Source organism: Xiphias gladius, chromosome 19 (genome assembly GCF_016859285.1).
Source record: "Xiphias gladius isolate SHS-SW01 ecotype Sanya breed wild chromosome 19, ASM1685928v1, whole genome shotgun sequence".
NCBI classification, from domain to species: Eukaryota; Metazoa; Chordata; class Actinopteri; order Istiophoriformes; family Xiphiidae; genus Xiphias; species Xiphias gladius.
The window spans coordinates 22,079,115-22,342,409 of record NC_053418.1 but is presented as its reverse complement, the minus strand read 5'-3'; the positions used below and the strand labels follow the sequence as shown (position 1 = coordinate 22,342,409).

The following is a 263,295-nucleotide window of genomic DNA, read 5'->3' as shown; positions in this document are numbered from 1 at the left end:
AATTGATACTGGTAGAAAGCCCGAAAGTAACACTTGACGACGTGTGTTATTTTGCATTTTGGGTAAGCAAACCTTTCAACAACAACAAAACAAAAACAAAACAAAAAAACAGACAGCAGTTCTTAGAAAGCGCATTAGTATGCCATGTTTGTTTGACTACTGATGAGGCTCAATGGGCACTTGATCAAATGAGGAGCAAAATGAGCTCAACCCCATAGTAGGTGTGCCACTAACAGTCCCAGACATACAAATGTCTCGTCAAGTCAAAAATTACTCTACAAAATAAATAAAATTAAAACAAAAAAAGGGGGCACCGATCAAACTGTATGTCAATCTGAGCATTAAATATTACGTAAATAATCATCTGAATTAAATCTGTAACTCGTTGCCCCAGTGTTTGCGACTCTCATTCAACAAAGATTCCAAGCAACATATAGAAATAAAAGGGTGCGGTTTCTCAATAGCAAATTCAATGTTTACGGCACAACAATAAAAATACGACGTATTGTTCAAAGCATTTTTGAGTACGTTTTCATATTCACTGAAACTGCGGACGTAAGTGCAATATTAGCTATAGTTTAATACAAAATACAACTGTGTATTCACTGAAACCTTCACTGACTGGCCCATCTGACTGTGTCCCAATTTAAATTCAGTCACCTTCATGTCCAGAGGTAGTGATAGTGGTGCAACGAAATCTTCTCAACCCGCTAAGTCGCAGCCAAAAAGTATAATGTATCTGACTGCTTATCATGGAAGTGACTGTAGAGATTGGGCAGCTGACAGAAACTTTAGCTCGTTTATGTTAATGATCATCTAATTTGGGGTAAGGCTCGGTCCCTTGGCCTTACACATGGCAGTCTGGCTGTTCTAGTAAGATGTCAACAACGTGTCTGTAAAGATGTGTCTACTCTAAAAGTCTGACAACATTACCGTCAGTTGGTAAGTGAGGCAGCCTTCAACCACAACGCTTGCTTGTGCAAATTGGTATCTATATTCGATAGTAATGAGCAGCCTACCTACAATTTACGTTCGCATGTTAAAAATAGACTAAGACTGACCACCGTTCAACTCAAATGCATCTGTACTGTCACAACATTAATTTATTAATCCGAGACAACCAGCCATTTAACGCTACCTCACCTATCGTTCCCATTTACTTGAGTCAGTGACTTGACATCAATCTGGTTAGACAGCTACAATGAACAAATCATGGCCTACCACCCATCTGACGAACTAGCAGTTCGTTACCGGCTAACGTTAGTTTATCAATCGACAGAGCATTAAGTCAACATCACGTAAAACCAATGTTTACAAACGCAAACCGGGCGCTTTTGTGCATAGCTAAGGTAGCAAGCTAACCAAGTTAGCAAGACATCACAATATAGTGATACATAGTAGACAGTTGACATTATTTATTAACAGTGGATACTGTTAGTGTTATGGTGGGAATGGCGTGTTTACACATATAACACCCATGTAGGATCCATTCTGCTCAATAAAATTGGCGTTATCTGCTCCGCAGTTCTGACAGCTAGCCTAGGTAGCTAGCGCCGTTAGCCGTTAGCTAGGTTAGCCTAGCGATGTAGCACGTGTTCCTGATTTATAAAATAATTAACTAGATGATGATAGCCAGCCAACTAGAAGTACTGTAGTGAGGTGAGCAAGCAGCTAGGTGAACTGTTCTCTAACATCACATTGCCCAAAGCTTCGACGACCAGTTTAGCTAAATGCAACGTATAGCCTCGAAAAGGTCAATACTGCTGTGTATGTTTCTCCTCCAAAGAATAGCCGGACCCCGTCGTCCAACAACAGAACAGACATGCCCCCCCCCGAACACACACCTCAAACCAACGGACAGCCAGCTATGGCAGCTAACTAACCTTAGCGGCGGGGCAAGAGAAACCATTCGGCGGTGTTATCGTACAGTAGCTAATGTCCCAATCCTCGTCAGTCGGTCCAATTTCGCTTAAAGAGCTTCTCGCTTCGATTGAGTGTCTCGCCCCCGAATTAATCCACACGAGAGAGTAGTGTTCGTTTTCATTTGTTCCGCTGGCGGTTTTCAGCTATGTCGTGCCTGTTCCTGCACAACACAGTGGTCTGGTACTACTCCCTGAGCCGCTGCTGCTGAGACCATAGCGGGGCTGAACCGCCTCTCTCTCTCAATAGGTCCGCATGCTCTCTCGTCCCTCCTCTTTACTCGAGGACTGTACACTTCCCATCTTCACTGATACAGTCATGTAGTATTAAAGTCAATGATTATCACAAGGAACCAAAACAAAACAAACAAACAAACAGTTTTTAGGATCTGCCTATGCCCAATCTCCATTCCTGCACACGAGCTGTACATAGCCTATTTCTGTACATATCTATTTAAACATGTTCATATTTCTCTATAGATTTCTGTAAGTGTATGTATGCAATGCATATGATTACACTGCACAACTGCTGATTTGCATACATTGCATTTCTTTACAAATACTGTATATAAACTACATGTTGGTTTCATCTCCATCTATGTCTTGCAATGCACAAATACTCACAAACACGTCAAATAACACATCTAACAAATACAATAGTTCTATCTACCTATCTATCTATCTATTAACTAACTCAAATACACTCTCGAGTAAATTTAGTGTTTAGGGTTACCACTGCCTGAATCACTACATCCCTGCTGTTCAGACATATTGTTGGTATGTCAACAGTATATATATTGTCCCTCACACTAAAGCTATGAGGACAAAACCGTCTGTATTCTGTCTTTCTCCCTCTCTCCCTGCTCCAGTCTGAACTCAGTGGTTCCAAAAGGGGTCAGTCAAAGCGTTGACACTCCAGGAAGTCTACATCTGTGCTGCTTGATGCCCGTGGAGAAGTACAAGCTGTGAATACAGTGACTTAACACTGAAGGATAGTATTTGGGAGATCACAACAACCCATGCTGTGTACATAGTTGATGACTCTGCTGAAGCCAGTGCCCTGTAAATGGTCTGAAAGCTCTCTGTCTGCTTCACAGAGCTACACTTTCTTCTAAAACCACCACCCATACTGCAGCTACTGTATTTCACTCATAGAAAAGATTTTGTTTAAAAGTATTTAAGTCAGTCAGTTTGGCTCAGAAACCGGCTGCTACATAATCCAGGTTTTGACAAGGAAAGGTAATTAGTTTCAGTTCATTTCATATTGTATAATTTTGGTTATGTATTAAGTTATTCAACTTGGACGAGGCGTTAGTAACCTGACTTTGCCATATAACTATCTGGCACACTTCAGGCAGGCTATATCTTGGCCTACCGTTTAGCGGCAGCCTTTCCTATGATGTCAGATGGGATTGTTTTTCTACCCCATGTTTTTCTTTCTGCTCTGTGGTTTGGAAGACCCCCTCTAACCATCAGTTTAACTACCAATTCTTCATCCAGCCATCACAGAGCAGGAAAGAGAACTGTTTATTTCAGCTGGGCTTTCTGGACCCAGACATCTGTCGGTATAATCTATCTCCTATCTCTGCAATGCCCAATTTGTCAGCTCACCGATAAGGCACAAATGTTTCTCACTTGCCAGTTTTGATGTCAACAGCTGTGTTTCATCTGCAGCCAGATCCGCTGTAGAGTTAAAATGGAGCTTTGAGACAAAGCCCAAATAGACAGATTAACTTTCCTGAGATCCTAAAATCTTACAACCACTAAATACTTCATATCTAAACAAGGGACACTTTCAGTGATTGCAAAAATAAATTTGCGTCTCACTTCAGGGGGAAACACCTGTGGTATCTCTTCTACAAGTTATTAAAAAGAACTAGAGAGGTTTGTTTTAATAGACCCAGAACCCACATGAAAGGCACCACTGAGAGTGACTGCATCAGCTAAGCAGACTTGAGGGATTTCAAAGGCTGCCAGTTTATAGATGAATGGCAGACATTCCTTACAATTCTGAAATAAAAGATGAACAACAGACAATCCTTCAGAAGAGAGAGGAGGCTGGAGGGAAAATCCTCATCAAAATAGCACTCTTAAAAGATGAGCTGCCAGTTGAGTCTACCAGATTAATGGAGCTCCCCTTTGTGAATTATCAGCTTTGATTACAAATTCAAATAGTGCCACTCTCCAAAAATGGCTGATTGGAAACACATTAATTCACTATGCTATTCTTAGTTTTCTGTTGTCTTGGGGGTAGATCTTAAGGCGTGTTCAGTTAGACTTCGACTAATTGGATTCAAGCACAATTAAATCAGAAACATACAATCTTTGCATATTCTAATGAACATGAAAAATATCTAACTGAAATCCTGTGTTCTGTGTAAAATGTGATTTTCAGATTGAAGATGATGGATACTCTGTGGCATGTGTTGCTATTTATAACACTGGTATAATTACATGCCAGGTTCTTCCTTTGGCTATGATGTACATTTTTAGCTGAGACATAATTCATTCTGCCATCACTGGCATTTATTATTGTCACCACTGGGCTCCAGTCAAACAGCATGGGAAAATGATCTTTCACTGTAGATATCAGAGGCAGAGAGAGAGAGACAGAAAGCAAGAGAGGAGCCTGTTTTTCTATCTGTTTAATAATGACACTGTTTTCCTCGTATCATTAACAAATCAGTCTCTGTTTACAATGCAAAGTCGGGGCTCAAATTTACTTCACCTAACTGCCTCCTCCTTCCCACAACAAAGACAGCACTGAAAGCAGAAATGGCAGCCCTCACTGAAGAGTCTAACGACTGCCTGCATTGTTGGAATTCCCGCTTTACTTCCTGAGTCTGTCCACACTGGCCAACTGCCAACATACACTTTTTTCTCTCATTTTTTCCTTTCCTTCCTTTTATCAAGATCATATGTAGACTAATTTTAATGGTGAGACACAATATGAGTCTTTCCAACCTCAACCACATGTAATGCAAAGTTGGATTATGCTCTGTGTCCTTGTTACAGCATTCATTTATGTATTTTAACATCATTTTCATCCCTGACTGAATTTAGTTTTTGAATTTAGTCTAAATTTGTGCAGGGCAGAAATTTTTTGAAATCTATATGACATGTTTTTGATTTAACCCAAAGACCATTTAGAAAACCACAGTAATACACACACCACATGCAAGAGTTGCTTAATAATTTGTATTAGATGCATATATTTTAAATTGCAATGAAATAATCAATTAATATATTTCATACTGCTGTAAGAGCTTCAGTGACTAATCAGAATAGGTAATAAGAGCCATGTCATGATTTAATGTGTTTTCTGTTTTCATGTGGCATATCGTGCTCGAATTTCTTTCCGTTGTTACTGGCTGCCATGGGTGTGACAGACATATTCACACTTGTCCCATGTCCAAGTGAACCCCTGTAATGAAACTGGCAGTAGCACAGCAATGCAGGAGCTTAGCAAAGTCAACCATCTGTTAGGTTGCATGGATTCATGTGGAGTAAACTAGAGTGGACCTTGTATGGACATGTTCCAGCATGACTGTCATGACATCAATGTTCAGCATGAAACGAACAAACCCCCCCCATTCCTGTCTCTTTCTAATGGAAAAAGCATGCGAGGAGACTATGATTCACTGCCTTTCATGTCTAATCCAGATTTCACTACTTTAAATAAATTAGATACAGAGACATGATACAGCATATATTATGTATGTATGTATGTCAACATTCACACAGAGATCAAATTTTGGCATTGGTAAGGGTTTTCAGACATATTAAATAGCTAGTCAGCCTACCATAGCATCTACAGACAGCAGCAGCAGCGATAGCATTGATGCCTTTTACAGATAAAATCGGGTCATGGTGTTGTGGACTTTCTTCAGCACAGGTCAAGTTGTGTGATAAAGCTTGGCAGTTGAGAAGCACATGGTGTTGAAAGAGCTGAAGGAAATCAAATTGGTATTCTGCTAGCATGGGTATGGAAGTGACATGATCGCTTGTTCACCTTTTTCAAGTATAATGGAGTATGCCTGCCTACAGATAATGGACACTATCTCTGACAGAAAAACTGACATTTGATCCTGTGGTGAAGATAAGAGTTCAATTAGTACTTTCCAGCAAGGACACATAAGAAATTCCTTATTCTTCCCTCAAGGATAAGCAAGTTTTGGCTGTAGTTTTCATGCTAAGTGGTTGAGCCATAAGCCCAGAGGTGAATAGCTGTTGCTCGGCCAACTCAAATAGAGCTCTGCAGGAAGTGCTGAGCTGGATGGTCTTGCAATGCTGCCTCTAATGTTAAAAGCTCAGCCAGTGCTGAGTCCTCCATCACTTCAGAGCACATCACTATCTATCCAGCCTTTTGTCAATCACATGATAACAGGCCAGCGGCTCACCTCTTGACTTCCACATAAACCAGACTTAAGCAGGGAATAGTTCCCGGGAAGATGTGTGGGAGGGAGAATACTAGGATTTCCAGGGGAAAAAAAGGAAGAAATGAAAGACCAGGGTGTATATGGGTTGCCATAGCACTATATAAGGGAGGAAAAAGAAGAATAGCGGTATTTTCAGTGGGAGGACAGAAAGGGGAGGGGTTCAGAAGAGTGCAGAACCCCCATAAATAAAACTAATGAAATGGCATTTGAGTCTGGAGAAAGGTGGAATGGCTGGTTGGGTCTTACCAACTCTCTGATTTATCCTCAGTGTCCCTGTGAGCACAGCGGGGAGATCCATTACCTCACCTCATCAATAACATCCCATGGACCAGGAAAAAGGCCTACCTTCCACGCTGACACCGACCCCAGGGACCAGCTCAGAAGGCTCACCCAGTGGGGGAGGGGAAGCCGACATAATGTAGTCACACATATAGAGCAAAAATGTCTCGCCTGGGGGATGGGTTACTTTAGGGGAGCTGTGCAGGGGGTAGCTCAACATACACAACAGAACACACTCCGCACTTTGCAGCAACTAATGATCACAGGCATATGCATCTTACAGGCCTTGGAAATCAACGAATAGCCATCTTCAACATGAACACGGTGTCTTCATTCTTATTCCATGGTGAAAAGATAAGCATGCATTCTCTGAGTCAAATGACACATGGAGCTATCATCTAAGAGAATGTCAACACACAGACGTGTAAATGATTGACAAGGTTCACCTTCATAAACAATGCTGTCCATAATCTAGAACAGTATAGGTTTATGCATGACTAAAATTATGATGTACTATAAACGGAGCAGTCACTTTAGGTGCACTTTAGGAAATAGTTCTTTACTGTAACAGGGAGGAATGAATTAAATCAAGGCATGTGAAAAAGATAATAAGGCCTTTAAAAAAAATTTTCACACAATAAAAGAGGTGAAATGTCAACAGAGTTTATAGTCTAGAGGGAGTTGATAACAGTATAGAGATAAGAATAGAGTGCAGTGGCAGATACAGTGACTGAAGTAATCTCTGTCACACACTCCCTCTCTCCATGCATGTGTGTGTGTGTGTGTGTGTCTGTTTGAGAATGATCTTTCATGAGCTTTTTGCAGTGAGATTACAAGGTAGTGGTCGTGTCTGTGTCAAGGCTGAGTAAGACAACCTGAGGGAAGGGCTTTTCAGCAGCACAGCCAAAAGGAGGAAGCTCAACACTCAAACATGCCACAGAAAGACATAAGATAAAATCCTTATCAATCGTTCCCCATCTTTGAGCCCCATTTTTTTCCCAAACTGCTTCGATATCAGCTGAGCAAATGTTAGACTTTGATCTCACAATTGAGGATTTCACTACTTCTATCTTGAGTCAAGAATCCAGATTTGCCCTTGGAGAGATCCTGCAAAAATATAACCTATTGCTTTGAGGTGTTTGGACAGGGAAAGTCATTTTAGCTTTATAGAAACTGAAATGAAATCAAATGAATCTCTCTCCTCAAAGCTAAGCCTGTACACTGCACTATGTCATAGACATCTATCCTCTCTGTATTGTGAGGCAAAATAGTGAGACTTAGTGGGGGCATTCAGAGTTTTGTTCCCTACTCAGCACTCAGCTAAGTCTTTTAACAGACAGATAACCTGATTACATCTTACTCTCACTGTAAAAAAAAAAGCAGAAGGAGTCACCAGGCATGCAGATTGAGCTCTCCTGTGAATTGCAGCAGTCCAAGATGGATACATAGATAGATAGATAGATAGATAGATAGATAGATAGATAGATAGATAGATAGATAGATAGATAGATAGATAGATAGATAGATAGATAGATTGATTTATTGTCATTGCACAGAGTACAACAAAAGTGAGTAGCAATCCAGATGGTATACTCACATAACAAACAGCAATTAAAAATAGAAAATAGTTCAAACTAAACTAATTTAGAGTGCAAAATATATAAATAAAATTTAAAATGTATATATTTGCTGTAACCTGTCAAAGAATAAGAATAAAACAATACCTTAGAAAAGTAGCTGAGGTATTGCACATTTGCCGAGGTACAGCGGTCGTATGTAAAAGTAGTGCAGTCAGGAATATTTACAAACAGAGGTGCAGTTGAAATGTAAACATCTGTGCAGTGTTTCCGTAAATGTAACTGTAAGTATTGTAGTACAGAAAGTCACACAGCCAAACAGACAGTGTCAGCGTTTGGCAGGGTTCAGTTCTCGTATAGACTCAGACCCTGACAGGACAATGGATGATTTTTAAGCTGATCCACTGCTACACAGATTTCCACTCCCAGCTGTAGGTGCCGCTACAGTGTTGCTGCTCCCTTTCAGATTAGTCATTTATAATCTTTTCTTGCTCGCGTAAAACACAAGGGACAAAGAAACCGGGATGCAATACATACATCTCTAATGGCTCAGGTGACACTCAAATGTTACTGGGGCTGTCAAATATTCTGTTATTTTCAGCCTGCTCTAAAAACAGTGATTTTTAAGGTTTATCGTTTGTCTCTGCGCCCCTGAAACAAAATCCCATTAATGGTAATATGATTGTAATAAAGATACAGAAATGTATATCTTGGCAATCAAACCTGCAGTTTTTTATTCTTTGGCTTCAGAGCAGCATTATTAAGCTGTAAACACTCCACTGACCTATTATAACCTTTGAAGTTGATATGACTAACCTGTTAGCAAAAAGTATCCAGTAGATACAGGGCAGCATTAGCATTAATTTGGTGTCTTGTTTCTAGCCACCTGGCAAACGTAAGTCAAATATTTATTCTCTTTTAGCTCTGTTTCTGTTCTCCACCAGCTCCTGAGGGAAGTGTCTACCTCTTAAACTGCGAGATTCTCCATTTCATTCACCAGCTACATGCTAACTTTGATGGTTTTTGCTATTTTGTGCTGGGGAGGTAGTGTACTGTGGGCTTTTGGAGTGTTTTTATTTTTGTTTTTGTTTTTTTCTGAAAACTGCTTTTTGTGACTGCAAATGGTGCCATGAGATTGGTGACAGTGAATCAAAACGGAAAAGTTTTTGGCCAGAAAACTAAAACAATGCACTGAAAGATGCTATAAAGCTCCATGGGCTGTGGGGAATCGCACAGTCGGGTGACAGTTCACTACGACTGATACCTTTCAAATTATAGCTAAGTAATTCTTTCCATTTTTATCATAACAGGAGTGTTGAGCCATGCTACTGGCTCTGTGAGTCTGTATTTAAGCACAACAGTGCTTTGATCTAAGTGCTAATATCAGCATCATATCATGCTCACAGTGACAATGCTAACATGCTTGTATTTAGCAGGCTGTAATTAACTCTACAGTTTAGACTGATGGGAATGCAGGTATTTAGCCATAAACCACAGTATTGGGGAAAGGGAAATTTTTTTACTGGATCAGTCAGTAGGCTTGTAGTAGTTGAGATATTTCAGTCTGGACCAAATTGGTGGGATGACCAACCGACCGACACTGCTGTCCATACAGCCATGCTAGCATGGCTCGAATATCAATAGCTTCTTTAATAATGGAAGACATAAATCTGCATGTTTCATATTTCACATTACATACTGACATACAGACACAGTTCAAGACTAAAAGACATTTAATATGTTACAACCGGATGGTGCTCACTTTGGACAGAGTAAATAAAGCATATCAATCTAAATATGCTAATTAAACACTACCTACACTACTAAGAGTGATACTGAAATAATTTTCAGTATCACTTTCCAAAATCATCAGAATAAACAAAAAGGAAATGGCTGCCACATACAGTATGTCCTTGAGGAAGAAGGAGATTTCCTATTCAGCAGCTTCTGTCTGACTCTGCTGACACCAAGGTCAAAATGTACACAACCCTGCTTGGGAAGGCGGGAAAATAGTCCATCAAACGAGCAGTGAACCAAGTGCCTGCATCCTGGAAAGCGTTGATGCAGGAACACAGGGTCCTCTGAGAATAGAGTCCGCACTGTAAGCATCGACAGTGCTCTCTGACTATTCACAGTATGTGTTCCTTTTTCCACCTGACCTGGACCTTCTGTTCTCTCACACAGGGGTAACAACACTTGAGGTTTGCTTTCAGAAATGTCTTTGTCATGCTCTTGTGAATGAAAAATAGCTATTAATAGATGATAAATTCACTACATGTGCCACAGATTTATATGAAACACACCAGCAGAGCTGTCGGGTGGTGTTCATGTGAGTATAATCAAAGCTCATTTTGACAGTATGTAAATTCCTATAAATCAGTGTGTTCTTCAGTATGACACCACACATCACAGGCTGGAGTCCATTGTGGCTGACTACGAGAGAAAAAAATAAAGGCAGTGAGAAGAGCTCAGTGGTCATCGTAAGAGAGTAACAGAAGAAGAATTTAGCCTTCAATTGCCAAAGCTAGTGAGTCACATCCGATCTAAGAGATTCTTGTCAGATGTGGGAGAGTGGGGGGTGTGTGTGGGCTGCAGAAATATGATATAGAAGCGTTAATCCAGCCTGTGAGCGTTTTCTCTTGAAGACCCAGAAATTAATCCATCCACCCTGGAAAGCCCTCAAGGCTTTTCACACTAAGGATGTTATGTGTTAGAAACAGACTTGTACAGGGTCTTTGTGAGTTTATGTCCGTAAAAGACAGGCAGGAGACTGTGAATGAGGCGAACAATATACTATAAATGCTGAAAAGCTTTTGTAAGATGCACATTGAATGTTTTGTTTGCAATAACCCAATGATAGTGATATCCTTGCTTCTGCTCCTGCCTCTGTGCCAATGTGTAACTTGACAACAGCGGCTATAGTTGCAGCCTCTGAGCAGCTTTGCACTCAGTGACCTTTGCAATCACTTTAAAACTACTAAAAGTATTGACATCACCATTGCAAGTGGCATATTATCATATTCATCTCTATATTCTTCTTGCAGTTTAATCTTTTTCTTATCATTATTTTGCTAAAAACATCCCTTTTTTCCCTTCCTCTCTCTCCCATCCATTCACTGCCTGTGTCTGCTCAGAGGAACAGTCCTCATTTTGATCCTGGTAATGATTGGTGCCCAGCCAGGTGGCAATAATGTGCCCATTCTACTGCGTTTCCTTCTAGGGGTCAGGGGTGCTGGGTGATTAACACACAGGATGTGACCTTTAATCCACTAGCAGCTCCTCAGCAGCATTAATCTCCCCCAGCCTGCATTCAGCTCTGATAATGGCATGTTAATTAATGATGCTCTTTTGAGGTGGCGTCAGCCGGCACTGGAAGCTCCAAGAGCTGGTTAACACCTCGCACATGTTCTCAAGCATTCCAGTCACCCGCTGAATATCAAATACAGAGATGCACACTAAAAACTCAACATGTGACAGCCATATGATACTTAAGATTTCTTCCCAGGACCCATTTAACTGCAAATATCTTCTTCAGTAGCAGTCGGTGGGCACATGATTAAATGTTCCATTGTTAAATCAGCTTTTTATGAGAGTCTCATCAGCTGTAAAAATATTCTTTGTGTGAGTGCTGAAGAACAGCAAGATTTATGTGTTATCTTAAACATAGCAGTGTAGCCGTGAAATCATGTGCAAACTGGCAAAATGTCAACCCCTTCTATCTTCCTTTCTCCTCATATCTCGCTGATAAAACCGCTCACTCAAACACATTCACAAAGATACATGTGTGATCTACCCAAAGGACTCTCAGAGTCCCTGCTTATACATATTTAAACAAATATTTACATTCATTGGTTCACCATTCCTTATTGACATTACAAGAAGAGACAACTGGTGAGGTCTGGGCTAAGCCAGAGTTTTGTGTACAGTGGATGAGTCAGGGTGATAGGGAAGAGAGGCAAAGCTGCCCATCCTCCGCCCTACTCTTTCTGTACACTTCAGTGTCTTTATTGCAATGACTGTTTATCAGCATTATTGCCAAAGCTGTACACAAAATAGATATTAATTTACAAAAACTATATAAGAAATCCCAAAGTCAGTTTACCCATTCAAACCATATTGCACTGTGCAATGTTTTGTATAAAAACATGTACTATACCATGCTACCTCATCACCAATATCTGTAATAATGATTTATTATTTTCAATTAAAACAAACACATGCCTTTACAGTTACTATCAAGACTATGAGTCCACAGTCATGCTAGCAGCTCTGTGATGCTGTACTTTGAGCTAAATGCTAATATGAGCGTGCTAACATGCCCACAATAACAATGTGAACATGTTAATATTTAACAGGTATAATGTTCACCATGGTCACTATCTTCGTTTAGTGTAATAGCTTCTAACACTTGCGACTTAGCACTAAACACAAAATACAGTTGAGGCCGATGGAAACGTCATTGGTTCTGCTTGACTTATATAAATTATAAATCAAAGTATTGGACAAATTAAAATTTTGACCTCATTATGGCGCTAAATGGAATAATCAAAAATTTGCAATTGCTGTAAATTATAAATTGAAAAGATGTAGTTTTAATGCTAACTTGTGATCATCGATTTGCCTGCTGAAATGACAACTGTTGCTAACAGAATTTATTAGCTATGGCTGATTATAGCTAATTAAAAGCAATGTTATAGCTTCATGAGCTGGTTGAAATGTTGTATCTGACAGACCTTTTAATGCTTCCAACTGACTTTTTTTTAAAAATGAGAACCCTGTAAAAGGGACTTACATGTGCACTTGATGGCTACATACATAATACGATGCTAAAAGACTGAGGATGAAAGCTTGAAAGTAAATATTCCAGCCAAATGTCAGCATCCCCTCCGACTGATGATCCATGTAGATGACATGAAAAGAAAGGAACAGTTTTCTTTTTGTAATGCAGTGTAGCGCTAGCTCATAAGTATGCTAAAGAAAAATGTAAGATCAAACTCATAACATTGTAACAAAACAGTGTTTGGCTGCTTGGCCTAGATACTTGGACAAGCTAGGCAGAGGGCTTCGATCCATACTTTATTAAAGAGTTTTAGGATGAGGACTAACCAATGTAACGCTATCTCGGATAACAACTTGGGCTGGGGTTGCTGGAGTGTAAACTTCCTGTCTAGTAGCAACTGGGACCACTTTATTATTGTGAAGGGTTTTTTTTTTTTTTTTTTTTTTACCAATAACCTCACAAAACAAGGTAGAATTGGTCTTGGAAGCTACACTAGGTGACTTCTTGTAGGTACTAAGCTAGTGGGCCAGATATGCAAACAATTACAGCTTACATTAGAGCAGACAAAGACACCGCTCCAACCATGTGCTATGCTTCTGCTCTTGTATTTTTGGTTTCAGGAAGGCTAAATAAAAGACCCCACCCTCCAAACTCTTTATAAACAGATTATCGCTCTTACTACAGCCCTGTGCACTCCACATCAAGATGTGTGTGACACAAGATTATCGGCTAGTTGGTGAAAAGAGTGGAATATCTAGCAGCCCAAGAGCAAGATATTCTTCTCAGCTAAAAGGAGAGTAAATACTAGACTTACATTCATCGCGTATAAACAAAAATTACTCAAATGGCATGATATTGCTGAATTTGTAAATAAGCAATTGTTTGCTAACAACAAAAAACCTAATTAATTATTATGGCTTGATTTGATGCCTCTCAGCCCCCTTGTGGCCAAAAATCCATTTGTGAAGACTTGAAAAACGAGTGTAATTCTGTTATTACACAGAGGAATTGTATGGTTTTTATTAACTCTTTATGGCAAAATTAGGTTGATAATAACCGCCAACATAGATGATAAAGATTCTATTACATGTCTAAATGTAAAGTACATATAGATACACTGCATTTGTGTTTTGTCTAAAAAATGTCAGAAAATTGTGAAAAATTCCCCACACTGTTTTACCAGAAGCCCAAGGTGATGCCTTTAAATAGCTGGTTTTGTCCCACCAACAGTCAATAACCAAAGGATATTGATTTTACAACAATCTAAACCAGAATGATTAAAAGATTACTAGATTAATTAAACTATTGGGGATTCTTTTCCAGTTGATCAACTAATAAACTAAATGAGTAATTGCTAAGGCACTTCTATGTCCATGTGTATGTGGGTGTTGACCTGCATGTCTTTGGGCTATGAGAGGAAACCAGAGCACCTGGACAAAAACCCACAATGACATGGTGACAGTATATAAACATCACACTGAGATGCTCCACTGATAATAAAGATATAAATAAGTGTTTAAGAGTGTACATCGCCGCAGTGAGCACACTAATAAATCACTCCTCCCCCTTCCTTTCTTCTTTCTCCTGCCTTCCTTCTTTTCCTGTCTCCACGCCTCTTCCTTCTTTACTTTCGGCCTCTTCCAACATTCAAGGCGAGAGAAGAGGCCCCTGGCCCAGACACTGGAGCCCATCTCCTCATGACATAGCAGTACATGTACATCTGTGTGTGTGAGTGGGTGTGATTTATGTGACTTGCCCAGACTCAGTGGGAGCTAGTAGTACAGACCCCCCCCCCACACCACCACCACCACCACCCGCCCAACAAAGCCCTTTAAAAATGCGTGTGAGAGGTTTGGGGGAGGTCCCCCTGAGAGGCAAATAGAATTAAGGAGCCAACTCAAGTCACTGAAACTATGCTATAGCTCCTCAGCTGACAGCAGGAACACACGCCCAAGAGTGTCCCTCTCATGTTTTTCTTTCTCATACCTGCACATTTTGAAACTACACTGCTGTACAAGCTGAAAGATTTGGATCTGGATCATCCTTTTACCCTGAAAATATATAATCTGCAGTAAAATACAGTTGCTAAATATTATGATTCTACGCTGACATAAGCAATGAATAAAGCAAACACACTCACACTCACCTATACACACACAAAGTAACACCTTGAGTAATTCCTCTGGCATAAATCTCACATTTATTCTGGTCAGTCTACTTCCAGGCAGGAATCTACCAGGACATCTCATGTTGCATATCAACACTTCCATTTGTGCAGCGTGAGGCTTAAGTAGGTTAGAGGCAGGCATGCACACTCCACTTTTGTCTCCAAGCCCTCCAGGCAGTGAACGATTCTGTGTGAGAGGCTGCTGCTCGTTATCGACGTGCTTGCAGGCTGGAAGTTGTGGGCACCGCAGCGGCTCCTGCCCATTGCAATGCAGCCTATGCCTCGGCCACACAGCAGCCATGGGTGATCGAGTACATTATGGATCGGTCATAATACCGATCACAGAAACCCAGTCAAACCCAAGAGGACCTCTGCGGTGAAATGAATGTGAATTGATTCCAATATAGCACATAGAAATTTAAAGTAGAAGTTACATGAGTATGAGTCGACCAGATTTTTCAGTCTGAGTGGTGAACCGACTGCAGGCTGAGTGCTGAAAGACTGGCCCATCCCAAGAGCCCCGACGCTATTGTGGCTAAAAAAGAGAACATTGCTGGTTCTTAATCTGCTGCAGCCACACCACACCTAGCCTTAAGCAATTTTTTTGTACATGCATGCGTTTATGTATTTAGAAAACAGGGATGTTATTAGATAGTTTGTCTGCATGTGTGAATCCTCAGGCTGGTAGCTGTCCAGGGGAGTGTGGTGGGATCCGTGGATGCAGTTAGACCATAATAACAACACTCAATAACCGCTGGTCCTCTGCGTGGCTCAAACTCAATGTTGTATTTCATTAGCATTTGTATGTATTTCGAGGATGTGTACACTGTATATTGGGGTAGTTGTACTGTACAAGTACAAGTATCAGACACCCATTAACATTTACAGAGAGGAGTGCACTCAACAAAGGAGGTTTGGGTGGTTTATGGAGAAAAAACTTGTATGATCCATGTGTTGTACCTGAAATGTCTGACTGAAGCACACCCCAGGCATACATGTGACAGTGAATTCCATTATCTCCCACCAACCAACCTCCTCATCTAACACACATGTTTCCTATCATGGTCCGGACATTCCAGGCGTTGTCCAGCATTCCACACAAAACTCTATCATGTACCAAGCATGTCCAGATAAAACAAAGATAAACCACACTGAGGCAACCTACTTGGGTTGCTATGTGTGCAGAAGACAGTATGATAAAGGTAATGGCATTAAGTGCTCTTGTTAGAAAATCTGCACTGAACACCTGATGCCATGGAAGCCAATTTTAACCCTGCGCACACTCACATTCGAGGCGGGAAAGTTCCTAGGAAAGCTGTACAGCTCAGCTGTGTCTTAACAAAATGCACATAATAACAGGTGTTGTGTAAACTGTGTTGTTCAACTGAATGGATGACGAGAAACTGATAGAATGTAGCGAGGTATAAAAATGCTGCTTCTCTGTAGGCCAACCTGTAAGTTCCACCAATGTACTCACACTACGCTGTGAGCCTCTGAGTGTGGTCTCTAGCCATGGCTGTAGTAACGGCAATATGGATCAGTCCATCGGTCCAGCACTTTGGTCCAAATTGAAACATCTCCAAAACTATTGCTTGCCATGAATTTTTTTTTACAGACATTCATGTTCCCAAGAGGATGAATCCTACTGACTTAGATGATTTCCTGACATTTCATCTGGAGCTATCAGCAGGTCACTGTCTTCACTCATCCTGTAAAATAGCTCAACATACAACTGGTTGATACAACATTTTGTACAGATATTCATAATTCCCAGAGGATATATCCTAAGGACTTTGGTGATTTACTCTAGTGCTAATTAGCAAATGTTAGTATGCTAACGCACTAATCTACGATGGTGAACATGGTAAATGTCACGCCTGATGAACATCAGCATGTTAGTATTGTCATTGTGAGCATGTTAGCATTCTGAAGTTAGGATTTTCGCTGGTACCACCAGTACAACCACACGTTGAGGGTCCATGGGAAGCAAACAAATTACATGACATCGTCTCCACCACTTCTCACTTGTCGCTGTGGGTGTGTCAACGGCCCTTGCGAGCTAATTCCTTTTTACCTGCAGTGGGATCATGTCTTTGGAGAAGAATATTATCGATGTCTCTGGTTTACCTCTTTACCCTAACCAACGTAAATTGTTGGAGAAAATGGTTTGATTGCTTTTTTTAACGTTTGCAAAAGAGAACGACTACTCTCTAGCTTACAAACACTGACATGCCCATAGCGACAAGCCAGAAGGGGCACAGTTGGTTTGCCGCAATTTGTTTGCTAGGTGGGTCTTTCCCTTGTTAATTAAAGATGAAATGAATTCCTGGTGTTTAAAGTAGACTTCTTATTCCAACATTTATTGATATGAATCAAGCTTCATGAATCAAAACTGTTTTGACAAAAAGTCATCAAGAGGTTTGTTGCTAAAAATATTTATTTTTTTCTACTGCATTTCTGGCTCCTTAATTGATCCGTGACACTTTACTCTTTCTTTGTTCATTGTTAGATATGTATAACTGTTGAAATATTGTCATCTTTTTTAAAGTATTTTTGAGCATGCATTTTCCGCATTCATTAGAGACTTCACAGAAGAGATACTGTATTATAGGAAAGGAGAGAAGAAAAAGAGGTCTCCCAATTAGCCTGGAACTGGGGACGCTGGGTTCATGGTTGGTGCCCTAAAGCCCTCGACCACCCCATATTTCCACTTTTTGGCAGCAATGTTAGATACCACTATTGCAGCCCGCCATAATCTGTGCCATTACAAGGCTGGCAACAAGCAAGCGACAGCAAGCAGTTAAAAGTTATGACTTAGCCTATACCTACATTTATATTTATCACACACTGATTGTGCAGAGCAAATGCGGCTTGTGCCATGACCCAGCTACAGGCCACGCATGGTATGTAAAAAAAAGACTCATCTTTAATAAGCCTAGACATATACAGTACATTGCCTATAGTCAAATGGGCTAAAGTGATGCTAAAGCACTTTCTCAGTTCCCTCTGGACATCATGCCAGGAGCAGCAGATATTTTACACAGTGTACATCATGAGAGGAATAGAGGAGAGTCTGCAGAGCCATTCTTGGGGGCGGATCAGGACAAGATCAATGGGAGTGACAGGGAGTGCAGGAGGCAGCAGGATATTCAGAGTAGGCCAATAAATAACATCCTAGTGAGACAGCAACTGCCTCCCCCTCAGCTGCCGACGCCCCATTCCGCCCCCGACCCCCCCGGCCCTGCCGACTGGGCTCCCTTGATTACTGGCCTCCGCACAATACACCTCTCATACAGGGCCCTTACTCACCTCTTGCCTCCATTTGTTGGACATTCATCTTTCAGCATGTGTGTGAGTTTGTTTAGGGGGTGGGGGCTTAGTAGCTGAGGGGCTGGCAGGGACTGGTGGGGACGGGGATGATGTGAGGGAAGGGGGTGGAGGTCTACAAGTGTGTGTGGCGGAGTAGGGAGTCTTCTATGTTTTTTACATCTTCTCCCTTATAACAGAACACCCATCCCCCCTAAACATCATTCAATATTCTGTCTCCCGCCCCATCCCAGACCACTAAGCTCTGCGCTGCGGTTTCACTGAGTTAGCTGAGGAGGTTTAAACATTAGCCACTTTGGCTGTTGTTCCATAGCAGTCAGGGACAAAAAAATTCAGGATATCTCTTCCTCTGCTGCTTTGATTTGGATCATCCTTGTTTTAATCTCTCCCTCACAACTGCCCCAACTTTATAAAAAGTGCAATTGTAAATAGCTGGAGTACCTCTTTCTTATCTATGTTGTGTGGGGAATATGACACATTTTTCTCAGTATTAGTGGCCGTTTGCCAAATACAGGTCATTGTACATGCAAAATCTAAAAACCACATCATAATATACAATAACTGACAGCGTAAGACTGAAACACTTCAGGAGATTATGTTTTATGCTGTAACCCAGGATAGCGGATACACTTAATTACAGTGGATTCGGCATGCACCTGGAAAGAAGAAACTATAACTAAGGATGGCTTTCTTTCTGACAAAGCACATACAGGACATGCAGGACAGGCAGATGACACGCAGGTCAGGTTGAAGAGTGAGATGCTAGCAGGGCCACACCTCGGCCAAGGTTATCGGCACGAGACTCAGGGAGAAGAAAGAGATCCCCTTCCTGGATCACAGCCACCCGCTTACATGGCTGTCATGCCACAAGACGTTTGCGTGGAAGATGAGAGCAGCCGAGCGTAGCGAGCTGAAAGAATCGGGCAGAAAGAGAAGCTAAGGGACACCAAAAGAGAGAGAGAGATTCAGAGAAAAAAGAGTGGGAGGTGGGGGCAGAGAGTGGCAGACTTATACTGTATATCTCGGTGGTACGTTTTCAAAGTGCGGAATGACACTTCCTATCACTATGTCAAGGGAAGTCGAGCGTGTCAGCTCCGGTGCTCTCTCACCCCATCTTGCATGCAGAGCAATTACCACTGGCACATAGCCCCCCCCATCCCTGTGACTCATCATTGAGAGTAATAGGCCTGTCCTCTACTGGCCTCAGGAGTCTCAGTGCTTGTTTGGAGGCTTAAGGAGCACAGGGAGATGACTAAACAGAACAAAGTTGTCTCATTACAGGGGAGAGGGCATCACTGAAATCCTCTCACCTTTATCCCTATTAGTATGGATCAGAAAGGCAGCATTTTAATATTATTCAAAATCTGTTGTAAGCTTTTTCTATCCTGGAAGATCAAACGGAGCAGCTCCAAAGGAATGACTGAGGGTTAAACACCTTGCTTAAGGGAACACAATCAGCCTTTGGGTAGCAAAGTATGAAATTTGCCTTTTGCTCCAAATGCTAAATAACTATTTATTGGTATGATTATTTTATTTAAAGAGAAATGGAACTGAGGCAGGTCGGACAAGCTGTATTGCCAGTGTGTGCTTCAAAAACCATTGTTTCACCGGCCCTGTGATTTGCACTAAAGGGGTCGCAGTGGGTTGCCATGGCAACCTTTCACTATAGATGGCCTGTTTTTTTTGTTTTTTTTCCCGATAGCAGTGATCATCAGCATCATTGGAGGCGTATCATTAGCAGGGAGCTCCCGCGGCTGTGTGATCAGCGCCTGGCCAGGACATTAGAGCGTGTGGAGAGAATGATAGACACAGGGGTTGGCTTTTATCATCTGCAGGGTGTAGCAGGGCTGAGCCCTGACAAGACAAACCTCCATGGGCTCCTTCTTACCTGGGTGTTTTTTTCCCCCCGCGGTATGCTGAGCTTGCCTCTACATCTGTTGCCTTCAGCCCCGCTCGTCTCTTAGGCAACAACCAAACCCTTGGCGTGTTGATTTCTCCGCTGTTGTCGTGTCAACACACGTAATGATTGTATCATCCCTATTTCCAGGGGCTGTCATTCACATGGCTCCTCTGCTCTCCGACATGTTTAGGGGGCTCTTGGTCACGGCTTCGTGCGAATAGATGAGAACACACGACAGTGGAACAGCAGCCCTCATCCCCGGCTCACACATTCAACACTGTACAGAGGCTCTAAAGACCCTCCTGAGGTAAACGCTCACATGGTGAGAAGGCTGGCGTCTGAGCACAAAGATGAAACCAACTCTGACAGCCCGAGCAGTTCTCACCTCCCACTGCCTACCCTGCACCCCTCCTGATGCATGACATTTCCAATGGAAATAAAGGTATCAAAACACAAGCCTGCACTCCAAAGTGCTGCCATGGGGGCTTTCTACACACTGAACTTGCAGCTGCAAACACCTCACTCTCAGCTCTTTAATCACAGCGCTTGTTTTGTTTCTTGGGTTCAAAATCAAAGCAGAAACACTGTGCGCCTGCATGTTTACACTTGTGTGCGAAAGGTGCAGCTACCCCCACCCCTATCTGCTGTAAACTGACATTCAAATAAAAGGTGGATAGCAGGGAAGTGGAAAACGGTTTAAAAAAAACAAAACGGTGTTTAAACGGTGTTTAAATTTCCTTTTTCTGATGCATGCTCCATCAAATGCACACATTCACAGAGAGGAGGTGTGAAGCTAGCGATGAGATGTATTAACTGAAGTGGTGTGATTCATCTACTCTCCTCAACCAGACCATGACAGCTCGTACGCTCTGAAGTCTGCCAGCTGTTCCTCTCTCCAGCTTTCATAAACGTACAGGACCATTATAGCTCTTCCTGTTTCTGACCTTCATGTCACAAAAAATATCCTCCATCCATAACTCCTGTTCCCATTGGACAGTTTTTCTAAGTATAACTAAGAAGTTGAGCACAGGGATCAAGTGATGTCCAGGCCAAAGGAACCAGCTTTGCCCATCTGTTCATCTCTATGCCCTCTCTTCCACCTCACCACCCTTGTCTCACTCGTTTAGCAGTGAATGTGGGCCGGCCACCGAGTGCCAGCGGAGAGGAGAGACGCAGGGTGTGCACTGAGAAGCAGATGGGAAATTTCAATGAGCTGGAAAATCCAGAGTGGTGGTGGGCCTTCTTCTGAGAGGGGGATACTGATACAACAGTACCCCCCTGTGGACAAATACAAATCTGCAACCCCTTCTTTTAGCAAGCAAGTCAGTTTTTTTTTTGTTTTTTTTTTAATGAGTGCATTTTCCTGATTTACAAAGTGAGATGGCAAAGGTTAAGGACTAAAAGATAAGGGTTTATAATGTGTTGGGTGACTGGTTTAATCCTCAGCTCCTCTGCCCTACTCAGCTGACATATCTGCCAGAGTCAGCAGCCAGCCAGGTCAAGCACAGTGCTGAGAGTGTTTTTCTAGTCTCCAGTGCCCTCCTCAGACTGTCCAAAGGCAAGATGCTTAAAGTGCAATTGTCTGGCGAACTGAAACTTTTACTGAAGATCTACAGCAGCCTTTGATGCCACTTTCTGTTTTGTCAGGTGTTTTTGTCCAACTGAAGTCCAGGACTTTTTTTTTAATTTATGTCTGACAAAAAAGAAATGGCTACACCAGTATCTGTATTAATACAGCACTAGTATTAATACAGATACTGGTGTACTAGGCTACAAAGAATAGATCTGCGTAAACTATAACAAAACCAGGGGAGCGTGTTGTAAGAATTCACAAAATGTCCAAGTACTTACAATGGATTTAATGGGGAAAAAAGAAATCAAAGGGGAAAAGATGAATTTGTGTATAAAAACAAAACACTTTATTACAATCAGGCTGAAAAAACCCAATGAAAACACAACTACTTTACAAGTACAAATGTTTTTGTCTATATTTACAGTTTTTTTTTCTTTGACATCAATAAAAAAAGACAATTTATGAGAAAACACAAAATACTAAAGTACATGTTTACAGTGTATTTGCTGCAATAAAAAACAAATGACTAAAGGAACGTGCATTATTCTCCATTCAGTATGTATAGACACCAAGGGCATTAGACATAAAAGGGACTATTTATGAATACACTTATTCTAATGGACAGCTCATTCCCCAATCCAGAATTACCCATAAGCCTCAGCCTCATATCTGTTGAGTAATATTATGATCATCACTTTGAAGGCATGTTGTGTCTCTCATTTGATGGAGTAGGCAGTAGCTGTGGGGGAAATTTTTAAGTTGTGGTAATTTCAAGAAACATTCCACGTTTCCGGAATCAAATAAACAAATGAAGAAACATTGTTGATTCAGTACTGGAAAATTATAGATCTCACCAGAATTATGGCCAGAAGTGCAGTGATGGATCAGCCAAAACAGTTTAGATATGAGCACCGAAATGGTGAAATGTGTTATGTTGTGTTGTGTTATGCTCAGGTTAAGATTAAAGGTTCGGTGTGGTTAAGAATGTGGCAGAACGTCCGTCTGTGCCCTCAGCTACTGTGGGATCCATAAGAACGCTTCAGCACAACTGTACTGTTACATCCGCACTGCAAGAAAACACTTAAGAAATTCAGTTTCGTTAATGTGGCTCTCCTAGCTGGCCCCCCCGCTGGGCTTGGCAGGAGTTTTGGCCCTGATGCCCCCCTGGCGAGCCTGACCCTTGTTTGGCTGTTGGGGCTGAGCGGGCTGCTGCACTGGGGACTCGGCAGCAGAGGGTGCCACTGGCTGCTGGGCGGGGCTGTGGGGAGGAGGCGTCTGGATCTGGGGTGAGGCAGCTGCAGTCACTACCTGCTGCTGGATGATCTTCTGCTGAACGACTTGGGCTGTGGCCGTCCCAGCGGGAATCATCTGCACTTGAGCAGGAGTTGATGCGGTCGCCTGGGTCAGAGTCACAGCCTGAGGTTGGGCCTGGATCTGAAGAGAAACAACGCAAATAAAAAAAATGTATATACGGTCCCAGAGGTTTATTGTGAAATAGTCGACTGCATTTAAAGTGTTATTGTGCTTCCATAAAGAGCAAGCAAAGCCCTTCATGAATCATAGAAAACTTTCATAATCCTTTAGCCCCCTTTCCCCAGACAGGTAGTTCGCAGCCAAAAGCCCACAGTGATGTTTAATCTTAAGCCTGGAGTATAAAGGCTTTGCCTGAGGATTTGAGGCTTATGAGGAGGTGAAAAGTCTATGAAGCAGCTTAGGGACAGAGATAGCCACGCGTTCAAGTGATCAGCCATATAGAAGTTACCTTCAGGAGCAATGCTCAACCTAAAACCCTACCTGCTGAGGAGAAGACACAATTTGTTGCATACTGGCCACAGTGGATTGCTGCTGCACTATTTGTGGGAGCTTTGCCATCTGATAAGAGAAGTAAATAAGAAAATCTCATATCAATACACAAATCCATTGTTTATCTGCAAATATTTACTTGGTGATAGCGAGTGCCACTGATGATGTACCTGGATTTGTTGCGCTCCAGTGGTTTTCTGAGCCTGGGTTATGGATGTAGTAAAGAACTGGGTCTTGATCCCTGGTTGGAGTTGGGTAGTAGCAGCGTAGGTCACTTTCTGCTGCGGCTGCTGGGCAGGCTGGGCCGCCTGCACTGTCACCTGCTGGGTGCCGATCTAAGGGAAATAACAAAAGTAAAGGTAATACAGTAACTTGCTTCACTTTATCTTCCTAATAAGAGATATGATTATTATTTCTCAAAAACTAATATACTTAAAAAATACCCTACAGTGGTAAGCACACCCGACCAAGCAATACTGAAGGTACAGGTATATGTACCTTCAGTATCTACTACTACTGTATCTACTGTATAAATGCTGTATTTGTTGATTCTGTTTGGACAGAGACTGACAGCATACTCCTAACAAAGGATCAGTTGGTAACATTTGAGAATCCAGTGTCTGTTGGTGTGGCATGTTTACCTTCTGCTGCACAGTGGCCTGTCCTTGCTGTGGCTGCCCTGCTTTCTGCTGGGCTGCGGCTGCTGCCTGAACCGCTGCCGCCTGTTGCTGCTGCTGTTTCTTCATCTGAAGCAGCTGCTGGACTTGCATCTGGGGGAAGGATTGCGTCAGCACGGGCCCACCTGGCAGAGAGGAGAAAAAAAATGACATATTACAACTTTAGGACATATCAGAGGTTTGAGGTAATTTTAACAGCATATTTTCTCGAAGTAACAGGATGTCAAAAAAAGTCTGTCCAACACCGATTTTGCATGTGCATGACAATACTGTTGCTTGTTCTGATTTATATTCCATTTAGCAAAAACAGGCATGATTAAAATAGCAGCAACTGAGCTATAACATAATTTAAAAATCTGTTCGTAATTTTGAATTGCTGATTGGCCTGTCAAAGCCCACATGGACACTAGGAACAACAATCAAGTCAAAGTCTTAAAAAAAAAAAGTTCACTGTCAAAGAGATCAAACAACACTTTAAACACACCTGTTTTCTGGGCTTGACCGATAGCCACACTAATGCCTGCTACGGTGACTGGCAGTGTAGTGACACCAGCCGATGACACCACAGCTGGCACAGAGACCACAGGAGGCTTGGTGAGAGTCACCTGGGCTGTCTGTCCTGCCTGGGCCTGAATTTGGCCCTGAGTGGGCACTCGAGTCTGTGAAGGGACATGAACAGAGCGTGAGGACAAGAATGTACAGAGGAGAATGTTTTTGCTATACCATACATCAACACTAATTCAAGATTTATTTCAGTAGGTAGATTATTCATTAAAACAATCAATCTATCTTGTCTTTTCTTTCATAGGCTGAGGATTTATAGTGCACGATTTCTGTATTGTTGCAAATTCTGTTCTAATGCGTAAAAAAATGATCCTTTTCACAATCTTACCAGTCTGGCCACCTGCAGGTTGGCCACGGTGGTGCCGGTCAGCACAGCTCCAGGTCTGGTTGCTGCCACAGCTGCCAGCTGGGGATTGGTTTGAGCAGCCTGTGCAGGTTGAACCTGGGTGGCCTGCTGGGCTCCTGCAGCCTGTTGGCCCTGGGCTGCTGCTGCAACTGCTGCAGCTACCTGCTGCTGCTGCTGCTGCTGCTGTTGCAGCTGCAATTTATGCTTGTGCATCTTCAACAACTCCTACAGATTACCAGTAAAAGACAAGTTAAGTATACACATGTTGTTATTATAAACCTTACACGGTTTCAGTGCATTCTTTACTGGGTAAATCTGAAAAACTGCCATCAATATGATCATAGTAACAAAAGACATCTCAGTTACAGCTGCTAATATGTCAGATTTATCCAACAGAGACATTGCATTTTGTGTAGCAATTGTGTAAAGATGCTGGTGGGGGTGTACCTGGGGTTTGCCTACAGCTTTGATCTGCGGGGAAGAAGCCTGCTGTTGTTGCTGCTGCTGTTGTTGGTGCTGCTGAAGCTGTTGCTGTCGGAGCATCTGTAGGTGTGCCGGGGTGAGAGGTTTTCCTTGTGGCAATTGCATACCTGTGGCTGGATGGAGGACAAGAGATATGTCAAATCTGTGAAACAGTAACGGGTACTGGAAGGATGTCTTATCAGAGAAAAGCCTGCGTTCAGTTCAGTACCTGGTGTGACCTGAGTGACCAGTGGGCGAGTCTGTGACTGCACCGGGCTCAGAGTGGTAGAAACTACTGCAGATGCGGTCACTGGGGTAACAGTTCGAACACCCTGCCCTGTAGCTATGGCGACCACTTCAGCAGGAGCAGCAGCAGTTGTAACGGCCCTCTGTTGTGCGTGGACCACCTGGGCTCCTGCTGCACCAGCAGGCTGGACAGACAACAACAATAACAGCCGCACAATGAGCAAACGCGCCAACGCTTGTAATGATCATTCTGTCTACAGGATGTAGTGGGTGTGCATTTTGTTTCATGCCATTTCAAAGGCTATTTGCGCCATGAATTCCTGTTAGTCAGTAGGTGGCTGAATTCAGCTAGAGCAGCAGTAATAAATGAACATGACTCACAGACAGGGTGCCTGGTATGACTGGAGATGCCAGGCGTTTGTTGGCCTGGAAGGGACTTGGAGGAACTCCAGCTACTGTGTTCACAATCACATTCCCCCCTACAGTGGCTGGAAAAAAAAAACCAAAGATGAATGATATAACCACCGGAACGCCAACAGCTCGGAAATGTGAACCATATGCGCGTCAACGTACCAGCCTGGATGGTTGTGCCCACTGTGGCATTTTTTATGGCTCCAGCCTGAAAAACATTAAATGCAAGTTTAAAAGCCTTAACTGGGTAAAGTAGCTTCTTTTGAATCTCACTATATGTGGAAGCATATTGGTGGAGGATGTTTTGATCCTCACCAGAACAGCTGCATTAGGCACAGCAGCAGCTCCAGCCACTGCAGCAGTCTGAGGGACCTGAGCCTGAGCCTGGCCGGCAGCAGGAGCCTGGGCCTGGCCAGGTGCAGCCTGGGTCTGGGGAGCTCCAGCCTGCTGCTGCTGGGCCAACTGCTGAGCCTTTTGTTGCTCTGCAAGGGCCTGCAAACACACACACAATGCACAAAATCAAACAAGAAAGCAAGAATGTCAGTTAAAAAAAAAAAGCACTTTTGGATCTAACAGCGATAGAACACCAATGAGGTGCTCCTGATTTATGTTTCTACTGACGCTGAGGAAGAACAGGGTGAAGTCGATATGTGTTGGTCTTGTTTTTAATCTTTTAGTTTTGTTTTTTGAACTTTTCTACTTTAAAAACCAATGTGCATGGAATTTATGTGGAGATTCTTTCCTTTTATTGTAGACAGTTCGTGTCAGGGACATAGAAGCATAACTGTACTTGAACGGAACAGTTGCAGTGTGAGAGGGATAGGCAACTATGTCTACCATGGCGTAACACAGGTATGCAGGCTGTCACTCCAAGTGAAGACTACAACAGCAGATTTCTCTGATTAGCTGTGTAAACAGTCAAACCAAATGCTATCTTCATTTGTTGAAATAAGACCTGCATACATGGTTAAACATAAACATCTGTAAGAAAGATGTTGGCACACTGCCGACAAGCACCTTTTTCTCCTTGGCAATCCTTTCAGCACGTTGAGATGCAACTTGAATGGGAGGGAGGGGCTTGTCGTAGCTGATCCCACTGAAGAAAAGAAAACCAGATGTTATACTTTATTTGTTTCTAGAATTAGCTAAGGCTTTTGGATGGCAAAAGCAAAAAAAAAAAAAAACCTGAAACTTTAAACTTACCTTTCTGCCAAGACTGATGCATGTTTGGGATTCTTCTGGAATGGATTCATGCCGAGCCTGTACATAGTGTAAATTAAATGAATGCATCTGAACTTAATTTCACTTTTTTGTTAAGATAGAAAACAACCGCTTGAAATGTATAGGGGTTCTAGGTTTCCATCAACCAGGCTTTGGCACGTTACTGCCTTGCAGTAACACAATGATTCATTCACATTTTCAAGATCAACCAAAGATCACATTATACTCAATTCAACCGTTGCTATGCCAGACTGTGTAGACTTTTAGGATATGCATTACACGTCAAAAAGCTTTTTTCAGTTTTGTGAATCTCCTGTTTTGGTGTTGGCCCCTTGATAAGACTAATGCATTTATTGTTAGCAGACAATCATCAGTGCTTACAGTGGTTTGATTGGTGGGCTCCTCTTGCTGGCAATGATCTTCATGAGTTCAAAGCGGCTGTTGTAGAGCTGAATGTGAGTGGCATTGTCATCCTGTGTGTAGATCTGACAGGTCCGTAGAGGACGACTGTTCTTAGACTGAGTGTGTACAGAAGCACATGATACAAAGAAACACAGAACAAAAGTGAGGTCAAGAATTCATAGCAAAAGATACATTTAACAAATACAAAGACCAGGATAGGGTACCTTGTATATGCTCTTGGTTTTCTTCTTGGGGTTGGCCTCATACACCAACTGAAAAAAAGTAAATATAAGTAAATTGGTTTAGACAAAGTCAAGTACAAAGTGAGTAAGCCAGTTTTACAGCAAAGTAGGATGTCTCGTTCATTACCTTGCCCTCCTCTCTGGGAATAATGACATTCTCGTAGCGGTTGCGACACTGTTTGGGCGAGCGGTAGATACGGCTGCAGGAGTTCACCACATCGCTCACCAAATCCCAGTTAGGAGTGTGCGCAGGAGACACGATTGTCAAGTTCAGCGGCAACTCCAGCAGCTGCTTTACAGCCTGTCAGAGACATAAGTATGCTATTTGGACACTGAATATAGTATGACTTGTTTTACCAAGTGACATGCAGTTCGATAGATTTATTCATCTCCATCAATAGATGATGGAGGGGCACTGTAAAGTACCTGAAGCAGAGCCCAGTCCTCACTGATGAGCCACTCTGGGTTGTCCTGGCCAGCCTCCATGGCAGGTTTAACCAGCGAGGGTAAGGGCTTGGCAAAGGGTGCCTGCTGTTTGAGGGAGAAGTTCTTTTTCTGGTCCTTGCCCTCACGGCGAACTTTCAGCATGCTGGCCTTTTCGAAAAGGGAGCGTGGTGGAATGACCGTCTCTCCATGGCCCTTCTTCTTCTTTCTGGCTGCTGCTGGAGACACACTCTCGAGTAAGGACAGAGAAACCAAACAAAAAGCATGTATCTATTCTTAGAGTCTCCAAAGTCTTTTCAAATTCTTTCCCTTAAAATACACACTGACTCCACGACTTATAACAACAACTCTGAAAGCAGGAAAAGTAATTTTTAGAGCACAAATACATAGTCTCAATACAGTAGATGTACATGTAACTAAATGTGTAATCACAGCCAGTGCAGGACTGACATACTGTTGTACAACAAATTTCTTCTCACCTGAGGGGTCCATTTTGAGTCTCTTGTGCTCTTTGCGGATGTAGATAGGAGGCAGCTTAGACTCTGGCATAGGTGTGGTGTCATACATAAGCATCATCACAGAGTCAATGTAAATGTCATTGTCATCCTGTGGTGGTGTGGGTGGAGTCCAAAGCTGTGTTGGAAAATCACAAATCAGAACATAGCCAGAAGACAGAGCAGGACTTAATGATGTGCCTCAATACAAATAAATGGGGAAAAGAATAGGGAAGATCCAAATTTTGCACAATCCCAATTTTTGTCCCCAGTTACTCATCACATTTGGTCTCTTACCGGCATGATTTCTGTATGGCCATCCTCTGCATCAAATACATACTCCTGTTGAATCGCAGAGGAAAAGTTCATGTCAACAGTGCAATACAGTCCAATCACCACTTGTTGTTTGACTAGCAGAGATTACAATGGCCACTCACCATGTTGTAGGCATCCTCTCTGGTGTAGGTGAAGAGATCTTCATCTCCCTCCATCATCTGTCGCTCCTCCTCCTCCTCCTCCTTCCGCTTCTGCAGCTGCTGCAGCTCCCAGCCCCTTTTAGAGCACTTCAACTGCTCCTGAGGAAATTAAATGCAAAATGTGTATCAATCAGTCAAATTTATCAAAGAACAAATAGTACACTGAAATGCAAACAAAGTAGAGCTGAAATGATTAGTCGATTCATGGACTGATTTGAAAATTTGAAATGTGTGTCTCAACTCTATATGAAAAAAAAAATCTTTGGTTACATTTCAGTTTGTTACCTTGAGAGCAGTTTCATCATCACTGATGTGGAGGTACTCAAGGTAATGCAGGGCATACCTTTCGATTGGTGTAAGCTGTTTGAGGGATAAGTAAATACAAATATAAACCCAGTAAGGCAAAACAAACAAACAAACAAACAAACAAAAAACAACATTTAATTTTATTTTTAATTTATTCCTTGTATTTGTTCTTTTCCGTTTCCAACGGTCCTCAAACAGTATATAGAAAAAGTAAAGCTACCTGTTCCATGACTGCATTTAGCTCCTCAATCTGAGCAGGCTCTTCTTTAGATTGGCTCTCTGACTCCTGGATGTCTTCTGCTGACTCTTTGCCTGCTAACTCCTCATCCTGCTGCTGCTGATCATCTTCTCCTGGCAGGGCATCCAGGTTTATGCTGTAGAGAGCCTGGATGTAGGGTCTGGCCACTTTGGGAGAAATGGCTTCAGATGCCGATGGCTCCTGGTGAAGAACCACAAACTCCTCCACCTTCTCCCCTGACCCTGCCTCCACCTCAAACAGATCCTGGATTGTCCGCTGGAAACGAACAATATTAGGTCCGTTACTTTATGTCCCATTCTGATTAAAACTATAGTAATGGGTCTTGATTTCAAAGGCGGAGAGTAGAGTTTCTGAAACTCCAGAACAAGACCACAGTGAGTTAATCTTACTTGTGTGAGGAAAGCCAAGGTGTAGTCAGTACCCTGGGCAGCCACCTCTCTGATCAGGTCCTTGGTGCCGTTTTTCAGCAACTTCTCTTCAATGGAGTTCCCACTCTCCAGCCTGGGCAACACACAGAAAGTAACCAGAAGTAGCACCAAGTCCTTCAGTATCAGTGTTTAGGAAGTAAAAGTTACATCTCATGTTTTACCAGTTATATGTTAAGGAATACAAAAATATTAGTACTAGTAAAATACTAAATCATATTTCCCTGTATGAACAATATCACCTGTATATGTGTATATCCTTGGAACGTCCTATTTTGTCACACCACTCCTGGGTGCGGGCGTCCATGCTGGGATTGAGGTCCGTGTCGTAGAAGATGATGGTGTCTGCATCAAACACAGTCCCAACTGCAGAGCAGCAGCGGTTGGTCAGGATGCTGCAGAACACCTGCCTGTTCCTGTTAAACTTCTTCATATTCTCCTGCAGGGACACAAACGCATGAACACACTGGGACAACGGCCAAGAAATGTATTTCATGTATTTTCTTTGCTTGTCTCAGTGGTTTGTTGCAAACTATGTTTTTTGAACTTTGTTCCCTGTACATTCAAAGTACATTATGTTCAACCTAATTTATATGCAACAGTTAAATTCCCCATAAGCCCATTAAAGTTTCATCTTCGCTTTATTATAAATTTTGATGTGACTGCTGCAGCCAATTAGTTGTCTGCATCTTTATTTTCTTACAGCAACACCAGGTCTAATTAACTGACCCAGAAACAAGGGATTGCATAATAGACAATAGATTAGACAAAATTAGGGCAGGAGCATGTCAAATTTCAATTTGACAGTTCAGGCAGAGTAGGAACCCTTACACTTGGAAAAAGTATGCAGTGGAAAATAGAAAAGACTTAAACCCATGAGCCCAGACCGACTTACTCCAGCGGCGAGGGATGAACAAAAGATAGTTTGTCCCTTTGTTGTACCAGAACTCCGCACAGACACTGGCAGGTGCCAGTATCAGACAGGGAGGCAAAAAAAACTACGATCTAGAGTCACTAGGTGAATGTACCAGTCCACGCTTGATAACTGTGGCATTTATGCTTTCTTGAAGTTTAAATTTATCTGCTGAATGATGACCAAAGGTAAGGCTATGTAACATGTGACCTATTCTTGGGTATCACTTTGCTGCCATATAACTACTGATGTAAACACTTACCCCGCACATATGCATGACAAAAGGATAAACAGTCTAACTAACTTTCTTTAAATCATGAGGAGGAGAGACAGATTACCACATATACACTCTTGCCCATCATAGTACATGTTTTTTCCATTACTGGTCAACTGTTATACATAGCTAAAGCACTCTATGACAAGAATTATTGCTCTAATTATATGTATAATTTCCAGTGTCACGACGGGACATTTTTGGATTTAGGTAATGCTGACTTAATTTAAGCTAAGAAGCTTGTTAGAAGTATGACTCGCCAGAAACAATTTAAATGGAGGTACTTTTACCTGTCGTTCATCAGGAGTGAAGCTTTCATCAAGCCGCACATAAGTGAGCTGCCTGTAGTCTAGGAAGGCCTCCAGGATGTCTAGCATTTTCACCATCTGAGTAAAGATTAGGACACGGCGGCTCTCTGATCTAAGCTTCTGCAGCAGAATGGCTAGAGCTTCCAGTTTACCTTTGGAAAAGAAATACATCAAAACTTATTATTCTTGGAATGGTCAGATGTTTGTGGTGTTTCAGCAAGGTTTACCTCAGCTGCAGAGGTTTATTTTAGTTGTATAGTAACAGTAACTATGTATCCTACAATAGGAGTATGACAGCCATTTTGCAAATTAATGGATGCATTTTGCTCTGTAACCCCAGAAGTTTTAACAACATTTCCATTAGTCAGGAATACTGGATCTGAGTATGGAAAAAAGTGATGTAAGCACTATTTGTTTTACATTATACTTAAATATTATAAATTTAATATACATTTACTGTGCTCAGAAGATGGCTGTGTATGGAGAGCTAATTCTTCTGTCTGAAGAAAGGAATACTAAGCAAAATGTGCTGGAATTTCTTAACGGTTTATGTGTTATTTTTGTTTAACCCGTTTGAATTAAAGCTGAAAGGCCACACTTCAGTCCATCTTGATGGCTTTATTTCAAATCCATTGTTGTGGTGTACAGAGGCAAAATTATGAAGATTGTTTCACTGTCCAAATACTTATGTACCTAACTGTAATTATTATTAGTTAATTATGTTGTAGTTTTTCATATATTTTTTTAATTTATTCATTTTGCAGTCCCAGGTTGCTGTATGTAAACATTATCCAAAAAAGTGCTGTGCTAACCTGAATCCATCTGCATTAGCTGCAGGTCAGGAAAATGGAAGAGACGCCTGGACGCCAAGTCGTGGATGTCAGCACTGTGGGGGGCAGAGGCCTCTTTTAGCCGACGGCGAAGAGACTTCTGCTCAAGGCTGTAGGGAACTGGGGGATTGGCTGCATACAGGTAAGGAGGTGGTGCTACAGCTGGAGGCACAACACATACCAGCCTAAAAGATGACAACAGTAGTCAATACTGATGGGTAAATATATGTACATCAGATAGGCCTAGTCATTATTTGGATTAAGAAATGAAAATTATGGAATTGCATTGTGATAAAATCCTCTTAGGAAAGCTGTTATTTTCTTTTAAAAATTTTAATACTGCATAAAAAGTGTTTGTTTTACCCAACCAATCACTTCTAACAATGTGGCAAGTAAGCTACATATAACCACACTGTATGAATTCATAAGGTAGTTTATGTTGGCGTCTAACAACATGCAGTATAGAAAAGAGGGAGCTTTAATAGTGAAGAGACGTACCTCTTGATAAGGCTGTTGGCAGCCTCAAGGCGGTCTTCCACAGAGAGCAGAGTGGACTGCAGTGTAGAGGTGGTCGCCACACAGGTTCTCTGAGCCCTGAGGCAGCTCTCTCTGCCCACCCACCTCCAGCCTCCAGCAGTCAGGGCAGAGTGACCAGGCTCTGAGCTCAAAGTGCATGCCTGCAGCAGGTCTGACCCATACAACACACTGCGGCTGCAGCGTCGCTCATTTGCTTCAAACAGGCGACCTAAACGCTCCTTCAATTGCTGAGTTTTTTCTTCTGAGGACTCCTGAACATTACAGTGAGATGATAGAAACCACCACAATTAATTATTTTTATTAAAAAATTCAATCTGCATGCTGAAAAATGCTCTGACTTGAGTTAAAAAAAAAAAAAAAAAGTGAAAGGGGGCATTATAAACATTTCGCTTCAAAGTAATGTACTCACTTGAGAACCAGCATGACCTGCAGTAGTGAGCTTGGTGGGGGCTGATGTGGCATTTGCAGTCCCACCCAATGCTTAAAAAGAAAAGAGCAGTATTATTGAGAATTCCAGTAATAAACCTATTGTACAGGAAAAGAGGTTTAATAGTGGGGACAAGCATTTGATGTCCCAAAAAATGTATTCATTTTCAGCTTTAATTCATTAATAACTTGGTACTGGACGATGCGACTAAATGACTGATTTAGAAACAGTTAATGAGAGATAATAATGCAATAATAATGCACTGTGAATGAGTCACCTTGTTGGGCTGTTGTTAGGGTAGGATGAGGTGTGCCAGGTGTTGATGAGGCGTTGGAGGCAGGAACAGCTTGTGGCATTGTTTGCATTACCATGGATCCCTGGGGCCTGATGATCTGCTGCCCTGGAGCTGACACAATCTGCAGGATGTTTCCTAAATCCATGACACATATTCAGAAACCAATATAAGAGCGAGTCCTGTCAAAACTTAATGCTAGTAAGAATGGTATTTAAGACCCACTTGGCCATTAAAATAAAAAATAAATGCTAATGCAAAAATGCAAAATAAAACTATCATGCTTTTGGGATTACATATTTCTTGAAAGGGCAAAAACAAGAGTACATCAAGGAAATTGCAAAAAAAAATTTAAAACTTTGGACACTAAACTTGTTTATCTTTAACTGTAGTCAAGACATATTTAATTCCTTAAGGAATTCTTTGTCATTTAGGACTTATTGAAATGGGATAACAGAAAGACAGGAAACATTAGGAGAGAGGAGGATGAAATGTAACAAAAGGTCTTATGCCAGAATCAAACCAGGGATATTGCAATTATAGGGTAAGTGTTAGACTACCAGGATGCTTCTGATGCCTTGAAAACTTGCACACAAGTAGAATAAGCGTGTATAATTTGATGTCTAAAAATGGATAGCAAGTATGTGATAGTTATCAAAAAAGTAGGTGAAGAACATGGGAATGTAAAAAGGACAGAAAAGAAAGAATGAAGAGAATTATGTTGAGAAAAGTGTGAGATGGGATGTACATTACCGAGTGTACCTTGGAGCTGCAAGGGCTGTCCGGTGGTGAGCTGGCGGAGCTGGCTGGGGGACAAAGTGAACTTGTTGCCCTGAAACTGCAGAGTGACAGGAGTCTCTGGCTGGGAGATACGATTCTGACTGCCTGCTATGTTGGCCAGCTGGGCAATCTTCACCACATCTCCGCCTTTAATGGAAAGGAAGAACAGACCCTTGTCAAACGTCAGATGAAATGACTCACATTTTAACAGGTACAAAGTAATATGCTTTGCATCAGTTAGTTAAAGGGTGAAAAAAAGACAAGACATGCAGAACCAGGGTGGATTAATCAGTGGAACGAGCACAGCTGCCCTCCACAACAGAACCATAGCAGCTCCTACTTTTACAAACCCTGAGGGGGAAAGAAAATGGATATAAGGGCAGTCCTCAGGTGAGACAGAGAGCCTGAAACATATACATACATAAAGCACTGCACTTGACTTTTCAAACCAACACACCGGTCACCAGGAAATATATGTAGGGACTGATGTAAAAAATGATATTCTGTCAATTAAAATGTATCATTCAATACATTTTTCATTTTTTTCATTCATATGAATTTTCATATGAATTTTTTAAACACTGCTTTTACCCTTTTTTAGCCATTTCTGATGAAACAACACACTCATTCTGAGCCACCTTAAATTAAACAATATATGTAAATTAAATAGAAGTAAATTGGAAATTGGAAATTTATGAATATTGTCCTTTTATGCCTTTTTCAAAGTTAACCACAAATAGTTTGAAAATGGCATAATGAACCTTGGATTTCTCAGGCCGCATGTTTCCATTCAGCTTTTATGTTTCTTAACGTAAGCAAATCTCAGGTCTAACAGGAAGGTCATGTATGTTATAAATAAACAGAGCTACCAGACTTTGAAACAAACAAAATGTAATCTAATACAGTTGCCTACTATGTGGGATGTTCAAAAACCTCTAACTGGCAGTAAGCCTCTGATTACAATGCCAATTTTAGGAAACAAGAATAATTTTAAGCCACCAGAAAATACGAAATGATATTAAGTAAATTGAAAATGAATAGGACATTTAAGAATGTTTACTGAAGATATCAATTGTGGTGTGAAGAAAAAGCAATGCACAAATATTAATAATGATTTAAATTCATAAAATTTACAGAGCTCAGCAGCTATCAGAGAAAAAATATTTGACAATTTGTGTGGACAAATTAGTGATGGTGTTGACAACAAATTGTGCTGTGTAAATGCAGTGACAATAAACCCAGTAAAAGTTTTCAGGCTGTCACAATCTAAATGGTATCTAAACACTTTGGATTTAGGTTGATTAAGTTATTTTTGAAATCCCTTTATAGATTGTTTCTGTTAATTCCGGTAATTCAAGTTATTAACTGAATCAAGTTATTTACAAGATACAAAATTGTAATTACAGGGCACAACATATTATTGTGTGTGAATCATTAGGTCAAGTTTACGTACCACTGATTTATGTGCGCAAATTATGAGAAATTTTACCTGACACCTGCTGGGTTGAAACATGTGTACCTCAAGATTCACATTGCTGAAACAAGTGTTACAGCAATCTTGCAATCAAACCCCGAAGTTGGAACTTTTGAAATAAAGATCAGATTAGGATCATTTTCAAAAATTTTATCCTTTTTTACATATTCAAATACTGTGTGTTGTTGCTGAAAAGGTTTCTCTGTTCACATGTGAGGCAGAAAGGGTCAGCAATATGTTGGACTATTTCCACATGCTTTACAGTGATGCTCAACATCAGAGTGAAATCATAACATTAGCAAAGAAAAAAAAAAAAAAAAAAGAAACAACCAAAGCTTTGGGATTTCTTCCTGCAGCTGGGCTGATGCAAGAGACAAAAGAATATTAGTAAACTGGGGGGAAAAATTATTAAAAGGAGGGGGAGGGGCATAATAAGTTAAGTATTGCAGTGATGTGTCGTGTAACATAATTGGGTCGTTCATAGTGTACATGCAGGATTTGAGAAAGACATTGGGGAATGCTGAGGCTGTGGAGATGCTGCTGATATGGCTACAGATACAATTTATGGGTCATTTTTTTCCTTTTTTAAAACCATGAGTTGTATAACCAGTGGTAAATGGTATCTCTGCCATAACCAAAATTGCTGCACTACAGTGCTGTTGCCATTGCATGTTTGGGTCTATGTACAAAACCATTTCTCTGGAGAAGTAAAGACTGAACACATATCAGCAGTGCCCCAAGTAAAGGCCTCAGTGTAGAGCAGCCCGTACTGCTGTGCCAGAGGTGGAGGGGGAAATGCTGAGAGGGAGGGGAGGGGAGGCCACTTACTAGGCAACCGTGCCTGGGCCTGGGATGTAAGAACCAGCCTCTGGGACAGTAAGCTGGGCTGGATGGCATGGCTGGGGGCTAGAGCTGGCCGGGGGACCTGTGCTAATCCAGGCTGGCTGATGGGAGCTATAGATCCCACAACTGCACCAGCTAAGGTCTGGCCCAAGGCCACAGGGGCAGCCCCCAACACATGCTGCCCAATGCCACTGTTCCCAGAGGAGGCTACAGCGGAGGCGGCAGTGTTGTTGCTGCTGCTGCTGACAGGAGGGGTAGTCTGGGCTCTCTGAGTAGCCGTTCCAACTGCTGTGAAGTACAAGGCAATGGGGTATGGGACTACATGTTAGGGGTAACCCAATATATATCATCAGTACCATCAAACAGTTTTCTGTTTATATTTACTCAGCAGTGGTGGGCCAACACAGCAAGCAGTGTCTAGGATATTACTGATTAATCACTGATAGAATAATCAATGCTAACAATTTGATGGATGAAAAAATAATTACCAGACAATGAACAAAGTTGGTGCGACAGTAATTATGTAGCTCTAAAACATCAGTTCCTTCTGTGTGGGTGTATCAGTGGCGGTCAAACCTCACCCAAACTGTAACTCTAAGTGTGTTTTGCCTGCACTTCTTCATCTGACAAGTTTACTATGATTGTTGTTTCTTTCATTGTATCCTCCTGTGCAATATTAGGACTTGCATAACTTTTCCATAATTTTATTGATCAATAAACAGGTGCAGAGGACCAGGGCTAGTAGTCCCTAAATTACATAGTAGTCAATAAAGACAAAGACTTAGGGCATGGGCAGCTGTAGCTACCTTGCAATAAAAGCCTTATATTTAGACTTCCTTAATGGCTGTGCTGCCATGAGGGGAAAACAACATGTTCAGCCCACCACTGCTGCATGAAAGTACAAATCTCACTCTGTGACCCGTGAAACCCGTAAGTAGAGTTGTACCAAACCTATCCATAAAGTTGTAGGAGGAACTGACCTTTGAATTTGCAGGACTATGTATTAAAATAGACTTACTGTACATGTTTCTAAAATGTGTTGCAAATACTTAGGAAAACAGTATATGACTTAATGGACACAGCTTGAATTAATTTTTTGAGCATGACACAGTAATCAGGTTCAAAACCCATTTATAACCCTAACCCTAGGTTAAACACGAGGTAAGAGGCACCGACAAAACAGCTATGATTGGTTAAGTTTGTCTTTTATAGTCTGATGTTAGAAGACACCATCTGGAATCCTTTATACACTGTGAAAACAAAACTTCCTGGCCTTTACTGAGTACTGCCCCTGAAATATTCTTACCATGAGAAGTAGTTGTAGTAGTTGCAGTAGTCACAGGGGACTTGCCTCTGCTCTGGGCTGACTGGCTGGTGGTGAAGGAGGCAGAGGTGCTAGCAGGGGAGCTTGGAGGACGCTGGCCTGCTGCACTTGTGATGGCAGCCAGACGACCTTCTGGCTTTGTCCCATACTGCACTGGCTGGAACAATCTAATCAGAAAAAAAAATTATTAAAATGATCATGTTGTCTCAATGTCAAAATACCAATATTACAATATCAGGTTTACATTTTAGAGAAATTTGAAAACGTCCAAGACTCTCCACATCAACCATGTCATGCTACTTGGATATTTGGAGATTTTATTGCTGACCTCATGGGTTTTATCAGGCATTGTTTGGGTCGAGGTGGTGGATCTGGACTGGTGTAGATCTCCTCTATGAGCTGCTGAGTGACCTTAAGTTTGGGTACCACCTCTTCAGTCTGATACCGGGTCAGTGTGTTCTCATTATTGATCAGATCAAATATGGATATGTTTGCAATCTAGGAGGATAATAAGATAAAAGACAATGGCAGCAGAAATGGATCAATGCCAACTGTTTTTTTTAAAAACTATTAATCACATTTTACCATACAAAAAAAAAAATAAATAATAATAATAATAATAATAAATATATAAATAAATAAATTTTCAACATATGCACATGGTTCAAAATCAAGAAAAAGTGATTACATAATATTACAAAAAAGAAATGATAAACAGGCAGGGTCTCAAACAAGAAGGGACATCCAAACAAATAGAAGAACTAAAAGGGAGGATTCCAACTACAAAGAAACCAATATTACATTTATTATCAATTAGTGGTACACCTTTTTTAATTCAATCAACCATTTAGCCTTTGAAAAGTCAAAAAATAATGACTAATGCAAATCACGGGTAGCCAGGGCCCAAAGTGATGTGTAATGCTGCCTATTTAGTCCATCCAATGATACTAATAACCACTGTATCTATCTCATGTTTTGAAAACAGAGAAGGGCAAGAAAATCTTTACATTTCAGCAACAATTTCAGCAATAACCAAATCCTTCCTATTTTTACTTTTTTACTTTGACATAATTCTCAAACAATTATTAACTTATCAAATAGATCATTTTTCTGTTAATGAAGTGATTAATCTTTTTAGCACTGATAATCAGGGCATTTGCCATGTGTTTAGGTTGTTAACACATCATTTTTGAATTTAGACAGTTAAAAAGGGTTAGCATACATCTTGGTGCACACGAGCAATTAAAAGCACAACTGTATACCTTGGTCGAGTCATTCTGAAGAGCTCCCAGCACCAGTGATGGAACATTGTACTGCAGAGAGGAGCAAACATAGGAGCTGCTGGTCTCTCTGGGTGCCACGAGCTCAGGGTGATTACACACTCGCTGTAACTGCATCAAAACCTGAAGCACGCTGACAAAATGGCCTGTCTTTAGCGCTTCCTGGGCTCTAGGAGAGCACAGAAGGACAGAAGACATGATTATGAAAAACAGTTCACAAAACATGTACATCTTGACAAATTATACTGTATCTCATCTTGTTCCCCATTTACAATGGATAATAGAGGTCTTTACCAGTAAAACTAATATGGTAGAGCTAATGTTGGATCATTTTTTCGTACTAGTTGCAAGATCTGCACCATTCAAAACATTTGAGAAAAAAAAAAAAACAATTTGAGGGGAAAAAAAGTTAATTAATTACAGAAAAAAAACAAACTACATTTGATAAAAATAATTGTGATGAATTTCACATGGCCATAAATCGTATTGTAACTACGATTAATTGATTCATTCGTAAATTTTCTAAAATTTCCTTATTTATAGTATAATATGTGAATTCTATTTTTCACAGATTTTCAGATTCCAGTCCCTGTGTAAGAACTAATTCATCTGTGGTGATTATCAAATATTACTCGGTGCCATTAAGAGCAACCTCAGATAACACAATGGAACTATGCAAATATCTCACCCTGGTTGAGTGAGAATATCCTCGTAAAGGCTCTTCTGTCTGCTGGAGAGACGACACTTAAGGATGTGCTCGTACTTCTTGGGCAGCTGTTTCTCTACGTCCCTTTTGGAGCGTCTCAGGATGAAAGGCTGGATCATCTGGGGTAACGAGTGAGAGGATTTCACATCTAAATGTACATTTAAAGATTGTGGTTGAGGCGAATGAATTATGTTTCTGAATTTTAATGCGTTGTAATGTTTACAGTGTAATAGGCAGAGGAATTTGATGGTGCTATACCCACCCTGTGCAGGCGGATGACCAGTTTGTGGCAGTAGTCCTGGTTCTGATCTGTACCTGCCTTAACAGGAAAGTCAGAGTAGGGCCTGGTGATTCCTGGCAAAAGGAAGTGGATCAAGGTCCACAGCTCCTTTAGAGTATTCTGTAGAGGTGTGTTGATGAGTAGAATCCTCTGCTCACTGGAAGATGTACAGAAATATTTTGGTTACTCAGTCAGCTGAGCCTTGTTATGAGCATCTTGTCAGAATATTGGAAATGACCTCATCAGTGAAATAATTTGCCCAAAACTACTTGCATATATGCACATGCATATCCGTCACTCCATAAGACCTATTAGAACTGTGATCATCAGCAACACAAAAAGGCATGTTAACCGTGATCCACTTTTTAATTTACTTGTCATCTGTAAAGTGGGAAAAATTATAATCCTGTTTCTTGAGAAACTGGAATTAATATAACATTCATCATCCAGCTCACCTTCTGAGAGCAAAGACTGTTTCCCAGTGTTTCTCAGTCATGTTTTTTATGAGCTGCACCTCATCCAGGACCAGGTGCCTCCACTTTCTCCTAAGAAAATGGCTCTGGTCTTTCATCAGCAGCTTGTAGGAGGTCACACATACATGGAAGCTGTTGGCCTCCCCCCACCACTGTAAATCAGTTATCAGATGATATGTTTATTAAAAAAACAAAACAAAAACAAAAACAAAAAACAAAAAAACAGGCTTCTTATATTGATTATGTTATCAATATGTGTTGCTTAAATACAGCCAAAACTACCATTCTCTTAGATCTGCGCTCCCGTCTGTTGCCAAGGTACAGGAGGATCTTAAGGCCAGGGCACCAGCGCTTGAACTCCACCTCCCAACTTACCAACTTGCATGTCCTTACTACAATAAGGTGGGGTCCCCAGATGCCTGTGGACAAAAATATTCACTATTAAAAAAAATAATATATCTATATTGTGTGTGTTTATTTTTCACTATCAAACAAATCAAATATCTTTGATCAGACGTACCCTCTTGGCCAGCTAGGTGGGCCATGTAAGCCACTGTCTGCACAGTCTTGCCAAGACCGGTCTCATCGGCTAGAATGCCATTGAGGTGTTTCTTGTAAAGGTTTAGCAGCCAGTCCACACCAATTTGCTGATACTCTCGAAGCGACCCATGCAATAGAAAAGGAGCTGCGCTGCGGGTCTAGTAAATAAAAAGTCAGGTAAAAAATTGTAGAAGGCACTTTTTTCTTTCACGTGTCTGAGAATGTGTGTGTGTATGTGTCTTACTGAGGAAGTGGTCCTGAAGCTGCCCTTGGGTAAGATGAGCTCTGTGGCAGCAGCTACTTCAGCTATGTCTCTGGCAGGCTTCCCATTAGTGTCACAGGAAGTGGTTTTGTCAGCACCACGGTACTGGTCCACACTAAGCAGGGAGTCAATCAACACTGCTTCAGGTGGACTCCCCGCAGGAATCTCCATTTCTGGAAAATGAAGTATATCAACTATTTTAGAGACACATCAGTCACAACCATTACCAAAAATGGGTACTAGGATGAACATGACAATTTCATTTTTTAAATTACAAAGGCACCTTCAGTCTCTTCCATGTCATCCTCATCACTATGAGGACTACGCTGAGGCCAGTCAAAGCTGTCAACATAGGCACCAGCATACTGCTTCATCAAAGCATCCAGAGGCATCTCAGCTAAAAGCCAAATACAACAGCATTTGAGTAAGCAACACAGATGCAAATACAAGTACTTCTGGTACTTGCATGGTTTATTTAACCAACAGCAAAAACTATAAGGTTTTTATAATTTGTATTAATTTGTAACTTGAGAAAATAAAAAGATAAATTGCCCAGAAATACTTTCACAATATAAATACCAAATGTGTGTTTAGCTCATTACTTAATTATTCACCATTATGAACAACAGTAGCATATGGCAAGTCTGTTAATATCCATGTGTAACATCCAAGTGTTAAGATAATATGTTACACTGATTAACATAATTTTTGTTATATATAGCAATTTTCATTTCAGATAAGGCTATGTTAGGCAAAACTTCAGTCTTACACACTACTCTAAGGTATACAGAGCAGCAGTACATACTGTGTATCAACACAGCATGTCAGCTATTGAAAAAAAGAAATGGATACCATGAAAGCCTAGTTTACTGATAATCTGAACATACTGTATTTTGTGCACAAGGAGATATCATACAAATGGGGTTTGGGAATAAACTAATTTCTCCTCCTTAATTCTTCCTTGTCACATTTGCATAGAAAGTAAGGCTGTCCCAAATAACATTTTTGGGGCTGCGAAGCTTCAGTGACAATTACGGGGCGAATTTTGGAAGCTTTGATTGGTTGGGGGCTGGACGACCGTCATAGCATCAGTGCTGTAGATGTTCGATGAGAGCTGTGATGCACAAAACTGAGATCACTGAGATTAACTGTCCTTGTCTGAGAATAAATAATGATAATTAATGTTGATGCTTAATGAATAATGTTGGATTACTATTTCTTACCTCATGGGATCACTGGGATTTTTGTGGTAATGCATACAATAATAATAATAAAAAAATTAAAAACACGCAGCATTCTAATACTGATTTGGACATTGATTACCATGGCAATGGTCGAAGCTGCAAAGCTTTGAGGCATTCGAATCAGCCTTAACAGAGAGAGAAGAAAAGTAAATAAGTACCATCTTTGGCAAGGTCAACCAACTCTGTTTTGTGGTCTGCTTCCCCCTCCATGGCCTCCTGTTCTTCTATGGTGCTCTCTTCATCTGGGACTGAAGGAAAAGACAAATAATGAACAGTTGCAAATTATTTTGCAGAGTAAAGGCAATTGTACCACACCAACTTTGCAGACTCCTTAAACATTCTATTATGTTTTCTTGCCATAGGAACCTCAATAGTATTCTACATACCATCTTCATCAACCAAGGATGACTTTGATTTTCTTTTTTTTGTTGAAGTGGCTGTGTCCTATAAAAAGAAAAAACATATATCAAAAAATACATCTAAAATGCAATATGTGAATATGCATTGTTATTCATCAGTGTATCAGTCCAGCACTAACTTCTTTATCAGCGTTCTCTCCTGTTGACTGACCAGGTACTGTAACACAAGTAATTGAAGTTTAATACAAATTAAAAATCTGGTTATTAAAAAAAAGTAGTTACAGGTTAGGTAGATTGCCACAGTTGAGCTTTGAACCGGGACAAATGGATGGGAAAGTGAAAACTCATGATACAGAGTAAATACGTTCTTTTTTTAATTTTGGTCAGTGGGACATACCTTTGACTGAGGCTTTTTGTAAGCTGAGTGCTCTGAGCCTCTTCTCATAAATTTCAAACTGGAGTTTAATTTCCACAACCTGACAGAAAAAATACCTAATTCAGACTGGTAAAAACAGTTATTATTAACAAATCATGACGAAGTTTCATTATCAAGAAAAATAAATAAACAAACATACCTGCTCAATGTTTGACCAGAAGAATTCCACCTCTCGGGCAATTGTGCTGGCAATGTGACGAAGATGAATTTCTCTTTCTTTCTTTGACCTCTCCTCACTTTTCTTCTGGTCTTGATGGTAACGGGCACATGTGCGAACGAGCTGCAGCAGATACACGAGACAGTTTCAGCAAGACATCAGTTGGTACTTGTCCTTTTGTTGTGCTTATGTGTAATTTCACATTTGTCTCTGAATTATTCCATTTCAGCCATACCTTCTTAGCAGCAGCCTCTTTCCATCTTCTCTCCTGGGCAAAGTCAGCTGCCATCCACTGCATCTCCTCCAGGAGGTAGTCCCAGTGGGACTTTGGACGTGAGGCTTCCACAAGCTTGGGGAGTCTACTGGCTGACCACTGGCCCTCCTTCCTTAGCTCAGAGATGCGTTGATGCACTTGACTCTCCTGAGAAATAGAAACGGAATGTGACATCAGAATAGAAATCAAGAATATTCATCCTTGTTTCAGTTGCTTCAATTAGAGATAGTGTGTTGAACACTAAAATTAAAACCTTGCTCAGTGAGCATACTCAAATACAAAGCATTGCACAAAAGCCGAACATATAAAAAATAAAAACAACAGACATCATCGGGTATTGTCAATAACCTCATGTCAATTATTTGTCTTTGTTCATGATAGGTAACTATGAGAAGTTAAAAGTACACATCTTTGCTTTCATTAAGAAAAAATAGAAAAAAAAATAGTGTTGAAGCAGCATCAAAGTTTCGAAGGCAACACATAGGTGTATTTATGTCATTTAGGGGCACTGAATCTATTCAAAGATTTCATTAATTTGCAGACATCTGTTTGCAAACTAAGTGTGCTTAGGGAACTTACCAGTTTGGCTTGTTCAACTTGCTTTTCCTGAGAACCCTCCTGTGATGACTGCATGGTTGCAGTTTGACCAAAACCACCAATTTTGACTGTGGATATGCCATTGGTTCCAGTCAGTTTGGACTGGGTGCTTGGGTTGATGTTAGAGCCAAGAGGACGGAGAGGACTTGCAGTATGGGGTGTTGTAACAGAGTTTGGAGTAGAAAGTGGAGCAGGAGAAATTGATGTCATGGATATTGAGTTGGTCATAATCCTCTGAACTGGCTGGTTTGACTCTGTACCTGGGCGAGCAAGTGCCACCGTCTATAGAGAAGTGTAAATTTAAAAATATTCTTAACAGGACAAATTGCAATATCACTATTTAGTCACAAAAATACATAAACTGTATTTATATGGTTTCATGTCGACTGACCGCTTGTCCTGACTGTAGTATGGCCTGGGACTGTTGCTGCTGAGGCTGCAACTGAAGATGAAGACCTGGCTGTATCTGCTGCTGTAGTTGGGCCTGGAGCTGTGTGTGGGGGTTCACTGTAGCCAGGACCGACCCACCTGCCTGCACCTTCACCTGTGCCTGAAGCTGACCACCGGGCTGAGATGTATTCTCCACTAACTGAGCCTGTTGAGAGAGTGTCATTGGCAGACCTGCCATAGGGAGGGCACCTTGGTTCAACCTGCCAGGCAGCTGGGGAGGAGGGGTATGCAGGCTGGCTGCATTCTGCACTGGAGGGCCTTTGGATGGGTCGTATTGCTGCTGGTTCTGCTTCTGTCCTGCGATCTGGACTGCTTGAGGAGTAGGCGGCATCCCGCCTGTACACATAGTAACCAAATTATATGACACAAAAAGGGACGGTATAGAAAGCAACACAAAGAAAGATACTAAAAATCAAGTAGTCAATCTTGTCATCTGAAGTGAAGTGTTTTTTAAATGTCTTTTGTGCTCATGCTAGAATTAAAAGGTTTTAAAATTTCATTAAGTGTTTGGTAACTTTCCTTTCCCTTAATATATATTTGAGAGACCCCTTTAAAACAATTTACATCTTTTGAAGCTAACAAACAGATAAAGAAATAATACTTTTAAATTTGAAATGCCTGATTGAGCTTAACCTATTAGAGCTCCTCCGAACCTTTCCTTAATGAAATACATGTATTGTATGAATCAACAGTAGTATACTACTTCCTGATGATCAGAGCGGAAACTAATGGAACTCATACAGCAAAATGATTACAGAAGAAATGAAATTAATGTGAGAATCTACATGTCTCTCAAATAAAATTCTACTTTGATTAATGCAAAACCAAAACATTGCATTTCAAATGTTGAGAGAATGTGGTTAAAACATCGAAAATTATACATGCAATAGGAAAGTTTTTAAGAGAGGAAAAATAGAAATGTTACAAAAGAAAATGAAAAAAAAAATCTGAGAGTAAAAAGACAGGGAGTAGAAAAGGGAAATAAAAATACAGAGCGGACACTCACAAAACACCGTATGTTTGGCATGCATGAAGCGATGTCATTCTAGCAGTAACCAAGGCATCTGGATGCCTCACATAGCAATAAAGCACAGAGATGAACAAAAGGACACACATGGGGTCTTGCAGACAGCAGGCCTGAGCGGAGCTGTGCACACTAAAGCAGCACCTGCCTTACCTCCCTGCACGCCACACCACCTTGCCTAGACGCCATCAACACCTGGCCCTGACACACCCAAACCACAATCGCAAAAACCTGTGCCGTGATCACAACTCCTCCACATGATTCCCCTCCTACTTAGACTGAGGGAAAGAAGCCAAGTCAGAACAAATGCCATGAAAACCATGGAAGAAAATCAACTAAATGTGAATGAGATAAATAAAAACGCTCTTGAAGATGAATGATTTTGAATCCCTGCTGACGATGCAAGGACGGACAATCGGACGGGGAAAGACTTTTGAAGGAATGACGATGAGAAACCAAAAAGAAGCATGACACGTGGACTCATACAATGGGAAAACAAGCAAAACCCAATGGAAAGTGACTTTTTTCACACAGGGTTCCCACTTTCTGTGATCCACCTCCAAATGAGATGAAAATCCATCAGCACAGGAAGGTCTGTCCAAATAAAGACGACTAACAGGAACAAACTTCAGAAAAAAAGAGATGGATAACGACGGGTGATCAACAGTTAAAACAAAAAAGGAAAATCATAAGACATGGCATCTTCCCATTGAGTGGCTACTCTTCTTCAGACTTGGATTGTCTTCTTCCCCATTTATCCTGACAAGGAGAGCTAAGCCTGAACTTCCTGTGGACTGCTGAGGAATCCAGCAGGTGGATGAAGATCTGTTTGCTGATGCTGCTTGGAGTTTTTTTTTTTAAATAAAAGATGAAGGTTGTGATTCACTTTTTTAAATCTCCTTAGTTCCAGGGGGGTTTCGTCCAGCAGCATCGAACAGAACACAGAACGGCCTGGTAGTAGCACTCCTACCTTGCGCAGTTGGCATAAGCTGCTGGAGTGGAACGCCAGGTGATCCTAAAGGAGCTACACCAGGATGCTGGAAAATCAGCCCATGGCGACCAACGTCAATCCGGGACCTCTTAGCCTGATCTGGGATTTAAAACACACAATACCCTCATAACGCAAAAAAAAAGGACTCGGCACAGAGCAATGACCTTCTGAAGACCTTACAGGTCACCTCTCCTTCCTCGGGTTAAGACTTCAACACAGCGCTAGTAGAGGATGCCAAATATCTAAAAGCAGAAGCAATTAGAGGGAGAAAAGAAAACAAACAGAAAACAAAGCAAACGGGGAGGAAACAAAGCAACATAAGAGACAGGAGTCTCTGATCCTTGCCCTACCTGCTTGCACCATAGCCTGTTGCCTCTTAAAAGCATCCATGTCACCAGGATTTGCAATGGTGCCAACAGCAGCCCCTTGATGTCCCTGTAAAAACAACCTCTCAAGGAATTATTGAGGAATTTCGTCTTAGAGTAAATTTAAGAAAGTAGCTATAAATACAGTGGCATGAAAACACTTTAGGCTCCCCTGGTCAATTTTTCCGTTACTGTGAGTAGTTAAGTGAGTAAAAGATGACCTGATTTCCAAAAGGCATAAAGTTAAATATGACACATTTTCTTAATATTTTAAGCAAAATTACTTTTTATTTAAACCTTTACTGTTTCAAAATACCAAAAAAGGGTCCGTGATCAGTACTTAGTATCACCCCTTTGGCAAGTATCACAGCTTGTAGGCGCTTTCTGTAGCAGCTAAGAGTCTTTCCGTTATTGTTTGGAGGATTTTCACACATTCTTCCTTGCAAAAGGCTTCTAGTTCTGTGAGATTCTCGGGCCGTCTTTCATGCACTGCTCTTTTGAGGTCTATCCATAGGTTTTCCATGATGTTTAGGTCAATGGACTGTGAGGGCCATAGCAAAACCTGCAGTCTGCAACTTCTGAAGTAGTCCACTGTGGATTTTGACTTGTGTTTAGGATCATTATACTGTTGTAGAAGCCATCCTCTTTTCATTTTTAGCTTTTTTACAGAGGGTGGGATGTTTGCTCACAGAATTTGGCTGTATTTAATTGAATCCATTCTTCCCTCTACCAGTGAAATGTTCACTGTGCCACTGGGTGCAATACAAGCCCAAAGATTGATCAATCCACCCCCGTTGCTTAAGAGATTGAGAGCTGTTTTTTTCATGAAATTCTCCACCCTTTTATCTCCAAACATACCTTTGCTCATTGCTCCCAAAAAGTTCTATTTTAACTTCATCATTTCACAGGGCTCGTTTCCAAAATGCATCAGGCTTTTCTAGATCTTCCTTTGCAAACTTGTGATGCTGAATTTTGTGCTGAGGACATAGGACAGATTTTGTTCAGATGACTCTTCCATGAAGGGCATGTTTGTGTAGGTGTCGCTGCACAGTAGAACTGTGAACCACCACTCCAAAGTCTGCTAAATCTTCTTGAAGGTCTTTTTCGCAATCAAACAGGGCTTTTGATTGGCCTTTCTGGCAATCTTACGAGCAGTTTTCTCAGAAAGATTTCTTGGTATTCCAGACCTGAACTTGACCTCTACCGTTCCTGTTTACTGCCATTTCTTAATTACATTACAAACTGAGGAAACATTACCTGAAAAGACTTTGCTATCTTCTCATAGCCTTCTCCTGCTTTGTGGGCATCAATTATTTTAATTTTCAGAGTGCTACGCAGCTGCTTAGAGGAGCCCATGGCTGCTGATTGTTGGGATAAGGTTTGAGGAGTCAGAGTATTTATAAAGCTTTGAAATCTGCATCCCCTGTTTTTTTCTAGCGATGACTTTTAATAAGCCATAGCCCTAAAAAGCTAATTAAGGTTTGAGACCTCTGTAAATATCATAGTTCAAATCTCCTGGGGAGCCCAAACGTTTGTATGGTGCGCCATTCATTTTTTCACTTGAAACTTGTACAAAAAAGAAATAATACACTAATCTCGCTTAAAATGTTTAAAAGATTGTTTCATCTTTAACTTTATGCCTTTAGGAGATCAGTTCATCTTCTATTCACTTAACTATTCACAGTAACAGACATTTTGATCAAGGTTGCCCAAACTTTTTCATGCCGCTGTAATTTCATTATAATAAAGGCTTAAAACAAGTGTCGCCTCTATCACCTGAAACTGTTGCTGGGCAGAGAAAGCTGCAGAAACATTGGGAGGAAGCTGTGTTGCTATGGCAACTGGTGTCACTGCTTGGCCATCCTTTCCAGTAACAACCTTTACCTGAAAAAGAAAACAGATTTGAAAGAGGTACAACATTCAACAGATGAAATGAATGTACAGTTTTCTAGCTGTAAAATTCCTACTTGATCTCAAAATAAGAACCAGCCAGTGTATTACCTCATCATTAATGACCTCAGTCTGTTCTTCTTCTTCCTCTTCATCTTCAAGGTCCAAGTCATTCTGTCTCAAGTAAGTATACAAAGGAACACAGGGCTTCTTCTTAAAAGCTAGGTAGTCCATCATGTTCCCTTGGAGGTGCTGCAGAAAGAAAAGCTCGATCAGGTACTCTTTGAACACCTCCTTCAGGCTCTCCATCTTCTTGTTGTGGTGCTCCAAGCACTGTTTTCTCAGCTGGGCAATCTCTGGAGTAGAAGGAGCAATTTCCTCTAACTTCTTGGGAACTTGCTTCTTCAAAGTGCCCACAGCCATGCTGGTGGGAGCAAGAGGATTGTTGGGGATTCCTTGGGGTGGACTGGTGAGGGATGGGCTAGACGGTGGAACGGAGGCGGGTATACTGAAAGTTGCTGCGGCGGTTGTTCCTACTCCAGCAACCACACCCTGTGGCGTCTTCTCAAATATCATAGGGCGTGCCAACTGTCCTTGAATGATACTGCTGATCTGTGGAGGTAGGTTAGACGTGGTGATGTGACCAGGGCTGCCCAGAGTGGGGAGAGTAGTACCGGTGGCCACAGGACTTTGAGGTCCAAGGTGGTGGATGGTGCCTCCAGTCTGTGAGTGAGGCTGAGAGAGCCGGCGTTCCCTAACAGAGCCTGGTGCTCCTGCAGAGGCCAGCTGTACTTGGCCAGGTGTGGCTGAGGCAATCTGGGCCAGTCCTGTCCCCTCCTGGTAAACAAAGTGGCCACTTCCCGATGGACTACCTAAACTGATTTGCCGCACTAACATACCTGCTTCCACAAATCGTGTTGGACTCTGTCCACACACACCCAGTGCTGTTGAAGGTGCTCCTGGCCTTGTAACACCTTGCAGAGGGACAGGGCTGTGCTGGGTGGGACTTTGGGGCTGAATGGGCTGGGGCACAGGCGAGGTGACCTGGATGTAGGAGGATGGAGCATGCTCAAACCTCCACTGAGGTGTAGTATGCTGGAAGCCAGGGGATGCTGGGTTCTGGATGGGGAGTGGGGTTAGGGTGATCTGCTGATTACCTGTCACCATCTGTCCCACATTTTGTAATGTGATGTTCATGTTCTGGCCAGTGACTGGGCTACGACTCATGATTATCTGATAATTGGGTGACTGGGGGGCTGAGGGGCTGGCAGCAGAGGAAAATGTGGTCACAGGAGATTGAGGGTGGTTAACTGTAGCTTGCTGCTGTGTAGCTGCCATGTTAGGCTGCTGCTGCTCCTCTGCTTCAGACCCACTGACAGACTTGGATCTCTGGAGCTGTCGTTGCATATTCTGTGATCCACTTCCATGGTGCATTGCGTGACACTGTTACTATGTCTAAACACAATAATCTGTGAAAAGGGCAAAGCAAAGCACACTATTAAGTGATTTTTAACTATTGAATATGATCCAAGATAGTCAGAGGGCTTTTTCTTGCAGGTCACCCAAGTATTGAAAACACTAGTAACACATGTTACGTACCCAAAATAGATCCATCCTGGTCCCAGAGTTCAAACATCTTAATTAATTGTAATGTTATATAGGGTTCTCCGTAAAACAGTATTTACAGATGATAGGAATTTATATACTATATCTATCCCTTTAATAACTCTGGGTCTATTAAGTGACTGACTGTAGTGCCGCAACTTAATTGCTTTCAGTCGTGCTTTGTGGCAATATTTTTTTCTTCAGATTCTTCCATCACTGTAATGATGTAAATGATCATTGTGTTGTTCCTTGATTTGTCAGATATACAATTTACTGGATTAACCTAAAACAGACATTCCAGGCTGGTTTGTTTACTTAAGGTTTCCCAACTGATGTCACAGAAAATTAACTACTTTATAATGTATATTTCTATATCTTGAAATAAATTACACACATTGTGCCAGGGAATTTTCTCTATATAAACACATCTTTGTATTAAACTGGTATACATAACCACTTTCAAATACATACACAGAGGTGCAAATGCATTTACAATAAGTAATTTAGAAATATAGAGGGCAGGTGCTTGGCAGTACACTTCACGCTTGACAGCTGGTATATCCACATATTTAAATATGATTATTAGGTACACAGATGATATGTTAATAGAAAAAAGCCGGGGCTTTTACCTTTAAGCCCAGAACATACTTGCAAGCAGTTATATATTCAGACGTTTAAAAAGAACATATTTGACGTAATTTAAGCTAAATCCATCTTTGCATCTGTGAGCATAAAATAAATAACAATCAATTATAGTGTAGACACAGACTGTAATGGAAATTATAGGGGTTGATCTATCTTACCGCTGATAATCAGCCAAAGCCAACCTGCATTTTAAACAAAGGTGATATATCGTTACTGATACGGTTACTAGTGATTTGTACAGTAGCTATTGGCCTGAAACAGTAAATTACAGCGTTGAGAAATTCACGTGTTTTATTTATCCTCCGGTTTTTACACCTCAGTGCTGTCATTATATTTACAACCATAATCACCTCCATAAATTAAAGTCTTTTCTGTAAGGGTAATCGCTTAAATTTTCATTGTTTGTTACGACGTTAACTGTAGCTCCCAGTTTCAGAACCGCTCCGGGGCGTAACGTAAGCTAACGCTAGCCAGCTAGTTAAGAGAATTACAATGAGACGTAAACACTTTAAATTGTCAGAACAATTAAGTAAGCTGAAGGTTGTGTAATACATATACTGGAAATAGATTAAAAATACCAAGCTATGCACATCTGCAATAATGCTGTCTGAGTCATTTCAACAATTACAACGACCCTGCGACGGGACGCGTGCTATCTAATGCTAATGATGCGAGCTTGTTACTGCTAGCAGGCCAGCTGCCAATCAATAAATACATTTTATCAAATCAACGGTGTTACTTACAGGGAATGGGGCTTCTGTGGTAGTTTCATTAATCCTAAGTCATATTTACAATAAGTCACATGCTGTAACAAATGTTATTAGTCGAAAAAAAAATAAAATATCGATATTGCTAACGGCTAGTCAATGTTTTAGGGCTAATTTCATTCAGCAACATGGCGACCGCGGCAACCTTTTGTGTAACCCGGATGTCGTTCGGTCTCCAGGAAGCGCTAACACCATGAAACGATGACTTTACCTATAAATGGTTATCTGATGAATTTCAAAAATGTATAATAAGTTGGTAACCTGCCGTTAATATTAGCAAATCATCATAATTTCAGTCAAAAAGATTATTTTTTATATAGTTCCTAAAAACGTATTCATGAACTGATTAAATAAATTATTCTTAATTATCTGGAATTCAGTATAAGGTGTAATTGTAATGACAAAGGTAAAACTTGTAATTTAAGTCAGGTAATATAGCAAACTAATACTAATACTAATACTGATTTAGCAAACAAACTGAAACAACAAACTTGAAGAGAACCCATTGTTTTAAGAATAAATACTATTTATTTTCATCACACTGTATAACAACTTATTTTGGCAAATTTGACTGGCAGTCATAAAATAAAAGTAGAAAAGGCAATCTCAGAAATTCTTACAAACTTCTGTTTAAACACTAACATTTTCACAAAATGCTCAGTATCTAATTGTAATAAACTACTGTAATATCAGGCAAAAACCATGTACAAATTCATTCAAAAATGAAAAAATTAACTTTTTACATCAATCCAAACTTACACCTCTAAAGCCAAAATTAGCATAGCTGAAAAATAAAACTAATGTGCACACATACACACAAACAGCAGATAAAAATGTGGCATGCAGTTAATGTTCTTAAGTACCTCATGACTGAGTACATCACCACCTCAGGGAGGGCTTGTTGAATCAGTTGTAAAACTAAAATCTCATTGTTATGTAAAACATGTACTTATTGCAGTCTATTATGCAACTCTATATGACTGTAAGACAATTATTCTTTATGAGGTCAAAACATACTTTCATTACCTTTACAGCCACTACTATGCTGTGATGAAAAATGTACAAAAAAAAGCAGGCACAGTTTTACTAGTATTGCTACACACTGGCAATATTTGGTCATCTCATCCAGAATATTGTGACTCCTTTTGGCCGGTGAACTTTTACTGTACACATAACACAAATGCTTCAAATTCAGAAAATAACTAAATAATCTTTGTTTCAAGTACATCACATTTAAAAATCAGTTATTATTTCATCTGATAATTCTATGTGCAAAACACAAAACAACACACTAACATATAAAGTATGTAACAAAACAAAACAAAAGTGGAAAAAGAAAAAAGTGCCTTATCCAAGTCTTCAAACAATCATAACAGAATCTTTCTTCAAAAAGCATGTACAAAACAGGACTTCCAGTCTTTTCTGTGCATTTATGTAAAGATTACAGACTGGGTAGTGGGATAAGAGCACATGCTCCAGTGGTCATTTTCCTTAAGAAAGATCAAAGTGCTTGAGTGTACTGACAGTCCAGGAGGATCCATCTACATTGAGGGGAGATGGATGAGGCAAGATAACCCAGTGGCTGTGAGTGCAGTGGTAGAGCTCATGGATACTGTTAAGTCTGCAGAGCAGAAAGGCGTCGCTCAATACACTGCTTACCTGAGAACAACAGAGATTGAAAAATTCATATTAGAATAAAGCCTAGTCAAGACGTGGGCAAGATAACATGGGAAACCCAGTCATAAGTGGTCTGATTTGAGCATTTTAAGCTACTGTCTTGCGGCTTGTGTGTCATAGTGCTGCCACATACATTTATCAATGCTGTCAATGGCCTTTTGCTCTGTGATGATTCGGGATAGACCCTCCATCAGCAGAAGGGCTCTATGATAGCGCTGGACTGATGCTGTGCCATAGTGGAACATCTCGTCTAAAGCAGCAGACTGTACCTGAATGCAATAAAAACACATATATTAAGGCTAAGATAAAGATGCATACTGGATATATACTGGATAGAATCTGATTTGGAGTGAATATAAACTTTTCCTGCTGTGAGGATCAGCTCACCATGTGCACAGTGTGGCTGTAGATGAGCTTCTCTGCTGTTAGTCCGTTGAAGCGGTCCATAAGCTTCTGTTTGTCAAGCAAGAAGGTCTGGAGTTGATCGTTGAGGGAGCGACAGTATGTTACACAGTTCTTGTACAATTCATTCAGCTTCCGGATGACTGCACAAAGGAAATACAGTATGCAAAGAAATTGTATTACTCTGATAAATGTGAACTCACCCTTGTCATCAAGCTTCAACTTGGGATGCCAATTCTCAACCGTTAAGACTACCACAGCAGAAATACCTTGGTAGGTCAAGCTGCTCTCTGCAGTTTTAATGCTTTATATTTTTTAGACTATAACATCCAAAGGCGCTTGTTCTTCCTGGAGAACTACAAACTACAAACATTTGATAGACTTTTAAAGTCTACAAAAGGTGAGTGCTTGATAGTCAAAACAAGAGGTCACTGGTCTCACCTTGTTTGACTGTAGCAGAGGTAAGGAGTCGGCCATGTTTGATATTCTCTTTAGCAGTGTGCAGTGCTGATGACAGGAACTCTTCAGCCTTCATGTACAACACTAACTGCTCTGCATAGCTGGAATATGCACATAAGAAACACAAGTCATTTCCACGTAGACTTGCAAATGAAGAGTGCTACTTTACATTTTGAGGAAATGCCTCTCACCTCCATTCTTTACTCAGAAGGCTAATCTGATCTGTCACCAAGCTCTGCTCTAGAAAGGAAACATCAGGACTGCTCATGGCATCCAGCCCCGGCTCCTTAGAAGAAGCCAATTCCATGACACAGTGGACGAAAGCTAAGGTGAAACGCAGGTCACTCAGGGCATCTGTATGAGCCGGCTGTGATCAGAACCGATAAAATTCCATTAATACCAGGACTGTTCATGTGGAATCAGATATTGTGTATTAAATGCCTGCAAAATGTATATTATGCCTACAACAACCTGGAGGATTCACCTCACAGCATCATCACGGTATTTATGTGTACCTCCATCAGTGTATCTTCAGCGAGCTCTGGAGGGTGAAAGACCAGACTACCGTGTGGAGTAGCGTCCATGGCTTCAGTCTCACTGTTTCTGCGGCTTCCTCTCTGGAGAAGGCGATTGTTAAGTAGCCACGCTGAGTTAATGTAGCTGGGGGAGCCTTTATTTAAGACAAATACAGGTTAACTCTGAACAACTGAAATCTGAGTAAAGAGGAAAAAGGGGTGGCAGATAACACGTTTTTGGAATACAATAACCATGTGGCTACTTATTATGTGTTTTATTATTATTCATATTTTAAAAACTCGCAACAATGTAATGCCCTAGTTTTATAGCGGACTGTAACTTAAATGTGGTTAACAAAGACACTAAGTGTGTTGTGCTTTAGACTTTGTAATTGGATAATTACACCTTATTATTTTACATAAGTGGTCTGCGTGAACTCAAACTGGAGAAAGCAGTATATGATAATAATACAGCCTCATTGGATCATTCATAAATGTACTTAATTAATGGACGTCTCACAAACCTCCTACAACACAAGCTAGAATCATAGTTAAAAAATGAACGTTCTTAACAGCAAGTCAATATGAACGGTAGTTAGGATACCTACCTGAGAACATCCTTGGTACCATGGTATCAGGCGGAGTGTTTCCTTTGGATGGAGAACCCATGGTGAAGACTGCAGGGGGTGGGCTGTCTGAGTACTGAAAGCCTCTATAACAACCAGTAGGTGGAGCTGTAGGAACTAATAAGCAGAGTTTAAGTCAAATGGCTAAGATGTCCTTGGAGAATGCAATCCAGTTGATCTACAGCCCTGTAAATGCTGTGGCCATGGTCACTGCAGTAGGTACCTCAAAATAGGCGCTTTGTAACGACTGCAAACATAAAGTAATACCTCACCTCGCTGCCCCAATTATGTGTGTATTTATATCATAATATGTGTTGATTTCGTTAATACTTGAAGTCTTCCCTTTGCATGACTGTAGAAATCTGACTATATTTGGCTATGACATCAACCTTTCCAATCTGTCACTACAACAACAGTGACATAGTCTTAAATACTGGCAAACAAAGACGAACACTATCAGTTGAAACAGGACTGGTCCTATTTGCACTACTTTGCACTTGTACCTGTTATATCCATGCCCTTCTCACAGCTGAGGCTCTCATCACTTCCCTCTTCGAAAAGGTGAGCTCCAAAGGCCGCCTTTAGTAGCATGTCAGACAGCCTGCCTGTGCTCAGTGACCTGGACATTCAATACAACCACAGACACCATCATGAGCATTTAATAATTCATCAGCTGGCATATCTTCAATACTGTGTGATATCTCAGGTGCTAGATGGTAGGTTTTCACATGAATGATAGTCTCAGTTATATACGGGGTATTGACATAAACACATACAAATTCACATTTCATTGCATACCTTATGATTTATAAAACAATTATATTATCATATAATTGTTATATTCATAATAATATAATCATATTATAATGTTCTGACCTGTTAAAAGGACCCTTTTTACTAGCAGATTTCCTGCTGGGATTGGTCTGGGAAACAGGAGATGGGTCAAGGGATTGCAGGTCTGGGACCGTCCCTGTTCGGTTTGGCAGTCTTGACAGAACATGCTGTTGAAAAGCACATGAAAGTTCTGAAACCTAATTTAATCGCTAACATGTACATGTACGGTTAGGTAATATTTGATTTCAGAAAAATGTGATTCTTCTGTGTGAGCTTGTAGTTAATCTATTATAATTATTTGCCCTTATAGGAAGTGTAAAGAATTAGTCACCAGTCACTTTTGCTGTTTTTAAAAGAGGTGAAATAAAATGTTGTGTACATTGTGAAACAAAATGTCAATGATTGACTGGCACAATGCTGTTTAGATGACATAATATTTACTTTTGTAATAATACATTGATAACGATATAATATAGATGTTTTAGACGCTGACCTTAGGGCTGGAGGTGTTCTGTAAGTCAGGAGAGCCAGTGAGCAGTCCAGTTCTTGTGCTGAGAGGGAAAGTCTGCTCTGAGGTCTTTGGGGTAGTTCCCACTAGAATACAGAAGATTAGAGATATTAAATCATTAGCAAAACCAGTGAATTAGGCCCGTTTATAGAGTCAGCACTTCTGCTCTTAATAATGAGATCACTAACACTGAATCAAACGAGCTTAGGCATGCTCTGTGGGTGTTGTCAAAAGGCCTAAATAAAAGTGGATGAGTCAGGCAGAGGGAAAGTTGGTACAGAGAAAATTAAATAGCAACACTTCACCATTAAACAACTCTGGGAATGTACTGAACATGACATATTTGAGATGATGGAATTTTTGTTAACACCTAATGGGCCTAGTGGCCAGCAACTAGTAGCATTACACTGACAAATTCCCATGTAGTGTGCTAAGCTGTAGGAGTGTGACCAAGAGAATTGCTGTAGAAGAACTGTGCTTAACAAACATTCCCTTGATAAGTAAAACACAAGCCGATTAAGATGCCTACCCATTGGGGAGCACTGTTGCAGCTGGGCTCCTCCAGTTCCCAGCCTTGGGGAGTTGAAGACAAATCCGGGACCTGGAGCCCTACAGCCTCCACATTGTGGGGAGCTTTCAGTACTGCTGCCTGCAGAGCACAGTGTGACCCTGAATGACATGAGACATAGTTAAGACAAAGACAGGAGAGAACAACAAGACACTAACGTGGAGTGGGTGAAGAAATGAGACAGCTAAGAGGCTATACATGCCTGGTAGAGCCATCCAAGCTGACAGGTTGCAGTTTCTGTTCCATGCGCTGGTAGTTTTGGATCTGTGTTGGGACAGGAATGGGCACAGAGGGGCTGCAGTTACGGCCAACAAATTCAACAGGCTTGCTGCATGGATGAAAGAGGAAGCCAAGGAATTAGTCACAGAGAAATCAGCAGTTAGAAGTGTTTCTGGTGGTTTTATACATCAGAGGATAACAGTGGTGCAATTTAATAAAAAGTCAATTCAAATGTTCTAAAACCACCATTTCTCATAAAGTACATGAAATGGATATACTGTACATACTGATGGATTTTTGCTCACACCCAATCTCATTATCTCTCCTTGAACACTTTCATCTTCAACCCACCAAAATCTACACCTGCCTGGCTCTCTCTTACCTAATAGGCTTGGAGGGAGAGTGTAGCAGGGGAGAGGGTGGAGGTGTCTTTCCTGCAGGCCTGGGACCTCTCTCAGCTACTAGTGAGCTCCTGGAGAGAGCGCACAAAAAGATATTTATTTGCTCTGGTAAATCTATGTGACATATCAGGCATAATTGTATATTAGCTCATACTGTATACTGAAATCAAACTGTTCAGCAACCACTGCCTTATACTGAGACACTGACAAGATATTGTGCACTCATAACAGTGACAAATGACAAGAGTTGAACTCTGGATCCTTGAAAATCTTTTATTAATATTCATTAATGATATTTATGTTGGCATTTACATGGCCAGTCCATTCAATTTTTTGTGTGCAACTCACCCACTGTATATAAGACAACTTTCAATTGGTGACCCAACATCCACTTCACATGTGTACTCACCTACAAAGCAGTAAAATAGTAAGATTTAAATAAGCTTGTAATAGGCTGATGTGAAGAAAACGTGCACAATAAAAAACTCCAGATATCTAGAGAGTGAGGCTCAGAGGTCTTACTGGGAAACTGGGCAGGCACCATGACGTAGTCCTCTGTGTAAGATGAGGTGTTCCTACTGTCTTGATTGGCTATTTCTTTCAACAGGAAGCCGGCAGTGTTTTGTGTAGGGGAGTACCTCGCTTTGGGCTGGAGTCGCTGCATCTCTCCGTCGGAATGCTAACAGAGTGTAAGATAAAGGACTGTTTGATCATATTTAACTATGATAAAATACAGGGAAACAGATACATTATGAGTATTTCTTTTACAAGATATTTACATTTCACACCTTTTACCATGAGGTTTTTTCAGGTTTCTAGGTTTCTATCAGTCCACAAGAGAAAGTTCTGTAGTACGTACTTGAGGTGAGGCCAGATTGGATGTGGAGGAGCTGCTAGAAGAACTGCCCGAGCCTGAACTGGGGTAGGAGAGCATGGGAGCTGGAGGGCCTGTCCAAAAAATGTGGTTGTGTTAGGACTGTGGCTATAGCACCCGTATGAATTCATAGAGACAGATACTGACACAAACAAGAAACGGTACATACATTTCTTTGTGGATGAGCTCGTCTCCAGGAAAGGATGGTGGAAAAACTCATCTGCACATGTAAAATTTTAGATTTAAGAGAACTTTTTCAAAATCAAATTATGTAAAGGGGTACTAAATGTTAAAAGGCAGGGGCTTACCAAAGCTGATCCGTTCTTTGTGGTTTCTCTGCAGCAGCCCCAACAGTAGGTGTCTTAGGTTACTAGAAGTCTCCTTTGGGATGCTGTGAAAATACAAGGGTTTCCTATTTATAATGACTCTGATGAATAACACTGCTATTAATATAAATCCTGGACAAACTTGTCCAAGATGTATGAGAGGAATGAATCCAGAGAGAGGGGGAAATCTTTGAGTGGGTTAATCTCTGCATGAAGCTTTATACAGGGTGACATATGCGTAGCCTACATGTTGACAGAACGTGTGAATATTTTTAACCTGCTTTTTGTTGCTGATACATGTGGTCTTAAAAAGAGTATTTAGGTTAGTTTTGTTTCATAAGCTAAGAGTAAGCTGCAAAATATGTGATTTTTTACTGTCATTTATGGCTTCAGTGCAAAACCTCAGGGCTTCATGATACTCACAGTCAGTACAGACTGTGAGTGTGTGTGTTTATGTCTATGTTGAGCTATGTGGGTCATGTGGAAAATGATAGCCGTGCAGGCCACTAACTGGCAGCTTGGAGTCGGTTATATATAGAATGACAAGAAAACAACAAACCATGCACACAAACAGGGCCTGACTTATCTCACGGCTTTATCACTGCAAAAGATAAGTATGGCCAGGAGCCATATATAGGCTGGCAGAGTACACGTTGAAAACAGTGGGCAAACAATCCATAATCCCCTTTGAACACTTTCCATGTCCACCTTCTGAACATGAGAGGTTCAGTGTTCAAAATGATTATAAATAGCCAAGAGAACGAATTGTAAAGGCAACTGTATTTACCAATATCAAGGCAGAGACCTAGAGTTTCACATTAAAAATGGACAACACCTCATATAGAGAACTATATCATAGACAGGACACTACATTTGGCATTACACATTTGTTAGATTTTAAAATATCAATTGTGTGAGAGTGGCTAATCGAGAATATTCTAGATGATCGGTCCTGTCAGGTGTCTGTATCAGTTTCCACATTGGGACTATTTTTAGTAGTGGTGGGGAACGTGTTGATTTATTGAGTGCTAATTATATATATGCCTGTGCAGGTTTCTGTGTGCGCTTGCATGCGCTTTGTAAACCATCCACATTCCCACTGAACATCATTTACATACACACAAAGTTAAGTGTAGGCATAGGGGACATTAATGTCAGTCATTCATCAGCAACCTGAGCACAGAGAAGACAGATTTCCCTGTAATGCCTGTTTACACCCCCCTCCTATCATCTTCACATGCACATTTTGTATGTACAACATATATGTGTGTTGGCAGGAGGGCACCCAGAGGTCCACTAACCTGGGTAACAGGGTCCTGTTGCTTTCATAAAAAAGACGGAGCTCCTGTGGTGTGCTGGCCTACACAACCACACACAAAACATGAGTTAAACTTGAAAATGACCAATCACATGCACACTCACACATATGCAAATGAAAGAACCTGCACCCTTACAAACAACCATTACATAAATGATAGTGAAATGTTTGACTTTTTACTTGCCCATGTCGTTACAAATATAAAAAAAGGAGTTGTGCCAAAGTACATATAATCCAAACAGAAATAATTTGTCGATGCTTGATGGCCCCAATCAGGCAAAGGTGTAGTACTTGGAGATGTCAGCTAAACCAGCTAAGAAAACATCATCACCGACATCCTCATCATCAGCTAACCTCACACTGATCCTTGGACTTGTATCTGAACTCATAAATAAATAGCATGGCATAAATAGAAGTCAATCTTCCCTCTCATTCTCAGGAAAAATGCAGTCAAGGAAATTGCAGCATAATTAACTTCGATAAGTACAAAAAGTCAAACAACAGAATGTTCTTCTTTAACCACTAATACATGGGAATACTAAAGACGGGAGTAGTAAAAAAGGGACCAAAGAAGAGGAAAAAAACATTAGCACGTATGTCTACATAAATCACAGCTGAGGCAATCTGCAAATAACAGTTCAACAGTTTCATCTGAGCAGCCACGTGAACAATACCGAGCGTTGTGAAACAATATTTACACTGGGTTCAGAGAAATGGCTTGCAGCCATTACCGCATACCCCCCCCCATTTGTAAACAAGGCTACTTCCTAACAAGTACTCAAACTGTTCCAGTATTTTCCAACTAACAACACTGGATATCAGGGAGCGTCTCACCCAGTGGGCAGGTGGCTTTTAATGGTTATGGATATGTCATTTCTCTGTGTTGTGAAAGGGATGTATCATATCCAGTTTTGTGTTGACAGTAATGAGTCTGCCCTTTCTAGGAACTAAAGCAAAACAATTTGAATCATGTAAGTGACCCCAGCAAATATTTGTTGGCGAATTGCTAAATCCATTTAACTAAACAACTACAAAGAGTGATGTTACATTTTTTGTATCTGCATGTGTGTGTGTGCTTTTAAGTGCTGCTCACGTGAAATGGTGCCTTTCCAGTCAGACATTGATATACAATAGTGCCTATGCTCCACAGATCAGCCTTGGCATCATAGTTCTGGGACATGATGACCTCAGGAGCCTGTGTCCAGACAAACACAGCTTACAGATTAGAGACATGGTGCCATTACACCTTGTTGGCACAGGAAACCAGAGAAAGAGACCTTAATACTCACCATGTACATAGGAGAGCCGCACAACGTGGCTGCCATAGTGTTTGTCTGGAGATGACGTGCAAACCCAAAGTCAGCTGGAGGGTGAGAGAAATTAGGTGAGGGATGAGTAGTAGTGTTTGTGTATGCATTTTGCATTTTCACAGACAAACAGTACCATACATTCAAGTCTTCTAATACCCTGCGTGTTGAAGTCATTACCTATCTTAATGCAGGTTTTGACAGAACTGGACTTGCGCCCCTCTGGATGGCAGAGCAAGATGTTCTGGGGTTTGAGGTCTCTGTGGAGGATGCCTTTGCTCTGCAGGACCTTCATGGCCTGAGCAATCTGCTGTAGGAATACACGGATGGTGTCCTCACTTAACGTGCCCTTCGCTGTGGTTTAGAGGGATGAAATACTTAAGATGATACAGGAGGAAGTCAGCATGGCAGTATAGAAAAGGTTCATCATGTTACATGGTGTGTAGATACATGTGAAGAGGTGAAGCAACGTGTGAAAAACACACTGTCAGCATTTATTCCCTGTTCTGTTGGACTGTAGTGATGCAACTCATTATCATTTTAATAATCAATGTATTATTAAATAAACAATTATTCATTTATCAATAGAATATAAAAATAATGACATGTGCCCAACACAAGTTACCAGCGCCAAATGTAAGAAAAGAAAAAGTATTTACATTTGAGACCAACTGGTTACAATTGGTTAAAGGTTATTGTAGTTTATCAGCATGAAAATGACCAGTTTATGCCTATTGCACAGCAAAGATTTTACTAATGATCAAAGTGACTAACCGATTAATTGACAACTGAACAATAACCGTACTATTTTTGTCACCTGATTAATCGTTTAAGTCACTTTTTAAGCACAAGTGCCAAATATTTACTGGCATCAGCTTCTCAAATGTAAATATTTTTGGCCTTTTTTAGTCTTCTATGATATTAAACTACATATTTTTTGAATGTAGGACTGTTGGTCAGACAGAACAAAAAAATTGAGAATGTTAATTTTGGAAAATTGTAATTTTCAATATTTTCTGACATTTTATGGACCAAATAATTAATGGAGAAAATAATCTACAGATTAATGACAATTAATATATTTGTTGGTGGCAGCCCTTGATTTTACTTATAAACCAGATTTAATTTTCTTATTCTCACACTCTCACCAGAAACTCCATTAGGTGGAGATGCACAACTCATCACATCAGCATCACTGCTGTCATACTTCATGGAAGAGAATTTTGTTTATGATGAGGCTTCATTTGGAAACGAATCTCAACACCATCTGACGTGCTAGTGATCCCCTCCATCACGGCACATCCACTATTTCTAGCTGCAGTGTTTTTCCACCAGAGCACACAGGATAAGTGAGTGACAGATGGGTGAGGTCATGTGGGTGCTCCGTGAACCTTGCCAAGTGTGACCGAGTGGAGTGCTGCAAATAGCTGGATGTGTCTTCTTGGCAGGGACACAAAATGGGCCAGTCTACAAAATAAGAGACGCTGGCGTGATGGCAGAGTTATACCATCACTCTACATCAGCGTTTAAATTGAGACATCGACTCCAATGACGTATATTCGGCTTGAGAAAAATCAACTCCATACCCTCGGCCGCATCATCATATTTTGAAACGTGGGTTTGAAACCTGAGGTGGAGTAAATTTTCATCGTGACAGTCTATTGAAAAAGATTCATCTGAGGATTTAAACACGATGACAACACAAGGTACTACGAAAGCCAGCAACACGAAAAATAAAAGCTGGGAGTTCTTTTGGCCACTTATTTCTTCCTGGTTTCTACATTAGCTGTAGGAATAACATAGAAAAACTTGATCACCACTCAAGATGAGGGGTTTAATTTCATTTGGGTTAAGCACTTGGGAGTATTAGTGATAATTTACCCACTGACCTGCTCGAACCTTAAACCTGAATTTGATCGTTGTACTAGCAAAATCCTATTATTCCTTCAAAACAAAGAAAAAGCTTAGCCAAGCCTCTTAAAAGCCACACTGACCCGCCGGTACAGTAAGCTGCTACAAACATGTTTATAACTATAAAACTGAGACTGAATCTCTCTAGCAACAGTGGGGAGTGCTGTCAACGCCCCCCTTTATTCTTTGACCACAGGTGAAATAGAAAACTTGAATGTAGTGAGATGCGAGCTATATTAAGCTCTGTGTGATGGGGCAAACTTACAGTGAAGGTACTCTGCCAGGTCACCTCCATTGCAGTACTGAAAAGACAAGAAAGACAAGCCTTAATAGAAGCTTCGACAATGCCGCCTAACTAGCTGAATGGGATTTGCATCTCCACATGAAAAGAGACTAGCCATTACCAGTTGTAACACAACTCACCTCCATGACGAGATACACACAACCTCCCATTTCCTGTTGATAAGGTAAAGTGCAAGTTATCAGTGGAAAAGTAACTGAAATACACTAATGCTAAGAATCAGATTAAAAGTGACTTCTAAACTGATTTGATGAATGCTGATAAATACATCACATTTATTTCATGTAGAAAGATGGGGAATTATGACTTACACCGACAATAAATCAATGTCTTAGCAGCTGTGCCCCTGGTTACACAACAAGTGACACCGGCTCATTTCCTAGATTTGCACTTGGCTCTGCGCTTCTTGAAATTCTGGTCCCCCCTGACAACACCTAGCTCAGGGGCCTGACACTGTACCCCGTCATGATCCCTGTCCAGCTTTGGGCCCCCGTGAATCGCCAAAGAGCCCACCCTATTTTGGCGCCCTGTGTGTCACCCCTGGAAAAAGTCACGGAGTGGCGAGGTGAGATGGGGTGGGGTAAGAGGGTGAGAAGTTTTGGGTGTCATTCCCATCTGACTTGAATGGAAAGTGCGGGAGCAAGCTGAATCTTGTTTGTCTTTTACGTCACCAAGTCAAAGCTAGCAAGCTCTGTGTATCTGAGTGAAACTTAAGCAGTGTTTACCACTTGTACTTTTGTATATATAAAAAAAAAACAACCTCATTGCTATTATAGTGTAATAAGTATCACAGTGGCGGTACATACATCAGTTCAGATGCCAGGTGAGTTTACACATTACTGTCTCCACTTAAAGTCATTATCCTTGGCTGTTGCTGCGTGCGTCCTGGGGGAGGATACTCTGTTTGCAAAGCCATTGTTTAACCAGCTACACCCTGCCATCTGTCAGAAATTGTGATCCCATGTCTGGCGGTCTGGCAAGTGTCAGAAAGGTGAGACGAGGAAAGCACACACTCATGCAAACTCACATCCAAGCAAATGGTTAATGTCCTGGGTGGTGCGTGACTTCTTTTAAAGTTAAAGGATACTTATGTGCTCTCTGGCATACAGTTAAACACCCTACGGAGAACCCGATATCACGCTCAGATTTAGGATATTATACCAGATGCTTAGCACACAGCTCCACTGCAGATCATTGAGGCCCGCTGGATCCGCGAAAAACTACAATATCCGACAGCCATATCCGCACCACATGAGCAAATGACGTTCAAGGGGTTCGGTGGCATGTCAACATTTGCAACATGTGGCCGCGGAGTCTGCAGTATTGCATGAGTATTGCTCTGTGGTTACTGCGGATAGGGCCGTGCTGATATGTGCGAGGGGAGAGAGGGTCAGAAAGTAACAGACCAACCGTTTCTTACCTGATAGTCAAGGAGTCTAACAATATTTTCATGTTTAAGTTCCTAAAAGAGGTGGGGAAAAAAACATTTTAGTTCAAGGTACACGGAGAGACTGACATAGGATGTATGGCAATATTAAAACGTGATATTACCTTTAATATTTTGATTTCTTTACCAAGCAGAGACTGTGATTTGGCCAAGTTTTTCTTGTTGATGCACTTCACAGCAACCTCCCAGTCACGTCTCTGAAAACGTTTTTTTTTAAAATCAGAGCCCTAAATACAGCATAGCTCCAATGACCAAACAAATCCAAATTCGTCTCCGATATAAATGTTACCTCTTTATGTCTTCCTTTGAACACAACCGCAAAGGCGCCGTGGCCAATCAGGTCTTTCCTGTTGAACACAAACTTCCCGACAGACTCCATGGTTAATTAAGAAGAAAAAAAAAAGAAAAAAAAAGAAGAAAAAAAAAACGCGTTATAGTGTCCGAGCAGGTTCAGGAGGCTGATTTTCCAGCTGAGACCGACGTACGGTCCCACGACACGTCCTTCGTGCCGGTAAATCCCATCTCATTGATTAAAATATACTGTCTTCACACGTGACGAGATTTGCAATCGAAGAAAATATCGATGAAGACGTTACGGAATTTCTGTCATCACAGAAAGTTACAACGAACTTGCGCAGGAATAAAAAAAAAAAAAAAAAAAAAATGTGTGTAAACAAAATATCAGTGACTCGCTGTGCCTGCCTGTTTAACGATTCCAATGAGTTTCTCCGGCTTTTCTGGAGCTGGTAGAGGTTAAAGAGTCACAGTGGTGCTGTTAAACATGGTTTGTTTTCAGAAACTGAGCTCCGATGTTATTGTCTTCCTCACCTTTCTAACCATCTGCTGGAGTTATTCATATCTCACGGCGAGCATGCGCGAACAGACACGCAGACGTCTGATGATGGCGCCTTCAGGGACACCTCGTAAACTCATCTTTCAACGTCTTAATTTGGCTAAGACTTACTTCTAAACTCTAAATCAAGAAAGACCCGTTTTTAAAAGTAGTGTTATGGTGGCTGGTGTTTTTATTTTGGAGTCTAGTCTCACGACGCATTTTTTTGCTCTTGTATGTCTGATCCTTATAATATTTTCACCGGTCAAAAATGTATACAGTATCAGCAAACAGTCAAACCGTGCAAAGCTCACAGAGATTTTCAAAAATTGCATACTATAAAATTCCTCACGTCAGGAATATCCCTCAGTCAGTGAGGGATATTCCATCTCTCCTACACTACCTTAACATATGATGTAACATATAAATATGCCTATTAATACTAATGACTAAATATAACTGTGATATGGACAGAGTTAATACCCTGATCAGTATTACAATATTTTTCAAGTCATAAGGTTATTTTATTTGTATTACATAATCAAATATTATGAACTTTATTTTTTTTTTTTTACCACAAAAAACCGTTTCACTTGTAACGCTAATGCCTTCATGTCAGATGAAAATCAACACAAACTAAATCTAATTTTCACAATATGTATTTAATTTAATTTTTATTTATTTATTTAAGGCTGTGTCAGATTTCAATTATATATGAAATAGTATACAACTGTTGAAAAAAATAAAGAAATATTCATACATTTTGTAAGCCGTTTAAAAATTGCTTACAGAATTGTAGTACTGTATGAAATGATACAAAGCTGGGGACTCTGGCTCAGGCTTTCAGGTCCTGTAGTTTACACATTTCAATGTGTTTCTCAGTTGTGTTGGTGTCTGGAGAGATTAGGAGGTTTTTTTTTTTTTTTTTACTCGCTGGGTCTTCAGATAGTGATTGGGGTGTGGAAGTGAGTATGATGTTGAGAATGGTTCAGTGGACTGCTTTTGGGCTACAAGAAATATTATTCATTCATTCAGAAATATCATATGTACTGTTAAAGTTATCTTATCGCTACGTTACGTGACTATTGTTACCTGCCTAGTCTTACTATGGGGATTACTTACTGAGCCCAGAGAAACACAGGTGACCACTCCTCACCAGCTTTTCCTGTGGTCATCAATCCTTCTGATTGGTCTGGAGTAAACAAATCTTCTCTGTCATCAAGGAAACCCTGGAATTTGGGTCTCACTCTTGGGTCTTCTACAAGGTTGATGTAGTGCTTATACTGTAATCCTAAACGCTGGAAAAGGCCACTTGCCTCTACTGGCTGCAGCGAATCAGGGGAAGTGCTCCACTCTCCACAGCTCCATCTGTCACAACAAAAAGAAACAATATCTTTGATGGCCACTGCAATGAATTATTGCCAATGTTGGCTTCAAGAGGAAAAAAAAAACAGACTACAGAGAAAGAATAATCTATGACATCATTCTTACCACTGCTGATTGTGGAGCAGAGGTTCTTGAGATCAGGGTTGTCCATTGAGTTTCATCTTTTGCATGGAACTGGACTGCAGGGACCTTGAGGTCTGGTTCAGCCATCTATACCTAAGTAAAAATAAATTCAAAATACAACAGAGTAAGTAAAATAAATAACCAGAGTGATAGTAAGATTTGCAGTACATTTAATGTTTCCATTATCTTAACTTTGTCTGGCATTAAAGAAAAAAAACACATTGAATATAGGTCAGTTAAATAAATAACCTATGAACTATTAAATCTGTGAAATGTGAAAAACAACGGACAACAACAGAGGTAATAGGATGCAAAATGTGAGTTTATAAGGTAATATTGTACAATAAATGAATATCTTTCTATGTATATCCGCCTGGCCTATAGTAGGCAACTTTCTTTGCAAATCAGATGCTAATAATTAACCTTTTCTCCCATATAATGGGAATGGAAGTAAGTCATGTGAGCATTTCCTCCATTAACTGCTGTTTTTTTCAATCCCCAGCTCCTCCCATCTACATGAACCCCACTTAATCCTAGGCTAGTAATCCCACCAATGTATTCTTAGTCTGTCTGGGTAGAGGTGCACAACGGATGCCTCTACAGGTTTAAGGTATCCCAACTGGCTCCCATCAACATGAAGAAACACTGGTACTTTATGTGATCTCTCCGGGATAGGCAGGTGCCCTTTTTCCTTACTCACACACACGGCCATGGTTGAAACTTGGCTGTGACTGGCCAGTGAGCCCAGTCACGGAACATGCATGTAGCACGGTCTCACGTGCACCCCTAATAACAGGCACACCGGGTTTTGTCAGGGGTGTGGGGTGCCATTACTCTCTGATTTGTTGAGTGAGTATCTCGATGGCATCAGCTGGAAGGAAGACCAGGCTGCAGCGCACAAAAAATCAACTGGCTTGACAGTACAATGTATGAAACTGCCAATCAGATTTTTTTACTTATTAACTATCTGCCGTTGCAGACAGTTCCAGCCCACTTTATCCCCTGGCCATCAGGACACCATCAAATTAAGTGTTTGTCCACTCAAGATTTCTGTAGGCTGTTTAGACCCAGTTCTCTGTACTGACAGGGCATTTTAGGCATTTATGGCAGTTGGGGCCTACAGTCTCATAATCCATCAGTTCCTTAAATAACAGAAACAACCGTATCATAGACACCTACCACTTCATTGTTTGTTTTAAGAATTCATCGGTGTTGTTCAATCCACTTCAATCTTGTTTGCATAATGCAGGATGTCTCCATATCAGTCACCTTGAAAGTAACTTTCAGGTTATTGTATTCTGCATAGTCATCCTTACCAAAACTGGATAAGATTGATTTACAGTTAGACACACAAGTATCCACCAAATTACATAAGTCATACCAACCAATACAAATCTGAGCATGATGGTAAAACATCATGTAATAAACGACACTGATTTCTTGTCATAAACGTTTTTTAATAAAGATAATTGGAAACACAAACCACAGTACCATAAGACAACAGTCATTGAAGGCCATATACAAGCTTCGAAATACTGAAGTATTTAACTTTAAATCTGACATGAAAAGTGAGCGCAGAGTGACTTACAGTAAATCCTGTTTTAGAAAACTTAATGTTGGTACAGTGTAAGATCAGAGACATTTTAAAACATGCCATCTCCCTCCATTCTCACAGTATCTTAAGAAAAAAAAAGAGCAACAACCCTTATAAAGCCCCTCTGTTGTAGAAAATATTTCATATTTTATTGTAAAAAAAATGAATGAAAATGTAAAAGAAATTAGCAACAGAAAAGGCTAAAGACCCCATAAAACTTCACAGAATTGTGTCCAAAACACAACCAGTATTCACTATACCTCGAAAAGCATAACATACTGCAGCTTACTAAGATGTGAGGTACTGCAAATATACCAGTCAGTTAATTTCAGGAGAGGAAACACACACATGACCACAAAATTTAACATTAGAACATACTGATTGTTGAGCTGTGACACTTTGAAGGAGACATGATGAAAGTACTCAGAATCAAAAAATAAATAAATACATTATATCAGAATTACATAGGGTCTAATTCACTGCTACTTCATCCATTGTTATTATGCAGTTACTGTGTTGTGCTGTCCCCAAAATTGGATTAAAGCTGCATGAAGCAGGTGAATCTTGGAGAAGTTCATCCAGGTAAAAATGAGCAGTTTCTCCTTTGTGTTGATGAACACTGTTAACAGCTGGTGAAGCCATTATGTCATTGTCTTTAAGGAATAATAAACAGTAAATGCTATATTTAAGGACATTATACTTATTTCCCTGGTCTTTTTTTGTCCAAAGTTATGTATTTGTACCCAACCATACCCTGAAAACACTTATCATCTCAAATATTAACATGTTACATTTTTTGCAGGTAAATTGAAGCAGATGTAATTGCACTATTTTACTGTGGGAGACAAACTGCGTGTCAAAACATATCAGTGTGATTTAAAAGAATAGATTGACATTTTAGAAAAACAGGCTTATTTACTTTCCTGCCGAGAGTTACATGAAAACATCACTACTGCTCCTCATGTCTGTACGCTAAATATGAAGCTACTGCCATCATCAGATTACATTAGCTTAGCTTGGCACAAATCATGGAAACAGGGAAACAGCTAGTCTGGCACAAAACTGTAAAACCACAATATGTTGTTTTTACACTTTGCTTTTTGTACAGCATAAACAAAGGCGATATTACACATTAATTACTGAGCTTTAGAGGTGCTGGTAGATCTTGTTACCTTCGGACAGTGCCGGACTAGCTGTTCCCAGTCTTTGTGCTAAGCTAAGTGAACTTGCTGTTGGCGGTAGCTTCATATTTACCATACAGACATGACAAGTGGTGTCAGTCTTCACATGTAACTCTCAGCAAGAGAACAAGTAAGTGAATTTATGAAATGAACTATTCCCTTAAATGAACTCTGGCCAACCAGTAAATCAACTGCAATATACAGATGGACCAGGCAACAGACAAATCGAGACGCTCCACTACACAGGGCCTCATTGCCCTGAACTACACTCATGGATCTTAAGACTTTCTGTCACTTCTGACCTTCTCCAAAGAAACCTATGCTCTTGGTTTTGGGAACACAATACGTTTTTATGAGAAATAATTGGGCACAGTCCGTAGAGCCTGTTTGTCTTTAAATGTGAAGCTGTTATTCAACTACACGACACCTCATTTGGCATCTCTTTCTCTTTAGTGGATGAGTATCCAATTTATTACATGACATAGTGGGAGAATACTCTGGCCAGTGTTTGTCTTTCTACACTAGTGAGCTTCAGATTGCTCTCCTGCCACAGACAGAAATGGTGATCTGTGGTTCTACACGGCGGAAAGGTCGATGCGATTGGCTGAGTTGGTGCTTTTGTCCCATGTGTTCATCTTGGTGGGAGTCACACCCTCCTTGTTTCCATTCATCTAGATTAGAAGATTGGAAGGAGACAGTTAGACTCAGGCAGTCAAGAGCTATTTTGGTTGTTTTTTTTTAGTTAACCTTTAACTGCAGCACTCACAATGTCAGAGTTGAAGGGCTTCACATTGATGTTTCGGATGGAGCTGCTGGTGAGAGACCACACCTTGGTTTTGTGTTTGAAAGCAGCCCTGACCTACAAAAAGAAGTAAAGCCATAACAGATAATGATGAAAAATGCCAATCCAATTTTTGAACCACACAAGGCATGTACAAATACACTCATTTTACAATAACACTTTAAACAAGAAAATGGGATCGCAAGTGAGAACAACATCCCTTTGCCACTACTTAGAGTTGAGAATAGTTTAGATCCTATAGCCAGATTCAATTCTGGTGTTGGGTGTGTGAACAGTTTTGTCCTGAAGGGACATGAAAAATCGAAGATGAACTATCATTAAAACACATATTCAACATATTTAGCACCATACCTCAGAGTTGAGAAGACAGTGAAATAAGAAAACAAAGAACCCCTAAAGAAAAGGAAAAATGTAGATTTTAGGGGGGAAATTCACAAATGACTGCTGTTAATTTAGAGGAGAAATGATCCTGTAGTGCAAGACTTACCTGTAATGAGTTGAACACAGCAAAGATATATAGGAATGGCAAAGAGTTTGTGTTGAAAGCAAGAACACCAAAGATCCAGGAAATGCCGAGTATTGGCAGGAGCACAGCTACTGCCTTTGCAGTCAGCCTTGAAACAAAGCAAAAGAAAACCATTTTTATATCATTAGCTTTTAATAAAAGAACAATAGTTAATAATTAAAAGAGCATTGGTCTTCTCATGAAAACAAATAAACTCACTTGACTGCATTGGCATCTCCATGAACCTTGTAATTCTCTCCGCTGATTCGAGATATGATCCTGGTCACAGATATCAGAATGCCTATGTTCACCTGGAAAGGTTAAATACATTTAAGATTTGAATAGAGTAAAAGCTTACAGTGAATACAGATTCAATTGTGGATCAAATTAGGCACAAATGACAAATGCTAAAAAAAAACAACAACATGACAAGTGCTAATTGCTAATTCTGCTAATTTTTACAAGTTCCTCACCACAATGACAAACAGAGCCGGTGCCACAAATGCCCAGATGGCTCCATTCTTTATTGACAGCCAACAGCTGAGAAAGCAAGGACAGGTGCCAGAGTAAAAAAGAAAAAAAAATTACATTGTGATCCAGTCCAAGCAAAAAAATGGAATGACATATTTCGTAAATGTTAACCTAAAGGCAATTTCTGTCCACAGTTGATGTCATTCTTACACAACGCCACCAAGCTTTAATGGAATAAAATGAATTCCATATAATTCCTACAATTTTGTTTGCTAAGTTCAGGTCATACTTACTTGTCAACCTCGCCATAACTGCCCAGAGCTGACGTAATAGATACCACGCATATCACCAATGGAGAGCCTGATAACAAACAGAAAACAAACACACGTCTTACACATTCACTAATGTCACACATGTCCACTCTCATGTCCACACTCTCATTTTCTTAGATCAACAGGACTGGAATCAAAAAGGTGATTTAGGAATCATGTCAAAACAACCTGGCACGCCCTAAAAGGTGTTGACCAAGGCCACAGATGTACAGGTCATGACAGATTTAGGCCAAATAGTGATTACAAATAAATTCATATGGTACATTTGGTCATCCAAACATATGCCTCATTGTGACGCTTCTTATTTTGTCCAACATGGTAAACTCCACCCATAGTAGCACCTGTCTTTGCATATACTTTTAAACCCAGTGGTGGTTTTATTTATCTGCTGTGCTGCTAATTGCTTATTTCCATGAAAATAACTTTTTTTGTTCTACTGCCTTGGTCTTTTGACTTGCCAAGCCCAAAGGTTTATAGCATGCTATACTACAAGGAAACTTTTACTTTGGGGGAGGAAATTAAAGATAAAGTACTCAACAGCCTTTATCACAGCTAATAGCAGCAGCAATTCATTATAAAATGAGTATTTACTTTTTATGTATAACAGCTATACTTCTAACTGTCAGACTAGTCTCCAGCACGTAATTTGCAGTTGGCCACAGAAAATGAAAAATTACTCTGGCCAGAAGAAAGGAAGTAATAAAAAGGGATCGTTTTTTCACTAATGGGTTCAGCATGTGAAGGAGAGACTATGCATTCCCCAGCAGCCAAAGACAGTATACGTATGTCTCAGGTTCTTTTTATCTGTCCATCAACTCTGGTTCACTGAGATCAGGGGAGGCAGTTGTTATGCTGGAATGTAACTCAAAGCAGACTCAGACCCCGAAGCAGGGTCATAGCTATTTACTTGCCACGAATAATATTTGACCAGAAAGGTGAATTAAAAAAATACTGAAATCTTATTTACAGCAATGACCTGGCATAAGATAGAGGCAAAACACTGGGTCAAATTAGGGGCAATAAAATAAAATGGCAAACTGTATTCTTGAAACAACAAAAAAAGAAAACGCAAATCACACAAAATAATCCCACACTTACAAAAGTAAGGCTGGTATCGTTGTTATGGTTTTCATCTGATTGTTGTAATTAATCACTACTTAGCAGACCTACCCCAGCCAATGCCATAGTAGTAGAAGTGTTTGCTGCCCTCAGAGCCGAACACCTTGACCACCATACTGTAGAGGTGGAGGCCCTCCACCAGCATCCAGGCAAAAGCACTCAGAAAGAAGAAGTGTAGCAGGACAGCCATTACCTTACAAGGCAGCTGGGACAGGGGACAAAATCAGGCTTTTACCATTAAAACATTCTCTTTTTCATTATTATTTGTGTATGCTTTAATATTAAAAAACACTCTTCTTATTGCCATCTACCTTTTTTCTTTTCCTCTGTTCTGTTTTTCTTTTCCACCGGTGCTTTGTATTTTCTTTTTTTCAATTACTTTTAGAGTTATTAGTTACTGTGCACCTACCGTGCCCGGGTCAAAGCGAGCGCTGATGAGCAGTAAGATCTCAGCCACCAGGATGGCAAAGGACAGGTTGGCATGGATGTGGTAACGTTGGTTACGGATGGTACTCACTGACCTGCAGAGAAAGAGAAGGACAACATCACATTATCTATAATACCTTAGGAACAAAAACACTTGCTATATGAAAAATAAAAGCTGTATGTTTTGAATACAGATGTACATTACATGTTATTGAAACAACAGTAGATTTATGAAATAAAATATATAGTATATATTTAAAAAAGTAAATACAGTTTATGTGTAACTCTGATTGCTGATACTCACGACAGGACTGCAAAGGTGACAAGAGTGATCGCAAGACAGAAGATGGAAATTGAGCAGCCAACATAACCAATGGTTGATAGTGCCACCCGGTGGCCAGTAGTGAGCTGTGTGTAGAGACACACACCATCAACAATGGACAAGACCACATGTAACAACATTATTTTGTCTGCATGGTGGGTTGGTATATTGTGCCACTAAAGCACATATGAATCTAGTTTAACCTGTTTCATTCAGCCTGTATCATGAGCCAAGAAATTCAAAGGGGCCCTGTATAGTTTATGATGATGAACACAATACTGACTCTCATTATCATTTCTCAGACATCTCCTCTAAAGGACTGGCAAGACTATCTGACTGTCATAAAGCTTTAGCAAAATGGCTAAAGCCCCCCAGGGTTAAAAATAAAACACTGAGGTTAGAATCAAATCACTTTTTTGCAATAGTAAGAATTCATAAATACCCGTTTTTAAATACACATTTTATATACTGTCAAATACCTTTTTTTTTTTTTAAATATTCATTGTCCAAGAGGCTAAAGAGTGACAGCAATAAATGTGTTCCTCCATTTGCACACATCTATTGCATATGGACTAGTGTATTGATGCTGTTTTGGAGTTCAGGCTATTTTAAGGGTTTGGTTTTGATTCTCCATTAACTGTCTTCACATGTGCCTTTTCATTATGAGGGCAGAGGAGTCTCAGTCTTCCTGAAAAGGGATATGTGGGATTTTCCCTTGCAGCTGAGGGATAAGGCACCCCACTAATTAAAGACTGGCTAAGGGAAAATATAGCATCAAATAGACTTCTGCTGCCTAAAAACAGCACTGGCCCACTCAGCTGCAATGAGACGTCCTCTATTTAAAGAAGCCATCGTGGATGCTGACCATACTCCCATGGCACGTATTCTTGGATAACAAAGATTTAGACTGTGGTGGCTATGTACACAGGACTGGCATTGCAACTGGCTCTACATGCAGATATTGTAAGTGTAAAATACTGTGCAGGATAGAGTAGAGAAAAGAATGAATGTTATCCCAGATGCTTTAAAGGACAGTATTTGGAGGATGGTTTGAAGGGACAGTTTCCAAGTTTCCATCAAGGACGACTGCGGCCTGTGAGGAATGGACCCCTGACCTGTGCAGCGACCCAAAAGAACCACACTTAATCATGGTTGTCCAAAGTACTTCTGTATAAAACCACCAGTGAAACCGACATTGTGACTGTGTAGGTCTGCTTTGCTTACAACTGACCTACAGGGAGGAACAATAAACTGTCCAAAGGCTGCAGTGGGGGCTCCTGGTTGGTTGCTTACTGTGTGGTAAACCACTGCTTCCTGTCCAATTATGCTCCTACGAATTTACTTATGTAACAAAGACACATAGGGAGGGACACACTTTTGAATATGGCTAGCGGAGAGGGATAAACTGTCCTTTAAAGAGTAGTTGGAAATTTACTGTTTTAGTGAAAATTTCCCAACAAGAGATTGAAGGAAAAGCACTGCGGTGAAAATCATCAATAAGCCTTTTTCACAGCAGACATTTCAACCTGCCACAGAAGGAAAAGGATTGGTGTAACTAAAAACATTAACAATAGATTCATTCTATTCAAGTGTCTCAGTGAGCTACAGAATATACCAGGACCATGGATCATTATAAGAACTGGATACTGGACTCAAAGACCTGTGCTCATTCTCTTGAATGAAAATTGCTCCCACTGACTCCTCCTATACATTCCCACTCGGCCCATAGACTTTAAATAGGGATGACATTTTGCACATAATAATGCTTTTCAAGGCTCCGGAAAGGTTTACAAATATAAAAACTCCATGGATAAAAAAAAATCATAATAAAATGAACAATAACTGATCTTGTTTACGGTTCAAGGCATTATGCCAGCAGCTTTGCAAATGTCTCTTTCATAAAGATGGTCTATGGGGAAAATGCTTTTTGGTCCACAGTACCATGAGCAACCACTGGGACACAGCAAGTCTGAGCCTCCAGCTCTCAATACAGCGATGGCGAGGACCCTGAAACTGAAGCAGCTAATTGGAACGCAGCCATCTTGTACTTTTCCTTCTCTGACATGTCAAAATGTCTTTTGTTAAAAAGCCTGGTTTGAATCGTAGCAGCTAAATGCTCCACTGCGGTCACCAGCCGGTCGCTAACTCTGTCTGTCTGCCATTTGGTGATGGGCTGTTAGCGTACAGTGGTTCTATCAGAGCTTTTTCACTGAAAACAGCTGCATGCAGTGGCTGGAGATGAGGTTGATGAAAACAGTGACAGTGACCAAAACATTAAAGTTGTGGGGTGTAAATCCAAAACAATATTCTGAAAGAAGCTAAAGCACTCCAAAGGGCTGAGGGGAACTGCAGAATTGAGCGATAATACTTTGTGGTTTCATCATTACGAGCAACCCATTTCACATTACACATAGTCATTGGAAGCAGTTATTAATATAAAAATATTAATTAGAGCAGTGTAGCCAAAATGTTGTACCTTTAAGGGCACCACTTGCATAAGGATGGCAAAGTTGGTGAGGTGGTTGCACAGACACACAGAGTATGTCATGTTTCCATCTGAGCGGACACAACCTTCGTTGGACCATACTCCCTCCTTGGAACTGAAAAAAAGGACACTTCAGAATTATTCAAAGAGAAAATACATTCGGAAATATATTAACATACTGATGCTAGCATGAGGAACAAATACAGTATATAGAGAAAAATAGACAGGGTTTTTATAGGAACACAGTTGGCAGGGATCACTCAACATGATCCACTGTGGGAGGCACCGAGAAATTTCTTTGCTGAATTTACCAGGGAAATCTGACAGAACAATCTAATAATTCACATTTTTCTTGAGTTTCATGGCAAAGAGGAGTTAGGAGGGGAAGCCTTTGAATCCAACTAAAACACACTCCCTTTTAAAATGATTTATGCTTTCTAAATAATGTTTTGGCTCCCTTTATCAGATCACCATATTTTTACAGAGTGCTGTTGCTGAAACAGCAACACATGTAACACTGGATGTTTTTGATTTGAATGAGAAAAGGAAAATACACCTTTTCCAAATCATTGATCATTTCTTATGATTTACAAGACTTAAGCAAAGAGTCAACAATCAAGATAAAATCTCTTTGGCTCTACATCTGAATAAATAATTGAAACCCCCTGAATTTAAATCATAAACACAAACCCACCTGTAGTCCACGAAGGCACAATAGAGGAAGACTTTATTGCTCTGATTTAGTAGTTGGTCTTGCTGTTCTTTAGTCTGAAAAAGAAAAGTCAAATAAAAGTGTGATCTTTAATTCCAACAAAGTATGAAAGTAAGTGATATAGAAAAACATTTGATTTTTGGCTGTACTGGAGCATTAAATGACATGGTTTGTTGTCCCAAAACTAATAACAACCTGTTTGGAAAATGTATTTTGATCCAGAAGACGGCATGGAATATTTCAGACAGCAATTAGCTGCCTGGCTTTTTCTTTTCCATCCATACGCTCAACAACAGCATCAGACCATGATAGATCAGCAAAAAATAAAAGTTAAAAAAAAATACTGTATAGTTACTGTACTGTACCTAAAGAGAGGTTAACTGGTGCATTATTTTTGCCTGTGATACAAAATGTAAAAAATTATTCACTGGTGCTTAAATTCCAGCAAACGAAGACTTCTACTAAAGAGATCTGAGATCATAGTCAGGGAAAGACAAGACGCAGATCGACACTTTGCAAAGGTGATTATTACGCTGAGTGAAAATCCCTACTGCCTTTAAGAATCTTATTTAATTATAAATCACTTTTTCCATGTCATTCCTTAATATGAGATTTGGAGTCTCAAGGGACAGTGAGCTAATGGCTACAATGCAAGAATGCAGTAATTGGCTTGGCCCTGGTTTCAGGTCAAACCACTACCATCCTCAATATGTCATCTGAAGAAAACAACATGTCCATTGGCTGGTTGGGTGTATACTGAGAGACTCCACACCTCTTCTCATTCCCTGAGCCTTGACTCTAAGACTGAATAAGTGTATGATTAGATGGACTGTGTCTGCAATTTTTCCTTCTGGAAAAAGTGAGCGAGAGTGAAACTGACAGTCAGGCTGTCTGTTTCCTGGCCCATAGGCTCAGTGATTCATATTACAAAGCGTAGCACAATACGTTGACTTCATAGTGTAACCAAATCACTGCTCTCATTTTGTCTGTTTTGCACATGCAACTCTTTAGTCATCATGTATTGTGACCCTCAAGATTAATACAATAGATAGATATTCATCTGGCCAATTAGAGCAGGCAGGACAATGGCTCCAAGAGCCATGAGAGCGCAGTAAATGCACCCCGTCATCACGAGTCGGCAGCCAGCTTTGAGGAGCTGCAAGCAACCCTGTGGGTTCACTGGCCCCCTGTGGGCTTTAATAATTCACATTTTTTATTCAGTTTTAAATGAAAGCAAATGGAGGAGAGACAAACTGTAATTGGCAACAAGATTGTAAGTCTTTCTTTACAGTGTCATATTTGCTCTCTACATTTGCTGGACCTTAAATGTCCCTGTGCAATGAAGGAAGACTCATTAGCCATACTAAGCACAAAATGTAAACCCTAGCTCATGGGAAACAATCCATGATCATCAATACATGATATGTACCAAACACAAGCTAGAAAGATATATTTACTAACAGACCATCACACATATAAGGAGGATTGTTTGGCCTTGCTTCCTCTCCAATAACTGTTTGTGGTATATCCAACATGTGTTTTTTAGTCGATATCTGAGGAGGGCTGCGGGAACCTGAAAGTCACTGGCGAGTGTTAAAATACACTTGGAGATCTGGCCCAGGTTTGCGAACAAGCCGTGGCCCCCCCACCTCCTGGTGCCCTGAGGCCACAGCATCTATACCAGCCAAGACTGCAGCTGGCGCTCCAACTCTTTATTAGCAACAGAAGGCCAGCAAACGCCGCCTTGGAAATCACTTTGAGCCTTGTAAGGAGAATAGACGCAGAGAGGAAGAAGAGAGAGTGAATGCTGGAGAAAGGAGAGCAATGCAGAGTGACAGGCTGATAATGGAGAAGAGTCTGAGAGAGAGAGAGAGGCTGATAAATCATAGATAGTCACGGTGTTTCTGGTGCTTCTACTATGTCTGACTGGGTGCAGCTGTGAACCGCAGCTTCATCTAGAGAGCTTACTTTAACCACATCTCACTGACCCCTCTGCAGGGGTGGAGTTCAAAAATATCAAGTTTTTAATCTCCAGAATCTCCGGCAGTGATGAAAGAACTATTCAGATCCTTCACTTATGTTAAAGCACCAGGGCAGTAATGTCAAAAATATTATTATAAGTAGAGTTCTGTATTCAAACTCATGCTGAAGTAAAAGTACAGAGGTACTGACAGAAAAATCTATCGAAGTACATTTATTCATTCTTCTGAAGAATGGTTCCGTTCATATGACTGTTAATGTATTTTTATAAACTACATTATTAGATGCATCATTTCTCCGCTGTAGCTGGTGACTTAACTACTTCATATACTGTTGGGTAGTTTAATCCAGTGGTTACCAACCTAGGGCTCAAGCCTCCTCCAAATGCTCACAAGATAAACCTGAATGGTCATGAGGTAATTATCCAGTCGCAATTACATTTCCTACAAAACGCATTTGCTGTTGGAGTTTAGTTGTATAGAAACAGCATTTCTAGGAGACAGGGTTGAATTTAAAGTACAAATTGTACTAAATTGGTAAAATACTAGAATAAATGTACTTAGCTACTTTCCTCCACTGGCACCAAATACATGGAGTGAGTCTTGGGTGTTATTAACTAGAATTTCAGTTGAAATAGCTGCATGGGGATGAGAGTACTGTAAATCATGATGCAACTCTTTTGGAGTGAACAAATACTTCTGAGCTGCCATTACATCATCATAACATACCTGTAATATGATAGTGTTTTACATAATACATATTTAATAGTGTATCCTGATGACTTGCTAATGGAAATGCTCGCCTATCAGCCATTTAGCACAGCAATCCGATCAGCTGTCATTGGGAACAAAAGGCCCTCAACATCAACATGAGACCCACTGGCTGTCATCTGACGTGTGTATCTCTCTGACCCAAAGCTCGCCTCGTCCTTTTGCTTTTTAATGACCGTGTTGAGCCTGCTGGGTAAAACGATGAGGGATTAAAATGAACACTTTCATGCATCACAAAAGCATTTAAATCGTAGATGACATTCAGAACCCAGCAATTTTTATTAATGCAAGCTTCTCTGTCCACAGTGGTGTCTTTCAGACCTCCGGTGACTGGCAGAGCTGGAAGCTGGGGCCTCGCTGTGGTTGAGCTAGCTTTAGCAAACAACCGACAGCCTATGCCTCAGCAAATCCCAAGACATGGGCAATTCCAGGCCGATTTAAGTCTTAGCTGTTGACGGCTGGTTCTCAACCAAGGTGCAAATAAAGAAAGATGGAGAAAGCTACAAACCACTCATCATCCATGTTTCAAAGGTCAGTTCAAAACAGACAGGCTAGTGCTGGCAAGAATGCAACCCAAAGTATACACACACACACACACACACACACACACACACACACACACACACACACACACACACACACACACACACACACACACACACACACACGTACCTCTGTCTGAAATAATTATATTGTTTATTGGAGTAAAACTCTCGAACTGAATAACATACAGCTTTGTATTCACCACCAGCATTCAGGCATCCATAACTTTCACAGAAAATTGTTAACAGTAGGCTACTGTTAACAAACTCAAATGGAGATATAACAATAAAAAATGTATATTTCCGTTACAGTGGAGATCTAATTGAAAGAATATGAAATATTCTTATATTTGAGCAACAATCTTCAGGTTTTAGTCCATTTACCAGCTTTTTCCAGAGCTTGATATGAACTTGAGAGCATGGGATGTGGTTGAATGCTATGGAAAGGGCTTGTGAGTGGACCTTGAGTTAAGTTGAGTTAAGTTTTTTTTTATTATTTGAAATATCAGTTATGAAAAAGTCCTACACAAACCCATTCATTCCATCCAGCACTGGTACAACAATAAGCAGCCGCGAGAGCAGTCCGGCATATTTCACGAGCAAAGAAGTCTAAATAAAGGCTTTGGTTGAGCTAAATTTAAAAAGCAGTGAAACATTACACAACTGTGTGAGTGAATAAGTGAGCAAGCTTCTCCTTTTTCCTAAAACGTTTCAAATATTTGAGAGCACAGAGAGCCAGGGTGTAATCTGAACTGCTTTTACTGCATTTGTTATAGATATCAGTTTTTAACAGTGCAGCTGCTAGCAGGGCCCATAACAGCATTGAAACTCATCAGTGACACTTTACACAACCACAAAACATTATTTAAAGCAACCATAATTTATTGTGGAAGTGTACAGTAGGTGAAAGTGTTTGTTAAAATATGAGTCAACAGAAACGCTGGCTAGGATGTGGCCAGGGTTTGACAATGGCTATTTTATCATGTATAACAGCAGAGAAGTCATACATGCATTTCCCAAAAGCTACATTGACTGCTGTTAAATTTAGTAAGGAAAGGAAACACTTTATTGCAGTCTGCCTGGGAAAGGTATGGTGTAACATTACTCAGTCCAGCAAGCTAAAAAAAAAATAAAAAAACTAAAAATCCTTAAAAAAAGAAAACAACCAGCTCAAACCTTGACCTGGAGTTTGAGAAAAACCTTCCCACTGAACCACCTTAAGGTTAATATATTAAAATATCACAGTGATGGAGCACAGATGTCATCGTTGCTATAACAGGGCCTTTCAATCAGAGGCCAGACATGAGCTGATCCACATTCAGCATGTGGACTAACAATCTGAATACATGCAGCAAAACACAACTGGCCTTGAGTGAGATCATGCTGTCAGGGGAGATGTAATAAGACATGCAGCTGTGGTCTCAGCTCAGTCTCTGAGGTAGACGCAGAAAACAACGAGACGTGTTGATAGGCATGCAGGGTGTGAGGAAAACTGGGGACAATTAAACAACCCCAAAAGTTACAGAACTGTCTGGATAAGGTGAGTGGTGGATGTTCAGAAATACTGTACCAGGGCTATTACTTTGGTTCAAAACAACAAATGTGACAAGTGTTTTTTTTTTCTTTCCTTTTGGAACTAAACTCACAACCCCTCTCCCCGTTCTCTATGCTTGGATTCATGTGTAAAATTCCCACGGGCTTTCATATGGGCCCACTGTAATGTTTCTCTGGTTTCTGGCCTGTTTCTGTAGGAACAACGTGTTTGTATTGGTAAGTTGAGGGCTGCATTTTGAGCCTTTGCAGAGAAGCTTAACTGTACTGGTACAGTATTCTAGATCAAATAAGAGTCAACAATAACATTTTTAGCTGATGATTTTCAGTGGTAATTTCGGAACTTGCAGTTGTGTATCACCCTTCGTAAACCTGTGAAAATTAAAGAAAAGTGACTTCAGTGATTAGTCAATTGTCAAAAAAGCTGAACATTATATGAACATACCCTCACCTGAGCCCATAGAAACTCTTATGTAGACAGAAGCAGCATCAGGACTTTTTCTACTTTCCTCTGGGCTCTGTTCAGCACATAACAAGAGGTGGTGGTCGTGATGTTGGAGTGGTGATAGAAAGGGGGCGCTTAATGGGCGTACTCATGGAAAGAGACTCGAAATCTTTTAGCAAGAGAGGTATAGCAATAGCCAGACCGCCATCTGTGATTGATCAGTGTGTTGGCTCACACAGCCCGTGTTTGTATGTGTGTGTGTGTGTGTGTGTGTGTGTGTGTGTGTGTGTGTGTGTGTGTGTGTGTGTGTGTGTGTGTGTGTGTGTGTGGGTGTGTTGGTGTATGGATGGGTGTGGGTGGTTGGGAGAGAGAGAGAGAGAGCGAGGAGGAGAGTCTTTGCCCACAAGGTTTAGGCTGGGCGTGTGCTGGGAGTTATAAAAAGACTAGCAAAATAAAGAGCAGTTATTATTGTGGCAGAGAGAACTGATACCAGCGTTGGCATACATGATTAAACGATTAAGAGTGAGGGTATCAGAAAATGTTAAATATCCTTTGAGTGTCCATTTTCAAAGTTGCTGAACAATTAGTCCCTCATTTTTCACACATATAGGAAGCTCCAACAAGTCTAGACATCTCTGTAAACAAAATCCACCCAGTTTCCCTTTCTGCCAATGACCTCTTCACTCACTTCCCACCAAACTCTCTTTTGTGTTCTTTAAATTAAGGGAGGGAACCGATGGATAACTTTTAAAAACCAAGAAAATATATACAATATATGAAACTTTTATAAAGTGTGTATAGAAAAGAAGTGGCAAAAGTTTGACATTTTGGGAAAAACTCTTATTCAGCTCTTAAACTCTTAAACAGCTAGCCAAGAAGTCGTCCAGCACACAACCCCCGGTAAACCAGTGTATTGATGGAATGAGTGAGTTGAACCTAGTGAAGTTGCTTTAGAGGTGCTGGTATGCAGGTTTTTCTGCTTATTTGCTTCCCCCTGTTTCCAGTCTCTAAGCCAAGTTACGCTAAGTAGCGGCTGGCCTTATATTTGACATACAGAATTAAGAGTGATATCAATCTTCCCATCTCACTCCCCACCAGAAAGCAAATAAATAAAATGTTGACCAATTTCTTTAAAGTTAATGATTTGTAGTTCTACATTACATCACAAATTAAATTAAATTAAAGTGAATTGAGGGAAAGATAGAGCCCACCAACGATCTTCCAGTGCCGTGCCTGCTCCACCCTTCTCCTCGGCACTGCTTTATAAGCCTGTAAAGTCAGGCCCCCTTGTCAAAATGTGGTTTTTAAATCCTCTCAGTTTTGACCCTATAAATCGACTTTGCTCATGAAATCAGTCTTTCCATTCATTCATGTCATACCATCAGTGTGATGCTGTGACAGAAGAAGGAGACAGGGAGGAGGTGTCGGCCTTTTTATGTATGTATTAATGTTTAACTACAGACCCCAATGCCTCTCACCCTCCTTTTTCTTCTCTTCTACTCTCCTTCAGTCCTCTCAAACTGAACTGGACTCAGACAGCAGTAATAAATCACTGATGGAGCCAGGGTCCAATCAACACCACAGCTGAATGGCGTGAGAAAGCACGTGGGCCTCCAACAGCCTTGATAACACCTTGTCTGGGTATCGAACCCACTCCGTGCCACATAACGCGAGATGGCGGCATCTGGGCTCTGACTGAGTCAGCTGGGAATGGCATGACCTCAGCAGGCTGGTTCTCTGAGCTCAGAGGCCATCAATCAGGAGTGCAAGGTCACTCAGACACCCACCACATGGCTTTGACCTTGTGACTGGTACCTGCCATTACACAAGGATTTTTACAGGTCAGTGACTCCATCAATCCGTGGTACGATACTTTTTATCATGGTCGGTGTCAGATAGAGAAAATGGATTGCATCTGGGTTTGAGCCATGACAGCAGGTTACTGTTTGTACAGTACAAGAAGTGGCACAGAGGATTTGTTGTAACCATGACAGCATGAAAAGACAAATGAGGAAGCTGACATATTTCTGCTTTAGACACAGTCCGCCCCCCTACTAGGTTTTAATGAAGTCACTGGGTGCTTGTCTATTCCCAGGGGATAAACAGAGAGGTCAGTTGCAAATCACTTACTCTGGCCCACTGGACTGGTGCCATGAGAGGACATCTTTAAGGTTTAACTTGTGCAGTCAGTAAAGAGCGACATAAACAATGGCGGGAAAGGTCTGCCACATTCTGTTTGAGCTGCCCTCCCTGCCTCCAAGCTAGCGAAGTGATAAGTATCCACCAGTTGCCAAAGACATTAAAACTCCAAAAATAGTCACTTTTTGACTAAATCCAACTACAGGTCTGTGCTATAATCCAGTTATAGCAAAACACCCTTTTTCTGGATGCATTCACAGCCAAAAGTACTCTGTTCCAAATTACGATGCAGCTCCTAAATATAAATCGCAGTCCAAACTATGCAGCCTAAGTAAAGCTGAAAAGTGCTGGCATGGTGCGTTCCAATCAGTATGCGTTAGTAATAAGTATAACAGCTTATTTTTAATGGGTTAGAGAGGAAAGAATGTAAGAAACCTGATTTATCCTTACATCAGAGGTAAAGGCAATCCAGCTAAAATAGAAACACCTTGACTCAACAGACAGCAGAGCTGGTGAGCATCTCCAGCACTCCCATAACAAAGGAGATTATAGGTGCTCTCCATTGGTGTCTGCTAAAACAAACTGTCACAGGAACCAGGCCAGATAATTGCAGCATAAACATTTATTTCAACAGGGAAAATTAAGGCAAACAAAGCAATATTGCCATGGTTTCATGAAGCTGCATGGTTTTGATTTGTACTCTTAATGAGAGAGGAGAGAAAAAAATTATTGTTAATTCACTTCAACAGAAAGTGAATCATTCTTGTAAGGTTCTTGTAAATTAAACAGAACTATATTATTGGAGGTTTACTCCACTGGTTTTGCAAACTGAAATATTAATGCTGTTGTATGACCTATTAGGCTATTAACACAATTCATTTAGATAAAACAATGACTTCAAGATCCCGTTAATGTGCAAAACATTTACATAAGTACACATGGCTGTGAAATACACTGCCACATTTCTGACTTTACGGGGATGCAAGCTAATGTGATATTCATTTTTATGTTAATTTTCATTATGAGTTTCAACTGCATTTCCAATGGAAAACTGGCACGGCCCCTGCCATAAAGCAGCAAGGAAAAATATGTTGTTCATAAAATAAAGTTATTGTTCCTTTCAAAGCACCCTAAGCCTACATTTCAATTGTCCATAATCAGTTTGCTTTCTGGAAGCCACATGCTCTGTGAGGGAGAAATGAGGCAGGCTAATGAAAACCAAAATAGGCTTCGCTCTTTGTGCTGGTGAGTGCCCAGCTCCACAAGCCATGGTCAGCGATAGCCACTCATCTACTTACATAAGAAAACGGCAAAAATAGACCTGATAGATTTCATATGGGACAATCCGGCTACTGAACACAGGGAAACCATGCTAATCTTTCCTCTGATAAGTTGGGTGTCCCACACCCAACAACTGTGCCTACCATCTTGAAAAGCATTCCATTTTCCCAGTATGACTGACTCAGACAGGGTCAAATAAGAAGAAACTGGGACGTTGTATGGGTTGAATCTTACCAGGATGTGGGTGAGGACAATCTTGATGAGTGGTGTTCCAGAGAGGTTGACTGACAAGGCTGGTGAAGGCTCCACTTTCAGAGAGATTAGACAGCTTGCTACCTGGATCTTGTGATCCTTGAAATCAGATGCTTCGTTAATCCTAAAAAAAAGAGGAAAAAACATAGAAAATGTAAGTAAAGAAAGGCAACCTGAAAGGAAGAAATAGAGGAAAGAGTCACAGATACAAATACAAAAGAAAGAGGGAAAAAAAGAGGACAAGAGAGACATAAACAGATGTAGTCAGATAAATCACTGTAAAAAAAAAAAAGCACTGTAACCTGGCACTCACATCAACACAGAAGTGTTACACATGGGCCCAGAGCACTAGCATTTAGGTGGGACTTTGATTGTCTGTCTATATAACCAATCACACTAACAACAGAAATATTGCAACAGTAGTTTTTCAAGCTCATCTGATATGTGACATTGGGATCATACAAGCATCACCTCCCTAATCATGACACAAAAGTACCCTCTCACCCACAGAGGAGCCTGGCAATGGGAGATCCATATGAGAAACAATAAGTCACAAACATGTATCTTACATTCTGTACTTTAACTTCTATGAAGAATAAAGTGGGATTAAACACATTAACATGTTTGGTAAAAATAAACACTGCAGCACAGGCGGAACAAGCTGGTCTAGTGATGAGACAATAATTGAGGGGGAAGGGGTGGATACGTAGAGCTAATAGCAGGGTGTATCAGTCAGTGGAGTTTGAGTGGTGAGATGAGAGATAGGCGAGAGGACAGATAAGGCTCTGGCTCCAGGCATCAGCTGTTCTGTGGCTCACGAAGCAGTGGACCTGATCCCCCACACAGGAAGTACGTAGAGACAATCTTCATTTTTCATTTTTAGGTGGCTGGAATTTGTATTACACTCAGTAATTTTGTTTATAACCTATTTTCCTAGATAAATCCCTTGCCCAAACGAAACTGGTATGACAAAGCTTATAAATTTAAATGTGATTAGATTGGATTGGGCTAGCTTTAAATAACTTTTGACTTTAGGTGCTGTCCCTTCCTCTTACCTGGTCTTCACAGGGCTGATCTCTTTGTAGTAGTTGTGCATGGTGTGGTAGAAGAGGCCAACGATGGTGGTTTGAGCTGAGGGAAAAAAAAAAAAACTCATAGTTGAATGTGAAAGGCATGGTCAGAGGGCTGGGAATGTAAGGGAGTTCTGCTAAAATGCTCACAAAGGAGGGAAGTTAATTAACGCTACCTTGCTGGCGCGCGCTGGCACCGGCAGGAAAATAAGACGACTGTATACTCGCACAAGAGTGAAAGGGAGAGGGCCGCAAACCATGTGGATTTTGGGAAGTCTTATGAAACCTCCACATGACTTCACCAGAAGAGCAGGGGGTCTGATCCCCCGCCCTTAATCTGACCTATCATCCAGCTCGGTCCCACCTCAACACTGCAGAATAAACAATCAAATTGGAGGAAATCCTTAATGGTCCTGTTCCTCCTTTCAAAGGCCTTCTAACCAGGCCCCACTGACTGTGACAACAAAGGCTTGCTGATGTCAAACAAATGTGCGGCACACTGTATATGCTGCAGGAGAGTTTTTAACCTTCCAAAAAATTATTTCAACAGAATGACCCCCAGGAAGTCCCATAAGAGATCTTGAGGTGGCCAGGAGGAGAGAGAATGAGAAAAAATATAATAAAGTATCCAAACACACCAATATGTCACATTCTCTCTTTTTAATTAGGATATAAAACCTCCCCTTGGAGCATTTCATACAGCCAGGTATTCAGGGCTATGGGTTAATTTGGTCCTGGCTCTAATGTGTCAAGCAATAACATATATTCCATTTCTGATAATAGTCCTTTAATGAATTATTAAAACGGTTTATTCCACTGTTCGTATGGCAACACAGTGCACGCAGCTGCCTGGTGGAGCCAAGGGAATCTGACCTGAACACAAAGTCACACAACAGAATTTTAATGCCCACTGTAATTACTGCTCTCCTTCACTCCACTGTGGACTATGTGCGTCCATTCTTTTTAATGACAGAGGAAAGTGGAGAAAAAGTGCTCTCTCTCCCATTCTTTCTTTTTTGAATAAAAGAGTAACTGCCAACATTAAAGCAGTAGCTGGATTTCTACGGTGCACCATAAAACCACACAAAAGCTCTCATGTCACTCCTGTCCTACACTGTGTCCTGTCTTAGTAGTCTTAAATCTTAGCATAATAAATTACTGGCCAATAACAAGAGTCTCCCAGCTGGACAATTTTTTCTTGGCTGAATCAGAGCACAAATAATGTGCTGTATTCACACTCAACCTGGCGACTATTTTCTATACAGAGGATCCTCAAGATAAGGTCTGTTTTGTACATCACTCAAGACATGTCATTGAATGTCTGTAGTTTGTAATATGTGCACTTACACTGCATGGTGAAAGCCTCCCCAGGCACAGAGATGTAGTTTTTGCCCTGCATAGGGAAGCGATAATGCGGCAGGTTGTAGTTCTGTGGGAGTTTCATCATAGAGTAATCTGTGGGGTACAAATATTAGAAAAAGTGAAAATTGTTGAGAAAAACAAATTGAGAAGCAAGTAACAAGACCTTTCAGCTTTATCAGAGGTGGATCAAAAATGTCAAGTGACCCTTGGGAGAGAGACACAAGCAGACTTAGTGGCAAACAAAATATTATGCCAAAAAAAAAAAAAAAAAAAGACCCACACCCGTGAGAGGCAAAACGGGAGGGGATCGACCCCTGCTTATCTGACCCACAATTGTCCTCTGAATAAGAAAACTAATGATGTCAGCTTGACGCTCCATGTCCTTCTACCCTGACTGTGTCCACACAAACTACAAACAGTGAGTCACCTTATGGAGAGCTGACACCATACTGACCTGCAACAAAAGATGTTCCACCCAGGGAGATTGGAGAGTTCGGGCTGGACTCCATGTTAGTCACCATGTGTTCCATCACTCTGTCCACGGTCTCGATCAGACCACTGACCACAGGGGTGGACTGCTGCTCAACAATGATCCAAAAGAAAAATTGTTCACAAGTGCAGTTTTTTAAAATGAAATTTTTTTTCCCAGGCTCAATTCACAGATATAAGTTAGGTCAAGTAAAAGGGGCACTTCACCAATTTTACACAAAGGTCAATTTACCTTTCATGAAGAGTCCTTCTCAGCATATGAAAACAGTGGTATAAGGTTTTCTGTGGCTAAGGAGGGAACTTTCCAAAGTCTAAGAAAATAACCGTGATGATAAAATTGGACTAATCTCAGTTTAGGCTTTGACACTAAAAATTTTTATAACAGAAAGTATATGTTACAAATGGGGCAGTTTGAAAAACATGGGTATTTACCAGGGAGCAAGGAGCAACGAAATTATGCTATTGGTTGCATTATGGAAAACACAGGGACCAGTGTTTTTAGAGCTTGAACCACAGGGACTAAAAGTCAGGACATCTCTGCCTCTTTTGCTTCAATTTTTTCTAAAATCAAGTTGAGTCCCCCAACTTTTTGGGAGCGTAACATAAAGCTGGAGTACCCCTTTAATTAAAGATGGCAAACTAATAAGAAAAAGCTGTGGCAAAAAAAATATAGGTTTTAACAAATTACAGTTTAAAGTGGGACCATATAACTGTTGTTGTACAGCGGCCATTTTGGCTACAAATGACAATTATGGGATAATGTTTAATGCTAAACTACTTATTAGCATTTAGCTATGATGCTAAGCTATCTAACAGTAGCACAAGTGGAGAAGAGTCATAAAGCCAATTGAGTGACTCAGTAATGTTTGTTATATAGAAATATTTACCAAATGTTTTATGTTTACATAAGCTTCCATTAGCCATATAGCTTCATTTGGTCATACCAGACCAAATAAGACTGTACCAGAAAAACCCTGAAGTGTACTAAAATTAGTGTGTATAGTGTCACTTTAAGATTACTTACGAACAGCATATGTTATATTACACAAACATATGCATAGAGAAGTTGCAACACGATGGTAATAATAAAAATAATATGAATTTAATGAAACTGAGTTTGATCGCAAACAGCAAACTAACAGGCTGTGTAGTTTTAAATTAAAAGCCATATCAAAACTTCATAAAAAAGGGATAATTTTGGACACTCAGCATGAATCTGATGAGAGAAAGTAATCACAAGATCAACATGGGGCTTTACTGAACACTGTATCCGCTGTCCAAGTTTTACATTCTCGTACAGGAACATCTGTTTCACCTTGCTCCTACAAAAACAAGCATACTTGTCCTGAGCGCTAAATGTGCTGAAACCACACACTTGCTCAGAATGTCTTTCCTCTGGCAACAATATATTTGTATATAAAAGCGTGGAGATTTGTATTGGATGAGTGTACAGTATGGGAAGCTACAAATTTATCATTCAAAGCATTGTGTTGCACTGCACTTTATAGTCAGCAGTACTGTCTTATTCAATTTGCATCACTGTATTTGACTACATACTGTAATCCTATGCGGGTACACTGCCAGATACTGTTACTGCTGCTGGCACAATATATGCCAAAAATATGCGGTGTTTAAATCTGAAACTCGTGGATCTTTTAAGTGCTTTGGATTAAAGTATTCACCAAATTGCATATGTTGCATTATGTCATGTTTGAACATTGCACAACAACAGTGTGAACTCATTTACCTCTGGCAACCCTGGAGAGGACAGTACTTCTTCCACACTTTTGAGAAAAGCCTGGGTGGAAGAAAATGGACATCACGGAACTGTTGCATCATATGCACATGGGTGGGCATTGCATCTGTGTGTTAACTGGTTTTGCAAGTGTAACATAGTTGTGCATTCATGTGTGTGGGACTGTGCTCCAAGACCTGTGTGAGGTTGTTGGCAGTGTCGTGAGGAATGGTCCTATTGGGCAGCGCCTTCAGGAAGCCCATCATTGGCATGGATTCCAGGTCCTGGGAGATTTGGACCTCCTCGCGCTGACTGCTGACGACAGGAGGACTCACTTCAGTGGCTCTCTGGGGAGACAACACATTAGGCATCAAATTAAGTTTTCTATCAGGGTTCACTTTCCAAGGGCGCACTGAGTTCCAACATACACAGGATGTTTAGTGACTGATAGCCTGAATTCAGGGAATACTCTATGACAGACAAGTGATTCAGTGTTGCTCCTTTTCAGCATAGTGCCCTACAGGGAGCCATTTTGTGTAGTGTTGAGCAGCTGTCTCCACTTTCTTCTATTTCCTTATCCGTTTTCTACCTCCAAAGCCCTTTAATAAACAGGAATCTATTCACATGTACTCTCAATATCCTTACTCCCATCTCTTCTATCTTCAAAAGGAAACACAGCTCAATAAGAGGTTTGTGTTTCTATTGAGTCAAGCAAAGGTCTTCATCTCTCTTCTGTAATGACTTTTGTGCTTATTTTGGACCAAATTTTTTCTGCAAGTTTGTCTTACAATTTCTATGTGGATGCTGTTTTTGTGAGGAAAACCTAGATAGTTCACACAAGCGGTATAAAATTATATTTAGGTTTCAAAGCTGAGCCTTGCTAAGTCAGAACTGGCACACTTACGACTGTGGGTGTAGCTGAAGTGACTTCTTCGGAGAATCTGGGAGTTGTGGCAGAGACCATGGCTTGACCTAGAGCAGACAATAAAAAGGGTTCTATTAAAATAGGATAGGAACCATACTACTGACCTGTATAGATGGTTGTAGTTAACTTTTTATCTCTGGTAGATTTTCCAGTTTAGATAGCCCTTGCCTTTTTGTCATATTGTTATTAGGCCCTTTGTTGAACTTGACCAGGCTGGGCTGTTGTATTGTAGCTGGACTTTATCACCATACAACTTACAGTTTATGAGGCTGGACCATTCCCAGTCTTGAGAGGAGATAGATTACGACCTCCACAAAATTGGGATAATCAACCACATAATACTCTGCCACTAGCTTCTGTACAAGGCTTAGATGCATTTTATGTCTTTGCTGTCATTTAATAAAAACACCACTAACTAGCTACCAGAAAATGGCCATATATAGAGGTACATTAGAGGTATCAGTGTGAAGTATTCCTACTCTTCTTTGGTTCAATGCAACATCTTATAATGTTGAGTGCTCTGGAGAAGTAAAAATATTTTTCTGTAACCATAACAGTTGGGCTCTTTGTGTCTGGTAATGGTCTGTGGAATATATTGCTTTTTGTAATGACTTCGAAGAAGAAATCAAGGCAGTGTGCAATTCATGCTTCACACATTGTGACCAGTTGAAGCTATAGCAGTACACAGTAATAGTTTTCATATTCTATCACCATACACACAATGGAAGAGAGAGCATGCACCCTCACTAATCACTGTGTTTCACACACAACAAAAGGTGATTCAGCCCTTGTTGAACTAAAAAGGTACATTTCTTCAGGTTTTTGAACCTTTTTCAGACTACCATGAAATTTGGTAATATGGATTATCACACAGCAAAATATTACTTCTGAGTCCTCATAAACATTTTTTTTCCTGATTTAAGGCACTGACCATACGAGGTAAACAGCAAGAGAACAAAAACAGCCAAGAGTCTGGGGGTTTTTTCTTAGCGTGTTATAACCTGTCACTTTAAATCAAAATGATCTGCCCCCTGCAACCCAACCTGCCTCTGCATTCTTATAAATACTTATAAGACAGAACTATTTGAGTCATGGCAATTACATGGTGAAAGGTCATGAAAATGTTTTGTGCAAGAAGAGCCACTTGACAGGGAATGTGCGTATATTTGTACACTTTAATATCACGTTGTTATGCATGAATGCTGTGGACGGAATGTAGAAAGGAAAAGGACGGAAATTGCTTTTTAACCCCTATTTCCTCAGTGCAGAGGGAGGAAGCCTTATAATAGATATGCTATGTCCTAGAATGGCAGGAAATACTTTCCAGTAAAGCATTATGTCCTACCAATGGCTGCATTGTAGTAGAGCAAAATCTCGTTAGGTGAGAGGGCCCTTTCCCAGATCACAAACTCATCAAAAGCGCCTGTTACATAGTGGCTGTATGTCCTGTCGTTGCCAGTTCCAATGACGAGGTCAGGGTAGGGGTCACCATAGTTCTCTGAGACACTGCCAGCTGTGTCACCAGCAGTGAAGGTCCCATTGATGTAGACCTTAAGACCATCCTTTTTTGTCCATGTGAAGAGAATGTGGGTCCAGTAAGGCCCTGAAAGAGAAAACACAGAATAATTGTTTGTGTAGAATCATAAGCAGCAATTTTGAAAACTAAGCACTGCAAATGTTACGGCAATGCAACAGTGGGTAATAAGAGCTAAAAAAAATACGTAAACAATCAAAACAGATACAAAAATTCAGGTATTAGTATGGCTTTTCATCTAAAATCTTTTCTGTTGCTACTTTGCTGACGTAGTAGAACACTTATGTTCTGTAGTGTAGTGTTGTTCGCAAACTATTTGTTCAAAAGATTGAGTCATTTGGGTGAACAAACTGAACTGAATCACTTTCTGAAATGATCCATTCATTTCTCAGTTCAACTGAGCTCTCAATCAGTTAGGAGCGAATGTGGAGGGACACACTCACTCAACTCAAGTCATTGATTCGTTTGCAGGGACATACTCACTCACTCACTCCTTCCGCTGCAGGGGAAGGGTGCATGTTCAGTGAATTGCTCACTGAAAGTACTACACAGTGAGCGTGAGCCCTGAGTGACAGTCAGTGGATCAAACTGCTGGAATCAGGCCCAGCAATTTCAAGGGTAATGGCGAACTTTTGATCAGTTAAAAAGACTTAAAAGACCATTAAAGATCAGCGTTCCTCTCCGAGATTCAGCGAGGAAACTTTTAAAGTATCAAGAATTATAAACAGTTTGTTCGTCAAAGCTTCGGAAGGGATCATGAGTAATACACACTGTTCGGCTGTGTTTAAGGTCAGTTAGTGGTACAACACAGTTGGAGCTCTGGTCAAGCACTGAATGATCCGGTGAACTAGTCTTTGGAACGAATCTTTTTAATGAACTGATTCTACTGATTCGGGACACTGAAAAGAACTGTTTTCCACATCACTAATGTTCTGACAATATATCTAACTTTTTAGCTGTAAATAATGATTAATTTAATTTTCTATTAATCAACAGACCATTTTCTCGATAAATCTATTAATCCATTATTCTATAAAATGTCAAAGTATCACGAAAAATGCCCTTTGTAGTTTCCCAGAGCATAAGGTAATGCATTCAATTTGCTCATTTTATCCAAACAACAGTCTAAAACTCAAATATATTCAGCTCACTGTCAGCAACATGTTCTCAAATTTGTAAAGCCAGAGCCAGGAAATATTTGCATTTTGGCTGAAGTATAAAAGTCAACAGCTACGTTAGCAGCTCTGTGAAGCACAGCAGTGCTTTGAGCTAAATGCTAAAGACAGCATGCTAACATCCTACAATGACAACAGTAATGCACTGACGATTGCCATGTTTAGCACCTTAGTGTAGTGTGTTAGCATGCTAAGTAGTTAGCACTAAACACAAATTAGCTACAACTGAGTCTGATGGGATTATCATTTTTGGTTTTGCAAGTATTTCATCAAAAACCAAAGCACTGGACAAAATGAAAATTCTGACCTCATGATGGCGCTAGATAAAAAGTTAAGGGATCTCCAAAGTAATTACAATTCAGTTGGACCGACGTTAGCTTGGTTAAAAATGGCTAAAATGATCAATCGTTAATCCTTAATCAGGATCATAGTTGGCTATTAATTTTGATCGACCAATAGATTAATAAACTAATTGTTTCAGCTTTAAATGTTTTATTTATCTTTGCTATTTTATGATATAAGGCTACATACATCCTGTGTAGAAGTCGAGGCTGTTCAGGTCCTGCAAGCTCTTTATAGTCAATTTTAGCCTACATTTCAAAGTACTTTCTTCCTCTGGTTTCTCTGAGGTATTCTGACAATAAGGAGAGTCCCATAAGACGATATATTCACTGTCTGAAAACACTTCTGCCAGAAGAGCAAAACAACCAGATTACATCTCATTTGTGGTTAGAATATAAACCATGTGTTCAAGACCAGCCATTTCAACTCTCTTTTCCACCTCTTTATCAAGATAGTTGTATCTATAGAGTAACATTCTTGGCCTTCACTAACTGTACATTGGTCAGAGGACACTGCAAGGTTTAATCAAATACACTCAAAGCTTTTCCTCAGACGTATGAAACGCAAGACAGAGAACTGACAGATTTTGACAGTATGTCCTGAAAGTTGGACATGTCACACTGTATGAGAACCAGATGACGTTTGATCCTCTGAAACGGAACACTGAAATCAAAATTGAGTTATGACGCCCTGTGAACACAATCTTGAGTAACTGCAGCGAAAACAAAGATGACAGAAGTCATTTGAGAACAAAATACTGACCTGTAAATGTTTCACATAATGTTAAGGCTCTTATGGTTTATTCAATTTTGTTAGTCATCTCATCTAACTACAATACAAATTTTATTTTCAGAGTTGAATTCAAAGTATTGGTTCAACTCTGACCTTTATTATGTTTCACATTTCATCTAACTAGACCTTTACTCACCAATCATTATTGTATTTAAGATGGAAATGATCACATCTTATTACGTATCCATGATATTTTTATTTTTTGTAATACAGCAAAAGATTTATGAAATGCATCCTGGACTTGCCAATTTAGCTGTCTGTGACTGCATCTGGTGTCAGTTAACCAAACCATGAATGAAATAACATAACTAACAATCAATTAGAAAACAAAAACATACATACATACATACATATATATATATATATGTACAAGAACAAAATGCATTCCTCATGGGCATCTGTAGGAAATTTAACTAAAAGAACACTGAGCACTGTGTAATACAAAAGCAGATTCATTCACAGTACCTGGAACTCTGATGTTGACCTTCCATCTGTGGTTGTTGCCTCGAGTGTAGAACTCCACATATCCTCCATATTGATTGGTGTAGACAGAGAAGCCATTGGAGATAACTTTCCCTCCAGAGGCTACAGCAAAACGGGACGCTGCCTCATGGTTTTTCCAAAAAAAAGAGAAGGTAATCCCTAAGAGAATGATGGGGAATCAGTTGTAATCAGCGACACAAGAGACTGAAATGGTTTGAAAATAATTCGTTTTTTGGCAAATTATCGCATGCATAAACTGCGGTGCACTCACCCTCAGGACCGCACAAAGTAGGATCACTAATGCAAGAGTTCTGGTAGTTTCCAAAGTGGAGAAAGGTACCACCATTATCTCCACTCAGAAAGATGCCCTTGTTAACCATTCCTTCAACAATGTCTGCAGCAAAGCACAAAGCAGGGACATCATTTTGAAAATAGGGAGCCAGGAGCTCTGTTTTAGTGCCAAAATATTCATTATGTTTAGTCATCTGCTCATCCAACAAGTCCAATTATCCAAAGACCCTTAATAGTAAACTAGTCATAAATTGATTTGCAACTGATGATTTTTGGGATATCATAAAACACACCATAGGCATTAACAAAGTCACTTAAATGTATTAGTATGTTAAAATTCTGGTTTGACTAAAAGCTAATGAGCAATGGCATATAATTAAAAGACATGAATTCCTCATCTTGTGCTGAACAGACAGAAGACTGAACAAGGAGAAAAGTATGAAATGCTCATCTCAATCGTGGGTAAATACAGACACAACAACAGAGAGCAGTGGGTGATGCAGAAATTAATTTCAGTGAGCAGAAAGTGATTGATCCTCACCTACTGTTGCAGAAATGTTAGTGTAGGCAGAGTCATTGGTATACACATAGGAAGAGTTATGGGAGGAAGGGAGCACAGTGTGGTTGTGGATTCTGAGAGCTGGACAAAGACAACGGAGAGAAACAGTGATTCACACCTAAATAGACACAGAAGACACAAGAGAACAGTGAAAGGAGGACAATGGGAGGGACGTGGTGTGCAGGTATGAGACAGAGTGATGCTGAGCTGAGCGCATAGTGGCAGTGCTCAGAGAGAACTCAGTGACTCCAGACATCGAGCTCAAGTCTATACCTGATCCCTCTTCAACTTTTTTTTTTTTTTTAACCTTGCACTGACCAGCTTATTGACAACATGGCTCCAAACTCAATGCACTTGAAAGAAGTAATTGTCTTTCGGTCCTTCACCAATTAAATGAACTCTAAGATACAGAATAATGATCTGTTCCTCACATTTTTGTCAAACTTTTACCACCTCCAGATTATGGGATACTATATGTAAAGTAGTGCAGCATTTTGAAATCATAATTGATTCCACACACCAGACATTTTATCCTATAATTTCAGTGATAAATCTGACATACAATATAAAAGCTCTGAACACAGGGTCACATTTAAGCATGATGGCTGTGGCTGGAAGGTGGATGGTGAAAAATAGCCTGAGACCATGCAGACAGCAATCAGAGAAAGACATTTAGGTGGTGCATTCCCATGAGTACATATAGCCTGTCTATGTATGCACATACTTATGTTACTTCCGTTAACATAACCTGGCCTGTTTCCAATCTGGTCCCACAGTTCATGGATTCCGTCCACAGCATCCAGAGGCCAATAATGTGAGGCCGTGGCCAACACCTGCAGGCCTGGACGGAGAGTTCACAGGTAAACAAAGAATCCAGAAAGGGCTTTTCCCCCAATCCCGCTCCGTCTCATTACTCAGAATTTATTTTCATGGCACTTCTTGATGGATTTTGGGGGAATTAAAAGAAACACAATAATGAGCCTAACAGCTTCAAAAGTTGTTTATTCAACAGACTATTCTGATTATTGAGAGTAGCGGTCAAAAAATCAATAACATCCTCTGATTTGGAATTTAGCAGATGGTAAAACACTTTGTTTTCGCAGTACAACGTGTACTTCTGATGCAATATATTGCTGCATAATGTCGTCTTATTTAAATTTAGCAACTGAAAACAGTATGGAAAAATGACAGCAATCACACCACTCATACAAAAATTCATTACTACCTGGATGCTTCACAGGTCGTACGACTTGAGCATAAACCTGTAAAGAAATCAAATGTATTTATAAAGGCTGCTTGACAACAGATGCTCAGACTACAATATTAGAGGATAGGACTATAGCTGTCAAAATGTGTTTTTATAGGCTTACCTTAATACATGAGACAAACGCTGTAAAAAGGTGAATTCGCAAAGAAAATTCCATAGCTTTTGGAAAATATACCATACAAAGTCTTTTCTAAAACCACTGTTAAATTCCCAAATAAAAATTAATCCAGGAGGAGTTACTCATTATTCCAAGATGTGAAAACTTCTGATAAGTCCGTGTGTCAAAACTTAGAAATAAAGATAAATGATAATACCAGTACTAGTACAAAAAAGGAATTAATTCAGTGTACTGGCATGAGGCGCAAAAACTTCAGTTGCCTTTTCATGATAAAACGTGAAGCCCAACTCCCAGTTTCACGCAGAAAACTGTAATCCGTGATCTGTACTCTCACATTGAACCAGTACTTGTTTCTTTGCGTTTCTGTGCCTGCATCTGGAAACTGCAGGGAGTTAGAGAAGCTCCGTGGAGGCGTACTGGCTTGCTGGACTGAACGTGAGAAATGCAAAACGTGATGTCATTTCTGGATCTTCTGAGGTGGGGCGTTGGAGTTGCGCGTGAATGGCAATATTTGTGCGTAATTGGAGACCGCGCCGGGGATGAATGAGATCAAGATCTGCGCTGTGCGATCCAAATATTGTTCGAAAGATAAAAGATACGTATTGGCATGCGGTCTCGTGACTAGTTTGGATAGTAGTTTGGTTAAATTGGAAGAAAGGATCCCGCACCCTCTGGGAAGCACGGTGATGCTGCTGAAAGGCAGGCCGATCCTGAAATCACTGGAGTCGCGCAGGTACGACATCTGGAACACTACATTTTCTGATAGGGCTCCCGATGGATTACCTTTCAACCATTCATACCAACCCTTCACTAAAGATAACTTACCACATGCTGTAAACCAAGGTGGAAATATCGAATGGAAATAATGAAGTGTCAAAAGATATGCGGGCCAGAGTTCGACTTTTCTTGAGTTTATTTCTGTTTGTGAAAGACTGTGATGATTGGCACGATTCCTACAGGTTGGGGAGTCCCGTCACAGGCTCCCAAGGTCAACCTGTGTTCATATGATGGTAAACAGCGCCACCGGGTGGCCAATAGTTTAGCGGTCCCGCTTATCTATTATTTATTAAGCCTTCTCATATGACTACCCGGTGGTGTGACTGCTATCAAAGTAAAATAAAAAAAAAAAAAAAAAAAAGAACAAACAAACAAAAAATAAAATCCCAGTGGTTTTCATGAAATAAACCACAATTGACTCGTGTACTTTGGTACAGTGGTACTTAGGAGTAGCCTAGTTCTTGAGGGAGGTGATACAATATTCCATTCATCTCTACTTTCCACCCCTCCAAAGATATAATGAGATCATTTAGTTTTAATTTTGTTCATCATAAGGGTCCGATCACACTGAACGGAGGGTGGACCAGTTTCTCCCCCCTGAGGCAGAAGGAGCGAGAGAGAGAGGGGGGTGGGAGAAAAGGCGTAACCCGGGGAAAGAGACATTGTGGATCCGTTACGGATGCTTCGCGCTTGTGCGGTGAGAAACATCGGCACAGAGTAGACCAGGCACAGTGACTTTAGGCGTTTACTTTTTCGTAGAGCTCTTTTTTTTTTTTCTTTAGAGCTGTATTTTAGACTCAGTTCTGGTAGAATTCACACTCCGCGCTCTCCGCCTATTTTCTAGCGTCTCACCAACGCTGTTGGCGTAGGGCCTGCTCTGCGTCTCAACTCAGCTCATCCCGGCTCGACCGTCTCGCCCTCAGTCCGCAGTAAAAGGTGGCCCGGTGCTACTCCACACATGGAGGCTTGCGGGGTGACCCAGCAGGTGTTTCACTAGAGTTATCTGGCCAGGAGACAAGCTGACCGGTGATGAAGGACCGACTGGCCGAACTGTCTGCTGTAAGTGTCTTTCCTTGCTCTCAACTGCACAGACCTTGGCAGGCAAACAATCCTGGCTGCGAAAAAAGTCACTCAAACACATTTTTTTCCCCCGTCTAAACAGAGCAGGACACAAACAGACGAGGATGTTGCAGTCACAGTGGACAGAGATGGCTTCATGGAGAACTTTTTCAGGAGGGTGGGTATCACTGGGACTTCGCGGATGTGCCCTGGTTTTAGTAATGGGACGATCCAAGATGCTGAGTGTTTGGTTGATGTATTTATGGGTTGATTTAGGTGGAAGAAGTTAGAGGGCTCATTGATAAGATCGCCTACCAAGTGGAAGAGGTGAGGAAGATGCACAGCATGATCCTGTCTGCACCAAACCCTGACGACAGTAAGTGTGTGTCTTTATTCAAAAAACAAACAAACAAATAAACAAAAAAACAACGCCCCCCCCAAAAAAACTAAGGATGGAGACAATGCTGACATGTCTGTTAGTTTTCTAGGCTTCATTTGTGCACTCAACGGTCTTGAGAATTGCTTGGCTAGAGTTTGACTTTTGAGGCACAGAGTGAAAATGCAACAAATGCCTCACTTCCTTTATGGCATTTTCCTCCTCACTGGCTGCCCGGAAACCTGTGAAGGAAACGGCACCTTTTTGCCAAAACACTCAAAAACCATTGAAGTTGGGCCTTGGACTTGTTCTGTTAAGGACCTCAGGGATTTAAACACGCTGTCGTTTGCAGATGTTTGTTGATATTAGTTAATAATCTAAATTTTCTCTCACTAGAGAGAAACTGTTTAGTTTTTAAAAAAAATGTTTGAAGTTTTATAACAGGACCATATGTGCATCGTGTTAAAAGACCCAAGAATCAGTCCCTGGTCTTGTTCAGTGTGTCAGCTGAGGCCTAGGGAGCCTGCAAGACAAAGACTCTCCAGTTTACAGTGCCATGGCATCATTAGTGATTATGTTTAATATAACATATTGAAGTGTTTTAAAATCAGTGACGTGGAAATGGAAAGAATGGAAAGGCTCGTGCTTTGTGCTGTGTGACCTCTGCAATATTGCCACAGGGTTGTTGCCCAGTCACAAGATGAAATCACAGTAAATCCAATATTTACAGGAGGGAGAGTCACAGTGATTAGCTGGATGACATTATTTTTTCTCATTGGCAACCCAATGTGTGTGTGTGTGTGTGTGCGTGTGTGTGCAAAGGAACAAAGGATCAACTGGATGCACTCACCAACGATATCAAAGGGAATGCCAATGTGGTGCGAGCGAAACTAAAATGTGAGTCCAGCCATTACGTGATTGTCACATAGATATTTATTAAGTGCACGATGCAAAAGCTGATGTCGTCTGCTATTTTGTAATGTTGCACCATAACTCTTTCCCTCTGAAGCCATGGAGCAAAGTATGCCCAAAGATGATGTAGCTAATAGATCCTCTGTTGACTTCAGGATCCAGAAAACACAGGTCAGGAAACAAATTCACGATGTGTGTGTGTGTGTGTGTGTGTGTGTGTGTGTGTGTGTATATGTATATCCAACATTTCAAAATAAGGAAAATGATATAATATTCCCTATCAGATCCAAACATCTTTTACAAGATGGATTTGTCGGCTGAAATGCCACTAGTTATTTGGTGGTAGTTTTGAACCTTGCATGAAAATAGTGTACAAATCCATTTTAATTTCAAAAATGTTAACGATGGTTTGGACTTGGGTTGTGGCCCATTAAGTAATACCAATCTGCAGTCTGAAATACCCACATTCTCACCCTTTGTCGCTGTGTTTTCACTTGTCCTCAGCACACAGTGCTGTCCAGGAAGTTTGTGGAGGTCATGACCCAGTACAATGAGACGCAAGTCTCCTTTCGGGAAAGAAGCAAAGGAAGGATCCAGAGACAGCTGGAGATAAGTAAGTGACAAATAATGGACCTCCTGGCCCCTCATGAGGCCAGAAATTATGGGCCACATTTAGGCGATAGTCTTCGAAGCTTTTAAAGAAATATTAATAATGTAAATTGATCATGCTGACAAGAAATACTCCTTACACATGTTACTATGGCTTGAATTTGGTTGCATGTACAAGATTTGTCAGTGTCAGACTTGTAAATCTAGAGATAAAAGAGTGACGAATAAAACCCTGAAGCGCTGTTGGGACAGGATCCAGGAAACAGACCACACCAGTTTCCTCTCTCTTTCTCTGGACACCAATCTAACTGTTGATAAACAGACACCAGCAGCCGGACAGGATTTTTTCAGATTTCTTCAAGATGTCAGGGTTTATCTCTTTTACACATACCAAAGTCATAATTTATCATATCCAAACACTGATTGTCCATGTTTTGTGAGTTTTGATGGAAGTTAAATGAGGATAGCTGGAGTAGTAGGATTTATCAGAGAATAGGTTTACAATAGAGCACCAATCATTAATATAAAGATACGTAAAATGAAATGTGAAAATGTGGATTACATCATTAACACAATGTATAAAATAGGAGCATTAGTGCCTGTAGCAGCATAATCAACAGAATGTACATTTAGTCAGTAAGAGCTTTACCACCAATAATGAATAATAATAATAAATTGTATAAAGGTATATTAACATTCACACTTGATTATTATTATTATTATTATTATTATTATTATTATTATTGTTATTATTATTATTGTTATTATTGACATGTTATTATAGTTTCAACTTGTGTTCAGTGTGTTTGCCTTTGCAACCAGGCAACCATTTTTCTGAGGAATATGTTTGGTCATCTCTGTTCAAAATTACAGTGACTAACAAATGCAGTGACAGTGGGTGTTTCAGTTGCATTGTACTGTGTATGTGTGAGTAACACGAGACAACAGTGAAAGGCAAAAAATAGGACTGTCTCTCACAGTCCCTGCGGCCGGCAATAATGAGAGGCTCTGGTTCTCCACACTGCAGGCCGAAGAGCCTGATACTGGAGACACTTTGCTGTGTTTGTGTTGCCCGGGAAACGGGCAGAGGGCTCAGCGGCCCGTGTAACAGTAGTTCACCTGTCTTTGACATGGCCATGTGAACATCGGCCTGTGCTGTCACGGACTTACGCCATTAACTTTCATCTCTCAGAAGTGATACCTTTCTGTTGGTGAGCTGCAATGGTGGTGCATTTCCCTGTGTTTGGCTCTGTCTCTCTGAGGAACAGCCATAGCAAAAGGTGTGTGACATACAGCAAGCACCTGCACAGAGATTTGTCACTCCAGGGAGGGTGTTGTACAACAAGAGGCATGGCTTCAGGAAAAGAAGCTTTCTGTTTATAGAGGCTCAGCAGCTGTTTCTCTGTGAGGCTTGCTGCGTTCCTTCTAATCTTAGTCGCAAATACAACCCTTATCCATGATTAAACTGAACGCCGCAGCAGGAGCTGACTATAATTAAACATCAAATTATCTCAATTAACATTCCTCAGATGAATGTATTTTTAACAACTGTTGCACTGGGATTTAGAGTGTTTTGCTCAGCAAGTGTTTGAAAACCTGAAATCATTTGGGCCTTAAAAACATGTAAACGAAAGTCTTGCCATGGCTCCTAACTTCAACCTGACTCGCAGTGTGCCTTACTATAACACTGTCGAACACTTTACCGGTTTTTTATTACACGTGGGATGAAATATTTATTTGTTGTTCCAATAAACAATACAATACATCTCTCACTGTTGGGGGGAAGTCGTAAAGTCAGCACGGTGTTTGTAGCAGTGTCCCCTGGGTGGATAACAGGGGCATTATTTTTCTGTCAGCTCAATCGGTAGAGCTACAATGAAGCTTCCTCTCCTCACGCAGTGGGTTTGATACACAGCAGCCTTACAATACTCCCAGAAAACTGTATTACCCTAGGATTAAACACACAACAGTATATTTTGTACCAGGGCTAAGCACAGACGATTGTTGTTAAAATTCAAGACATTAGTGCAACACTCACTACACAGGGAGGTTTGTCTATTAAATGTCAGAGTCATTTTTTTTTTATTGCTTCTAAAGCATGCTACATGAATGATGAACACGAGTCCCTAATTACAACAGGGTGCGTCAGATAAGTAATCTTTTAGTCACCGACAGAGCTCAGTCCACTGGTCTTCCAAATTCTAATGCCAGATACTGAATCAAAGGTCCAGAGGGAATAATAAAAGGTTGTGAGTATGAGGGCTGTCATATTAAAAAATCTCAGGAGTCTTGATTTTCCCCAAACGAGCTGTCAATGGCTGCAGCCTTTTCTGTATAAAACCTTTACTCGAGCCCTGTAAATTATACTCTCTTGCGCTGCATCATGTCCTTCAGCGAGTTACTGAGAGTTGCGGGACAATAAATATGGCCTGATTTGCAATCGGCAGCATCTTTTGATCTGGGATTCATTTTTACTCTTAAAGTCATTAAGAGGTGGATTTTTTCTCCTATTCTTTGCGGCTTCAGCAATTTATTATTTTATGTAAAAAAGGTACCACAACCCTCACATACAGAGACGGGCCTTTTAGAGATTTTTCAATTAATTAACCACAGAGATTAAGTGCAGTTCAATCCACGTTGGTTTATTTGTACTGACAACAAATAGAAGCGAGCCGAGTCTTCTCGAGAGCAACTGCCTGACAACGAATAGTCTCATTATTTTATACCTCAATCCGGGCGGTGGCTGTCAGGCCCCTGAAAGGTTTCATCTGGGTATAGACAGGCCTGAGATTTGAAACGTCCTACACTTATATTTAATCCAATAGTTATCCTGTTTTGCACACTCTGTTTCCCGTCAAATTGATGCCAGGTTGCAGAGACGTGGCAGTTTGCATTGTGCGTCCGTTAGTTGTACAATTTGATACCGTCTCAAGGGATCATGTCAGCATCACTCCTATACAGCTGATGTTTTTGTCTCAGTTTAGATAACACAGTTCCCAGGCCTCTCATCCAGTTCTCAGCCACCACCAAATTTCTTTCTTTTAGCCACCTAAATATAACCACGGCATATGTATGGGACAGTTGAGACAGAGCTTGGTTAATAATTGCATGTTTGCATTATCAATTGCGTATGTGCCCTTTTGAAATCATCCCGCATGGGATTATAAAGACTATAGAATATAAGTACATAATAGGTAATGATACATGTAGTGACATAATACAGTAATGTGCCTCCACAGTATGATTTGATCTTTCACCATTACAACTTCTGCTGACAAAACTCATTTTCCACTTCCACATCATTATGAACAAGATTGATAAACAGCCCTCACACACACCCTGATTGAGGGTTTTCATCTTCTCTTTTGTTCTCTTCCCAGGATATAAATGCATGTTTCAGAGAAAGGCCTCCATCTACCGTTGTATGACAAGACACGATACCACACAGTGAAGTGTAGTGACATAAAATGTGTGGCTACGTGATTGCGTGTGTGTGTGTGTGTGTCTCCCACGGCATTTTTACAATTGGACTACATTCCTTAATCACTTATCCTTTTACTCTCTAGTAAATCAAGATTTCAGACACTCACAAGTGGAGGGTCGCACAATTATGATTTTTGCATCTATAAACTCCTCTGCATTGCATTGTTGAATTGTTGGCAGATAGTTGTGTACATGCCCTAAGACTACTTTTTTGTTCCACCGTGGGAATTTTTGAGGACACTATACTCAAATACAATGGTGGTAAATATAGAGCACTATAGTAAATAGGGTGTGATTCTGGTCACCGCCTAGGGCTTGTCATGGAAGACATTTTGATATACCATAGTAATAAAATTAATGATGGATGAATTCCATTTAGCTGCTTCAGTTTCAGATCCTGGTTCAGTCCTGGCTCATTGTCCAACTGTTATGGCTTACTGGGACAGAACAGACAGACAGAGCAATTGTTAATGTTATTAGTAACACCTGTGCTTTTCCTACCAATGTGTCTACTGTCAAAACGGTACTTCAAAGCAACATGGCTTTTTTTTTAAAAAAAATATATTTTTGTCCATTTTCACCATGAACATAAAATTTAAAGTATAATCTTTTAAGCACTAGGAGTTGGCTGTGGGCAAACAACTTTTAAAAAAAAAGTCACTTTCGCTACAGAAATCAAAAAGTTTTTGTTTTGTTTTTTTTAGCTGGAAGAGTAACAACCAATGAGGAGCTGGAGGAAATGTTAGAAAGTGGAAATCCATCAATCTTCACATCTGATGTAAGTTTTTCCTTCCTGTACAGAATATGGTATTGTTGTCGCAGGGTTAGAAGCTATTACTGCCATCTAGTGGTGTTGGAGGAGTAAATAATCTAGAGCGGGGTATCGTGTATAAATTTGCTTTTTGTTTTTGGGTGAATTATTTCACCTTGTCCGTCTATCTTTCTCCCTCAGATCATTTCTGATTCCCAGATCACACGTCAGGCGGTAAATGAGATAGAGTCACGACACAAGGACATCATGCGTCTGGAGTCGAGCATCAGAGAGCTCCATGCCATGTTCATGGACATGGCAATGCTGGTAGAAACGCAGGTAACAGATAACTCTCATTAGAAAGTTTTGTGGGTAAAAGCTACTCTTTATCAATTACAAATCTGTCACATTTAATCTTATTAGTCTACATCTAAGAGTGTCTCCTGTGTGATACTTTCTCACATCTCCAGTATATATCCACTGTGATTCTTTACCAGTTCTACCAGTGCTGAGACAAAACCCAATACATTTGTTAGATGCAATGTAGAAAAGCATTCTATTTCTCTCATTTACAGGGGGATATGGTTAATAACATTGAGAAGAACGTCTCCAACGCAGCCGAATACATTTTCCGTGCAAAGGAAGAAACCAAAAAAGCAGTGAGATACCAGAAAAAATCCCGGAGGGTATGTATTCCTTTCTAATTATGTGTTGCTAAATTGTCATGAATAAAAACATTTGTAAATGTCAATTATACAAGATGTCAAAGTTCAAGTGGCAAACTTCTGTCGTGTGACCACTTATAACTGTTTATAGCCTTTTTAACGGTACCCTAGTTTTAGTTGAAGTTCACATAACAACCTCTTCTTCACTTGGCAGAAATACATTATCCTTGCCTTTGCTCTGTTGATCCTGCTTGCTGTCATTGCACTAATTGTTGGCCTGTCTGTTGGACTAACCAAACCTCCTGTATGAGACCTACTGTGATAACTGTGTGAGGTAACAACACTTCCACATCCAAGACTTCCATTCCTTGAACCAAACATCCATCCATCTAGTATACATCCATGAATTAATTCATGCATTTAGCTATTGAATGGTTTAAGGGATTTGTAATGCAGTTCTAACTCCTATTTTCTTCTCTTTTTGACAGAAACTTGTCTGCCTCGCCATGGGTGCGGTTGCATGTTTCCTCCTTTTACTCATCATAATAGTCAGTGTCTTTGAGTGACGGATTTCATGGTTCACAACCTTACAGTCAGCAATCAGCTGCTCCTGTAGGTGATGAGGCAAGGAACAGTTTCATAATAAGACTGTCACTATTCACTATCCAAAAGCATTACAGAGATGAGCTCGTGACCAGAGTAAAATAAGTATAATGTGTGTGACCCACTTTGCGCCAGTAACGTCAGACCTCGTGAAACACGGTTGTGGAACAATTTTGTACAGCTAGAGTAAAGCGTCCAGTCTGCACATATCCCTTTGCCTTAGCTGTGGTATAATGAACACTGACAGCAACATCAGATTTATACACTGGTGTAGGTTCTGTATTGCTCCATTTTTTCATGTTGGGGATCACTTTCAGACATTTCCTGCTCTAATGACTTTAAAGGAACAGTTTGACGTTCTGAGAAATACGCTAACTCGCCTTCTTGCAGAGAGTTAGATGAGAAGATTGATACCATTCTCACGTCTGTACGGTAAGTATGAAGCTACCACCCGCAGCCTCATAGCGTAGCTTAACATAAAGACTGGAAACAGAAAAGCAGCTGGCCTCGCTCTGTCCTCCTCTTTCAGCCAGCCAATGAAAGAGGAGGACCTTATTACTCTCATTGATGATGTTCTGAGGCACGATGACAAAAACAGTGATGGTTTTTTATAGATCATGCAGAGTAACAACGTTAAGGTTCTACCCCTCGTAAAACTACAAAGCATCATTTTTACATTTCTGTTTGTTTGCGGAATAAACAAACAAGATATATTGCGGTAGACTGTGAGCCTTAGAGGTGCTGCTAGGTTAACTTTGTTACCTTTGAACAGGACCATGCTAGCTGTTTCCCTTCGTCTCCTGTCTTTGTACTAAGCTAAGCTGTTGGCTGCAGTTCCATATTTAGCGTATCGACATGAGAGTGGTTTCAATCTTCTTTCCTTACTTTCGGCAAGAAAGTGAAAACGTGCTACTCCCAAAATGTCTAACCATTGCATACTGTATATTAACTATTGTGTAATCCTTATGTTCTCTTGTCTTTTTCTATGTTTACTGTAATTCATTTGAACTGACTGTAAAACTACTACAGCTCAGGAGTCCCATAGGAATAGAAAAATGTATTTTAAAAAAAATATATTCCCTGTAAGCATTTCAAGGTAATTGTCTTTCAATCTGAAGAAATACTTTCAGATCAATTGAATGGAATTCATTAATTCATTTAATATCTCTTACAAAAGTGCCTTCTTGACATTTAACATGAAACCTTAACTTATTGAATTGTATTTATCACCGTCAGTGTGTGTGATGACTGAAACATTATTATAGTCATAGTTTAACATAGGACTTTTGGGTGATACTATTTCAAGAGCACACGTTTTATTTTGATACATTTGATTCTCTTTTTAAAAAAAATGTTTTTAAGTTATATCTTGTATTTTATATTGAAGCAGAATAAATAAGTCAGGTAATTCAAAATAAAGAGTAAAAAGTCTTTGCAGAAAGTTTGCTTGTCTCCTTTCACATTGCCATACTGAAAGGTTATAATGTTGAACTTATTAGTTAAAACAGCAGGAAAACGCCAGATATTTTAAATTGCAATTCAGACACAATTAAGGCAATTTTTCTCTGTTCTTTTAACACTCCAAATATTTGGGGGCTCAGTTTGTTTAGAGGAAAACAGAAAGAAACAGAGGGTGCTGTTTACTTCAGGACTAATGAGCACTGAGTATAAAGTGCTTGACTTCAGTGTAATCAACCAAACGAGATCAGTGAACAACATGCAACGTGGAAGTAGGTCCCTGGGGGTCAGGTTCTTTCCTGTCTATGAATCAGATCAAAGGAAACTTCAGAGATGCACTTGGACTGAAATGCCAGTGAATGTCCTTCAAGTCTGTACTTGGGGGTGTTTTCAGGTCGCTGACCAAGACAACCGAGATGTCAGGTCAGGTGATGTGACCTGTGATTAAACCTGGTCACAGCAGTTTCTTTGGACGAGTACTTTCTATGGCAATCTGCGGACGTCGAATCTTTGCTAAATGAAAACAAATGTGCGGAAATAATATTGTAAGAGATGACTGTTTATTTTAATTAGCGTATTCATGTTTTGAATATGATGAATATGATGGCATTTATTCGTGTCCACCATGCCCCACACTGTTGCCTGTGAGTATGCTAACTCTTGACAGTCAGCAGGCTGGTTCAACTGAGAATGATCGAAATTTGGACAGGTAAAGTACAGTTTATGGAGCAGGTGGGTTAAAGATAATAATCCACAAAGAGATATTTGTACGTTCCCTGTGTCTAGCGTGTTCTTTGAGGCACTGTTCTGCTACAGTACGAGCAGCCCAGCACAATAATGTTGTGTTGTAGTCTACTAGCCTTCCACCATTGGTCAGCATTACTAAAGGAACATATAAATGCTGCTACTGTAACTTGATGTACCTAAGCTCACCCAGACACCACTGAAGCGGTCTGGTTAAAGGTGTGCCGCGGAGGTTTTTTTTTTTTCTTGTAAACAAACCTCATGTTTACACTCGGTATCACCAAAACGCATTGCGCCAAGCTGTGCTCTTCCGCCCTGCCTCGTGGCGCCCTGCGTGCCGCCTCACCGATCCACCTGTGGATCAGTGTGGCGGTGTGAAGCCACTGGCAGGGACTGGCTATGGCGTCGCCCTCATGTACGCGCATGTGCACGAGACATACAAAACGGGGACCTTTTCATAAGAAGGAAAAAAAACAATACAAAACAAAACAAAAAGAAAACAAAAACAAAACTGCTCCCTAGGCTACTAGCGGTCAGAAACGCCAAAGGGAGCTTTTAAGCAACTTGTTGACTCTTTGTGGGAATCATGGGCGGGAGGCGTTTGGCTGCGTCGGTGCTGCCGTTGCTCTACACGAACAGGTCAGTTGGCGTCAGACTTGGTCGCCATGGTCGCCTCGGACCCCGCCCGCGTCACGGCTAGCTAGCGTGTGTGCACCATATCACGGTATTTGAAGAGTTTAGCTTTGTAGAGTTCACTGTATTCACTAGGTACACTTCGTATTAATATTTCAGTAGTTCACAAGTGATGTAAATGTCGGCGCTAACAGTCATCGTCTTTGCGAATTTATTAACCATTTAACTAGTCATGGTCATTCATGCAGCCCAATGAAAAGAGATAGAAAAGTAGAGAGCAAAAAAAGGCAAGCTACTTTTATTTTAACTGAGTGTGGTCGATATAACGCTTCATCCACAGATGGTCTCCCTCACTCGAAAGTGAGAAGTGAACATACTTAATTGGCAATTCATAATGAAATATCCCATCATTATCTCCCAGTTAGCCTAAATGAGTCGTCTGATATTCGACCTTTCAGTTATTTACAGACTGATTTGGTCACACCTGTAATCTTGTCGTGAATGTGTGTGTCTGTGTTGGAAACTGGTCCCTGGGACATCTATACTGGAGACAGTAGTGTGCAGGTATTTTTTTCTTTTACCTACTTTCCCTAGATAGTTTAGCTCTCTATCTCAAGTAGTTATGTCGATGACTACTTTTACTTCTATTTGAGGACTTGTTTTTAAAAAGTAACTGCTTTTACTCGAGTACAGTTTTTGGCTACTCCGGTTAAAACACCAACAGGTGTTAGTGACCAGAGTAGATGTACTTTGCCAGTACAGCTCTCATGCACTGGCAAAGTTTCACAGCTACCAGCGGCAGTCAAGAGTGCCCAAGCCACTAAACCCACACCATTGAGTATTTGGCAAGTGGGATCACTCACTGTAAAAACACTTGTTACATTCTAACAGGATCCAAATGAGAGCCTCCGTATACAGTTGTTGAACTTCTCGTATATGCACAAATATAACCTTCTAGGCCTTTATATACTAAAAACTGCCTGAGACTCTTACATAATGAAATCCAGAGGACTGTTGACACCAAAGATTTATCTGACCAATGTGAGGAAATCTGTGGACCTCAAATTGCAATCTCTCAAAGCAATGCAGGAGGCGTCACATTGCTTGGCCTGTGTAGAAGAGACTCATCGCATTTGAATGCTGTAGAGAGATTTTTCTGTTACTGTGTGCTCTGTTTGGGATATGTCTCTGCTCTTAAAATGATAAGAGTGAATTGCATAGTTCAATAGAGTGCTTGGTCTAACTGGAATTGTAACTGACAAGGAAAGAAAATCCCACAGCTAATAGTTTCCTCTGCAGTGGTTTTGGAGCACGCTGGCCTGGATGACCCAGTGGAAACTGTAACTGATGACCGGACCACTGTGCGCTTTAATTGCAGCTTTACTTCTGTTGGAGCCAGGCTTAGCCTGAATCTCAGGTGAGTGGTAGTAAAATATCAAACAAATATACTGGACTTTGTGTTATTAGTCTGTAGTTGATTTATAGTCCACAGCTATTGTGAATCCCAATCTCAAGATCAAAGAAAACTTGAATCGTAAGATCCAGTTCAGTTACTGTGTGTAGACAATCTAAATGTTTTGATTGTTGAATAATTGATTGTTTTGACTGAATTGAATACTTTGATTTAATAAAGCAAATAAAACCTGCATTTTTCACAATTTTTACAATGACGCTTTACTTTTCTCATGCATTTGTTACAGTAATCTTTTTAAATGCATGAACAAAAACTAAAAAAATAAGATGCTTTCAGAAGAAATACATGTATCCTATAAAGATACTGCAAATTTCTTGCTTGCCACTCTTTCCCAAAATGAAATTTTACATGGTTTTATAGTTTTACTTATTTCCTGTGGCAGCTGTGCCATCTTTTCTGTTTGTGTGTACTGACAATAATCCAACATCCATTATTATGTAACTCTGCTGAATACAGATATTTATAATCTGAACATGCTGGAGTTATGACATCATCTGGAGCTGCTGACCATGACATGCACTTGGGGAAGCATGCAAACTGTTCTCTCATGGTAGGATATGGCTTGTAACAAACAGGAAATGTATCACTGAGATGTAATGTAATTGATGCATGACTTAACGTGATATGTGTTTTTATATGCTAGGGGACAATGGGTTGTCAGAAGACTTGCAAGGTGGAGAAACTCCTGAAACAGTCTCAGAGGGAAGTAGTGTGGAGCCAGAGACAAAGGTTAACCACATCAAAGAAGAACAGCCGGATGAGTGGGACAGATAAGGTGAGCATGGTGTGTTGTTTACCTGTGTGTTGGTTGTAAAGCTTTCGATGAATAAGCTTTGATTCAGCCCTGGCTGGACACTGGCAGGATCAGCACTTGTTGATGCCTGCAGCCATAGTCTGACCTCAACCTGCATTCCTCAGCCAAGGCGCCTTACTGTCACCAAGGCTCATCATTAACAAATGCAACCATATGTGGCACTCAGTGATTGTATTTTCGACCCTTATGCAGAGGATTTAGCTACTAAACAAACAAGATATTGTAATGATTTTTATACTGTAAATGGTATTTGCTAATTTTTAGAGATGACCTAAAAAGCCATTATGTAATATACATGTTATATATTATACATAAAATATACAGTTTCAACAAATTGTTTGCATTTGGCAGCTTTTGCTGCATGTTATGAATTAGTCCATAATAGTATATACCACATATTACTGACATGTATTTTTATATTTTTTGAAAACCTACTTGCTTTCTTAGTAATCTTGTTTATTTTTTCATTACGTCTATAAGCATAATTAGACATATTAGGTGCAGGTTAAAAGAATATGAGTGTCAGGGATTCATAGAAACTAAACATAATACACCATAAGGACAGACAAGATGCTGAAAAGCTAGTCAAGTGGAGAACCACTGACATTTTTCTTAACATTAGCTGTTGTGGCATTGAACTAATGGTGGTGCAGTCCTGTGCACAACAGACTCACAGTTAAGAGTCAGTTTAAGAGAACAGCTGATTTGAAATCACTGTTCAAGCATCTGTAGTAAAGAAAGTAGATGATACAAAATTAAATGCAGTTATTTTCCAGATGTGCAAAATGAAGCTGTGTTGGTAAATAGCCTGAGTAGCTTATATCAGTGTCCATGTGCAGATTAACAGTCAGTCAGTCATTGCAAGGTGGTGGATGTTTTTGTGTTGTGAGTTTGTAACTACATGAGAAAAGGTGGTGGAGTTGAGAAGGCATGGTTGAGAACGCAGTAGTGGGAAGGAAACTGCTGTGTTGATGACTGTTTTGGAGAGTGATGCACAGGAACCTTCTTCCAGAGTGCAGTACATAAACTAGCGTAGTATCATTGTTTCCTTGCTCTGGGTATGGGCAAGTATTTGATCATCCTGATTTTTTTAATACTATCAATTATTATCCTTACTATTCTCATCACTAGAGGAAGCAAAGTAGAATTGTTCAATTTGACTAGAATTATGTTATGACAGATGTAGCTGACACAGAATGAGTATCCTCCGTTTGGTGTTGAATAAATCCCATGATGTCCTTTCAGGTACCTGCAAAGAGAGTAGCAGGGATTCTTCTATCACCATTGCCATTTAAGAAAATCCACAATGCATTGCGAAATGGGTGTGTAGCAGACTCACCTTGCTCACAAATGCTTCTTTTGAAAGCTGTGCCAAAGTCTTCAGACAGGACTCAGTGGAGGCTTGTGTAGACAGCATCAGAGTAGTTTGCTCTGTAGGCAAACAGCAGGAGGCCTGGACAGGACCTGCTTTACAAGGAATTCATTAAGTCAGTTCCACTGGTCTGTAGCCATAAAGGCTAGCATTTGTGCTCCGCTTTGGAATGGGGAAGAAGATAGATGTGATGAACTTAGCAGCATGTATTATATTGATATAAAATGCATATCATTAAATCATTGAGACTAGATATTATCTGAGGTTATGGAGATCAGACTATTGTGAATTTAGGCCTCTGTCTATTTGGTCACAATATACAAATTATTAATCATTTTTATTCCTTGTGTAAAACTCATCTGACTGCGTTGATATTTATCCCCAAAACATCAGTGTTGCTGTTCTTTATTACTTTTTTTACCGCCTCTCAATATATAAGATGCCATAGCTCCTGATGTTGTTGTTGTTGTGGTTGCACCTCACAGTTTTTTGTTAGTCTGCAGAACCCTTCACAAAAGGGAATGTCAAAACAGCTGTTCACACCTCCCAACGTGTCTTAGTTGGCTGAGTTAAGGCAGGCCCGGAGCTCCTGTTCTGCTTTCTGACATCCGTTGACAGCTGTCTGAATAGGTTTGGCACCCTGTAACATTCCAAGGTAGGCAGGCGTCCTCTGAATCACTGTTTAAAAAATAAAATAAACAAACACAAGACCAACAGCAGCACCAGATAGTTGATGCATCTTACATAGCTCTGTCCTCCCTGGTGAAGAGTCAGACACAATTTGCAGCTTGATTTTAAGAGTTAATAATTTTATTAAAATGTTCCATCAGTCTTTTGTCTTTCCTATTTGACCCAACCTACAAAAACACATAGCTATAGAATTTGACCTGTGCAGTATTTGATGTGTCATTGAAGGGAAAATACAATAGGCCTAGAAAGAAAAGACGACATTATTCTCCTTCATGGCGATACATTCATTAAATGTATTTCAATTCAATAAAGACATTTGAAGGTCATTCAATGCATCTACATTCACAAATAATAGAATAAAAACAGATTTATGAACATAGTTTCCTTGTCAAAGGATCAAAGAAGTGTAATGCTTTGTAATCCTGCTGTTCTATGGTTTTAGTTAATTTACTAATGGCTCTACAGGAAATCTAATCTACAGTGCAGTTGCCCATAGCATCTGATGTTATAGTGAAAACATCAGGTGTGCTTCCTGCTCATTGCCAGAGCTCAGCACCTCCCCCTTTAGTGTTTACACAGCAGGTAGAGGACATGGGCGGGAACATTTGACATCAATCGTGTGTGATGTTGCGGTGCCTAGAGTGTGAAACAGCCACTGTCTAATATAAGCTCTCAATTCGGATCGCAAAGAGGATCCTGCTGGAGGGGGAGGGAAGGCTCTACACAGAGGTAAGGAGCTGCTGTGGTTGCTAGGCATCCACACTGAGGAAAGAATATCTGTTTTGGGCCCTGCTCCTCCTCTCTCCTTTTCCCAAACAGAGTGCACCACCACTGTCAGCCACAGAGGGCAGCCATACTTCACATCCTATGCTGCTCTCCTCCGTCTCCCTCTAGTGAAAAAAATCCAGGATGGCCCAAATAATCCCCTTTAATACCCTTCTGAACTTGATTTTTCTGATCTGTGATTGGATGGTAATGATGTTGCTGCTGTTTGTGATAGCTGATTGGTCTGGCCCACCATTCAGTGAGTTAGGGTTTGTCAAGACAAGCCTCTGGTGGAGCCTGTGTGGCATAATGACCCATGAAGGGGCGAGGCAGAGTCCCTGTATCAGCTTGAAAAAAATAGCTGAGAAGTTTTTCAGCATAACTGGGAGCAAAAACTTAAGGGGGACGCCAGAGATCCTTACATGACCTTGCCAGCTTCAATCATGGCTGCTGATCAGTGGTGGTTAGGTGGGCAAGGGGAACATGGAGCACATTGCTGAAAGGGTTTATTGACAGGATTGCCTGTGACTGCTCAGAATAAGAGAGAATGACCAATTCTGATTAAAGAAGACGAAAGACATCCTGGAGAAGGAGCAGTGCTCAGTGCTGCTGCACATTATACTGTCTCTGCACCCTTGCGTGTCTATATCTGTGCGACTAAGCGTGTGTGTGTGAGAAAGTGAGAGAGAGAGAGAGAAAAAGGGGGCGTGTTGATGTGTGTGCTCTGCTGCACAGCCACGGTAGTGTGAGCTGAATGATGCTTGCTGGCTGTCTCTCTCTCTCCCTGCGCCGCTTGACTGTGCCTCTTTCTGCTGAGCATCGATGAACCATTTTATGCTACAGAGCTGCCATAGCCATTGTACCAGTCCAGCTGCTGGCTTCTTTTCTGTCCTGCCAACACAGTAGGACACACCTGCCACTGCATTGGTCCTTTAACTGCTGCTGCTAAGGTACTGTACCGTTTACTGTCCGCTGTCAAGCCGTGTGTGTTTTTCTGAGCCAAGGATCGTTGTACTAGCTCTGCTGCAGGATCCCTGTGCTGCTGCTGCTGAAGGGATAAGGATGATCATAATTCAGTGTCTTCGACTTAGTGGCTAAGACAATTGAAATGTACTCTTCTGTCTAGTATACAGTTATAGCCCTCTACCCTTCCATACATTTCTTAAGAGATGGATTAGTCTGTTTTGAGTTCTTCTGCACATGAGTACAGGTTTGACATGCTTGTGAGGAGCCAGAGGACATTTGACATCATTTGCATGCAGTAAGGATTCACTGCCATATTTTTATACTGTTTCAGTTTCTTATCCTAACTGAAAACATGCTGCAGGATGTTAAAGGAGTACTTCAGTCAGCAAAGGAGGAGCAGTACGTTTCTTGTCTGTGGGTGATATAATATGATTTTTGGGGTTGATGTTGGTTCCAGCGTTCACTGCCATGCCTGTCAGAAGGGGCTTTCCGTAGAGTCTACATGCATAGGAGATGTGTTAGTTTTAAGTTGAGAAAATCATTAGGGTTACAGAAGTTATGTTAATGAATTGTAGATGAATTGTAGATGTGAATGCTAATTGGAAAAGACCAGTCATCTGATCCTGATCAATTTGCTTTAATGGAATTTATCAAACATTTGTGCAGGTTATGCACCGGCAGTGTATACCAGTAGACTATTATCGATACAAGACTGTTAAGACAATGTCTGATATTGTATGGTTGTTTTTTTTTCCACATTCCGATAAAGTGTTCTTGAATATGTGTGCATACATTATGAATTACTGTCTGTTGAAGGGGGCATTAATAGATGTGTAAAGGAGATAAGTGTTTCTGTATGTTGTGTCATTAGCCTCAGAGCTCAGTTTACAGTGAGAGAAGTCCTATAGGTGGCAGTCAGGAGAGCAAAGGGCAGCAGTGGGAATAGACACTGAAGGCTGAACTGAGATTTTCACTGTCAGGAAAATATGTTGTCTGTGTGTGTATGTATATGCATGTGTGCACAGGTATGGATGTCTCTGCTACCTCCCAAGGTCACTCAATTGAAGAGCTTCCATAATTAGGGCTGTCGCTCTCGACCCAGACCTCAGATACGAGAGAGTACTCTCACGACAAACTCCCATTCATACCGGAGCTCCTCTTGTCCACCTTGACAAGCAGGCACGGCCATTCATCATTTCACTGGTTATCCCTGAGCTGCCAGCAAGTGACTTTCGTCTTGAATGTGCACAGGAGCCGGGTATTCATATTTCTAGCCCAAATGTGTTTCCTCTGCAATGAGTTGATTGCAAAAAAGGAGGTGGGAGGGTGGTGTTGATGGTGATGGTGGTGGTGGAGTTCAAGGAGGGAGGAAGAGTACTGTTTTTTAAATCCAGCCTTGGTCAAATAATATTTGCATATAGTTCTTGGTGTTTATTTCCTCCTCCTGGTACCACCAAATGGGTGGGGTTTACAGCCTCAGGAGTTCAGACATTTTGTTTCTGTCACAGAAGACTATACTGAATTTAAATTAGAAAGCGCCTGCTCACTGATTTTATACCATATTGAAGCCATCTGGTATTTGCTCATATGTTATATGAAGAAGACCAAAGGACACAATTTTTTGGAGTGTGATATTTCAGAGGTTTAAAAAATTTGATATTGACATATTGGCTGGTATTTGTTTCTTAACTCAAAAACAGTTTAAATATTTTAAATAAAGATCATCTAAATTTGCTGTTAAAGAATTGTAACCAATGTTTAGTGAGTGGGACATTTAAACTTGCATTACTGATAAGTTTTTTTGGCTATTTGCGGCAGCAGAAACAAGATGTGAACACAACACTGACATATTACCACCTCTTAAGTTAATATCGCAAGCTTGTTAGGAAACTGTTTCTTATTTACGCACCCATCAGATGTGGAGCAACATCAGCATTCATTTGGAGTCATGTTTATGTCTGCCTGGCAAATAATAAGTCCTGAATGTATGTTCATTGCACATAAAGCATTGTCTCCAGTGCTGGTGTGACCAAAAGTGAGAGGACGAGTGCTGAGGTGCTGAACATGGCTGTTCAGCAGAGGATGTAGCAATGTGAGTGGTGCATGGTTCAGCATGGTCCTGAGTGACTGAAACTAGGATGTAGTAACAGCTGGAACACTGCTGCTGCTGGCGCCTGGATGTGGCCTGGATAAATGCACGTGACCCTGCCACAGTGTGAGGCATTAGTGATATGAACAGCAGGGTCCACGGTCGCTGTTACATAACACCATCTTCACCGGGAAATCTCTGTAAAGATGGCTCCGGGAGACTATGTGACAGCAGAGTGAAAGTGCATTATCATTGTCAGCAGCCGCATCACTTGCTCTGATTTTTGGACTGTACTGTGCATGACAAAGCAAGCATGTGTCTCTTGAGTGTCCTGAGGGTAACTTCATGTGAGGGCAGATTGATGTAGATGTTTTGTGCTGTATAAGCCTCTAGACTAGATCCGCTCTACACACATGTTGATTGTATTTGTGCGCATGTTCTTGTCTACATCTGTGTGTGTACTTGCATGTGTCTTTGCACCGGTTTGTATCTTTACAAACATGGCCCTGTGTATGTTTACATACAGTACATGTTTATATTATGCCATAGGTGCCACAGCTTAAATGTAATATAAGTAGATACAGTATGTTGTTCCAGCTGTTGTCATAACAGCAGTTTGTCTGACTGCTGTAGTCAAGCTCAGACATTCAGTACTGGCGGCTGACTTCACTGAAGGTCAGAGGAGAGTAGCCAGTAATCACCTCGGGGATCTGACTGCATTCATAATCGATTGTTCCTGGAGTTGATCAGGGCTGTCCACTCAGTCAGATGGACAACACTGATCTGGTGTAAACAGCATGAGATTAGATGAGCCCCCAGAAGTTAGCTGGAGTGGTTTGTTGATAGGGTGATGCTGTTTTTTTTTATTTTTATTCCAGTTTCACAAATTTGACACAATGCTTATTTGTGGCAGTGACATTTTCACAGCTTATCTTAATGTTTAAGCTTCATCAGTAGGGATGGGAATTAATAAGATTTGATTGATACCAATGCCATAATTGACTCTGCTTATCGGTCCAATTCTTTTCCGGTTTCCTTAATAATTCCTGATCAATTTTCTGTCTGGGAAAAAAAAGTACACCTACACAGTTTTTCAGTGTCAACACAGCTGTTTTAGTACATCTGAGTCTGAACACAGCATAGAAACGGAGTAGGAAAAAGGCATACATGTGACTCAGGTGTGCAAAAGCTGTTTTCATTTAGGTTTTCTTAGTCATAGGAAAAATCTGCTAAGCCTGCCTGCCTGGCTCTAATGTTATTATAACATAAGATATTTACTCTTGGTAAATTACGTGCTGCTGGGTTGGAAAGCAGAGTCACTCGTGCATAGAGTGTCAAATACATGGCATTCCTGGAGTTTAAGTCCATGTAGTGTAGAAAGATGTTTCATCATATTGCAGGTGTCTCCACCCTTACTTGAAATGACAATTTTACCGACATTACAAGGCACACTCGTTTCTTCCTCTCCGCAATGAGTTCTTCATGTTGCAATTTTCCAGTAGCGTAGACGCATGAGTTTGACGTCATTGTTTTGCAATGTGCAACTGTCAGAAAATCATGCTGGCACAGATAAAAGTGATTGATAAGCTTGAAGACATACGATTAGGATGATTCAGACAATTTGAGTTTACAACTGGAACCAGTCCTCGATTCCCATCCCTATTCATCAGGGTAACATTGTTATGGACAGGTCCGTGATTGTCTTTATAGGAATTCAGTGCTGGAGAAAGACTGCAAGGCAAGACCTTTCTTACATACCAACAGGATTTTAGTTAGCACCAGCCAAACTTGACTAACAAAACTTGTAAAACCGAAAGCATATATAGGAAGCATCATTTTTAGAGATTGTGGTTTACTCTGAACTCACATTAAGTCTGTGTTTGTGGGCAGCTCACTGAAGTGGAGGGCTGTTTGGATCCATTCTGAAAGGTGGATGATCACTGAGGGTGGGGGTTGAGGATGATTATGCGGATCTTGCCAAAATCCACAGGCAGTGATGATTATTTGTCAGGATTTGCTTTGTAATAAAAAAGCTTATCTCCACAGGTTCAGTCTCGGCCTCTATCTCTGTCTCTGCCTTTCTACTTACAGGTTTTGCCTACTGTGTCTGATTTGTCCACACTGTAATCACAGTTTCTTTAAAAAAGAAAATCTGTGTTCAGTGTCATGTTGCATAGGTTTAATTATACCCAAACTTGCTAAATTAGATTTATTAAAGGGGATACAGACTGATTTGAACCCTGGCTCATTTGATTTATTCACCTTACAGCTGACAACAGTAGGCAACAAGAACAGGGTCCTTTGATGTCTGAGGTGGTTGTTGAACACCCTGTCCAATGTTTATGTCCTTTATATGGACACACTCTACTCTATGTGTTGTCCACCATGTTCGAGGTTAATTGCACACTCTTTGATAACATATTATTGGCAGGCAGTTCTACAGACACTCTGTGTAATTCAAGGTACACTTGCAGTTTCCATACCACTTTTAATGCTGAGGATGATAAATGGAATGCTAATGTGCTCCAGAGTTAAAGCTTTGTGATTATGGGGGGATGTAATTGATTGTAATGTCCCTATCAAGTGGAATTCCACAGCAGATTACTAGGAAAAAAAGGCTTGACTGTGCAGTGATGATGCCTCTGCACAGGCGACAGCCGTGGCCGGAGGCATTATGTTTTCTTCATCACTTTCAACTTCACTGTGACATTCCTTCAAAGTCTTCACTTCATACATGAGTCTGAACAGACAGACATGTAAACTGCAACTTGCCTGATTGGCAGAGGCATACAGCCGCGAGATGGTAATTCTAGCTTTGCAGTGATTCATCTTTGTTAACGGTATGATCTATGTTATAGGTCTCTGTGGGGTTGGTAAGCTTGCTGTCCAATCCACTGCCTCCGTGCTGGCCCATCAATGAACAGGGGCACAGGGTAATTGCATGAAGAAGCTGTAATAAGGTGGATTGAATTAGCTTTGCCCTGACTAAAATGAATTAAAGAGGCCGTCATGACATACAGACTCCCAAACTCATTATACATGCTCAGCCAAATATATTATAATATACTGTATCTTTATCATGAGGATGCTGACAATGAAGGACCACAGCCCAACATGACTTTGTGCAAATGGCTGTATGGTGGAATAATGAAGAGTGTCTAATTTTGCCTTAAATAGAACTGCCTGCATGAATGTTTGTTCTGATATGGATACAAACAGAAAGCTAACCCTGGGCCCTGACAATTATCACAAATAATGAGCTCATATTATTCTAACATGCCAATCACTCAGATGCTGCGTGTGTGGTCGAGCAGGCCAGTCACTTTGTGAAATTATGTTACTTCTCAACAATTTCAGTTACAAGTAACTTCATGTACATGTAGTTTTCTAACTTCTTCATTTTTATGATTTCAATTAGTGCTCCATTGGTTAAACGAGTAGCTGCTTGGACTTACCAGAGTCACTTTTGCTCAGTTTGGAATTTTTTAGCCAAGAACGTGGATTATTGTATGAGGAAGTTAATAAATCTTGTTGACAGCAGATGTTAGAGAGAAGGGTTTATGAGCACCTATGAAGGTTGAGGTGGATGGAGGGACTACATGGCTTTAGGACTCGTGCCTTGCATCAGGGGTATGGGGCAGGACAGAGACAGCCTTTGTCCAGATGTCTACTTGCGTTAGGGAGGTTACGGCACTGCGTCCTGCCATGAGAAACAAACTAATTGCCCATTGGCCCCAGGTGGGAGATACAGCTGGGGACATGGGGCTAAAAATAGCACTGCTTGTTCCCATGAGTGGCGGGCACACAGCACCATAGCATTAGTATTCAGGAGTGAAGTATGGCATGGACAAAAAAGGTCATCTTCTGGCCATGGACACAAATGTCAGGGTGGGATATAAAGCAACACCAACACAAGGTGGGTGAACTGCAAGCTGCACCTCAGGCTTCGCCCCCATATGGACCAACCTGCTGAACTATCGTCCTGTCTGAATACTTGCGGGAAAATGTCACATGGAAACGGCCAAGTGAGTGTCATGACATCCTGTGTTTTGTCTGTAGCCCAGCAGCATCCACACTTGTTCCATGAAGCCTTTACCTCCATGCAGCGATGGCCCTCCATGCTTGAGTCGAGTTACAGCTCTCCCTCTATGACACAAAGGCAGCATCTGGTTCCACCTGACTGGAGCCATGAATAATTTAATAGGGGGCATTATTATTTACAGCCAGCTCCACTAGCTTGGCAATAACAAGCAGTTTAGGTAGTGCTATCAGCGTTGCTGGCTAAGTGGTTAAACATGGAGAGAGGATGTTATTTTACCTTGTTGGCATCTTATACTTGTGTGGGTTTGTAAGTATCTTGTGAATGAGTGCTTAAGTGTTATTTTTCATTGATATGCTAGGTCAACATGTTGCTTGGTTGTTTGCAGATTTTGGAATGTGAATAAACAAAGCTGTTTGATCCATCTAGGTGACTGGGACAATGCAATTAAATGATCATTATACCAGTCAGTTGATGACTTGTGACTTGAACAGATTATCAAGCACAACGCATCAGCACTTTATTTGGTTTTACAGCTAATCCATCATACAAACGTTCTTTTTCTATTTTTATCATGTGGGATTTTTTTTTTTTTTTTTTAAACAGAATTTCATAGCAGTGCCTTTATTACCTAAGCTAAGGAGGTTACGTTAAGCCTGCCTCTATTTGTTTGTTTGTTTGTTTATTTGTGAGCAGGATTACACAAAAAGTACTGAACCAATTTGCACTGAATTTGGTGGGGGGATGGGGCATGGCCCCGGGAAGAACCTGTTGAATTTTGGGGCAGATCCGGATCATTTACTATGAATTTGAATTTTTTCCTCTGAAGTCTGTTGTATGTTGTTTCACATTGGCCTCGGTGGAGGTCTGTGCTCTACTCAGCGCATCTTTCTACCTTTCCGTGTAATCAAAGTTTAGTTGAACACTGTGTTCAATGTGTGCTCAAAGCAGCAGGTGGACAGGTAGTCAAGTAGATACTTTATTCCTTCTATTGTCAGATTGAACCTGTTAAGATCAATGAAGGGAGAACACTCTCTGTTTGCACTGCATGATTGTAGCTGTTAGCTGTTATTCCTCTTAGACCACCTGCTGGCTCTGAGCAGCTACTCACCCACTCTTGCAGATTTCACCACCAGTGGAACTGCAGTTGGTGAAGGGTTATTTGGAATATGTTAGCCAAAACTACACAATCAAATTGTAAAACTGTCAGTGTTATTGTGATAACTAACCACTCCTGGAGGGCATTATTATTACTATATTAACTTGAATGAAATGCTTTAAATATCTGCAGCTTTTGTGTTCTTGTCTACTCCCCCCCCACAGGTAAGAAATGAAGTTTTGCCCCACCACCTCCCAAGAGTGCAGTGTTTGGACAGCTTTCATGTTATAGAGGACAACAGCAGAGTTCTGAGACTCAACCCGGAGACCCTGAGCCACCAAACACTAAAGCAAAAGTTACTGGTGAGTTCTCTATGTGAAAGCGAGATAAAGGCTTGTTGATGTCGGACTACGCTGGGACCATTAGGGACTTAGTTTAGGATTGCTGTGGGGGCATTTGCTTTCAGCAATTGTCTGGCTTTCATATTCTTCTCCCCGCTTTGGATTGTGAACTTGTGAACCATGAGTTATTTTTCCTCCAGTTGTTGGTTTAATTTTGAAATGAGCTGTGCTTGTTTCTGCTTGTGTTCATTTAGAATTATCATTGGGATTAATTGGGGTCAAAGTGGCAGTTTTCTCAGTGTTTCTTGACCACTGTCCATGTCTCAGGAGACAATGCCTCTCAATTTAGGCATATGCATTCACCTCATCAATGTCCGAGGAGGAGACCACGCCTACAGGAAGTTGTTTGCAGACTGCTCCTTTGGCTAACTTAGCATACTTTTAACGTTAAACATTAAACAATCCATTTTTTTCCCATGAATAATTATCTTGAGAGGTCATCTAAAACCTTATTTATTTTCAGTGATACTAGGCAACTAGCGTTTGAGTTTGTAGCATTCATTTTCTGTAGCAGATTGTATAGAAGATTTTCCCCATTTTTTTTTGAAGAAGTGAGGATGTTGATCGGATCTATATATACAGCAAAATCATCATCAAGGCTGCATTACCATCAATGTAAAGCAGGCAACTGCCCCCTTGTCCGCGGGGGCCCCAAAGACCCCAGGTTAAAAATGTAGCAATTTGGATAATTTCATCCATTGCAAAATTGTTTGGTAATATGCACAACTAACGTACAAACTGAAATGAAAAGGGCCCTGAAGGTGGCTTCTGCATTTTTACCTACAGTAATCTTGACACCTTATCTTGCACAGGGATCCTGAGTGAAAATGAAGTTTAATCTCTCTAGTTTTTCAGCTAATATTAGTTTAACATCGGGAATATTCTTGAATAAATCTGAGTGTAATCAAATGATCACAAACAAACTTGAGGAGGGAGGTGGGAAGATGGCCCATATCTTATTTTGGCCCTTGGGCCCCCAAGTGGTTTAATCTGCCGCTGCTACTTACCAAAAATAGTACATGTGTTGTTTTGAGTTAATAGTTCATTATTTTTCAAAAATATATGAATACAATAATACACAAATCTCTAACAATATTGGGTTCCTGCTTTCTGTCAACACAGTGTATATTGGTGCTCTGACAGAAAGAAAATGCTTAAATATCCCAAAACATGGCATATTGCTTTAACAATATGGTTTAAGTACTGTTGTACCTGTTCAGTATCATTACCTGTGGAGTGAGGAGACCCAGTAGCAGTGCTTTTGAAAATGTCATGGAAAGTAAAGAAGCAAAGCAAAGCTGGCATCATCTTCCTCAGGCTTCCTCAGGCTTCCTCCAGGCTGCGATCTCACAGCAGAGGCTGCTTGTAATTCCCCTGGCTTCCCCTGATGTCTGTGGTTCAATATGAATGAGCTGCATCGATTAGACCTCAGTATGTTCATTGCGCAAAGGGGGTGAGTCGTGTGTATCGTGTGTGTGTGTGGGGGGGCAGGACTTACCAGACTGCTGTTTTCGCAGAGGGTGATGTTATGGGTGACATCTTTTGGCTGAACCATAAATTGAAGCTTTGTTATTAGCAGCTTGTATGTGTTAAAGAACAGTGAATGTAACTGATACAGCATTTCCTACTGGTAGGAAGAGGAACAGGAATTTTACTGATAGTAATGGTAACATAAGACACTAACAAAGGTGGTATCTGTGTCAGTTTTCTCTTTCCATTTTTCCTGGTTTTGGTTTGGATACATACAGTAGCATAAACATACAGAAACACATGATATTCTCACACGCCTTTCACAACCCTCAAACCTTCACGACTCACACCCTGTGAGAGTGGCCCTATTGTGTTAAAGTCTGCCAGCTGTAGTCCATAGGAGTACCAGGTTAGCACGACTGACTGTAATTTTTTTGCAGAATGAGGATGGTGTGAACTCTATTTTTAAACTCTGCCTGCTTTTGACCGGGCTAGCTGATAATTAGCTTGTCAACATTTCTTAAAGGCTCGCCAGCCATTTCAGTCGTGCAGCAGCATTTTCAAAGCAACTAAATGTGAATAATGAGATATTTCTGAAAAAGTGGATTGTAAATTAATTTGTTAGTCTGTCAAACTTCCTGAAGATCTTTACATTACATTTAATTGTGCATTTGCCTGCATATGCTTTTGACACTTAATGAACAGAATGTTTAATGGAAAATATGGAGTTTATGGTATTACTTGGCAGTTGTTGCCTTCTTTCAGTCTTAATATGTTGTATCTTCTGATAATTATAACATCCTTGAACTGAGGTCTGGTCACACATAAGCTCTTCCCTCGTACCTGCGGTGGTTGCTGGGAAACAAGTGTTTTTGAAGACAATGTACAGCCTATCATGTCATTAAGCTGGTGTTTTGCACCGTTCAGTCAACAGAGAAATGGACCGGAAGGAACAGGGGTATTGGTGAGGGGGTGGATGGGTGGGTTGGAGGTGGTTTTATTAGTTCCCCTAAGTGGAAAAACAGCTGATAATGGATCCTGAAAGATTGATGTAGCATCAGTAATTACCAATACTGCATGGTCCTACGTAAGACTTGAGTGAGGTGTTAATGAAAAACTGTCAGAGCATGAGGCACGTCTTCAGCAAGCTCTACTAGCTTGCAGCTCTGTTATCTTATGATGGAGATGAAATCAACAATCCGCTCCCTGGTAAAGGTATATTCCTTGTGTACACAGCCGTCTGTAGCTATTACATCTTTCTGTCTTATGCAGTGTGTTTTCCTGTGAGCCATCTTGATGAAAGTGATGTTTTTGTTTTTTGTTTTTTAAACTTTGCTCTAGAGATTTTGTTCCTTTTTTTTTAAACCTTTGTTGCTTTTCGTCTTTTAGGCATGCAGGTTTGTGCTGAAGAGGGAATTTCACAGTTACTGAGTTATGGTTGTTTTTCTGCAGAAGTTGTCATTTACATAACATTTTCCTCTGTTTAGGGACTTTTTAGTTTACGACTGCAGGAGTTTTCAAGATCAAGGAAAGTGGCAGAAGAAAGGAGCAGGTCTTACTCACTTTCCTGCCTATAAATTATGCATCCACACTTTTAGAAAATGCAGTCACAGGAATATAATTAAAGTATTGTCTTGTGTTTCAGTCACATTTAGATACAACATACAGCACTTTATATTTAGAGTATTAACCTGCTTATACTGTGCTGATTTGATCGTTTCGCGTGTCAGTGCATCCAAACCAACCGAGCAGAAATTTTCAACCAATCGACTAGCTAGTTTTGTATGCTTTGCAGAAAGTGAAAGATGTACGATTTTCTTGAAGCTGTTCTCAAGAATGCAAAAGTAGAAGCAACAAAAGATAAACACAGCCCAGGGTTCACTGTCAAACCCCTGCTTTTTATAAAGTTATACTATGCAACTTCAGCTGAACAGCAACCACTGTGGCCAAAAGTGGCAGTAATCTAATAATGGTAAATTGTGTGTAAGAATAGCACACACAGAGAAGAGTTATTAAGTGAGCAAAATGAGTCACTAATGTCCATTCATGCAGCAATATCTACCTTAAGTGTGCTAACATTAGCCTGCATTACCCTCTGTAAGATAGTGGTCATACCAGACCAAGCAAGGTTGTATTGGCAAAACCCCCGAGTGTAATGAGTTCAGCAAGGGTGCATTTTATTGCTAGTGAATTCAACTTTTCATATGCAAGAGGAAGAATTTATTTCTCCTTTCCAAAGTCACATACGCTTGCTTTAAATTATCTTGAAAATCTGATCGTAATGAGGTGACATGTTTTTCCACCGGATAAGTCAGTCCTCATCCATGTTTTACTCCTGCTCTGCTGGAGGGGTAAACTTGTGAGGTAAATTGGCAGGCTTTCCAGGGTGTCAAAAAATAAAACAGGCACATCCGTCAAAGACTGATCGAAGTGAGCATTTTTAAGCACTGAGCATTTGATAGATGTGAGTTGCATGAACAGATGTGCTGTTTAAAGTGGATAAGATTTACTGATTTACTGCCCGATGCCCGATCTGACGTGTGATGTTTTGGCATTGAGTTAGGCAATGCAGTTCTTAGTATTTTTGCAAAAGATTATTTCTGTCTCCACATAAGTCGGTTTTCTTCCTTTGCTCTGATTGGCCCACCTCCATATCGCTAAGCTGAGAATGTGACCCATTACCCATCTGTCTGTGGGAGTGTCTCATCGTAGTAGCTGAGATGGCAACGGACAAGACTTATTAGGAATGTGAACAGTTTGTGCTTGGTTAACTCCTGCCCTCATAACTATTCATGACTGGGGAGCAGGCTTACAGTCAGGCCTACGGGTTTACTTGGGCTGCACTCAGTTTGATGGTCAAGTGAATCACCAGTCCAATGCACATTGGAGTGCTGTTCATAAATATGCATCACACAGATTGCAAAAACTACAGTCACTTCGCAGTATGGATATCACACACTGTGGCTACCCATCATGTTCTTCTAAACAAACTGAACTAAAAATATTCTCTGGTTCAACTTTATGTCTCATGTACTTTCTCCTACACCACCGTCAATACCAGATTTGTCACTTATTTATTTTTGTTCACATTCAGAAAACATAAACATCACGCAGAAAGGCCTGCATCAATCTCCTTCTTGCTATGAGATGACAGTGCTAACCACTGAGCTGCTGTGTTGTACAAGATTTAGTGACACTTTGAATACTTCATCATGAATTGTTGACGCTGCCCAAACACTGTTGTGTTTCTGGTTTTCTAGTGCCACGTAGTGCCGAAATATTTCACCAGATCAATCTTTATTACTTTGTTTGTGTTACCTTCCAACTCTTGCTAACACAGGCTTAAAAAAGTCTGTATGGTGGGACAGGATGTTACATGAGACAATCAGATGTAGGTGTATATTTGTGGTTTGGTAATTTATTTCTATATGTGAGCAATGTATTTTTGTTTGTGTGCATTTGTGCTTGTGCACATATTGATGTGGGAGGCCCCTGCGCTGGGGGCCGACCTCATGTTTACATCACTTGTAATGAAATTAGAGCCACATGGCGCCCACACTACAGGCCTCCACTGATCCTCTAATTCAATTACTCCCCTTATTAACACTCAGATGCTGCTGGCTGACCCAGGACCACACACTGCTTTTGCTACACAGCATTCACTCAGCAGCCCTTTCTGCTTCTCCAATGGACTGACAAGTTATCAGTCATTGTCTTACTGATGCACAGAGTCATCCAGGTTTCTCCTTGATACAGATGTATTTGTTTATGACTGTAGTAGCAGCCTCAAGTCTCCCTACTGTGATGGCAAATACAGCTAAAGAGGAAATAGTTTACATGACTAACATTGTGCAGCATGTGTGATAATCAACAGTACGACTGTAGCATATTTTTGGGTCTTTCTTCCACTTTGCCATGTATCTCTCAAATCTATTCTTGGGAGATCTGCAGTGATTATTTATAGTATCCACTAATTTAGTGATTGTTTGTCCATAAGGTATCAAAACCAAGGAACTAACATGCTTAAAAAACAGATTTGCCAAAAAGGTGTAGGGTATAGGCTGAAAACACTGAAATGTAGATAGTTTTAAGTTCATTATTCAGACATTCAGTGGGGTTTATCCTCAGTAACTTTTTGCTAGTCTTCACAAGATTTATTGGGCAGTGCAGGATAAAGCTTGACTGATATTCCACAGGTGTTACTTTTACCTCGTGATCTGATATTGAAGCCTTGTAGCCTTGTAGCTTTGTAGCCTTGACAGGAGACACACACACACACACACACACACACACACACACACACACACACACACACACACACACACACACACACACACACACACACACACACACACACACACACACACACACACACACACACACACACACACACACACACACACACACACACACACACACACACACACACACACACACACACACACACACACACACACACACACACACACACACACACACACACACACACACACACACACACACACACACACACACACACACACACACACACACACACACACACACACACACACACACACACACACACACACACACACACACACACACACACACACACACACACACACACACACACACACACACACACACACACACACACACACACACACACACACACACACACACACACACACACACACACACACACACACACACACACACACACACACACACACACACACACACACACACACACACACACACACACACACACACACACACACACACACACACACACACACACACACACACACACACACACACACACACACACACACACACACACACACACACACACACACACACACACACACACACACACACACACACACACACACACACACACACACACACACACACACACACACACACACACACACACACACACACACACACACACACACACACACACACACACACACACACACACACACACACACACACACACACACACACACACACACACACACACACACACACACACACACACACACACACACACACACACACACACACACACACACACACACACACACACACACACACACACACACACACACACACACACACACACACACACACACACACACACACACACACACACACACACACACACACACACACACACACACACACACACACACACACACACACACACACACACACACACACACACACACACACACACACACACACACACACACACACACACACACACACACACACACACACACACACACACACACACACACACACACACACACACACACACACACACACACACACACACACACACACACACACACACACACACACACACACACACACACACACACACACACACACACACACACACACACACACACACACACACACACACACACACACACACACACACACACACACACACACACACACACACACACACACACACACACACACACACACACACACACACACACACACACACACACACACACACACACACACACACACACACACACACACACACACACACACACACACACACACACACACACACACACACACACACACACACACACACACACACACACACACACACACACACACACACACACACACACACACACACACACACACACACACACACACACACACACACACACACACACACACACACACACACACACACACACACACACACACACACACACACACACACACACACACACACACACACACACACACACACACACACACACACACACACACACACACACACACACACACACACACACACACACACACACACACACACACACACACACACACACACACACACACACACACACACACACACACACACACACACACACACACACACACACACACACACACACACACACACACACACACACACACACACACACACACACACACACACACACACACACACACACACACACACACACACACACACACACACACACACACACACACACACACACACACACACACACACACACACACACACACACACACACACACACACACACACACACACACACACACACACACACACACACACACACACACACACACACACACACACACACACACACACACACACACACACACACACACACACACACACACACACACACACACACACACACACACACACACACACACACACACACACACACACGCAGACGCTCAAAGACACACATACACACACACACACACACACACACACACACACACACACACACACACACACACACACACACACACACACACACACACACACACACACACACACACACACAGCACTGTATGTAGTCAAAGGTTGGGCCTTTACCTCACCAGATAAGAGTACACTTATGATGCTGAGATAACGTTTATCACAGCTATATCAGAGATAATGGAGAGAGGGAGAGAGTCCTTTCTAGTCTCTTCCAGGGTCAGGTGTTTCCGAGCCTGTTGACACCAGCCACCTTCATCTACAGTCTGGCCAGTCATGATAGCCATGGGCTTTGGTATCATTCCACTCTCCCTGTATTCATTCAGCAAGGGTTTGGTATTCTTTAGAAAAAAAAATCACAATTGCTGCAAAACATGCAGATTTGAGATAACAACATGGTGGTACAGTAATGGTAAATAAAACCTGTAAAATAAAGATATACTGTATGTTGTCCTGATAGTATCTTATTATGCTGAACTGAAAGGGACTATATTAAAAATAGCAGTAGAAACATTGCTTCATATCACAGATTAAAATGCTGGGGGAAGTGTCTGAAGTTAAGCCGGTTAATGGTTTTATCACAGGTTTGGAGAATCCCCTGTCTTTTGACCCGCTTGAGTGCATGCATGATACAATGAGGCTAAATCATCCCATGCCCATATTCAGTATTTTAAAGCTAAATCTCCGACAAGTTTCTTAATCTCTGGCCACTGCACTGATCTTATTAAAATTTCAATCTGCTACAGGCTCTCTTTCTCGCCTCGCAGGATGAATGTGCCCTTTAATAATGTAACTGGTTTTAACAAGATCGTAAAATGTTCATCTAACTTTCATAAGCCCTGTTAGCAAAGTGACAAATTCATTTGACGGCAGGAATCACTTTTGCAGTCCCTCAGTTTTAGAAAAAAAGAACACAGTGAGTTGATTATTTTTTCTCTTTTGGTGCAGCTCCGTGGAGGCTGGAGCGTTGTGCCAAAGTTTACAGCAGCCTGCGAGGCTGAGCTTGCTGCTGTGTCATCCCTGTGGCTCTGAAATAGAGGTTAGCCATGATGGGGGAGATTAAGATTGGCCTTCTGGTAACTGATAGTGCTCCACTGAACACTCACCTTCTCCTCTGCCTCATCTATAATGTACATGAGTTACACACGGCTAAACCCTGAAAACACAACCTTCTCAGCATCTACAGCATCTGCCACATGATTGCTCTTATAATCCATTTATGGCTCATGAGTTCTCTCTGTTTTTACGCTCTTTGATACAGTATGTGGTTCAGTGACATTGGTTGAACAGGGGTAGGGTCAGGGTGGCATGAATGCAAAAGCTTCTGGCTGATTTAGTTGAGTGTGTGTGTGCTTCTCCTTTTTAGGCGTTGTTGGAGTAATGTGACCTTCACATGGAGATTAAAATATGTAGCGGGCGTGCATTGATTTTTAAAAAAAAAATTTTTTTTTGGACCGGCCACTGGTATTTATGGACTCAGCCAGTGCATAAATATTGATACTCGCTATCTTAGAGAAAGATCTGTTTTTGTGTATCTGTGTGTGTTCGTGTACTGATGCCAATTGAGTTAAAGAAAAAAAGTATGAAAAGATACCTGATATAAAAGAATAATTGCTAGAACATGTGTTTTGGTAACCTAAATCTGTCTGTGACCCAGCAGCAGCTTAATAAGGTCATTCCTATTATGTGTTGGCTAATTACAATGCCTGTCATTGAAGTCCCCAAGCTGCACGGTCAAGTAAAAGATCAGTTTAAAGGGGCAGTCCAAAAAACACAATAAAAATGTATTTTTTACTCTAACACAGAGTGCTGATTTTTTTTTTTTTTGTGTGTGGCATTTTTAGTCATTTTAGCCGTGTGACTGGATGGCAATGTCAGTTGGTCGGTTGGTTTACCACTTTGGTCCAGACTGGAATGTGTGGATGGACTGCCAGGACATTTGGTCCCCAGAGGATGAATTCTAATGACACTGGTGATGCCCTGAATTTGATGAGTGTCTCAACAGCTGTTGGATGAATTGTCATGAAATTTGGTTTAGACATTCATGTTCCACTCAGTAAGCATTGAAATAAATTTGGAGATCACTTAACTTTTCATCTAGTGCCATCAGCAGGTCAAAATTTTAATTTCTCCAGTACTTTGATTTATGACCAAATCCCTGCCAAACTAATGACATTCCCACCAACCTCAGCTATACTTTGTGTTTAGTGCTTATTAGCAAATGTTAGCATGCTAACACGTTAGTGAAGATGGTGAACATGATAAACATTATACCTACCAACCATCAGCATGTTAGCATTACCATCAAGCGCATGTTAGTAAGTTTATGCTAGCATTTAGTTTAAAGCACTGCTGTGCCTAACTACAGCCTCACATAGCCCCACTTATGACCTCTGCCCTTCATATGTTGCTCCGCAACTCAGTCACATAAAATAAAAACCTTATTTTATCTGTTATCTGGCAGCAATTTTCATCTTCATTGGAATTTTCAGGATCTCATGGGTGTTTACTTTCTGCCTGGGATGAGAACATCTTTGCTCAGAGGGATACCAGTGTTTAAATCCAGTATTTCCACAGACTATGTCCAGCTTTTCAGCAACAGCACTATAAACATGGCCCCGCTGTTCTCTTCATCGCTGTATGAGCTGTATTCTGAGTCCACTTTGACCCAAAGTGTTTTTATTCCTACAGTACAATCCAATTTGTTTGCATTTTTTTCTTTCATCAGATAGTTGACAGATGAGATTACAAAAAATGACTTTGGAAAAGAGCGGTATGACATACTACAACAATCCCCAGCCAGAATCAAACTGGGGATGTTATGGTTACATGGTATGTACCTTATCACTAGGATACCAGGACAGCCCTATCGATCCATTTAAGTATGGTCCTATATACTGAGATTTAGATAATGGCTGTAGCTCCAAAAATACAATGCACTCAGTGGCATTTGTTTTGTTCTCAGTGCTCCTAACACTGTATGTCTTTATTATTTGTTGTTTTATTTAATGAATATGCACATTTGTTGAGCACATTACTGGATTTCTTTTGAAATCTTTGTGTAATTGTAAATCATCAGAAGGTGGGTGATTGGGCTCATTCTAGTGCCCCTTAATTAGATTGATGCCTGGGTGGAATTAAAGGCCAACAATGGCTACCAGCGTTTCTGGTACAGACAGAGGAGCTGATTTATAAGCCAGCCACTCACAGTGTCAGAAGACTTACGATGAGCTGTGCCTGTGTCTGGAGTGTTGTTACTGTATGCCGCTATAACCCTCTCTTGCTTCCTCGAATTGCTCCTTTGTCTCAGTGGGGTTTGCTTGTTCATCAGAGCGTTTTGTTCAGTGGTTAGGTGTTTTTTTCTCAGAGCTTCTTGTTGACAATTCAGTTCAGACTCCTGCCTCTTGCTGCATTTGAGATACTGTCCTCTGTGAGGTTTTGTTCTAAGTATGTACTTTGGGATGAGTGTGTGGGGCAAATGGCCCTGACAGGCCGACTTGGGATGACTCACACTGCTGACATGAATTTTTGTCCAATGCGTTCACCAGAAAAAGGTTGTTTTCTGGGTCATTTGCTTAGATTGCATCTCTCTCTCTATCTCCCTTTCCTTTTCATTGTTGCTTTGTTTATTCTTGCATATGATGTCTTAGGTCTCACAGAGCTTTCTAATGAAATGAGAACCAGCTCAGGAAAGGCCTGCAATTGTGCTGATTAAAGCAAAATTCATCATCAACATCCAGTAAAAATTTTTTTAAAAATGTTATCGAAATGTGAAAAAGATAACAAGGAGCCTATCTCCCAGTCCCAGAGCTGCATCTGAATGTACTCTGCAACTAAAAGTGTGTCTGATTGAGGTCTGGCAGAGTTGTAAGACAACACTTACCAGGGACTGAATATTGAAGTTGCACTCACCTGAAGAGTAAGAGAAAGACCAGAAAATGGCTGAGATACTTGTTTAAATTGTTAAAAGAAGCATATTGACCATTGCTGAAAACAGGCTGTCCTTTACCACATGTAGTTTTTATGCTGGTCTTGAGTTCATATTAATTTACTGTGTCAAAACACACTGCTTATCAGTTAGAGGCTGTGATGGTGTATTATTGGCCAACTGGAGCTCTGGCAGCAGGCAGTAATTTAATCAGCAGGCTTGGATAACAGCATGGACTTCAGCTGAACTTCAGGATCAGGTTGCAGACTTATGCTGTGGTTTCAGAATTCTGTGAAGAGAGATCCATCTATCTCGCCACCTCTGCTACTGTCCAGGCAGACTTGTGGAGACTGAAAATCTACCATTTGTTGCCTGCTGCTTTTCTGGATATGAGGGAAATAGTCTTTAAGGCTTGCACCATCTCTGTGTGGGAGAAGGTAAGGCCAGGCCAGTGAGAGTGCTTTGGAAAAAGTAACCATTGTACAGTGTGGGTGAAAAAACAACAAGGAGGTCAGAGGAATATTCTTGCAAGTGGATTGAATTGTGTCTTTAGATGTTTTCACATTGGACAAGTAGCCAGTTTGTTTCAGTGTCAGACAGTCCTCCTACCTGTTTTTTTTGAGCAATTACTCTTTCATTATGGCCACATAAAAGGACTTGCTGGAATCCTACTGCTGTTACAGTTAAAAGACTCCATTTCGAATTAAAGTAATCAGTCCTTGTAGAATTGAACGTTTCATTGATAACAAGTGTTTATTTATCCAATTTCTCTTTTTCAATTCTGTTTGGGTAATTAAGTAATTTATATAATATTTTTTAATGTAAACTGTTTACTGTAGAAAATGTTGACTTTAACAACTCATTTAGTCTCATATTACATAAAGGCTTTGAGAAATTCTGCCAGTGGTGTCAGATAGGTCCCCCTCCTACCAGTACAGTCCTTCAGGAAATTTCTAGAAATAAGCATCATTACTTCATTACAAAACAAGGCACAAATGGGCAGATTCCTCCATGAGACACTGCATTTGGTCTTAACTTTCAGGGAGCAAGATTATGTCACTTTGTTGGCTCTGATGATATATGATAAGTGTTTTGCATTTTGTGGACATTTTATGCAGGTGACGTGGACTGCAAGTAATGATGATTTTCATAATTGATTAATCAGATTACTTATTTAAATGAATTGTTTAATCTTTTAGTCTGTAAAACGTCAAGAGACAGTGAAAAATATCCATCACGAGTTCTCGTCTTCAGATGTCTTATTTTTTCTGACCAGTAGTCCAGTATTCAAGAATATTTAGTTTACAATACTATATAACAAGAAAATGAACAAAAAAAAACAAATGCAGCAAATCAGAGAACCAGAGAATGTTTGGAGTTTTGCTAAATTATTGACTTAAGAGATAAAACAATTGTCAGAATTGTTAATTACTGATTATTTTTCGTCGATCAGCTAATCAATTAATCAACTAATAATTTAATCTCTAAAAATACTCTCTTAAAAAGTCATTTACTAAATTTGTTTTGAAGAGTGTTTTACATTTACCCTACACTCTATACCATTTCATACCTTATGAACTACAGTGATGTTTGCAGGGGTGTCTTCATTACAGTAACATGACCACAATGGAAAGTCACTTATTAAAACATTAAGCTAAGAATTTGGCCGAAAAAATCAGTGTGCTCTGATCATTCAGTAGACTACATTGGAGCTGCTGTGCTGACCTGCTGTTGCATAACATGAGATTGCATATACATTTACCAGCTGGGAGTCCTTTACCAGCTGTTGTTTGATATTTGTGGCAGATTTGAAACTTAAAGAGGTAGGTCATTTGGTATTACCTTGCTGCATTGCTGCCATAAGCCCTGTCTTCGACTTAAAGAATGCCTCTCCCCTCTTTCCCTCTCTCTGCACTGATGATGACTCACACTCCAACACACCCTGCAGAAATCTCCTCTCATGCACCCAAGAGAGAGAGAGGGAGAGAGACAGAGAAGAGATGTGCTCTTTTATGTGGTTCTAATACACACAATACCTGTTCATTTGCCCTTCTCTACCTGCTCTGTCTCTTTAAATAAATAAATTTACTCATTAGTATTCCCTATGGTTCCCTGCTGGGTCGGAGTGCAGCTTGTGTTTTTGCACTGCTAAAACTTTGCATTTTGCATTTCTTCTAGCAACCAATTATCTTATTTGCAATCAAGGGTCTTCAGGAGTGCATTTACAATCATCAGATGAAGTTAATACCTGTGAAAAGTTAACGTCAAGACCTGAATCACAAAAAGCACAAATCTGAGGCATTATTTTAAGTGAAGGAGTTGAGCGTTAGATCAAAGCATTAGCAAACATTGCATCCGAAAGGAATGGGTGGAAAGGTGCCATTTATAGGTTGTCCTCGAGATCCCCTCACCGTAGGCTGCCCTCCAGTAAGCAAGTTAACATTGTGTGACATTTGCAGTGATGCTGAAGTCCAGCCTGCACGTGCTGCAGTGCCGTAGGTCCGCCGCCCTCAGGATTCTGCTTCTCTGGAAATAGAAAAAAAAGCAAAGAGACTGAGCGTGATTAATGGCCATATATGTGCAGCAGGAAACAACACAGGCCTGTCTGCCGCCATTTCCTAACACACGGCCCCACAGGCTGAGAATTACATAACAGATCTGCAAAGATGCTCATGCTGATTCTTAATTGCTTTAGTTTGTTTATTGTGTGTGATTGCGGCTCTGTGGCCTTGTGCGACTCATGCGTGTCAGGTGGGATCACAGTCACAGTGAGATGTGAGCGGTTTCAGATTCGGAGTGGTTTGCCCTGCAATGGGTCTCTCTCCTCATATTCATCATGCCCCCTAGTTCTGCTCTCAGGACTTTTTCTGGAAGAAACGTTTTATCTCTCCCCACTCGTGCCAGTCTGGATTTGACTGGCACTCTTTTTTTTTTTTTTTTTTTTCTATTAAGAATGTGCTATTTTTAGCACGCTGTGTCAAAACACGGCTGTCTCATCCTGTGTATGTATGTGCTCACTGAAATAATTTCCCTTCCCCAGAAGGCTTGAGTGGTCTCTTCAGCTACATGTGCTGAAGCACTGTTTGCTGTGCTTCACACTGCATGCAGACTCATTACGCAACCCTGTGCATCAGCCATGGGGCCACCGGGCAAGAATGGCAGCAAGCTACTGATCACTCTCCCTCTAATTTTCCTTTTTCTTTCCTGTTTTCATCTCTCCCTTTGCCTCTCTGCTTTACCCTGACACCCTCTTTGTTCCATTCTTAGTTCATATTTTTCAAGGTAAAGGAGAATTCATGATGCACTGATTTGTTTGTATACCAAATTACAGCAGTCTGTGTTTTAGGGAGTTGGTAAAAGCTGTGGATCGCTGCTGGCATGCAGAGTTGTTTTCTCTCGGTGTACTGGAGTGTGAAGGCAGGTCAGCAGGGGCCAGCGGAAGAAGAGAGGATGATCTGTCCTTTGTTGTCAGTGGGCTTCCTGTGTGCTCTGCCTCATCTTAATGCAAAGTAGGGTGTTGTATTTTGAGAAGGATCGGACCTCTGAATGGACATAGTCGGCATACATCACTAATTGTTTGATCTGCCATATTGCACAGTGCTCTTGGCAGGTTTAACAGCCTTAAATGTTCCTTGAATTCATAATATGCTAGCTACTGATAATGATAATGTGTAACATGCAGATCGTTATCATATTCCCGTGAAAAATATACTGTAGATTGAAATTCACTGTTAGCGAGGCAGATTTCATTGTACCGTATGTCTGCATGTGATGATTTTCCCCTTGGCCATGTGAACAGGAAAGGCATATTGAGGTAAGAATCAGTGTGTTCTGTATAGCTCACTAAGTTTGTTCTCCATGCACATACGTGTACTGTATGTTTACTAGAGTAAGATGGATGATGTGGTGTAGATTATAAAAATACTGCAAAAGCAAATGAAGTTGTGAAAGAAGTATTTAGAATTTAATTGAGTAATAAACTAAATATACTCCATGACAAGTGAAAATCCTTCATTCAAAAGAGAAAGCACAGAAGTATTAGCAGTAAAATGTTATGTCCAAAGGAATTTTTATGAAGAATGGCCACTTTCAGAATGTTAAATTATTTATACATTATACCATGGTCACTGAAAATTCTGGATACTGATTGGCTGGAAGGTGTGGATTAACTTTTAGCAAGTGGACGGTTTAACTATACACCAGTGTTTGTTTGCAGCTCAAAATGAATGAAGCAGTATTAAACTGTTGGTAAAGACAGCAACAAATGAGCCTCAGCTAAAGATCTTAGAACTAGACTTATTTGTGTATCGATAGCAACCGAAAAAAAAGGTTAATACATTCTCAGTGAGAACCACGCAAATGTAATTTTAACTTGCTGATGACCCTAGCTTTATATTTAATGTGCAGACTATAGTCTAGGCTACAACCAACAGCTGTTAGCTTGGTTTAGCACAGAGACTGGAATAGAACCAGGGAAACAGCTAGCCTGGCTCTGTCTAAAAGTAAAAAAAACACTACTACTACTATTCGATGAGCACCTCTAAAGCTCATTAATTAACACGTTGTATCTTGTTTGTTTAATCTGTACAAAACTGAGGTGACAGGCAAGTCGCAAATATTTGTAATAGTTCAGTTTTAATTGAATGAACTGGGATATCAGAGATGTTATATGATATGTTGACATACACACACAAATTCTATTTAACTTTTTTTTTTCAACATATGAAAAATGCTTTGAAAAAAATGGAGACAATATTTACGATAAAATCATCTACAATAGTGCAGTCTGTCCAATGTAAGACTACGCAGAAACAGTTTTGATGTGGCTTTGTATTCTGTGTGGAGAAATGAGAACCTCAACACAGTCAAGTTCTACATCAACTTGTACATAGATGTAAAACAATTCTTTTGCATCTTTTGCAAAACTGCAACTCTTCAGTTGCGTATGAAAACCCTTTGCCTTGCCTGCACAAATGCCATGGTAATTGCTGAGAGCAGTGCAACATTTGTTTACGTGTTCTCAGTGAAAAGCGAATCAGAGTGATCCTGTGTTACTCAAAGGGTGTAAGGGTTGGCGATGTGCATGCACCGATTGAAGCAACCATTAAACACTATACATTGGATTATTTGTTGCTGTATGCTAACACCTCTGCAGAGGGATGATACAGTGTCTGTGAAAACTTGGACAAGCTTGTTGTGGACAGAGCTTTAAAACATACTAGCAGTGTTACTGTATGAGGGCTTATGAAAGATATTTGTAATGAGTTCCAGTGAGCCTAAACTGCTTGGATAAGTACTAATGTTGGCTATGTTCCCTCCAAACCAGCATCGCCCAGCTCCTGCTGAGTGGAGGCAGCAGAAATTGATGGCGTTACAGTAGTGTCCTTTCCAAGAACCACTCACACACTCACACACACACTCTCTCACACACACACACAAACACACACACAAACACACACACACACGCACACAGGTAAGCAGACACAAATTCTCTACACTGCTTTAAGTCATGTCCACACTGTCTGGTGGTCTCCAGCTGTTATCTTTTGTGGGAGAACACATGAAATTATGGTGGACATTCACAGAGCTCCAAATTGACCTGAGATGTGTTTTTTCGTCTGCTGTTTGCTGAATACAGAAAGGAATAATAATTTTTACAATTAACCTTGCTGCTTATAAAAATTCAGTGCTGTGGAGTGAATAAGGCTTTGGGAAAATCTAAAAGCCTGTTACGAATATTATTATGGCAATAAGAAATTAGTCTAGCCTTTCTCTGTATCCCACTGGCTTGTCTGTTTTGAACCCTTCTGAGTCAATTTTTTCAAAAAGCAAAATTGGAGTTCTTTTTTTTTTCCTGCTGAATGCTCAGATTAGAGTTTATAGTGATAGAAATGGAGAGTCCTATGATTGACAGGTTGGAGTGTTGTTTTTGTGCTGTTTATCCTCTCCTCTGTGTGCAGGAATCAAAGTCCTGACAGCCCTCTCTGATCCCTGGATGAGGACCAGCGAGCATATTGACAATTGAGCCTTGTGCAGCAGCAGCCGTCTACTCCAGGCTGTTGTTTATATGCTAATGCTGGACTCTGTCACTCCGGCGCAAGCGACTCACTTTCTGTTAGTCTGTTAATTGTGCACAGTCGGCTTCATATTAATTTGAACCCTTATTCAGTTTGAGAAAAATGACCTGTGATGATCTTTTTTATGGAGCATCTGTGAGGTTATGATACCTGATAAATTTAGTTTACGAGCAAATGTCCATTGATTACAAAATTTACTTCTCTGTGGCTTCTGGGGAGCTATAGGCCAAACAAAATTAAGGATGATTTTGCAGTCCTCAGTTACCCTGGGGTTAAAGGGGTGCTCTGCTGCAAAAATAAGTCATTGTTTCCAATTGAACCTCAGCAGGGTTGCCTCCTCATTTGTTCCAAGCTGCTATGTTTGTGTGAGCACAGTGAGTTTACATGAAATTGTGGGTGTACTTTTTCTGATTCCGATATACTTCCATGTTTGTTTTACTCCATTATCTAAATCCCCTGAGTGTTTTGTTGCTATAACATAAACCATTAAATACAACAACATTAAAACCGGTAACTATTAAACTATTAAATGTTGTGGCTGATCAGTGTATATAATAACATGAAATACTACAAAGGGTACTTTTCATATTAAAATCATTTTTTGCCATGCTGGTGGCATGGTTCTGTGTATGATTCTGTTGGTCGGTCGGTCTGCCACTTTGGTCCAGACTGAAATATCTCAACAACTACTAAATGGCTTGCCATACAATTTTGTAGAGACATCCATGGTTCTCATAGGATGAATCCTAATGACTTGATACCCTTACATTTCCTCCAGCATAGAGAGGAATTGTCATACCTGCCAAACATCAGCATGTTAACATTTTCATTGTTAGCATGTTGCCTTGCTAGTGTTAGCATTTAAGATTTAGTACAGCCTCGCAGAGCCACTAGTGTGGCTGTAGACTCTTAGTTTTGTTTAGACAATATAAATATACTATAATGTACAAATGCATAATGCTGTTAAATTAATCAGTTAATTCTCAAATGTCCTTGAAATCAAGATGAAGTAACTTTAAGTTCAAATGGGGCTCTCACACACCCTCAAATACACAAATATGCCAGCCCTGGCACTGTTGCTTTGTGTGTCTGAACTATTTGTTGTCTGTCGTATTTTTATTTACCTTCTTTCCCGTCTTGTTTTGTATTGCAAACATGAAGATAATAATAGAGCTGAATCGAATTAGTGTGTATCCATTTGCTGGCATTATTTAGTTTCTCAATCTGACCACTTGTATGATTTGGCACTTGGATGCTGTAGCCAGCAGGTCCTCTGTTCGCTGCTCAGGTAATGACCAGTAATTGAGTGTCCTGTAAATTGGCAGTGATGGTTAGAGACTGTCCCCCAGATGGGAGGCAAAGGCTGTTTCTGCTGCAATTGTGCCAGACTCCTGTGGGGTGAGAGCCTCACTCTTTATCTCCTCCTGGGCACCACCTGTCTCCTATTACTGGACACAGGATCTCCTCACCCATACCCTAATTTGAAAACTCCTCATATCAGAGTCTCTGTGGTTTTGCTGAGGCCAAAGCCAAGTCGGACACCTCATAATAGTCAATTCACAGAGAGACAGCCTTTCTAACTCGCACACTTACAAGCGGATGATCCTCTACACCAGACCATGTACCACCTTCCTCTCCATTTTCCTTTTTCTCTGGCATTAAAGAGTCATTAATGGACACACCTGTGGGGTCAGGCTGACAGTAGTTTGTGGCAAGCATTGGAGAATGGGCTGAGGGAGGTACATCAAGGTCTGGAGCTGAGGTTCAGGTTAGAAAAAGCGAGGATCTGCTTAATCTTCACCTAAATTGAACAGGAACAATCCAGACCTTAAAAACATGCATGCCCTGTCTTGACTGTTAAACAGCAGAATTGTAAAAACTACAGAATATATTGCCAACATTAAGTTTGTTCCCCTTTGACAAAGGATATAAAAGTTAATGTGTACTCATTATATTGGCTTTGCAATCTGGAGAGCAAACTTATTGGTCACCAGCTGTTGGAATGTGGGTAATGAATGGAGAAGCAATGGAGAGTTGTTCCCTGCATGGAGTACAGCTCCTCCCTGCAGAATGGAGCAGCATATGTCTGTGGCTCTGGCACATGATCAAAGCGGGAGACAAGGCACCTCAGCTGGTGACAGCCCCTTACCTTATAACAGCCTGAGCTTTCATCGCGTTGGGCAGGAAGATGGTTAATTTAGTGACAGCCAGTGTAGAATTAGCGTTTAAGAGTGTATCATTACGTTCTGTTGAATTAAGCTCTAAAATGAGGCAAAGAAAGGAGATGCACCATCAGAGATTGTGCTGGTTATTGCAGTTTGTAGTTCAGGGTCTGCTGCTAATGCTATGGATCACAATATCACAACTGCATCAACACAGAAGTGTTATTGCTGTCTGATGCAGTAGAGCACAGTAAGTAATGCTGTAGGTTACACAGTACTCCCGTGAGTCCTCAGTCATTTCATAAATTACAGATGTAGATGAAATTATTGGGCGTAATTGTCACAGCTAATGAAAGTTATATTTGTGCCAAAGGTTTCACCAGTTAGGATCTGAAGGATCACTGTAGATACCTTGTAATTATCCATCTTAGTCTACCTTGACCTTTCATAGGTCAGTGATTTTGCATTACCAGGAACATCGGGATAACAGTGGATCAGAACAAATAGGACAACATGTAATATTTTGTGTTATAATCAGCTTATCTGGTTGGGGCCAAAGCTTGCAGACAAACAGGCAGCCTGGTTCGATGTGAATTAATTTGATCATGGCAGGTTTGTGAGATTCTCTTTCCCTGTTGGTTTCTGCCTGAGAGGGGCGCAGATGTGCAAGCACAACTTCCCGCATTAAGGAAGTGAGTGATTCTGGCATAGTCGTGACACCATGAAGGGAAAGATGGCTGCTCTTTTTACTTATTTGGCTGTTTTCTGATATGTCTAGATGAGCTTTTCCTGTCTGTCTAGTCATTTATATTGAATGCTGTGTGTTTTTTTTAAGATAAGATATTGTGTAATTTATACTGCATATCTAATATCAAAAAGGAGGAAATTGACCTTAAATGTCAAAATCATTCCATTCCAGACACACGTGGCCAGATCAACTTTGTGCTATTTTTTCTGACCTGCTTTATTTATATTTCATTTTTGTGTGGCAAAAGCCATTAACCTTTCGATAATAATTGCAAAATATAACTGAAATATATTGTAGAGCAGTGTACTTTAAAAAGTTTTTAACATTGGATCAATGTTGTTTATTATTATTATTATTATTTTTATTTTTTATTTTTTTTACAGATTTTAATTTTCAATATAGTATGTAGAGATGTTACCTCTAATGATAGGTTGCAACACATACGAAGCACACATTTTATAGATATATTAACTGACAGCAAATCAAAATATTTATTAGCATTACAGACAATGGGAACGAAGAACAGCTGAATGGTTGCACAAGAGTCATAGTTTCACATTTACAAAAGTGCCCTGATGCCCAAGATCAAATTTAAAGTCATTTTGTATTTTGAATAACCTAATTACGGTCTGTTAATTCCAAATCATGCTTTTTGTGATTGTATGTGTGGGCAACAGGCTGCCAAAAAGAATAAACAGAAGCCATTACTTTGGCTAATGTGTTAGCTGTGCCCCACAAGTACCTTTGATTTCCTGTGTGTACAATTGCATTGTATTAGTGGGTCTTGATCCATGGTTCATTTGTTCTCCTGTGTTTGCTCCCCTGCTCAGTTTCCAATGTTGACACTGCCTACCCAGGGTTGAAAACACTGTCCAGACTGTTCAGAGAACAGTCCATCATCTCAGCAGCTCATCTACCTGCATGGCTACTGGCCACTCTAATGAGACTGAACCAGTCGTGATACTCTGGTGTTCAGGTCTCAGTGTTGTGTATTTACACACGGGCCATCTGGGTACTTCAGTGTTTCCGACAAAGTGATGCTACACATCTCTTGTAGTGGTTGGTATTACTTTAGTTATGCTTATTTATTTTAAGTTGTTTATTCAAGTAATTCCATCATCTTTTGACTGTTAATATTTTGATTTAGAATTGAGGTTGAAAGCAGCAGGAGCAACACTGAAGACCTAATGAATGCAAGCTGAGTCCAGTCCTGTTGTTATCCATAACTATCACCCACATCTTTTTGCGAAGTGGGGCCCTGGATATTTTTTGCCATCACATAGCATTCATTTCAAATTCTTGTAAAGCATCAGTCCCAACAGGATCCCATAGTGCTTATTTTGAATCTGGCCAAAAGTGATTAATTTTGCAGGGATGGTTCAGAAAAATTGGGATGCAGCTTTTTTTTGTCAGAAATATTTCTCAAGGAAAAAAATAGATGTTTTTGGTAGCACTTGTTTGGGAGCGATACAAAGCCTGGCAGTAAGCTCTGTCTGAGAGAACACTTGGATCACATAGGCAACATCTGGAAGAAAGTCGGAGCAGTTGGTTGAGCACTGACTTTTTTTGACTTGGGCTAATTTCATTGGTTAGGTAATAGATAGATTTTACTGTATTTGGAAAGTGGCTGTTCCATGTTGACCAGTTTGTGCAGAAATATTCTGTGGATTGGAACATTTTGCAAGCTCTTCAGATATTAAGGGGATTTCTGGAATTTGAAATAGGTCTCCCCTTGATCAAAACTTTTAAAAAAAAGGCTGAAATACATATGGTTGGATGGAGAGTCAAAGGAGAAAAATACATACCCTGTTGGCATGTTTTGTTTCTTGTTCTAGAGCATTTAGCTTGCGTGTGTTTCCGTGTTACTAAGCCATTTCTGATCCTCTGCAGTTCCATGGATCTCTGCATTATTGTTCTGCAATCTCTAATAAAATAGAATAACACAAGAATAACTACACACCACCTCATCTTTGCAAGTTTGCAGGGAGTCAATCCCCAAAGTTTACAGTCCATATGAAGAAAATAACTTCCTGTCCTCATACGTATAACCTCGTACTTTGTACTGCGTGGTTGATTCTTTTTGGTCAGATGAGTTTTCTCTAAGCAGTCACAGTAAAAGCTGCAGATGTGATTCGCCTTTACAAGAACCGTCTTTTGTTATAGGCGTTTACTGCTCTGCCATGAGAGATGAAGGTTACCATGTGAACTGAATGACAGTATGAGGAAAGCTTGGCCAGCAAATCCAGCTGGGGATGAATAAGCCTCTGTGTCTGAGTAGGCAACAGCAGTGGGCTTTCAGCATTTGCTTGGTTGCAGCACCAATCATCAGATGTTCTCTGTGGACCTTTAGTCAGCAAAATGGTTTCAGCTGCCAAAATGCAAAAATAAAACCTGTTTATTCCCTGATCATACAGTAATTTTTCTATATAATGGTGCATTATTGAATCCAGCATTGTCATCTACCACGTGGGAAAACGAATAGATCTCACAGCAATACATATACCCTCCTTTATCTCTGTAGGAGTCTGTTGTGGCTGAATGAGTCATTGTTTAGTTTCCATTAAGGTAAAAGTCTCATCTGACGTCTTGGTGTTCATGCAGTGGGATTATCAGATTTACAGTCCTCTCTCTGGAGCCTCTCATACACACTGAGCCTGCTCTTTCAAATTAGCCCCCTATTCCAACAGCCTTACATTTTATTATAGATCGTAGTTTAACCTTTTTGTTCTGCACCTGTCACTTTCCTTTCATCACTCCTTTTATTATTGAGGCCTGTGATCGTAGCAGAACAGTTCTTTCTGTTTTTTTGTCCGTTTTTTCCTTTTTTCATTGATTATAATTCATTCTCTTCTCCTCTCCTCTTCCTTGCTGACAGTATTCCCCCTCCATCTCTCCCTCTCCTCCCATTTTGCTCTTCAGTAGTTGTGTGTTACACTCATAAGACATCAGCAGGTAGGTTGTGTAGCATTTCCTGGCTCAGAGAGGTCAGACCCTGGTGATAGTGGCAGCTTCATTTCTGATTCTGCAGCATGCTGAGGCTTGTGGTTGTTGGTGGGGAGATAGAGAAAGTGTGAAGTAAAAAAGAGACAGAAAGAGGGAGAACAAGTTGAATCCAGACTAGGTTACTTCTTTTTCCACTGCTGCATAATGTTTAATATGCCTGATAGAGGACGACTCGCTGAGGTCTTATAGCAGGGACAAAATGCTGCAGAGCTGAGGAGCTTAGACGGTAAATCCTGCCTCCATCCCATTTTTCATTTTGTTCATTCTCCCTTCTTTTTCATTTGCACTCATATCTAGGCCTCGCTTCTCTCACATATCTCTGTCATGATCATATGTTCACTCATTATCACTTCTGTTTTTAACTTACCTCACTCTTTACCCTTTCCTCTCTGCTCTGTGTGTGTGTCTCTGTTGAGGGATGTACTTGCTGACCTCTGGGAGTTACACTTGTTTTCCTGTAAATCTGTGATTCAGCATTCAGTCTGCATGTTACTGTGCACATACACGCATACACCACAAACACACGCATGCACACAGATATACACTTGCAGGCGGCGGACGAGTACAGTATTAGTTGACTGCAAGCATCTGTGCCTGCGCACACAGACTTAAGCTGTAGGGGTTATGTAACTTACTCTGCCATTTCAAATGATTTGAAATCACAAGTGCTTGCTGTGCTGCACTAGATTACTGTGTGTCTGGGCCAGTAGTATGTTACAATACAGTTGTATACTACATTTTATACTCAGAATCTGAAGTACTTTATTTATCCCCGGGAAATTGCCTTGTTACAATTGCACAACATGCAGTTAGGAAAGAGGAAGTTAGTAAGTAAAAAAGTGAAAACTACTGTAAAATAGTAATAATAAATAGACAGTAAGTGAATAGAAAAAATGTACAAATGCAAATGTGCAAAAAGTGCGAGGTAGAATCGCCAGGCCTCTTTAACATTAGCATACAGCAGGTCCAGGGTCCTGTCTCCTCTGGTAGTGCAGTCCACAAGCTGAGTGAAAGTTGGGAGGGTCTTGTCCAGTTTAAGTCCCTGGAGATCATGAAGAAAGCGCTGGGGTGCAGAGTCTGGAGTCTCGTAATAACAGAGTGGATGACGTTACATGCGGTTGCCGGATTAGCAGAAGGGGGATGTAAAAAAACAACCAAGATGGCATATGAGAACTCTCCGTATATGTAGTATGGACGTAGCCCCACGGGTAACAGTTCAGTGTTTGGACTGCAGAAATGTTCTGTCATCCTGTCCACCCAAACTGTCTGAAAGCCGTTGATGGTAGCAGTGGGATCTGGAGTATTTATATAGAATACTACATGCTATACTACATGTACATGCTAAGTGGAACTGGTTCTTTGGTGTTGAGTAACTCTGACAACACAGTGGCTTGCTAACACTTGCATCGGTAGTCTTTCCTTCAGCTGTGTTAATGGCCTTTCCTTTGCCTGCAGTTTGGCTGCAAGAGACAAACACATAATAACAAGAAAAAAGTGTCTCAGGACAGTATATACTGTATATATCGGGGAGCACCACTGACATTTTGAGAGGCAACAAATTAACTGTACAGCTACAGCATGTGCCACAGTTAGTGGTCATGTACTGTTCTTTTCTGAGTGTAACTACTCCAAGTAAAAAGTCAAGTTCTTTTTCTCTTGTGTGGCCATCAGTTTTATTATAATGTAGCTCAGCACACTGTGTGCCTGCTTATTTTTTAGAGGATTAGCATTCAGTGTCATAATATGATTTGAAGTTAAGATTTTGCAAGAAGAACAGAGGCTGCTTTAAAACCCATCCCAGAGCAAGTCTTATTCCTGTGCACATCTGTCTATATTTGATATCTCCATCAGATATCGGCTGTTTGCATAGAATTGCCCCTGTGGTACAAAATGTTTGCAGTTTTTTTGCTCAGCCATAGGCAGGATTATTACCCATCATTATGCATTATGCATATTCAACACAACTCAGGTTGAGAGAGAGAGTGAGAAAGGCAGAGAGAAAGAGAGAGTAATGAGGTTATCCCTGCTTGCCAGAGATACACACAGAGTCTTCCCAACTACAAAAGATCAGAAGACTGAACGCTGAGAATAGGATGGGGAAAGCCTCCTGTGTTAATTAGTCGTTGCAGAAATAATACTGTAGTATGTGAACCTCATTTCATCAAGATGTTTCTGTGCATTGAATTCACAGAGGAGAGTCAGCAGCAACAAAAATAGTTGAAGTAAACCATATATACACCATATGCTACCTTTGTGTGATCCCAGGGGGAAGTCTCCATGGTGCCGAACACTGAGACGGCAGTGTTCAGGGCTCACAGCTGAGGCTCGGCTGTTTTCACTTCTTGTCTTCTTTTGTTATCTTTAGCTTACCTCAGTTCTACTATTGTAAATGATATAAGAACTATGTCAATTGATAAATAATACAAATAGTAAATGATGGAGTGTAATAGTTTAAGTCAAATGAGAGAGATATGTAGGGCTACAAGTAAGGAGTCTATAAAATGTGGGAAATGCAACAAGATCCCAGATCCGGAGGTGAAACTAAAACCCATATTAACTTGATATAAAAAATATGAAAAGGTGTAGCTGGAACCTGAGTGCCTTTTGATGAATAATGATTAATTAGTTTGATTGGATGATTTAATTCTGTTGATCAAATAAGAGAATAATTGATCATTTCAGCATTGGTGAAAATGATAGAATGACAGCATCTACAACTTCCAATAGATTAACATTACAATATAACAACTTTTGCTGTTCCTCAATATCAATCTTGCCAGTATAGATCACTAGTATAGATCACTGTGGGTACACCTCTCTTGTGCATGCATTTGCATTAGTGCCACTGAGGCAAGAATGCAAGATCCAGCCTAAAGGGATGGTCTTTCTCATCTGTCTTCATCTGCTGTGCAATAAACGCCTCTTCACTTAAACAGGAGCTCATTACTCACAATGGCAGCCATTTGAATCTTTTATCAGAGGGAATTTTAATTGAACATTGGCAAATGTGCTTCAAACAAATGGGCCTGAGAACAGGCCTGCGAGCTGGGTGTGTGTGTGTGTGTGTGTGTGTGTGTGTGTGTGTGTGTGTGTGTGTGTGTGTGTGTGTGTGTGTGTGTGTGTGTGTGTGTGTGTGTGTGTGTGTCTGCAATGTGTGAGTGAAATATTCATTGTGCATGTTAGCGCAGTGGCATAGCCGTCTGGTTCTGAAAACTGCACACGTTAGATACCAGCCCACATGGGAAATGGCAAGCTCACTGGGAATTACACAGAGCCTTTCCTCCAAAGGAAATCATTAAGAGTTAACATGGTAGTGTAAATTGTGCATATGTATAGTTTTTTTTTTTTAACCTGTCGAATTTTTTTCACTCTTTTCATATATTTTATTATTAAATATTATTATATTTAAGTCATCTTTGCATGTACTTGTTTTGATGATGTAGTGAATAAGAATGGTGGAGCTTTAGGTGTTGAAATCCCATACAAACTACAGTAACAAACACCTGCAGTGGCTAATATCACTCGCAGCCGAATAAGTAAATGAATAATCTCTCAAACATTGATGTGGCAGTATATGTCCTGTTTATCTGAAACATTAGGAGTGTTTTCCCACTTTTCATTAGAGATACTGAGCACAAACATCTCTCGATTTTGTGTCTTTTGGTTGTTTTAAACTTAGCATTTTGTGAAAGGTTTGCAAAGCCTAACCTTATTATTCATTTAATTCGCAACCATAATTCTTAACCTAAATTTATCCCAAACATAGAAAAAATTTAAATAAATCCTAAACACAATTTTAATTCTAAATCCTGACCCCAGACTTACCCTAACTCATCATCCTAATTGGGTATTTAATCATGAAATCCTCATTTCAGAGGACATTTATTTTCCACATCTTTCTGTCCATGTGAGGGGTTTAGCCCTTTAAGAATAGAAATACTACAGCACATGCACACATTGTACATGCAGTTAAGTAGGATCATTGGTGGACCAGCTATGACAAATAAGAGGTCAAAAATTTAAACCTGCTAACTGTCAATTGCCTGGGGTGAAACACCACAAGGTGACAGATCATGAAGAGGTCAAAGCTTGTTCCTCCTCCTGTTCTCTGACCTTATTGCTCATCATTTTATTAAATATTGTCAGCATTTGCAGGTCGAGAGGTGAACCAGCAGATGTAGCAAAGTAAAATATCTTCCATTTGAATGGATTCCAATAGTATATTCAAAGTCAAACCAAGCTTTGAGCATTGCTGTGATGAAGTGCACATTCATGCGTTAAGGGACACGTGGTGTCATGCTACCAGAGTGTTAGTGTGTTTGTGTGCGTGTGTGTGTGACTGCGTGCGTGCGTGTGTGCGTGCGTGCGCATATTAGTAGCACACACTGACACCAGTAAAATCCTGTTTAATTCTATATGCTAATCTTAGGACATCCAGCCACACTTTCACTCCCATCAACAGCAAGGATGTTCTTCATACACTGATTCAAAGCGCAGTCTGCGATACACAGATGATCTTGTAGGTGATGTAACACTTTCATGTATTTTTTTACTGTAAGAGCAGTGCAATAGTTGACTATGCATTCAATTAATGCTCATAAAGAAGTTTATTCTCTAATGGGTATACTCTTCACTACTGAATGCATCCAAACCTGGCAGAAAGCGTTACTTCCTCATTAGAGTGAAGTCACAAAGAGATGTGGCATCTCCGGAGCAGGACTGAAGACATTTTTTAAGGTCATTAGTTACACCTGTGCTTTTCCTGCTATGACAAGTGGAAACCTCTGCTGTAAGAAAGGTCAGTAGACTCAACAACTAACAATATGTGAACGGGGGAAAAAGACAGATTCAAGCCAATGTCTGTTAAAGTTTTAAGTTAATGTTTTTTAAACAGATTTTGGGAGTTTGACCTTTTTTATTACATTATTCATCACATTCACATTCAGTTGTCACCTCAGTTGAATGGCTGCTTGTGGAAACATAACTGGCCTTAAAAAGTGTTTTAAATCCTGCATTTTTTTACATCCATGTTTACCAGCTTACAATCTTCTTCTCCCCTCCTTTTGGTGGTGAATTGCTGCATTTCTTCGTGTGCATGACACAAACAACGCAGGGACCACTTGTTCAAAAACTTCTCCTTGGTGCTTCTACAAGTCGGAAACTCCATAGGGAACTTTAATAAGATTAATAATGTTGAAGTTTCCATTTCAGAGCTCTGATATTCTGCATGCTGCCCAACCAGCATGGCTTTACAGGGAGCCTTACATGGAACAGAACCATCGTGAATGGTATTAGTGCCCACATGTGCTTTTTCTGCTATGACAATTAGACATGTCTGCTGTGAGAAAAGTAATCAAACCTAATACCAATATGTGAAGAATGGAGAAATAGGAGCTATCAAGGAAAGGCAAGGCTTTGAGTTGTTAGTTTAAGTCATCCAGCCTTAGTTTTCCTTTGTGTTTAGACCTGATTAACAAAAGTTAGCATGCTATCATTCGCAAGTAAAATGGTGAACATGGTAAACATTATACTTGCTAAACATCAGAATGTTAGCATTGTCATCGTGAGCATGTTAGCATTTAAGTTAAAGCACCTGTGTGCAACACCTATGGCTGTAAAGTCTTAGTCTTACTAATTTACAACTATGACTGGCAAAACTGAGTGAAGGCTTTTAAGCAGCTTTTTGTTTGATATTTTTCATCACATTATTCCCAGAGGACCACACCCTACATCCTCAACATTTGAACCTTAGAATCATTCCAGCCTCCTTTCTGCTTTCCGACAACAAAAACAATTTATAATATCTATTAGATAATCTCTGGAAATCTCTGTCTGTCTCTCTGTTATACACACACACACACACACACATAAATATACACATGAACGCACACACATACACTCACACACGTAAATACTGCTGAATAATGAAATGCTCCAGCTCCCTCTCTCTCTGACTAGTCTCCCTGAGTTCTCTCAGGAAGCTTCTGTTCCTGACAAACCATAGCAGCCGTCCTCTGCTATTTTTTTTCTCTCCCCAGGAGACTGAGATCAGCACCAGAAGGAAGGAGTGTGAAGCACTTGAGGCAGAGGTGAAGAAAAAAAATCAAACATGTCAGACTTTGGTAAGTGCTCCAAAAATATACCTTGGCCTCTGTGTGAAAGGACGGAGGCTACAATTGATTTGTACCTGAGAGCCTTGCCTGCTATCATCACACACATGTGTGTCCCCTGAGAAAATGTGTGGAACTCTACTGTAATGATAGCTTGGTTCTCTGGCATTGATGACTGAAATTGAAAGGTGGGAGCAGTTAACTGCAAGTTGCAGTGTCTGTGAGTTGGGTTTTGTTTGCATTGGGAATACATTTGAGGATGAGAGATACACTTTGCTGAAGTAATTATATTCTGTGTGTGATCATGCACAAACACAGAGGAAATACAGGGTATGGTGCTATGGTGTATATAAACAAATGTGTACATTGCTAGTGGTATCCTCAGGCTGTAGCTGTATTAGTTTCTTTTGTATACACATTAGTTCATGGAGCTCAGTGCAACAATGGTGTTAAGTATACAGCAGTACACAGTACTGTGTGTGTTTTTCAGGTAATGGTCACCACTGTAAAAGGTCAGAGATATGTTACACAGATCTTGTATTGTCATATGGTGCTCGGTGCCTCTTGAAGGACACTTTCTTACAATGGTACAGAAATGTCATTTTGCATGCTGGAGTGGCCTTGACTCAGGCCAAAAGGCAAAGAAAAGGAAAAAAGATGAGGCTAAGAGAACTTGCTGAGAAGTAACTAAAACCTTGTTTTTTTTACATGTCTCGTCCTGACATTGAATCAATGCTTAGTTTAAGTTGTTCAGTATATACAGCGATGTGTTTCTGGTGATAGTGGGAATGGCTCAGTGGTTAGCAATGTCACCTCACATGTTGATGTGGTGTTGTTAACTCTGAACACTGTGGACTGACCAACTGGAGGCTGCTAGTTAAAGGTACCCTCAGGAGTTTTTGGACCACTAGTGCTGCAGTGTTTTGATGAGTGGGTTCCCTGTTTGTTTGTATGTTGTCACAAACTGAGTGGTGGCATTATGGCTGCAGTTACCCATAAAAGATAGTAATGCACCACAGCAAAACATCAAAGAAGAAGACTGAAAATTGATCTAGAGACCAGTATTCAGTAGTCACTACTATATCATTATGTGAGTACTCAGTAGTTATTACTACAATTATTACATGAGTACTCAGTACTCATGGGTCATACCACGCCTATCTTAGAACTTGGCAACTACACACCACAAAATCTGTCCACAGACAGACAGGCACCTGCCAAACTACTCAAAACCCTCTTTGTGGTAGTTCCCACAACAGTAGCCAGCTGTGCTGGTGTTTGTGTTAAGAAAAGTGAGTATGATTTGCCTGAAATTCAGTTTGTATTGTTAGGTGGTACTGGGGGGTTAGAGAATTTGAAGTTGGAACCAGGCTAAATTCAGAGTACACTGAAGTAACCACTGATCAGCAGTGGCAATTATCCTGTTAAGTTGTATTACTTTAGTTCGGAAACACACCGTACTGAGTCATCAGGCTGTATCAGTCTCTCACAGCAGGGGGGCATCAAAGGTCAAATCACAGCATAAATAAAGGGAATGGATCCGGTCTGTGGGGTTTTACCATTACAGTAGCCTTACTAAGCAGATGTCCTGCCCAGCTCTGCTCCTTAGGTTTTGTTCTTCTTTATGTCATCCATTCAGGCATTGTTTCCTGTTTTATTTTGTTATACTCACCTCTTCACTCATTTCACATACTTCACTTCCTGCCCCTTTAACATTTTGTGAAAAGTTTCCAAAGCCGAACCTTATTATTATCCATTTAATTCTCAACCATCTCTTACCCTAAATTTATCCCAAACATAGAAAACATTTAAATAACTCCACCAGTGTGATTGTCTGTCCCGCCCTGATTAGTTTCACCTTTCGCTCAGTGTCTTCCCCTCACTAGTGTATTTAGTCTGTGTGTTCCCTTCTCTCAGTGCCAGTTTTGTTCTGTACCTTGTGTCAAGCGTTCCAACAATTTTTCTAGTTTTTAGTGTTCCGGGTTTTTTTAATCTCAGCTAGGTTACCTGGCCTCGTTTTTGTCTTCTCCCTGTTGGATTTGTTTGCCTTTACCTCTGACCACTCCCCTGTATATTGAATGTTTTTTTTGGCAAGTAAAATACTGTTATTTGTTGAGTCTTTTTCCTGTGGTTCCATCAGTTGCTACAGCAGAATAACTAATCACTTTATATTACAGTATACTGAGATGGAGAGCTGTGTCCAGGCTCTGTTAAAGTGTATTTTACTGCTATGATGTTCCAGTAGTCATTCTCAAAGTGGAGTCCCCATGGCCCTGTTGACTTTTGAATTCAATCAAAAATTGAATTCTAGTGAATTCAGTGAATTCTAGGGAACCTGTAGGGATTCAGCAATAATTTAAATGGCACTGTTTGGTCATAAACTATTTGAATTCATTCCTTCATTCCCCCCCTAAGCCATCTTCTTTAGATTAGCTGCCCCAAATAAACACTCCATTAGGACTGTTTTCTTTGCTGCCCTCCTCTCACGTTCCCTGCCCACAGCAGCACTTCCCTCCTTGCCCATTGTCAGCCTGCTGAGTCCAAGGGAAGCTACCCAAAGGACAAACTGACCCCAAATGGCTAGCAGAAATGGCAGACTTGTCTCCACAGACTGCAGCACAGCTCTTATCTCCTACCGCACTGAGCTCTGAGAACAGAGCCACAAACACAGACAAGACCAATGAGCACTATTGTGAGGGGGTAGCGAGTTGACAGTAATGTCACTCCCTGTTTGGTCCAAACTGGCTTACCTCTCTTTCTCTCTCCTGTTTTTCTCCCTCTCAGTGCCGTCCTTCTCAGTTTAAAGTAAAGAGTGCATGTACATAATTAGGTGAAGCTGTTAGCAACTCACTGCAGCTGCTCTGCTCTACAATGATTTTACTTAACAAAGGTTGAAATTCCAGCTGGTATTAATGCCATGTCCCCTCATAGTGATTTCAGCTGTCGTGTATATAAACACATAGTCTGAGTGTGTGAGTAACAGTAAGCACTAGCATAGCCATCTGGCACCTCCGCCTTCCTGAGTATCGCGTGTTTAACTACAGACCTTCAGAGTATGCCTCCACTAGCATTTAAAGTCTGTTACCATAGCGACAAGCATTAGCTGTACCAGTGTCGCCCAAATATGTAACGGTGCTAATCGAACATCAATACTAAGGCAGACTCAACAAGTCCAAGGACTGCACTGTGGAGCCGTGCTCTCTAATGTAGCTCAATAGCCAGTATGAAATGCCTGCCTTTGTGGTCAGGTTAGCTTTCATTATGAGCATGTATTGTATGTGCAAAAGTATAAACTGTCAGAAATCAATTTCGAGATAGACTCTCATTTCACATTTCACATTTCATTATATTAAAAAATGATGTATTTTTTTAATTTTTTACGCAGTGCAGTAAATTCAGGTATGCATTAGTCTTATAAATTTTATGCATCCTGGCTTTGTGCTTTATGTTTGTGATTTGTTTACTCATGTACACCACAGTGTGCAGTGCTGAAGAGGAATTCTGGTATGTGGTGTTAAAGTGGTGTGCAGGACCACAAGCCCTGTGTAAGGGCTAAACACTATACAGTACAGTTTAAGTCATTACCATTCAGCTGCACAGTTGAATATTTTTGAATGACATTTTAGATATCTTGCTGGGCCCCAAATTTTCTCAAATTGAGCTGATTCTCTACCGTCATCTCTTAATGATATTCATATTTAAGGGTCATCAATGTTAAGAAAAACCAGTTGTCAAGAGGAAGTATATGTTTATCTCTTTAATGCAGATGGTCATGGTAAAGAAATAAGAAGCAAACTGAAAAGGCTGATCCTTTAGCACAGCAGTGATTGACTGGCTGTCATCTATACTGAACAAGAGCAAATGCAGCTGCTTACACTGACTGACTCTACAGAACAAGGAGTAAGTGGGTGAAATGTTGCTTCGCTCATGTGTTAAATGGCAGAATTGATTCATCTGTCAGGCTTGTCGAAAATTAAACACACTGCTCTGGCACACCATGCTGAGTCAGACCATGTCTGGACAAAACACACGACTGCCTCTGCAAAGCTTTCAAACACAGGAAAAACCCAGGTACTCTGCCCCAGGCCTAATTGTTCCATAGTGTTTTAGTCATGACACTATCATGGCTTGTCAAGAATGAATAGAACACTTCACTATTTATCACTATACAATCGTGTGTTTTTAATATTTTGTCTCTTTGCTTGCTAGAATGTATTTTTGTAATACTAAAAATTGCAAATAGTATATAACAGTAAATAACATCAATTTTGGTGAGTTTAGTTCTTTACATCACTTAAACTTACTGTTTGTGTCTTAGAGGCTTTAATAGGTTATATTTTTTGTTATTACCCGGTCTCTAAAGCATTACAAATCAGTGAAGTTATGTTGTGTACATTTCAAATGTACATTGGTGTTAGTACTCAAAGCAAATGTCACCTCAGCAGAAAATCTCAGGTTTCTAGCTGCATAATGTTGGAGGCAGCTCAATATAGGCCACAATGCATTCTGCCTGGAATTCTCTCCATCACTGGGCTCACAGGCTCTCTATAAAAATGTGTCTTGCCAAGGGATTATGACGTATACTGATCTGTTTAAAGCGTTAACATTTCGACAATACAGGACAAAGAAACAGCTGATTCTCTATGTTCAAGACAATTTGGTTTGCATAACTACGTGTGTGCTGTCACATCCAAATTCCAAAAAGGATTTCAAAATGAGGATGAAAGTCATGTTAAAAAACTTAACTCAAAAACAAGCTTGAAATTTCTGAAGTATTTCTATTCATTGTTCTCATCAGTCTGCATACTGTAAAATGTGAGCTCTGTTTTTTTTTTCAGTAGCTGTTTGTCCTTCAGAAAGAACACCTGGAGGCTTAGCCAGCCCACATTAGCTATGAATTGAAGGATCAATGGATATGAATTGGAACGCCGATGCAATCTAGTGCTTGTACGGGAAGCATTAAAATTGAGCGGACACAATTGAAGCAGGTTGAAATGCCAATAATTTTTTGGATGTGAGGGAAATGAAATTAATGGAAAAACAGCAGATCTCAGATGCGACTTTGGTACTGTCTTCAGACTGTTGTTTACTTATTGCTGTTTGTCCTTCACAGTATGTGGTTTGCATATGTGCACTTTGTTCATACAGTTCATGTCTATATTTATTTATTTTCATTATTATTATTGTATTGGTTTTGTAGTGAGTAGTAGCAGTAGGGTAAGGGCAAAGTAGTAGAAATAGTAGAAGTGGTAGTACTAGTAGTAGTAGTAGAAGCAGTAATATTTGAGCTAGTATGGATATATTGTGTGCATTAGAGCTAGATAATGATACATGAAACATGTTTTTGTGCATTTCCCAATCACAATCTTCCAAAAATAATTAATCTTGTCATTTATACATATAATTTACAGTTTATACAACTGTTTACAATTTATATTTTTTTTTTTATATAATTACAATGTATATAATACCTGTAACTGTCTGATCAGTACAGTAAACTATATTTATTAGTAAATAATATAATATTTGTTGGTTCTTCTAATTTGCAGTACTAGTCATTGTCCGAAATTGTCATAGAGATATATACAGTGCAACAAATAGCAATTTCAGAACAAATTCATAGCAATCAATGATGCATTATGTAGTTATCATTTACTTATTGTAACACACTGCACATTTTGACTTGCCATAGCAGGATAAGCACAGATGTTGCTAATAACAATAACAATGGCTCTGTTCTATTCAGTTGTCCCAATCATGACAGTGTGAGCCAGAATGCACAATACCCTTAAACTGAAGCAGCTAAATGAACTCACACAATCATTCATTTCATTATTTACACCGGTGATTTTCCTACTGTGACATGTCAAAATGTCTGCTGTGAAAAAGACCCTGTGTCGTGACCAGGAACTTATGTTTTTTTGGTGTGCATATACCAGAGAGCTCATGCTGATTTTATAATGCTTTGTGAGCATGTCTGCAGCAAAAAAAAATTGCTTAACATTTTCTAGTCTGTTAGCACATGTATTCTTGCATGTTACTTTTTTATGTTTACTGCTGTCTCCGTTTGCCCTCTGACACAGCCCTCATAAGTAAAACATAAGGGAGCAAGAGAAAGCACACCATCACTAGCCATTAAAAAGAACTGTATTTTCTTTAAAAGTATCATACATGAGCCAGTACGTTTCTTAGCTCCCGACAAGAACACTTGGCCTACGTGCTGCTGTAGCTGCAGTGAATTGCACATTTCAGAGAATTCTCCAGTTGACACCACAAATTGCATCCATGGCGCGCCTCACGACTGTTGATTGAATGTAATTAAGTGTTCTTCCTCTGCAATGAAGGTTTTTTTTATTTTTTTATTTTATTTACATCCATCTGGACACACTTGGTAGGAAAGAGTGGAAAAAGGAGGCTCTTTATGTGTGTTTGTGTGTGTGTGTGTGCGTGTGTGTGTGTGTGCGTGTGTGTGTGTGTGTGGTTAGGAGGGTATCAGAATGCATACACTCACAGAAAGCTTTGAAAAATAAAATGTTCTTGTTTTTTTTATAACATCTATTCCAGTATGTAAAAGACATTGATATGAAAGCTAATATTATGACATTATTATTGTTCCGCTGTAGTGGCTAAAATGGCAGCTTCTTTTAGTCATGCTTTCTAGAACATACTAGAGAACCTCGAGCAGTCTCCTCAGATGAATAATTCATGGGCTATCGCTAACAAAACGTTGGGTTTGAGTGCTGCACTCTGGTCTATTAATGGTAACTTACAGGGTTCTAAACGCTGTTTTCTTTTGTGTCTTTTTCCTAGGAGAATGAGCTTCAAGATTTCCTCAAGGAGAACAAACACTTGAACCTCCAGTTGTTCAAAAATAGCCACAAGACATCTGAGTATGAGAAGGTTAGCGGCAGAAAGGCCTTAGTTTTGACTTTTTGACTATATAATGTATACATCTCAGTGATACTCCATTCACACTTGTAATGATTTTAAGTTCATATCTGTCTGTAACCATGCTAGTGGTGGAGATCTATGGATGACAATATTGGTTGTATTGGTTTGCTGTTCTTTCTGTCACTTGGTCAACCACCTTGGTCCGGACTGAAATACCTTAACAATTGTTGGATAGATTGCCATGAAATTTTGTACATGCACTATTTGTCACCAGAGGATGAATCCAAATGACTTTGGTCATCCTATGAATTTTCCTCAAGTGCCACCAAGAGGTTTTAAGTGACATGTCTCGGCAACTCTTGGTTGGATTGCCAGGAAATGTATTAACTCATATTCCCCTCAGGGTTAATTATTGTAACTATGGTAATTCCTTAACTTTTCATTTACTGCCACCATCAGGTCAAAATGTTCAGTTTGTTCTGTACTTTGGTTTATGACCAGATACCTACAAAACTAATGAGATTCCCACTAGGCTATTTTTGTTTGGTGTTAATTGGCAAATGTTAGCAATGCTAACACGCTAAACCAAGATAGAGAACATTATACCTGTTAAACATCAGCATCTTAATATTGTCATTTTAAGCATGTTAGTAACCTTATATTAGCGTTTTGTACAAAGGACCACCGTGCCTAAATACAGCCTCACTGAGCTTCTAATGTGGTTGTAGACTATCAGTGTTGTTTCTTTATAGACCACAGCCTCCCTGGTCTTACATCAATATTCTATCAGATGACTTTCTGGGTCATACTATAACTTAGCCAAGACTGCCTTAGGATGCTGGATAAATGGAGCTGTTTTTCCACTTTCCAGCATATCAATGCAAGCAATGAGCCTTCAATTCTATTAAAACCTCCTCACCTTTCTTTTAGGCCCAAGACCTCAAAGGCCTTCAGAGCTGATAACACAAAGTCAAAGTAGATCAACAAACAAAGTGCACAAAGCCTCTCTCTTGCAATTTCCTGAAGGAGCAGATTGGCAGGTAGTTGCTGTTGGGGTTGAAGAAGAGTAGAATGCTGGTTATTGATGTCTTATCAGGACTGCGGTGGCTTTTGGAGCAGCCATCCTGAACTGTTATCACACTGACGGAAATGAGAGCAGCACTCTGCAGGGCAGTGCAGATATTAGCCCTTGCTTACACCCCCGTGCTCTGATCCGTATCGTATCTGAATGAACTAGGAGGGGCTAGAAACGGCACCTCCCTCTACCCATAATAGACTATTGACCTGCATCTGCTGAATCCAATATACTTTTGTTTGATCTATCTACATTAGGTCTCACAGTCCTATCCTTGCAAATAGTTTTTACTGTATATATGCAGGCTGTTCAGAGGCAGACTAACTGTTTGTGTTTTACTTTGCAGGTGTTTGTTGAAACGCCCTCCTCAAGGAATCATTAGTCATTCATGGCTGCTCTGAGGAAGGGGCTTTACCACATTACGGCTGCAGAAACCAGTCATCTCACTGCCAGTTAGGGGCCTTTAAAAAGCTGCTTGAAAAATACTACCTTTTTAACAAACAATACAACTGGTCTGTGGGAGACAGATTATTAAGAATATGTAGAAATAGAAGTAGTCACATTTTTCTTATATTGTTCATAATGGCAGAATAGGCATCACTGGTGTTGAATTGATGTACAGTATTAATAAAATGTGCAACTGCTTCATGAATTGGATGCTTAGTGCTTGGTAAACAATGAAGCATGAATAATATATTAATGTTTTGGTCTACAGCCATTGAAGTCACTGAATTATGCTACTCTTGCATTATAATAACATTCAAATACTTTATCACCGAAACCAGCCAGCTCCAACATCTGGCCTGTGACAATTTCTGCCTGTTTTAAATGCTTGGAATGCTTTGGGGGGGATTAGAGCAAATCTTTTTTTTTTTCATACTATGGTGCTTAAAATCAATACTGAAAACCAGAAAAATAGGAACAGCTTTGTAATTGAATTCAATCCAAAGCAACAGCTCTACCTTTATGAAGCTTATCTTCAGTTTTTGATATTGTATCAGAGAGGCATTGATTTAGCTGAGACTTGTGGTTTTATTGGAATGGATTATACTGAATGGCGGTCCTGACATTTTTTCCCCTTAGAAAAAAGGAAACAAGTGGCAAACTCTTACTTTGGCCACTGTTGCAAGTTTCACAAGGTATTCTGGCTATATTTGATTTTAAATAAAACCAATAAATAATATAACACATAATATAACACAGCTAGCTGTACAACTTTTAAAACTACAACATAAGAAGTTATTTTTGTAAGACGCAAACTCTGTAACACTTTCTTTTCCATCTGTAGTTCCTTAGCGTGAATCAAGGGAAATTTTGCCTATAGTATTTAGTGAATGTGTCATTTTGCTACATTGACTTGTGCCTACAACCACCCTATAGTGAATACACTTCTAATATGGTCTGCAGTTATTAATTTAAAGATCTTGAAATAGCTTTTACCCTGTGGTATTTTTGACCACTAGTAGCAGTGTTTGGATTAGTGGCTGGCCGTTTTTGTTTGTATCTCATGCACATGCACAAGCACACGGGTGACATAACACAAATTCCTGCTAATGGTTTCACAATATTACAATGAACGTCCAGTGGCAGTAATGCACCAAAATAAGTCGCAAAGCACTAGCGAAATGTGGGGAAGAAGTAGACTGCATGTTAGCTAACATTGATCAAAATAATGCAGGTTTCAAATTTTTCCCCCCAAAAAATCCGGTTTGCAAATGTTTTATCCGGAAGGAAATGCATTCAAAATGTTGTAAGGACTTGAGGATACACACAGTATGTTTTGATGAGAAACATCGAATGTAAACAAAACTTTACTTATTTACAAAAAAAATACATGGGGTAGCTTTTTGTCTATATGCAGCAAAAACCCAGACAGGGCACCTGCAGCCCCCCCCCCATGTATCCATTTTCTATGTCTACATTCTCATTGGTGTCATAGGGTGACCACTATATCTGATACCACAATCATAGTCTCTTTCTAGCACTGAACAAAGAGGGTGGATACTTTGAAGAGTTTTTCCTCATTAAACTTTAGGGTGGCAGGAGAAAATGGGCTGGCCAGGAAATCAGAAAGGATAACCTCTTTCATAGGGGAGCCAGAGAATGACCTTTCACATATCACAGAAAGACACAAACCTGCCAAAATTCCTAAAAGACTAAAGATCAGTTTGGGGCAGTGTGAAAACCAAATATGAAAATGCAAGTGATTACAACTTTAACAGCATGATGTAACCCAAAGAAAACAAACTGTAGTACAGCTGCACTCTCAAACTGACTCACTTTGCTCCTGGCTTGTCCTGCCTGCACAGGTGAAGTCGGAGTATGCCCAGCTCAAAGAGACCCTTGGTGCTGTGACGCAGGAGAGAGATTTAGCCCTGTGGGAGAGGAACCAGCTCCAAGGCAAACTGGAGAACCTAGAGCAGGTGCTCAAGGTGAGGATGCTGGCGCTAAGGGCAGACACTATCTGTCAATACTGTGTGCATTTCCAATTCTAGTTGTCCGTCTATCCTGGGATCCTAATTCAGGTGTTTTTACAGAGCCTAACCCTTGCCAGTACCCCTTCTCCTACCTGTGCTACACTGCCTCCATTTGGTTATCTTCCGCTATACTGTCTAATGTCCCTGACATGTCTGTTGCCTTCCAGTGTCGTGTTGGGAGTTCTGACCAGGAGCTGTGAAAGAGTAGAAGCTTGGAGCAGTCTGCCCCAGTTTCCTTTCCTATTCCACCCTTTCATGTTTTCCTACCCTCCTTAACCTTTCCCTTCCTGCCTTCCCCCTGTCCCCCTGCTAGATTTATAAGGTATCACTGCTCTGTCCATCTTTTAGGGAGCAGTCCTATTCAGTCCCTTTCTGAATGCTTTCTGTCCACCTCAGTGGCTGTGCTTGTCTCTCTCTTTATCCGTGGGCTGCTTACCAGACATATGAATGGTCACCTGGCTATATGACCGCAGCACTGTGGAATGTAATTTTTGCATGAGGCAGGACAAAGAGTTTGGCTTTGTGACGACAGGAGGGGGAGGAAGAGGAGATAGAGGGACTGGGTCACCCTTTATGATGATAATGTCACCTACAAGTTTGATGACATTACCTATATTAGACCTCAATTACTGGCATGAAAATGTCGTTTGCTTTTTTCACCTTACAGTGTCGCAAATATTCACATATAGTGGGAGCAGTGATGTGACTGGATGACACAAGCATATTGTATTATGAAGAGCCCAGCGTTCAGTCTCTTGTATTGTATGGCTTCTTTTGATGTTATGGATGACCACAGACAAGTGAGCACGCTATAGAGTTTGCTCACCCTTTTCATGTAACTTAAAACCCTGTATTGATCATGCAAAGACAACATTGCTGAGGACAGCTTTTCAAACAGTCCCAGTAACCAGACTTCTAACAGGTATTGTGTTACCTAAAGGGGGCAGCAAACCTGAATGTGGATTGTTAGTTTTTTTTTGTTCACACAGCAAAGCATCTCTAGTCCTCATCCATAAGCACCTATGTGCAGATATCTGATCTCTCCTGCGGATCATTTGACATAAACTGTACTCACATGGCATTTGCTGTGGCATAGTTTATGTCTTTCTTGTTAAGGGTTTAAAGATCAGTACACTGTTAACCAGCCTCTGTATGTGTGATGTGTGTGCACATATAACACCTGTGTTGTCTATGAGTGTGGAGTAGAAGACTGGAGATGCATTTTGTGTTGGCTCAGTGCCATTGGATTTTAGTTCCACTAACAGCAGCCCTCTCTATGCCCCCCCCCCACCCCCCTAACCCCCCCCACCCCCCACCCACCCACAACCCCACCCCCCCCACCCTCCTCCCCCCCCGGCTCTCCATCCCTGCACCCCCTGCGGACAGCATATGCGTGAGGCTGCGGAGCGGAGGCAGCAGCTAGAGGTGGAGCATGAGCAGGCCTTGGCTGTACTCAATGCAAAGCAGCAGGAGATTGACCTTCTTCAGAAGGTAAGGGAACTCAGGGTACATAGCACTCACAGCACCAGAGGGTTGGGATTACTTGTTTGCCCAGTCTGTGCCTGTGCCTGTGTCATGGGTCAAAGAGCTTTTTGTTGATCACTGGTGCGTTACACGCAGTCCAACAAAGGTGAAAGTCAGCTCAAAGACTATGTTATAGACAGCAGAGTAAAGAATAGTGCTCTCTAAGAGTAACAGTACTCACCTCTCTCAACATTTTCATCACTGGCACAAGTAGAGCTCTCCCAATGAATCTTCTGCATCAGCTGCCTATCACTTTCCAATCCTGAGTGCTCAACATTACAGGAGCACTCCTCTTGTTTGTTACAAGTGAGCAAATCAAACATTCGAAACCCAGAGTAGATATGACACTTCTTAGAGACTTGCTCAAAAAAAAATGCTGGCCCAGGCCATTTGGTGGTTGGCCTCCTCCTCTGTGCACTGGAGCTGACTGTAATGTCAAAGCAAGCCTAGCAAAGGCTGAGATTGTTGATAGTGTGAACGTGATAGGAATTGTCACCAGTGCCTTCTCTAGAAACTGTGTGTTTACTCCAGTGTTGCTGTTATTGCAGTGTGGCTCTAACTTCACAGTCAGCCTTTCACAGGCAGAAATCTCAGCTTTTTTCTCTCATTAACAGAAAGTCATTACTGCCTTATCTTCCTTTAGACACTAGCTGCTCTCTGCATACTCCTTAATTAATTGCCTGCAAAGTAGATTCTGAAATTGTAAAGTCCACAGATACTCCCATATTCATGTGGAACACTTGTTTTTCTCAACAGATGTTTCTAGTTCCCATAAGAAAAATCGCACGTATTATGCTACATTTCTATACTGTTCAGTGCTGCTATTATACCCAAACCTTATTCCTGTTGAATGCACTAGCCTCTTTTATTTATTATTGATGGAACATAATTTTAAATTTGTTCAAAATTATGTTTGTTTGCTTCAGCCGAGGCCAGTTTTCTTAAATATAGTTTAAACAACCAGTGAAATATACACCCTGACAACATGTTCATTGTTTGAATTAGTTAGACCGTCTACATTAGGTAATCATTAAATAAAGTGAAATAATTGCCAGGGTCGGGGACCTGTATTGCAATGTATACTCAGCCGGCAGTTTATTAGGTATACCTAGGTAAACTAATGCAGTCTAATACAGCAGTTAAGCAGTAAATTCTCCTTCATGAAGGTTATAATGTTCAGTTTGTGTTGAAACGGTTTTAAATAGGTGCTGATTAAAGTGTATGTTCATTTTGGTGGCTGCGGTTTGTGCTGATGTTTGAATTGTACTGTGTTTTATGGTCAGGTGTTTCTAGTATTTTGTCCACCCCATTTATATCAACACAGAAACACCTGTATAATGCAATATAGTTCAACAGCACTACAAGCTGTGGCCTCCAAAATTATCATATAGTTTAATCAACAACTCTCCAAAACAATTTTATTAAAAACTGAACATTATAACCTTCATGAAGGGAGGATTTATGCAGGGCTGTTTTATTCGACAGTATTAGTTTTAGCTAGGTGTTCCTAATGAACTGCCAACTGAGTGTACTGTAGCTACAAAAATAAATCTGGTTTTACTCAAAGTATGACATACCTGGGATTTCAATAACAGAACAGTTTACAGATCAGGGGTCTTAAACTCAAATTATTTGGGGGCCAGTAGCCAGGTTGTTCTATCCTAGGGGGGGGCACTTAAACTCTCAGAGGAAAAAAACTGTATACACTCAGAGGCTGAGAACTTGCTAAATGTTTAAGGGGGTAGAAAGTAAATAAGCATATTTCCCACAATGTCAACTATGTCTTTAAATGTGAATTAAAAGCCAGTTTCAGTTCTATAGTCGGTGTTATATCTGGGGGAGAAGCATTGCTAGAAAATGACATGATTTTTGTATATGGGGGAAAACCAAAATGAGAAAAAACAAAACATTTATTTGTGGGCTGAATTTAAATATAAATTCTTTTATTGGTGGATCTGGCCCCCTGGTCGGACGTTTGAGACCCCTAGTTTAGATGTTCTCAGGTATGTGGCATTCACAGGTAAGTGTAGTAAACTGACATTTAAATGTTTCCTTTATAATATTAACTTTCTTCCATGCACACAATTGTTTCATTTGCATAATTTACAATTAAATAGCCTAAAAAAAACAAAGTATAAAATGGTGAAAATGGTGTAAGAAAAGCCAAAATATCTTTAGCTGGTTGTCGTCAAATAAAAATTGAATTCTGCTAAAGTCAAGGCACTGTTGGTGAATGTAAAATGTGAGGAAAAGAAATAAACAATAAGTTACATCCTTCATTGCTGCTTCACATAGTGTGGACAGAGATGGTGGCTTTCTTTTTAACCATTTTCACCCTGAGCACCAATGAATGAAAAGGTGTTTCCATTTTGTTTGTAAAGGCCTTTCATTGGTTTTTTTTTAAAACTGAAAATAAATTGCAATATAAATGAAAGTGAACTGAAACACTGCACCCTATGTTTCCTAGGCTCAGGTTGAGGCTAAAAAGGAACATGAAGGCGCTGTCCATCTGTTAGAGGTGAGCGTCTGGACTCTGGGGGGGTTGAATGTGTGTGTTAATGTGGTTGCTGCTGGAGGATAAGGGACTACTCTGCCCTGGGGCAGACCTGTGTATACCTAGAGCCATTTCCTGCTCTTCTTGAACTCACTACCTGAATCTTTGTGCTCCTTTTTTTTAGTTCTCATTTTTAAAAATATTAGTCTTTGTACATCCTTAGTAGATTTATTTTCACAATATTGTTAAATTGACTTGTGAAGTACACATTCAACCCTTTTTCAGAAAAAGTGAATAAAACAAATAACAAAATGTCACAGACTGTCATTAGCAATCTTTTATTAATTCTTTCTGTTAGCCTTGTTATAGGGTGATACGTATGCGTGAGTGTCAAAGCAGCCCGTAATTTCAAGAGTCTTGTGCTTTCAAGATGTGTATGCATGATCACATGTGTAATTGTGCTTTATTTCTTTCCTACATCTCTGTTCACTGTACGGGTGTGTGTTTATGCTTATACAGAACCACTTGGACAGCATGCAGGTATTTCAGAATTGCTTTTATTTATTTACATGGTATATTTTTTGACAAATGTCCTTGTATAGTCAATATGGTATACCGTCCCACGTTTAATTTGGACCAGGATGTATGGTGATGTAACATCACAGTGCAAAAAGAATTTTTCTTCATGATGTCAGGCTTCAATTAATGTAAAACGTAATAAATAAACAAGTGGTAGTCAAAAAGTAAAGGATAACATGAGGCATACATCAATGATGAACTGATTTGATGTGTGGTCATATCCTTTTGGTTTTTAGAACATTTCAGAGCTGCTTCAGAGCGATCTTTCTTGGATTTTACCACCAATGTTTCACATTTCCCATCAAAGCAAACTCAAAAGTGCAAGGCTTTCAACAAATGATGACAAGATTCAGGAAGTTTCAGAGTATGGATTGACTTCAGTTAAAGATAAATGCCTGGGGCCTCACTGACTGACCTCAATTCCAAATAATCAAAGCCCATCTTTCAAATTTAAATTTATAAGACCAGACATGTTTTTAAAGTGTGTGTTTTGATGTGAACAAGCAGAAAATGACTACAATAAATGAATGTAGCAAATATATTTAATTAGTTAAATAAATTGCAATAAAACAGTCATTGTAAGTCTTTGTGCATTGCAGATCTTTTAGGATTAAATGTTAGTTATTATATCTATATATTGATGCATACATAAGGTACTAGCTTTTTGAGTGTATAAGACTGTATTGTTATCAAAGGATCACATTGCCAAATAGTGATGAATGTGATCCTTTTTTGTTATATCATTGCATGAATGTTATCCAGCATGTGTTTTATAAAGTGTCTACTTGCCATACAGCCGAGAACTGTATGATGCTATTAAAACTAATTCCTCTTAATTTACTAATTCTCTTTCACAAATGCAGGAATTCCTTTGTCATCTGTTTGCTAGCAGCATGTTATACCCAGCAACAACCAGTCTGCATGAAATGGACTCAGTGTTTTAACAGAACAGCACAGAAAGTACTGTTGCAGCAGGTGCTGACGCATTGCATCATTCAACTTGAGAAATCATGCTGTAGCACCTGGAATATCTATTATTCCTGCCCAAACAAATATGTGCAGTTGGTCAGTATAAGTTTGTCCAGTGAAGTTTCCTGCTCTTACAGTATGGCTGATGTTATTTTATATTTTTGTTATTGTCAACAAATCCCATGAAAAGACCCTTACCAACAATATTTACAAACTTCCCTACCTTGTATTCAGATCTCACCCTGAAGTCCCTTGAATCCTAGTGAGGATATAAATCTTTAAAAACAGATTTCCAACAAATATATTTTCATTTGTTTAAAAAAAAAAAAAAAAAAGTCAAAGTAATTTCCTAAAACATCTGGGCACTGTAGTTTTTATCAAATTTTACTCAGACATAAATAGTGCACATGCTGCAAACTATTTGCAGCTGTGGATTGATACCAAATGAACACATTTGGGATTCAGTTAAAATAAAGTACAGCGCCCATGTTCATCATGGTGAAGGAACATGTCAGCCAATGCAACACTGTGGCTCTTTGATGTTTTTCTAATGGCTACGAAGACAATACTTGTTGGTATTGTTGATTTTGGTCTTTTCAAGGTATTACTTGACAGTTAGGAAAAATATAGAAGATTGTCAGGCTCATCCTCTAAGACACTGTGCAGTTTGGGTTATACATGCTGCCTTGAAGCAAGAGGCTTTTTTTGTTTTCAGCGTTATTAGCATTAACTGTACTGTAGCTGTGCATGTGATTTGTATACAATACTGTCAGTAGTAGTTAAAAAGTCATTTCTTCAGGTTTTTCTCTGTAACGACTGGTCCACATGTTATATGTCCTACAGTAAAATTTCATTGTGTTTTCTTTGTGTGTAGACAGTAGAGGTATGTATTCGTATACGTACCTACTATACATATGTTTGTACTGTAGTATTTCTGTGTGCAGAATGTTCAATCCGGCATCCTGTGGTTTCCTTATTTTTATTTTGCTTTCTCTCTTTTTCCCATCCTGTCTCTCCCTTCCCCCATCTGCCTGCCTGTCTGTCTTCTTTTCTCTCTGCCTATCTCTCTCTCTCTCTCTCTCTCTGTCTCTCACTCCTCTCTTAATGACTCTCCTCCCTCACCACCGTCAGGCCAAAGTCCGCGAGCTGGAGGAAAAATGTCGGACTCAGAGTGAGCAGTTCAACCTCCTGTCAAAAGAGCTGGAGAAATTCCGGCTCCAGGCTGGGAAGTTTGATATCCTCAGCACTGAACCCTTAACTTTATGTGAATCTCCTGGGTCGCCCAACAAATCCCTGTCCCAGCTCCTTAATGGATTGGCTCCCCCCATAGGAAAAGGTATGTCTAGGATCTTATTGATGCTCAGTGATTAAAAAGCAGAAGCAAAAAGGTTTCTCTTACTCTAATTTGTCTTATAGGACATATATTAGTAGTCAAGCAAAAGTATTTATAGCAAAGAAAATAGTAATATTGACACATCCCAGGGGCTCCATAGTGTAGGTGTCATATTTCATAGTGTCTGAGATCTCATTTACGACTGAAGTTGATAAATAAGAGGCCACCGAATTAATTTTGCCTGATGCAGCCCACTCTTACTTAAAGTGCTCTGCGATTGAATAAATTTATCCTTTCTGTCATGTCAGAGATGCCGCCGGTAACTGCACACTGTACATATTAGAAGAAGAGCCAGTTCCCTCACAACGAGGTGAAAAAATTTGCAGGCTTCTGACTTAATCTGTAATAAACACAAACTGCTGATGAATTAATCAATCGTAGTGAGAAATAGCCCCTAGCTGGGAAAACCTGTTCTGTTTTTGACTTGAATACACAAATGCTTCACTAATTATAGTAGTATTTATTGTTCAACTCTTGCTATGAAACCGTAATTAATTATGTATGGTTACAAGTGATTGGAACCTGACAAATATAGTACAGTGAGATTTCTACTTAAATGATACCAGCTAAACAAAAATATTTGTAAAATTACTTCTATTAAAGTGTTAGAACCTTTAAGGGACAATAAGCAGATAAACTGTTACCATACTTTGATTACTGTACAAGGTGCAATCAGATATATCTGAGAATTGCAGAGGGTATTAGTTCTGTTTTTATGACTTACATTTAAATTGGAGGCAGTTACTTAGTATTTTAATGTTTTTATTTCTATGTTCTATTCTTTATCTATATTTTATCTGTCTCTTTCTGTCTGAAATGGACATAGACAGTAATTTAGTTAATTAACTCTTTTGTAATATGATTTTTTGTCACAAGTTTGATATTAGTTCACTTATATTGTGATGTGAGCATTTGATGAGAGAAGTGCCATTTGTTCCACAGGCAATGAGGCTCCAACAAGCAGATCTTTGATATCGGAGTTCATTCGACCACTACAGATCAGTGGAGACAAGCCTGAACTCCTCTCTGTCAAGCCAACATTCCTCACTCGCAGTCGAGCCAGCAGCCCAGCACGGGCTTTCATCTCTGAGGTATCTGATAATGTCTGTTTGTATCCCCTATGGCTTCTGTTTTATTGCAACTTTCTTCAAGCGACACCTGGGAAGATTATGTAAACATCCTTAATGACTGTGTGGTTGCAATAGAGACAAATCTCCAATAATTTAGATGCGTTATTCTGCCCTGTTCACCCAAATTAAATCCTTTTGTTAGGTATGTGAATTTCCACCAACAGCAAGTGACAAAACCAAACTTAAGAGTGTCTCCTAAACAACATTAAGTGAGCTCAACTCACAGATGTTAGATCTGTTACCTCTCTCATACCCTTATTAACCTTTAGTACCAACACCAATTTGTAACAACTTTGGGGGAAAAAAATTCTCTTTCTTTGTCATCTAAGTAATGAGTTTTGGCTGAGCAGAGAAAATCCACGCAGTAGGGATGTAGGAGGCATCCTGGTTTTACTCATGCAGGCAGACTATTTGGGACTGATCATAATGTATTTAGTGCACAGGAGGTCAAACATTGAAACAAAAAAAATATTATGTTTAATGTGTTCTTTGTAAAATAAAATTAGGTGGGATTGAAAGAGTTTTACACATTGGCTCTGAACATCTTGGCATTTTTATATAAACCGTTCAAATGAGTTTATTAGCTTCATCCGCTGTAAAATGCTAAATTATTTCATCCACTCTTGTGTTCTGAATATGAGGTGAAAGGTGAAATCACAAAGAAGGAATGTTTGATGTTGAAAATAAGGTTAATTTTTAACATTTTTTGCCTTCTCTAGATGGACAAAGAACTCAGCTCAACCACGAGGTCCAAACCAAGATTCACAGGGAAGGTTCGTCTGTGTATTGCTCGGTACAGGTATGAATACACAACACACAATTACTTATTCACATACTGTTCACAGTGTGTCTTGTTTCATTTGAAACACTCAACACAGACGAGAAAAATAACATGTTACCACCGTTTTAAAGCTTTAAAGAATTTGGTTTGAGATCTCCCAAACCAAAGTGACACAGTATAAACGTCCTAAGAGAGGGTGTTTAATTAATAGAGGTGGCCAAAAATCCTTCACATAGCTCTATATAATAAATGGAACTAGCTGCTCAGTGTAGACAAGTCCTGGACAAATCTTTCTGAGATTATTTGCTTTGTCTCACAGAGCTTTAGGCTGTGGTCTTTAAGATGATTCAGTGTTTCTCTCTCTAAAGAAAATGACCCATCGGCACAAAAATAATTGGAATCCTCATAGCAAAAAGATGTGAAACAGGGCCAGAGCTTTCAACTCACACTGTCTTCAGTTCTGTCATATTTGTAATAAATAAATAAAAGAAATAAACTTACACTTACACTTATATAAACTTAAACTTTACACTTACTTAAACATACTTTAAAAAGCAGTACCCAGCAAATTGTTTTTCCTCAATATATACATATCAGAGAACTGCAGTGTTTGACATAAAAAGAACCTCTGGTGGAGAAATTAAATATAACATTGGCAGTTGAATTGTTCATGTATTTTTTTTTTTGCTATAGTTACAATCCTTATGATGGGCCTAATGAACATCCTGAGGCAGAGCTCCCCCTGGTGGCAGGGAAATACCTCTATGTTTACGGGACAATGGATGAGGATGGCTTTTATGAAGGTCTGACCTGCCTTGCTTATTGTTTATTGTTTTGTCCCTAATATCACCACAATACCAACTATGTCTTGTTTGTTTCTCAGGAGAGCTGCTAGATGGACAGCGGGGACTCGTCCCATCCAATTTTGTGGATTTTATCCAAGATGAAGAGACACCCTCTGTCCAGCACAGGGACACAGTGGCTAAAGAACCTGGCTACCTCAACCACAGTAGCCTGGGGCCTCCAAGACTGGGGGTGGGCACAGGAACAGGAACGGGCATAAGCAGCCTGCTGTCTGACAGTAAACTAGACTGTCTAAGCACCAGCAGCTTGGGCATGGACCTCCTGGGCTCTTCCAGCAATGGGACAGGAACCCTGGATGTCAGCATTGACGAGGTTGGTGAAGACATTGTGCCTTATCCCCGCCGCATCAACCTGATTAAACAACTGGCCAAGAGTGTGATTATTGGCTGGGATCCTCCTGTGGTCCCACCAGGCTGGGGCTCCATCAGTGGCTACAATGTCTTGGTGGATAAGGAGGTGCGCATGAGTGTCCCCTACGGGGGCAGGACAAAGTCTCTTATCGAAAAACTCAATCTGGCCACCAACACCTACCGTATCTCAGTGCAGAGCATCACTGACCGAGGCCCGTCAGACGAGCTCCGGTGCACTCTGCTTGTGGGAAAGGATGTGGTGGTGGCACCTTACTATCTGCGGGTAGACAGCATCACACAGGTCTCTGCTGAGCTCTCTTGGATGCCCAGCAACAGCAACTACAGTCACACCATCTTCCTCAACGGTGCAGAGTACGACATGGTCAAGGCGGGGGGCTACAAGTACAAGTTCTTCAACCTGAAGCCTATGACAGTTTACAAGGTGAAAGTTGTGGCACAGCCGCATCAGGTGCCTTGGCAGCTTCCAGTGGATCAAAGGGAGAAAAGGGAAATCTCTCTGGAGTTCTGCACTCAGCCTGCAGGTCAGCTACCAAAACATTACTCACATTTGTACTTTTAATCTTCAGTAAATGCAGGGACTTTCTGTCTGTTGGTTGGTCAGACCACACCTTTGGCCCAGACCATGAAATTTTGTACAGATATCCAAAGTGCCCAGATCATTAATTCTAATGACTCATGAGATCCCCTCATTCTTCCTCTAGCGCCACCGTGAGATTAATATTTGTGGTTTTGAGTGAATTTTCTCAACAGGTGTTAGATGGATTGCCATGAAATTTGGTGCAGACATTAATGTCCCCCTCAGGATGAATTCAAATACCTTTGCTGATCCACCATTATGAAAGACTAATGACATTCTAATTATCCTCAGCTGTACTTTTTGTTGAGTGCTGATTAGCAAATATTAGCAATTTATCACATTAATCCAAGACAGTGAACATGGTAAACATTATACCTGCTTAACATCAGCATGTTAGCATTGTCATTGTGAGCATTTAGACGTTAGCATTTAGTTCAAAGCAGCACCCTATCTGAGCCTCATAAAGTCATTAGCGTGGTTTTAGTCTTGTTAAACTGCTGTAATTTATTTTAGTTGTGCTAAAATTAAACCTAAACTTGAATTATCTGATTTTATTTTATTTTTTTAGGTCACTTGAGGGCAGTATAAAGTTGTTGAGATGAATGTGGTAGCAAATAGCTGCTTATTTACTCATCCAGCAGACACAAAGCAACATTAGCATTTACTTGGAGGTGTGATTTTAGCCACCTTGCATGTAAATAGAACATTCACTCCCCTTTTATCTCCTTGTAGCTCTCTCTAATGCCTGAGAAAAATATCTGGTTCTTCAGCAGCAAAATGCTCCACTATGTTTACTAGCTAGTTGCTAACTTTGTCTCTCTGCTGTGTGGAACTGAGCAGGTACCATACTGCCTGACTGCTGTGGCTGGAACAAGGTTGAAAATAGTACTTTGACCAAACCAAAGTTTTAGGTTTGTTAATTTTTGGAAAATGCAGTGAGTATGTAAGTTTTGTGTAAGGTGTATTTATGATAAAGATTGAACATTGTTCTCCTGCTACCCCCAATCTCATTGCAGTTCTCGTAGTTTAATATTGTGTTCAGTTTCAAAGTCATATTTCACAATGGAAGCCATCTGATAATTTACATCCAACACAGCAATCTATTTATTCATTTCAAGCCCATTACATTTACAAACTTGAGTATCATCTATGCCATTTTCATTTTTCCTAAACCACTTTTAGATTGCCCTCAAGGATTTGTGTGTGCACTACTCTGACAAGACACATGCATGGTAGAAAAACCAAACAAAAAAAGAGAAACGTGCATTTAGAAAACATAGCAGAAGCATTTGCTGAATAGCGCTACATAACACTGGAAACGATAGTCTCTCAAAACCAAATTGGTGTAAATAGTGAGCGTAGATCTCTGGGATTTCTTCTCCCACGAGGCTCGTTGATGCTTTGCTGTTGTCAGCATTGACTTGGGTCTCACAGCCTGGCTGTCTTGCTACAGGAAATCTTTTAAAGTGAGAATGTAATAAGAGTGAGTCCTTCCACAGCCAGCTACATTTATGGCATGTTTTGTGTATGTCTGTCATAGTATAGGCACAGTGTCTTTAGCCAGTTGTGGGTGCAGATAAAACACGGTTCAGGCATATCACATTGTTGCTTTTTCTATGACTAAGTGCTCAGGGGGAATGGGATTGTGATTATTTAACCTTTACTTAACATGGAAAGGAAACTGAGACTCCCATTGTTTAGGGTGCTGGGATAAGATTAAAGCAGTTTAGAAAATTAGAGACGAACAGGATATAAAAGAGAGATAACAGAGAGAGAGAGTAATGCTTAAGTTTGAATTGACATTTTGTGTTGGCAGCTGGCGTGCTAACATGCTGAGAGTTCATTAATGATCTATATTGAACAAGTTAATCAGAGGCATCTGAAATAGTCAGTATCGGTGGCGGATGGCTCAATAAGGAGGATTGTGTCTGGAGGCACTGTATTAGGCTTTCACTCAGCCTGTGCTCTTCCAACAAGTGACTTCATTAATTCTTAGTGATACAACATTTTTATTATTTTTTTGTCATAGGGAGCAGCCTCCAATTCCCTGCCTGCAAATCAGTGTCTGCTGTGTGTGTCCAGTGTCAGTGAAAGTGGCTCCACTGAAATATTCAGTTAAACACTCATTTCAGTTCTCAGAGGAGCTTGTTGTTTATGACTGGTGTAGTTTAAATATGAGAAGAAGAAATGAAATCTCCAAGCAGCCACTGCTGTTCCGAGACTGTATGTTGTCTGATGTCAGTCAGTGTAGAAATGGGATTAAGATTGCATTAAAGTAGATTCTTGGACCCACACACACAGCTGCACATTACTGCTCTGAGATACTGCTGACTGCATCTGCTCTCTCTCTCTCTCTCACTGTGTGACTGCAGGGGAGCAGCAGCACTGCACAGATGGGTATGTTGTTTAGTATGCAGGCAGTGCTGACAGATTGTGGAAATAGCAAACTGTGTGTTTTTTTTTTTTTTTGATGTTCCATAGTATACTGTCAGCAAGAATCTGGCAACAAGATATTCTTGTACATACATTGATGGTCAAATGTTGGTAAACTTTTCCTTTTTAACCAATGTAACGCCTGATATGCATATGAATGAATCTTGGTATACACACCATGAACCTGCACAGAGATGAGTATGAATATTGAAAAAAAATGATCCTACAAATTACAAATTTGAATATACTAAATACTCCATTCAACTGTCACGGACTCATTGTAGGACAGCAAATGCCAGCTGTTCATTTTAGTGGAATTGAAAATGCTTTTAGAATAATTTGGAATTTAGATAACAATATGTTTTCCATACAGTTTTTCTTAACAATTCAAGGTGAGGCTTGTGCACTACTTTAGATTCAGACATATAACATGGTTCCCCTAGAATAAGGATTTCTCTATTTCATACCACTGTGAAATGGTTACTGAATGCAAGTCCATAGTACTGAGGTCAGCACATTCATTTTTTATAAAATTGGCAGAAATGGTTCAGCCACCATTGAGCTGTCTGTTTTTTCCTCTTCTTATTCAGCGTGTGTTGTGCTCCCCAGGGCCCCCTCTCCCTCCCCAAGAGGTGCAGGTCCAGTGTGGTCAGACTCCCGGGGTCCTGCAGGTCAGATGGAAGCCGCCACCTCTGACGCCTTCAGGAACCTCCAACGGAGCCAGTGTGATTGGCTATGCTGTGTGCACAAAGGGACAAAAGGTATCAAATGTCAGAACAAGTCATTTTTTTTAAGTCTAACAGCTCTTACAAAAGGTAGCCTTTGCCTTCCTCATTGGTGACTTCTGTGAGTAGTGCTCTATTGCCATCTCTTGGGGAAGTGATATAATGCTGATATCCAGCCCCCAGGGACAAGCATTATTTAAGACATAAATTCAAAAAAGAGAGCTGTAACTGGCTCCATGGTGCTGTGTCACTATGACATTCCCTTTTTCACAGGGAGCTATTGTTTGTGTTTTGTGTGTGTGTGTGTGTGTGTTTAATTAACCATTTTAATTTAACCAGTTTAATTTTAAACCAAAATTAACATGCTGGATAGAGAGAAAAAAAAAAGTGAATATTTTCCAACAGGCCTGAAGTGGGTGCTATAGTTAAAGTTTAAACATGGTCAGTTTATTGTGCTGGACCTCCAATATCTACAGATCTGTATGTTATGATAATATGGAATAATCAGGTATATCTCTTCAGCCAACAGATAAGAGAGCTACAAGTGCATGTAGTTAATTTTTTATGATGGTCTGGTTGCAGAGTAAGTACTTTTGCATGCTGACATTCTGAATTGCCCTTTGGTAAGGACTCCCTGGTTCCTTTGTGAATGCAGATAGCAGAGGTCTTGTACCCCACAGCAGACTATGTGACCGTGGAGTTAAACAGGATTCAGTGTCTGGAGGCCAGGGAAGTCATTGTAAGGACGTTGTCAACACAAGGAGAGTCTCAGGACTCGCCTGTGGCCATCATCCCGAACAATCTCTTGGGCTCTCCACGCCTCTCCCACCGAACCACTGCACCTCCTCAACCTATGCCTCATCCACAGTCCCATCCAGTGCACTCACAAACCCATCCTCCCTACCCATCAACGTACCCCCCAAATCACCCTCAGCCCCAGATGCAGCCCCTGCCTCGAGCCCAGCCCCACACGCTCCCCCACGCACAGCCGCACTCGCAGCCCATCCTTCACCCTCCTCCTCACCCCCAGCCTCATTTCCAGCGCCACCCCATGGCCAAGTCCAAGCCGTTAGTAAGTGCCAGAGAGCCAGAAACCAAAGAGCATGAGGTGGGCCTGCGGCCAGCCCAGCCCTGGGAGCGCTCACCTTCTCCGCTGCCTTCCATGCACGGACCCAACCTAGAGCCTCCGCAATTCCAGCCACGGCGATCGCCCTCTCCACAGAGGATCCTGCCGCAGCCTCAGGGAGTCCCCATCCCCAACACCATCGCCAAGGCCATGGCCAGGGAAGCTGCCCAGAGAGTGTTTGCCGAGGGTAACCGGGTGCGTGGCGATTTCATTATACAACTGAATTCTTCTCAACATGTGACAGAATCTAGCACTGAGCCTGGAAATCACATTTTTGCTCATGCTAATGTGAATATCTGTTAGGGAGATAAGATATTTTCACTTGCTGGCGAAAAACAGCTTGCTTTATAAACCATTATCACAACAAGTATTGGTTTCAAGATGGAATTGATTGTTTTTTGAAAATTATTATGAAACTATATTTGCAAGAAGTGGAAAATTGAAATTCACCCAATTTATTCACTTAGGTTAAGAAAAAATATGATTTTAGTGAATATTACACTAAATTATTCAGACCCTTTTTCAATCTAAATATCTACCACTTCTATTATCAGGTTGAGAAAAGGAATATCTTTAGTGAACGAGGTAATGCCTTGCATCCACTCAACTCTGATGAGGAGGAGGATGGCTACGACTCTCCTCATGCGAGGAGGAGAGGAGCCTCGGTGGATGAATTCCTCAGAGGCTCAGAGTTGGGCAGACAGGTACTTTACAGAAAACACAACAAGCTGTGCTCAGCCAATCAGTGAGTGCACATCACTTGTTCCTAGGAAGAACATGCAATCAGTTACCTACATATAGGCAAAATCAACCTGAATCAAATGAAATCACATCCCATAAAGACATTTCAAATTGATATCAAATTCGTAATGCATTTCTGCATCTGTATTGCATCAGTATTATAGACTTTTATTTTGTATAATCTTTTGTACTTCATTTTTTTAAATAAATACTCTAAGGGAAGTAGAAAAAGTGTTCACCAAGTGTTAACAAATCCAGTTGTAAACTGAAATTTCACTCTGGCTAAACATTTGCATAATTTTCATTCACAATGTATTTCTATAGAAGAGTTTTCACCAACACACACAACTTTGTAAGCATCACCTCTTATGCACCTGTGCAGAGTCTTCGGGCGACATCATATGTGCTAATCAGTCAGTGTAGTCACTGTAGAGTGTTGACACGTTCCTTCATCTATTTTGCAACGGTGTCTATTGCCAATCCAGCACCAAAGATATTACCAAAATAAAAAGCTAGGAATATAAAGTTAAGAACTTGTTGATAACTACCTAATACACTTCATCTTTCTCTCTCTTGTTCTCCCTTAGCACCATCATCACCACTACAGCCACAGTGAGGAGTACCACACAGAGAGCAGCAGGGGTTCTGACCTGTCCGACATAATGGAGGAGGACGAGGAAGATCTTTATTCTGAGATGCAGTTGGAGGAGGGCCGCAGGCGCAGTATCAACTCTCACAACACTCTTAAGGTACTTACTGCTCACCTTCACTCTGTAGTGGCCCGGGACAAGGCCGAGGAGGGTGGGGAAGACGGGTTTGGGAAGGTGGGAGGGAGGGTCTTGCCATCTGCAGAGCTACCTGCTCTCTCCCACAGGTTCTACAACCAGGCCCGTTGTGGCTTTGCCTGGCTGAGCTCCCCCACCTTGTGTTAGCTGAATCAGCCTCCCTACCCCAGCTTGCTCCTCCATCTCGACCCTCCAGCACTGCTTTATTCATTCGAGGCTGAGCTCATGGGAATGGCTGCGTATACATAACTGTACAGCATGAGAGGGGAAGGCTGTAAACTAAAAGCATAATGTTTTCTATTGTTTGCATTGCATTTTGATGTTCTTTATACTGCACCAAAGGAGTATTACATTTGTTAAAGTCAAACGTTAGAATGTGATATTGAAGTGCAAATATTAATATACTGTACTATAAGGGTCATGGCATATCAAGTGCATATGGGAATCTCATTTAAGTGAGTACTTAAATGGAAATATTCACTTTTGTTTATGTCTGTCATGTCCTAATGTTTAATTTTTCTATTGTCGATGTAGATGTTAACATTGTCGGTACATGATCCTGTCTTCATTTGGTCTGTCAGCGGGGATGTGTGGATATGAAGCCAATCTGCCATGTTATGAGAGTGAGAGATACTGTAGCGGCCGATTAGTCCTCTGCATTTAAGTAGACTTGCTATCAGAAATCAGTACAATATCATTGCAAATTTGGTTAGGTTATCCCTGTTTTTGTCCAGTCAAACCTGTACAATAATGTGTGTTCATGAGGGGTATTCACTGGTGTAGTAACTCTTTGAATACACCAATACTGCATCTCCTTCTTGTCATTGCCATTTATTTGTAAATCTCCGTTGCACATTATCCACCTCCTTCTGTACAAAATATTACAATTTTAAAACATGTATAATTCTGTATGTTTCACTACATTTGCAACTGTTGCTAAAGAAGTGTCCTAATGCGGTATGTCGTTAGTAGCTGATTCTTCTACTCATTTAGCTTAATGTTGTTAATTTTTGGCTGTATAAAGGTTTATTTTTCATTTCATCCCCAGTGATGTTTTCATTTATTCCTCCCCCGTGGCACTAACTAAGCGTGTCATATACTTTTTGTTTGAATATTTCTAATTTCCCACAAGCCAAATTCCCTTCTCTACATTTAACCTCTGTGCCCACGCCCAGTTTATCAGTTATCTCTCCATATTTGAGCCTTCACAGATTCCTGTTCAGAGCATGCCATTTCCTCCTCACGGAATGAGACTGCATGTCTTACTACATTGCCACAAATAACTAATTCTGTCTTTATTTTGTCTTTTCCCCATTTGTTCTATTCACATTCTGTGTTGTTTCCTGCCTGTTCTAAAACCTTCGAAAAACTTTTCAACCCCCTTCACAAAAATCTAAACTGAACGTTTTGAATTGAACTAACTGAACTGTGAAATTGTGGAACTTTGCCTCCTGGTCATGACTGAAGGCATATTACAAGCGTCAGGACTTAGCCGAGGAAAGAGACTGCTGGGACCTCCAGCGGGAGGTGGTGAAGCAGAAGTCGCTTCGCAGCAAGCGTCTACACAGCATTCCCGAGGTGGCCGAGGAGGAGTCGGACAGTGTGGACAGCATGGGCCAACGCCTGTGCTTCGAAGAGGGCGGGCGGCCGGGAACGCCACACACTCAGCGGAGGATGTACCCCCAGGACACCCACATGCACAACCATCTCACGCCCAGCAAGACCGCCCACCATCTGCAGCGCCAGCGCTCCTCCCCTCGCTTTACTGACAGCCGCTACTGCTACAATGCAGACGACCGCAGCCTGGGACGCCCCAACCGCCAGAACACCAAGAGTCCTGACAGTGGTTTAGATTGTGGCAGTGAGGAAGAAGGCTCTCTAGGCCGGGGTCATCGAGGGTACTATGCACATGGGAGCCCACTCCGGGGACCTGTGCGCATCATTCATTGTGAGGGCCCGGTAGAAAGGCGGGCACTGGCTATGGGCCGTAAAAGAACCCTGACCCGCCAGTGCAGCGTGGAGGAAGAGTTCTCTGACGTTCCAGTGACTGCAGCCAAGTCGGTACACACGGGTGACTTTAGGAACAGGGAGCACTTCGGGCCTGGTCGAGAGGCCGGGCCACGAAACTACTCCAGGGAAGGGGCCCTGAGCGAAGGCAGGCTGAACGAGCTGGACAGGGTCTATTACAGCCCCCACAGGGAGGCTAGAGCCCAGTCTTTGTCCAGGCTCAACCGGGACCAGCCGCTGGTGTGTGATTCAGAATTTCTGCTGTGCTTTCCATCCGCAAGCTGCAGCCATTCTGTTTTCTTAATGTTGTTTGTTTTTCTTTATAATTACCCCCCCGTCTCTTTCATTTGGCATTTTGTTTTTCATTTTATAACAAGTTATCACACGTTCATGATTGGTCTGATTGGATGTTTTATTTTGTGTGAATTACTTTGCTTGTACTCAGAATGTCAGGTGGATTTTAAAGTAAACCTTTTAATTACCTAAAGGCCATTTAACTAAGTTTTGACTTCTCATGTCTTTGAGGGGAAAGGATCCATTTAAAGGAAAGTCTCTGTGCAGTGCATGGGAACGGGATGCTCCTGTCTTTTCTGCCAGCTGCTGGCTTTATATGTTGCTCTCCATTTCTTGCCCTCTAGAGCTGCAGCCATGTCGCTCCACCTTGTGCTTTGAGCTTTATTTCAGCACCTCCTGCCTCTCATTGATTCACATACAAAATAAGGCCAGATGAAGACTTGTGCAGCCTGCTGTGATTCATTTAGCATTCAAACCATATGCATCGCCTCTTGCTTCTCATGTTCATCATCACTTTCATATATTAAATGTATTGATTGTTGTAATAAAAAGTCCAAGGCAGAAAATATAATGGCTTTGCTCATCTAAGTGACTGAAAATGGATAAAGGTATGGTCTTCTCCATTTTCAGTCACACTGAACCTCTACTTTTACTCTTCTTCTTCTCATTCACCCTTTTTCTCTCGTCTTTAGTCATCATTTCTGTCTTTTGTGCCGTCATATGCTTCCTTTTCTCATCAAGGAGCTGACATGCACAGAACAAAACAAACAAAACAAATGGTCTTTAGCTAAACATCTGACCCTTTCTAACCCCCAGTCCATGTTGTTGTGTTGGGGGTTGATTTGATTTACTTGTTTTGATGGTTAGTCGGATTTCTTTATTGTTTTATGGATTTTGTTTACTATTATTTTGCCCTCCTAAGGACAAATGGAAGCCACATCATTTGCTCCTATGGTTTTCAGTTGTTTAGACAGGGTTGTGGGATTCTTTTAAATGATTTTAAGTGTTTACTTGACTTCACATTGCAGGTGGTTTGTTGTTCTAACATCTTATCTGTTGTCTTTTACTCTAAAGATCATTGGGAACTCACCTTCACATGGAAGCGCCGATCGTCTGGACAACTCAGGGAGGAGGCCGGTTCACATCGGCACCCCCCCTCAGCGACGACCCATCCCATCCATTGGTTAGTGAGGTCACCACGTGAGGAGACGCCTCATCCCCACCTGCAGGGCCACTGATGTTTGTGCTATTTATACCATGTGTTTCCCTTACCCTCGTGAGCCGAGCTGTACATCTGTCCCATAGAGCTTAAACAACCACGTAGACTCCTTTTTGTGGGGTGTTTGCACACCCTGTAGCTGTCCATCCTCATGAGCTGGATTCGCCAAATGTTCACATGCAGGTTTGCAGGAAAGTTATCCCAGATACACTCCCTATGCCTGCGTTTACATTGGGTTAACATGTTTACATGACCACCCAATTTGACCTGCCCGCAACAGTGAAAGCATTGCTGTTTTACACCCAGTGACTCCAGAGTGAAACCTGTTGCCTTGTACACCCCCCACCTCAGGGCAACCTCATCATCCTACTGTCTCAGCATGAGTGAATGGGCCATGGGGTGGAGCAGAGTGTGTGTGTTGGGGATCTCTGACCGTAACGTTGTGATTGGTGTCTTCTGTAGAGATCACCATGGACAGTAACAGTGAGGGGAGTGAGGGGAACCTCTCACCCGTCAAGGAGGATGTTTACTATGGCAGTGTAGCTCGGCGCAGGATATGGCGATCTATGTCCTCAGAGGATCAATATGGTATGTGATGCAGCTTCTCTCCAAGATGATAATTCACCTTAACAATGCCAGAAAAGGCCAAGAATCGTTCTTGAACCATGCAGTGATATAATGGTGGTCTTTGTTTTGTGCTGGACAGTTAACTGCTTTGTTTAGTTTAGCTTAGCTTAGCTGAATAAAGCTGACGGGGGAAGACAAGACTGGCCAGTTTTGCCGTTGCTGGAGAATGAAAATCCTTTCCCTGTATGTACTCCTACACCTTCAATCCCAAGAAACCCCAAACCACCCACTCTTCCCAGTCACCCTCCATAACCTGGCCACTCTCCCACCCCACCACAACTTAGCCTGCCCTCCTCTTCCTTACCTTTTCTGCCACCTCTTCTTTTCCTTCTCCTGACTCTATGAGCCGGCAGCCTGTTTCCTTTGTTAATTTTGCATGACCTGTTTACAATAAAGTGAGAAGGAAAGACACATTACGGGAAGAGAGAGTGCATTCTCGCCTTGTTGGTATCACTCGGTTACACATTCATTTACTCTGCTGCCATCAAAATCAAACATGTTGTACACCGTTGAAGCACATTTTACATCTTCCAAAAAGCATATCTCAGTTGCTTCGTTGGTATCGGTTGCTATATCTCTGAGCCATTATTCAGACTTACAATCTGCCAATGAAACATTTAACATGGTAATCCATGATAAGCATGGGGGAACTGATATCAGGTTCATCCCTTCCCCCTCACTGTCCCTGATAAGTGTTGCCAGCAACTGCTAGTGTATTTGATGTGTTATCTCCCCTGAGAACATGCCTCATTTTCCCTTTTTTGCTGCACATTGTGACCAGATGTGGCCTAAAAGCATGACATTACACCTGCATTTGATGTAGGAATGCTCTCCTCCACATGTCCAGTCCCAGCAAAGCATGCATGTTAATCAGCCTCTGTGAGATAAGGCAGTGAAACAGCAATGAACAATAGCATAGTGTTACTTGTGTCCTCCTGGTGTGCACAGTCATTCAGTTTCCCTTGCACCCCAAAAACTGCTTGACACGCGTTTCCTGTCTGTGCTGTGTTGTGCTGTGTTTGATGATGTTTAGTGAGTGTCACGCCAGCAAGGAGAGATGTGTGAACGAAGAACCCTACTGTTCTCCGATTGTACCGAGCCTTTATTGTAAAAACATCCTTTGCTTTTAGTGCGTGAACACAACAGAAGTATCGTTTTCAAAGTGAGAGAGACTAAAACTAAGAGTATAATTATCGTTTTCGATCTCTGGCTCTTTTTTCACACATGAATCTCATCACCTTCTCCCCTGTCAGCCCTAACAAAGAGACATCTTCTGCTCTCATTGCCTCTACAGCCAGCGTGGCTGTATAAGGCTGGTAGTAGCAGCAGAGGCCTCCTCTATGTTTCAGACGGCTATGGCGGTCGCAGGCACGGGCGGGGGCGGCGTTCCCCGGATTACTATGAGGAATCAGAGCCAGAGGAGCTGACCCGCGTGTTTGTGGCTCTGTTTGACTATGACCCCCTGTCCATGTCTCCCAACCCCGATGCGGCTGATGAGGAGCTGCCATTCAAGGAGGGCCAGATCATCAAGGTGGTGGCTTGATTCTTAGACACCACTATACTGAGATGCATGTGCTTCATGCCTAACCAAAAAACCAACGAGGAAAATTACGATAGACTTCTCATTTGTCTCTTATTTGTGTAAAGTCACCTACGCTAGAATGCTGTCTGAGCTAATACACATAAATAGTAATCTCTGCCAATTGTAGTTGCAGGTTTCATGGTATCTGTCCTTTTGTTTCTAGCTGGGCGTCTTCCCCTGACACTTTGTTGTTCCTTTAGGTGTTTGGGAATAAAGATACGGATGGCTTCTACAGGGCGGAAATTCGAGAACGAGTGGGTCTGATCCCCTGTAACATGGTCTCTGAGATCCAAACAGAGGATGACGAGATGATGGACCAGCTCCTCAAACAGGGCTTCCTGCCACTCAACACTCCTGTGGAGAAGTTAGGTGAGACATCATTTTCCCTGCAGTACCCCTTTAACTTCTTTTTTACTTTGACCTTATATCCTTTATGTCTTTCTGTATGTTCTACTAAATTGTCTTTTACTGACACATTTCTCCTTTCCTCTACTCTTCCCACTTAATTATGTTTTTCTGCCTTCCTGTGAAGTGAACTGTGACCGTTTCAAAGATGGCCGCTCAATAAATCGCAGGTCCAGAAAGTCCAAGAGAGGTCTGTGTCCAGTGACATGCTCTTCTGCTCTCTGCTTCATTTTAACTGCTTTTTCTCACCCCTCATAATCCTTATTCATCCGTGAACTATATTTACTGTCGCTAAGAATTCCCTAACTACCACCACGGAAATAGTTTACTTTGAAATCCCGATGATCGCATATTGCAAAGATTGTTGGACTTGCAAGACTATTACGTATCGTCACTGATCATCGCATCCTTCAGTGAAGTTTTTTATATTAGTCTTGTCTTCGTGTCTGTCTTTATTACTTTTCTTCTTCACAGAGAGGAACAGGCGGAGTGGCCGTCAACACCCGATGTCAACTCGGAGAATGGTAGCTCTGTATGACTACGACCCCAGAGAGAGCTCCCCTAACGTTGATGTAGAGGTACTGTCCTCCTGTAGCTCCAGCTCTCCACTGTGTCTTGACCATTCTCTGTCACCATCATCATGTTAACAAATGCATAAAAGCAGTTGAAGCACAAAACATTTTCAGGAGCAAAGGCAGTGAGATAAGGATAATCTTTTTGTCATTTTGAAGTTCAGCACCTCTAAATCTGACCAGTTAACAGATTATATCTTGACTGAGTGAGTGTAAAATAGGCCATGCTGCATTCACACGATGTCGGCAGAAAATTAGCTACTTGTGTGGTGTTATGTTTTGGAGTGGTTCGTTAACAGGTTAAACCAAGTAGAAATTAATTGTAAAACAGTCAGCTAATGTGGATTTGCAGCCATTTTGCCAGCGGTTTGTCGACACCTCACCGCTTGGGAGGTATTGTCGCTGTTAGAAATTCCCAATATTTACAACTTAGAATTATAACTCCGAGGCTGACATGAACAGAGCTACAGACACATAATTACAGTCTCAATGATAACATGTAAATGTGGCATTACCTGGCAACCTCATGGTGATGACAAGATTCCAGGAATTGACTGCAACTAGCCAAGAAATAGTCTGGTACATAAAGTCTGTAAATCCACAAATTGTCATTTTTTTCACTGTGTTTTTTTTACAAAATACAAGGTGTCATTAAGTAGGAGCCTTATATTGACTGGGCAGATATGAGAGTGGTATCTAGCTTCTTCTTTAACTCTTGATCTGACAATTTCAAAATATTCATTTACGTTGGAGTGAGAGCAGGATGTACACAGGTGAGGTTGAATGAGGAGTTAGTTAGCACTGTGTTAGCTGGAGGATTGAAAGTACTTTCCCGTGCTGTTTTTTTTTTTTTTGTTTTTTTTTTTTGGGCCCTTCCCCCGGTTTCACTTACTCTCACCTTTCTATTGGCACCCACCACCGACACAGTATGAGGGCAGCAGACTGACCGAGGAGGTGAGTGAGGGCGAGGAGGGTATGGTACTGTCTGCTCTGTGTGTGTTTCCTCCCCCATTTGTCGGAGTGCAGATAAGGAGATGGGCTTCAGATGATGGGCCACAGCCCTCTGTCCCTGGTGCTCATGAATACAGCCCTTCATGCATTGTCTGAGCCAGCATCTCCCCTCCTCGGTTTGGTCTTTTGTGTCGACCTGTCTCCTACATACTGTACATATGCTGTGTTTGCTTTGTGTGTTCTCAAGAAACCCGTAGGAGACATGTGCCCACTGTGTTGCAATCCTGTCTTCACAGTTTTCCAACATTTGATGCATTTACAGTTGCAACAGTCCATCTGCTGAGACTGAATTGACACTCGTGTTTGAGATGCATCACATTGATTTGGAGAAGGAAGCACAGCATTTCAAACTCATCCAACCCCAGTAGATTTGATGTTTTGGAAAGTCTTTGGTGCACTTACACTGCTGAAAACAAGAACAAAAGTACAACAAACCAAATGTATCTCAAGACTCTTTCTTCTTTGACAGGCTGAACTGACCTTCTGTGCCGGTGACGTCATCACAGTTTTTGGTGAAATAGATGAGGATGGTTTTTACTATGTAAGTACTAAACATCCCCATGTCTGCTGATCATCCGTTTCAGTTTTTTTCTGGCTTTTTGGAGCACGGTGCATCCTTAGAGGTGAACTACAGTAGGTGTGGCTTTACGTTAAAAACACACCTTGACTTGACGTGACTTACAGTTTGTGTGCTACCATTGTCAGTGGAAATTGTCGAAATTCTCTGTATTGAATCATCAGTACAAAGGATGAGCAAATGCTTAAGAAAGAAAATGATGTCCTAAGGAGCATTCCTGTAGGAAACAGCCAATCACCAAGCTTAAAAGTCTGCTGTGTGCTCTGATAATGGCATGCTGAATTATGCTTCATGGAACTCTGCTAATACATTCCGCAGTTTTCAGATTCCGGGTCAAGTTCAGATGAATTTGGCAAATATGAAGTGGTGTTTTATGCCGAATAGCAACAATGAAGCGATATGAATCTGTCAAAGCTCTTAAAGCTGTATTCTTCAAGACCCCTTTTAAAAGGTCTTTATTTTTCAAAGTGAGTCAGCTGGAAACGTTAAACAGGCAGCAGCTCAGTCAACCAAATCATGAGGCCAGTGTCAGCTTAATTAACAAGCTAGCCACAGATGATAAACCCAGCTAGCGACAACTCTCATGTCAAACAATAAAATCAGTGGTCACCAGCTAGAAATGAGAAGCCTGCCTTGCCTACCTCTGTCTGAAATCAAGGACCCAATCTTTTAAAAACGACTAATAATTTTGAGTAAACTGCAGATGTGCTGTGCAAGAATGGAAAGCTTGACAAGGGGTAGCAACGGTAACTAAGGGGGGCGGGGCTTAGTTGATGGTAAAGTAGCCACGGGAGAAAGAATTTCTGCAGTTTCTCGCATTTCTCAACTCTGCTGCGCCTTTGATAGTGAATTTCTATGGTTTAACTCCGGGTAACACCCAAAGGTAGGTGCGGCAGAGGGAGTCTCACTGTTGTCATGTACTCCACAGGGCGAGCTCAATGGACACAAAGGACTTGTTCCTTCCAACTTTCTAGAAGAAGTGCCTGATGATGTAGAGGTTTTTCTCACTGAAACACCATCTCGATTCCCCCAGGACAATCCAGCACGGATAAAGACCAAAAGGGTACATGCTCCTTCGCAGTACTAGCCCTCTGTCATCCATTTACTCTTTTCAGTTCCCTCTATCTCCTTTAGTTTCGTGTCTGTGCGTGTGTGTCTCATTGATCAAAGTACAATGGGATTTCTGACTTTGGAGCATTACACTGTAAATATATAGATGTCTAAGATCTGATGAAAAAAAAAAAAAAAAAAAACTATAAAACTTTAAGACTAATACTGGACAGAGGTACTTTTATTTTTCATGTTTACTGCTGTTAAAGAGGGGAAGTTCTGCATTGTATAATACATGGGTATATTGTATTCATAAAGCATTCTCAATGAGAGTAAAATGAAGGGGAGACGCTCCTGTGACTTTATACTTGTTCTGTCATGTCTTGAAAACAGCAGTGAACACTTTTTGCACATGCGTATATAGCATTCTGACAGATGCTTCATGAATATATTCTGTGTTTGATCTCAAATAATTTCTAATAGAGTAAATAGTTTTGTTGTACTGAAAGATGAACTATGAAGTCTGTAGCCCAGCATGCCCTATAGTCCAGATGCATGAATTCTTGAACATTTTATATAAAGATAAGTCTAGTGTAGTCCAACTTTTGTATCAGCTCCTGAACGCCTTGTTTTGTATATTGCTTTCCTGTAAAAAGTAGCACGCAAAGGTCACTTAGCCTATGTTGCCATCAGAGAATAATTTCAGAAGTAATTATTTACTAATTGTAAAAATGTGATGTTATTTTTGTGGTAAAGAAATAATGCAATTGTTGAAATATTAATAGGTGTCATCAGATATTTCTTTCCTTGTGTTCTAATTTGCCATTGTCATAGTGCAAACTATATTGAAATGCCATCACCATATTTTTTTTTTTTATTTCTTTTCCTCACCCGCTTGGCAAAACAGAAGAAGAGTGTTCATTTCACACCTTAAAGGCTCTGTTTCCGTCACGTAAGTGAGCAACTGAGGATACCAAGATTACGCTCCCCTCGTCTAATGCAGATGACATGGGTACCCTTAGTTTCTGGTATGCAACATGTGTACTTTGTATGATATTCCTTTAGAGCTGCTATGCCTTTAGGTAGTTTTTAGGAAACTTCTTTGTTCCTCCAAAACACTCAATATCGTTTGTTGGCAGGAGACAGTAACCATAGCCAATGCATTAGACAAGAAGTATGGTATCTTCAGTTGTTTCTCTGAGTGTTGTACATGACAATGTCCGTCTCCTGCAAAAAGTCTCCTGCTGTAACTCATGGTAAGCTAAAAGGCCATTGTTGCACGGTCACCTGCAATAATTGAACATTTCAGTTAAAATGAACAGTACTGCTCACACTTAGCCTTCTTTCAGTACGGTGTGACATGCTGCATCCTAGAAAGGAATTACAGAAAATCTGGCAACTCTATGCAGAAACCCAAAGAAAAGCGCAAAGTGTTGATTTGGTTGTACAGTTGTAGCGTAAGCCTCCAGCCAAATTTAGGACCCATTTTCTTGTATGTAAAGAGTGATGTGAAACGGTAGAAAGAAATACAGTTATGAAATCTAAAAAACAAATTTTGGTCAAATCAGCTAGCATTTTGGTTTTCAAATCACTTCCTATTTTGTGAATCAAGATGAACTGTTGATTAGATTGCAAAATAATAGTTACTGATTTAGAGTGAGACTGTGCATCTTTTGCTGAGCAGCGTCCACTGTGGTTACAAATGATAATTATGGGGCAATGTGAAATGGCTGCACTTCCTTCATGCGAAGTTAATGTAACAGTAGCACAAGTGGAGAAGAATCATAAAGTGAGGACACTGACTCACTAATGTCGGTTGTACAGCAACACTGACCTAAAGTTTGCTAACACGGACAAACATAAGCCACTGCACGTCATACCAAACCAAGTGAGGCTGTAGCAACAAGGCCCCCCGAGTGTGGTGAATTGACAAAGGCTGTGTTTTGTTTGTTGAGAATTTGTAAGTGGAAGAATGTTTTGTTTTCTCAAAAGTGACATAGTCTCGCTTTAAGATCAGCATATTAAAATACTAAATGCAGCAGAATGATTTTGATATGTTACATGTTCTGTATGGTGTGTAAATTCGAGTCACACAAGCTGTATATAGAAATATCACCTCTATAGAAATGCAATCTTCAACCCTGATTTCCCAAAGTGCAATTCAAAGGAGCCTTTTAGCTCATGATTACAGAAAAGGAATAGTGACTAGTAGTTTCTCTGTTACCCAGTTGTATCAGTAAATATCTATATATTGAAGAGGAAGGAAAGTGAATGTGATATAAATATGTCCCACTTGTCCCAAAATGCAAATGTATCTGTTGATGTGAGAGGAACTGCCCTTGCCTTTGATAGTCATTGTTGGGAAAATGTTGTCACCTTATATTGATGTGAAAGTTAGTGAATGTCATACTTACATTCTGTTGTTGTTGTTGTTGTTGTTGTAGCGTATTCATAGCAGCCTCATAAAAAACAGTTTCTACCTGACAGGGGGGGAGGGGGAGGCGGGGAGGAGGGAGGGTGTGTGTGTGTGTGTGTGTGTGTCTGTACCTGAGTGCACAAGACTACATCCAGGGAGGTAGACTTCAGAGCTATGGTGGCCCTGCTGAGACAGAAAGGACTTAAGAGGAGGGGAGTAGTGACTGAGGTGTGAGAGACGGCTGGATTTTTAACACCCTCAACTGTCCCTTACGGGTCTCCCATTAGGTTCCACTGGAAAAATCGGGTCCGCCCAGAAGAGCAGCGTCTCCCACAGTGCGTCCACACATCCCTGGCTCTGGCCCTGCCACCGTGGGGCCCGGCAGTCCCATCAGGGCCCCACTGGACATGTACTCCTCCAAAAAGAAAAAGGGACTGCTCTCCAAAGGGAAGAAACTATTTCAAAGACTTGTCGCTGTAAAATAATTTCTTGACATACTAGAAGAGTGTCATCCACTTCCTTGTAGTGTTTAAAAAAAAAAAAGAAAAGAAAAAAAAAATCAAAATATCATACAGTGGACAGGTGGCATTTGTTAGCTTAGCAAATGCTTTATTCTTGTACATCTGTTGTATACTAAAATACCTGTATTTTGTTAACGGTATCAGCTACATATTTTCAACAACACATTTCATATTATGGTCCTGAGACCTCACGGTGTCGGCCGATGCAGTTTTGACTACCTTACCTCCGAGTCTCTTGCTGATGAAGTTTTGCTATAGACAGACACTAAATACACCACATTATGAGTCCGACCAGTGTCTCTGGGTTCAGAAATCAGAATATCATTCAAACAATGAGGGCTCAGTTAAACCTTGGAGTCCATTTTGGGTCGGAGGAAAAAGATGGACTTGGAGGGCCTCGACTCGAGCTTGTTCGAGATAGCCAGTCGCATAAATTGTATGAGAGGTTTGCATGCTTTACTTCAGCACATTCCCTCCTGACCCCGTGAGAGCGCTTGCGATGTGATGGGCTCAGTATGGAACCTGGAACATGCAGTACTTTAACCCAGCGTGGCACAGTTGCTGTACAGTTTAATGTGACAAGTCAGCAGAATTAATTCCTACTGTTCTGCCCTATTACAAAAACTAATAGCGGAAAGTGCCCCCCCAAACACAAACACACACACGCGACACTTAAAAACAAGCACATCCTGTTCCTACTACAGGGTCTCTGCAGTAAAATGAGCCTGAATGGAAATGCCTAGTAGAGCCAACCTTCATGTATTTGCCTTATAATCGCACAATGGTTAGTACTTTGTCCAGTAGAGCGTGCAGTTCCATGCCTACTATTAATTTATGTTATTTCATAACACAAGATCGGTTTGCAGATGTTAATCTTGACTTGTGACGTGCAGGGTATTGTGTGACTCGTGATTTCCATAGCACCAGATTACACGTAACGTTCAAGACTCCTGTGTTTACAAAGTCCCTCATCCATAGTTAAGAAAATTTTAAATTTCAGAAATATTCCTTGGAAATTGGATCATTCGAAAGGGCGAAAATTCTCCCTGCATAACTAAATTCTGGGGCTACTGAGAAAATGAAGGGACGTTATCTTTATTCGAGTTCAGTTTTTGATGCCACACTGATGCACATCTGATTTAAAACAATAACTACATGGATTAAAGAACAAATAGAAGTAAATAATCTGTGATACGGCATCAGCAAACAATGTCCTTTTGTTGTACTGCAGTTGATTGATAAGATGTAACACTTATGGGCCTCACTGGGAGACTAAGTTTGACTCCTTTCACAGCAGTTAACAGTGAGACACAAAGCTACCTCTACGCTGCCCGTCTACCCTTCTAACCCCAAATCTATTAGAACGAAATGTCAATTCAAGCCAATCTGTCATTGATGCCTGTTCAGTGTGTCCCAAGTTATGTTGGTGCAAGATACAAGTACTGTATATCAATATATATATATATATCTACACCTTAATGTAGAGTAGTGAATGTATGCTGAATTGAAAGCCAATGTATTTTTAAAGCTGCCCAAAAGGATTGTGCAGATGTCCGTCTCTGTGCGTGAAATGAAACAGTCCACCTTTATCCCCTCACACCGTTCTGTTTTCCATTTCATCCTCATTTTAAAATTAGCCTTTCTATATACTAGAGTTGAACTGAAACTGCCAAAAAGGAATGTATGCAAAACATTCTGTAATACTTTCTGTACAATTCTCGGCCGAACAGCCACGTTAACCTAAGGTAACCTGATGTACATCTTTTCCTATTTATGGACCATGTCCTCAGACATTGCTTCTATTCATTTTGAGTGACTGTTGCTGTTTTTGTACTTTGTCCATTTGTAAAATTGTTTTTAAATGTTTATACTTGATTTTCAAACTGCCTTTTTTGTACATTTAACTTTATAATCAAACAGTGCAAGCTTTCCCCATGGTGTCTTGAAGACCATATTGTTTAAAAGTCTGCAATTGTGTGCTAGCTTTATGATAAGAATTATCAGCCTATATTGATGGTTATTGATTATTGTGTGGGTGTGCATGTGCAATATTTTCTAAAAAAAAAATTAAATAAATTTGATATTTTGTAATGGTTGCATGTCTTATTTAACTTTAAAACACAGAAATTACATATACCACACAAAAATGTTTATTCAAACCATTTGCAACAAAGCAATTAACAGTTCTTAGTAATAAGACTCATGGGTCAACTTCTAGGTCCTAACAACTTGAAATTTCAGCACATCTTTCCTCCCCGGTATGGATGACAGCCAATCCTATAACCAATCTACAAATCACGTGAGCCTTACTTGTATAATAAACAGGTAAACAACTCCTCTAGATTCCCCTATGAAAAGACTACTTTGCTTAGATATTCTCTTACTGAAAAAGGCAAAAACCACATCAACTTATATTGGTTCTGTAGCTCTGAGTGACAAAACAATCATGACATGTAGTCTTTCAAATATTTCCAATTTGGGAAACTGCCTGGATTAACTCGCAGATCAAGTTACTTGTGCCGTTTCACTCTTAACATCTTCATCCACATTATCATGTGAACCTCAAGTGTATTTCAAACAGAACAAGGTGCCTGTTTATCATTTTAGCACCTGCAGGCTTTTGACCTCTGAATTCGGGCTTTGTCTTTACATTAGACTTAAATATGTAACATAAACCTCTTAAACTGCGTAACTTCATACACAGGGCTATCTGACTCAATCCGATGCTAGCAATGCATAACTCCCGGCATCTTCAAAACTTAACTTCAACGGAAGAGAGCTTTTCTGACTAAAGTTCACATAAATGATGTTCTTTCCAAGGAAATGTTAGTCAGAGCCGAGCAAATTGTTCATCTTTATCCTTACAGGTAGAATAGAAGGTCGTCCAGTTGCACATTGGGCTCCCGGTGGATGCTCTGACCCACAAGGAAAGCCAACTTGTGGGCATACTGGCAGGGAGCAGGCACTCGGATGATCCCCTGAAGCCCAAACAGAGGAAAAAAGTACAGCATATTCTGTATGATTTCAAAATCACTCCTTGACCTTTACGACTATTAATTTGGGGTAAATTATGTTGGTTTTCGTCAGTTATTCTTCACAAATTCGAGGAGAGGAACTTTTTTCAGTACACCCGCTCTTATAAATTTCAAAGTTGTAATTGCAAAATTTCCCCTGATCCGTGGAGAAACCATATGAGTACAGCCATCCAGGAAGAAACAAATGTACAGTATTAACACAGTGATTTCAAAGCCAGTCTACCTGCCAGTTATAGTACATGTGGCACAGCTTGTAGGTAAGACGCTGCATATGATCAGGTTTCAGTCCACTGGTGTCGTACACAACATTGTAGTGGGTTGGCGAGACACTTCCAGTGCGGACAGCCTGGCTCACAATGTAGAAGTCATACCTGACAAAGGTTGCAACAATTAACCAATCCGACTAAATACATAAATGAAAAGATGCAAGAGCAGCTCAGAAACATACCACTCAGGACGGGTGACATCTGAGTCAATGATGGTGCCTGGGGGAGGGTTTGACACTTTGCCACTGATGCGGGCAAAGAACCTGCTGCTGATGCGCTTCTTCACCACCACCACGCTCAGCTTGGGCCTACGACGAGCAGATGGAGAGGCTGCATCAAAAACTGTGAATTTACAGGATAATTTCAGCTTTGTTCAAGTTGTTTTGGTGTGTGAACTAACCAACTCAATCACATTCAAACCACAGTCAATCAGTTGATCAGTTAATAATATTCCTTGTGTTTCAGCACATGCTGTTCTCAATGTCATTCACAAATCATTCACTTAGAAGCTGTTTGTTAAAATATCCAAAGTGAAGCAGCCTTTAAAGAGGAAAACTTTCAACATGAAAAACTCACTTGTAGTCATGCCCCATGGACTGGATGGAGTGCATTATCTGTGAAACCTCATAGTTAACCACGCTGTGCAGCTGGCCGTCTCCCACTCCATCTCGGTACACAATGATGCGTGAAGGCAGGCAGTTGTTGAACTTCAGATAGTCTTTCAGTGCAGCTGGAAAACAAATAAGTTATTCTGAGACTCTTGAGAGAATTACTGTGTAAATTAAAATTGAAAAATGTTAAATTAAGGAAAGCAACTTGCCACTTAAGGCCATTTTCAGTCCGTCCATGATTTCCTGACCTTTGTGCTGCAGCACACACTTTGAGAACCACCTTGACAAAGAAATGGAAAATATCACAAACTATATGTACTATTGCACTAAATCAAAGACTGGGAGGTCACCAAAATACAGTCCTGGCTGAAATTACCCCTGTATTTTAAGTACGGAATTCAGAATATCTTCAGAAATCTATGTAAATTATTCAATTTTGTATAATCAGAATATTGAGAAACTTTCCTATGGTGAAATAATAAATTATTCGACCGCATTTGGACCACTTGCGCTTCAGTTTCAGTGTTCACATGACCTTAATTAACAAATGAAGGATGGTTTTACTGCATAAAAAAGGGGCTGATTGTTTCCAGTTTCATTTTCACATTGAAGAGAAGAGCTGTCTGAGAGCATCAGAAATGCTATTATCAAAAAACATTAAAATTCCAAAGGCTACGAGGAAATTCACAAAGATCTTGAAATCCCTGTTTCAACAGTTTGTAATGTTATCAAGAAATTTCACAGTCCTAAAACTTTCAAGACGCCTCTAGGACGTGGTGCTAAGAAGAAACTCAATGAGTATGGGCAAAGGCCAAGGAGGACATCACTATTGAAAGAAAGCACAAAAAGGCAAAACTAATGTTTGTGAAAAACTTGCGTAACGCAGTCTTTCTGGGATAATGTTCTATGGACAGATGAAACCAAAGCAGAGCTCTTTAGGAATGCAGTGCAGCAGTTTGTTTATAGGCGATGAAATGAAGCCAATAAGGAAAAAAAGACCCTGCCCACATTAAAACATGGTGGAGCTTGTATCAAGCTGTGGGGCTGCTTTTCTGTCTCTGGTACAGGAGGCACCAAATGTATCAAAGGAGTGAAGAAATCAGAAGAATACCAAGGGATTTTAGAGAAAAATGTGTTACCCAGTATATCAGAAAACCAGGTTTGAGGCGAAGGTCTCGGGTCTTTCAGCAGAACAGCGACCTAAAGCCCACATCCAGCAGCACAAAAGAATGGTTGAAAAGGAAGAGATGGACTGTTTTAAACTGGCCAGCAATGAGTCCTGACCAAAATCTTGTTGAAATCCTTTGGAGAGAGCTTAAATCTGCCATTGCAAAAATGACCCCTGCAAACTTAAAAGCTTGAACACATAGCAGTGGAAGAGTGGCAGACACTATCAGCTGATGCAAGAAGCATCTCGATTGCTACAAGTAACATTAAGAGGCTGCCAATGTTAAAGGTTCTGCAACCAAATATTAGTGAAGATTGCCACTAATCGTGTCTCTGGTACATTTTGTGTTCGTATTTTTTCACTATTTACCAAGTTTTTATTTTTATTTTCTTTTGTTCAGTAACCTTGGACATTTTTTGATTATACAAATAGGTTAATTTGCATTTATTTCTTATGATATTCTAAATCCTGTACTTAAAATTCAGGGGTGCCAATAATTTCAGCCACAGCTGTAACAACTGTAATGCAGACCTGTGCACGTCAAGCACAACCTAATTCAGACTGTAGAACAAGGTAAAGTAAAAACTGTCAGCACTCAGCCCTTCATGACATACAGCTGCCTGTCTGTTGTAGATACTAACCTGCTCATGCTCTGGTTGAGGCTGGCCACCAGAGCTCCAATGGACCTTTTCCCAGCAGTAGTATCATGGTAGCAGTCAATGCCCACAATCATCAGTTGTTTGAGCTGCACAAAGAGGTGGGACAAGTTAGCAGTACAATGTCTGCATTCCTCATTACTTCCCATTAGTAGACGTGGTTTTTCCCCAACCTTACCCTTTAAAATGACTCAAACACTGTCATGGAAGTTCTTCAGCCTCGGACACACTTAATTTCAAGGAGTTACAGAATAAATTCACTAACCTAGACCTGTGGGGAAACCTTATGAGTAACATATGGGTACAAACACTATGATTAACATCCACAATACAAACCTAAATCAGAAAGAGAAAGTAGACAAATGTCACATTTATACATATTATATGTGACAGTAAAAGGCATGAAACCTTCAAAACAAGATAAAGTGAAGACGGCAAACGAGCCCGAAAAGAATTTCTTGCCACTGTGAGGACACATGGAGCATTGTCTATTTGTCTAAGCCTTTGTGCAACCAGACCCATATATGCCAATAAACAAACCTGATCAGGGCCCAAAACTGATTCAACTCCTTGTGACATCCTGTTTATTGTCTTGTTTAAATGTGAAACTGTGACATTACAAGGTACCAGTTTCATTCTCTATCTGCTCTAAAACAACTTCTGACAGTCCAAATCTATTCAATTACTACTTAATTCTTGTTAAGCTTGACTTTTATTTCCTTTAATGTACAAAATACTGATGACTTAATGACTTACAGGGATTTCTACGCTCCAGAGCTCTCCTCCCATCTTGCAAGCCATCTGCAGTGCAATCTTGGTAGCTACAGTCATAAGTGCCTGTGGTCGACTAAGGGTACGGGACACCACACACTGGCTGGGAGTGGGGCAGTCCACACAAAGGTACTTCTTGATGCTGTCATACTTGTCCTTCCTGCTGCTAGGGAGGACCACCACCACCTGACAAACAGAAAACACTGGAAGGTCTCGTACTGCTTTGTTAACAGAGCACTATGCCTCAACACACACACCAATGCAAACATGAAGTTTATCCATGGCTCACAAGGAATGTCACAGCAACAACTAAGTAAGAAACAAAAGTTAAAAGAATAAATGTGATCAGCTTTTCTGTGTTTATCTATTACATATGTAGTCACTAACCATCTGTGTTTGGGGTCCAACATTGTGCTGCAGGGCTCTGAGGAGAGACTCCTGATGAGCCTCGTACTCGATCCTGAATAAAAAGGACAGCTTGCATAATTAAACGGCATAAGCATAAGCACCCAGTTGAGGACTGAGTGATACCAACTTGGCAATTTCTTTAGTTAGGCAACAACACACTGACTATTAAGTTAACAAATCGTAAAAAAATATTGAACTTCCAATTCTAAGTTAAAAATTCAATTGACATTCTGATAAATTAGAAAAGCTGTTTCCAAGTGTTACACGATTATATTTATATGTATCCATAGATTAAGTAAATGATAACTGTCATGCTCACAAATTACTTTCTTCCTGAAGGGAGGAAAATAAATAAATAAATAAAACTACATAAAATTCAAAGTTTTCTGCCACCCTTTTGACCACCATAAATAACTTTTTTTTTTTTTTTGGCTGTTTGGTTCATTATACTTGTGCTAGAACTCACATGACGGCTCTTTGTATGCGGATACCGAGTGGACCTGAGACTTTGTTGAGAGCCTGCAGGAGGGACTGGGCTTCATTGGTGTTACGACGGGTGTAAAACATAAGCCAGTTATCCAACGGAGGAGAGCTGATCAGAGGCACCACACGCATCTCTTTGGACCAGTCAGCTGCCCAGGGGTTATACTCATACTAGGTGATAAAGATATTTATGTTAATCTCTAAATTAAGATCATATAAATAAATAAATTTAATTAATTCAACAGAACACATTTATGTAACCGGAAGCATAATATACCGATCTTGATCCCTGGAAAATCCTCTCCCCTGGGAGGACTCTGCCAGTCAGATTTAGGAGTTGCTTATCGAAGTTGAGTCCCCACTTATCGAGCTCTGCCTGTGCGTCAGCATTCCTATGAAATAATTTTCAGGATTTAAGTCAAAGCCTGGGATTATACTACCTGTGGTATGTGGTAGACAGTAAAAATTGCTATTCAAACTTCTGTGCATATGAACAGACTAATTACACAAACTACTGAGGTGAACAAAACTTTTTGGGGAAAACGATGGAGAGCCTTCATGATCAACTGAAAGATAAATATAAATATTTAAATAAATTGCAGTATTTAAATCGGCAGGAAAAAGTATTTTGTGACCAAGTCAATGTTAACATTTGACAAATAGCATATGTGATTTGTACAACTTCTCCACTGTAAGCGCTGATGAGGAGTAACTGGGATTTTCAAGGCCTTGAAAGCATAGCTATGCTACATTGTGTTGATTTGACCTATTCAGCTGGCTGGCCATGAATACTGATGCGGATGATAGCATGAAGCTGCTGCTGCTACAATGTGTGTCTAGTTTGGTCAGATCTCAATTAATGTAAATGGATGCTTGCAAGACTTTTGACAATGAGTACACAGAAAGAACATGGTTAACTCAGTGACACACTGACTATCACCTACTTCTGTATATTAGTGACAAATCTGTTAAGGCGTCCCTCTCTCTGCTCTGGGGTCAGTCTGGTGTGGGCACTCAAGTCCTTCATGATGTTGAAGTCAGCTCGCATCTTATCAGTCAGCCCTGTCAAACACATTGACAAAACGTCTGACAAATTTCACTTAATGATTATAGTTTACTATCTATGACGTCTAAAAAAAACTAAGAAAATTTTGCCGCAATTAACCGTTGTCACCAACAGTCACACAGGGTTTTCAGAATCCTTTATGCTTTTGACTGGTGTCTTTAAGTCTCAGTTTTGAAAGTCTTTTGTTTTTGATTGACTTGTTGGCCAACAAAGGTTTCTGCTTTTAAAATGAGCTCCTTATAATATACATTTAATAAAACTAAGATGCTAAAGGCTGACCAATAAATGTCTAAAATGTTGACATGTTAAAGCAGAAATTAGAGCGAAACACTACAGAATAAAGCTTTAACCTGTAAGGTAGCACAGCTCTGGGATGAGCATGGCCGGGCCTGGAGGAGGAGCTCCAGCAAGACCCATCTTCTTTACATGGCTGATCAGCAGCACCTGGTTCCCATCAGTGATGTCTAGGCCATATTGCTTAGAACAAAAAGTATAAATATTTGAGTGTGTAATGGAACAGAGGTGGTCTTTGAGTGAGGCTAATTAACACTTAGGTTTACTCTCCTTAAAAGAGTACACCTAAGTGTTAATTAGCAACACTTGTCTTTTATGAATCTAAATTTTCAATGTTTCATACTTTTTGTCCAATCCCAATCTGAGTCCTTTAGATACATGATCTGCTTTATTACTTATATTTGTGTGTTTCAGTTATCTATATGCATCTGTTCAGAGGGTGTGTGTCAAGTATTTTCCCAGTTATACGAAAAATTGTGTTGAGTGCATGACACCTACAGTCCTGTAGTAGTTCTTGAAGGAAATATCTGTGTCTCCCCTCTTGAATGTGTTGTTAGGAGTGTGATCCCATGCAATGTCATCAATCCTGTAGGTTTTGTTATTGTACCTGAAAATTGAAAAAAAAAAAAAAAAAAAAAAAAAAAAAAAAAGATTAAAGGAACAGCACAGATATTATATCAAAATGGTTAAGGTCAGGGCTGACCCAAAGATATTTTTGGGGCTTCGAAGCAATGGTGAGAATTACCAGTGAATATTCAAAGCTGGGGAGGGTAGGGGGGCTGGAGGGGAGTTCTGCAAGACAGCTAAACTCTTACTTACATTTTTCAGTTGATTCGCCGAACTCTTTGCAGATTTGTAATATGCCAGTCTCCTTTGACATACCTGGCACTCGTCTTTTAGGGGTCATCTTCACAATTGTGGAAGTTATTCCAGACACAAAACTATCACTAAGATTAAATGATTTTATGAGAATAATTAATAACAATGTTGACGCACAGTGAGTAATTTTGGATAACCATTTCTTATTCCATGGACTATTTGGGATTTTTGTGGTTATACGTATATAATAAAACAAACCCTGCAGCATTTGAATACTGATTTGGATGCTGATTACCATGGCAACAGCAGAGGCTTCAAAGCTTCGAGGCACTTGGGTCAGCCCAGAGTTAAAGTTACACTGAGGTGCTTTGACACTGGTGTATTTGCTGGGATGATAAAACATGACTTCCAAGCCCAGTTTTACAAAGTTTTAGAACCTTCACTTGAATACAAATGTTTGTGTGTGAAATGTGAAGTCTACTTGGTAAGGACTATGAGTCCAACAAGCTCCTTAGTGCAGATCTCAGGGAAGCGTTGAGTTCCACACTGCTGCCTCAGGTTGGCCATAAAGTCAAGGACAGTCTCACTACGCAGCACTTTGTGGCTCACGTCAGTACACAGCATGATCGATGACTCGTATTCCAAGATGGTGGTGGTGTAACCCGGCCAGATTGTCAGGCTGAAATAAAGGACAGGATCATCGTTTTTCATCTCTAATCTAATGGAAAGTGGTTTTCCACCATTGAATATTGCACATCAACACTACCTAAGGTAACTGAACTCTGCTATGGCTTCTACCTGGATTTAACTCTTTACAAACTCAAAAACTCATAGTAAGGGATAGTCATTCATATCTTATTTTCTACTACTAAGAAGATAGCTAACCTTCAGGTTTCATAGACTGCATCTCTTACACAATATATAGAAGCAGGAGCTCAGTTCATTTCACCTTTTAGAAAGCAATAAGAATTTATAAGTTATCTATATTACTTAGTTATTTTTTAATAACAGTTATCTGACTGTACAAATAAAATACATTTAAAGACTTTTTTTTTTTTTTTTTAAGCTGGTGAAGACAAAGTTGCCTTTTATTAAGGCCAAGGTTGGAAAAGAGCGAATCTGCAGTGCCAATTCTTAGTTGTGAATTACTCTACCGCAGTGTGTGTATTTCAAAGAATGGCGTCATGCAGTAAGAAAAAAGAAAAAAGAAAAAAAAAAAAGGCATGTCATTTAAAATGCTGTATACCACTGTCATTAGTTTTCTTGTTTGAGAATCAAAAGCTTATTTAGACACCTGTGGAGGCGATCACATAAAAGCAGAAAAAAAAAAAAAAACAAAAAAACTTAATAAAATCTTAATGCGTTCTTTGAGTGTGATGGTGCTGTATAAAAAGGAAAACAATAGTGAAGAAAATTAATTTACCGATGCTGTGGGATGTTGAGCGGATCACTGGGGTTGTAGTAGTTGCGTCCAATCTGCTGCATGTTGAGAATTCTCAAGATCCTGTAGAAACGAAATAACATCATGTTTGGCAAACTGTATGGGTATCTAAGCTTTTGTCATTAATGTAATGATTTCCTTCCATTTGTACATGCAACAGCCATAAGTGCACTGATAAGTAAATCCAATTATTGGAGAATTGCTTCTTTGACTGATACATTACTCATTTCAGTCCTTACTTTGCATCACTTATTTTAAACAGAACTGGAAACTGGAAAACTGGGAACTGGAAAACTTGCCTTCTGAATATGATGTTGTAAAACTGAATACACACTGGTGATGTGGGTGGCAGTTCATTTGTCAGTGTGACAGTTATCTGAACCTTCTCCCCATTCCTTGTTTCGCTATGGAGCACAGTCTCCTAAACGCAAGGGGAGACATTTTTGTACAAGGGAGAAAACTCATCACTCTATCACTATTATCACTGTTGTGGTGTGTGGCTGACCGCAGCAGGGATTTATTAGAGTACTTTGCTATGCAGTCTGAGAGGCAGAAAGAGCAGAGCTCCATCAAAACTCCGTGCTGAGCCAAGCTCTTCCTCGTGCTGGAAGAGGAGGGCAGATCTCAGCCGACGAGACTCCATCGGCGGTTTGAAGTCCACATGGTACTGATACAGAACCCACTGAGGGCGGGACAGGATGCGGAAGAAGTTGGCTGTCAACTGAATGGCTGATCCAGTTGTTCCTAAAGAAGTACAAACCATTCTAAGGAGTAATCTATTATCCTCTCCAATTATAAAATGCACATTTGCTGAATGTATTTCTGCACATTAATTTCAAATGATGACTGACCAGACTTTGATTCCTTAACATGCTCCATAGCCTGCCTGGTGTTAATTCCTGCATCATGAAAATCCCGGTGGCGTCCACCTCTTTCTCCCAGCTTCACCTGCTGAAATCCAGCTGAAATCTGCAGTACAGCTAATTAAAGAAATTAAGACTGTCAAGACCAGGTTTCAGACATTACGGTGCAAAAATCAAACTTAAAAAATGTAAAGCACTGTATGAGAGCAGGAGTAGTTCACACACATCATACAATAGGTAGAGGCAATGTTTCAGGCATTTAAATTTACAGTACATACCCCACAAGTCCAGTGTGCGCCTATTCTCTATTATATCTTTATATTTATTTAATACCATGGTTTAAACCCAATTCCATAGCAAAGCACTCTTTACCATGGTTAACTTTGCTTTGCAGAAGGTATGGTAAATGTGGGAAAGACAGTGCATTCATAATTGCAATTGTTTAATTGTTTATTTGTATTTCCACGCAGACTTTTAAAAGAAAGAAACAGTCAAGACCATTTGACTTAATAAAAGAAGTATCACAATTTTGGGTTTGACTGTACCTTCTGCGGAAAATGGTCCTGGAGCTCCTTTCTGCCTCCCTCTACCGACCAGCTCCCCCTCTGTAGGAGGGACAGCTGTTGGTGCAGGCTCTTGAGCCTGGCTCTTCAAGAAAGAAAAAAGGTAGAGATTTGGGAATACAGTTTTAAGGAAATAATCCATTCTTTTCACGGTAAGAAAGTTTGAGGATCTTTCCCATTACATTCAGTGTGATCAAGCTGAATATGCAAACAGATTTCCAAGTCAGCCTCAAATCAAATAGAATTAGAGCAATGACAAAACAAAATATTATCATTCCAATAAAGGTTGCTCACCAAACACAAAACTGTCCTTATTCTGTTCTTGGTTTGATTCAGCATTTTGCAGCCCACTACATAAGTTCATTGGTGTCTCTTTACCTGGCTCTGCCAGCTTGTCCCTACATTTTTACATTGGGACTACATGATTAACAAAGAATAGCATCTCTAGACCCTGACAATATTTAATATCAAACCCCTGGGGCGAGGTAACAAATTGCCATTGTTTGCCGTTTGAAATATGAAAAACGGAAGCAACAGGGCTGTGTTTCAAGGTAATCACAATCCAGTCACCAGTTTTTAATGGAGACCTATTCTTCTGTAAAAAAACTACGTGTGATGAGAACAGTGAGTACTGTGATCATCCTCAGTAACAGTAATAATTATTTATGCCATACGTTTCATTGCTAGCACCTCAACCTAACTTACATTCACCTCCAATCTGTTTTTCATAACAGTGGTCATCTATATACTTTAGTCACACAAGGATCAATTAAATAACATTATAAATAGGATTAATGTTATGTACAAATACCCAGGGATTTCAGTGCAGACTGCTCTTACCGCTCCGGGTGCCGCAGTCTCTTGACCGCGTGCTCTGCCTCTTGATCTTGCTCGTGCGCGACCAGTCATTTTCGGACAGTCTCAAATGTTACAACTAGCTGAAAATAATTTTGCAACATCAATGCAAATTTAAGAGCAATGAACCAAGGACATATTAAGAGATAAACATGATGTGGCAAGCAATCTTTCCCGGCAACTTAAACTAAGAACTAAAAACCTCAAGAAAACTACTATTTACTGTGTCTAAGTTTTGTACAAACAAAACCTTTCATCTAAATAATCTGATCATATTATACGAGTTATATGACTATGCCTAAGTTGCACATACAAACTCTACAACTGAAACCTCTTGCAGATACAATGGCACCTGTTAATTGACTCACCCAGAGCTCAACCAGCTTGGTTAAGTTGAGGCTAGCTAAGGATAGCATGCTAACATCATGTTTCTTTTACAGCGTAGGGCAATGAAATATTATGTTCTTGTGTGTGTTAGTTAATGTTAGATAAACGTATCTAAGTTTCAATGCCCTTACATTAACTTAGAGGACCGTGTTGTTTGCTAATTAACGAGGTAAGAGACTATGACCTCACTGGCATGCTGAATTTGGTATAATTTCGATTACATCTAAACTTGGTAAAGAAATAAGATTCACTCGTAAAATTCAACGTCATTGTAATGTATGCTGTATTAATGTTAACAGGAATACCCACCTTTGAAAAATTTTCTTAATACTTGCTACGTTTTTGGATGATAAAAACTTCACCACAGGTGCGTCCTCGATGATTAGAAGAAAAAAAAATTTGCCGGCAATGTAGCTTTCGGGCTCTTCACTGAGAAAATCGATACGCTTGTAATTGTTTTTGAACCTTCATTAAAAACTTCCTCAGTGTACATATTGAATCACTATGTATTAAAGTTGCAGTTTTTCAGAATGATTGAATCTAATAAAGACGTTATAGAAAGACTGATGAACGAATTATTCAGAAAAGACCAAGAACTACTTTTTTAAGCGCACTGATCCGTTTAACTTAGTGCTGTTGTGTGTGCATTTTTTTTTTTTTACAGTGCGATATGAATTGCGACCACTAGATGGCACCAGAGCTCGTACAGTAAATAAAGTGACTCGTTCGTACCGGCTGGGTTAGCAACACACACTTCACTGGCTCTGATCAAACTCAGAGCTCTGATGCACCAATTAATGGTGTTTTAGAAATCAGCAATTAACTGTCAAATACATTGTTGAGCTTTTCAGCCCACTGCTCGCTGTGAACCAGAATAATAGAAAGAACATCCCCCAAGATGTCGCTTTCACCTCCTGTCATTGATCATAATCAGTCATGTATAGACAAGAAGTAAAGTGAAAGGGTGAACCGTGACTTCTAGTTTGTGAACACTGTGAGACAAATTCTATGATAAATCATCTTTTTTCAAAGGCTTTTTATTCATGCTTATTTTCAAAATAAATTGTGTAAATTTCCATCACACAAGTTTATGTCAGGTTTTAACAGTGGGTAAACTAAGTGAAGATAGATTTCATCTTAAAATGTATGAATGCTGAAGAAATCAGTCTTAAGGTGACCATTTTACGCCTTAATAAGGCCTAAATTGATTAAGACTGAGGGTACGAATGAAAATAAAGCGTGACCATGAGTTTCCTTAATAGTATTGACTGATAGACCAAAACTGTATGACTGATGAAGTATTGACTGTGTACTCATGACCCTTTTATGATGATGTATACAATTAATTAAGACATGGGGGCTTGCTCCAAGACTATCAAGGCCTTGTGTCGAGAGATGATTATTCTCTTTCTTATCAACTTTAACTTATGACCATGATGGAAAAGTTAATTATTCAGAAATGTGTTAAGAATGCGTTGACTAAGTCAAAAACAATCCTCTCATGCACTCCTTTTAAGAGGTACCTAATAATGAGCTATTATTTCTTCCCAAACTTTCCTTCTCTTCTCCACATCCTACCATTTGAAACAGAACTTGGCACCTCAGAGGGCCTTTTTAGGAAGATGTACGTAAGTCTTTCATGTCTGAGATCTAAGAGTGATTACAGATTCAGACCTGAGGGACCAGTCTGGGAGGACCTGCTCCAGTCACTGTTTACCTGCTGGAAGGAGACTGTGGGGAGATGAAGAAAAAGGCAGGGACATCAGTGTCATCAAGCTTGACTATGGGGTAAAAAGGGAACGTCACAGTAAGAGCCCTAAGACACAGAAATCCACCAGGATGTATTGGTCTATAATTGAGTCAACAGAAACACAAATCCAGTTCAACATTATACACACACATTGTAAGATTATGTCGTCGGAATGGTGAGCAATATGCATCTGACATAAACAGTCCAGTACTGTAAAAGCTTTGATAAAAAAAAAACAAGAATAGCTTTCTTCAAAAACTGTGCTATCTCTCTATCTCAACAAAGGCCATTGAAAGAGAGTAAAAGTGAGAGAAAAAGAAGAAAACGTGGCTAGTGAGAGGTTTGCAAGCTGAGCGGTGTGAGGCTGAGAAAGGAAGGTGCACCCTGCCAGGGACGTTGATGAATGCGCTTCAGGCTTCAAGCTTGCCCTGCAGCCCCCAGCGGTGTGGATTCCACGCTTACGCTAATCATGCTCTGCAAGATACCACGGCCCAAAGCTGATGAAAGGAAACATGCAACACAGTTAGTAAATCAAACTGGCTGCACCTTCACAAAATACACACCCTTCAGTGTTACATTATTATCATCACAGCCACGGATGCCGTCATCATCATCATAAACATCGTCAGGAACATGCTTCTATGTTCATGCATGGTATTTGTATGATATTCAAAGCATTCAACCTCACCTTCTGTTTGAAGCGTAAAAAACACAACAGGATCAAAGCTTCCGTTTTACATAAATCACAGTGGTCCCATGAAGCTTGAACCCCTGATTGCAAAATCAAAACAAGAGGGGACTCTGAACAATAAGGATCTACCGTGCCATGATATCATAGCAGGTTAGGAAAATTAGATTATTCTCTTGCTAGCCCTAGAACCTAAACATCTGTGCATCAGTGTGTTCCCCCTTACAGGGAGCAGGTACTGCATCACACACACACACACACACACACACACACACACACACACACACAATTGCACTATGGGTTTTCTAACGCCCATGGAAAATAAGCAGTGAAACCAAGCATACAGTATGTTGAGTCTAAAACAAACTGGTGTACTATCTCTAATGGAGAAGAAAACACCATAACAGTTTCCAGCTTTGTTAGCGATGGTGCACTGTAAGTACTGTCAAAATTACTAAGCCTCTCTTCCAATAGCAGTCCTCCAACAGAAGGACATTTCCAAGCAGATTCTGAACGAAAAATACCGTAAGCAATGGTTTTCTTCCCCATAACATTGGAACAGATGAAAATGTTTGTGGCCTTAAATGATTAATAAGCCATAAATTGTACTCTATCTACATTGTTAGAAGAAAAAACAGACAGGGAGAACATTAGAATGACAGCCCCCTATTGGAAATGAATAAATTAAGAGGCAGATTTCCTGCAGCATTGTGACTCTGATGAGCATTGTTGTTTTAACTCAATAATACTGTGCGTTCAAAATATCAAATATTATTGAAAGTGACATGATATTACGTGAATACATCTGATACCGCCAACAGCTCTGATCGGATCAGATCAGATGACAACTGAGAAATACCATCAACTAAGGAAGAAAAAAGCTACTAAGTGGACTAAGTGGATTTTAGATGTGCACTCTGTCATTGTTCACCATCTTCATCTCCAATGTAAACAGCTTAGAAACAGAAATGTTATTGATCATATTTCAATTTATCAAAATTTGAGTACATTGTGCTATTTTTCTGCACAAAATGACATTTTTTCCCCATGTTTTCAATGTGGTGGCTGAAACTCTGGGCAACATAGTATCTGTCAAGAGCTTGTGGGTCAAAGTGACCATAAGCAGAGTCTAAGCCAGGAACAGAGAACAGCTGTATGTACTCGTGAAGTCAAGGATTTAAATCCGACTCCTGATCATTGTCACATATTCTATGATCCCTACTTTCTCTTCCATGTCTTTCAGCAACACTTTCTTGCAAACCTGACAGCTATAAAAATAATCCACACACACAATGGCTGAATTGCCATATACTGAATATAAAACCAAAACATGAACTGGGTTTACAAAAATCATCATCATGGCTTTCAAAATACAGAACCCTTTCTATTAATGATTCAATCCCTTATCCACACTTCTTGCAAGGATGGGCGCCAAGGATATATCCAATTCAAGTTTCCTTTTGTTCTTACAGTGTTTGGCAAATACTGTTTCCTTTTCATGTGATAACAAAAACCTCTGGCTGGTGGCCTTGACTTGTTAGAGATTATTTGTGCATACAGAAAAAGGAAATCTAGGTAGAAAAAGATTCGATTAAATAGGCATGGATTTGTCCACTGAATTCTGTAAGGGTGAAGAGTAAACATTGTTATTCATTTGTCAGTTTGCTAAGTGGTAGTAATGTCAAGAAAGAATTTGGGTAATTTTTAAGATGCGTTTTTGAATATGCACACCCAAATGTTTCTTGTGTTCTTTTTTTAGGCAGGAGAAGAAGAAGGAGGAGGTCTGTGCTGACCATTAGAGAGTCCTGCAGAGGCAGAGCCCCTTCTGAGCCAGCCTCCGTGAGGATGCCATGTGATCTCTGAAAAGTCAACAAGGGTTGGTCCACAGCTGGGCTGCAGGAGAACAGAGAGCAGACACGTAGCAACAACCTCCTGCTGGGAGCAGCCGAAGAGACGGAGGACTCATTCCCTGCCTGCAAATCTACTGTAGATTTCTCCCCCGTGCAATATGAGCGGTCACTGGGGAGGAATCTTCCCCAATTCAGTTTTATGATCACAGACGCAATCGCTAGTTTTAACATTCGTTTTAGTTCACACAAATGGTTGTTTATTAATTCTGGCACATCTGAATTTTGATTCTTTAACAATAAATATCACGCTGTCTGCTCCACGCAAACTTGCAATCCGTCCCCTCTGTGCCAAAGAGCCACCATACAATGGGAGCGCTGCAGCTTTAATTTCCACCAAAGATTAAGTTGCCTTCTGCATCACTGAAACTTTCTTGGGGTTTGAAGTTGAAATCTCAGTGGTTATTCCTCTCTTTGTCCAAAGATTTGGTTTGAACAAAGGTGCAGTGAAGCATCAGCAGCAAAGAATCTAATAAGCACAATGTGGGAATAAAGCAGAGGGGAGTGAGCATCAAAGGCAGCCAGGCACAGCATGACTGGCATTGGTCTGAACTCCCAACCTAGGACACTCAGCATGCTCTTCAGCAATCGCCCCCTTTAGACCAGTCCTGGGCAGTAATTAAAACCATCATTCCCATTGCCTCGGTATCTCATTAGCCACAGGGCCCTAGGCTTTCATCCCTGCTTGTCCAAAAATATCACAACTCCACACCAGCAAAAATAAGTTCTGCACAACCAAAATACATGACATCTGTGACATCTCTGAGCTGAACAGAGCATTATCTAACTATCATCCAACTCCAAAAGAACAGTGGGAGATCACACAAGCCTGTCTATTCATGTCCACTGTAATTATTATTGCACCTATCAGGGATGACTTGGAGGGAAACTGTCACCCTGCTGTTGGTTGATTAAATCTACCTGTGCAGCAAACAGATATGAAAGAGTAACCAAAATGTAACTGTGACTCATTTGCTCTGCAGGGAACAAGGCATAAAAGAGTGCTTTTGTATAATTTTGTTTTCAGTTGCAAACATCAACCAGTGTTTGTGACTGAAGCCCATTACAAAATGAGGACAAACTGATACATTTGAAGCTCCTATGCTTTCACTATCAAAGGGAGGATTTGAAGTGGCCGAGTATCAGTTGCAGTGGTCAGATTTAGCACTTTGGCTGTAGATAAAAAGACACTCTTTTTCCCATCTTTATTTCAGTATGAGCCATGACTAACTCGTGTAATATACCGGGCCTCTGAAGTCAGTCGAAGGCTTCTTCGCTCGCTTTGTGTATTGTAGACAGAACTGATTTTGTCACTGTATTTTGACGGTAATGTTCCTCGGCAAAGGGATGCAGGTCAGGAAAATGTGTTGGGATAGCTTTGTTTTGTTCCCATAGTGAATCAGTTCTTCAGTATAGCAGCAGTGCAGTGCAGCACTCAAAACCTTAACCCACTGCATGTTATTAACCTACTTGGAATCACTGAGAGGAGGTCAGCAAGAGCGCGATTGTGTTTCTTGCAGGTAAACAGTGGCGTATCTGTTGTTCAGTGGCAGTTCTAAAGTACATATGCAATATATACATTGAATATGTCATGAGCCACAACACCTAGTTCTGCAAAAAGAGTGGGAGCATCTATCAAATGGTTTCATAAAGAAATTCCAAAATGTTGTGTATGAATTTTCAAAATTATTCTATGATGCTCCTTTGAAAAGCTGCTACATAGTTGCATCGCCAGGATGCCCCACCCAAACATAGAAAGGAGGATCAGTCTGTTCCTAAAGAGTGCTGCTACATCGCCCTCACAAACATGCCAACCACTCCCCCCACTCCTGCTGCACGAGTGTGTGTGCAGTATATGCATTTGAGATGGAGTCTCCCCTTTCCTTGGCCATGAACAGCCTCTGATATTTCAATGACACAAAGGCTTGGCCAAGATGAAGATGAGCTCTCAACCTTTGTAAGCATCCAGTCTGGATCCGTGGGCACTTTTAACAACAGCAGTGCATTGTTTATGTGACTGTTTGCTCAAAAAGGCCCTGATGCCACAAAAATTATTATAGACAGGGTCCCCATTTCCTCTTCAGTGCCATTATGAGTCAGTCGAAAATTAAAACCCAACCACAAGCTGGTTCTCAGCCAAATTCAGCTAACTGACTCTCTCCCGCTCTGTTTCTTTGAGAAGCCTTTGATGTTAGCAGGGGGCTTTTGCACTCGCAGTGATGGTAACGAATGATACTTTAAGCGATTCTTTTTTATCCGGCGAGCTTAATGAAAGATTAATGGGTTTGATATTTTCCCTTGTTTATATTTTATTTAAAAAGTAAGCCGTGGTCCTTGGAACCTGTTAAAAGCTTCTTCGTAATGATTTTATGGATCAGTGGAAGTCATATTATGGTCTTTGGCTCTAAATGCAATGAGGAGTGTTGATTGTCTTCTCAGCAACATTATCTTTACATGAAGAGCATTGACCTTGAGTGCTGTGCCTACGTCTTTGTCTAATACGGATGGAGCATATTGTAGCTGCAGCAGAGATATTTCCATATGTCCTAATTCTGCTGGCTGCAGACTCCCCATTTCACTCTGTTTCACAGCTGAAAGGATAAAATGATTCAGACTCAGTGGATTTTGTAGTGGCAGTCTATAGATTTTCCCTGCACCATAAAATATGGCTTGTTGAACAGAGGGCTAATGCATGATTTGATGATACAGAGGATATGTAAAGCTGACTGCCAGTCAGAAAAAGACTGGTTCTCCTATTTCAGGCTTCTCAGTGGAGTTGATATCATGTTGACTGTAAATATTCAGAGATATCTAATTAATAATAATAATTATAATATTACAATTACCAATTAATCCAGATCTAAATGCAATAACTCATGCTGTATATTGGGGTTGGATTGCAGTTACTACTCCAATAAGTATTCCTTCACTTGACTGGTTCAGTAATTGTTTGTGACCAGGAATCACATTTAGAGCTCGTAAGGAGATTTCTATTCCATTTTCTCATCTTTTTAAAGATCTTGCAAAGTCTTTTCCCCTATGGAAAGCACAAAGAGATCAAGATCAAAGACCTCTTCTAAACGTTATTTTTAATGCATTGTATTTGACTGATCAAGCGTTTTTGCTGCTTTTATGGGATGTATTCAGAAGAGGTACTTTTTCCCATCATGAATACAATAAACATCATATGCCAGTTGTCTTTAAAACTGATTTTTTTCCCCTGATGAAGATAAGATGTGAAGTTTCTTTATTCAGTGTGTACTTTTTTTTGTGCTCTGTTTTGTTGTTTTGTGTTTTGTTTAAAGGGGGACACCACTGATTTTACACATGAAGGTCAGTTTGTTTGTTATGAAGCAGACTGTCTTGAAAAGAAAAGCAAGAGCATCTGTCGTTTCAACAAATGCCCCAAAACAACATATGCTTATGTTCTAGTCGCAAATTCCTCTAGCAGCTGTAGAAATTATGACTCTTGTCCACCAGGATCAAAGGAGGAAGTAGTGTGTGCTGTTCGTTTCCCATTTCCTACGGACAATCAAAGCGGGTTTCTTTTAACTATGGCTGCGTTCATTTTCAAACTGTAATCAAGTGGTTTATTATTGTAACCAGGACGACAGAGGTCCCCTAACATTAGCAAGGTAGTTAAACTTAAAAAATAACCCTGATGATGTCAAAGTCTAATGAAAGATGTAATCAAATTGCAGTATCAGAATTTTTTGCCATGGAGCTTGATTTGTAATAGGAACTAAAAATCAGGATATCTCATCTTCTGCTGCTTCGATTTTGAATATTATTTTTAAGATCTGTCTATGTATCACAAGTTCCCCAGCTTAATGGTAGCGTAACAATAAATTGCTGAATTGCCCCTTTCACTAGATAATAAGTGATGTGGTGCAGTGTCCTGGTGACCTAGTACTTAATACTGTGAATTCTGATCACAGCGTCCTCAACTTTATTCTGGCTGGGACCTTCGATGCACATCGAAAATGATATTAAAATATTACTGATATGGTATTGCAGCTAAGTGCAATATTAAAATGCCTAATTATAAAACAGGATAAAGAGTGGCATTTGGAATTAAATTTTGTATTAGAATTAACCTATTTCACAATTAAATTGCCATGATGTCCACTCTTTGATAGTTTCTACTTATAACACCACAGTGGTATAGAACACAACATATATTTCTGTTCTAAAGACTTCTATCTCCCAGAAATATGAGAGGAGTATATTTGCCAAATTAACTATGGATAAATCTGGTCTTTGCTAAGACGCTTGTTGTGACACATTTTGTAGTGAATCTAAAAATTCCCTTCAGAGGGAGCTGGAAACAAAAAGAGTGGCATAGGTCCAAATCAGCAGTTGCAACCATTATTTCCTGTGGTCTGATGGTTACTGCTTTAATGTGTACAGGATGAAGAAGTGTGGTGTAATCAGGAACCCGCAGGACCAGTAAAGGGCCCGGTATAGTCTGACTACCACAGCCACAGGAAGGATGGGAACATTGACAGACAGGCTGCAAGAGTGTGTTTGCATTTTGACTATGTGGGAGCATTGAGAAGAAGAAAAAAAAGAAAGAAAGAAAGTAAAACAAGGGACTGAGTGGGAGAGCATTTAGGAGGGAACAGTCTGTTTCTGAGTGTCAGGGCCTCCTCTGTCCCTGAGGCTATACTAGTCTCTCTCTCTTTACTTTCTCTGTCTCTCCCTCCCTCTCTCCCACCTCTTGCTCTGTGATTTATGCCTAACCTCTGTAATTACAGTGCCAACCGCAGCAGCCATCAGGTTCAGTTGGGGTAAGGCACAGACATGCCCCATCACCTGCGAGCAGCGGCTCACCAGCTCTACCGCTAAATACAGCTGCAATTTTCCCTTCAGCCTAATCTCCTTGACTTGGCTCTGGGAACATATTTGTGTGACAACAAGACACCGCAGAGGCCTACTGCCAAACATCAGTCAATTGTTTTCAATTAGAAGACACAGTAAGGTTATGAAGAATGTATGTTCTGTGAGGGAATCAAATTCATTTCTGTTGATTGATTTTTGCTCTTATCAGGGAGCTTTAGTTTTGGTAATTTTACTATGGTCCATTATTTGAACAAACTAGAGTAAGGGCACAACAGTAGCGCAAACTAATAATGCACATGACATACTCACTTAGCATGCACATTAACTGGTGCAACAGTCCTTCACTCCACCTGTAAAATGAAATATGATTGGTGGTTATTTGGACTTGGTGACCTGCAGCATACATTCACCACCTGACATGACATGTTCTTGGATACAAAATACTCACTCAGATCCCACAGCAGAGAGGAAATATATCTGTTGCCATGTGTTTTGGGAAGGGAAGCCCTTGGATTTTCAGAGCCTTCTCTTCTTTGCACTGTATATGTATGGGGATGTCCATGACACACCAGGCATTGTGAGTGGACAGAAAACTCTCTTTGGCAGCCCCCTCGGTGAAGCAGCATGATAGAAAGTCAGAGAAAGAAAAGAAAGAGAGGAAGAAATAGAGAATGTACCCACATGAGTGTGACATAGTGCTGCCGCACTGATTTGCTCACCATGACAACCGTGCACAGGGGGCTGGGGGCTGGGGGACCCCCTGGCTTTTCGGCCCCGCACAATACGGAGAGGCACAGCTGTCTTAACCTCAGTGACATCCCTGTTGTCAGTGGGTCAAATCCTTGAATATCAATGAACTGACTCAGTGCCCCTTGCAGTGGTCCTCAAAAGTGTCGGACTCACATTAGAAGCTCTCGCTGTCCTCTCTGACCTCTGCTGATCTGCTTCCAGCTTCTTGCTGCATTCAGACCAGAAAGACTGATTCCACAGGGTTAAACAACACTTAATCAGCACACACGCATTCCTGCTTCCAGTTTAAAGTTGGTTCTATCAATTTGCTAGAGCCGTGAATCCCAACCATGGATACTTATACTGAGGGCACCTCTGCAGTTGCCAAGGGTTATTTTGAAAGACATCCACAGATTTGTGTTTAGGGGAAACATAAATATCCAAATAGGATTACAAAATGGTATGATGCTGATCTTTAGTACATTTCTTGCCACAACTAGTCAGCTCGTTTCAATGGGCTGACTGCACAGGACACAGCTCCTGAGACAGCTGCAACACACTAAAGTACTATCTTACCGAAGAGACTGCATGAAAACTAGATAGCAAGCGAAAAAAAGATGTCAAAATAGTTAAAGTAATGGATAAACAGCCAAACTAATTAGCTAAAAGCTAAGAGAGGAAAAACATTTGAAATAATCTAAAATGAATAGATAAACAGTTGAAATCATTCGTAATGCATAGTCAAGTAAAAGTAATAGATAAACAAATTAATTAAACAAATGGAATGGATAAACAGGTGAAACACTTAAATTACTGGTAAATGCTTGAAATAATTAGCCAAAAGTAATGGGTAAACAGTTGAAATAAATACCCAAAATGAATGGATAAAGAGGTGAAATCGTTTGCCTGAAGTAATCCATAAATTGCCCAAGTAATTAGCTAAAAGAAAAGATAAATGATTGGAAGTTCCAGTGGAAGTAGAAGAAGCAGTAGCTGACCAAACTAATGTAAACAAAACTAGGTCAAAGCCTATTATGTCACTGAACCGCCCTTTATCTGTTTGCTTCTCTCCTACTCTCTGTGCTAACTTATACAGTATTTTAATACAGCTGAATAAAAGCTGTTCTCATTTACATGTTTTTTTGTTTCTGTTGTCAGACAATGGAACAAGTATGAAATAGCGAAATATGAAACGCAGCCCATTAAGTCTACATGTTAACCAGCAGTCACTTCCAAGCCATTTCCAAACTGCTGCTCTGCACTGCTAAAATCCTGATTTTTTAACCATGACATCATCTGATGAAATCACCATTTACATAAGTTTAAAAAACTGGCTTTTCTGTCATAATGGCTATATTTACTTGTAAAATGATCACTCAGAGAGAAATTTAGAAAGCGAATTCATATCTGTGTCCGCTGCTGTGATGTCAATTGAATGAGACACATAGAGAGGTGTGCCTGAGAAGGGAAAGGCTGACCTTGTGCTGGCGGGGAAATACTGGTGACTCTCTTCAATGTAAAGTAGCTAAGCTTTGTCCAAAAAGTTGCTAGATTTGTCGCTAGTTGCTTTTGTGAAAAAAAGTCGCTGAAGGGGTCTGAAAAGTCAGTATATCTATCAACAAAGACCCTCCTGATGACGTATTAGAAACTGTTTGCGCCAGTTCATTTTGAAAGAGCAGCGGCTAGTTGGGAAACTCCAACACTTGGCTGGCCGACCAATGGTGTAACTTAAGCACTTGGTCACGTGGCATTCAGCTGACCAATAGCAAAACTTCATCACTGAGTCAGTCAGTCAGGGACATTCGCGTTTATAGGGACGGCCCACCTGTTGAGGTCCAGCCAAAAGAACAGTAACAATATCCAAATTAAATGAAATGAACACATTTGGAACATGGTGGGTAGGGTCAATGAAGGGGTAATTGAGAGGGATACATCTGATTGGGATGAAGGGGTATGTCAGATAACCCTTCTAAAAATGCTTTTGGTAGCGCACCATAAACATACACTTTTCTCAAACACACAAGCAAACACCTGGCTCCTGCTACCAGAGCCGCATTCCCACAGCAACGCCACCCATCAATTCAGTTCCCATCTACATCAAGTCATGTGTTTCCTGCTTAATAGAAGATTTTGTTGTGTACAGCACTGCTCCTTTCTCTCCTTTGAAGAACAGAAGAACACAGGCTTGTCTTTATGTGGTTTGGTGAATGTAGCCATGTTGGTTCAAAGAGCTGTCCCTGACCTGAGGCAATGATCAAACAGAGATCTAAATTTAATTCTTAATTTCAATGTCAGCCATTGTTTCATTGTGCTACAAACATTCATAAGCATACTCTGCAGGTGTTATGCAGTAAATATGTCGATACATTGTTTGCATGCTTTTGTGGAACACCCTTTACCACAGAGTGCGACAGCATGCCTTTAGTTTAGGCCTCTCTTGTCATATGACAGCTGTTTTATGGACTCTAATCAGTTTCTTTTATTTGGGCATGTAAATCCTGGCAATGCCATATCTGTTCTTGAAGACTTTGACAAGTACAATAAGGTAAATGTTCCTAACCCATTGTAACTAAAAATAAGAGGGCATTTTATTCATGTTTACAAGTTTACAAACATAAACAAAAGCTCAGGAAATAAATTTCAGTGTGAAAAAAATGTCTCAAAGCCACTAAGTCATTATATAAACAAAGACAGCTGTGGGGCAACAAAGTTTCAACTGGGTTGTCATACTGCAATCACAGACTGGTCCTTTAAGTGGGATGTTATTTTCCACTCAGGCCAGATAAGTGGGTCCTGACCCCTTCTCTGTGTAGATTAGCTGCTGCTGCCATCACTCCCATTACTATTATCAGGACCAGACAATCTGGCCCTCCACCAGTGTCCAGGAAACCAAAATTCTTTTGCCATGCTATAGCTTGATTACTCAAAGGAACCCATGCACTGGTATCAGATACAGTCGCAAAACCCAACAATAAAGTCATTTATCATCTCCTCAACTTTCCTTGGTACTTATACCAAATTGCTTCCAGTCCTCTGTCACTGCATAAAGCAAGCCGGGAGCAAAATGGGACATTGTCTTGGACCGCTGTAGACCGACACATGTTATGTGTTGTGCGTGCCCATTCATATTAACTTGATGCGCCAAGAAAAAAAGAAATACTCCGCAAGGATTTTTGCCAAGCCAAGGAGCATGTGGCTAACCCCCGAGCAGTAAAAACACAAGCAAACTGACAAATAGTTTAAGCATGTTACCTTGTATTTTACAACCATATAAATACAAGACCTGGAATTCCAAATAAGTGACGGAACTTCAAAAATCACTATGTACAAGTCAAATGCAAAAAGCAACACTGTATTATTTTTGTTTGCTTCCTCGTGCTGTCACCAAGTGTTCAAAGATTGAAGATCTCTCATTCAGCTTCTCTTGTGTACAGTGTGTGTTGCTTTCAGTGGTGGAATGTCACAAAGTACATTTACTCAAGTATAGTACTTAAGCACATTTTTGATGTAGTCCTACTTGTACTTTACTTGAGTGTTTCAATACATGATATTTATGGAATTATTTGACATTTATCCCTGCAGCAATTTATGTGTCTGTAGGGTAAATATGCCATATTGTAGAGATTCAAAACAGGGGGAAACAGGTGGCCTTGCTCTGTCCACAAGTACCAAGTACAGCTACTACCACTGTAAAGTTAAGAATTCATTGCCCTTGGACAGAGCCAGCCTACCCTTTTTCCCCATTTCCAGCCTTTATGGTAATCTAACCAGCTGCAGGTTACAGCTACATATTCACAGTACAGAAATGAGAGTGGTATTGATCCTCTCATTCAATTCTTGACAAGAAAGTGAAAAGCATATTTCCCAAAATGTCAAATTACTCCTTTACACTAGATTAAACTACCCAACTGTATTTAAAACATTAAAAGAAGATCATCTTCAACCAGCTACAAAGGTAAAATACAACTTACACATTAACATATCAATAATACTTATGCAGTAACATAATATATGATATACCGTTCATAATTCATACTTATACTACATATTCCTTCCTTTTGATACTTAAAGTACATTTTGATGATGTTACTTCTTTACTTATATTAAATTAAGATTTTGAACGCAGGACTTCTACTTGTAATAGAGTATAAAGACTGGTTTTGCTACTTTTACTCAAGGAAAGGATCTGAATATTCCTTCCACCACTTGTTGTTCACCATGTTAACTAACATCTAGACTACTGACATTTACTCAAGCAAGACAGTGAATCTGAATTTTGATTACGTCTTTTTTTTTTTACAAAAGTTAGTATTAGAATTGTGTATTACTACTTTGCAATAAAACAAACAAATAGCTTACATTTATTCATTAGTAATTTTATGATGATTAATTATAAAAGATTATATATCAATAGTAAGAAATTTTAATGCACAGAAATTTTTTGTAAGCCCATAGATAAGGGGTTGGTGTATATTACATGCCAGCATAGGTTGTGGTGTCTTTTGGGAAGTGTGTAAGGTGTGAAAAAAAAAGACATTCACACACAGTCTGGATTTTACAATAAGACCTTAAAGTAATTATTAAATAGTAGACTGTAAGCAGTTTTATGCAAATGTGCTATTGTGTATTTTCTATCTCACTTTGTCACTGTCCATTGCATGGAGTTTGTGTAAAAATAATAAAATGTCTTCATACAGTATATTCTGCCAGCAGGGCCAGGATGTTTTCTCCAAGTTTATGTGACAGTTGATTGTGTAGTTTCCTTTCATGTTCTCCCCCTCTGTGCCTTCTTTCTTTGTTAAGTTTGCTGAGAGTGTCTTTGAACCATAGGCATTTTCTCTCAGCGGTGTTCATGAGCCCTGCCAGATCCATCATCATCCCTCTCCCTCTGTCTCTCCGTCTATAGCTCCTATACCGTCTATAAACTCACACACACACACACACAAATATATACACATGTAGACAGTCTCCTGTTGTGCTTGCTCTCTCCACTCTACCATCAGTCCTGTCACTGCCTTCATAACATCTCCGAAAATCGCTTACAAGCGACAAACACTTGCATGGTTACACACACACATACAGTGTGTACGGTGTGCACTCACACATACATACAATGAAATACACAGACATCAAAATGTGCTTTATATGATGTAACTCATGAACTTTCTGAGGAAAATTATTGCATCTGAATTTCTAAGACATGAGCAGCAACCCAAATGAGATTGTTTGTTTGTGCATCTGTATAAAGTATGTGTGGGGGTATCTGTAGGAGAATGTCCGCAGACAAAGGAAAGCCATTCCCACTTGTGCTATTCTGCTGTGTTTTAAAACGATCTTTGCAGTGTGGATTAGGAAGGTGGCAGATTAGAGTCTTCTGCTAAGTCACCGTGGCAAAAATCTTGTTTCCAGCTGACGCCAGACTATTCACATCCCTCTAACCCCCCAATCTCTTGCCTTCTCAGTCACGTTGCAGCCCATGGGTGCCAACAGTCCTTGTAATACTTCTTCCTTGCATCTGACGGTGTTTTGCTGAATGCTGCATATCTGTCATTGTGATGGTAGAGAACAAGTGTATCATGTTCTCCTTGCTGTTGTTAACTTAATAGTTTAACATTTTGGGAAATATGCTTATCCTTTTCTTACCAAGAGTAAAATGGAAAGACAAGACTGATGCCACTATGATATCTTTCCATTAAATATAGAGCTACCACAAGCAGCTGGTTATATTATTTTAGCAATATTCCTACATGTGTTTGTGTCAAAACAGCTAGCCTGGCTCTGTCTGAAAGTGACAAAATCCTAACTTCAGAGGTGCTGGTAGGCAGATTGTGTCACCTTTGGACAGGGCCAGGCTACCTTTCCACCCCTATATGCTAAGCTAAGTATGCCAGCTGCTGGATGTAGCTATATATTTAGCATACAGACATGAGAGTGGTTTTGATCCTCTCATCTAACTCTCATCAACTTGATGAGATTTTGTGGCCTGGTATGATCTGCTGTCTGCTGAAAATCCCCTTGCACCTGTTATCCCATTACCATATGATTCACAGTATGCACTGCGTTTCAGTATATAATGGTTTGAGTGTATCGCTCTTGCGACACAAAAGTAGTTCTAGTTGGGGATGTGGATCTGAATTAAATTAGAATGAATTCTAAGAAAATATCTTTGATGAATAGCAGCCCATCATTGGATTTCTCATCTCTTACATTGTTTGCCAGCTATCAGTGCGCTTCCAAACGCACCAAACCAAACAAGTCAAAACTTACGGAGAAAAAGAGAGTCAGGTAAAGGAGGAGGCTGCCATACAAAGAGCATTGTCTGAAAAGTAGCAGGAGTTGCCATGCTCTGGACTATCTGATGTTGTATTCAGCCTAACTGGTCCTCAGAGGAAGTGCGCCGCTGCCCTGCTTGAATGGAGGGGGAGTGTCTGTTTGCACAGGTCTCTGTCAGTTATCACTAATCTGCCTGATCTCCACCTCAAAGTCGCTCACTTCTCCACATGCAAATAAGCGTATTCAGTCCTCTTTCAAACCAAAGCCACTATCAAACGCTTGTTTGATCAGCAGACAGTCTGCGAGGTAGTTCATTAAGCATTTGAAAAAAGTGCCATGCCCCCACCTTGTCAGGAGCGAACTCATTGTTGCCAGGTTTTTATGTAATTACTCTCACCTTCAGCAGTGGCTGGGAACAACTGCTTCCACAGCAGGCTGAGGTGTGTGCGTCTCTGAGCTATTCATGGGGCTTGTTACTGAGGATTGAGCATATATACTGTACTCTTAGATTGCCCTAGATTCTTTGCTATATAGATCAATCCAGAACATGAAGCCCACCCACACTTCCTTCAACCATAATTCTCAGTATTCTGGATTTATGTGCCAGAAGAACTTGGGGGATCATTGCATTCTATGATAACACTTTGGTCTAAAACTTTTACAGCTCTTATTGTGTAAAAGTTTTTTTTCTTCAGTAACCCTCTGACTCCAAGTTACTTCTTCAGCAGCAAAACAAAGCTGTTTCATTTGTCATGATGCAACAACTATTTTCTTCCTTGGCACAGCCAAGGGAGGAAGAACTCAGATTTACATTTAGAGCAGATGTCTTGTAAGAGAAAGTGCCAAGAATCAGTATGGGTCTAGCACATTAGGAGCATACGTGTTTGAGGAAACCCAGCCCTGAGCACCAACCAAATTCCTTTGTGTGTGTGTGTGTGTGTGTGTGTGTGTGTGTGCGTGTGTGCGTGTGTTTGTGTATGTGTGTGTCATGTATGAGTCTATGACATTTAGAAGCTAAACACTGCTTTCCAAACAGACAGGCCTGAACTAGTAAACAGGTGCTGCTGGGGCAGATGAGGATGAGGACATGGGGCGTCTCCACATAGCCTGATCAAAGAGAAGCTGCCTGAGCTGCCAGTCATCCCGGCAACTTGATTTATGTCACTGTGTCAGAGAACTTTATGACTGCTTGCAAAAGCAGCAGACAAAGTAAAGGTACACAGGTTCCTCCACCTCCGCCTTGAATACAAAAACATTGCATAGAGAAGGATGTTTAGTCATTTATTGATGTAGAAGCATAGTTTTAAGGTTTTGACTGGTGATGATGTTTCCTTGCCACTCTCCCTCTGAACCCAAATCGGCCTTTGACATGCAAAGTAGGCTTAATTGTTCTGTCATTTCGACTTTATGTGTGTAATACTGCTCAGATCCACAAGGATCCTTAACATCAGCTCAGTTACTGTGTGAAAAGCTGAAAATCCTGGCTCACTGGTGAACCAGTCAGATTAAATTAAATCAAGTAATTATCAGAGGTTTGATGCTGTTTCAACAACATTGAACACAAGCAGAAGCTTCATTGTGTCAACACATCACGAGCCAACGCAGACACTGATTTCTTCTACATGTCGCAGCAGAAAGAATGAGAGGCAGGAAGTGGAAGAGTGTGCGGGTGACCGCATTCGTCCTGGTGGAGATATGTGGGTCTGAGATTCATCAGCCTTAAGTCACATGGTTGTGTTGGGATTCCCCGCTTGGTCAAATAAAACGTGTCATCGCAAGGAACAACATGTAATGATCAGCAACACCAGACGGAGGATTTTTCACTCTGCTGAGAGACACTCCTGGTTTGATAACCTGTGGTCTGATGAAATAAGATCTAAACTTTTAAAAGCCAAAATCCAGCAATACATAGAGTTGAGTGTGATTTCCCAAAAAAAAGAAAATCCTTTCTTGCCAGCAATACTTTGCCCTTACTCTGAGCAGGATTTTTCCCTTTGAAGAGAGGAGAAGAAGAGAAGTGAAGCCTACTTGGCTGAAGATGCCCTGGAGGGGGGTGGTAACTGTCATTTATATTTACAGCCTTCCCAGACACCTCGGGGGCTGTTATCCAGGTGGCCTCTGTTGAAGCTCTCAGAAGCACTCACACCTTTTTCGCAACTCAGAGTATCAATAGACACAGGCTGACTTTGATTCAGCCACATAGAGGCTGTGAGTCATGTGCTTTTGACTGTTAAAACGGGTTGGGTTGATGCTGGAACTTGAATGCCCTCGGGGATAAAGCATTACTACACTTCTGAAACTTTTTATTAGACCAGGGAGGACTCTCTACCACAGGTTTCAAACTCTCAAAAAAGATTTGAAAGTGAGGCAGATAAGGGTGGAAAAGGTCTTGTACTCCAAAACTGCATCTTTTTCTCACATATCCAAAAGAATAACCTCATGCTTAGTAGTTATATTTACATTAACTTCTGACAATCTATTAATATTCCTATATGTCTTTTAAATGGTTCCCATACTTGTACATGTAGTCAATGACTTGAAGTATCCATGTTTTCCTGTTGCTCTGACAGCACTGTCAGGACAGAAGTCAATTGCCGTCGTTTAGATTCAAGACAAGACTTGTCGCTCTCAGATGAAGCCCCTTAAAATTGTTGACAGGCTAAGGATCGTTTAACACCAAACATCTAAGGTTACCGTACAATGCATTCAGTTTGCTCATGCTTTAGGAAACTGCTTCATTCAATATGTAACTACTTAAAATCCAGACCAGATGTGTCTTTAGAAATGTCACTATGCCCTGCTGATAAGAAAAGAAGCGATGACAGATATTCTGTATTTTGGCTTGCAGCGATCCTCTTTTCAAAGTCAAATCCATCAAACAGTCTAATCCTGTCCTGAATGAGAGCTGGATTATTGTATAACCCCTTCATTGATACGCACCGACACATGCAACAGAGAGAGAGAGAGAGAGAGAGAAAGAGAGAGATGGGAGAGAGAGGACTAAAATAAAGTTGTATGATCACTTCAGATGACATGAAGAACTATACAAAGGCTTATATAAGCACCCAGCATAAAGGCAATGAGGAATATCAAAAATTATAAACAGATTATCAAACTGTAGTGTTAACCACAGCTAAAATATTGGACATTTTAGTCACCTAATTCCCCTTTGTGCTAACATCACCTGTTTCTTTCATTTATATATATTGAGTGAAATGTGCACTGACAGGAAAAATTGTAAATTGTAAATAAATTTAAGGCAACCACACCAAACCCAGGAGTCAAATATTGATTGTTTGTTTTTTTGTTTTGGTGAAATAAAGATATTAAAATTAAAGAGTCAGATACATGTAATTTTATATTAAAAAACACTGAATACATTTTAAAAAATGAACAAATGTGACTCTGTTGCCTTATTGTACTATATACAGACAGCAAATGGAAGACCATAGACAATCCTTTTATGTTATACTTTGGTGGTAGTTGTCTTTGATGCAGCCACAGAGGGACAGACATGAATGTCACATTGCTTCTTTAAGAGCATTTAAAGAAAGAATAGAGATGCCACTATTTATGCCTCCTGTTGACTTGAGTAGCAACATGTTTTAATTTCAGAAAAGCAAGGTAAGATATTCATCTTTTGTGAGACGTAAAAACGCATTTTTTTTTCCATAGCAGGAGATATATAATGCGTGTGCAACATTTATGAGCTGATCCGAACTGCTCATAAAACCAGTCAGTTATTACCATAGTAAAAACGTGTCTCTTTCTGTTTTTTTTATAGACAATGTTGTTTCTGTCAATTATTCATGATGTTAAAATCCAGCTCTAACATACCATCACATTCACAAATTAAGATTAATGATGTTGATTTTTATGTTGTATCAAAATGACTGCTGCACACTGTCAGCTTGTAATGGCGGAGGTTGTAATTCCAAAAAACAAACTTCATGCCGCTGTATGAGGATGGAGACTCACTCCAACACAGAGAACAACAACACAGTTGCAACACACAATTCCGGCTTTACAAACATTTAAAACTAGAACGTTTTATTAATTTTTCTATAAAGTCTTCGCTTCTTTTTTTAGAAATATATACAAATGTTCTCCTGTGCTATAAAACAGCAAAAAAAAAAAAAAAAGGAAAACTCAACCGTGTGTACAAATAACTTTTCTATAACGAGTGCTTGATTAATTTATGGCATGGAATCGCCTCACAATGGGCAGTTCGTAAGGTCTTGAGCGCTTTTCAACAGCTGCTCTCACTCCAGTTCAAACACATATGACACTACTTCGATTTCTAATAAAAAGCCTCCAAACACAACACTCATCTCTCTGACCATTTGCCTCCATTGTCTACGGGGTCTTTTCATTGTCTGTAATCTCTCACTAACAGTACAAGTGTCTTATTTTGCCTGTAAGGAAAACATCTATTGCACATTATTCATGTAGCCCAATGGCACATCCAAATGGTTTATTCCACTCTTTTTGTCTAGGGAACAATGCGATTTTTTTTCTCTACCAAGTTCCTCAATAGGATAAGTGAATCCAGGAGTAGCAGTTTTTTTCTCAGACAAAGGCAGCCCTTGTTGCATGAGATGGCTCAAGATACAAAAACACCCACATTGCATTATCTTCAATGCAGTTTGCATAAATAAATCATGAACCTTGATTCCTTTGATGGCACACTGATTACAAAGTCTCATTTAGGTAAGGGCTTTACAAGTATTTTTGGGTTTATACAAAGAGACCCAGCTCATACACATGTTGGAGGGGGCCGCGTAGGCTCATACTTAGTACTGTGCCCTTTGAGAGATGGGTGAGGTTTGATGTAAGGCCTACTGCTGGTGAACACACTGGCAGCCTTTCTCCTCGTCCTCTTCTTTAGCTTCCTACTGAACACATTCTGCCATGACTGCAGTGTCTTTGAGGTCCAGATCCACATGCCACTAGTGATGCCCACCACCAACAGCATGAAGATCTTCACCATGAAGATCTCAACAGCGGGAATGGAAGTCTTCATGACACACTCGTCTGACTCCAGCCCGCTGCTGTCCACACACTTCTGCTCCCCTGCCAGGATGCGCCAGTAGTCCATGTTCAGCCTCTCGTAGAAATAGCAGGCGATAACGCAGGTGGCTGGGACAGTGTAGAGAACAGAGAAGACCCCGATGCGAACCATCAACTTCTCAAGCTTGTCTGTGTTCTCTCCCTCTGTTTTCATTATCTTCCGGATGTGGAAGAGGGCCACAAAGCCAGACAGCAGGAAAGAAGTGCCAATAATAAGATAGCAGGAGAGAGGAATGAGCACAAAGCCGGTGAGAGCTTTGACATCCATGCTGCCCACGTAGCAGACGCCCGTCAACTCATCCCCTGCAACCTTCCTCATCACTAGGATCATGATGGTCTTCACAGCCGGTATGGCCCACGCTGCCAGGTGGAAGTAGCTGCTGTTGGCCTCGATGGCCTCATGACCCCACTTCTTCCCCGCAGCCAGGAACCATGTGAGGGTCAAGATAACCCACCAGAGGGAGCTGGCCATGCCAAAATAATACAGGACGAGGAACACAATAGTGCAGCCAGTGCTCTCCAGACCCTCCTGGATAATATACTGGACCCCACTGTCTCTGTCACAGGCTATTCTGTCAGCTCCTACAAAAAGTCGGATGAGGTAGCCCACAGAGTAAACACAGTAGGACATGGAGAGGAAGATGATTGGCCTCTCTGGGTATTTGAATCGCTGCGGGTCTATGAGGAAAGTGAGCACAGTGAAGGCGCTGGAGACAAAGCAGAGGATGGACCAGATGGCCATCCACACCAGAGAAAACTGCTTGTCTCCCTGACTCCAGTACACGTCCACTTTAGGGTAGCATTTAGGGGCACAGGACTCACTCTTCTCCACAAAGTGGAACTTGCCAGGGTTGCTGCATGTCTGCTTGCTGCCACTGTCCTTAAGGTGCAGGTCTTGCCCACTCAGAGGCCGCTGGGGCCTGAAATCTGGAGGCTGGGTGTGGGAGACTTTGGGAGGCTCATCTGAGCCGTTGTTGGGTGCCTCCATGCAAAGGTTGTTTGGGTCGTTTTTGGTCGGCAGCCGGGAGCAGTCCAGAGAGTCAGGCCAGGGGAAGTTAAACTGTTCCAAGATAGGTGAGCATTTCAACTTAACCTGCTCACACATAACTCTACATGCTGGGATGGGGTTGGACACCTGCTCTGTGCACATGGGCGCATACAGTGAGCACAGAAAAAATTTGAGATGACTGTGGCATCCAAACTGTATTAGTGTTGCAAACTCCTGCAGCTTTATTGCTGCCTCTTTTTGGTCATCGTGGCCCATAAGATTTGGCATGCGAGTCATGTTATAGCCAATGTCTTTACACTGGGGGATGTTGATGTGTTGACATTTCCCTTCTCCCGACCAGTCTGGGTCTATTGAGCTAATAGCTGAGCCCCCACCGCTCCACAGGACCAGCAGCACATAGATGAGGCTCAGTTCAACAGATGAACACATTTCTCCCCTCTTGATTTAATGAAAAATTCGGCCAAACGTTCACCTCTACCACACCACACAAGTTTCTTTCATTAAAAAGTCTGCGATGAAACCCTGGCTGGTGTTTGTGTGTAGGATCAGTGCGGAAAAAAAACTTACACAACTATCTGTAGGGAGACCATCGTTTTTCTCATTTTAGGTTTGGAGTGTTTAGTAAAAACATATTTCCCGCGACGGTCCCGAGCCGTTTTTTCGCTGGCAGCAGCGTGGGTTCAGGTCCATGCTTTCAAGCGCACAGTTTGCGGCTGAAGTGTTGGAGCGACTTGTTCAGTCTCTTCTCGCCGTGCATATCAGTCCACTGCGAGTACAAGAGAATGGCTGTGTGCTCCGGTTTGTTTCCTACTCGCGTCCACAAGACCCACCGGTCCGTCCTCACGTTTCATGTCACTTTTTTTCCCCCGCACTATCTGCCCGTGCAGCAGTGCGATTTCAGTCCTTGTGCGACAACTTGGGAAAACAACGGAAATAATTTCCCTCCAGTCCTTTACGCGGCGGGAAGGGTTCCTCGCAGGGCACCCGAAACAACGACTCGGTCTGCAAAAATAAGTCAAAGAAATATCCCTGGTGGTAACACTGAATGTGTCCCAGAAAATGCAGGGTATTGCTCTTCCCGCAAAAGAGGGAGATGATGCGTTTGGTGGCAGCGCTCGTCTGAGCTGGTCGGAGCCTCCGTCCCGGTCTAACCTGCCAAAAGATCCGCCTTCAAAGACAGCTACTTTGCATAAGAAAGATGACACTGACACGCGGATTATTTTCAAATCGTGCGGAACAGCTTGTTCATTACAGCAGTTTCAAAGGCTCGCAGCAAACGTCCCCTCTCTCTGTTTGTTTGTGCTCAGCCACAAACTCAGACTGTAGCAGGACGGAGACACATTATATGAGAATCCCCAAGTGTTGGGGTCACGGGCTAACCGGTCCAGAGGCGCACCGAAAGGAGAGCTTCGGTCCCAACTAGATATTTAACTGCCTGTAGTCTATGTACAGCATGGGACAGATAATGACTGCAAGTTTTTATGCCCCCCCTTATTGCTTTCCCTTCTACAATAAGTTCTAGGGTGCATCTCCTCTTTCAAAATAGCTGATAAAACAATGGCAAACTGAACATATTTACAGCTTTTATCGGGGTTTTATATAGGCTGGGTGGTCATCAATAATATATATTTTAACTTAACCTCAGGATACGCCTCAAATAATTAGGGAATCCAAATGACAGCTAATTTTATATTGTCCCCACTGCGCGGGACACGACTGAATGTGCAGAACAGCTGTTCTCTAGAGACATTCAGCAGCTCATTGAACAGTGGTGAAATAGCCTAAGTACTTAGATCCCTTACCTAAGTAAAAATGATGATACCAAAATGTAAAAAAACACTGTCAGAGACGTATTAGTATCAAACTATACTTAAAGTATCAAAAATAAATGCCCATTATCCAGAATGGCCCCCTTCACACTATTATACAGTAATATGTTTTGTTTATAAAATATGAACCAGCCATTCACTTGTAACAGCTGTCAGTGCAGAAGTACACAGTAGCATTCAATTAAAATACTGATACAGTACTTAAAGTAAATCACTGTCATGGATGACTTTTTGTAGACTGGAATCAGCCACGGTGGTTTTCTGAAATAAAAACTGAAATATGATTATCATAGACCAGACCCTTTACTCCAATGCCAGCAAAATGAATGCTGATCAATTTACGATGAAAATGATGACATGCATGAATTATGTTTCAGGGTGGATTTCCCATTTAAGTAATGATATATTTATTGATATATTTTATACATGATATGGTTACACACACACACACACATATATATATATATATAAGGAAGACAGAGAGACCAACTGTGAGTAAAATATGCAGACAGGCTTATTCAAAAACACCTTGCAGTCATTTCCTGTCTTTTTCACTGAAGGATTTATTTCAGCAACCAAAAAAGAAGGTTAAATTCATTTTTAAAACATCAGCCTAAAGTGTTGACATTATTCTATTGTAAAGAGTAAGCTTGCATCAATGATTCAGATACTGCTTAGCCTTTCTCTAAGTGACATCTGTATTCTCACCATTCTCTATGTACAATGTCAGTATCTTCTGCATTTTGCTTGGATGTCCAGTTATTTAGTTGTGTATTCACTTCATGTCAAAAATAACTTAAATGCACCCTTCTTTACCTATTTATTTCAGAACCCTGGAAAGTCTAATGACCATTTTAAATCATTGACAACTGTGTGCCCTCTGTGAATCCTTTATCCTGACCACTGACTCTAATAAGAGACTTTAGTTCCACAGTGACTGTCACACTGGCCTTAAAGACACATTACAGAAACTGGTTGTTTCGTTGTTAACATCTTGATAAGCTCGAATTCTAGCTTGAACATCTTTGTTCGTGGGACTGTGCTGCAGAAAATATATTTGTGTGTGAAGACTTACCATCACATTATAGGCGATGAAACATCCTCATTAATCAGAGAGAAAGATATTTCTAATTCAAATTAATTACTTAATCATATTACTCAACACTATTCATAAAGCACTGTGTCCAACTCAGTGGTCACTTTTCTCATGCGGAGAAATTTGGTTAATTCACTTCAGTTTCCCCTGGAGTAAATGTTTTTCTTCCAAAATATTTTGTTATGATTGCACAATTAATCAGTGTTGACTGGTAAATTTGGGATTTCCCTAAAGCGCTCTGCTTTCCTCTCTCACCCCAAAGACATGCAGATAAGATGAAGTGACCATCTCCCCATGAGTATGGCTGTTATGCTCACTATATACATACGTGTGTTAGCCCTGTGACAAACTGTCCAGTGTGTATCCTGTCTTTTGCTTGGTATAGGCTCCAGCCCCCTGAGACCCTGAACGGGATAAGTGGTTTAGAAAATGAACGGATGGTTGGGCTTTTATCAGCCTGTTAAAGTGAAACACTGCACTGCCAAAGTCACAGTGTGTCATAAAATAAACCAAATACACCATGCCAACACATAGAGTGCTGTTATAGACAGCATCCGTAAACCCTGATGATGCGTTGTTGTTACCGCGAGTAAGAACTCCATCTTGGTTTTAGACTGTCAGCCTGTTCATGGAGGAGCAGGGTGGCATGTTAGGCTCAGAGAAGAATGGGTTATGAGGCCTTATGCCTTTTTTATGTGTGTGTGAGAGAGATCCTCCAGACCTCACTCGCTTTACCTTGTAAAAAGTTAATGGCGGTGAGATTTATACTCAGGCCAAGTCATGGTCTTCATCAAGGCTGAAATACCGATCACAAGCAAACACCAGCGCTTTTAGAAGTATTTCTGAAATGTGTCCGGGCAAGATGCGAAACCTGGCACCGGCATGCATAAATGGTTTAAGCACAGCATATCTTAGTGGGGGCATTTCAGCTGTTAGTGCTCAGTGTGTGGAGCAGGAACATAAATATATGGTATGAATACACTTATGAACACAATACCCTGCTCCTATGCAGCACATGTGCTCTTCAGATTTCACTTATGCAGCTGTTAGCGTTTGAAGAGGTTTGGTCAGAACATAAACTTGAGGATGAAATACTTGATGTTCATGTATATTATATATATAATCATATATATTATATATAGTATATAAAATCACTGTTTAGATGTTCATCTGCTGATGTGTTTCCAGGTTGTAAGCCTTTAGCCACTATGCTAATTTGATTTCCTGATGGAGACTATTCTTTTAGACCAGCATTTTTTGTTGTTGTGTCTAATCATAACGGTATGCAAACCATTTTCCTTGGTCAAAAAAGCCTGGATTCAATGGCAGTGTGCATTTTCTATACTCTGACCCCTCACAGGGACAAGGACAACAGCTGACATGCCTGCTCCGTCCCTCCCTCTCCTATACACTTGTATTATGTAGCTGACGTGTAGAAGCACAACAAAAAGAGATGACAGCTTTAATGTGAGGAAGAATAATGTAATATCAATGCATTGCCTGGGCTGGGGCCAGTTCTGCTCTCCATTTACTGATCATCCATCTTTCAGGCGACCCTGTCTGGCATATCTGAAAGCAAATATCTGCCCTTATTATCGCTGCCTTTGGTGTAATGAAACTGACAAGATAATATTGTCACACGGTCTAATAAGAAGACACAGTCTACTGGTTTGTTGTAATTCATCGCCTTTGTTCTGTTCTTGCTCCTTTCTTTCCTCCTGCCTCCCTCTCTTTCATGATTGTTTTGCTGGTCATGATGATATCTCTTTGAAAATTAGAAGAAAAGGAGAGGATTCAGGCCTTCAGTATTTAGCATCTGTAGCCTCAGCAGCTACTACTGTTTCTTTTATGATTTTATTTCTGTCTCGCTTTTTCATATACAGCCCCCTCCTATAGTTCATTCCTACTCTAACATGTGCAAAACACACACAGACACAGACACAGACACACACATACACACACACATACACACACACACACACACACACACACACACACACACACACACACACACACACACACACACACACACACACACAACTTTATCTCATCTTTGCAACCACAACAGTGCGACGAAGAAAAGCAGCGCAGCTCCATCTCTGAGAAATCAGCAACTGTGAGATAATTCTGTAACTAATAAAGTGAAAGGGGGGGGGGGCTTTGATGGCTGGAGCTGAAAAGATATTTTATTTTTTTGTGTGTGGGATTTGAGATGTGTGATTCTATGGAACGAGCTCGCTCCCCTGCTGCTAGGCTCTGGCTGGAAGCTGGCCCCCCTCTGGCTAATGTTATGGAGAATCGGAGGAATTTTATGGCTGTCTTTTCCCTCAGCCCCCTTTTTTCTTTTGTTCCCCTTTGAAGAATGACTTTAGACATTTTATTTACATATTTAACCATGGATGAAAGAAGTGAAGGGTGAGGAAACAAAGACCCTTGGGTTCTTATGGGAATTTTGATCAGTAAAAATGAATTGAAGCTAATACATTTTGTTTGCAACACCTGAAATTAAATGGGTATCAAACATGCCACTATGATGGTGACATTTCTGAAATTGACGCCCTGAGTTCTGCGATGGGAAACATGATCTGTAAACTCCAACTCTGTATCAGTAAGATTAATCATAGTATTTCTCTTAATTGCTGCGGTTTGATGAGTGGCATGGTGTTCCAACATGTGAGGTATGCTATGGGAGAGATGGGGGACGTTTTAAACATGTTTGGCATTGTTGCTGGCGTTGAAAGGGCATGTTGATTAAACGTACGGGTGGGGTAGGGCTATAATCTTCTTAACCAAGGCCCTCCTCTTCTCTTTCAGAGGGCACAATGAGAAGAAACAACACACTCAGTTGGAGGTGAGACTATTTGTCCACATGCCCTGTACATTGTCCAAGGATCCTGTTCTCCCTCCCGATTGCACGCATTCAGCATTTAGCTCAGGATGATCCTCTTTATCAACATAATCTGTTATTTTCTCTATTATTGCCACTCAACAATTTGTGAAGAGGTTGGTGCCAAAAAACAAAATGGGAAAGCTATTGGATCTGTACATGGACAGTAAAGAACCTATTAATAAAATTGTGAAAAAAAAAGAAAAGGAGAACACAACATTAAAGCAAAACTGTCCCAGTTTAAGAGATTTTTTTTTTGTGCAACTGCTGGCAAAGACAATTTTGCTTAATATTATACCTACATATATTTTTCTGTCCCATTTGGAATGCCGGAGTTTTAATAAGAGCACCAGTTTTAGTAAAGGGTCAGATGTTTTGAGGAAACGCATATGAATCAAGCATTTAATTATTGAAGAGCTCTGTCTACATCAAAGCCTGCAGTATTCTTTGCTCATATGGTTTAAATAGTTCAATAAAGTAACTTATTAATGAGGACTAATTTGTTTCACTCTTCTTTTCACTTTGCTCCATTAAAATCTGCTTTGTTTCACTGCTGCTATTATGTGTGGAGTCCCATCAGTTAAAGGTTAACCCTTTGACCTCATTCATTGTGTGTCGTGGTTGATAAGAGGAAGTCACTGTGTTATTGTAACCTTTTAAGTGTTTATAGAGTAGATTAGTATAGTTATAAGGACGATGGACCTTTATATGACTGGGGAAGCTGTCAGCCAATCTGCAATAAACAGCGCTGTAATTATTTTTGTTTGTTATGTAAACCAATAACATATGGGTTGAGGCTGCTTTGAAACAGCAATATTAGTTTAGTGGGGTGTTCTTACATCATACTCTTTCATGTGGGGGTCGTTTAACAGCAAAGATAAGAGGAAGGGAGGATGAAGTGGTGGAGAAATGTGTGTGTGTGTGTTTGTGTGTGTGTGTGTGTGTGTGTGTGTGTGTGTGTGGTGGTTGGGATGGGGGTGGGGGGTTGGAACTCTGCGGCTTGAGACGAAGCAATGAACCAAAACAGTTACAGTCAACAGCTTCCAAAACGCATTTTGGTTTCCAAAAGTCACATCGGACCCAGCGGAGACGTTTGCAGGAGCTGGTTGTTTTTTCTGTAAAGTTCTTGAAAACTTGAGGGTGATTAGCAGGCGTTACAGATAAAGGAGGAGGAAAAAAGTCAAAAAGGGGGTAAACAATTTATTGCCTGCATCAGTGAAGGACACTGATGGCAATATTATTACCCAAGGTCCTTGTGGGGGCACTTGAGTGTGAATTGCTAATCAGGAAGGCCTTCTCTAGCCTAATCCCTCTTTGAGTGGCCAGCCTGGAATCAGCGCGTCTTGGGAGACTCCCCACTGCTTCTGGCTCTGGAGGCTCCATTCAGTTGTGCAGCCCTCCTGTCCCATTCCCACAGTCCCCTCACACTGTGCAGTGCAGCCATGCATGTGCGCACACACACATGTGCACGCACCCACACAGCACACATCCTCCTCTAACCAAATTAGATTAGACCCTTCCCTTTCTCCCCAGCAAGGCGCTGGTCTTTTCTCTGCCCGGTCATTTATCCTTCCCTTTTGTCTCTGCTCTATAAAAGAGAAACAAATTCCCAAACAACTCCCCTCCTAAGAATGCACTAGTTTTGGAAAAAGGATGAGGGAAGTGCAGACATCTTTAGCAGACCTTAGGTGATGTTATGATACTGCCATCCTTTCGGTGTACCAGCTCTAATGATGTGTGGGGAAGAAGAGTGGTGGGGCTGTGTGGTTAGCAGAGCAGTGAGAACAACGCCAGCTGTGCATCATGTCAACCTGTTACCCCACAACAACACTGAGCCGTTTCTGACAGCAGCACTAAGGATCTCTTTATTGTGGCCCCTCGCTAACATTGTCCAACATTTGCTCTGCCTGGCCGTAAATCCTCCCTGACTAAAACAGATAAAGTGCAGTTGGCGAACTGTCTGCATGAGATGTGCACCAGTGTGTCCGAGTCCTGTAGTATTAGTTGTTTTGATTTCTTGTATCTTTATTCCGCGTACACTAGTAATGGACACTGACGCATACAGGCAAAATAAAGGCCTCAGTTGAAAGGGTCTTTTGTAAGAAAGCCCTGGTGGAAGCTTTTTCCTCCTGGTTCAATGTGCAGCCAAGCTATCCCAAAAGCAGCAAATTGAGATCAAAGCAAAATTAAAGCTGACTCGTTCAAAGCAAGATAAAAATGTGTGAGCCTGCAGCGATATTTTCTCTATTGATTTCCTCCTTTGCTTGCACTCTGTGGGACTGCGCTGGCTGTGCTGTGCTCAGCGCTAGCATTGGAGACTCTGAGGCTGCTGCAGGGAGAAAGGAAATGACTATCGATACAGACAGAAAAACACTGTCATAATGATCAGGGATAAACAGATTTCACAGAGATTTGAGATCTAAGTGATTGGGTAACTTTTCATTCCTGTCCAAATCTGTTTTCACTTTGCATTATGACACAGGGAAGAATAATGAGAACATCTGATGGCAAGCATGAGAGTTGCATGAAGAGCACGCATGGGAACGGCATTGTCTTGTGCTGTTGTTAGCTGTGATTCTCTGGACAGAAGAAAGCGTGTAGAGCCAAGTTTTGCATTGTCTTTTCATCTGGCACATGGGTCTCTTTTTTAAGGAACCACATGTGGAGTCTCTCTCTCTGAAGTTTATTTAGATTTGCATGAACACTGAAGAGCGTCTTTCACAGCCATTTCTCTGGCCATTTTTTGTTTGCTTTTATGTTCAGAGCTAGCTAGTTTTCTCAGTGCTGCACAGCAGTTAACTGCACATTGGAAAGATGTCAGCTTTAATTAGAGAGAGCTTGCATGAACGTGATCTTCCAGTAATAATATAACAGCAAACAAAATGTCTTTGTTATGTTGAGCTCAAACCCAGGTAATTATGGGTAATTTACTATCGCTTTACTTGTGCTGCAGGTTGTCAGCAAGGTGTGAAGGCATGAGTGAAGGTGCAGGTGAAGGATTCAGTGCTGCTTTTGAAGTCCTGGATGGGATTGACAAGCCTTGCAGTGAAACCTGAACAGGTATGAAGACAAGCTCAAACAATCAGTGTCTGCAGACAACGCAGACCTAGAGTGTTTCTCTCTTTCTGATGTAATGCTCCTCATATTGGCTCTTTACACAGTCTTGTACATCAATCTTTAGTAGAACAATGTAACAAAGGTGTCGGAAAGCTGATAAGAAACCTAAAATGTCTGTCTGTCGACACCGGAGGCTTCAAGAACTGACAAAAAAAGAACTCTGCTTTCTGCATCTCCCAACACACCCAAGAATGTATTTGCACATCTGTCCTCCTCTCTCCACCTTTCTCTGAGGTGTAACACCTGGATGAGAAGAAAGACCCATGAATCAAGCTGAGGAAAATGTCTTTTAATCTGTTTCAGATATTGTTTCATAGCTGTAAGCAGTCTTACCTCATCTATGAAGCTTCCTCCTCAGACAGAGGGATCACTGTATCTGTAGGCATTCCTCAGGCTCAAATATCAAAACAGCACTAAACAACCTGTCATTTGCCCTCCCCAGAACATAGACGTTGCTGCATGATCAAGCCCGTGATCCATTTTGGGAGGCAAAAATGACCCTAAAATGGTGTAAGATCTAAAGTTTAAAGGTTATAGCATCGTAGTGTAATTTATGGAAAGGCAGTGTAACAATTTCTGAAAGTTGAGCTTTAACCTAGAAACAAATAAGTGTGTTAACAAGCAAGCTTTATATTTACAGTCTAGAATGCAGTTCAATGCCTAAGAATAAAATAAATGATAGTACCACTAAAAATATCTTGTATATAACAACCGTTGGTAACCCAGTTATGGAATGTGCCGTCGGCTTTTTTCCCTCCTTACACTCTGAGCAAGTGCAATGGCTGTTTGACTTTTATACGTTTGGTGTTCAAGAGATGTCCCAGACATTGATATCAAACCTAATACCATTTGATTTCCATTTCACATAAGTGCCCCCTGAGCAATCGAATGTGGAACCTGTGACATATCCAACACTGTTAAAAGCAGAAGCCACCACGACAGTTAGACAAAAGTCATCCTGTTCAGGGCTGTTTGACATGGAAGTTTTATACATCCTGTTTGATACGCTTCAGTTTTATCTCCAAAGTATGCAGGATGGTTTCTTTGGGGAAAGGCTGTTTTTCTTATGATTAAACAACACATGAAACAATATGCATTCATCTCTTTCTATCACATGCAAACACACATACACTCCTTTTTCTGCTTCATAGTTCCTGAAGACAAGACCATTGCTGCTTCTTGTCAGCAGAAAGGATGTTGATGTAGAGGTTTTAGAGGAGGGATTTGTAAGCAGTTTTATTGGTGGTGGCTCTGATAAGAAGCCAGTGACTTATGCAAAGAAAAGAGAGCACAATGAGTTTTCAAAGATGGCTGTTGCTGAGATGTACAATAGACTGATGCAGATTGGGTATGAGAGACCCAGGCCAGGTCTGAGCTCTTAAGCTTGTTATTAAAGGCAGTCATGGCCTAAAGCTTAGAGTAGTTCTTTCTCTGCCTTTTAAAGTCATGATTATTTCATTTAAAACAAGGTATCTCATTACAAAAAATCATGGTAGCCCACTCATGAAGACAGACAGATAGATAGATAGATAGATAGACTTTATTAAACCCGTAAGGGGAAATCTTTTTTGACTAAAGTTGTCTTCACATGCTGGATGTTTTAATTTAACAGTCTAACCATTAACTGTTGTACATAATTAAAACAGTAGTTAGAAAGTTTGGGAAATACCTTATTCGCTCTCCAAGACTAATTGGAGAAGATTGATAAAAGTCTCACATCTGTCCAGTCAATATAAGTCTATGACCGCAGCAGTTAGCGAAATGGCAAACCGAGAACAGCTAGCTGTCCAAATGTAAAAAATCCACCTACCAGTGCCTCTCTGTTTCCAGTCTTTATCCTAAGATATACTAACCATACAAACATAAGAGTGGTGTCTTCTGATCTAACTCTTGGCAAGAAAGTGAGTAAGCGCATTTCCCAAAACATCTATTCCTTTAAGCTGTAGCTAGCTGGCAACCTTTGCACCGTGGGCCTCTGAAGGGGTTGTATGTAGGTGTCATGTGCCACTTCGTATGAACTAAAGGTGTGTTCAAACTGAACCCAATGCAGATTTTTGTCTGGGTTAATCTGACATATTTGGCTAATTTTTTGTGCAGTTGTACTGCCTCTGAATTTTGCTTCTTGTTTGGTCTGAACACCGCTGAAAAACCAACTGGTACTTGACACACTTGTAAGGTTTTGATTGGTGTTCACCATTGTTACGTAATGGACAATATTTTATAACGCAGTTCTTCGTTTGTCCATGTTGTAACTTCTGTCTGCAGTTCTTACTGTAACCCTAACTTATGAATTCTTCTCATCATTTACCAGGTGTTACTACAATAAGGATGAGGTCTGTCTGAACCTCACCGGCGGGACAGCAGTCTTTTTCATGGTTGCATCTAATTATTATTCTGTTTCATCTTCAGTACAGATGTTGAGAAGATCTATGCCTTCAGACACTTGAGAGGAAGACCAAGTGGAGGGTAAACAAAACTTTCGTGCCTTAAGTGCTGTCTTGACTGTCAAGTGCTGTTGACAGTCTGGGTTCAGAGTGAGCAGACTGTTAGCTGTCTAAACAGGGTTACAGCAGACAGCCCACTGTAGTTCAAACAGGTCAGCAGGAGTGAAAGACAACACTGGCTTTGCTGGACCCCTTGTCCTCTGGGAACTGACACAACCTTGTTGGTGCCCCCTCCCACCAACCCTCCAACACCCAACTCAGCTCCCTTGTGACGACTGACACCCTTGTCCCCTATCCTCTAGCTATCATCATAAAGAATAGGACATGCTGTCACCACCATGACTCTCGGTCTGGACAAACTGCAACCTCTCCACGTTTCAGTGTCTGTTTCTTCTTTCTCTCTCACTTCCTCTCTCTCTGTGGTTTTGACAGAGAGGTTGGTGTTTCAGGTTCAGGACGTTTCCATTAGCACCTTTTGGTGAAGGCCTTTCATCCAGCCGTTACAGCCCTTGTGATCTGACCACAGCCGGGCTGTTAACCTGATGCTGTGACGATGTCAAAGCAGACAGACCCGACAACACAGAGAGGAAGTCCTCAGTTCAGCAAAGACTGTCTGGACATGTTTATTTACGTATGTTGACATTTGGCTCACTGTTGACATCTGATATATGTTAGCAATATCTACCCTTTACAAATCTCATTCCTGAGTGCAGTGCAGTCCATTGTGAGATGTAATGTTTGACACTTTAACTAAAATATGAGGATAGCATTTCATGTTGGCATTCTTACATGCAGTTTATTCTATCATTTTACTTTGCAGGCATGTTCAAACAGAGTAGAGAGAACTTTAATACTGATATCACCTCCTGCCTAGTTTCTATACAACTATCTTCTGTAAATAAAATCAATATTTAATTCAGCATTTTTACTAGTGGTTTTTCTAAAAAATGTCAATTGTTTTCCTTGAGTTTACTGTCCATATTCATAAGATAAATTAATATTTTCACTTTCCTTTCTCTTAAACCTTGCTAAATTTAAGTAAACAATGTTGCATTTTTTTTTAGCATATTTAAAAGAAAAGTGCTCGTATGCACGTCATTGTAACTGTTTTCGTCCAAATCTATAAATGTGTTTCCAAACACAAGTTCGTAAAGAAAAAAACCTGAGCTGAAACACAAAAAATGTTTTTACGGGTGGCTGAGGTGGAAAAGTTGTTGTATTGATAAAACAAAATGTGACAAATTGCAGTGGAAAGAGACTTAGTAGATGTACATGAAGTGTCTGACTTCACCCACTGAAGCTTCCGCTCAACTGAACAGAATAAAAATGACAGCAGACGAAAGTATCAGATATGTCAAGACCAATAAGGAGCCTCTAACCTTCCTTAAATTAATAAATGAAACAAACCTAAATGCCATTTTCCATTGTGTTTTCTACATTGTTTTCCACTGTTTGAGCCCTCCTCTTCTCTAATGGTTTAATGGCACCAGATTGGAGAATTAGCATTAGATGTTTATCTCGATAAACCCACCTCTGAATATTTGCATAATAGCAGTGGATGGAAACGCACATTTTCTTTTTGTTGATTTTCTGAAAAATTGGTAAATTTGCACTACATTGGAATAGAAACCTATCTTATGATATCCAATAATACTCTTTTTGATCTCAGTTTACCAACTTTGTAGCTGTAATCTGTAGTCTGTTATTATAGACATGTATTACCTCGCCTCAAATTGTGCTAGTCCCGGGCTTATGGGAAATGATGGATTTTAACGTCCAATAAATTCAGACATATTGAACAACAACCATATTAGATTGTTTTTTTTAAAAGAATTGTCCTTATCTAACAATAACAAGTGAACCACATAACATAGTTTTGTTTAAGTTTCAAGTCTTGATTTTTCGTTATCGTTATTATAAATGTCAAAATTATTTTGAATGAGGTTCTCTCGAACAGTATGCAGAAGTTCTGGTTTTAGTTGCGCTCTCTATAGTCACATATAGTTATGGTAGAGCTGCGGTGTAAATGGATTAACTGTCTATAGTTATGAATAATCCTGGCCTCTGTGGAGTAATGTGGTCTTCAACCAGTGATTCGTTGTTTGCCAGACAATTCATCTCTTCTCACTGGCATCCAATAAGTCAAACCACTAAAATGATTAATCAAGTTCTTATTGAATACCAAGGGACATACTTCAAATGATGGGGTAAACAATTAATGGCATCCTGTTTATTTGAAGTGATTATACTGGGTTTGTTCCCATCTGCCTCGTGGGAGGAAGTGGCGTCCCTGGTGCAGATGCTGTTTGTCAGAAGTCAGAACGGTGAAGCAGCGAGCCAGCATGCAACAGAGGAGATTCAAGCAAACTGAAATAGAACAATGGCTCTTCCAAGCCCGTATCCTATTTCATAGGGAACAATGCTTAGTTTGTGGCACTTTTCCATCCACATGAAAGACCAGTCATGCTTCTATAGCTATACACTGTACGCATTTTTGTGATATTTTGGTTCTGTTTGCTTTGATGTGTCTTAGGGGAAAGACAATCCCCTACACAGCATCAAATGCTTCACTCACTCTAAAGGATTTGTGATGTGGATATAATCATTTAGTTCCAGAATGTGTTTTAGTGGGTTATACCTACAGTATATTTTTCATTAGCTGCTGCATCTCAGGCCTCTGTCCCAGGGCCCCAGGACAGTTTGAGCAGCAGTTGCAGTAAATGTTGGGGTTTGTGACTTTACTTTTTAATCCCAAAATTGTTTTGCAATTTGCACCTCTAGCCCATTTTTGTTATATTACAAATTAGATTATATTCAAGACATGCAAAGGAAGGGAAACTACATAGTTTAGTGTTCTCTTCCTTGTGAGGACCCCCCTGAAAAAACTGTGGTTTAAGGTGACCCCTCCTCTATTTATAGTCCAATGACTGTTTGTTGTCATTGCGGTATTGTTTTCACTGTCACTTTCTGATCTTCGTTTATGGTCCCAGATGTTAGCAGAGGGGTGCAACCCCATAGAAGAGACATTTCAAGGCTCCGTCTGATGTTCTCTGTGGTGTAGTTCTCCTAAAACAGCAAACACAGACTCATACTCCCAAAACCCCAAACTACCATAGGCCTATACAGGAAAGAAACGTGGCCTGAGCCTGTGGCAACCTGTTTTATTTTGACCAAGTTGATAGATTTTATTGTTTTGCAACTACAATTGTCCACTCTGATTCTGAGACACAGTAGATCTGTATAAAAAACAAACAAACAAGTCTACCACTAGAAATAGGCCACAGCAACGGCATTACTGATAATACCTGTTTTTCTACAGTTCATTTTGGAGGCACTGTTGTTTCCTCATATGAATGCTGGGAATACTTCACCGATTTCCTCATCATAGGTGACTCCCACCTCCACTCCCATGGTTGCTGTCCAGCCAACCCTGGTCGTTTCCTACTCATGTAAAGGTTAGGCGACGTGAATGAATCAGTTCTGTGTGTGTCCAGGGAAGAGGCGGCACAAAAGCTTGTTGCGGGGGGTGAGATGGCCCCAGTGTGGCTTCTTACCACCAATCAGCAGTGATAAAAAAAGGGGAGAGGGAGCCAGAAGCAGTGAAGGGGAGTAGAGCTCCTCTGTAATTACAACATGGTCTTAAAAAGCAAATACCAAGCCCTAGCAACCTCAGCCAGGAGACTGAGAAAAAAAAAAAAAAAGGGGGGGGGGGTAGTGGAATTGAGGGGTAGAAAAAAATAGGCAAGGGGAGTTAAGAAGCGCCACAGAGAGCGACCCTGCAATGACCTCGGCTCTCCAACAATCGTCCCCTGCCAGCTGGAGCCAGGGTTAGGGGCGAGAGCGAGGGGCCGGGCAGGATCCCCTCCGATTTATGACTGACTATAAGGCCCCTGAAAGAAACCCAATCACCCAGGATTCCTGCGCAGCATGACTCTGGCTGAAGAGAATAGATAGCCCAGGAGAGTGTGGGACTGGGGCTTCAGCAGCAGAGCCAACGGCTCATACACAATCACTGACACAGAGCGCCACTTTGCCAAGGGGAGGGCCAGTGGGCACTGGCTCTATTATCTAGAGCTCTCTGCATTGAGCATGATATCATTACACTGTGCTGACTCTAACCTCAGCTGCGTTCAACGACTGCCCAAACTCATCCTCTGAACTCTCTTTGTCCAACATATTTCACAAACTGGATTTACATGCACCCGGCTAATTGCTCTATCTGTCTAATTAGCAGAAATTTAATGGTTATTAAATTTCAACCTGCTATCAATGTAGAGTGGGAGAGAGAGAGGCAGGCTGTGAGTAGGGCATGAAAAGAAAGGGAGAAGGCAGCTGTCTTTTAAAGCGGGGTAAGCCGCGCTTGGAGCTACCCCGCTGATCTATTAGCATATCTGAATGATCCTGTTCCTGCACAGCCACCACCACGCTGCAAGGTGGCACATCTGAAGAACGCGCCCTTTGAATGCGCTTGCAAGCTGGGGAAACTCTTATTTTTCAACCCGTTTGAAAATCCAGAGACAACTTGATGTTTGAGAAGCCAACAAAAATAAAAGAGGGAGAGAAAAGAGGAGAGGGGAAGAAAAAAAGTTTGAGATTTTGAGGAGGACAGAGTTTTACGACCTTTTTGAAGCTGGATACTTAATAATTCACTTGATGCTACAAGCAGCAGTAAGGCAGTATGGAAACACACTCATGCATGACAACAGTTTCCATCGCCTATGCGTTGTCAAAAGAAAGTGTGTCAGAACCCCTGGTGTAGGCGACAGAAATGTAGTGTTTTGATAAAAAAGTGGTGTTTCGGAGATCTTCAAAAGCAAACCCTTGTTCAAAACAGATTTCATTAATTGAGCTTACAAAATTTTGAGAATTTTGAACATCTACATCTTTTGAAACAATTAAGTTTAACTTAAATATTTTGATAATATTTGCAATGTTAATGCAACTGGCATAAGCATTACCTCCACTTTATCCCCTCACGGATGTCAGAAAATGACCAAAATGATTCTTAAGTGGTTACAGCTCCATGTTCAAAGCACAATTACAGTGTACTGACACTGTGAACCGCCTCCCTCACACTGCTAAAGAATTTGCAACATGTAAATAATTATTAACAAAGTGTTCAAAAACAGGGTTTGGCTCCATGCAATTCTTTGGTGAGACACACCCAATATCTGTTGCACAGGCAGCAATTCTGAATAGTTGAATGTATAATATATCTGTATGTTCTGATTCTGATCTAATTTGGTAAATGTGTCAGAGCTTAGGTTTTTTTTCTCTCTTTTTTTTTTTTTTTTTTTTGGATCAGCCTTGAAGTTGGTCTCCCCTCGGCCACAAAGCAGGCTTCTATTGACCGGTTCCAGGGAGCGTATTGATGGTTCCATAATTTGGGCACAGGAACACAAAAAGGCTGTCCCCCGCTGGGCTCAGCACGACAGCCCAGTCAGCAGGGAGGCTTGCATTTATTAGCCTGGGAGAGGAGCTCCTGCAGAATTAAAGCACATTCACCCACCCATTGATCTCTGTCATGAAAACAATACTCGCCTCCCTCTCTGGCAGTGAGCTAGGCACTGCGCGCTCTGAGGTAATTCGGCGGCCATAGAAAACAGGATCCACACCCTCGGGCTCCAAGTAAACTATTTGAAAAGTGAGAGGAATAGGATAAAAAACTAAGCCATAATAGATTATCAATCCACCTGTCCAACTGTATTATGCTATGAATCGGGATGAATGGTGGGTGAATATGAATGCAGCTGGTGTGTGTGTGTGTGTGTGTGTGTGTGTGTGTGTGTGTGTGTGTGTGTGTGTGTGTGTGTGTGTGTGTGTGTGTGTGTGTGTGTGTGTTTGCTTCCAGGGAGCAAAAACCAGTCTTTGTTTTTTGGCTGTGTTGTGACATGTTGAATGCTACTTTCTGTGCCTCCGGAGGATTCAGAGTCTAGGTTTCCTTAGTTTTTCTGAAAAGCTGTCTGTGGATTGAAGCATGGCTAGCCCTCTTGAAGCTTTCTGAACTTGTCTTTTACTTTTGGCTCTGGCATTAGGGTCATGTGAGAGGAGCAGTGTGAGGTTGCATATCTTCTGTCTCTCTGAGGGATCTTATCTTCTGGACTGGGGTGGCATACAGGCGAGGAAGAATTAGGTCAGTATGTTCCAACACCATGAGCTCCCACCATCCTGGTTTCTGTTAATCCACTAATAATGGCCTTCATTACCTCCAAAAAACACCAGAGAGTCAGTCACAAGGCAGTATCTCCTATCTGATAGGATGCACATGTGCAGGAAACATACACCTAAAACTGCTTTACAGTTAACCAGCACCACCTCACAAGAAAGAGTCAAGAAAATTGAGTTATTAGCTGATGTTTGAGCCTGCAGGCCTTCCTCTGGACATACGTGAAACAATTGAATATCTAGAGGAAGCTACAAGGGGGAGATTCCGTACTGAAACTACTCTCCTCTCCCTTTGTGTGAGTCGTGTGTGTGTGTGTGTGTGTGCGTGTGTGTGTACACATCCCTGACTGTTGACCCTAAGGAACTTGCAGGGCTTTGATGCCGCCCTCAGTGGCTAGTGTCCAAAGAGCAGGGGGGGGGGGGGGCTGTCTGGACTGTCCGGTCAACTCCTCACACACAGGCTGCAGTGTCAACAGATGACACAAGAGGACAGAGAATGTCACACTTCACACATAGTTGAAAAGAGTGATGTGCCTCATTATGCCACCTAGAGCTGCTTTTGTCAGCTGGGTTTGATGTGTGGAGGGGAAGGGCTCAGGGAGATGCCATGGCCTGGTATGGGGTCTGCCGCTAACACATTTGAAGTCACTGTGGGGACAAGGTCTTTCATATTTACAGAAAAGAGAGGAAAACTCAAGGGATTGCCGTGATTGGCACACTGTTTTGTTAGCGCAATAAATGGCTGGTGCTAATCATCATTTGCACCCGCCCTGCTCATCAACCCTCTTGCAGACCCAGGAGTTTTAAAAACAGTGCTTTGCAGGCACTTTCTTGTCTCCTCAAACATGAAACTTCCTTTAATCTATTCTTACTCAAAAAGCCATTCAAACATCTTACATAAATTATGCTCTTAGCATTAGAATCAAAGGCGGGCCTCTCTCCTAATGCTGTCAGTGAACTTTTTGATGGACAGTGTATATTGAGGCATGCTTTATGGGTAGCATATGCGTATTGTAATTCCAAAAGCGACTTTGAAAGTCGACTGCATCCCATGGTTCCTAAACCACCATCACAGCTTTCCTTCATACATTTCATGTCAGAAGACTACTGTTAAAAATGTAACAGGACAGAAATTGGAGCAATGTCTGCTGCTCGGTATATCAAACTAGTGCACCATGAAAATAGGTAACTTCAGTACAAGACTTTAATTCAATCAATCAGTTCCTTGCTGCATTGTCATATATGCAGGTATGTGATATTTTAACCTTTACTATAATTGTCCGTAGTAGTGAAAGAGTATAATTCCCAAGGTATGAAGGAAAATTAATTCCTATCAGGACAAAATGTAACTAAAAAGTACAACTATTCCTTTAATGGAGGTATTATTATTATTATTACTATTATTTTTATGATGATGATGATGATGATGATGATGATGATGATGATTATTATTATTATCATTATTTACAGTTATACCTCTGAATACCTATCTGGCTGTAGTCACATTCTGTTCTAATAACTCTCAGGTCTGCTACATGGTACTCTTCACTTGACTTTTCTGTCTATGGGCTTTCTGCTGCACATAATTGGTGAGATTACTGGCTTCCTCTTGTTCCTCCTCTTCCTGCCTCCCTTTATAGTCCCAGTTTGTTCATTGCATGTAATCTGTTTACAATATTTAACAGGAAGAGCATCCGCATACAACATTGAATATGCTTTGTACTCAGGATAAAAAAGTGTCCTTCCTTCTATTGAAAATGAGAGAGAGAAGACATAGTGTTGACTACTACACCTCAAACCACCATGGAAGGTCATGCTCAGGGCCTCTTTTTGTAATAAACACAAGGCTTCTTTCTCAAACAAAGGATAGGGAAAGAGAGAAGAGAGGGTGTGTGAGTGGAGAGGTGGTGGTGGATGGTGGGGGGCAGTAAATAGACTCTGTTCTTATCTTTGTTCAAACAGTGTGGAAAGGGAAAGTCAGGAAACACACAAAAGGGGGAAAGGAGAGTGGAAACAAAGCCAGGTACAAGATAATGACAAGGTCAAGTGTGCGCTCAATGGCTCAGTTCAGTCGGAGAGAGATAAGGCCCAACTTGCTGACAAGGTGTGTGCAGCTGGGAGGAACGGGAGGTCAGGTAAAGCTCTGGGGATTTGTCACTGTTCCACATACCCACTGTCTGCAACACTCATTGTAGTGTGTCTGGCTGCAGGAACACCAGCTCACCAGCATCACCTGCTGGAGAACTGATAAGTGCAAAACGTGAGTGACGGCAGATTCAGCTTAAATGATGAAAAAAAAAAAAAAAACTTACATTACAACTAAAACAAGGTATCATTAGTGAGATTAGTTTGTGAAAGGATTCATAAGGATGCTACAGAGAGAGAGACAAGAGAACGTTTCACTGCCTTGCTTATATCATGCCCTGGCGTCTGGAGCCCAGTGTTGTACAAGGACGGCAGTGTGGGAAGCTTTCAAAACTCCCCAACCTAAAACAGTGCTGGCTTGAAAGGCACGCTGCCAGTGCATTCATCAAGTATTTCCTGGAGCAACTCCAACAATAACCAACAGTTTGACTGGAGAAATTCTTGTCTTGCTTTGATGTTTCTTCTGTTTTTGAGAGGCACATCACTGACTGAGTGAAATTTAAAAAGGGCTCCCAAGTTCCCAACTGATGTGGAGCATGACATTAAGTATGATTTCAAGTGACAACAAATAAAGTGTGGAAGGGCTACAGGCTCGCAACTTACTTTCCCAAAGTGTAAAAGATAGGATTAGTTGAGGGCTATCTCTGATGTGTCACTGATCTCCTGGAGAGAGGAGAAGGAGAACACAAGATAAAACGTCTTTTGGTGGACCAGCAAAGCCAGGGAGGAGAAAGAGAGATGGAGAGATATGCTTCAACAGATATCTGATACAAGTGATCCAGAGACTGACCCTATTCCTGATCTTGAATTCTGATGTCATGCCTGGATAAAGGGATAAAACCCTTTTGGGGGGTTTCAGGTGAAAGGGAGGCCTGCGTGGCTGGGTCAGTGTGACATACGGCAGCACTTTGACCACACTGAGCCTTGAAGATGTGAGGGCCCGTGGGTCTGTTAAGTTTCATCCAGCACAGCCAGGGTCAGGGTGAGCACTGAAAGTAAGCACCAGGAGGGTGGGATTGAAGTGAACTACAGGGAGCAGGCTGGCTATGCTGTTGTGACTGATAAAGGAGCGAGTCCTTCAATTGCCTGCTTTTGAAAATATGCAGTAGTCTTGCGGAAGCAAGGACTTAAGGGAATAATATTGACTTATTGATTGCATATGCAAAAGTGAAGCTGACATTTAGAGCCGGGTTACTTGCCAAGGTTAGCTAAAAAATAATGGAAGAATGGTCAAAATGGTTGCATTAGATAGGTAAAAGTATTGGTTAAATGGTTAAAATAGTTATATAAAAGTAATGGATAAATAGTTCAAATGTTTAGCAAGGAGTAATAAACATATGTTTAGTATACACTGCTAAATTTAATGGATAAATGATTGAAATAGCCTATCTTAATGAATAAAAATTTTGAAAAGTTACCTTAAGGTAATGGATAAATGCTTGAAGCGGTTAGTGAAAAGTCAAGTCAAGACAAGTTTATTTTATTCATATAGCGCCAAATGGTAACAGAGGTTATCTCTAGTATTAGATGAATGTTAAAATAGTTAGCTAGAGGTAATAAACAAATGGGTAACATACATTGCTAAATTTACTGGATAAAATGTTGAAATAGTACGCTAATAACTAATAGATAAATGGCTGAAACGTCCAGCTTCTGCTACTCCGGGTGGTAGTATTACAAATGCAACCAAAACAACTTAACATTCACAGGTCATTTGTGTGAAAAGAATATCCACTTTTATATTCTTAGTTGTTGAAAAATTTGCCTTTTAAAATGGGTTGTAAATTAGCTCATTTGGATCTTGACGGGTGGTGTCAATAAAGAAGTAGCCCACATGAGCTCATCTGACAGGGCTGCGGGGGTAGGCCTATGTCTGCCAAAAGAGGTTGGGGACCACTGATTCAGATGAAGGGAAGGAAGAAGGTCAGAAATGTATGTTTAAGCCCAGGGAGACAACAGAAGCAAAGGTTTGGGGTACAGGTCAATATTAGTGATTTTTTTTCTAAAATCTTCCAGAGCGTTCATACAGAGATTATTATATTCACATAGACAGAACATGGTTTAACTCATCTTTTCTACAGTAAGAAGTACCAAATTTATTTTTGCTGATATTGCCATCTAGTGGTAACAGCAGTATTTGTTTAGCAGCATTTTGATGAACCATAAATTCTGCAGGTCCTTTGAACTACAGCAAGAACGGAGGATAATGTTCTCGTCCTAATGTAATGGAAATATAAATGCATAAATGAACCACACAACAGCTTGCTGCCAGGAGGAGGCAAGTCTTAGGTCAGAGGTGGCGGCTCACACCAACACACACACAAAAAAATCCCTGCCAGAGAGTCTGCGCTGTGTACGGAGGATTAGTCAACCATAGCAGGGGCCCTGATGGAGGGGGGAGCCGAGCGTAGAGAACATGGCTGGCCCCCACTCTATCAATCAGACAACTCTTCGTCTACCCAAACCAAATTGACCTGCTGATGCAATGGCCACATCTACGCTCCTTGTGGAAATAAATCACACTGAATCCGAGGTAGGTACCTGTCAGCTCCACTGAATGCACCGTCCCTCCCTCTGCTCTCCCTGAATGGAAAGATGTCTCTGTCTGCATGGCCTGCTACTTTACACACAGCAGATTGAACAGCTGACTGAACTGCACATAAAAACAATTATGGAAAGAGCTTTTTTTTTTTTAATTTATGATGGGCTTTGGCTGGGCCAGTTATCATATGTACATTTATTTTGATGCAGTTGTGGGATAAAGGAGTTATTTTTACAGCGCAAAGCATTTTTTAATCCCCTGGGATGATCATCCATTGCCCCCAGCCATGGCTGTAAAAACCTTCTACAGCAGAACGGAAGAGGTTAAGGATAAGTGTTAAGTGGAACTTTGGAAATCAAACTATAACCTCCTCTCCTTGAATGAGAATAAATGTGCTGAGATTTGACTAGCTGGCAATGTTGCAGGGTTGTCAATACGACCTTGCATCGGTGCTGACATGACAAATTCCCTGACACTCATTGTACTTGATGAATGTAGTGATTTGGGGTCTTAAATACATCCACTATAGTGTGCACCCGTTGGTGTTACATGCCTGCCTTCATCCTTCAGCTGTCCCTTTGTTCCCCCGTTGTAAAGTCTGTTCCAGTGGCTCTTAGCTCCAGGAAGTTTCACACCATGAGCAATGGTGTGAGGGGAGATAATGTGAGGAGGGCTGGCTCTAAATCTCAGTTTTGCTCATCTCCTCTCATCCTCCCGTTCACCTATGCGGCCGGCTGACAGATGACACAGTGTGTGGTCCAGGCTGCATCTCTGTTTCTGGGTCATCCGTTGCTCCTGGAGTGATAAGTGGCTCTGTCCTGGTGTGGCTCATCCTGCTTCATACACAGTCAATCACAGGGCAGAGCCAAAGTACAACAGCGGCCTGTGAGGACAGCAGAGCAATAACAAAACTCGAGGTTACATCTGTATCACATAAAGTGACAAAAGAATTTTCTACCGTACGTCCAATAAAGGGCTAGTTATGCTACTTCTACTTCTGCCACTATAACTGTTAATGACCGTACGGCTAGTTTTGTTCATCAGATTCTTAACTGACATCTAAAGAGATTAAATGGTGGTTTCTAGTAGTCTCTTGCTGTCATGTCCATAGCCTACAGTAGCTATGAAGGAACTCTGTAGGAGTTCAAATTGACTCCTGCATCTCACTGTAATTCCACAAAAGTGACAGACCTGGGAAAATACTATTGAAATAGACGTACGATTTTGCTTCAGAGCTGCTACCAGTTCCAGTTTTTGAGACGAGGCTTGTGGGCCATATATGGTATGCTAACAGATAAACATAGATTAACGGATCTATGGGGATAGAGGGAGAATTGCATGTTTGCTGACCAACACACTAATCAATACCTAGTGGATTTCTTTAAATGGCTGATTACCCCAAAATAGAAAAAGTAATGTTTTCTCACTTACTCCTCGTGGGACGAGCCATTCAGACAGTGTTTTCACCAGGTTTTGAGATTTTTGAGAAATCTTTCACCAGCCCAAGACAGTGGAGCTAAAATGGTACTCAAAGTACAGAAAAATTACGGTAAAAAAATCAGCTGTAACTTGTCTATCCACAAAATGTCCCTGTTACTGAAAATTGACAGACCACACCGTTGATTGGGGACCTTTTCTTAGAGGTAGAAAGTAGTTTCAGAATTGATTTTTGAATGTAATTGTAAATGTAATGTCACAACCTGGACAAATAAAAGCAAAAACTATCTGCATGGCTAGATTTTTCAAGTGGTAGGCCTGATTTTTCATTTAATTAATTACATGAAAAATGTAATCTTAATTAATTATTTGTAACATGGGAGAACTGACCCCTCAAGGGTCACACCATCACTGTCAAACCAGACATAGCCACAACACCATGCATACAAATACACACTACGAAGTTAAATGGACAGAGCATAGCAATAACACTGCCAAGACCGTGGCTTTGATTCCCTCTGGGATTACCCTTACTAGAGACATGTGCACTCCTGGCACTATAAGATGCTCTGAGCTAGATGCTCTGTGCTAAGGCGCAATCCCCAGTGACACACACACACACACACACACGCTTCACAGGAGATAAATGAAAAGAAAATGAATGCAGTCCAGAACTGAATTCATTTTACATCCCATTGCAAGCTCAAAAAGCAGTGAGGTGCAGGACTGAGGCACTAGATGGCAGCACTGCTGCACTGCTGCACCACCTCCTGATTGAACATTTGGACATTCACACATTTCACCTGATTATTTGTATGACATAACATGATTACATACAATGTCATATGTCCATTCACCTGCCGTTAGATTGACATCGTGCCTGTCCTAAAACTCCTCATGTGTACACCATCATCCCCAGTAAGAAAAAAAAAAAATCTAATAACATGGCTGACTAACTGCTCAGCCTTCATGTCATGCTGTTGTGGGCTTGCACGAAAAGAAATATACATAAATTAAGGTTGAGCTTTGACATCCACTCATTGGCCTTTTCCTAAACCACCCTCTGGCGATGAAAAAAAAACAAAAGTCTGACTTTTGGAAAGGAATATTCCTCCTAATCCTCTGGACCTGATCGCAGTTCACCAGGTAACTCCTGGCACCATCAGTGAAAGGGAAATGGGTCTTAAGATGCGGAGACCCTCTGGTTTTTTGCAGTGTCTTTAATAATGCTGAAGGGGAAGATTCACAAGTTTGATGTTTGCAGTCTGTGCTACTTACTGCTTTGGTTCTTAGGCTGCTGTGTGTGTTCGTGTGCATGCATGCAGTTTGAACTAAAACATACTGTACATACGTACACTCTGTACAGCACATATTTCAGCTCTAATCAAGGAATAGCATCCAGTAAATCAGGCTTGAGGAATTTCCTGCATCCAGGACTCAAAGAATCCAGTGGCACTGTCCAAAAGAGATTGTGGGCTGTCCATATTGTGGTTGTGTATGCATCATGTGGTGTTGGTGTATACATACTTATCTGACTCGGAGATTCCTGCCCATCATGAATCATTCCATCGTGGCTGACTGTGTTCCCCAGAGCGTGAGGGAGAAGCTTATCATCTGTCTCTTCATTTCATGCCCTGTAGCAGGCAAACTTCGGCGATGGAACAAACTCAGGATGTAGCCATCATGACACACCTTCATTGCTACACCAGAGACATATAGGAGAAGCAGTGGGCACGTTTAATCATCATATTCAAAAGGAGTTTCAGGTGCGATATTCTCACAAAAATGTAACCTTTCCACTGCAGCATTTTCAGGATAAGGTGAGCTGGCTACAACCTGAAAATGTGCTGTAAGCTGAGATAACCTATCCAATATCAGAAACTAATGAGGCAGAAAGAGGAGCTGGAGCAGACAGACACTATCATTTTAGCTCTATACATTTTCCTGTTCAAGATAAGCTTTGTCAGAGGTCAGATACTATGTGAGAGTTTGACCAATTTCCAGCACTATTTCTGGCAACGGCTGTCGATTTGATGGCAGCTTGGATTGCCAGCAATGGTGAATGAGCAGCTGCAGTGCTTTTGGCTCACAGGGGAAATCTGTTTGGGTTGCCTGGAGTTGAACTGCTGAGTACTTTTACTCCTGGTGAGAAGATTGCTCTCATGTTTTATTGAATGTTGCCCCCGGCACCTCTCATCCCTGACAATCTGATTCTACCAAGGTCCACCTCATGACCTTAATGTTCAACCAATGGGGTGTCGCAATTCATTCACAGTGACCCCTCCATCAACCTCATCAGCCTCATAGGTCCATTGGGTAGAATTTATGGGCCACTCTCAAAGTGGATTAATATCTTTGCTGCCTGCCTGCATTGTACTTAACTGTCCTTGCACTTAAATAACCTGTCATCTTTGCCCTTTAGTTCACTTGTCTGATTATAGACAAGGCTAGACATCACTTTATCATCTATTCTTGCTTCTCCTTCACTGTTAAGGTTTGCAGCCAACAACCTCCTCATACTGAGTATGTACATGTCCTTTTGGCAAACATATTAAATTTGGGTCAAGGCCTCTCAGCTTGCCAGCAAGTGAAATAAGAATTCGTCTAGTCTCCCTGTCTGACCTCTAGAGCTGTCACCCAAACTGCATTGTAGTAGAGATTTAATCCACTATAGCTATCATGGAGCCACTGATGCTGCCGTAAAAAACAAACCCAGTCATCTGTTATCCACTTTACCACTTAACCTCTACACAGTTTCTATGAAAAAGAGAAGAAGGAGGAGGTTATTCTTGGAGTTATTACTTTACAATCCCAGAATAGGAAACTTCCTTTTAGGCATTTCTTTATAATAAAACCAAGAGTCTATGGCGATGCCTGCGGCTATGTGAAGCTTACTTTTGGCATAGAGCTAAATGCTAATGTCAGCATGCTAACATGGTCCCAGTGTCAGTGTTACTATGCTGATGTTTAGCAGTTACAGTCTTTGCCATGTTCACAGTCTTAGTATAGAGTGTTAGTATGCAAACATTTGCTAATTAGTACTAAAGAAAAAGTACGATTGACAGAACTTTAAGTTCCCCTATTTGGCATTTATGAGCACTATAAAAACATTTAAGAAATGGATTATAACTCACAACAATGTAGTTTTAAGCACATATAAGTGTATTTGTTAACAACTATCACTCCTCTTTTGGGTATCCATAGGTGGAGGCCCACAGGACTATGTATGACAATATAGTAATGAACGACATAGCAATGAATGATATAGTTAATGTGAAATATAAGAGAAGTTATAATTGATGACAAATACTGAACATTAATAAGCATTTATAATGTCCTTATAGCTGCATACACCTACATTACATTGTTATAAACCATTTATTGAATGATGGTATACTTCTTATAAATGCTAAATAGGGGGACTCACCATGTCACAGTACAGTGGGAATGTCATTAGTTTTTCAGGTATTTGGCCATAAACCAAAGTATTGGAATAATTATTAGTTAGTTATTAGTTATTTATTAAAAATGGTTGACCTGAGGATGGCGCTAGATGAAAAGTTAGGGGATCATCAAAGTGATTACAATTCATCGTGAGGGGGACATGAATGTCTGCACCAAATTACATGGCAATCCATCCAACAAATGTAAACCCCATGATGGAGGAAAAATCAGAACATAAGCCCACCAAAGTCATTGGGTTTCATCCTCTGAGGTCCATGAATGTCATTTCATGGCAATCCATTGAACACTTTAATTTCACTTTCCACTGATATTTCAGTCTGGACCAAAATCTGAATCGACTGACCGACATTTCCTCCCATACATCCATGCTGCCAGCATGGCTAAAAATTGAGAAATAAATGATAGATGAATGAGATAGATGAGCAGATCATAATGAGTCCTCTAGAAGATATCTATGCTTAATTGTGTCCTGAATACTTCATCACTGAGTTCATTTCCTCTACAACCTCCGTAAGATAACTAAACTGGAAATTAATGAGCCGATTATTGAAACATGAGGATTCTGTGTAACAAATGGTCTTTGTAGGAGACAAACTAACTGTTTGATAATTGCCTGAAATGTATTCTTCTTTTGACTTTAAAAGGAAACAAATCTTTCGATGTCAAGATCTTATTATTGTTTTATATCACTATTGTTAACATATTTCTTGGGTAATTGTCAAGCTGACAGCCTGCAGAAAGAATTATTTAAGTCACAGAAACATCAAAGCTTCCTCATTAGGCAAAAAATAAAATATGAGAAGGGAGAAATGTTTGCACCATATAGTGAGAACCAGCTTTTGTGCAGTAATCAAATATCTTTTTTTCACCTGGTGAGATTCCATTTGGATATTACTATTTCAGACAGCAGGTGACATCAGATTTTTTTGTCTTTAGAAATTTGGCCTCGGCTGAATGATCCTCAAGATCTTTCACTTTGACATAGCTGTTGCTAGAGAGGGGACGACAAAATGAAACTTATGTAGAAAGTTTGATAATTTCTCCGAACAAGGGGTTCAGTGGTTTAGAAGAGCATCTGTGTTGAACAGAAATAATTTTTAAACCAAATAAATGGTATTTGTGTGAGATCTTCTCTTGGATTGCTTGAGGAGTTCAGGAAAGAACATGGCAACGTAGGTATATGCCAGAAATCTCAATCACACACATCCCAGATTGGACATTTGTGTCATTTTTTTTTTTTTACCCAAAGAAGTGACTCAGTTTCACTCAAAATGCAAACTATCCTCTGATGCTTCATGCATTTTGTTATTTGTCAGGACATATAAACATCAGTTCAATTGTCAATCAAGTGTAAGAGCCAATTTTCATGTAAAGTGGCTGTTGTTGCTGTGTTAACACTGTGTGCATGTGTCTGTGTGTACACCACAGTATGCACTGGCTGTGCAGAGGGCTGCGAAGCCATGTTCTGCCTGCCTTGGTTTGTCTGATTTCTCTGTTGGTGCTGGGATTACTCTGGGGATTAGCAGGATACTGGCAGCACCCATCGATGGGACAGAGATGACAGTTCCCATCATGTAGTCCCCCGCTTCAACCCCTCAATACTCCGGACTTAAAGTGACACAAACAGCAGATTACATGAGTACGACAGCAGGGGAAAAAGTCACACATCACAGATTAGGCTGAACAAACTCTTCTTTGGCTGCCTGGGGGTATTCAACCCAAACATGGAGAGCTGTCTCTCATGGCCCACTTTGGGCTGGATTAGGAAACTGCAGACAGCATTTCTCTGCACAAGAATTTGGGAAAAAAAACAACAAATAATGGTGTGATATTCAAAGGATGGGGTGCACAAATATTAAAAGCTTGTAGTTGTAAGCATCACTATTTGCAGTCATGAGCATTGGCAGGACGCTCATCTCTGTTTGTGTGGCTGTCACTGCATGAAATGTTTCCAGTTCGCATTCTATACTTTTAGAGACTGGAAAGTATCTAACACTGACATCCAATGACCAGAATCACTTGCATGTCAAGCTTAATGCATGTTTGCAACTGACTCCTGGTGACATTTGTTCAGAGCTAACCTGTATGCCTCTAGGAACCTGGGGAATAAAGAGAGATCAGACTCCTGGGTGTACTTGAGCCACCTGACTGTGTGTTTGCTCTGGTCTCTGCTTTTTTACCTTTTAAGTTTTACAGACTTGCTATTAAGGGTTGGAATTTAGCAGCTTGTGTGGGAGGGCAGTGGATGCTGCACAGACATGTAATGTGAAAAGGCCTCCAGTCGCCTCCCTTCTATTAGGGACACCGAAGCCATTTTCTCTTTCACTTAATAAAAAGAAGCCTCCAGCATAACAAAGATTTGCGTATCACTGTTTTTATCCACCGTGGAATATAATGGTGTTCTTTAGTACTGAGTGAGTATAAGGCTTGTTAGTCATTGCAGTTTGAACAATGCCTACTCTTTGAAGGTTTATTGGGTGAGAAAGAGTAGACAGACCGTACTGTAGGTGGGAGCATCCTTAACTGTAATTGCATGTAGTGACTGACGTGGTTTTAAGAAGACTCTGTTTGATCTGAAGCTTTAGTGGGTGTAGCGTGACTCGTCAGATTTTATTCTTTTTTGTGTGACATTTTTATTTTGGAGTGCAGTTTATTCCTTTGTTTGGTCGTAGCCACCACAAACTGCAAAATACATAAGAATGCAACCAAATAACAGGCCTTCTCCTGTTCCTCCTATAGACACGCTGTTAATAACAAAGCTCTTGTCACTTTACTGAGTCCAGTTTGGTTGTTTCCAATAGTGCTAAAGTCCTGTTTTTTCTAGATAATTTCCTACAGAGTTGCACCTAGTCTGCATTCGGAGAAATAATGAGTGTTAAAAAGCAACACGATGCCAGGGTTCTTATGAGTTAATTAAACACCTTCAGCAGATTTGAATATTGAGCCCTATTTGCAGAGGTGTTGATTTATCCGGTGAGAAATGGCAACATTTTTTTATCTCAAATAAGTCACAACTTATGAACGCAATGAAAGCTGCTGTGAACACAACTTTCAAGCTAGTCATGGCCAAGATAGCATTGTGATTCATTTTCACGATCAAACCCAATTCACACAGCAAACACTGGCACAGTGTTGATTTATAACACTTACAAGCTGTTCTTCCATGGGAGAAATTTCTTGTCAGGGGTGCTAAAGTCTCTCAATTACAGAGAAACATTAAAAAGTGGTACAGCTTTCTAATGAGGCCCCCTTTTATAAATGTTCATAATGTAATTGATTTTATTAGTGGATTGCAAACCATTTTCTGACGCTTTTATAGATGTGTAATATTCCACAAATAATTTTGGGACTCCCAGGCTGTGAAAAAAAAGTGTGATGTTTAATTAAAAAAAACAAACAACTTTCCTTCTCTTTTTAGCTGTTTTTTTGGGGAAAAAACTCTCATAGATAGTTTGACAATGTAACTTCTGCCCAAGTATATATATATATATATATATATATATATATATACACAAATATATATAATATATAAACATATCTACACACACACACACACACACACACACACACACACACACACACACACACACACACACACACACACACACACACACACACACACGCGTAAATACTCTTCCTACAGCTCTATATACCTATATACAGTATTTAACCTTCAATACTTTGTAACAATGTTATTGTAAATATATGTAAATTTTAGTGCACTCTCTTTCTGAGTTTGCAATGAAATGAGAATGGGAACATTAAAGTGTCGTGTGTGGCTAAACGCACCTCAGCAGCAGCTACTTCTATCTGTCACACAGAGGGATGATGTACATTGAAAACACATTCCCTTCCTCATGGCACTCACATCTATCACCAGTTTATGGCCACTCTCCCTACTCCAGCACATTTCTGCTGTGACATCCATCTATGTCAACTGTCTAACTTGCATATCCGGAGGCCTGTGTTGTTTGTCTGTCCTTTACGTATTCATAACATATTCCTGACAGATTTCACCATGTATTTTCTCTGCATCTGGATGCTCCTTATAGGGATTCACTGGAGGAAGTTCACAAAATTCACATTCAATTTTTTTCACACATCTTAATGTCATGTTAAATGATGGGTGAATGCGTGATGCTTCTGACAAGTGATTCGTGTTATGTGCTACAGCAGGTGACTAAAAAGGCTGCTTCCTTATAAAGGCATGCTTCTTCTTTTTTAATGAAGATTCAGTTGGGAGATTGCTCAACCATTCAGTTGCCAATTCCTCAAGTCAAAACTGTCTAATTTACATATCGGGGAAAATTGTGGCTCTGCTTACTTTCAGCTTTCAGGCCTGCTGAACCTCATGAAATATTTGTGCTTGTATGCATACATGACAAGTACTCATGTCATCTTTACTCAGTCCCCGGTCCTGTGTTTGCGAGTGTGAATGTGCATGCAACACTGAGGGTGTATGTATACTGATACAATAACTTCAGGACCAGTTTTAGTGGATCCTCTGCTCAGCCTCTCGTAATACAAAGTGTAGTTGCTGTTTCTCTGTGTGTGAGGAGCAGGTAAATACGAGGGGATCTAAATTTTCCTACAGCGGCGCTACAGTACACTGGAGCAACCCCTACACACAGATGCTGCTGCTGCTGCTGCTGCTTATCGCAGTGCTGCAGTGCTAGGAAGGAGCTCAAATAAGCTCACAGCAGTAGCTCTTGGCAACTTCCTCCTGTCTCCAGATACTGTGAGGTTTGTTCACACACTCTGTGTGTCGATATGTTGGTTAATCCTCTTTATTAGTCAATAAAGCCCCATTACATTTGCCACTAATACAAGTCTACAATCAAGTCACTTTTGTTTGAATGAAAGAAGTCACTATGTGCACCAGCTTCTACCACTGAGTTGTAAATATCATCAGCCCCCCCTGATGTAAGTATCCTAATGAAATCTGCTCCCTGTTCCCAAAACATGCAAAAACAGAGTGTGTGTGCGCAAATGTTAGCATCACTTTCTCACAGCACCTGCACATAAAAATATATGAAAAACTAGAGACTCCTCTTAACCATCAGAGGGCACTAAAAACCCACCTGATGCTCTCAACCAGTCGGAGACCATTAGATACTCAATGTGACTGGAATTAAAACAGTTTTTTTTTTTTGGAGGGGGGCAAAAAAACAAACGGTTTTCAAATTTCGTGATATCTATAATGTAAGAAGAAAATTCCCCTTTAATCAATCTCTAAATTTTGAATGAACCATAATACTGAGGTAAGTGTGATGTAATCACGCCCT

At 40.6% G+C, this 263,295-nt stretch overlaps 8 protein-coding genes and 1 long non-coding RNA gene across 33 annotated transcripts in view; 3 read left to right on the top strand and 6 right to left on the bottom strand.

The window, feature by feature from the left end:
* The window catches only part of LOC120804970 (nuclear receptor corepressor 2-like), a 32,756-nt gene extending 30,596 nt beyond the window's left edge, over positions 1-2,160 (bottom strand). Inside the window, exon 1 of the mRNA XM_040154728.1 lies at positions 1,884-2,160. The gene's annotated coding sequence lies outside the window, so the exon portion shown is untranslated. The remainder of the gene's footprint in view (positions 1-1,883) is intronic.
* A 20,090-nt stretch (positions 2,161-22,250) lies between these two features.
* ep400 (E1A binding protein p400) lies at positions 22,251-53,252 on the bottom strand. 4 transcript variants are annotated; one of them, XM_040154917.1, is made up of 53 exons: positions 53,063-53,252; positions 50,181-51,538; positions 49,956-50,063; positions 48,165-48,249; positions 45,741-46,135; positions 45,332-45,631; positions 44,714-44,899; positions 44,461-44,601; positions 44,283-44,361; positions 44,065-44,102; positions 43,913-43,970; positions 43,685-43,774; positions 42,566-42,679; positions 42,265-42,455; positions 42,001-42,178; positions 41,763-41,899; positions 41,463-41,632; positions 40,990-41,164; positions 40,710-40,846; positions 40,004-40,190; positions 39,070-39,239; positions 38,724-38,908; positions 37,403-37,705; positions 35,074-35,247; positions 34,306-34,458; positions 34,011-34,081; positions 33,563-33,852; positions 33,047-33,249; positions 32,217-32,386; positions 30,982-31,178; positions 30,704-30,815; positions 30,276-30,569; positions 30,035-30,109; positions 29,711-29,848; positions 29,571-29,615; positions 29,259-29,412; positions 28,762-28,997; positions 28,463-28,636; positions 28,318-28,365; positions 28,073-28,209; positions 27,674-27,730; positions 27,488-27,566; positions 26,786-26,962; positions 26,633-26,678; positions 26,441-26,547; positions 26,043-26,244; positions 25,799-25,947; positions 25,334-25,576; positions 24,926-25,100; positions 24,406-24,566; positions 23,935-24,099; positions 23,756-23,833; positions 22,251-23,395 (listed from the first exon to the last, which is right to left on the bottom strand). In XM_040154917.1, the coding sequence occupies exons 2-53, from the start codon at positions 51,501-51,503 to the stop codon at positions 23,075-23,077; spliced, it is 9,381 nt and encodes a 3,126-aa protein (XP_040010851.1). In that variant the 5' UTR covers positions 51,504-51,538; positions 53,063-53,252; the 3' UTR covers positions 22,251-23,074. The 4 variants fall into 4 exon arrangements, with proteins under 4 accessions (XP_040010851.1, XP_040010852.1, XP_040010853.1 ...); XM_040154918.1 differs by having other exon boundaries at positions 28,762-28,994; XM_040154919.1 differs by having other exon boundaries at positions 35,083-35,247.
* Positions 53,253-53,629: 377 nt separating this feature from the next.
* ulk1a (unc-51 like autophagy activating kinase 1a) lies at positions 53,630-67,403 on the bottom strand. The gene is made up of 27 exons (XM_040156431.1): positions 67,069-67,403; positions 66,884-66,976; positions 66,753-66,794; positions 65,455-65,487; positions 65,297-65,333; positions 63,301-63,474; positions 63,103-63,176; positions 62,907-63,008; positions 61,797-61,855; positions 60,478-60,560; positions 60,339-60,389; positions 60,155-60,243; positions 59,818-59,974; positions 59,644-59,704; positions 59,277-59,366; positions 58,878-59,003; positions 58,637-58,776; positions 58,093-58,193; positions 57,642-57,766; positions 57,269-57,384; positions 56,748-56,882; positions 56,140-56,294; positions 55,816-55,991; positions 55,607-55,725; positions 55,151-55,308; positions 54,897-55,032; positions 53,630-54,745 (listed from the first exon to the last, which is right to left on the bottom strand). The coding sequence occupies exons 1-27, from the start codon at positions 67,156-67,158 to the stop codon at positions 54,702-54,704; spliced, it is 2,766 nt and encodes a 921-aa protein (XP_040012365.1). The 5' UTR covers positions 67,159-67,403; the 3' UTR covers positions 53,630-54,701.
* A 3,184-nt stretch (positions 67,404-70,587) lies between these two features.
* adgrd1 (adhesion G protein-coupled receptor D1) lies at positions 70,588-100,592 on the bottom strand. Of its 2 annotated transcripts, XM_040154194.1 has the most exons (26): positions 100,157-100,592; positions 100,012-100,048; positions 99,511-99,627; positions 98,769-98,867; positions 98,208-98,330; positions 97,919-98,095; positions 94,956-95,213; positions 93,590-93,657; positions 92,883-93,032; positions 92,698-92,748; positions 90,916-91,039; positions 90,447-90,554; positions 89,085-89,160; positions 88,012-88,153; positions 79,052-79,125; positions 78,349-78,472; positions 75,855-75,958; positions 75,534-75,645; positions 75,176-75,329; positions 73,967-74,033; positions 73,676-73,742; positions 73,422-73,513; positions 73,185-73,311; positions 73,049-73,090; positions 72,662-72,754; positions 70,588-72,566 (listed from the first exon to the last, which is right to left on the bottom strand). In XM_040154194.1, exons 1-26 carry the CDS (start codon positions 100,229-100,231, stop codon positions 72,471-72,473), a joined length of 2,757 nt encoding a protein of 918 aa, XP_040010128.1. In that variant the 5' UTR covers positions 100,232-100,592; the 3' UTR covers positions 70,588-72,470. The 2 variants fall into 2 exon arrangements, with proteins under 2 accessions (XP_040010128.1, XP_040010129.1); XM_040154195.1 differs by lacking the exon at positions 98,769-98,867.
* A 220-nt stretch (positions 100,593-100,812) lies between these two features.
* stx2b (syntaxin 2b) lies at positions 100,813-110,837 on the top strand. Of its 4 annotated transcripts, none has more exons than XM_040154767.1 (11): positions 100,813-100,904; positions 101,793-102,007; positions 102,111-102,185; positions 102,284-102,383; positions 103,206-103,280; positions 103,393-103,466; positions 103,800-103,908; positions 108,092-108,165; positions 108,340-108,477; positions 108,714-108,824; positions 109,018-109,373. In XM_040154767.1, exons 2-11 carry the CDS (start codon positions 101,978-101,980, stop codon positions 109,111-109,113), a joined length of 882 nt encoding a protein of 293 aa, XP_040010701.1. In that variant the 5' UTR covers positions 100,813-100,904; positions 101,793-101,977; the 3' UTR covers positions 109,114-109,373. The 4 variants fall into 4 exon arrangements, with proteins under 4 accessions (XP_040010701.1, XP_040010702.1, XP_040010703.1 ...); XM_040154768.1 differs by lacking the exon at positions 100,813-100,904 and having other exon boundaries at positions 101,615-102,007; positions 109,018-109,137; positions 109,292-109,372; XM_040154766.1 differs by lacking the exon at positions 100,813-100,904 and adding an exon at positions 101,624-101,645.
* Positions 110,838-111,199: 362 nt separating this feature from the next.
* On the top strand, positions 111,200-196,961 carry rimbp2b (RIMS binding protein 2b). Of its 14 annotated transcripts, XM_040154765.1 has the most exons (29): positions 112,292-112,805; positions 113,541-113,658; positions 114,172-114,265; positions 114,359-114,490; positions 125,774-125,911; positions 155,642-155,725; positions 162,524-162,613; positions 165,989-166,111; positions 167,543-167,647; positions 170,148-170,198; positions 172,854-173,058; positions 174,058-174,206; positions 174,965-175,044; positions 175,720-175,829; positions 175,910-176,782; positions 179,881-180,032; positions 180,652-181,317; positions 181,677-181,826; positions 182,451-182,612; positions 184,116-184,895; positions 186,024-186,132; positions 186,631-186,756; positions 188,145-188,326; positions 188,578-188,746; positions 188,910-188,972; positions 189,257-189,360; positions 190,835-190,906; positions 191,871-192,005; positions 194,696-196,961. In XM_040154765.1, exons 3-29 carry the CDS (start codon positions 114,200-114,202, stop codon positions 194,891-194,893), a joined length of 5,274 nt encoding a protein of 1,757 aa, XP_040010699.1. In that variant the 5' UTR covers positions 112,292-112,805; positions 113,541-113,658; positions 114,172-114,199; the 3' UTR covers positions 194,894-196,961. The 14 variants fall into 14 exon arrangements, with proteins under 14 accessions (XP_040010687.1, XP_040010686.1, XP_040010685.1 ...); XM_040154753.1 differs by lacking the exons at positions 112,292-112,805; positions 184,116-184,895 and adding an exon at positions 111,200-111,393; XM_040154752.1 differs by lacking the exons at positions 112,292-112,805; positions 184,116-184,895 and adding an exon at positions 111,988-112,247.
* A 102-nt stretch (positions 196,962-197,063) lies between these two features.
* Positions 197,064-209,223, bottom strand: piwil1 (piwi-like RNA-mediated gene silencing 1). 5 transcript variants are annotated; one of them, XM_040156125.1, is made up of 21 exons: positions 208,925-209,222; positions 208,214-208,311; positions 207,356-207,458; positions 206,799-206,927; positions 206,477-206,691; positions 206,247-206,368; positions 205,930-206,010; positions 204,988-205,185; positions 204,186-204,294; positions 203,744-203,870; positions 203,272-203,389; positions 202,605-202,719; positions 202,311-202,498; positions 201,824-201,896; positions 201,422-201,622; positions 200,651-200,754; positions 199,051-199,121; positions 198,807-198,960; positions 198,413-198,538; positions 198,188-198,335; positions 197,064-197,907 (listed from the first exon to the last, which is right to left on the bottom strand). In XM_040156125.1, exons 2-21 carry the CDS (start codon positions 208,280-208,282, stop codon positions 197,791-197,793), a joined length of 2,568 nt encoding a protein of 855 aa, XP_040012059.1. In that variant the 5' UTR covers positions 208,283-208,311; positions 208,925-209,222; the 3' UTR covers positions 197,064-197,790. The 5 variants fall into 5 exon arrangements, with proteins under 5 accessions (XP_040012059.1, XP_040012060.1, XP_040012061.1 ...); XM_040156126.1 differs by having other exon boundaries at positions 208,214-208,307; XM_040156127.1 differs by lacking the exon at positions 208,925-209,222 and adding an exon at positions 208,747-208,765 and having other exon boundaries at positions 208,214-208,307.
* LOC120805674 lies at positions 208,598-210,742 on the top strand. Its single transcript, XR_005709585.1, has 3 exons — positions 208,598-208,784; positions 210,206-210,422; positions 210,651-210,742. It is a non-coding gene; the product is annotated as an uncharacterized LOC120805674 (long non-coding RNA).
* Positions 210,743-228,970: 18,228 nt separating this feature from the next.
* fzd10 (frizzled class receptor 10) lies at positions 228,971-232,012 on the bottom strand. The gene has a single exon (XM_040154143.1). The coding sequence runs from the start codon at positions 231,310-231,312 to the stop codon at positions 229,561-229,563; it is 1,752 nt and encodes a 583-aa protein (XP_040010077.1). The 5' UTR covers positions 231,313-232,012; the 3' UTR covers positions 228,971-229,560.
* Positions 232,013-263,295: the final 31,283 nt, after the last annotated feature.

Coding starts and splice junctions, on each gene's coding strand:
- ep400 (XM_040154917.1), bottom strand. CDS start 51,503: ATGCACCATGGAAGTGGATCACAGAATATGCAACGACAGCTCCAGAGA. Junction 42,680..43,684: donor GGTTGACCTTGCCAAAGATG/GTACTTATTTAC, acceptor TTTGGCTTTTAG/CTGAGATGCCTCTGGATGCT. Junction 40,847..40,989: donor TGGTCATCCGCCTGCACAGG/GTGGGTATAGCA, acceptor TCGTTACCCCAG/ATGATCCAGCCTTTCATCCT.
- ulk1a (XM_040156431.1), bottom strand. CDS start 67,158: ATGGAGTCTGTCGGGAAGTTTGTGTTCAACAGGAAAGACCTGATTGGC. Junction 60,561..61,796: donor AACAGGACCCTGTTACCCAG/GTTAGTGGACCT, acceptor GTATTTTCACAG/CATCCCAAAGGAGACTTCTA. Junction 59,705..59,817: donor GGTGCCTGCCCAGTTTCCCA/GTAAGACCTCTG, acceptor ACTGCTTTGTAG/GTGAGTACACATGTGAAGTG.
- adgrd1 (XM_040154194.1), bottom strand. CDS start 100,231: ATGGTATATTTTCCAAAAGCTATGGAATTTTCTTTGCGAATTCACCTT. Junction 93,033..93,589: donor CTTCAGCTACACCCACAGTC/GTAAGTGTGCCA, acceptor TTGTCTCCCCAG/AGAGCCACTGAAGTGAGTCC. Junction 78,473..79,051: donor TGTGCCTTCGTGGACTACAG/GTGGGTTTGTGT, acceptor CCTTTTTTTCAG/TTCCAAGGAGGGAGTATGGT.
- stx2b (XM_040154767.1), top strand. CDS start 101,978: ATGAAGGACCGACTGGCCGAACTGTCTGCT. Junction 103,281..103,392: donor GGTGCGAGCGAAACTAAAAT/GTGAGTCCAGCC, acceptor TTCCCTCTGAAG/CCATGGAGCAAAGTATGCCC. Junction 108,166..108,339: donor CATCAATCTTCACATCTGAT/GTAAGTTTTTCC, acceptor TTTCTCCCTCAG/ATCATTTCTGATTCCCAGAT.
- rimbp2b (XM_040154765.1), top strand. CDS start 114,200: ATGACATCATCTGGAGCTGCTGACCATGACATGCACTTGGGGAAGCAT. Junction 175,045..175,719: donor CTGTGTATTGCTCGGTACAG/GTATGAATACAC, acceptor TTTTTGCTATAG/TTACAATCCTTATGATGGGC. Junction 188,973..189,256: donor GTCCAGAAAGTCCAAGAGAG/GTCTGTGTCCAG, acceptor TCTTCTTCACAG/AGAGGAACAGGCGGAGTGGC.
- piwil1 (XM_040156125.1), bottom strand. CDS start 208,282: ATGACTGGTCGCGCACGAGCAAGATCAAGAGGCAGAGCACGCGGTCAA. Junction 201,623..201,823: donor TTGGACCCCAAACACAGATG/GTTAGTGACTAC, acceptor TCTGTTTGTCAG/GTGGTGGTGGTCCTCCCTAG. Junction 200,755..201,421: donor TCTGGAGCGTAGAAATCCCT/GTAAGTCATTAA, acceptor CTCTTTGTGCAG/CTCAAACAACTGATGATTGT.
- fzd10 (XM_040154143.1), bottom strand. CDS start 231,312: ATGTGTTCATCTGTTGAACTGAGCCTCATCTATGTGCTGCTGGTCCTG.